The sequence below is a fragment of the Danio aesculapii genome, chromosome 5 (assembly GCF_903798145.1).
Source record: "Danio aesculapii chromosome 5, fDanAes4.1, whole genome shotgun sequence".
Lineage (NCBI taxonomy): Eukaryota > Metazoa > Chordata > Actinopteri > Cypriniformes > Danionidae > Danio > Danio aesculapii.
The window spans coordinates 39,783,517-40,071,874 of NC_079439.1; the positions used below are offsets into that span (position 1 = coordinate 39,783,517).

Here is a 288,358-nt window from a genome sequence, read left to right on the forward strand (position 1 = left end):
AAAAGGTTAAAAAATAGTGAAAATTGATCAAGTAATGTAGCCTCATAAAAATTCATAATGATTGTATTATCTAAAATGCATAATTTATTAATCAATACAATTTAAATACTTTCTGTATTTTTGGCTTCTGGTAATAACGGTGTCAGTAGTTTGTAGGTTTAGATCAGATTGCAGCTATGGCCATTGGAAGCCAGAGTTTTTTACTGAGCTATACGGAGTTTATTGTACCTTTGTATTTTCGTTTTGCATTTCTTCAGTAAACCCTTTTTGAAAGATTCGGTCTTACTGGCGTCCTTTCACATACTGGTTGTTGGACTAGCTGATAAAGGTGGTACATAAAGAAGTGCATGAAAGGCATGCCACTACATGGGCTATAATTTATATAGTCATAATTTGTTTAATTTAAGATTAAATCACACCTAACGAGACTGCTGAGCGCAATGTTTTCAGCACAAGTCTATTCTTGGTTTAATTTTGGAGACCTCCACTCAGAGATCATCTTCCATATTCAGTTGTGGCCTGTGTTCATTTTTAAATGTACTTGATTGTCATAAAGGAGTCAGAAAGCTTAACCTGGTGTTATAGAATCAATCTGCAACAGCTGACCCTACTGATGTGCTGTTAATTTAACATTAAACACACCAATCCTATGAGGAAAAAATAAATAAAAACGCAAAGGCTGATGGCTTTTCAGTTGTGTTTTTTTTTTTTTTTTTTTAAATCAACTACTATTTTTATTAAATGTGGGTTATGGATAAAATATGGTAATTCTAATGGTTTACTAAGATTTGACTTTTGGAAATCATCACTTGACTCCCACTTTGGGAACCACCGCTCTAGAGGTCCTTCAGATAACTATAAGAACGGGCAAAGGGAGCATGATATTTCTCTTACTCCTCCAGAGATACTTTAGTAAAAGGTGAAGTTAGAACCTTTTGGTAAAATTACTTTAAGATTATAACCTTCAATACCATTTGTAAACATTTTAAATACTGAAAGTAAATATTAGTGCAATAATTATACAAATTATTGGAAGATTATAAACAAGGGTTAAATTCAGGTTTAAAACTTTTATTGGTCATAAAGAAAGTAGACATAAAAAACATTTTGTACATTTGCACTGAAGAACATGTATTTACATTGAGGCAAAGAAAAATCAACTAAATCAGTGGCTTTTAAAAATGACCAAAAGCAATTGCATAAATTCCCTAAAACGGTCACACAGTACCTAGAGCTCGAGGACTCTGTGTCACAGCCTCGTTCAGACTGTGAGAAACAAACACAAAATCACCAGTGTAATCAGGTGATCATCGGGTGTCTGACACTTTCACTACACTAGTGGGTTTCGGTGATCCTCTCAGGCACCCGAGACACTAATGTGGCCTTCTGATATTATATCTGGTTACTGGACTTCATTAAACAAGAGGGTAGCTGGCTGCTGTAGCAATACCACAGTGATTGTGTCTGTCCTTGGCCATGTAGATGTATCCTTTATTGCCCCAGTTCTCACTCCAGCTAGAATACACAACACATTGAGTTAAAATAAAAAAAAAATAAATAATAAAAATGGGTTAAATTAGCCATTTAGAATTTTTTTTAAAGTTTTGGTCCCCTTACCTGTTTTTGACAATCCAGTATTTCTTGCCATCAACATCCTCACCCTCAAAACCATAACCGACCGCAAGAACACCATGATCCAGCTCCTCACTGCTGCACTCCTTCTCATAGTAGATGCCTAGCATGAGATTTACACTTGTTAAATTGGGTTGACGTGCAAGGACTCATTTATTAGGTTAAACATCATTTAAAGCCAAAGTATACATTCTTTACCATGTGAACAAATCCCTGACTGGCAAAACAAAGTTGCTGCCAACTGTTCACAACAATAATTCAATTAGAGTCAAGTTTATTTGTGTAGCACTTTACAATAACGATGGTTTCAAAGCAGCTTTACAAAAGGTGAACATTACATAAAATCTAATTAAAAGTTATCAAATACAAGTTTTTATATGGAAACATGCAATTTTATTATATTCAATTAGACTTGATGGTAAACACACATGCCGTTATGCATGGTGATGCACTGACATGGTCAAAGTGTCGATCAAATTTTGCATTTTACTTGAAGACTTGGACTTCATGGCTTTCCCTATATGTAGATAATGTTTGAGCAGCTCATGTGCATGCTTTATTTTTACACAAGGTGTCAACACCTAACCAGAGGCCTGTTCATCTGTAACAGTCTAAAATGGTTGAAAATATTCCCACCTGACTGGTAGAACTGGAAAGACTCATGTCCAGCATCAATAGCCACAGACACAGGTCCCACAGCAGCTATAGCTTTCATCAGAGCATGTTCCTTTCCACTGGGAATGTCAACAAATCCGGTGTCATTTGCTGCACTGTTTTGGGGATCAAAATGGCAGGGCTGATCGTCCTGAAAGTGATGCACAGATTGTTATGGTAATCTTTTAAACAACAAAAACAGAATGAATTCACAGAAATAAATTATAATTAAAAAAAAAAAAAAAAAACACAACTTACAGTTCCCAGGTAAGGGTAGGATTCCTCAGAGTCGAGACCGTTCTGGTCCTTGACGTACTGGAAGGCCTGGTCCATGAGACCTCCGTTGCAGCCCTCGTTGCCTTCAGGGCGGGAGCAGTCCACCAGGTTCTGCTCGCTCAGAGACACCAATTTTCCAGTCTTCCTGAACATCTGACCCTCCAGAGCTCCAGTTGTGCTGAAGGCCCAGCAAGAACCACACTCGCCCTGAACACCAAATTGGATTACGTTTAAAGCAATAGATTGGAGCCAGGGGCACACTAGAGAACTCTAGAAACTTTAGAGGGAGTTCACCCAAAACTAAACTCACCCTCAAGTGTTTTGAAATGGTTGCGATAATTTGAAGAACATTAGAAACTGGTTTGAAAACCATTTGACTTCCATAGTAGTAAGAATTACTATAGACGTTGATGGTTTCTAATACTTTTCAAAATATGTTTGTTCAATAGAAAAAAAGAAACAAAAACAGGTGGACGAGTAAACAGCAGCAATTATATTTTTAAGTGAACTATAAATTCCCAAATGAGACAAAACAAGGCTTAAAATTAAGCTAAAGTCAACAATAAACAGTGTTTTGTTTTGTTTAAGAAGAGGAAAAAAAATAAATAAAAAAAAAAAATAAAAAAAACACTGCTTTATTTTTTCCTTTAACTGTCATTTCACTAAAGAATACCGAGGTAGCATTACGGTCTTGCCCCTTAGACTTAAATTGAAAGAATAATTTCTTACTAAATTAATAACAAAAGGCTAAGGGACATTGAATGTTGTGCAAAAGGGGGCCTTTGTAATTAAAATGACAAGCACTGGTTTAAACAAACACTGCATCTCAAGCTCAAGTCTTGTCAGTGTATATGGTTTACATGCATTACACATAGAATTTACATGAAACTTCCAAACTGGAAAGACCAGTTCTGTTTTTTTTTTTTTTAAAAAAAGGCATGGTTCATATAATAATAATATAAAAAAAAAAAAAAAAAAAAAAAAAAAAAAAGGCACATTATTTCTGTCTCACCTGATCCTTCACAGGTGTTACATATCCCTTCTCTCTCCAGTCCAGCTTGTTTGGGACCTCAATGAAGTTGGGCTCCATGAACAGGGATCCTCTGAATCGTCTCTCTTTCTTGTGTTTGAAGCCGTTCATCACCTGTCTGAACTCCTCATGAGTCTGTAGACAGAACATTTTGCTGAAATGCTGAAGGAATTTCATAAAACCAATTTGCAAACGCCTTATACAAACAACTTGTGCAATCATACCATGTCTCCAAAGTGGTTCATTCCGAGTCTGTAGGTGTGTATGCCCATGGAGTGCTCCAGATTGTGCATTTCAATCTTTTTCAAGTTTTTCTCCCAGATTATCCTCCTCCAACCCTCCTCTTTCTGTGTTGAGAAAGCAAAATGTTAAACACTGTTCTCCATTCAATGGATATAAACTTTATATACGACAAGCTTTAGACACTCACTGCATAGTATTTTTTGCCGTGCCAGCTCTTCCACTGATCCCAATGGTCATTTAATTGCTGGTCCAAAGTTGGAGCAGCAAATACAGCACTGAGGCACAAGGTAAAAGCAGCCAATAACACCCTCATGATGAAAACACTGGTGGAAAACAACAACAACAGGTCAGACATGTTGCAACAAGTGACCGTGAAATTAAAAACACCACATGCAAAGAGATCACTTCACACATGTCGTTTACTTTTTTTGCCATCCTTATGGTTTGATTTATCTTCTCATTCACTCAATTGAAGAAATGCTGAATTGTTGGTCTTCAGTGTCATATGAAGACACATTGGAAATTCTAATCTGCTGATTTGCTTATTGGTGCTCGGTCATTTAGTATTATCGTTTTAACTAAATATTATAAATATAAACTAGTTAAAAAAAAAAAAAAAAAAGCTGCTTCAAATTTGAGGAAAAAAAATCACAACAATGCTACCTTGCAGTGTTCAAAAATAGATTAAAGTTTTCAAAACCCATGTACTTACTGAAATGGGTTGGTAACAAATGAGTTTACTTTCAGCATGTCACTTTTGATGAAAAAAAAAAATGGCACTTTAATTTGGCCTGTTTCCAAAAAATTAAGTAGAAACTCTTCAACCATCATAGCAGTAAACAAACAAATTTGACTGTTGATCTAGTTTGTCAAACACTTTAGAAATTATGATTTAATAAAGCGTGTTTTCTCTTAGGGGACAGAAACAGGCAACACGTAAAATCCTAAATGTTGCGTTAACGTTTTCAAAAGGTTTCAGATAAAATTCTTTAAGACTGTTGAAACTATTTAATTACGACATTATAAACCAATTCCTCGGTCAGACGGTTTCCTATTGTATAATTGAACACATATGTATATTTAAAAGAACTGGTGCATTTTTCTAGCCTCGTGAGATCAGATTACAGCTTCGACATATTTGTTTACACCGTGCAAAGAAGCAGTCAGGCAGTGATAGTTAGCACCATTATGAACAGTCCTAAACACCGTGATAACCTAAAGGGAGAAAACGAATTAATCATTAAACAGCAATTAAAAAACGTACAACGGGTAACGTCCTCTGTATGTAATCTAAAAATACGTTTGTTTACACGGGCCTCCCGACAGAAACACTGGTCTGGGAACAGGAGAGAATCCGATGTTCCTTGTGTGTCTGCTCAGCTGCAGTCACGGGATCTGGCCGGTCGCAGCCCAAAGCTTCCCAGGAAAAGAAAACAAAGACCGAAACCAGGCCACGGAAATCGAAAAAGAAACTATTGTAACGATTTCAAAATCAACTATTACAGCAGAAAACGCTTTGGCATTAGTAAAGAGGGCAAACCCGTTGGTCGATGGAAGAAATAACGTTAGTCACAAAACAAATTTTGTAAAAGCGTCAATAATAGAGCGACCTAAACAAGCTCAGCTTGTTCTGTAAAAAAAGCTACAGAAATCTTGCACAAAACAAAGATTCATTCAACAAAACCGCGTTAAAGGCTCAGTATAGCCGTTTTTACAATCAAATGTTTAAACAGCACCACAATGTTCCAGAAAACTGTAAAAACCCCTGACTCACCGTGTAGTCCTGAATCCAGGAGAAAATATTGTGAAACGTTGTGAGGGGCCACAAGTTTTATAGCGCATCTGAAGGCAAATTCCTCAATTTCCCATTGGTCGAGATTATTGCCTATAGATCTGTTGATCCCGCCCCCGGTGAACACGTAAGAGCATGTGATCTATCAGCACGTGACGAGTTCCCGACAGACAGTTTACTCATGGAGAAAAACAATCTTACTATCTGAAGAAAAACAGTTTAATCAAGATAAATCTGCTGCCTTTGAGTTCAACAAATAACATTATTGGTTATTGTTAAAGTAACTTACACGCTGACAGTCGAGAATGCATAAGCTAACAACTGTTTCAAACTTGGAATGCATACATTAATGCTTTTCTTTGGTACCTCGAAAATAAACCATGACCATGCTTAATTCATGGATACACCATAGTTTTACTACAACATGCTTTTATCTGTAGTAAAACATTTATTTGTAGTTTATTTTCATGAGGGTTTATTTTTTCAAATCTCATAACTAGTCCGCTCACAGCAGTCACACAAAAATGAGAGGTATTTCCGCTATTAAACTTGACTAGCTAATTATAAATTTGTGAACTAATATAATTGTGAACATAGACCACAAAACCGGTCTTCGCTTGCACACAATTTAAGGGTCAATATTATAGATGTTTTATGCAAAAATCATTGGGATATTAAGAAATGGTGATGCTCCATTTCCTAGTGTAAATATATTCAAACTATTTTTATTAGCAACATGCAACTTTAAAGGCTTTTTTCAATATTTAGATTTATTTTTGAACCCTTTTAAAAAAGTTGTATCTCAACCAAATAGTTTTCTTAGTTTTCCGCCGGGGTCTTAAAAAGCCTTAAAATGTCTTCAATCTCAAATTCAAAATATTAGGCCTTAAAAAGTCTTACATTTGCTGAAATATATTGAAATTTTGTAGGTCTTAAATCTTGTTTAAGTAGGTCTTAATTTTCCTTTGTTCATGTATTGCTACACAATCTGGCCAAACAACAGTTGAGGAGTTCAGATGCAAAAACCTCTAAATTAACTTATTCTTTGCCATATACATTAAGTGAAATTACTCAACCTATACACTGGAGCCCGGTAAAAACGCTCATTTTAGAACATTGTAGATTTATTTTTTTGTGGTTTTAAAAACTTTTAAAACATTTATTTATTTATATATATTTTTTAAGCTTATGTTGGAAAAAAAAGTGTATGGATACAACTAGAGCTTGCTTGTTTCTACACAATAATTAAAATATTTTGCTAAAAAAATATAAAAAATATTTAAATTTTGTATCATTAAAATATTATTGTATTATTAAATGTATTAAATTATAATCGTTTTTGATAAGGCAAATAAAAATCTTTCCATCTGGGCCATTTGAAAAATTCCTTAGCGTTTACCCCTTTATGCGTCTAAACTGTAATTCCTAACAGTATTTAAAAAAGTCTTACATTTAACTTGGTGAAATCTGCAGAAATCTAGTTTTCTATATTCTAATAACCATACACTGTATAAAATGCAGGGTTCCACATCATTCATTTGTGTTGGGATAACATGAAGGAATTAATTCAACTTATTAGTTTTTACAAATGTAAGTGGATTGAAAATAAAACAATCAAGTTGTTCCCAAAAGAACCCTCAAGAATTGTGTTGTTTCAGCTGATTTTAAATAAGTAGTTTGAACAAACAGCAAACATCATTTTTTGAGTGTCACACAAAAGCGTATTCAGTCAGCTTTTAGATTATAAATCTCAATATCAGAAAACTGACCGGTCACAAACAACATCTTCTACAACAACTAGCAATCTATTCATTGATCTATTCATGAAAAAGAAAAAGAAAAAAATCACATTCAATGTTTTCTACAATTCAGATAAAGATTTAGCCAGCTCACTAGATAATCTGTGTATAGCTTTAAACTATGTAGACACAAGATTCAAAAGCAAAAGGGTTGTATTTTTAAGACTGTGTACCAAAGCAATATACATGATTGTGCTGAACTTGCATGACCCTGTGTACACATCAACCAAAACCAGTGTGTACTGGACTGATTAGTGTTGGGTTGTTGGGAAGTCACTTCAACAAAGTACTAATCACATCATACATTGGATTTATTTAAATTGCTTTCTAATTTCTTTGCCTAAAAATAACGTCCGCTCAGTACTAAAAATCCACATAAATCTCAACACATGAAATCAACTCTTAATTCTTTAAATGTGAGTCTGATTTTGTTTTAAAAAATATATCTATGAATATCTATATCTAAAAATATATCTATGAATATCTATATCTAAAAATATATCTATGAATATCTATATCTAAAAATATATCTATGAATATCTATATCTAAAAATATATCTATGAATATCTATATCTAAAAATATATCTATGAATATCTATATCTAAAAATATATCTATGAATATCTATATCTAAAAATATATCTATGAAAACAAAAATGTTTTGAATGAACGATACCATACTTCATACATGTTCTATATTGGATTAAACTCCATTACTAAAGTAAAACATGTTTTACTTGAAAAATTAATTATTGTGCAAAATATATGAACAATAAAACATATACATTTACAATAACCCTGCTTCTCTGGATTTATATCTTATATTGTCATTAATTAATTTTTCCATTTTTAAGCCTACACTACCAGTCAAAAGTTTAGGGTCAGTTTTTTTACTTATTAATTTTATTTAATAATTTAAATAAAATTATTCTGTTCATCAAAGAAAAAACATTTATTAAATGTTAAAAAAATGTTAAATTGTTAAATACTTATTTATTCAGTATTTATTTAATACCTACTGCATGTAGTTTCAAATGAAATTATTACTCCAGTCATTATTGCTAATAATACTATTTATAATAATAATACTATTAACAATAATAATAACAATAATAATTCATATTAGAGTGATTTATGAAGGATCATGCGACTCTGAAGACTGGAGTAATGAAGCTGAAAATTCATCATTAAAATCACTGGAATAAATTATTCAATTCAATTCTAAACTACTTTTGAGCAGTAATTTTACAGTGGAATAACATTTCACAATTTTAGAATTTACACTGTATTTCTGATGAAATAAATGCAGCCTTGGTGAGCAGGAGAAGCTTATTTTAACATATTTTAAAAATCCTACTCACCCCAAACTTTTGACCAGTAGTGTGTATGCAATTGATAAATTATATGTTAAAAAATAGAGTTATTCAGCAAAATACACAGTACTCTGCTTTTCTGAATTACTATATACAGAACAATGAATCATTAACAGATTGTAAAATCATTTACACTGTAAAACCTAACAGTAAAAATCACCAAAGGAAATTAGTTAGTTTTTAAAATGTTTTAAAAGTTACTTTGACTTTATGAAAAAGAGTTATGGTAAGCTATGTCTAGCTAGATATAGTTGTTTGGACTTAATTGAAGTTAATTGAACTAATAGTGATTTGATGACTGAAGTTAAAATGTTTAAGTTACTAATACTCTAAAAGTTTGATGATATCAACACAAATGATATACATGTATATCACACAATATACCACTTTGTTCAAAACTTAAATGGTTTGCCGCAATTTCCTCAAACAGTTTAAGTTAAATTATTGGGTTTTACAGTGTAAGTAACTGTAATTAAATGGCCTAAAATGAACAGTAATCCCTATACTTTACTTTTTCAGTATAAAAGTAATTGAATTACACTAACTAGCTATTTTGCAACTAATTACACCTAACACTGGAGCTGATTGAAAAAAGAAACATTTGATCTAATCACATTCTGTCAAATATCTGTGAATGTTGACAGTCGACCAAACAAAGATGCAAACAGCTTTCCAAATCAACTGTGAATGCATTAAAACTATTCATACACATAAAACAAAAAGGCTATATTTAACAGGCAGTCTCACATACAGTTGAAGTCAAAATTATTAACCTGCAATTTTTTCTTCTTTTATTAAATATTTCCCAAATGATATTTAAAAGAGCAAGGAAATTTTCACAGTATGTCTGATAATATTTTTTCTTCTGGAGAAAGTCTTATTTGTTTTATTTTGGCTAGAATAAAAGCAGATATTAATATTTACACACCATTTTTAGGTCTATAGTTTTTGGCACCCTTAAGCAACATCTTTTCCTGATTGCCTACAGAACAAACTATTATTATACAATGATTTGCCTAGTTAACCAAATTAACCCTGTTACACCTTTAAATGACACTTTAAGATAAATACTAGTATCTTGAAAAATATCCAGTCAAATATTATTTACTGTCATCATGACAAAGATAAAATAAATCAGTTATTAGAAACGAGTTATTAAAATCATTATGTTTAGAAATGTGTTGAAAACATCTGCTCTTTGCTAAACAGAAATTGGGGAAAACATACACGGGGGCTAATAATTCTGATTTCAGCTGTATATGATTCCCTCTATAATGCACTGAACTTGCAACCGTGCTCACACACCAAAACTGAGTTTCCTATCATCGCATGTACGTGAGAATGTCAGTACAGGTTATCTAGTTCTATAACTTGACTCCGTAACAGCATTGCACATCATTTACGTTCACACTAAAAAGCTTAGTGGCAGGCAGGAATTGGAGGGTTTGTTAAATCTGCATAATAACAAAGGGGGAAAGGCATAGATTAACGTGCTGGTCTGTCACAAGAACAACACAATTCAGATGGGAATATTGTTCAATTATCACTTAAGCCTATCAGCGCAGCTCTTCCAGCAATGATCAAACAGGAGCAGTTAAGAGAAACACAACTGATCACGTCTGAACAGCAGGCTGAAAGCGGTTTTACTGGTATTATCTTGACACTAAATAATACAGTTTTAACTTGTTTGACATTTCAAAAACTACATTTTAGGCATTAAAAAGCCTTAAATTCATGGAAATATTGTGTTGTAGGTCTTAAATATTTTAAATAATTTGTTTGACGTTTCAAAAACTTCATTTTTGGCCTTAAAAAGTCTTAAATTCATGGAAATATTGTGTTGTAGGTCTTAAATATTTTAAAATATTTGTTTGACGTTTCAAAAACCTCATTTTTGGCCTTAAAAAGTCTTAAATTCATGTAAATATTGTGTTGTAGGTCTTAAATATTTTTAAATATTTGTTTGACGTTTCAAAAACCTAATTTTTGGCCTTAAAAAGTCTTAAATTCATGGAAATATTGTGTTGTAGGTCTTAAATATTTTAAAAAGATCCATCTAAAGTTCCCCGATCTTGCCCAACACACATCCAATGGCCAATACATCTCATTCATTTTCCTTGGTCTCTTTTTCAGAGCTCACCACAGCAAAATGAATCGCCAACTATTCCAGCATATGTTTTATGCAGCGGACGCCATTCCAGTCACAACCCACCCAATACATCTCAATAGAACTATTTCCAACAGTGTACTTTTTAACTAGACCATTTTAATGTTGTCACGTCATTGGCCCATGAACATTTTCTACTTGGAATCAAACTATTTCATAACAGTTACAAAGAGGCAATTCAATCATAACTTAATGTTAAACCAGCTATCATAACGATATTTATCAATATGTGGCTCTTTTTGGATTCTCGGAAGCTATAGAAATGAAAAATGTAAAACAGGAAATACGTTGGGACAATTGTTTGTGTTTACATCCTTCAAAATGGTCTATATTTAACGATTATATTTAGATTCTCTTCCTTACAATAACAATTGTTGAAAAATTCCCCATGTATTTGGGGACACTGACCTGGACAGACTGTTGTCAGATATTATTTACATTTTAAGTTATTATAGTTTTAAAATGTCACTTTTTCAAAATAAACGTTGTTGAAAAAGAGGGTATGTACTGTAAACAACTAGAACATTATTTGAGACAATACGAAATAACTAAATTAGACTTTTTTTTTTTGGCAAGTAAAAATCTTTTCCGTTAGTCCAACCAGGCCATCAGAAAAAAAAAACCTTAGTGTTCAGCCCTGTATGAGTCTGAAATTGATTCATAATGGTCTTAGAAAAGGTCTTAAAAAGTCCTAAGTGAAAACTGCAGAAACCCTGAAAACTTTTCAATAGCTTTCCCCCTTTATTTTAAAGTCAGCTCTGATGAAATGGTTACCAATTGAATTGCACAGGAAAGCTTCAATATGTTGTGTTGAAATATAGGTGCGGATAAATGCAAGCTGTGTCATGTCACAATGAAAAAAAGCACATGACTTATTATTCATCAGCAGCGATGTAATCATCAATTTCAGCTCATTTGAATGGGTTCTGCTTCTCATAGCTGATCTGAAGGCCTCGGTTAGAGCATTCATGCAGAAACTATTTTACCCTCAATTCACTCTAGGGCAAGTTTTAGCATTTGAAACATGAGTTTTTATACAAGGGAAGATTTATTATCAAATTAAAATATGTAGACCAAAGATTCTAACGTTTTGTAGGAAAAACAAGCTCCAAAAAAACATTCCTGACCTTGCTTTTTTCATGACACGTCTACAAGGTCTTTATTCAAATCATGTAATCTCAGGAGTGTTTACTTGACACATTTTGTATTCATTTTAACAATGCTTGCTAATGTTATGTACACTCATCATTTGCGGTTTGTTAAAATTTAAAATGAGCTGAAACAACACAATTCTTGTTTTATGTTCAATTAATTTACATTTACTAAAACTAATAAGATTTGAATAATAACTAAAAATAACTTAATTCCTTCATGTTGTCCCAACAGAAATCCATCTAACACTTTATAATGATCATCCAGTAGTTAATGTATTTACTAACATTAAATGTGAATAATCTTGAGCAGCATTTATTAATCGTAGTTCAACATTCACTAATGCATTATTAAAATCCAAAGTTGTGCTTGTTAACATGAACTAACCCTATTTAACTTTTTAACCCTATTTAATAATTGAGTACACCCCATGAAAATGAATATTTGTATCTATTTTACAATGAATATAAGCAATGTACTTTGGTGCATTTAAACAAAACAGATATTTATTCAAAAAATATTTTAGTTATCAAATATATTTAGAAATAGAAATATAATACTATTAAATTCAAGCAAAATTTTGCAAAAAACCAAAAACAAAACAAATTTTTAAATATTTTTTTGCCTCACTTGATTTTTCCTCTTTTTTTAAATTCATATTTAATAGTTTTCTATAACATATACATTTGGGTTTACTAGTTTTTGGACCATTATTGAAAGTTATTTTGTTAGATAAGCTCCAGATTTGGCTTCAGTATTGACTAATCCAATGTATTTGCACAAATATAATATTGTATAGCTTCCGATTAAAAATATGAATTTAAAAGATTGATTTGTGAAGGGTGTATATACATATATAAGCTGAGCACTGTAACATTCAATAACGTTAACAAAGGTGAATAAATATTGTAATAAATGTATAACTAATGGTTTGTTCATGTTAGTAAATACATTAACATTAATTAATGAACCATTATTTTAAAGAGTTACCATGATATTTCCCCACAGTGTATACTTCCAAAATTAAGGCTAAAGGTTTTAATGTAAAATAAAAACACCTGATGTTATAGATATAGTGTGATATTTCTTAGTTTGAACAGTTTAATAAAAAAATATGATTAAATATACACAAATAAAGAGTATTCTTAATAATAAAACTGGCCTAATTACTCTAACCTGCCTAGTTAACCTAATTAAGACTTTAAATGTCACTTTAAGCTGTATAGAAGTGTCTTGAAAAATATCTAGTCAAATATTATTTACTGTCATCATGGCAAAGATGAAATAAATCTGTTATTAGAAATGAGTTATTAAAACTATTATGTTTAGAAATGTGGTGAAGAAATCTTCTCTCCGTTAAACAGAAATTGGGGGAAAAAATAAACAGGGGGGCTAATAGTACTGACTTCAACTGTATACATACATATAACATACATATATACATGCGATATGAAATATATATGCATTATTTAATTTCCCACGCCCAGAGCAAACGCAATGCTGCTGTCTGTGTGTGACAGTCTTACTAGCCAATTGAGCGAGCACACTTTTGTATTGACCAATCAGAATTGCGCAACCGAACTATGCTGTATACCAAACTAACAATAAAAAACGGTCTAGATTGGATACACAGCCGGTGTTATTGCACATCAGTATAGCAGCGTTTTTTATGACATTGTATAACAATAATTAATATTTTTACAGTACTGTGACGGATGGGTTTAGGTTTAGGGTAGGAGTAGATATTAAAAAATACAATTCATTGGGTTATTTAATAGATAACAAAAAAATAATACTCAACACAACTGTTTTTGCGTTACTGTGACGATTGGGTTTAGGGTTGGGGTGGGGGGGGGTAGACGTTAATAAAATACAATTAATGAGAAACTTAATAAATAATATAAATCATTTTCATTAACTTCCAGCCGCAACCATATCTGATCTAGCAACAACCAAAAAACAAAACAAAACACAAAAAAACAGGAACGCATGGACGAGTGGGAGGATGACGTTTCCGACTTCAGAAGCATTAATAGACTAATTAATATTAAAAAACAGGACATCAGTAATATGGGAATATTTTGGGTTTAAAGTCACAGACACTGAACAAAAACAGGTCATTTGCAAGAACTGTTGCCACAGCGTGAGGAAATACAACCAGCACCTAAAAAAGCACCACAGGCAGCTAAATATGAGTGTCTGAAAATACTGAAAATATTGCCAGTGAAACTCAATCTACTAGCAAGCAACAGCAAAGTACAATTTCAGAGTTGTTTCAGCCATGTTGGTTTGCTAAGTGCTCTGTATTTTTTTAAATTGTTTTTTTTACTATAATAAGCTACATCATCTCCCTAATTTGAGTTCATCTTGCTTACAATGATTTATTTGTGTTTACGGTTTGCTCTAGAGAAAAAAGAGTGTTTCATTTCTGAATATTTAAAAACAAATTTGAATAAATGTTTAAGTAAATATCTTTTCAGTTCCTTTTTTAACTAACATTCACTGCACTTCAGCAGCTGAAGCTCGACTAAACAAAAAAAAACGCAGTTAGATATTTTCCCTAAATCGCATAGCCCTAATATATATATATATATATATATATATATATATATATATATATATATATATATATATATATATATATATATATATATATATACATATACATACAGTTGAAGTCAGAATTATTAGCCCCCCTGTTTATTTTTTCCCCCAATTTCTGTTTAATGGAGAGCAGATTTTTTTTTACCACATTTCTAAACATAATAGTTTTATTAACTTATCTCCAATCACTGATTTATTTTATCTTTGCCATGATGACAGTAAATAATATTTGACTAGATATTTTTCAAGACCCTTCGATTCAGATTACAGTGACATTTAAGGGCCTAACTAGGTAATTAGGTTAACTAAGCTGGTTAGGGTAATTAGACAAGTTATTGTATAATGATGGTTTGTTCAGTAGACAGTCGAAAAAAAGTAGCTTAATTTTGACCTTAAAATGGCTTAAAAAAAAAAAAAAAAGACTTTACTCTACACTCCCAGAAATAAAGGTACGTCACTGTCACTGGGGTGGTACCTTTTTAAAAGGTACACATTTGTACTTAAAGGGTCCATATTGGTACCTCAAAAGTATATATTAGTACCTAAAATTTTTAGGGGGAACACTTTTGTACTTTTTAGGTACTAATATGTACCCTCGAGGTATTAATATGGACCTTTTAGGTACAAATTTGTACCTTTCGAAAAGGTACCACCCTAGTGACAGATCGAGTACCTTTATTTCTGAGAGTGTAGATGAAATAAAACAAATAAGACTTTCTCCAGAAGAAAAAATATTATCAGTCATCCTGTGAAAATTTCCTTTATCTGATGAACATAATTTGGGAAATATTTAAAAAAGAAACAAAAAAAATAATTCAAAGAGGGCTAATAATTCTGACTTCAACTATATATATATATCTATATATATATATATATATATATATATATATATATATATATATATATATATATATATATATATATAATATATATATTTTTCCCCCAAAAAGAAGCCTGAAACAAATCATTGAGTAAACAATTTATTATAAAAAATGTATTACACTGTAAAGTTTAAGGAAGTATTAAGGACATGGCATCTAGAGGCATGCGAACGTAACATAAATAGAGAAATAATGTGAAGGTCTTGTGCAAAGAGATGACTGTACAAGTCTTAAATACACCAGGATCATTTCCTCTCTGATTTACCCTGTTAAAGTCCTACGAGGGGAAATCATGACCCTTGACCACAGCTAAACAGAGAAAGAGCTCCATAATACATAGACTCAATCACAATATATAAATGTGCCTTTTTGGAATGAGAGAACACAATAGGCCCGATTCCCTTTTAGAAACAAACAAACAAATAAACAAACTTATTTTTAAGCCTGCCAAGAAAATGATGAAGGGTTGGACGATAAATTTGTTCCAAAATATAACATGGAACAGTTGCCTGCATTTATTTATTCATTTACTTATTTATTTTCCAGAGCAAAGGAGTCATAGCATGTATCAACCGTAACAGAGTCTTTGCTGCCACCCACAGTTTTCAAGTTGTCCCTACATCTGCGTTCAAGAGAATCTGATTATTATTCCTTTAACTATTTAATGCATGGGAGCCCAAACTCAGTCCTGGAGGGCCGGTGTCCTGCTTATTTTAGTTCCAACCCCAATTAAAGACCCCTGAAGCATATAATCAAGCTCCTTCTAGGTATATAAAAACTTCCAGGCAGGTGTGTTGGAGCTAAACTATGCAGGACACTGGCCCTCCAGGACCGAGTTTGGACACCCCTGCTTTAATGGCTTTGCTGTTAATGCTTTCAAAGCAAACGTTAACATTCATGACACTTTAGCCCAGTTTAGATCCCTTAAAATAGTATTTCATGATTAAATCTCCAGTGTTATGAATACACAACTATGCTTTTAAAATAAATGTAGTCTCAAACACACAAGTGTAAATGTTAAAACGGAATCTATCGAAATAACGTTTGAACAACTGTAACAAAGATCATGCTTATGAAGAGACTGAGATCATCTCCGTCATGTAAGTCCAATGTTTCCATTGGACAGGTAGTCTGAACTGCAATATTTCATCAAATTGATTGCGAATAAGACAAAGGCTTTTAATGTACCATGTAATTTACTTTTGAAGGAATGTCTAGTTTGTTTGTGCTTCGTCAGTCCAATATAATCCTGTCTGAAAAAAGTACAACAATATTCAGGTAGTAAATGTAATCTACCCAATGGACTTCGTAGGTTTGAGAGCAAGCGTGAATCTTTTGCTGCGTTTGATATGTCATTAAAAGCTTCATGAGACAGGTAAACAGAGAAACACTTGCAGAGTTGCTTGTCCAATTCTGAAATTTACAAGAATGGCTCTTTGTCAATAATTCACCATCTTCAAGGCACTCAATAGCTTGAGTCACTTATTAAATAAAACTGCCAAGCACTTAGTGATCCATCATTTGGGCAACAAATTTCGAATAATCCCCCCAATAGCAACTAAACATATATAAAAGTAGCTGCAAATTGCAGAATTTTCATTCATTAAGGACATTTTGAGAAAGGCTGTCTGCAGTTTCACCTTGGGAATGTGAGATAAAAGCTTTGCAGAAAAAAAGCCAAAACTACATAGGCACCTTTTCAGAGACACCATGGATGAACATTCAGAAATCGCGAAGGGCAACAAAATGGACATGAGTAGAGTATCTAACTCAAATACTTCAGTCTTAGGACACCAGCGAGCTTCAGACTGACCGCCAGTCTGCTGGTCAATTGCACGTTTTTCTCCATTGACGTCCTAACGAGAGATGACGGAGCTGATGGAGTTGTAGGATGTGCCTCCTCCATTACACACAGGGCTGTAGGGCTCAGACGGGGTGCCCAAAATCTCCAAGTTCACCCGAAACACTGGTGCAGCTCTAAGCAGGAAATCTGCCGCATCCCGACGGCCAAGTTCTCGCAACTTTGCGACCAAAACGCCAATGGTTGAGTCGGGTCTCTGGCTCCACTCCTGCAGGAGCGTGGCTGTAGGGCTGGGGAGAGAAAGCGGGTCTGCAGGTGGAGTCCCGTTGATGCCAGAACTGTATTTAGCAGCTAGTTCGCTAAGGCCCAAGTTCATGGCTAGCAGGCACCAGTCCTTTCCCAGGGCATCAGGCGGGTCCAGCAGGCGGCAGAGCTTACGTCGAGCCAACAGACTGACCTCTGCTACAGCCACTTCGCCCCCGAGGTTGCCCTGTTTGTAGACATGGGTGCATCCTAATGCTACGATACTGACAAAGCTTTCACGATAGCCACCCATGGTGTTCGACAGAGCGTTCTCGCCTCGTGCTTGAGCTCTGAAAAAGTCCCTCGGCTGGTAGAGCATGACTGGACCATGGTGTTCACGCAGTTGCTGAGGGCTTAGATAATGGCGGGCGGTAAGCAAACCAGGCAAAGTAGCAGCTAACAGACCCTCAGCCATGCCGCACAGAGTGTCTAATAAAGCATAGCAGCGTCCCGGATCTGTGTCAGGTCCTCGTAACTGTACCTCCATTCCTTGCCCGTGGTTCACAAGCAAAACCAGAGCCTCCACGCCACCAAGTCCGATTCGAGCGCCACCACTCCACAATCTCACATCATCAACCTCTACCTCAGGCTTCTGCTGGCGGCTCCACCTGCACAAGTTTACCTGTAACTTATGGAAAAGTCCACAAGGAAAGGGTGCCAGGTGCTCCACAGGAACCATACGGACTCCGCCGTAAAGCAGAGCGTCCTCTCCCTCCACGTCCTCCTCATCTGTCCAGGTGTGCTGCAGTCCACCTGTGCGAATGAGGGCAGGGATGTCTACCATTCCTGGGTTGGCCAAGTCACGGGCGCAGACATCCATAGCATCGAGGACCTGGAGAAGTTCGTCGATGTCGCCTTCGGAGACCAGGTGTTGGAGCTCTTCTACACGGTAGCGGCCGCGGTAATGGTGGATTGCTTTAGGGGTTTCAATTGAGAGAAGCTTGCCGAGTACGTTACTACAGAGCCAGCGAGGATCTAACAGGACAACGTCTTGGACTGTCTCACTCTGCATGATGTTAATCTGGAGGGAAGAAGGAAAAAACAAAGGATTCAGAACAAGTAAATGACTGAGATTCTCAATAATGACTTGTTCCTGCTGAGCGTTTTGGTTTGGTACAGTACATTATGCATTTATTTCCATTTCCACTGTTAAAGATATCAAAATTGGGAACTGTACTGTATCTCTTTTTTTTGCCACTGTTTTCCTAAGGCCCAATCCCAAATCTATTTTTGTACCCATACTTGTTCCCCTACCCCTTCTCCTTAAAAGAGAGTGTGAAGGGGAAGGGCTTCAAAATTTACCCCTAAGAATTGGGACAGCACTAAAGCACCTGTACACGTCATCATATGTCATTTTTTGGTATTTATCTTCAGGAAATCACTGAAGGCATATATCATGTTATTATAACAATCTAATATGGCAATACAATTGTAACTCACAGTGGCCATATTCATCAAGTAATCACATGAAAACAACATTAACATTATGGCTTATGTGAAAAGCCCATTCCCAGCCACTAGACTTTTCTGACAGGGTATTCAAGTGTCATGGAGTGACAGAATGTTGTGGGACTGCTGTACGGGAGTTATGATTATGGATTATAGATCGTGAAATTTAGCAGTTTTTATTTTAGAGTTTTTCTTTAAAGCATGACGATAAAACACAAATGCAATTATGAATATATTAAAACATGTGGTTGTTGGTTGTAAATTCGTAATAATGACAAAAAATACAAATTTGTGGATCTCCTTACTTCCTGTTTGCAGCCATGAGGCCATTGTAACTGGTGTATGCTGGGAAATTTTCGTACCCCTTGGTTTCGAGTGTGGTCCTAAAAAATCTCAGTTTCAAGGGTTATCTAGCCCTTCCCCTTAGCCCTACGCCTTCACATAAAGAGAACTGGGGTAGGGGTAGAATTGGAATTGGGCCTAAGTGTACCTAGCATAACAGTACTGTACCAACAGGATGGAGCTAGACTCACTGTGGAGCGCTTCAGCAACAAGACATGGGAATAACAACACAGGAATCAACATATTTAAATACACAGCCAAAACACAACCCTATTAGAATACAAGACGGCATGGAGCATTGAAACATGGTTGAACCGATCTCAAACAATGCTTGTGGTCTTCTTAAGACAAACAGCCACATGCCAAGAAGCAATAACATAAACTGTAATATGTCCTCTAATGTTGTTTACAGGGCCGTTCACATGTGTCTAAATTTGTGTGGAAAGTGAAGGGGCCACAGTGTCTGTGCTTGCTGTGTGTCAAGACTTAAATAATGAACTTGAAAACCTTTATTTGTGAATGGCCCATACAATTTTCTTCATCAAACTAGAATTACTTTGATTACAACTTTCTGGTATACACCACGTCAACCAAGTAAGGGTAATATTGGCAGTGGAAGTGCAAGCCTGATTAGGGTGAACTGTACTGAACCATACTGTACCATACCTCTCAGTGGAAATGAGGCATAAAAGACATGAAGATATGTTCAATATTTGAATCTGATCAGTCTTACAAAAATTCCCAGACCATGAATGGGATTTTCTTTCTTTTATTTTTACATACAGGTGCACAAAAATACTTTTGGTAACATGTCATAGAGGGTGCTGGTTGTATTGATGATGCTTATGTTGCTTGATTCTTTTTCTTAGTGACAAGCAGGTGTCAGAAACCAGGGTAATTGGGTATTTCTGCTTTTCTTTTGCATTTTCATTTAGTCTGTCTCATGCTTTTTACATATAATAAGACAAAATCATATGATAAGACCAAATGTTTGTGGAATATCTTTACTGTTGTGAACAGATCTTCAGGTGGATTCCACAACACTTTAGCAGATGTGCTGACCCAAATCTAAATGGTAATTTTTTAAGAGATGGTCACTTTCTCAAGAAGACAAGTTTTTACTAGATGTATTATTATTATTATTATTATTATGTAGATATATTAGTTATGAAGAAAAAATGTAACGCCTTGACCCCAGTCTGTTCATACCTAGAATGCAGCAAACACACACCATCCTTTTATGAAATTCAATTCTAAAGTGTCATCTTGAAACACAGTCCTCCATATTCCACAGTATTTTATCATATGCTTTAAAATATTCAATAGTTTAATTCCGGTGCACATGAATAGTCATGTTTGGGTGAATTATTCTTTGAAAACAAATGACATAACAGATTTTAAGGGTTATGAGGTTAAATACAGGGGAGCTGAAGTCCTCTAATCAGAGTGTCTTATGTAAGCGAATGCTAAAATGTTAATAAAGCTGAATCACAGCCTGGCATTTTAGCCCATCAACATCAAAACATTCAGTAAAATGTGTTTAAGTGTTGCTGCTGAAACACAAATGACTAATATTGATGAGAATGACTCATTCACCTGCTCTCTCTATCGGCAAAACTGTTGCAGTAATGGTTGTGGGTGGTCAATAGACTGAAAAGGCCCCTATTCTCTTGATGACACCCACCAACTCATTTGGACCACATAAAAACATGTTTGCAGATGCTCTGCATTGTAGGCTTTGAGTGGTTTGGAAATAATAGATGTGGCACTAATAGCGGGGGTGTATGAGATAGTACAGCATATCGCATGAAAATAATAATTCTAATTAATGATACAGTGCATATATGGCAAGCCATTTAACATTGAATTCATAGACCATACAAGTATTTATTTTCATGTTACTAGTACATATATTTTTAGAGGCTAATAACTATTCCATTAAGAACTAGTACATATTTGTCTCTTATTGTAAAGGTACTAGTACTCACTCATTTATTAGATAATTGTTTTTACTTAATAGATCGTACTCATCCACTGCATACTAGTACCTACTAAATAGACACTGGTACTTATTCATTAGATACCAGTACTTACTGCATTAATTAGTATAAAGGATTTGCAATAGAAAAAATGATTTAAATATTTTATTATTACTACCTATTATTAGACAGTAATATTTAGTTATACCTATTAAATATATATTAATTTTAATTAATTAAATACTAGCATTTATTCATAAAACACTGGTACATATTTATTAGATGCTCAAGCTTATTATAACTTAGACAGTCAGACCTCGGATACCTTTAAATAAATACTAGTACCTATTCAATGAATAACATTAAAAGTTTATTGGATGCTAGTATCCTCTCAATATATATATTTACACTCACCGGACACTTTATTAGGTACACCTGTCCAAATGCGTAGTAACGCAAATTTCTGATCAACCAATCAATCCGAGCATCAGAATGGGGAAGAAAGGTGTTTTAAGTGACTTTTAATGTGGCATGGTTGTCAGTGCCAGATGGGCTGGTCTGAATATTTCAGAAACTGCTGATCTATTGGGATTTTCACGCACAACCATCTCGAGGGTTTATAGAGAATGGTCTGGAAAAGAGAAAATATCCAGTGAGCGGCAGTTCTGTGGGCAATAATGCCTTGTTGATGCCAAAGGTCAGAGGACAATGGCTTGACTGGTTCAAGCTGAAAGAAAGGCACCAGTAACTCAAATTACTACTCATTACAACTGAGGTATGCAGAAGAGCATCTCTGAACACACAAGACGTCCAACCTTGAGGTGGATGGGCTACAGCAGCAGAAGACCACACCGAGTGCCACTCTTGTCAGCTAAGAACAAGAAACTGAGGCTACAATTCGCACAAGCTCACCAAAATTTGACAATAGAAGATACTGCCTTGTATCAATGGTTCAGGCTGCTGCTGGTGGTGGTGTAATGGTGTGGGGGATATTTTCTTGGCACACTTTGGCCCATTAGTACCAATTGAGCATTGTGTCAACGCCACAGGCTACCTGAGTATTGTTGCTGACCATGCCCATTCCTTTATGATCACAGTGTGCCCATCTTCTGATGGCTACTTCCAGCAGGATAATGTGCCATGTCATAAAGCGCGAATCATTTTAGACTGCTTTCTTGAACATGACAATGAGTTCATTGTACTCAAATGGCCTCCAGAGTCACCAGAACTCAATCCAATAGAGCACCTTTGGGATGTGGTGGAACGGGCGATTTGCATCATGGATGTGCAGCCGACAAATCTGCAGCAACTGTGTGATGCTATCATGTCAATATGGACCAAAATCTCTGAGAAATATTTCCAGTACCTTGTTGAATCTATGTCACCAAGGATTATGGCAGTTCTGAAGGCAGAAGGAAACCCGGTACTAGTAAGGTGTACCCACTAAAGTGTCTGGTGAGTGTATATTTGTATTATATGTATATGTATTTATAATTTAAATGTCTTAGTACCAAAAGAACAAGCACTCTTAAACAAGCACTAGCTAATAAAAAGATAGTATAAAAACTTTAAGTACCATGAAAACAGACACTCGTGTACACAGCTTGAAATACTGTAACCACCAGAAACACACTTTGTACCAATAGCACTATACCCATAATTCAAAAATGCATACTTATGTATTCATCTGCTCACTGTCACACACACACACACGCACACGCACACGCACACGCACACACACGCACACACACACACACACACACACACACACACAGAATCTGACACTTTCTCCGGGCCGCCCACACACACCTCTCCCATGCTGTGTAGTTGTGAAGCCAGTCCCCGCAGATCCTCTTCGCTGGCTAGAGGGTTGATTTGTTCTTGCACATCCACAACAAACTGTTGCCATGATATGAGCTGGTTCGGCCCGTTCAGTTTCCTCCAGGAAGGCAGAGTGGACAACAGCTTCTCTGCCAGCTGAGTCATCGGCCTGCAGGTCTGCGAACACAACAGAAACAAGATTATTATTTTTTGAATTTTTGGAGAAATTATGTGTGTGTGTGTGTGTGTGTGTGTGTGTGCGTGGTTGTCAATTGCTTGCCAAGATCTTCTGAGAGGTTGTTATCTTTGCAGTTGCTAGGGGATTCTGAGTGGTTGCTAGGTAGTTACTTTGTGGGACAAATCAAAAGAACAGACCCCTAATTGCTATTGGCTACATCTCACTAATCCTGATATGTATAAACATATTCTCCTTTATGTTTTAACCTTCTTTTACCACTGAGACCATGTTTTAGTCCTGCGGAGACACAGCTTTTACAAAGATGCTCTCCCAAGTGGATAACAATGAAAACAGCATATAAACAGGATGCAAATTATACATTGATGATCGGGGTGTAAACTTTTTCGCTAATGTTACTTTGAATAATACATGCTTCAGTGAACCAAATGTACATATTTCATTCAATAACGTCTAATTTATTTATAAAACTTATTTCAGTTTTCAGTGGTTTGAGGGATATTAAGCATACGTTGACCTGCAATACTATCCTCTGATTGGGTATTTCAGTAGATATAAAACTAAAGATTTAAAACAAAAGGTCAAAAGTTTGCACCAATAAATGCACGATCACGAAAGTTAACACTTACTATTTTACTGTTTACCTTCCATGTACAAACAGGTGTCTATTAAAATACAAACTCTGTCTAGTTTTACTTTGATTTTGACTAAAGATACAAACACCTATTTTATCAGAAAAGTGTCTTGTGAACTCTTACGCTATCTATATAAATCTACTCTAGATCTGCCGGTGTCAGACTGCGGACTGAATATTTTCTTGCACAGACTGCTTGGCGCAATTATGCATTATGCAAATGTATATTTATATCTTCTATTATTTCTATAATAATATTATTTCTATTATAATTTAATAGTATTATCATTTAAGATGCAGATCAGAGCAAACCGTTTCTCTCTATTTAAAGGGCTGATATCTTGTTTTGATGTCCTTCGGGGAGAATCAAGTGTTAATTATAATGCATATTTAGTCATGTGATCTACAGTATACTGAACCGATTCAGTTTCAGATTCTTCAGTTTACTACTGATGACATTTCTTCCAAATGAAAAAAAAAATAATAATAAATTTAGAGCATAACATGGTAACTTGGGTTGAAAAAAAAATCCAAACATTTATGTTGATTTCTAGACAACATAATAGCAATAATTTAACTTCAGGGGAGTTAAAAATGTATTTGGTTGATTTCATTTTTTGAAAAATCCAGATTTTTAATTACAACAAACAAAAGCATTGGATAGTCTGACCAATAGTCATTTAAAGCCAAAGAAACCCTCTAAATGATGATATTTTTAAATGGAATTGGAGAAATAGTATCAAGCCTTCATGGATTGAAGCAAATATTAACATTTTACTCAATTTTTTTTCCTGATAAATCAGAAATTCAGAAATCTTTCAGCTTAACATTACTTTGTACACTCTGTTTTCATATTACATCCCAGCAAATATGCTGTCCTGTAGCAAAATAGGGTGGCAACTGCCTTTTTAATGCTGAATGTACAAACCAGTGAGTGGTGAAATATTTTGCCTATGCTATGATTAAATCAGAAGAAAATTGTAAGAACTTTGTTATATTTTGACTTCTCTGTATTATGAGACCTTCTATTACATTTTAAATGTGGAGAGCATTTCCCAATGTATTAGCATTGATGAGATTTGAAATGAAAATGAACTTATGACATTAAAAGGAAATGTGTCCTACTTGCAAGTCTAAAGAGAATTTTTCTCCCATTAATCAAATGTAGGAGCAACAATAGAAACCAACCCCCCACTGACTGACCAATGAAAGCTAGAATAAATAATTGAACAGTATTTTCCTTTTTAAATATACACCTTAATCCAGATACAATAAACAGGGAGGTATGTGTAGGAGTGAGAAACAGAAAGAGCTGTAGGAGGAGGACGAGGGTCTCACTGAGCTGAATGTTTCAGCAAGAGATCCATGTGTCAGTTTTTGAAAATGTGTTTTTCACAGAGAAAATGTGTGTATGTGTGTTCTGGTTACGTGGTATGGTAAAGAGAAGGAGGAAGCCTCAATATAAAGGTTATACTCTTAGAACACAACTCACACATTTTAACCAAATAATTTCATTGAAGACCTTTTTTAGCCATTAGCATTTAATCATCATTTTAGTGATTAGTACCAGTTAATAAATAATCATGACTAATCATCAAGTATAAGTTCGTATTTACATATACAGTTGAAGTCAGAATTATTAGCACCCTTTGAATTTTTTGTTCTTTTTAAAATATTTCTCAAATTATGTTTAACAGAGCAAGGAAATTTTCACATTATGTCTGATAATATTTTTTCTTCTGGAGAAAGTCTTATGTGTTTTATTTTGGCTAGAATAGAAGCAGTTTTTTATTTTTTTTGTGAACCATTTTAAGGTCAAAATTATTAGCCCCTTTAAGAATTTTTTTTTTCGATAGTCTACAGAACAAACCATCGTTATACAATAACTTTCCCAATTACCCTAACCTGCCTAGTTAACCTTATTAACTTAGTTAAGCCTTTAAATGTCACTTTAAGCTGTATAGAAGTGTCTTGAACAATATCTAGTCAAATATTATGTATTGTCATCATGGCAAAGATAAAAGAAACCACTTATTAGAAACGAGTTATTAAAACTATTACATTTAGAAATGTGCTGAAAAAAAATCCTCTCTCCGTTAAACAAAAATTGGGGGAAAAAATAAACAGGGGGCTAATAATTCTGACTTCAACTGCATGTGTGTACTGTGTGTATTTATGTTATGTATATTTGAACGCACACATAAATGTACATACTTAGAAGATTATACATAAATTCACATATACATGCACACACATTTTCCTACACATGTATATACAAATATCTACACACATATATACATATATGTAAACAAACTTTCGTTTTGTGTGCAATTAGTTACGATTAACTGTTTATCAACACTATTTGTGACTGATGAAAAAAATCCTTTTTTTAAGTAGACTTAAATAGAGCAACGCTTCTAGACAGTTATGTGTCCTTCTGATTAATTTCTTGTAGTTTGAAATTTCACTGCTTAAACATGAGGGCTTCGAGATGACAATGAGAACACTACATTCAGGCTAATCAAATAATCATGATGAGAGTGGAAAGCAATCTCACAGAAATGATGGTGCTGCGGAGCTCTAACAGAAGGTTTCTCAGCAGCTTTATGTCTTTAGAGTTGGACGCTCCTGCATCCATGACAAAGAGCTTCTCAGTGATCAGCAGATCATTTCCAAACCTGCCAAAAAAAGAAATGATCATGATGAAATCAGCTTAAATCACAACAAGCTACATTCTAAGCTGAGTAGATCAACTAAGTTTATCAGTTTGGCTTGTAATTATGTTGGTCACACTTTACAATAAGGTTTCATTAGTTAATGTCAGTTATTGTATTTACTTACATGAACCAATAAGATGAACTACAGCATTTATTTTTTTTAATAATAATTTTTTCGGGGTTTTCATCTTTATTGGATAGGAAAGTAGAGAGAACTGACAGAAAAGCATAAGGAGCAGAGAGAGTGGAAGGATCGGCATAGGACCACGAGGGGGAATCTGACTCGTCGCCGTGAGCACCGGAGTGCATGTGTCAACACACTAACCACTACACCACCGGTGCCGATACTACAGCATTTATTAATAAGAGTTAAAATCTAAAATCCAATTTCATACTTGTTAACATTAGTGCACTGTGAGTTAACATGAACTAACAATGAATAAGTGTATTTCCATAAACTAACTTTAATAAAGATGAATAAGTACTGTAGTACATGTGCTGTTTGTTCATGTTAGTAAATACAACAGCAAACATTAACTTATGCAAGCTTATTGTAATGTTTTACCATTATGTTTTACCCATTTGATCACTTTAGCCAGTTTGATTTAATCATTCCCTTTTTAGCTATATTAAATTATTTGGATTACACTGCATTGTGCATCATTACGGAAAGAAAGTGCACATACAGCTGCATACACACAAACAAACTAACAAAAAGAAAGAAAAAACAACAACCAAAGTTTATTTAGATTAAGAAGAATCTCCTGAAGACAAACATGTAGATGGGTTAACCTAGTAACTTTTGCATTATTAAAAAAATATTTTACCCACAGATTTACCCACTATTTACTCATTCTTAAGTAGTTATAAACCTTTATGAGCTTCATACTTCTGTTAAATACTAAAGCATATACAGTTGAAGTCAGAGTTATTAGTCCCACCTTGAATCTTTTTTCTTTTTTAATATTTCCCAAATGATGTTTAACAGAGCAAGGAAATTTTCACAGTATGTCTGATCATATTTTTTCTTCTGGAGAAGGTCTTATTTGTTTTATTTTGGCTAGAATAAAAGCAGTTTTTCATTCTTTTAAAAAACATTCAAGGTCAAAATTATTAGCCCCTTTAAGCTATATTTATTTTCAATAGTCTACAGAACAAACCATCGTTATTAATAAGTTGCCTAATTACCCTAACCTGCCTAGTTACCCTTATAAACCTAGTTAAGCCTTTAAATGTCACTTTAAGCTGTGTAGAAGTGACTTGAAAAATATCTAGTCAAATATTATTTACTGTCATCATGGCAAAGATAAAATAAATCAGTTATTAGAAATGAGTTATTAAAACTATTATGTTTAGAAATGTGTTGAATAAATCTTCTCTCCGTTAAACAGAAATTGAGGAAAAAAATAAACAGGAGGGCTGATAATTTAGGGGGGCTAATAAATCTGACTTCAATTGTATATATTAAATATTATAATAATTTCTATAATAAGGCATGGCAAGTTTACTTATACAGCACATTTTATAAAAACAAGAACAACAAGAATAAAAAGAAACATAAAATACAAAAATAAAAAATTATTTAAAAATGTGTTAAAACAGCTTCAAAAGGAATGAAAAATAAAAAGAACGAGGACAAACCAACACTAAAGGACGTTAATGGTTACAGGTTTTCAGCTGTCTTCAAAACATCTTTTGTGTTCAACAGAAGATGAAAGAAACTCATAAACAATTGAAGGGAGAATAAATCATGACAGAATTGACTTTTTTCTTGGTAAACCATCCCTTTAATATGTAAATTGTGACTTGTTTTAATTGAATCATTCCTACATAACAGTGCAGTGATCATCGGAGGTGTCGCAGCTTCAGTTTATTTTGACTCAATCACCTGTTTCTGACTTCCTTCAGTAGAGATCTCTCCTTGTCATAGCTGAACTCTCCTCCAAACGATCGTGGCAGATTCACAATGTCAGCATGTGTGGCCACCAGAACCACACGCAGAGGATTCCTGATCTTCCCTCCAAAGGCTGCAAGCACAAGCGAACACCAGTCTTAATCTCTGATTTTAACGTCTTTAAAGAGCTAGTTCACCTCAAAATAAAGATTCTGTTATTCATTTCTCACCCTCGTGTCATTAATCCTCAGAGGGCTTCATTCAATTTCAGAACACAAATTAAGATACAGATGAATTCTGAGAGCTCCAAAGCCTTTTTCTAGACTTTAGTTTGAACATCTCAGGACTTTTAAAGGATAAAGAAGCTCTTAGAATACATCAAAAAATATAATACACAAATTAATATAAATTAATTTGTGTTCTGAAGGTCTGAACGAACCTCTCGGGATATTGGAACCACACAAGGGTGACTTTAAATAACATACTTTACATTTTTTTCAGTGAACTAAATGCATAATGCTAGTCCAATGCATAATTCTGAACTATTTAAGAAACACTAGATTCCTAGATACAAAGTAGACTCTAATGAAGTCTCTTTGAGCATTATCCATAGCACTATGGATGTGCCTGCTATTGTACTTACACAGTTTCATCAAGCATCACTACAAAGGCAAGCCAGGCTGAAATTAGCAGGGAGATTTTGAGAGAGACGAGAATGAGAAAAGGACATACAGAATCAATGAAGCGCACAGAATGGAGAACAGTGAAACACAGAGAACAAAACTTGCATGCATGAGCTCATTTCTGTCATTGGGCCTGTCAAATTAATTAAGTGCAAACAATTATATTTTAAAATAGTGAGCTGTTTTACAGAAGTGAATCAGAAACTGATAAAGGAACATTTAACTTCTCAGATTATGTTAAGCAGATGGTATGCAAAACAACAACACCTCCATCTAGTGTGTATGTATAGAGAATAAAGCTAAAATTACACACAAGGAACGTGCGAATGCAGTCCTTCCTTCCTCAGCCAGATTGACAAACTCAATTGTACAAAAAAGCTAGTTAGTTAAAGATTGACACTTTTTCCAAGGCCATATTTTGTTGTGTCTACTCAATATTTCACATTAATGTGATAGCATATAATTAAAATGTACATATTTGACGGCCCTATTGTCATGGTAATAGCGTGATGAGAAATTTGTATTGTACAGTTGTTGTTTTTTTTGTTGTTGTTTCTTACAGTTATCATAAAAGGCAGAACATGATGCAGTGCTTCCCGCACATAGACTTTACCAGGTATATTAACGGCCACCCAAGTATATTTAGCATCAATTTGTTGTTTTTTTCACAATTATAAATGTCATTTTACACTTTTTGTTGCATCCGCCCAATATAACCAAACATCCGCAATCGATTAAGTAGTGAAAAATCTCTCGTTTACCTGTTTCGTTCTGTGTGCGAGACCTGTCAACATTTCCACCGTCTCACATGCTCTGCAGACCCACAGTCTTTTTGGCTCTGAAAAATTTTCATCCGGTCCGGGTTTGTAAATCTCCTAAAATGTCTGGGATTCTGCTTTTGCTTTCTAAAGCTGTCATTAATCATATGCGTTTTTGCATTGCCTTTTTACTTAAAGGTTCAAGACACCCTAGACTTCTTTTTTTTATTTATTTTTTAACAGATTTGTGTGTGTTGAGCATCAGTTAAGACAACATTAGCACCTGTCACCTTTAATTGTGGGGAAAACAGGACAATTTTGAGCTTTTGTCAGCTAATTTCATCTTCCAAGTTTAAAATAATTTTTGGGGCGGGATCAAAATCGGTGACGTAGTGTGAATCTGTTAGAGGAGTGATGACGCATCGGTTTCTCATTATTATTCATAGTGGAGTTTTCTTATCCTATGAGAAGGCCCTGCTTCTTAATTATTCATGACTGCACGTGCTTTTCAAAGGCATGGCAGACCTGCAATGACTTGCTCATGGCACAGGTCGTATGTCTTTGTTTCCATAATCCATGGGGTTTGTTGCATGTTTTTCCTAACGATTCTGTCAGGGCCGACACAGCAAAGCTGTTGGTTTGCAGCAAGCATTTTTGTCTTGAGAGCTGTATGAAAATTGGAGGATGGCGAACTTTGTCTTGTATCAGTTGAGTTCGCTTTTCTATTCACACCCATCACCTCTATATCCGTGCTGCTGTGTTTGCCTATGTTTAAAATCCTCCAGATTACCGGCAGGGCTAATGGTTGAAATAGACAGGGCAAGAGACCTGCTGCACCTCTATCCACTGTGTCTGCATTCAGACCTGGGGATTGAGGAGGAGAGAAGTCCTCCTCATTTATAGTGTTTATCTTTGTAATGTGCATATCTTTGTAATGATATAACAAATTGTGGTTATGTATATAGGAAATTATAACAAATGTAGCAGGCCATTAAATTATTTACTGTTTATTTCCCCTGCTCTGCTGACCACACCCACTCCTCCCTCTGCTCGCAGCGCTCCACGCCCATCATGAAGCATTTTATGAAAAAATTCTGTGGTAGACTTGAACCGAAAGAGGGGGTTTTCATTGCCCTTTAAGCCTACTTTCGCTTGTCTTCACAGCTGACTGCAAGCGAGAGCAACATTAAATTATTATTCTTTTTTTGTCTAAACGACTCAGAAAAATTTACTATATACTCCAATAAGACAAAATGACTGGTCTAAACTGGCTGCAAAATATATGCACACCATCAATGCATTTGCCTTAATAATCTACAGGTTTTAGTCTTGTAATTATGATGATTTTTAGAGACATTGTCTGTTTTTATTCCTTTTTCTGTCATTTATTTGTCTTTTGCTTATTATTTTATGAATTTGATAATGTTAATATATTACACAGGCAATTTTTTTATACAAATCTAAAATGTATTTGTATTCAAGTGTACTTTCAACTTGAAAGAGAGAAAAGCAGATTTTACCGGTCAGTGGGTGCACATGATTCCTGAATAGCACAAAAGTAAGAAATTGTGGATGTCTTTTTTTACTTTAACCCATTGAAAAGAATGTATAAAAAAATTGAAAACCCATTGTATAAGCATGCCATAATAAATAAAATTATTGTTAAAAATGATGTTTTATTTGTCGCATGTTGTTAACTATTTATGTAACGAGGGCAAACGGTGTGTTTCAATCCAGCTACCACCGCAAGTATATATCAAACCGCAAGTATATAACAAACCTGTGGGAAGCACTGACATGTTTTAAATAAAAGAATTTCAAGATGGAGACACATGAATAAAATGGTGATAAAAAGGTGTATATACCCACTGGCAAATTCTGACCTAAAGTTACTTTTATTCAACCAGCAAGTTTTTTTTTTGTTTGGACTGGAAATGAGAGGCTTTTAAAAAAATATAATATGACGATGTACAAGAAACATCATTGTGGAAAAAATATTGCTTAGCTGTAATTTACATTGGAACATAAAAGTCTGAATTTTCCAGGGGTATGAATAATTTCAGGTTTGTCTATATATATATTTATATATATGTATATACATACATGCATGTATACACACGCACTTTAACATAGCAACATGGTATAAGTTCTCCTACAACCTCTTAATCACAGACTTCACAGCATCAGCTGATGTCTGTAATTACTGTAATGGAAAGCCCTCTGAAAAGGAGAAGAAAATAATCCATACTTTGCATACTTAAGTGTCAGGACACACACACACATACCGATGTTGTCCTCTGGCAGCGTGAGAGCCTTCAGGCAGTTCAGCCAGAATGTGACCTGGTTGAGCTGAGTTTCATAGGGCTCCTCCAGGCTGAACAGGACCAGATGAATCGCTGTGGCATCATTGGCAGCGAAGTAGTCATACGAGCAATAATAGACGGGATTACCAGAAAACTCCCATATACTGAAGTCTCCAACACCTAAAAACAAACACACTAAAATTTTCATTCTAAGTTCTGTTTAACAGAGAGAATATTTCCAACAAATTTTGAACATAATAGCTGTAATAACTAATTTCTAATAACTGATTTCTCTTATCTTTGCCATGATGACAGTGCATAATATTTGACTAGATATTTTTCAAGATGCTTAAAGTGACATTTAAAGGCTTCACTAGGTTATTTAGGCAAGTCATGCTATAAAAGTGGTTTATTCTGTAGACAATCAAAAAAATATTGCCTAAGGGGGCTAATAATATTGATATATGACTATGGCGAATATGACAGTATAGACATTTACGGTGCTTCAATAGACTGCTGTTTTTCCCGATTCATCAAAAAAGAGCTTGTTCACCATTGACGTTGGCGTTCTGGATGTCGATGGCTTTAGTGGCGGTGTCGTCAGCCGTGGAGAGAGCATTATGAACAGGACTGAAGACCTCCAGCACTCCTTTAGTTAAACTGGGCTCAAACATCATACTGCGGCTCCGAACACTTACATTCTCACAGCCCGGGTACAGGTTAGAGATGCTCACAGACACTGCAGGAAAACAGAAAGACTGCCAACTCAATGCTATCACACAGAAATTCATAACTTTTTGTAGGAACTTGTTCAATCTCATTCATAAAATCTATATAGATGAGTACAATTTACTCATCCCCCAATGATGATTGGGTTTAGGGCTGGGGTTTGGTGCCATGCCTCCTTTTAAAAAAACAAAATCCTTTTCATATGAATTCATACAATTTAGCCACTAAACTGACAAAACGTAAAACTAGTTACGTTTCCTCATGAATTCAGGCTGGTCAACTACATGGAATTTTACATTGAACCAGTTATTCATTATTTAAATATGTTGGTTCTGAAGGACAGTAGCAATAAAGGCATTTCAACAAAATAAGAAAAAAGTTTAGACATTCTAACAACCTACATCCAATGCTGAGTGGATCTACTGAGTTGATCAGTTTGGTTTATACAGTAACTATGTTTTACCCATCCATCACTTCAGTCAGTTTGATCCACTCATTTGCTTTTTAACTGTATTAAATGATTTGCATTAAAGAAAACAGTACATAAAATAGCATACACACAAACAAAGAAAGAAATAAAGATTTAGATTTAGAAGACAGGATTTTATTTGGGCTTTTATGTTGGACATTTTCATCCTGCTTGAATTTTGAATCCTGCTTCATTTTCCTTTGGCTTAGTGCCTTTATTAATCAGGGGTCACCACAGCGAAATGAACCACCAACTTATCCAGCAAATGTTTTACACAGCGGATGCCCTTCCAGCTGCAACCCATCACTGGTAAACATCCAAAGGCACTCATGCACACTCATACACTATGGCCAATTAAGCTTATTCAATTCACCTGCACCACATGTCTTTGGACTGTGGAGGAAACCGGAGCACTCGGAGCAAACACACAGGGAAAACATGCAAACTCCACACAGAAATGCCAACTGGCCCAGCCTGGACTCGAACCGGCCACCTTCTTGCATTGATTCGATCGTGCTAACCACTGAACCACCATGTCGCCCTATTAATATATTTATTATTTCCAAATTAATGAAGTATAAGCAACTTTTTCATAATATTTTCTATATAGGATATAGTATATAATACAGAATTATGGGATGACCCAAAATAACACAGTATCATCAATTTATAATCAGTTGATCAGTTTATTTTTCTCTGGTTATTCAAAGTGCACTTTGACAAAATTGCATAGAAGCATTAAAAAATCTGAAAATCGTTATCTGTATCTTTATAGATTTATAATAATTCTTTAAACAATATAACATTATGTTATTTGTATTGAACATGAGAAGTGTTCACGTGATATATATAAGAAAGCTGAAACGTTTAACTCTTTGGAAGGAAACTTCTGCAACATTTGTGTTTCTGGAACAGACTGCATTGTTTTTTAGCCTGTGGAGATGTGATGTGACCTCACACAAGAACAAATAACTCGGACATGAAGATTCTGGAGGTGAGGTGAACTAGAGACGATACACAGTCTGAAGACACAGACAAACAATGAATTAATCATTTATGCTTCATATCATTTGACTTTGGTTGAATTATGTTTGTGCTTTATTCAAAATCTGATCAACATTTATATAAGTAGACACATTGGGGAATTTGCCTGTTAACATGTAACTTTAATAAATTCTTCCGAAGTCAATAAAGATTTATTCACTACGCTTGAGCAGACTTAAAGCTCCAAGTCAGTTAATGTCCAAGCTTTCCCATCATTAAAAACTAAGCAAGCAGATTAATCATTGCATGACTGGTGTTCCTACATGGTATTGGTATTTGCTTTTCAGTGATTTGATCAGTAGAAATGCATTTCTGTTTTTACCTGAAATGTGTTCAAATGCAAGCTTTAGTTATGATAAATATGATCAGGTTTCATAGATATTCTTACTACTAAAATTCCTAGAATATCCCATGACATTTACAAGACTTTTCCAAGTAAGTTGTCATGACTTAATGTTTCATGTAATGTCTACATATACAGTACATACCAAAAGGTTGGACACACCTTCTCATTCAAAGAGTTTTCTTTATTTTCATGACTATGAAAATTGTAGATTCACACTGAGGGCATTGAAACTATTAATTAACACATGTGGAATTATGTACATAACAAAACAAGTGTGAAACTACTGAAAATATGTCACATTCTAGGTTATTCAAAGTAGCCACCTTTTGCTTTGATTACTGCTTTGCACACTCTTGGCATTCTCTTAATAAGCTTCAAGAGGTGGTCACCTGAAATGGTCTTCACTTCACATGTGTGCCCTGTCAGGTTTAATTAGTGGGATTTCTTGCCTTATAAATGGGGTTGGGACCATCAGCTGTGTTGTGCAGAAGTCAGGTGGATACACAGCTGATAGTCCTACTGAATAGACTGTTAGAATTTATTTTATGGCAAGAAAAAAGCAGCTAAGTAAAGAAAAACAGGTGACCATAAATACTTTAAAGAAGTCAGTCTCTAGAACAACTGTTAAGAGGAGACTGTGTGAATCAGGTTTTCATGGTAGAATATCTGCTAAGAAACCACTGCTAAGGACAGGCAACAAGCAGAAGAGACTTGTTTGGGCTAAAGAACACAAGGAATGGACATTAGACCAGTGGAAATCTGTGCTTTGGTCTGATGAGTCCAAATTTGAGATCTTTGGTTCCAACCACCATGTCTTTGTGTGACGCAGAAAAGGTGAACAGATAGACTCTACGTGTCTGGTTCCCACCGTGAAGCATGGAGGAGGAGGTGTGATGGTGTGGAGATGCTTTGCTGGTGACATTGTTGGGGATTTATTCAAAATTGAAGGCATACTGAACCAGCATGGCTACCACAGCATCTTGCAGAGGCATGCTATTCCATCCGGTTTGCATTTAATTGAACCATCATTTATTTTTTTAACAGGACAATGACCCCAAACACACCTCCAGGCTGCATAAGGGCTATTTGACCAAGGAGAGTGATGGGGTGCTGCGCCAGATGACGTGGCCTCCCCAGTCACCAGATCTGAACCCAATCGAGATGGTTTGGGGTGAGATGGACCGCAGAGTGAAGGCAATAGGCCCAACAAGCACTAAGCATCTCTGGGAAATCCTTCAAGACTGTTGGAAGACCATTTCAGGTGACAACCTCTTGAAGCTCATCAAGAGAATGCCAAGAGTGTGCAAAGCAGTAATCAAAGCAAAAGGTGGCTACTTTGAAGAACCTAGAATGTGACATATTTTCAGTAGTTTCACACTTGTTTTGTTATGTATATAATTAATTCCACATGTGTTAATTGATAGTTTTGATGCCTTCAGTGTGAATCTACAATTTTCAGAGTCATGAAAATAAAGAAAACTCTTTGAATGAGAAGGTGTGTCTAAACTTTTGGTCTGTACTGTATGTGGTAAATAATAAGAAAAAAAAGCATGTTTGAATTTATTACAGCATATCCTAAAACACACAACAATTTATTTAGTTTAAATAATATTTTATATCTATGTAAAATGTATTTAGATAATGCTTGCCCAGCACTAATGTGAGAGATTAATTGTTATTTTCCAATTACATAGAAGTAAAGATAACTAACCTATATTCAAGAATATAGAGATATTAAACTAATTACAATGACTTTTCCAAAACTTTGTGGGTTTTTCTAAAATTCCATGAGTTTTCTAGGTTTTCCACGAATATTGCATGATACTGATTGACAACAAGATAATCTTCATATAATCATATTCCAAATGAGTTTGAAGAATACCATAGTAGATGTTCAAGAAAAGTGATAATATTTGATAATTTTGCTTAACTAATTGTAAAAAGTCAAATTAAATGTGAAAAAGGCAAAACCAACAAAGAAAAAATAAATAAAAAACAGACAAAAATGATAAGTAGCTCAAAATCATTTGATGACTGTGGAGACTCACCACATGGGGGCGCTCTTTGCTCAAGGCCAGATACCAGCTTTCACAAGCAGAACAAGATTTTTGCATAGTGATTAAGGATATTATCTGCTAATGAATTAAAAACACATACACACAAAGGATGATCTATTATCCCCTATTATGTTTACATAATTAAAATTGTCCAGCCAAAAAAAAACAAAAAAAAACTTCACAAAACCAAACACATGCCAAGAGCAATTTTAGTTGGGAGAAATAACATGAGAGAGTCAGATGACTCAAACTTTTTTTTTAACCCAGCAAATGTGTTAGTCACACTGCTCTGCATATGTCTCGCACTATCAACGCCTTCCCCTCAACTTTGCTTTTTCTATAAACTTTTCTCACAGAAACCCTGGGACGAATTTCTCAGTTTGGCTGTGGCAGAGGGAAAAAAGTTTGTTTCATAGGTAACACATTACATTGATGAGATTCCTCCTTCTAAAGATAGATGTATGACGTGTGTTTGTGTTAATCTAGGAATGAGTCAGGACAACGGGAAAAAAGTCGTTATTCTCCGAGTTGCTAAGCCTAAATGTGAGCCCTTTGATTCACATTTTTCCACATGGATAATACAGATGCTCTAGAACCTTAGTAAAAACTGAGTGAGAGATACGTTTTTTTCTTTGCCATGAATTTCATGTTACACTTTTTTTTAATGTTTCCACCTTTTTTAAATGCGTTATGATACCAATACATTTTGTCAAAATTTTAAAGATACTGTTACACATACTGCTTATTATCTAATGTTAATAATGTTAATTTTGTAAATTAATAAATAAATACACAAACTTTACACAAAATGTGCATGTGTGTACATTTACTTCACTGATTTCTTTATTTAAAAGGCTTGAACTGCACAGATTTTAACTGTTACAAAAGCATTTAAGTTTAGAATACATACACATGGTCACTCTTGTGTCAGCCTGATCAGTCATGAAAAATCAGTGTCATCATCAGTGCTCATGTAGCCAAATGATTAATATATTTAAACTATTGATGTTTTTAGAAAATATTGATACCCAATTAGTATTTTAAAAGCATCGACATATCGATACTACAGCATCAATGCAAAAAAAAAAAAAGAAAAAAAATCTATTTTGAGTTCACAGTGTTTTGCTCCTCCAGATTATTTTCTCTTTGTATTCCCTATAGTAGAATAATTTTCAACATGCATCAGTAATATTGCTGCAGAAAGACTAATTTTGAGTTTTTGGAGTTACTCGGGGTCTGCTGAAAATAATTTGTTAATTCTATCAAGTTGTCTTTTACTATTTGATAGATGAACTACTTTAAATAGAGATTAAAAGAAAAAAACCTTCATTGATTGTTAACAGTTTTTTTTAATGATTATTTTTCAGGGTTTTTCACCTTTATTTTGACAGTACAGAGAATTGACAGGAAAGTGTGGGGAGCAGAGAGAGGAGAAGGATCGGCATAGGACATCGAGGCGGGAATCGAAACCGGGTCGCTGCGAAAACTGGAGTGCAAGTATCGGTGCACTTTGCACTACACTAGTCCCTGTCCACACGAACAATAGTATTTTCCAAACCAGTTTTTTTTCAATTTTAACCCTGCGTGGTGTAGATTGACAACAATATAATCATATCTTTATATTTATTCCAAATTAATTTAAAGTATACCATAGTACATGTTTAATAAAGGAAAGACGGGGGAAGAGATTTGTTCATTTTGCTTAACTTCTCAGTAAATGGTTTAAGAAAAAAAAGTAAAAAGCAAATCTGAAAAACAGTAAAACAATCAAACAAATAAAAGAACCCTAACCGTAAGTTAACTTAACATAACGTTATGTAACGTAAGGTCATGTAAGTTAATGTAACTTAACATAACTTAAAACAACTTAACGTAACGTAACTTAACGTAACGTAACTTAACGTAACGTAACAACTTAACAAAACATAACTTAATGTAACATACCTTAACATAACGTAACGCAAGGTAATGTAACTTAACGTAACATACCTTAACGTAACATACCTTAACATAACATAACGTAACGCAAGGTAATGTAACAACGTAACTTAACGTAACGTAACAACATAACTTAACGTAACATACCTTAACATAACGTGATATAAGTTAACTTCAAGTTTCAAGTTTATTTGTATAGCGCTTTTCACAACGGTTATCAGTCAAAAGCAGCTTTACATTTATGATTTCATTAGTCATAATTAGAAAAGTTAAGGAGTTGTGTATAGGTTTGAGAGTATACAGTATTTTTTGTATGTGGTTTGACTATTCGTTTACATGAAATGCAGTATCAGCTGACTGAAAACTCAGGCCAGGGTGAAGGCTGATTTTCAGACACTCTGTTTACAGTGTGATTGTGTGGCCAATAAAACCAGATTTAGACATCAACGGGTGCACCATTTTCTCTTTTCTCACTGGCCAAAATGGTTGGGTCAATACCAAATGTGGTAGATGCAATTGAGGCAAATTCTGTATATTCATGGCAAAAAGCTTTTGAATTATGTGTTGTTTGTGGAGCGTGATGCTAATTCACCTTTGCTCACATGTTTGTAATGATTTTGTATGTAACTTACCCATGTGAATATAACATAATGAACGTGACAAAATCTACATTTAAAAACGCTATACAAATAAAGGTGAATTGAATACTTCATTTCATTATTTGGTGTGAACCAAGCTCAAATAATAATAATAATAATAATAATAATAATAATAATAATAATAATAATAATAATAATAATAATATTAATAACAACAATAATAATAATAATAATAATAATAATAATAATAATAATAATAATAATAACCACCACTTGTCGGTTCAGTATGCCCTTGACAGTGCAGCACAGGGTGTTTTCATGTGGACAGAGATTTTTTTTTTTAAAACAAGGGTGTTATTTATAAAAATCCTCATGTACAAGTGGACAGGGTCTCACTATTATAATTCATGCAGAGGATCGTGGGTGTGTTAAATCCATAAAGAAACCACATGGTCCTACCAGCAGGTTTGGAAGTGACTGGCGAGGCTGGGTGTCGGACAGGGTTGGTCAGCCTGGTCCTCCTCCTCCTAAAGAAGCTCCTCAAGATGCCACACTTCAAGGACTCCACCAGAGTGCTCTTCCCTGCTCCAGAATGACCGAACAGCTTGAGTTTGAGGCGATGTTGGAGGGTCTGTGTGGGTCGCAGCTGCTGGATGTAAATGCTCTTATGGTTGTCCTGTAAACCCAGTCGCAAAGGGCATGTAAATGAACACATTTCATCGGCATTACAACCTGACATATGGACTGCTGACATAATGGTAATGTGACTGAGAATGTGTGGCGCATTCTAATGAGTGTAATTTATAGGCACCTAATAGCTAGTATTCCGAGTCTGCCAACTGAGCTTAATCCACTTCCAAAGCAAAGAGCAAACTGCGGAATGAACCTGAATGCCAAGGATATTATCTTTCCAAAGCTGAAGTCAAGTTTGTAGCATATACAAACCATACATTTGAGAGGTAGATAAGCTTTGAGTGAGCAAATGAAACATTATCAATGATTTAGATGTGATGCTTTACCTTTACCTTGTTTTTATCATCCAATCATAAGTGTTTTATCTAGCTTTCATTAGAAATATCAAAGTTAAATAGGCTTATTTAAATGATAGCTTGAAATAATGAAGACGGATGGCTTCAACAAATGTATGTAGCATTAATTTTTTTTTTTATCTGAAAGTACCAATTTAGACGTTTTTTTTAAATGTTGAAACAGTGCAGAGACTGACAGCTTCAATAAATCATTTAACAATCCTTTTAGCTCTCAGTTGGTCTGATTTTAATGGTGAATAAATCTGTCATTATAATTGATTCTAATATATGGGATTTTTACTTTACTTTTATTTGACTGCTGTGTTGTATTTAATACATTTTTGTTAAGAACTTGAACTCTGCTGGACAAAAGACATTATTTAACCTTTGTGTGCTGTTGGGGATGATTTCATCCACTCTGGGGTGAATTTAAGTCTTAATTTGACCACAACATTATCTGTGTTTCAGCAAATAGAACAGAAATAGACTTTTTGGTGACAAATCGTATTCTGATACATATTTTGGGGAAATGCTTTGAAAATATTCCAAAATTCAACAATACACTGGACAATTTTACTACCGTTTCGTTATGTACGTGGCTGTTTTTGGCCCATTGACTTCCAGTATAGCGATATTGATTGTAAAGCCACGACTCGATATAATTATGCATTCCTTATTGATGCTGGTTTTACCTGTTGGGCAGAGGTTAAAATTTATTTTTTACTGTTGATCATCAGTTGCAGTGCAAAAAAAGGCTTAGTTTCTGCCTTCTTTATGGAGTACAGTGTGTGTGTTTGTGGAGAGAAAGCTTTGTGTACTTATCTTGATATGTCTGAGAAAATCTAAATAATCAGCTCGGCTTTTAGAACATCAAGTCAAGTCAACATGTCGACTACATGGACATACAGAGAAACAAAATGTTGTGTCTCGCAGGACAACAGCGCTACATCAATTAATCATAAATAGAAACACAACACTGGACATAAAAGCAGCTATTTAAAAAAAAACTATGCATAACTAACATGTACAAAAGATACCTTACTATACACATAATACTATACACATAAGACAGGCTATACAAGTACTTTTACATGAGACTAAACAATGTTGTGCAGGATATTGTGCAAGAGAGGTATTAAAGGTGAATATTGTGCAAAAGAGGAATTTAAGGTTTAATATTGTGCAAAATCCAACGTTGAGGCAAGCAGTGCAACATGATGGCGGTACATTTATAGTAAACATTGTTTTCCTAATTGAGTAGTAAACATAGTAAGTGTATTTACACACACATACGCGCACGCACGCACGCACGCACGCACACACACACACACACACTATAATCTACTGTTGTACTCCATAGAACTCAATATACAAGCTTTTTGCACTGACCTATTGATAAGCTTAATGGTGCCAACTGATGATCAACAGTAAAAATGACACCTTTTACCTCCTCCCAACAGGAAAAACTACCAACAATCAAGAATGCATGATTATATAGTGTCATTTTATTTTATTTTATTTATTCAGGGACAATGTTCAACATAACATGTTGTGCCAGAGTAAGCTATAAAGCTAATTTACATCTGTAGTCCCTGGGCAGGAAGTTGTAACAAATTTAAAAGCAAAAAATCAGTGGCTGCATATTTGATTTTGTTTCAGCCAAATTTTAAGAACATGGCTTAAAATCACGGCTTTGGAATCACAAAATGTCATTTTAGTGGAAGTCAATGGGGCAAAAACAGCCATGAACATATTCAAAGAGTAAAAAATTTGAACCAGGCACAAGGGTTAAAAAAAATGAAAACAACCCAAATGAAGTTTAGATACTGTTAACTATATTAAAAATGTGCATTACAACCAATATGAACACATTTCAATATGTAATATACAGCTATAAGAAGATGGCCAAATATTTATAAACTCTTTTTAAATTACCAAAATCAATCCTTCTGAATTCCTTTTGGAGCCACAAGAGTCATTCTTGAGGGTAAACCTGACATCTCTTGCAGGTGCCATATTCAAGACAACAACAATCTCATGAGAATTATCCAGCACTCATGTAATGCAAATGAACATCTCTTGAGTCTCAGTGAGATGAATAATAAACAAAGGCTCGCACCTTTTTCAGCTTGGCCAGCAGCACTGCTACATGCTCCTGCTGCTCTGCAGCGGCCAGATCCTCCGCTGTCTTTCCATCCTGCAAGACACGATGACAGTGATGGATCAACTGCAGCCACAGAACATTACAGGCAATGCAGCGTCTGTGACACAGATGAATGGGTCGAGCTGGATAAATAAAAGTCCATCAGCCTTTCATCTGCTCTGTATTACTAGAACAGCGTGCTAATAAAGCTCTGACAGATAGAGAGATACATGAAGAGAAGGTGAGTGAGTTTGCAGGGAACAGGTGTAAAAAAAAAAAGAAAAAGAAAGTGAGAAGCTAACAAGGGAAAGCGAGAAAGAAAGAAGAGAGCGAATATCAGCTAACAGCTCAACGGCGTGACTCACAGTATGTTACAAAAGCTGCTCGAGATAAACAGCGGGTACAGCGATGATTATGGCTGAAATTATTGACAGGTGTAATGCTGCTTTCAAGACACAGCAGATTATTACAGGGTGAGTGCACTTGAAGGACAACACAAAACTCATATGATTTCAAACAAATATGAGTCAAATGAATATGAATTTTTGGCTACACTTTTATGCGACTGCATGCACTTTCCTTTTTCTGTCTGGCTGCGTCTCTCACTGAAAAAGAGTCGTGATAAAGAGTGTAATATTCTCCTGAACTAGTTCAATTATTCACCCACCTGCTCCCACTTCTGCCTATCTGTCTGTCTGCCATTTAAAAAAATCTCATTACTAGGCCCACACGGAATCTGTGTGCGCAGATTTCTGCTGATTTTTAGCCCATCGAGTATATATATTTACTTGTATAAATTAATATTTATTCACTTTTAAATTAATTTCACTAATATTATTGTGATGGAATAATAATTATATAAAAATGTTCATATTATTTATTTTCAAAACAGTTTGTAAAGTATTATTTTCTGTCTTTTACTTGATTTATTATATGAAAGGCTTGCTCTGTTTACCAAATAAGTGGATCTAATTGGATTAGCATTGTAAACCTTAAATAAAAGTTGTTTCATGTATTGGGTTTTTAGTTATGATTCTCCTAAAATCATTTTTTTTTTTACAAATTGTTTAGCAGAAAAAGCAAAAAATGTCCGCAGATTCTGTCTGGCCCTACTCATTACCTGCCAGAAGACATGAAATTATACATAATTACATTTATTTGATTGGTTCCTATGCTTAGGTTTAGTAATTTTATGTTTAATGGCATGCAAATCTAATAATCGTTTAATCTAATAATAATCTTTTCATTGTCGTCAAAGTAAAAGAGCTGAATCTAAACATAAGAGGAAAATAAAATATAAAATGTCTGATAAAAGGATACACAAAAACACGTAGATACATGCATGCATACACATACGTAGACACAGAAAGACCGTTTGTTTTACGGTGGCCCGGTAAGGGCAAAACAATATTTCAAAGTGTGAAACACTTTTACAAAGCTTGAGACAAATTTACATTTGGAAAAACATTTTACCCATGATAAGACACAATTACATAGGAAAAACTATTTTACCAAGGACGAAACAAATTTACATTTTAGAAAAAAAATTAACAAGACGCAAAACACTTTTACAAGTCCCGAAACAAAGATTCGTCATTTTCACAGCAACAAAACATGCCCATACCAAATAAATATTCTTATTACTTGGTGTCAGTGTCATTGTAAACATTATTGATTGTAATATTTGTTTGGCAGAACAGTATATAACCAAAATTAATGTAAATAAATAATTATAATTGACATGCCATTAACGGGATTCGAACTCAAGTCAAAAGGTTCAGCGCGAGTATCAGTAGACCTATCTAACTGAGCTATCCAAGACTACATGTTGAGGTCGGTTTCGATATCTTTATCGATAAGCTTTGATTGTTTCCATGTATTTGTGTTTACATGTTTCTGCATACTCTCACGCTGATATTTTCTCAGAATAGCTCTAAATGGCAAAACGATGTTTGAATCGCAGTTGGTCAAACCATGATTTTTATAGTTGTAGACTCATGTTAACCTGTGCCTTTGGACTCGTGTTAACCTGACCAAAGTCACACACAAGCTGATATTTTCCAGCATGTGGTACATTCCCTTTCTGTAAGGAATCTGTCATTGTAAAATTGTTTCGGGACTTGTAATTTTTTTTCTAAAATGTAAATTTGTTTCATCCTTGGTAAAATTGTTTTTCCTATGTAATTGTGTCTTATGATGGGTAAAAATGTTTTTCAAAATGTGAATTTGTCTAGAGCTTTGTAAAAGTGTTTCACACTTAATAATGTAATATTAATAATAATACTGTAATATTGTTTTGCACTTCCCGGCCACCCTACAAACATCCACCTACATACCTGTACACACACATACACGCCACACATGCGTGCACATACACAGAGAGAAAGAGACACATACCCACACACATATATAAGCATAAACACACAGAGAGAAAGTCAGACAGACAGATCCTAAAATGTTGATTGTTAAACGTACAGTTTATTCTGATCTTTTTTTTTATTTGTGTATTTATTTTCTAATAGTAATAATAATAATAATGATGATAATAATAATAATATGGTGTATTAAGTCATGGTGGTGCAGTGGGTAGGACAATCCCCTCACAGCAAGAAGATTTGAGTTTGCAAGTTCTCCCAGTGTTCGTGTGGGTTTCCTCCGGGTGCTCCGGTTTTCCCAACAGTCCAAAGACATGCGGTACAGGTGAATTGAATAAGCTAAATTGGCCAGTGTATGTGTGTGAATGCAAGAGTGTGTGGATGTTTCCTAGTGTTGGGTTGCAGCTGGAAGGGCATCCGCTGTGTAAAACATATGCTTGATAAGTTGGCTGTTCATTTCACTGTAGTGACTGTGATAATTATTATCATGATTATTATTATTATATGTTTGTATATATATATTTTTTTCTGTTACTACTAGTATTCACTGTGTTTATTGTGTTTTTTTATATATGTATGCACGTCTTTATAAAATTGATAAATGCTTTGGCAAAACATTTGTAACATTTGTCATGCCAATAAAGCAATTATTAAATTGAATTGACAGAGACAGAAAGAGAGCTTTGTTTTTGTGAATTGTTGAGACATTCCATAGGCTTCCATTGTTGTTTATACTGTACGAACTGTGTTTCCTATAGCCCTACACCTTACCTACCCCTTACAGAAAACTGTGTGCAGTTTTACTTTCTGGAATAAAAAAAAACTCATCTGTATTATTTAAGTCTTTTGAAAATTTTGGGGAGACACGGTGGCTCAGTGGTTAGCCTCACAGCATGATGGTCACTGGTTCGAGTCCTGACTGGGTCAGTTGGTATTTCTGTGTGGAGTTTGCATGTTCTCTCCTTGTTCATGTGGGTTTACTCCGAGTGCTCCAGTTTCTCCCCACAGTCCAAAGACATGCACTAAAGGTATAAACTAAATTGGCCATAGTGTATGTGTGTGCATGTGAATGTGTATGGATGTTTCCCAGTACTGGGTTGCAGTAATGTGTAAATCATATGCTGAACAAGTTGGTGGTTCATTCCACTGTGGTGACCCCTGATAAAGCCAAAGAAAAATGAATGAATGAACACCAGCAATGTCCTCATAATTCACCATCTCCTTAATTGTAATACCTGTGCCATACCCAGTTCATTATACACATGTGTGTCCTGATGTTACAAAAAATGAATACACGCGCGCAAACGCACACACACACACTCCATCAACCTCAGTGTTAATCACCAAATTAATAATCCTGATAAAGTGGAAGGCCTGGAAGCTCTGCATTATGATATGGCACTAATGTCCAAAACCCCAGATGTCATTAATACCCTGCGACCCCCCTGGAAATAAATGTACTCATTTAAGTCGGTTAATAAGGACCAACCAATCTACATTTTTAATAATCTTGTGCTCTAGCTATGGAGATATGGAGTGATATAATGCTATTAACACACCAAATGCACCTCACCTTAGCGGTTCATTTTGCACTGTAAAGATTTCCATCTTAATGTGGAAACAACTAACGTAAACAAACATGCAAAAATATCCATTAATTTCCTTAAAACCAAACTGACGCACACAAAGATGTCCCATGAGGTTTTGATAGCAGAACGCAAATGTGTGATTGCGAAATCAGCATCATGAAGACACCAGCTGGGGCTAAGGAAACAAGAGCAAATAGAGTATATCCCACAGAAAGGTCATGTGTAGAAATACACACACTTACACACACACAAACTCAAAACTACTCTGAAAAAACAAACAAACTTGAAACTCAACAGCACATAAACCTCAGGACAGTCTTGGGTTTAAAAAAAAAAAATATATATATATATATACACATTTACCCAAAACCCACCACAGCCCTCCACCAAACCCATTAAAGATTTAACACCTTGGGATACATGTACACAATCACAGACACACACACACAAAACACCTGGGGCCACAAGCACAAGCAAACCACACAAGCAGAAACAGCTGTGTTCCTCCTCAAACCGATGGGGACAAATTAAGCAGCCTCCCTCTGAAAAGCAGCCCACGCGCAGCAGAGCCACACGGCAGAGGTGTTAAAACACCCAGCGAAAAGCTATAGTAATGCCGGCGTTTCGTGCACTGTAATTACTCTTATCTACTGTCGCTTGATGAAGCACGCGCTTTCCTACCAATTAGACTTTATGAGATATGACTACAAATTCTCCCGTACAAAACAGCCCGTTTTCTTATTCACGGTTTTTGTGCGCCTGCTCATCTGCAGCTTACAGTATGTGTCCCTACGAGGATGTGCTTGCATTCATTTACTGATTGCGTTTATCTCTCTAAATATTAAAGCTGACTGAAAATCTCAAGGCTGAATGGAGCTTCATGATGTGAAGGAAACAAATCTAGTTTCCGTCAGACATACTGACTACATTTTTTTTCTTCAGATTTATATTTTTGAAGAAAATGTGAGATTGATGCTGGGTGTGGGTTTTGTTGCTACAGCTGTCAACGTGTTCTGTGTGGTTGAAAGTGTGTTGCTAAGGTGTTCTAGAAAGTATCGATTGGATTGATCAAAATAGGCCATATATTTTTTATATCCTTCCCCCTTTTATAATCAACTAATTGAAACTCTTAGTCTGATATCTTTATATATTCGGATCAGTAAGATTTCTGAATAATTAAATTATTTTATTCAGCAAAAATGCAATAAATTAATTAGAATTGACAATAAAGATGTTATGAAATACCTTTATTTCAAATAAATGTTGTTCTTTTGCTAATTTTCTATTCATCAAAGAATGTTGAATTCCACAAAAAAATAAAAATAACTTTTCAGTATTCAAAATATTATGATTTCTGAAGGATTTTGTGTCCCAGAAGACTGGAGCAATGGAAGCACTGCAATCAGACGAATAAACTACATTTGATATACGATTATATATACTCTAGAAATATATCTAGAATATATAGGAATAAATATAGAACTATTTCTTAATGTTGAATTGTCATATTATTGACTTCACTGTATCTTTTACAGAGTATATGCAGGATTCCTAAAGGTATTCTAAAGGTAATTTCAATACCTTTTCAAGACTTTTTAAAGACCTTCTCAGAATATTTTAAGACCTTATCGCCACCAAGTTGTAATCAATATCAAACCTTTCACTTAATAAACAGTTGCTAATGAACAGTTGAAGTTAAATAAATGAATGGAGCAACAACCACACAACAGAACTCAAATAAGCTTGGAAGAAACAAAGCTTGAAAGGGTAAATTACGCAGTTGTTTTCAGCAACAGGCTTCAGCTGCTGTTTAAACTTGTCTTCAACCAGGAGTGTGCAAACTTACATTTTGCCATCTGTTGCGCTCTATGGTTTCGCTACATGTGGAGAGCATCACATCACCTTCCCGCGTTTGTCGCAAATTACATGACATCACCCAGACGGAGGAGCTTGACCGGACCTCCCCCACCAATTGTGTGAATCGAGCACGCCATTGTTAATATTAAAGGGAATATATAAATATATTTATGCTATTTTGGAGTCAAACACTTTGGAAAACGCTTGAACAAAATTTTAGACCTCGTTAAAATGCGATTAAGACTTTAATAACTTTTAAGGGCGTTAATTTTCTCATAATTGTCAACAATTATCAACTTTTAATACTTTTTAAGACCCCGCGGATGCCCTGTTTTAAAACAGACTTGTTGAGTACAATTACTTTACAATAAAGTAATTCCTACATTAATTCATAAACTAACATAAAAACAAACTAACAACTAAATAGCTGAAAAATAAATCTTTAATTAAATAACAGATAAAGTACTGGTGCACATATTCATTTATAAAACATTCATTCATTTTCTTTTTGGCTTAGTCCCTTTAACAAATCAGGGGTTGCCACAGCACTTTCAGCTACAACCCAGTACTGGGAAACACCCATACACTCTCACATGCACACAGATATACTATGGCCAATTTAGCTTATTCAATTCACCTATAGCGCATGTCTTTGGATTGTAGGGGAAACCGGAAACCCACACCAACACGGGAAGAACATGCAAACTTCACACAGAAACGCCAACTGACCCAGCTGGGACTCGAACCAGTGACCTTGTTGCTGTCAGGCGACAGTGCTAACCACTGAGTCACAGTGTCGCCCCAATTTATAAAACAGACAATATATAATTAGACATGCTACAATTACCAATAAAAGTCACTCTGTACAAACGAAGATGTTCTACATTAAAAGTTGGGGCAGAGATTAAAGTCGTATATAATGCAATTTGAAATTGTAAATATTAATCATTACTACCCACAATTTCTGTTAAAATAAACACCGATACAAACTGATACAATTTAACACATTTTTTTACTCTATAGCAGCTAAAGTCTTCATTATTACCCGTTAGTAAACGTTTCAATTAGGATAGAACAACATTTCATTGTTATTTAATAGTAGTTATCAATCGTTAACACATCAAACCTTACAAAAATAAGCTGTACCCACCCATAACTTTGAATGCTACTGTATGGCTTGACTTAACACTGAGGAGGGGTAAAAAAAAAAAAAAAAGAGCAACCACAAAGAGCGAAGGACACATTAATCAATGGCGTCCTACATGTGGAAGACATTTCTTCTTTCTTAAGCCACTGACCCGCACGTCTCTGTCAATGAATTATGGATTGTCAAACTCCCCATGTGCTGCAACATGCATTGTGCATCAGCCGCTATACAATATTAACACTGTGGAGGAGCAGTGAAGCTGGTGTTGGGGCAGGAGGTGCAAGTGTGGGCCGCTGGGGGGGCTGGGGGCAGAGATGTGGGCTCTATTGATTGAAAACATACATTGTTTAGGATGAGGTGGTTGGGATTTATGTTGTGCTTCACTGGCGCTGAAAGTCAAACCAGGATTTGGCACATTTTCATTATTAAGCCTCACTTTAGAAAGACAATTATATTTAATTGAGCTGGCAGCTCATTGAACATGATAAATCCTTAAATTAACCATAAAAATAAAATCTCTGAACACTTCGTAAAGGCTAACACATGCATTTCCATAATAACATTTATTAAAAGAGCCAGAATATGTTAGATGATTTGAAAAAGTGTAATATTTTAGAAACCAACACACGCCCCGAGGCTCCACATGAGACGAAAGGCAGCTGATTGTGAGATTAAGAAGTTAAGCAGAGAATGGTAATCTAGGCTGTCTCGAATGATAAATGAACACTTATTTAAAGAGATAAAGAGCCTGGAATTTGATTAATGTGCTGAGAGGGTATGACACCAGAAAATGGAAGAGCACCTCTATAACAGGGAGAAGACAGCAGGACAGAAAACGGTCAAATAATATAAAAATTTCCATGTTTATACTTATTTTTTAACAGTTTTAGAAGGAAATTTAAGATGTCACTTAGAGGTTTTTAGCCTAACTCTCTCTCTCTTTTTTTATATATTTATATAGTGTATACACACGCACACAAACACACACACACACACACACACACACACACACACACACACACACACACACGCACGCATGCACGCACACGCACACGCACAGTGGAAGTCAGAATTATTAGCCCCCTGTCTATTTTTTTCCCCCAATTTCTGTTTAAGGGAGAGCAGATTTTTTTCAGCACATTTCTAAACAGAATACTTTTAATAACTCATTTCTAATAACTGATTTATTTTATCTTTGCCATGATGACAGTAAATAATATTTGACTAGATATTTTTCAAGACATCTATACATATACATCTATAATGATGGTTTGTTCTGTAGACTATCGAAAAAATATATAGTTTAAAGGGGTTAATAATTTTCACCTTAAAATGGATTTAAAAAAAGTAAAAACTGCTTTTATTCTAGCCAAAATAAAACAAATCAAACTTTTCCAAAAGAAAAAATATTAAATATTATCAGACATACTGTGAAAATTTCACACACACACACACACACACACACACACACACACACGCGCGCACACACACACACACACACACACACACACACACACACACACTCACACACACATATATATATATAAATTTCCTCTGTTGATCACAAAAGAAGATATTTTGAAGAAGGCTGGTTGCCCACACCCATAGACTTCCACAGTATTTTTTTTTTCATCGAGTCAGTGGGTGACAGCGACCAGCATTCTTCAAAATATCTTCTTTTAAGTTCAACAGAAGAAAGAAACTCATAAAGATTTAAAACCACGCAAGGGAGATCAAATTAAGAGATGATTTTTCATTTTTGGGTGAATTGTCACTTTAAGAAATCAATATTTGATGCATTAACCCTGATCTCACAACAATTGTCACAAAAAAATTTAGAATTAAATCTTTTTTTAAATTCTGCACAAATGTCCATGAATTCAGCATAAATAATAAGTGTAATGTTACATACCAATATATTATTTTATACTAACTACATTTCTTTGAAATTGATTATTTGCAATATTAAAAATAAATAAATTTTTTTTAATAAAAAATAATAAAAAATATAAAAAATAATAAAAACAAACAACAAAAAAAAAGAAAACTCATTAACCCTAAACTTTTTACGTTTTATGTGTGTGAGAAAATAATAATAATAAATAATGACTTTAAAATTGCTTTTATTACAGCCAAACTAAAACAAACAAACAAACAAAAATAAAATAAAAAATATATATAATAGGAAATAATAAGATAATTTCCTTGGTCTGTTAAACATCACTTGGGAAATATTTGAAAAAGTATATATAATATAATATAATATAATATAACTGTATACATATTACTACACATGTTGTAGTAAGCATGTTGAACTTACATTAGTGATGGCCTCAGTATTTGCTCCTGAAAGACAGAGATGCCGCACCACCTCCAGACCCCCATTACTCGCTGCCAGGTGAAGAGGTGTTCTCCCAAACTAGACACAAACACACAACAAACACCTGTCTCAACAACTCATCACAAATGCCGACAAAAAAAACAAAAAGGTGGAGAAATGCTTTTGCCAGAAAACTGTTCAAGTGTGAACTATATGACTAACGGTGCAAAAGGCGGATGATTCAATTTCTCATTAATATAATTCTGTTCCTCTTCACCTGTAAAGCCCTCGGTGAGAATTTTCTTCCGGCTGTAATGGAAGTGGCATTTAAAAAGTTGCACAGAGAAGCAACAACTTGCCATTTATAATTGGCATGTAAAACTGGAAATAAAGTAAACAGGCACTTTAAGAATCCAAATGTGAATGGATGATTCAAGACTAAAAGGAAAGAGTGCTTCTATAAATAAGGAATAAATAAAACAACTGGCTAAAACAAGGGCTATTATATAAAAGCAAAATTAAACACCCTATTTACACCCAGAAAGACAACGATAAATGTAACTTATGATAATTATATTAAGATCCACACCACCAGATTATTTTGTTCTGTTTGTAATAATTTTTTTTAATGCTCAAGCTATTGAAACAGGATTCTGGTTGGCTGTTAATAATGTATATTTTTCAGATTTCTTCAGTTGTAAAAATCATTATGCAAGTAATTCCATCAATATTGTTTCACTGTGCTATTGTTGGTTAATATCTTTTTTGAACTTACAATTATTATTAACTTTTTAAAAAATTTTTAAGAACAACATCTTAGGGCTCTATCATACACTAGGCGCAATAAAGTGCAAGATGTGTTCGGTGTGATTTGTTGCTATTTTCAGACCAGTGCAACCCTAATTTTCATGTTTTGCACCACGTTGTGGTGCCAATCATAGCAAACCCATTTGCACCACTTTGTGGACTCATGAGTGTGCTGGTCCAAAATAGAGGTGTGTTAAGGCGCATTGTTGGTGCGTTGCTATTTAGAAGAACTGAAATAGACTGCGCTATTGACCATCTAAAAGCTGGTCTAAAGTCCAGCGCAGAGCGTGTTTACACATTGCTTAATACACACAGGATGAACAGATATACACAAATATCTTTACATATGAAAAAATAAAGGATTAAAATGTTACAAAATTATATTTCCTACAGAAATATAAAAACCATGCTTTCATCCCTTATTCGTGTTTATTCACGACAGTTTGCATTTGTAGAATGTTATTATTAGTGGCAGCATTATATGCATTTATATTTGTTTTAATCCAAACAAGTTTAGATTTGTCCACCTGTTGGGTTTTGGAGACATGTGCATCACCATATGGTGCATAAGAACAGGACATGTGTTTGGATATTTTTGACCACACTTTGTTATTATTGTTCATGTATTCGTTTGCTGGAAATTAGAAGTCAATTTAAAAATAGTTTTGAAACAAATCTTTGCGCTTAACAAACAAAATTAAATATGTAGGCTAATGGATGTCTTCAGTCGAGTGTACAACACCGTTTCCTAATACACAAAAGTAAAGGAGTAAAGTAAAGAGCTAAAGTAAAGTAATAAGAAAGTAAAGATGCTGAATGGAGGAGGCTGGATCTTTATCCTCATGCAGATTGTTTGTTTAACTGTTTTCTCTCTAGTGAAGTGTTCGGTTTTTCCACTTACAGAGTCCGCCATGTAAATAGCAATTGCACCATGGCGCGACACAACTGACTCTTAAAGGGAATGGGAGATGAGTTTCTGATTGGTTTAATGCACATTATGCTCAAAACACATAACAAAAAACCCATAACTCATTAAGAGAATAAGCACAACGCTTTTAGACTATAAGCACAACCCTGTTAGCGCAGAGCTTTTTTTTAGTCCTTACAATAACAAAAGTGGATTCGAACACGCCCTTGATGGTTTTGCGCCCTGCACATTAGACTTAATCCCTTAATCTTTAACGTCCTTAATGAAAAATTGAAAATGTTTTTGTATAAAATGAAGTTAAAATACTATACTACACATACAATACTACATTTTAAGTGAAATAAATAAGTATGACATAAAAATAATATCAGAGGAAATATATTAGATGAAAAATTTGAAGCAAAACTTGTGCCTGGAAAGCAAAGACAAGAAATATTTAAATAATCTGAGGCATTTAAACTACTAGTTAATACATTTGTTAATAAAACTAGTAAATAAATTAAAATAAAAACTTTTCAGAAATCTTTTTAAAAGATTTTTTTTTTTTATAAAACTTAAAAAAAATAACAATAAATGTGAAAATAACACTGATTAAAACACACTTAAAGGGGTAGTACCATTTACTTGTTTGAGTTTCTTCTGTTAAAATTGGTAGCCATTGACTTACATTGTTTGTTATTTAAAAAAAATGCTCAAGCTCTTGAAAGCTGTCAATAATGTATAATGTCAAAAAAAGAAACTCAAAGGTTAGGAATAAGGCTTCACAATATATAGTTTGAGCATCGATGTCGCAATATGTGTCTGTAATAGTCACATCACAGGATATGCAAAGTTGAGTTGGGATTATAGTTTAACAGCACGTAATTGAGAATACATGAGATTTGTGGAGTCATTGCAAAATATAACCAATAACAGAGTGAAACTATCATCTGCATGTGTTTTAAAGATATTTCAAGAGATAGTTTGAAGCATTCAGGCACAAAAAACACACAAAAAGTTACAATTGTAACTTAAATGCCGAATAATTTTACTGAATTATTAATACAACAAAGATAATACAGTGTTTTTTTTACATTTCATTACTATTTTTTATACCTGAATACTGTTTAACCTTGGAAAACCATAAAGCACTGGATTTTCTTTGCTCTACTGTAATTATTCTTGCTTGCAATTTATTTATTGTTTTTTTATACGTGAATCACTCCTTACAAAACCACCCCAATCAACCTAAATTAATGATTTATTTTTCAAATAGAGCTATTCAAGCCATCTGATAAAATTGTATTCATATTGCCATATATATTGCAGAAAAACAAAATATATCGCAATGTCCAATTTTTCAATATCGTGCAGCTCTAATTTGGAATATTTTAACAGTGAGCAAATGGTGTGTAAATGTTCAGTTTTGGGAGAGCTATCACATCAAGGGCTAAAAGAATCTTATCTTACAGCACATTTTGAGATGCTCTGGTCTAAAATACTGACTTTGTTGGGAATATCCAGGTTGGCTTTGGCAGCACAGAGCTGCGTGACCACAGGCATGTTGGCGTCTTTACAGGCGATGTGAAGTGGTGTGTTGCCGTGACGATCCTGATGGTCCACATAGCAGTGATGGCTGAGCAAACACTTGACCACCTCAACCTGGCACCTCCTCACTGCTAGATGCAGAGCGATGTGACCGTCCTGAAACACACACACACACACAAACACATGAGGAAGACCACACCATCTGAATGGCAAGCTATCAATAATCACTTCAAAAACATCTGGTGAAAAAACAGGAAAGGAGACAGAAGAAAGTATGAAGAAAGTATGACAATTTGGCAGATCGAGCACCTGCAACTAAAAACAGATGAGAGTGAACTGTCACATTGACTTAGGAGTATGCAAATAGAAGTCCAACCAGGTCTAATATTAAAAAAAAGGTCTCGATTATCTTTTCAGAATCTTTTTAAAAAGGAACCCAGTGCAGTTTAATGTGGTTCTTAAATTAAACACGCTTCAGTGAAAGTCCGCATTCTAAAAGCTTGTCCTTTCAGAGTGTTTCTCAATTGAGGATTACTGTGCATTTATGACAAGAAATTACTTATCCACTGCTGATGAACTATGCTAATGCTAACGTTCATTTTGTAATGTTACGAATTATTGCTTACATTTTTTTACTCATGTTTGAATCAGCAGCTGTACGCAGTAAAATTGGTTAAAAATGACTGCAGTTAGGGCTTGTTTATAAATTTTATAGTTAAGTTGTTGTTTTTTTATTGCTTAAAATATCTTCAAATAAAATAAAAATATCTTTTTATTAAATATATTTTTTATAATTATTTTTAAGGAGTTTTTCACCTTTAATTTGGATAAGATAGTTTAGGTTACAGACAGGAAAGTATTAGGAGCAGAGAGAGGGGAAGGGTTGGCAAAGAACCTCGAGCCGGGAATCGAACTCGGGTCGCTGCAAGCACCATGGTGCTATATGTCGCGAACTTAACCACCAGGCTATTGGCGTAGACACTAAAACACACTAAAACAAACCATCAGACAATGCTCATTTTACCAGGCAGTGCTGAAGAAAGGCAGAATAAATCATATATATTTATATATTCATAAATAAAATAATTACAATAAAATAGGGGTGTGACAAGGTCTCATATGATGAGATATCGCGAGTTTAAATCGCAACGAGATTTCTTGTCGAGGTGAAAAGTATATATATATATATATATATATATATATATATATATATATATATATATATATATATGTGTGTGTGTGTGTGTGTGTGTGTGTGTGTGTGTGTGCTCCTTTAATACAATGTAAATCCCTTTGAATAAAAGCATCCACGAAATGAATATATGCAAAAAAGAAAATTAAGAAAAAGGCACTGTTCACCTTTACTGATCAATAAAACACCCCCACCACCACCAGCAGCAGCAGTATTAATGGTTAATCTCTGTGTTGTCTGTGTTCACCTTATCAGCAGAGTCCATGTCAGCCCCGTGCTCCAGCAAGCATTCCACAATGTCCTTGAAGCCGCGGGCTGAAGCGGTGAGCAGTGGACTCTCACCCTCACGGTTACGGGCATTAACATCACAGCCAGCCTCACACAGGGCTCTGGCCACTGCTGAATAACCGTGCCAGGCTGCGCAGTGGAGAGGCGTCTCCTGCTCCTGTGGAGGCATGAAAACAGACCAGGAGCTTATGAATAACCTTCAACACACAGAGCTAGCAAAACAACATTAGTCTGTGTCAAGGCCGTTTCACATGACGAATTGCTCTTAATTAGCTTGCAAACCCTGACACCTCCAATGAACATAACAGTTTTAAATATACAATGTGTGGCTGTGTTTGCCACTTGGGACAGCTTGTGGACGGGTTGTGAATATTGGTTTTCTACAAAATAAATGGGATGGACGCTATAGGGCAGTGTTGGGCAAGCTACTTGAAAAATGTAGTGAGCTAAGCTATTAGCTACACTACTTAAAATGTAGCTTAACTACACTAAAAGCTACCCTTTGGGAAATGTAGCAAGCTAAGTAAAAGCTACTTGGCAAAAGTAGCTTAGCTACGTCCAAGCTATTTTTTATTGCAATAAAAATATATATATTGCAATAAAATATACATCAAAGCTATTTTTGCAATTTTCATTTTTATATCGAAGCAACTTAAATCCAAGTCAATCAGATCTATAGTGATCAATAAAACTGTCAATGAAACATATGAGGCAGAATTGTTGGCTAACAGCTAAAACAAAAAGTTCAATAAAACCAGGTGTTACATATTTAAAACACTATAATAATTTCAAGTAAAAGGAAATATTTAGGTATAAGCATTATATTGTATATACATTTACACCTCTTCATTAATAAATTACATCTCACTATTATGAACTAATAGTAATTACCATAGTATCCTTTAGCCTTTACTACAGTAAACTATATATATATATATATATATATATATATATATATATATATATATATATATATATATATATATATATAGAACGAGAGGTGGCAGTAACGCACCAAAAAGTTTATTGTTGACCACCGTAAAACAGCCTAGACACCAGCTTACAGCTCCGTGAATGTCGAAGCCGTCAATTATTGATCCGCGATCGGTAAATGTAGCTTGTGTGGACGCTACTGCGCTACTTGACTAAAAAATAGCTTCGCTACAGAAAAGCTATTGGATTTAGAAAGTAGCGACGCTACCAACACACTACTGAGAAATGTAGTTAAGCTAGTAGCGTCACTACTTGTAGCGACCCTACTGCCCAACACTGCTATAGGGCAAACCTAAAATGTTGATAAAAACACTTTTTTCATGCATCTGTCGGTTTTAGATATTAGGCTTTTTTATAACATGTTATCAGTGTAAAATAAGCATTCAAAAAATGTGTTTAATCAATTTGTGTCCATTTATTTCAATTACAATGCTTAATTACAAGGCAATTTTCTTTAAATCATTTGATTTCTCCTACACTGCGCTATGAATCCCCACTTCAGCAGTACTAAAACACACAAAAGTTTCAAGTTTTATTCCTTTAAAAGGGATAGATTCATACTAAATTGCCTGCATATATACACAACATTTTATTATTATATATACAAAATATTTTATTTTTACAAAAACAAACTGGGGAAAAAATACTCTTAAAGGGGTTGCACACTGAAAGCACAGTGTTGCTGTGTGATGGCTTTATGCATCTCATCCAAGATGCCTTCCATTTAATTTTGATTTTTGACAGTTGTAAGCTGTGAAATAACTAAATTCATTGTATTAAAATAGAAGTAATAAGGTCAAGACCTGCCTGGAACTATACTTTAGTTCCACTGAAAATAATTGCACACTTATCACAACAAACATTCTGGCTGCATCTGAAATCGCATACTTCCATACTATATAGTACGCTAAAATCAGTATGGAGCCCAGCAGTATGTCAGAATTCATAGAATTCAAAAATAAGTATGCGAGAAGTACCCGGATGACCTACTACTTCCGGCGAGATTCAGAAGTGCGCAACAGATGGACGCTATGCTATCGCATGACGCTCCGTGCGAGAATTCATTAATGGCAGGGAAACTCACACTGGTAGGTCGCTTGATGATGACAAAATGGCGATTGTAGTACGCCTGAGTTCCATTCATACTATATTAATGACATTCATACTGTATAGAACATATATTTCTAACAGTAGTACGTTTAGTACTACTTCTAAAGTACTTGGAATTATGCAGTAGGTATTGCATAATTCAAATGCAATACCTACTGAGTAGTAGGTGGTTTCAGACACAGCCATTTTCTTTTTTTGTGGTGAGTTACTCATTTCAATAGTCTTCTATTGGCAACAAGCATTTTGTGCGCTGTTTATGCTTCCCTGGCACCTCGCATTTCAACCACCTACTGCACATCAAATATTTGACGGAGTTGTTTGTGCACGTGCAGTTGAAAATAAGTCTGCTTTGTGTGAAAAAAGCACCCGATGTCATGCACTCCAGCACCAAGACCATTGATACTGTTTTTGCCTAGCACCATAAAATGGGGCTCTTTTCCAAAAGAGCTTCACGTTTTCAGAACTGAAAAGCATGTTTGATGTGATCTGTGTTTATCAGTCAGTCAGAATCAAGTACCACTGTACCAGAAACAGTACCACTGTTTTACATTTAAAAAACAATGTCTCTTTGTGCACATTATTTATCATTCTAAAATGACAAATAACTATAATAAGCACACATAACTTTACAATTATATTTATTGCATTTCTCAGAAATTGTGCTTCATGCTTAATCTGAGTTACAGGATGTTTTCTTTGTTTTTTTTAACAGTGCCTGTTTTCTGAAATCAATCAAATTAGACATTTTTGCCAGCTAATGGATGCCTCAGTAAGCAATATTTTCCAATGTACAGACTGACGGTCTACAGAAGTTACTGATGAGAGCTCATAGGGCTGAATAAATGAAGTAAGGCATGTTCAGCACTCATGTCACGTCAGCACTTGTGAAACCATTTATTGCATTTGCATTTCATTAAAAAAGCCAAAGGCACAGCAGATTATGTTCATAAAATATTATGCATTAATACAAATAATGCAAAGTGCACCACTTGATATTGCTCTTGAAAGAGGACTTTTATGGTCACCAAGGCTGCACACACGCATGCACTCATTCATTCATTCATTCATTCATTCATTCATTCATTCATTCATTCATACACACTAATGAGATATTATTAAAATCATAAGATCCCTCAGAAATTATTAAAATATGCTTACTGTCTGATAAAGAAATATTATTTTCAATGCTAGAAATTGTTCTGCAGCATAATATTCTTGTGAAAACAGAGATATAATTTCTTCAATATTTATTGTTGAATAAAAACTCAAAACAGAAATATTTCATCACATTGCCATGCAGTTTATTTTACATGGACCAGATACATGACTAATCCAACAGGAATTGGCACTGCAATAAACTCGTTGTTATCTCTGCAACTACCTTTTCATCGTTAATATTACATTTGCTCAAAGGGAACCAAAAACTTTGACTTTCATAAAACTACGCCACTAAGTGACCCACAATGTTTTCCCACAATGGTTTAGACCAGTGGTTCTCAAACTGTGGTACCACTAGTGGTACGCGGGCTTCCTTCTAGTGGTACGAGGAGAAATTAAATATGTCTTATGTACATGCTATATATATTTAAAAATTTATCAAAAATGATTTATATATGAATAGAATGACAAATAGCATATATTTATGAGGTCAAGGCAATATTTCCAGGTGTTGATAAATAGGCTACTATATGTTAATACTTTACATTTAGGTACAGAATTTTTTTTTTTACTTTTTAAAAACCGCAACTAACAATTTTTAACTTTTAAAAGCACATTTTAATTTAAATGTTGATGTTTCTATTTATTTAATTTTTTTTTTTTATATATAAGTACAATACAGTGTTAATATTCAAACTTTTTATAACGTTTAAAGTGGCTGACAATAAAAAAAATATTCTTAATAATAGGAACTGATCTGCCTCGTTTTTGAACTGTAAAGAGCTGTAGCTGCTTTACTGGGCCTACTATGCTACTCTATTTCAATACTGCTCATTATGGTGGTACTTGGAGAGACAATTTTTTTCCGAGGTGGTACTTGATGAAAAAAGTTTGAGAACCACTGGTCTAGACTGTTCTCTGTGATATAGATCAGTTTGTTTGTGTGTGTGTGTGTGTGTGTGTGTGTGTGTTACATACCCGGTCCAACAGGTCAGGGTTGGCATGGATGCTGCAAAGGTATTGGACCACATCCACATTACCATAGCGAGCCGCCACATGCAGAGCAGTTTCTCCAGACTACAACAGAATGTCAAACATTACTCACATTATAGACCACGCACTGCTGACGTCTGCCCATAATGCAGCGATGAGCAGGCATTTTATTAATGTGATTACATACACAAAAACAAAGAATGCTGTGACCATGAGTCTGTGTACATCTGGGAAAAAATAAACCCTGCTGAACAAGACTGTAGAAACAGCTATGAACTTCATTAAAGAGGACATATCATGCTCCTTTTAATAAGATGTAAAATAAACCTCCTGTGTTCTCAGAATATATCTATGTTTCCGCTCAAAATACCACACAGATCATTTATTATAGCTTGTCAAATTTGCATACTGTTTGGATACGAGAAAAACAACTCTATTTTTGAGTGTGTCTCTTTAAATGCAAATTAATTACTGCGTTCCAGAAGGAGCCAGAGCCTTTACATGCTATTCTTATGCTGGGGTCACCAAATACAAATGTAAACTTCATGTGAGTAGATTACATACAAAGTCAATCCAAATGTGCTAGAGCTAGCAGAGAAATATTTCAGAATATGTGAGGCACTTGCCGTGAATGCTGGCAATCAATGTCAATAACATCTTCTGAGTAAAGCCCTACTCACATGGTACGATTTTAGCCATGATTCGGTCACTGAGACAAATTTAGGAAAGCCTAAACAATTCTTGAAATCTATGTTCCCTGGCAGACACTTAACAGCTGCAATCGGATTTGTCATCTGATGACACTCTGACCAGGTCAAACGTTTTTCAGATAGTTTCCTGCAGTGTGACATCAGCTGCGAAGAGTGTCAAACCAAGAACCGATAGGAGTGCTAAATCTGATGACACAATATCAGCGCAAGTGCGTAACAACTTCAAACCATGACGGAGAAATGTCGAAACATCTTTTTTCTCTCTTTTTTTGAGGCACGATGTAAACAAAATTAATATTACATATCTTTATGTTTGCCATGAGGTAGCATTTGCCATAGATGGTATCTTGATTGTCTTTTATTTTCTATTGCCTTAGTGTCTTTATTGTCAGTCAGTCTGAGATCTTATAGAACTGAGATCTTATAGAGTGACATGGAGATCATATTTGTGCAGTCTGACAAGTTAAAATCATTTAGGATTGTTCAGATTGTGTTGTAAAGAGATAGTTCACACAGAAAATTAAAATTTACTCACTATTTACTCAACATTAAGTGGTTTTAGACCTTTATAAATTTATTTCTTCTGTTGAACACAAAATAAGACATTTTGAAGAATGCTGGAAACCTGTAACCATTGACTTCCATAGTCGGAAAAAAAACTAATTCTCTGGAAGTCAATGGTTACAGGTTTCCAGCTTTCTTTTAAAAATGTTCTTCTGTATTCAACAGAAGAGAGAAAGCCCAAAAGGTTTGGAAAAAGTAAAGAGTGAATGAATGATGACAGAATTTTCAGGTTTAGGCGTAACATTCTCAACTCAACCAAAAAATGAAGGTGAAAAACAAACAAATTTGTGTAACTGCCACAATGTACATATTCTCTTTGTCTTTGGTACAAACCAAGCATGACACTGCAGAAACAACAAAACAAGTGAATCTCATTCAACAAATATGAACCAGAACCTTCTAGACTGAACCATTTCTTTTTCTGAAAGACCAGTCAATAAATATATGGAGCTATGATGTAAAGTAGATTCAGTGCATTGACTAGAAAAATTACTGCTCTGTTCCAATGTTCTCGACTTATTAAGGGTGTCAAAATGAATAATTTGTAAAGTGCATTGAGATGGAAAAAAAAGAGGATGATTTGGCATCAGCTTAGCAACAGATCGTAAGTGGTTGTGATGTATTTACAGTTTTCTGACACGATACACTGCCTGACAAAAGTCTTGTCACCTATCCAACTTTTAGGTACAACAAATAATAGCTTTGATCATTTGGTATCAGAAGTGACTTATATCAAAGGCCTCTAGATTATGCTTATTTTACCAAAATAAAATATGATCATGTCTTGATATTTAATTATTTATTAGGACAGTAAGGTCTGACTTTGCTTAGACAAAAGTCGTGTCATTTTACAGAAATACTGTACAGTACAGAATATAAAGTCATGGTGCAATGGAAAAAGAATTAATATTGTGTATGACTCCCATGAGCTTGGAGGACTGCATCCATACATCTCTCTGCAATGACTCAAATAACATATTAATAAAGTCATCTGGAATGGCAAAGAAATCGTTCTTGCAGGACCCCTAGAGTTCATCAAGTATCTTTGGATTCATCTTCAATGCCTTCTCCATCTTACCCCAGACATGCTCAATATTTTTCAGCTCTGGTGAATGGGCTGGCCAATCCTGGAGCACCTTGACCTTCTTTGCTTAAGGAACTTTGATGTGGAGACTGAAGTTTGAGAAGAAGCGCTATCCTGCTAAAGAATTTGCCCTCTCCTGTGGTTTGTAATGTAATGAACAGTTGATGTTGCCATCCACTCTGCAGATCCCTTGCACGCCCCATACTGAATGTTACCCCAAACCATGATTTTTTTCCTTCATCAAACTTGACTGATTTCGGTGAGAATCTGGAGTATTTGTGATGATTGGGATGCAGTTTAACAGATGATTCATCAGAAAAAAATCTACCTTCTGCCACTTTTTTCAAATGATCAACTAGAATTCAAGTTATTATTTGTTGCTCTTACAACTGGGACCGACAACAAGACTTTTGTCAGGTAGTGCATGTTGCAGTGGCATAATATGGCAAGGAAGGCAAGAAACTTGCATGAACAGCATACTATGGTAAGGGAAGCGTGATTTATAGAAATAGTGGCAGACAAGTTTACACTGCAGCCAACAGCACTGTAAAACCAACAGGAATTGGGACAATGTATTTCTTTAAAAAAAAAAGTAAGACATAGAACTATCTAATAATAATCTAAAGGACAATACTGTAATTACTTCTAATTCATAATAGTGTGTGGTGATTGGATTGAATCAGGTTTTTCTCATGAATAAACGCAGAATAACGCAATAATTCCAATGACGTCACTGCATACTCTCCATTACTGGCATCATCCTCATGCAAAAATAACCAATGCAACAATAACCAATTTCCACTTCCAAATTAAAATTTGTACTGTATTAACCTTAATTAATTACTGGGAAACATCTCAACAAATGTGTTTGGGGATTTTATGACCCTTCATAGTATTTTCCCAGTGGGCTACGTAAACAGAATGCAACCAGTTCAAGGGAGATTTCCTCATGTGCTGACAACCCCAAACCAGTCCTAAATCAGCTTTGTGTGGGATCTGAGCACAGAGTTTCTCCTGGAAGCACTTTAGGCTGAGGCAGACATTTCAAACACTCAATTTACACCCGTAATGGAGCTTCGGACACTCCAAGTGCGGTTCTGTATGACACTCCTGACAAACTCGACAACACTTCAGCCTGCGATTCTGCTTGACTGAGCGCACTTCACTGACTAGTGAGGCAGTCAACAAACAGTCAACAATTATTTCATGCAGCAGCAAACCTCAGGCTGGCCAGTAACCATCGTAACTGCAAATTACCAATGGGAAGCAGAGAGGCGTGTGAACTCAGTAGGAAAGGTTTTCTGGAGAAAAGGTGCCGGATGGGGAAAGCCTTTGAAAAATCCAATCTGTCCTCTCCCTGGGGTTGTGATTGTTGTCTGTCTGTTTGAGTGTGAGTGTGTGTGTGTGTGTGTGTGTGTGTGTGTGTGTGTGTGTGTGTGTGTGTGATGGAGGCACCTTATCTTGGATGTCCAGAGGGCACTTCTTTTCATGCAAGAATCTCAAGGTCCCCACATGACCATGTCGGGCGGCGTAGTAGATAGCACTGGCTCCAGTCTGAGGAAAAGAATGGCACGTTGTGGAGATTTGTACGTATTTGTGTTTTGTATACTGTCATTCAAAAGTTTGTGGTTGTACAATTAATTACAAATATTTGTTTTTAATCCAATGACACAAATTAATAATAACTGCTCTTAAATAAACATTTTATACAAAAAAAAAAAAATTTATATATTGAAAAAAGATTAGGTTCTACTTTAAATTGAGTGGTCCTCACCAGTGTTTCTCAACCACTGGTTTCTCACTATTCCTGGAGGACCACCAGCTCTGCACATTTTCCCTGGCTGTTTCTCAATATGCATTCTTCAGCGTTCTTGCGTGCTCGTGTTCTTGTGTAACGTCATCATCAACTGCCAAAGTTCAGTTCAAATGCTCAAGACCGCAAGTACAGAGGACGCGTGAAACTTCCCAGATGTGTTCTTGATAGAGGACGCATCGATGCAGACTTGAGCGGAAAACTCACTCGAGAAGTCCCAGAAGTCATTGCGACTGAAGGTGGGAAGTGCAGCATTTTACACAGATTTATTATTTAAGTTCAGAGTTTGGCTGAGTGACGTAGGGCTTCTTTTAAAAGATGGAATGATCGAGGAGAACGGAGAGGGAGTTGTTGGCGTGTAGTTGTGAAATAGAGTTGTTGTTGAAAATTTTTTTATTATTTACAATACTTGTTGGTTGTATTGTCCTGTGTTGTGTGTAACTTTGGTTTTCGTGTTATGGTGATCCCTCCAGTAAAGATCCCTCCCTTAATAAAGGCATGAACACATTAAGGGTGTTTATTTGCTGAAATTCCTATTAAAATCTGTTTTATTTGTATTGTGCAAAGAATATTTGTAAGGTCTTTGTTCATGTTATTCATATTGAAAAGGGGAAAAACAAATCGTTGTATGAATGCTGTAATGTTTAAATAATTTTGGGCTAAAAATATCCATCAGGAACCATTTGTAATGTCATGACAAGACAAGTTGTGATGTATTTGTTTATGTCAAGTTGTCATGAAGACATCTCAAACAACGTCACCTTTTCATTTAAATTGACATAACTGACACTTCATGACAATTGGCAGAAGCATGCATCAAATCTCTTTCATATTCATGATGTGTGACATGTTATGATTTCATAACATGAAGGTTTCATGATAGACCAAACCTTTTATTGACATTCTCTGAGTTGTTCATTTGTTTTGTTTATATCTGGCTTGATCAAGTAAGTTTGTCAGCAATACTTGCACCGCTAGTTTTAAAGTGGACTAATGTTTAATAATTATTACTGCAAAATTATTACTGCAAAATTATTACTGGCTGTTGAAAGAGCTGTCTTTCAACAACATTACAAAATCTTTTTTTTAATATTATTATTATGCAATGAGGTACACATTTACAAAATAAAAATTACAAAATCTTAGTGACTCCAAACTTTTGAACAGCAGTGTATTTTGTTTTCTTGTGTGTCAATTGTTTTAGAGAGATTAGAGTACAACACCTTATCAAACGCTTGAATCTCTGCCCCTTTTTTCATGAGCACATCAATGATCTGGACGTTTCCACAGCCTGCAGCGATCAGGAGTGGAGGAGTTCCATGCTGGAATTCACACACAAACAGAAACACAAAAAAGAAGCATTTTATCGAATGTAACAAGGCACTAATAGCTCCATTTAGCTTTAAAGCAGCTTTAATTAAGCCTTTAATTCAGAGTCAGTATGAATATGCCAATTCAGATTAGCCTTTTTCATTATTCACTGTTCGCACAGCAGTTTTAATTGCTGAAGAGCGATTGTGGTTGTTGGTAAAGACAAATTCTTGCAGGCAGAAGACTGGAATTGTACTTCCAGACTTGTGATAAACTCATCTGTATGAATAAATGCATGAGAGCCATGGGAATAGCTCTCACTGCGCATACAAAAGCACAGACAGTGCCTCTCAGTTTCAACAACCTCGAAATCATTCCTTCCTTTAAGACACTCACACAGGACATTCCAACACATACACAAATAACCAGACTTTGTCTTGTGTTTCATTAAAGCATTAAAAATGCCTTTATAATGAAAAAAAATACTTGAGAGGCAAATAAAAATGTGGAAACAATAGTATTTGATTTTATCATGATGCTAAACAATTACTTTTTGCATGATTTACTCATAAAACATAAATTGGCTAGTGTGGTGATAGTTAATTATTTTTAATAATAATAATAAAAGTAGCAGTGCGAGTAGCAGTGCGATGTGGCTGTATATCGGCACTGGGAGGTGTGGGTTAGCCTTAGTGCCCCACCAGTGATGATATACAGTCATATCACACTGTTACTCATGTGATATTGTGTTTATACAACCGTTGCAACTTCACAAACATCACTTTTGAGCTAGTTTTTGAATGATTCTCTAGTGTAATGTCTAAAGTCATGACAAAACAGGTGATTTTGCTCACATTTTAAGATTATAAAGCTGAACGGCATGAAATGCCATCAGACCACAGAGATTTCCTAGTATTTCTCTGTTGCAATCAGGACTTCACAATAATTAACCCAGAAAAAGCCAAAGCAGCGTAAACACTAGCAGATTACTGTTGTGTTTGCGATAAGGAAAAACGCTAAACACATGCGGGCATTTCTTCTTTTTTTCTTTTACTGAACTAGTCTGCAGTAACGCTGTTTTCGAGACTCATTAAACAAACAGATGGCCTACCAAAAAGTAACACTGGATTATACAAAGTGTGGCCAACACAAAATACATACATTCCTGATAGTCCCATCTCAAACTCAATACACTACAATTACTATGGTATAAATACAGCAATACAACATACAAAAGAGAGAGCTGATGATTTGATCAGCTGTAATTTGAAAATACGTTGATCTTTTCTCCTCTAAGGGCTTATTATGCGGTCTCTTTCGCCATCTTTTGTATGGACAACGTCAATCGTCTTTGCTCTGCTCAATGACAGGCTGATGATACAGACGCACTGTCTCTCAAAAACATTAAATATTTAAAATAAGCACTTTCCTTATAAATGAACTGCATAGTTGCAATCTAAAAAAACTACATTCTCGACTGAAAAAGCCTCAAAAGTACATTATGTTGTCCAACAGCTGCAATATTTGTCGAACTGTAGTGAGTTTTTTGATCTGCTGTCACTCTATGTGGGGAAGTAATATAGAAGAGTGAAGAGGCTGTACGAGTGCTGTTATTACAGGAATATCGCACAGCTATCAGCCAATCAGATTTGAGAACCAGGCAGAACTGTTGGATAAATATGAATAATATACATATACACAAACTCTGATATACAGTACACACCACACACACATGATTTTTTGTCTGCATTACTCAAAAGAATAGAACAAGAATAAAGCGTTGATTTGATCCACAGGCCAAACATGTGCCAAGACGTGCCATTTCATATTAACAATATTTTTAAAAAGTTATTTTTTGGAATCCTGTTAACAGAGAGTGTTTTTTATTTTTGTTATTTTTTTTTTTACTTAAACTGCACTGAGTATAAAAAAATCATTTATGAAAGGAAATGAGGGTGAAATATAAATAATATAAAATTTTAAATATAGTTTTATGAAAAACTAAAATGCTTTAATTATGCATAAACAGCCAACATTTTTAGCAAAAAATAAAATTCAAAATTTTCATAAGACTGCACAAGCATATGCCTGTACATTGTCTCTTAATAAATGCATCTTGCTATGAAGATGTTTATGAAGCTGATCATGTGTCTGGTCACAGCTCACTTTATTTCGCACTGTGTCAAAACTCAACTGATAAGAGGAGAAGATAAATAAACAATGTGTTTTTCATTAAATTTTTTTTCAGGAATAATATGAACAGGCTACCATTAGCCCTACATATGATTACACCTTAAACCTGAGGTGGGCAAACTCATGCTGCATCCGAAATCGCATACTTCCATAGAACGCTAAAAACAGTATGCGAGCTGAGTAGTATGTCTGAATTCATAAGGTGCGTACCAAATCGCATACTTGTGCACTATTTTACGCCATTTTGTAGTATACATAATGCAAGTAGTGCATTCACACATAATAAGTGCACTTTAATTACCCGAATGATGCACTTATTCAACCGTGTGGAATGTTGGACACTTCACGCACTCAATGACCGCAGCTTTTCTTACGTAGCGGAGGGGGTGGAGCTTTCAGGCACTAATGTTGATTACTTCATTTATTTTGGATTGTGAATGCAAAATTCTCCTACGAGAGTGATTATAGCACCTCCTGATGGTGAATACGGTTATACTCATTGCAGGTATTTGGTAGTTTGGTCATTCATTGACGGTCGATAATTTGGTAACTGTCGAACGTCATAAGGGAAACGGTTTGAATTTCTACTTAGTAAAAAAAACATTAGTGTTCCATTTGGGATGACACTACATTCATATACTATGCTGGTGAGTGTGTAAGTGCATAAGCACACAGTGCATAAAGTGCATAGAGTGCCATTTGAGACGCAACTATAGAATGTGAAAAACAGTAAGTGAGAAGTACCCGGATGACCTACTACTGTACTTCCGGCGAGATTCTGAAGTGCGCATTGGATGGATGCTATGCTATCCCATGACGCACCATGAGTGAATTCATGAATATGAGTAAAGCGACGCAACTAACGCGGGTAGGTCACGTGATGACAAAATGGTGGATGTAGTACGTCCGAGTTCCATTCATACTGTATGGAACGTACTTAGCTAATGGCTGAGTAGTATGTTTAAATTCAAATGCAGTACCTACTGAGTAGTAGGCGATTTTGGAAGCAGCTTCAGTCCTGGAGGGCTGGTGTCCTGCATAGATTAACTCCAACACTAATCATCCACACCCGATCATGCTAATCAGTGACTTCAAAATCATTAGAAATCTATAAGCAGGTGTGTTTGATTAGAGTTGGACCTAAACTGTGCAGAACATCAGCCATCCAGGACAGAGCTTGCCCACCCCGATCTTAAACATTATGAGTATATTTTAGTTCCTATGACACTGGATCAAATCCTTTTGAATAAAACAAACAGAGGATATAGTAGCATTCCCTAAAAATAGCAGTTATTGTAAAGGTCACACCTACATAAACATTTATAGGGAAACTTAAACAAATGACGTGTTGGAAATGCACTATACAAACACCCATGTGTCTGGCATACAGCACCACACATTTTGCTTGCTTGACATTCACTGCATTACAAAAATAGCTTTCAAATAGAAGCTGCAGCAAGTTTTAGGTGATATTAAATGCGTCTTTTAATCCAAAAAGCAGAGTAAATATATTTAACAGATGAAAATACTGATAGAGAAAATATTTTAGCTTATTTTTAGCCTCTGGAATGATTAGCATAATAATGGTAAGTCTCTTCCATAATATTCAAAAATCCTAAAGTGACGATAAACATGCAAAGCACAGGCTCACTCAAATAGGACCAGACATGGTCCAGTGACTGTTTCTAATTCACACACCTTCATCTCAGTCTGTTCTGAAGACAGCAATGAACTGTAAAGTCAGACGTCATGGTGACACTGATACACTTATCAGCTCAATCGAGCTCAGGTCGGTTACTGATCACTTGGACTGACACCAAGTCCAGTATGAGCATGAGTGTCACTCTCTCCGTCTTCTCCATATAATGCCTAGAAATGACATTTTATCTCTCTCACCTTGTTAGGTTGATTGATATCATAGCTGGTTAGAGATCCAAGTAGGTGTTTCAGACCGGGAACATTGTCATCGTTTATTGCGTGAATGATAGCCTTCATGACAAACGAGTCCTCTTCATCCTTTTAAAGAAATTAGAAAGAAAACAGTTCATAAAAACATATACTGCAAGCACACATTGATTTTCATTTTATTTATTTTGTATATTTTACTATTGTTAATGGTCAGGAAGATTATTTTTCAAGTTAATAATACATTCACACATGAAAATTGACAAGTAAGACTAAATAAGGGAGGCGCAGATTTTTCAGACAGGATGCAGAAAGTGATCCGCTGTGCTTGAAAACCCATTCATTTTAATAGCTTGTGCCGCACAAGGGCGGTTTGTTGCTGTGCCAATCAAAGCACAAAACATGGAACACAACGTTTACTAGCTTACACCTACCTTGGTCAGACAGTAATATAGCTCAATATTCTGATCTTTAGATACAGTTGAAGTCAGAATTATTAGCCCCCCTTTTGATTTTCTTTTTCAAAAATTTCCAAAATTATGTTTACCAGAGCAAGGAAATTTTCACAGTATGTCTGATAATATTTTTTCTTCTGGAGAAGGCTTATTTGTTTTATTTCGGCTAGAATAAAAGCAGTTTTTAAATTTTTTTAAATATATTTTACGGTCAAAATGATCAGCCCTTTTAAGCTATTTTGTTTTCGATAGTCTACAGCAGTGTTTCCCAACCCTGTTCCTGGAGGCACACCAACAGTTCATGTTTTGGATGTCTCCCTCATCTGACCCATTAACTTCAGGTTTTGGAGTCTCTTCTAATGTTCTAATTAGTTGTTTCAGGTGTGTTTGATACTCTGCATTAGAAGAGACTCCAAAACCTGAAGTTAATGGGTTAGATGAGGGAGACATCCAAAACATGAACTGTTAGTGTACCTCCAGGAACAGGGTTGGGAAACACTGGTCTACAGAACAAATCATTGTTATACAATAACTTGCCTAATTACCATACGCTGCCTAGTTAACCTAATAACCTAGTTAAGCCTTTAAATGTCACTTTAAGCTGTATAGAAGTGTCTTGAAAAATATCTAGTGAAATATTATTTACTGTCATCATGGCAAAGATAAAAGAAATCAGTTATTATAAATGAGTTATTAAAACTATGATGTTTAGAAATGTGTAGAAAAAATCTGCTCTCCTATAAACATAAATTGGGGAAAAAAAATAAACAAGGGGACATATAATTCAGGGGGTTTAATAATGCTGACTTCAACTGTATTTCATTCATGTATATTTATCCTTATCTATAGATGAACAGCACATGCTCACAGGTAAAACAAAGTCCGGTTTCTAGTTTGTATACTTGTTCCTGCTGTTTGCAGTTGTGATACTGTGCTGTCATGGTGACCCTGGTAAAATGTTGCGTCTCGACTTGTTCACTGTCAATAAAATTTTACTGTCAATAAAATGTGTTTGTTTTATTGGCTTGTGTTTTTTTTAAAGCAGTGCAATTTAAGATATTGAGTTAACTTTGAAAAAAGTCTTTATATATAAATTACTCTTTATTACTTTTTTGCTTTCGGTTTTCGCCAAAGTGCATTTAGAATTTTTTGTTTCGTCAAAGAAATTTTTTTTTGGTGCACCCCTAGATAAAATATTAAAATATATTTCCATTTCAAAAACACCATTGAACTGTACTTTTGATTGATCAAAATAAATTCACAAAAAAATTCAGGGTTTACGCAAAGGTACTGTATTTGCACGACTGCTTTTAACATTGACAGTAATGGGAAATGTTTCTTGAGGTCAAATCATCATATCAGAATGATTTTTAAAGAATAAAGTGACACACAGAATGACACCAAAGTCTTCTTTAAACTCAGATTTGAAACCAGAATAAATAACTTAAAAAAAAAATGTATTAATTTAGAAAGCTGTAAAATAAAATAATATTTGAGTGTGTGTGGTGAACAACCATATAAGTAAAAAAAATGAGATAACCATATGACATTAATTGTAAGTGTGAACTTTGTATACATAAACAGTTTGGGGATATTGTTACGTGACCAAGAGTCTGCATTTTAAAACATTTTCAAGAGTTTATACTTAGCTGATAATTGATAATAAAGCTTGTTTGGCATGCTGTCCCGGGAGAGAGCCATGAGCTCATGAGATCCTCCCTCCCGTTTGCAGGGCGAGAGGGGAGTTTAAGGTCAGGTAGATGTTGATGAACTCCCCCGACTTATTTCTGGCTAATATAATGGCCAAGAAGAGATGTACACTTGCTAAGAGCTTGGCTTTGGTATCGATTTGGTATGTTCAATGTACTTAGGTTGTGTGTTTTTGGACTGTGGGAGGAAACCGGAGAACCAGGGGTAAATCCACACGAGCACGGGGAGAACGAGCAAACTCCGCACAGAAATGTCAACTGGTTTAGTAGGGACTTTAACCAGAGACATTCTTGCTGTGAGGCAACACTGCTAATCCCTGGGCCACCGTGCCGCCCATCTGGAAAGGAGGGAGAGTAGGAGTGGGTAGGGGGGATTCTTAAAGATAAAGATACTGAGAAAGAAAACTTTGGTTATTTATAGTGAGTTAGGAATCATCTGATTGGTGAATCAATCGTGAGCTGATGTGGGACCAGCTTTGAGCAATCATAAGCACATGTTCCTCTCGGAATTAGTTTATAAATAAACTTCACAAAATAGCGTCACACGGAAAAACTGTTTATGTCCACTAAGAAGAATGGAGATTCCACTTTAAAAGACAAATCCTGGGCAAAAAAAGGAGAGCTGACATGAACAAATGGAAGGACAGAGTAAGAAGGGCTTTGAGGGATGCTGGGAAACCATATTTGAATCAAAGAGAAAAACAAAAATAAGGGAAAAACCACCGAAAGAAGCGAGTGGAAGAACTATATATGTAATGTAATTTCTCTCTGAAAACTTTATCAATGCATATTTCCCGCCATTCCTGTGTAGACTACAGTCAGCAGAGTTATCTGTTTATATACTTATTTATATCATGAGATGGTGGAGCGCGAGAACAGTTTAAAGTAGTATACACACAGGTGCGCTGCGCCGGCTTCTCTAAATTAACAACAATAGTTAGCTATGATGTACACTTGAAGTCAGAATTATTAGCCCCCCTGAATTTTTAGCCCCCTTGTTTATTTTTTTCCTCCCAATTTCTGTTTAATAGAGAGATTTTTTTCAACAGATTTCTAAACATAATAGTTTTAATAACTCATTTCTAATATCTGATTTATTTATTAAAGGAGCTGATAATTTTGACCTTAAAATGGATTAAAAAAAATTATAAACTGCTTTTATTCTAGCCAAAATAAAACAAAGACTTTCTTCAAAAGAAAAATATTATCAGACATACTGTGAAAATTTCCTTACTCTGTTAAATATCATTTGGAAAATATTTAAAAAAGAAGAAAAACAACTAAGGGGGGTTAATAATTGTGACTTCAACTGTATGTCTGCATTGTATGTAGTTATTGTTGTATTTATTTATTTTAATGTTAATAATGGATTGTTATTGCCTGTATTGTAAGAAGGTCTATGTATTGTACATTGATCATGCTGTATTTTCTGTTTTTAAATAATAATAATAAACTTGAAAAAAATATTAATACTAATAAAATTTTTAAATATATTTAATATTAAAAATATTTAATATTAATAAAAACTTAATATTAACCTGAAGTTTCTGTTAATGTATTAAAACTAAGATAAAGGAATCAGATCTTTAGTGGTTTAAAGTAATATGATGAATTGGAGTTTTACTATTATTCACACTAACTGGACGTTTACCATTCTTCCATATTTGAGAAATATTAATCACAATAACTTTTGATTTTGAATACGGACACTAAAAATTTTTTTTCTCCTTAGAATGGAGAAGCTTTTGTTGTCTATCTTCAAGTAAAATAAAAATAAATAATATAATGTTCAAAATCCAAATGAAAAAAATCTTATCACTTTATTAGAAAATTAGAAAATATGGACTTTGGAAAGTATGAAAATTGGAAAGTATGGTTCTTCGTCTCAAGGCCTCATTTTACAATATTACTGTTTTAATGAATAAAGCCTTGGTAAGCAGAAAAGATTGCATTAAAAAAATGACTAATCTCAAAACTTGTAAACAATAACTAAAGTCTTACAGCTCAATCTCATATAATAATTTGACTCATTTTTGCAATCGTTTAAGCGGACAATTACAATAAAGCAGAAACTGTTAAAATGAAAATCTGCCAACCTGACAGTATTCACACGATTATACAATAAGCTTTAAAAAAAGAAACAACAGCAAGCCTCCTTTGACAGTCACACTTTGAGCAAATCCTTTTACGCTCAGTAGTACTAGAGTTGGTCTTATCAGCAAATACACAGCGTGAAGTCCTAATCCTGTTGAATAATGCAGACGAGGGGCGGCACAGAGACATTGCCTTCTCTTCACAGCTCGACCACAACTTAAAGAAAGCTTTGTGGCTCAAACGCCTCCAAACAACATCTGACAGTTCAAACGAGCGGGTCAAAACACTCAGTACATGGCTAGAAGGAAACTAGGCGAACAGTGAGAGACGGAAAGAGAAAGAGATAGTTTGTGTGCTTGTGTTTAGTGAAGGAGTGAACTGGAATGACACCCAGATAGATCAACGCACACGTCTCAAACCCGACAGGTGTATCAAGTTACACAAAACATGCACTCAAACACACTCTACAAACAGCCAGAGGCTTCTGAGGAGAGTTGTAAAACAAAATTCTTTTGTGTGTGGTTTCATGTGACTGATGTAAATTAGGTTTGGTTCTGAAGAAAACATTTTAGTTCAGTGATGGTGTGATGTGATGATAAGGTGTACCTTACTAGGGCTGCATGATATTAGAAAAAAAACATTGTGATATGTGATAAAATTTTACTGTCAAAAATGTGTAACCTAATAAAGTAGCCGGTGAGTGTGTGAATGTGTACTGTGTGTGTATATATATAATATATATATATTAGAGGTGTGAACCTACGCTGGTCTCACGGTTTGGTTACGATTATCACGCCATCGATAACTGATGCTCAGTTTGAACTGCAGCAGATCGTCTTGACCATGTCTATGTGCCTAAATGCATTGAGTTGCTGCCATGTGATTGGGTGATTAGAAATTTGCGTTAATGAGCAGATGGACAGGTGTACCTAATAAAGTGGCCTGTGTGTATAGTCTATATATTATATATTTATTGACTATACACACAGTTAATGGACATTTCTTTTAAATAACAACAATGTAAAATCAGGAAAAAAGATTTTAAAAACTATTTTAAAATAATCGTAAATTCTTGCTTAAAATGCAATTTATTTCTGAGATTATAAAGCTGATTTTTCCTCACATGATCCTTTAGAAACATTTCCTATTACCAGTTGTGCAAAAGATTCTTTGATTTTGAATATTCCCTTTATAATACCCATTACAATACATACACACATGCATACAGACCGCAGTGTATATTTGTATTATTTAAATGGTAAAGCATATCAAGACTTTATTATTGCTCACAGCTTTCCTGTATGAAACCCCAAATTCCTGTTCTCACCAAAACATTCAATTTCTCACTTATTTAAAAATTGTATTTATTTTATTAAATTTTTAGACGAAGTAAATGAAATAAGGTTTTTTTTTGTTTGTTTTTTTTGCAACTGTACTCTATACAATATTAAACATACATAATAAGCTTATAAGCTCTCTTCAGGTGAGGGAAGAGTTTAAACAGATGTTCATTTCATAGGAATATAAAGACGTGTGATGTTTCTGAAGCAGGAAAATGGAGAGATAGTAAGCTGTATACTTTAGATAACGATTTACTTAGCACAACGGCAATAATACTTCACTCTTTGGCTTATCACACATCACTAAGCAAATATCTGGACTGTTTAAAGACCATGCAAAACCTTACATGACTGTACGAGTGTCAATGAACATGTTCATAATAGTTTTGATGAGTCATATGACTTCATGGCAAGCTTATATACACTATCACTGGAGTTAGCAATCATGTGTATCAATGTGTTATATGGTAATCTTCCAAAACCTTGTAGAAACCAATTAGGCCTTTCAAACAGGACACGACCGGAAGTATTTTATTCTGACTGAGTCTGTTTTCAGTGGAGTTGTTTTTTGTGTTTGTCTGCCTCTATTCTTGGGTGTGTGGGAAGCTGATGGAGCTCATTAGAGCTGTTCATCCCATAAATACAGACAACTCCAGAGTTCAGGGATACAGGGATCCTCAGCCACTGCCAGGCTCACCACATGCCTTTTGAGCATCGTGTTGTTCTTTTTACAACAAAATCTGTTCTGATGTTTTATTAATGTGCATTTATTAACATGAATGTTTTTATGAAGCTAATGTATTACACGGCTGTCTGGAATACTTGATACTGATAGGTCAGTTGTGGTATCCAAGGTATGTTATTCCCAGATAACAACTGCGAATAACAACTACTACCTAATAACACAGTTTCTAATACTAAACTAATAACACAGTTTCATCTTCAAATCATCTTAACCATAAGTAAATATGTTTACATCAATATTTATATGCTTGTCTGTCTCGTTTGGCACCATCTTGTGACTCGTAGGTTAGGTTATATATGTAGGTTAGTGTGTGCTCTATTCAGCATTTTGCTTTCTGTCAGGTTTGTGTTTAATAATTGAATAAAAGGATTTTTTTTATAAAATAAAAGGATTGATCAGTTATTATGGCTCAGAATGATGTTTTGTGTCTAATTTGTAATGTTTTGCGGCAAGCAGTTGTAAGAAGTGGAAACTATCAGTTGGCTGTTTTCGCAGAAAAAACCCTTCATGGCACCATTTCTCACCTAAAGGTTTACAATATTATGTAGGTAAATAAAGCATTTCACTTTTCTCACAACATACATCGCAGCATCTCATATTTTTTCACAGTGTTTCTCACAGTTTAAACTTCTCCTTTCTTAGAGTCTACGGTCCTCTGACACCCATTTCAACCATTTCCCAGTTCTGGTTTGGAGGAGAGCCTAGTTCCAAATCAGTTCTTTGTTTTTGTCTTTCTTTTTTTGACACTCTAAGCATCAGCACTGGGAAAGTGGTTCTTAAAGGTCCTGTGAAGTGTTTTGAAATGTGTGTTTTTTATTCAATGTTTGGTATAAGATCAAATTAAAATGAATGGAGGGTGGGACAAAGAGTGACTCCTCCCCTTTAAAAAAGCAGCCAATAGCATTTTGTTTTTCCTCACAGCTGTGTCAATGAGAGTGGTTGAGCTCAAGTGCATCAAATGAAAACCAAATAAGAAGTGTCTTGAAGGGGGTGTGGCATGTCCAATAATTTAGAGCATTTGATTGGTCAAGAATTGATAAGAAGCTGAAATATGAGGTAATCGTTAATACATTTAGGCAGAATTTTTTTTTAATACATTTAGGCGGAGGTGACAAACTGCAATCTTTGGATGTTTATTTAAGTTTTATATTTATTAAACGCAAAACTTGTCAGTGTTTTGGAGCACACTAGCTTATAGATATCCTAAAAAAACAGACTGAGATGAACATATACTTACTTACTTAATCCTAGGGCCATTTTTATAGAAGTTGATATTTAGCCTCACCATGTTGGTGTTTCGTAACATCTCATTTTTACGAGGTGGGTCGCTAGCGCAACGCTCAACCCCCAACCTGGAAGACCAGGACATACACTCAGGGCGTACTCACACTATGTACAGTTGCCTTGAACTGGGCCAAAGCACGTCTCCCCCGACGGCCCGCACTCACATTACATTCGGGCCTGGGCGCGCTTACGTCATCGATGATGCGCTGTCCAGTAAGCGCTTTCGCTCAGCACAGTGGAGATTTCTTTAGTTATATTTTAGTTTTAGTTTTTTATGTTTTAGGCTTTAGTTTTAATGGTTTGGGATGAAGTGACACGCAGTCAAATATTTCGCCGAACAGATCAGCCACTTTTGATGCTTATAAACAACCATAAAGTCCTCATGCTGCAGGAATTAGGAGATTTGCTGAAGGTACAGCTGTCGTGCAGTGAGGGGTTTGCGTCTTTAATAATCTACGACAGTTTGTGTTCATTGAACAGTAAGAAGGATTAATAAATCCATATCAAACAGTCCCTTAAAAGTCACGTCTCGCTTTCAGTTTCGGACTCAGGCACATTTTGCACTCACACACAAGTATACTGCGCCTGAGCCCAAGTGAACTGCGCTCTGGCACACCTCTTCCAACTGGGCCAGGGCCGGCCAAGTGAACCGTGCCTGAGCCCAATTCAGAGCATTCACACTTCTCAAATGATCAGGGAACGGCCCTGGGAACGATTCAAATAGCATAATGTGAGTACACCCCCATACACTACGGACCATTTAACTTACGCAATTCACCTATGTCTTTGGACTTTGGGGGAAACAGAAGCACCTGGAGGAAACACATGCCTACATGAGGAGAACATGCAAACTCCACACAGAAATGTGGATGTTCCAGCTCAGGGCTTGAACCAGCAACCTTCTTGCTGTGAGGTGACAGCACTACCCACTGCACCAATGTGCCGCCCGAAATGAAAATATCTAAAGCTTTAATTTAATTTCACAGGACCTTTAAGCAGCACCAAAACATTTATGGGCTAGGAGTAAGCCAGTATGTTGTACTGAGGGTTGTATTACTGATACCAACAAGAAGCAGCAGAACATAATGCTGAACACATTTTTGCTTCTAATCTCTTTCTATTCAAATTATAGTGCAACATGTTAGTCTCTTTGTATTCTCTGTCTATAAAAATGACAATGAGCTGCATAAACACTATATTATTGCTCGTAATCTCATCTAAAGAAACTATGACACGCTGCATCAACACTTTGGATTCATTATGTTTGAAAGCAGATATTGCTTTAGAAAGTTATTGACATGAATAGCAAACGTATTGTTGATGCTGCATTTATATTTGATGCTTCAACGTTTGTGTTGCTAGGAAATATGATACATATTCAGTGAAATCAGACCTAGACTAGACATCTACAGTGACTCTCTCGCCGGTGGCAAAGCAAAGCAGCTATAAGAATGCTTACCAAATGAACCAACTCTGAACTGACATTATATAGGCTGTGAATTAGCACCTGGTGATTGGTCTGAAAGCCTAATAGCAAATTTGTTGCAGACCTACACAGTTTTGTCCACAATGTAAGATTTTAACTAGTTTGAAATCTTGAAATCTCTTAAATAGTTAGTAGCAGTTTGATTTTATAATTGCAAGTGATTTACAGCGTGTCAAGAATCAAACACTGTCATATCCGCAAGGTCCCGTGAAGTCTTTAAAATGTGCATTTTTTAATTTAATTAATTGTCTGATGTAATTTCAACTGAAAATTGAAGAGAGCGTGGGACAGTGTAGCTCCTCCTCCTTAAAAGACCAGCCAATAGTGTTTTGTTGTTATCACAGCTCTGCTAGTGAGAGTGGTTGAGCTCAAGAGCATCAAATGACAAGCAAATGAGAAGCATGTTAATGGGGGTGGGGCATGCCAGACACTAGAGAGCATTTGATTGGTAAAGATTTAAAGAGAAACTGCAGAATGGAGTATGTAGTGACAAACTACAAGCTTTGGATGTTTACATCAGGTTTATATTTACTAAAGGTTAATTTTGTCACTGTTTAGGAGCACACAAGCTAATAGACATCCTTAAAACTAACAAACCAAAACTACTAACATCTAAAAAAATTTAATTTTAATTTCATGGAACCTTTAATTTCAACATGGAGGCTTCCTCAGCATTTATAACAAAGTGATACAAATAGTAATGATGGTACTGGTTGAGTTGCATCAATTTAAACTTGGTGTCCTTGTCCTTTGGAAAAGTAGATTCACAGCACAGAAAACTATTTATGTTTAAATGTTGACTATATGAACCAAACACTTCCAGGCCTCAGCTACAACAACAGTGCTTGATATAATGTATTTTTTTAAATAGGGGATTTCATAGTTGTAGGAACTAAGTTATGGGAAATAGCCACCAAGAGTAACATAACTTCTATCTTCGCCTACTGTAATTTTGTTTTATTCTATGTTAAGGGTTATGCACACCGGGATAATGTTCATTCACACTTATTGTTTTTCAAACCATTTTTCGGCATTCGCTAACAATTTCCACTAGCGATAAGCAGAGCGCAAAACCAATGTGAAAAATCTCTGCCCAATGTTATGTTGTGCTAATGAATAATAAAAACACCAAGGAACGTTGCACATCAGGAGGAGGAGGACGGTGTTTGTGTGCTTGTTAAAGAGCCCATATTATGGGTTTTTGAAAATGCCCTTCCATGTAGTGTGTAACACAGCTCTAAGTGAAGTGAAATATCCAGCTAAGGCTTAAATCTGTAAGTGTACAGTGTTTAAAACTATTGATTCATCTATAAAAGAGTCGACTCATAGTGCTTCAAACGAGTCGCCTTGATAACGAGTCATTAGGTGTTTCGCGATGACGCAGCCACGAAACACAAGCCTCGCCAGTAGTTACGCGCGCAAACCAGGGAGATTTGAAACCTGCGGCCCCGCCCACTAACACAGAAAAAACACTAGACACACACACACAGACGCCGCCGGTCGAATGAAGTCACGCTGTGCTCAGATGGATAATATTGACAGTCTCTACCCAAAGATGAGTTGTTAACCTGGTACAGTACACGCGGTTACTCTTTATATTCTCTTATCACATGTAAGCCACGTTAAAAACGCGACGCGTGCCGCTTTGTTTACGGATTTAACGTTAAAGGCTTTTGTGAGCTCGCGTTCCACTGCCGTTTGTCGTTGCTATAGCGATCGATCGTAAGCTAGGAGACAGGAGACTTGTGTCACTTTCCCTAGTTCTTCTGAGGAGCGTTGTGTGTGTGTGTGTGTGTGTGTGTGTGAGAGAGAGAGAGAGAGAGAGAGAGACTCGCGTCGCTTTCCCTAGTTCTTCTGAGGAGCGTTGTGTGTGTGTGAGAGAGAGAGAGACTCGCGTCGCTTTCCCTAGTTTTTCTGAGGAGCGTTGTGTGTGTGTGTGTGTGTGTGAGAGAGAGAGAGAGAGAGAGAGAGAGAGAGAGACTCGCGTCGCTTTCCCTAGTTCTTCTGAGGAGCGTTGTGTGTGTGTGAGAGAGAGAGAGACTCGCGTCGCTTTCCCTAGTTTTTCTGAGGAGCGTTGTGTGTGTGTGTGTGTGAGAGAGAGAGAGAGAGAGAGAGAGAGAGACTCGCGTCGCTTTCCCTAGTTCTTCTGAGGAGCGTTGTGTGTGTGTGTGAGAGAGAGAGAGAGAGAGAGGGAGAGGGAGAGGGAGAGAGAGAGAGAGAGAGAGAGAGAGAGAGAGAGAGAGAGAGAGAGAGAGAGACTCGCGTCGCTTCCCCCAGTTCTTCTGAGGAGCGTTGTGTGTGTGTGTGTGTGTGTGTGAGAGAGAGAGAGAGAGAGAGAGAGAGAGACTCGCGTCGCTTTCCCTAGTTTTTCTGAGGAGCGTTGTGTGTGTGTGTGTGTGTGTGAGAGAGAGAGAGAGAGAGAGAGACTCGCGTCGCTTCCCCCAGTTCTTCTGAGGAGGGTTGTGTGTGTGTGTGAAAAAAGCCTTACACTATGAAGCGCGTGTGCACTGTGACTACTTTTATATAGTTGATTACCAGCTGGGCATTTCACTCTGTCTCGTGCTGAAGCCTGTCACTGTCGACCAATCGCAGCAGGCTGTCATCGGTCCAATCAGCGCAGATTAGCTTCGCGCTGAGGAGGGGTTTGGGAACAAATGAATCGCTGAACGATTCATATGGGAGTCGTTGGGATAATTAGGTAAAAATAAATGCAGGTTATAAGACCATCAAAGTGTTTTATGACCTTGCATGCATATTAGACTGTTGTTGGAGACCCTTACAACCTAAATATGACCCTATTTCATGTATAATATGGGCTCTTTAAAAGCATTCACATGATATTTGTTAACTAAACAAAATAGAGACAGTTCAAGTAGTAGCAGAAGCTCCGGAACAGACGATACACGCAGCTCCACATTCATCTTCTTTCACATTAGAAATGTGCTAACATTTAAACCATTTATTGAGTGAGCACCACCAACTTGGGTTTGCTGTAACTTGAGAAGCTCCAAGGACATGAACATTTAATTGACGAGTTTTTATTGCAGAGTATAAAACAAAAAATTTGACCAAGGTGTTTTTTTTTTGTTGTTGTTTTTTTAAGGGGTTTTCACCTTTTATTGACAGGACAGTGGAGATTAACAGAGAGGAAAGTATGGGGAGCAGAGAGAGGGGAAGGATCGGAAATGACCTTGAGCTGGGAATCGAACTCGAGTCGCCGCAAATACCTGGGTGCTATATGTCGACACACTAACCACTAGGCTATTGGCGCCGACAGACCAAGGTGTTTTTTATTATCATTTCTTTTAAGATGACATTTTGAATATTGGTGTGCATTAGGGTTGGGTGATGTCGACCAATTTGGCATCGTAAAATGTCTATCTGTGTCGTTATAATGACGTTGAGGTTGGTAAAAAAGGTGCACAACCAACAGCAACCAACCAACAGTATCTGAGGTTTTCACTGAAATTACTAAGCACAATCGTGAAAGCGACTGCCTGGACCCGCTGTCTCTAGCGCATGACAGTGTGTGTGTGTGTGGTCACGTGATGTGCATTTTCAGCGGTAGTGTGGACGGAGGGTTGTTCAGAAAAGCCAGGTGAAACGCCAGTGTAGACGTGGATCGTTTTCGTTCTAAAATGCCATTTAAAAACGAAGACGTATTAGTGCAAACGGGGCCTAAGTGTGTATTTTTTGCAAGCAGATTTGCGACAGGGGCGGGGCAGAGGATCGCGATGCCGGCTCAGCATCATGGTGTTTATTGGCCATCGGTGATGGCCGATGGCATCGTCTATTGGCCCAACCCTAGTGTGCATGCTCACATTGTCAAACACAAGGCATGATTAAATGGCGATGACACTATAAAGCTGGTTTATACTTCTGCGTCGAGTGATCGACGTGACCCACGGTGCATGCCTTGCACAATGTTGTGCATTTATACTTCTGCACGTTGTTTGTGTTGCATGCAATAACACTTCCGACACGCTAGCTGGTAGTGCGTTTTTCTGTTCCTCTGTACCCAGTTTCTTCGTGGGTGTTTTTTTTTTCTGAACGAACATGTAGCTAAAACTCGCTTATTCAGCGACGGGAACCAGCAGATTAATCATAAGGTAAACACAAAACAACATATTCCATCTAGAGTTACTTCATGGGACTCAACACTTTTAAACACAGGTTCCAACAGGTTCACGCGGCTCTCGGTTCCACCCACACTGGTCACAGCTACCAAGCTGACCAATCACAGAGCTTGCATTACGTGTCGTTACATTTTTGAGCGATGCACATCAGCATTGGTGTCAGCGGGAGTGTGGGCTATGCGCCCATGCGAAGGCTGCGTCGGAGCATACATGTGTGCTTGACGCAGAAGTATAAATCAGCCTTAAGCATGAGCAAAAATCATCCTGATGTGCACAGGTCTTTACTATTAGCAAACACTAACCGCAATGTATATTAGTGTTAGCATTTTGAAGTATTACCTGTCCAAACATTGCAGTTTAAAAAAAGTTGCTCATGTTGGTGAAGTATTTTTTTTCTGTCAAAATAGATTATCCTACATCAATACATGTGACATCAAATAAGGGTTAGCACAAAAGTAATCTAAATGTAATCCAAAGGTAGCCAGATTACGTTACTATAAATGTGTAATCAATATTAATGACTACAAACTGTCACGTAAACAGGTAACAGGAACTTTGAAAATGCAATTCAACCATAAAAGCCCCTATGCAAATTCACTGCAAAGCTGCATAGTTTTGTGCAAGATGTAGAACTGGATTTAGTTATGACTCATTTCAGGAAATTCACAATATTTTCTTTCTTTTGGGAGACAATGATCTCACTTATCATGTTGTTTGATCTTTAAAACTGTTTGCAGATCTTTTACAATCACAAACTATTAACAATATTTAGTTTATATTGATGACATGGAATATTGCATATAATCAGGCCTTGACATTTACACCTGCCAACCCGCCAAATGCAGGTAGATTTCACCTGTGGCGAGTTAGACAGACACCTCCACTAGCCACTTTGGCAGGTTGAAAATCATTTTTCAATTGTCACTAAAGATTAGAATTTTAGTTTAAGACCGTTTGTCAATATGGGCGCAAATGTGAACTTATAATCGAGAAGGAGCACGATTGATAAGTATATGCGCGAAGGTGAATAACAAATGAGAAACAGGTGATCCTCACTCTCTGATGACAGTGTTGCACGCACAGCTGATGTGATGTGCGAGTGCTTAAAAGCTCCCGTGTCCTGTTTCTGTGCAAAGCAATCGTGCCTGGGAACGCAACTGGTGCGATCATTTCTCTTTGAAATAGACTGGAAAAAAGTGGTGCTCATGCATGCACAGTCCTGCTACCTTTAAAAACTCTAGATTTTTTTGTATGCAGCAGCAGTTGCTTTCGCCTTTACCATTCTTTGAACAGATTATTAATGAGCCTAATGTGATCCGTGTGCATGTGATCATTACATTATCGCACACAATGTTTTTCATCAGCTTTCTTTTGCTAACAGTTATTTTTGTTAACGTATGGTTGGTTTATTATCATCCTTTACAATAACAATGTTTTAATAGGAGATTAACTGGGACCTTTAGCTTAGAAAGACTGTGTATAGTTCTAGATACATGAGAATATTTTATTCTCTATTTATATATATATATATATATATATATATATATATATATATATATATATATATATATATATATATATATATATATATATATATATATATATATAATTTTTTTTTTTTTTAAATGTCAAATGTCTTTTTAAGAACATTTTTGTGGAATAAAAATTAGATTTTGCTTGTTTTGACACATTATTTGAAATTTGTGACAAGAAAATAATTAGATTGGTGTGGCCAGAGAAAAAAAATTGTTACATTTTGCTGAGCTCTGAAAAGCGATGTGAAATAAAACTAATTGCAATGTCACACTATGAAACCACAACCCATTTCCTCATGCTCATTGAGTAAGGTCACAACAAACAAAAACTTAAATTAACAAGGCATGTGACATAACACAAAATTTAAATCAAGTAATTTTAGCATGCCAAAGTCAAATTTATGCATATCAAATATACTGTTTTTTCACCAGCAACAAAAGTGTGGCTAATGAAAATGACGAGTGGCTATTAATGTTGGAAAACCACTAGCCACAGTAGCTAATGAGCAAAAAAGTTAATGTCAAGCCCTGCATATAATTAATAATAATAAAAAAAAAAAAGAGTCAAATGACAAATTTGCAAATATAAGTGTGTCTCCAAATATCTTTAATAAAAGCATTTTTTAAATAATAAATTCCAGTTTCCTGAATGGTGACTTAAACTGCCAGCCCTTACCAATGTGTCGTCACTGCGTGCCACACTCATGTTGCTCCTGGACAGAAAGGAGCGGGAGAGCCGGTTACAAAGAGAGATGAGACGCACTGATTGCTGAGAATGACAGAGAAAACAAACTATATAAAAGGTGAAACGATATTCATCTATAGCATTTTTGGTCACACTTTACAGTAAGGTTTCATTAGGTAATGCATTCACTAACATGAACAAATAATAAACATTACTAGTACAGCATTTATTAATCATAGTTCAACATTTACTACTGCATTATTAAAAACCAAATGTATGCTTGTTAACATAAGCTAATGCACTGCGAGTTTACATGAACTAACAATGAACTATAAAACATGAGTAAATACTGTAATTAATTTATAGTTCTTTGTTTTTTTTCATACACTAGCATTAACCAATACAACTTTATTGTAAAGTGTTACCTAATATTTTATCCACAGCATCAGCAGTTCAATCTCATCTAAAATAGATTACATGACATTTAAACTCCTCAAATGTCATGTAGCCAACTAATTTGTTTTTATTCCATGAATTTAATCCTGCGCTCCAGGGAATAGTGTACCTGTGTGCGTGCTTCTTTATTGTATTATAGCTCCAAGGGTTTGTTTATGCGTGCATTTAATAGTGTGTTTGTGGAAAAAGCATGACTGATTTGAGTGGCACATGATGTTGATGCACAGAAAGCACTACCGAGGGCAGAGTACCACTTTAGGTCGTTTTTCTAATGCTTTATGTCAATTTATATACAGAAATAAACGCAAAATGTCATTTTAAAAAGCACCTTCCATTTTCTTCTGGCAGCAAACTTCTTGAATTTCTCCATATTGACAGCTGATTCTTTGCGACTCAGTGCCTGCTGTGTATCCTTTGGCTTCAAAAAGAAAAAAAAAACAGAGATTAAACACATTTAACCAAATGCTGAGGTAATAAAATATGTCATCAGCGGCTTTACATGTAGTGCTTGTTAAACAAACCTTGATCCAGGGATGTTGAAGACTGTCCAGGATTGTCATTCTTTTTCTGTAAACATAAAACATTTATAATTGTTTTTTGCACATGTAATGCAAAGAAACAGCCAGTTTGTCAATCTCTTTTCATCTGAATCCTTTCCAGAATTGAACATAAATAAAAAGTACCCACGTGAAAAAAAAAGCATCAGAGGAAGCGAGAAGCCATTCAATATACAAATCGACAGATGTTTATCAAACTGTGCTTTGCATAATGGAATTGGGAGACTCTGGAATGCTGCATAGCTGCTTTTGTGGCAATGTTTAGACTTCAATAGAATTTAAACTGCAAATGACACGTTTTAGTGAAGTACGGAGAGGACTTCCACAGAACTAGCTTTAGTTCTCTTTTTAGCAAAATGATGAGGTCAAACCACAGGCTGAATGAGTGGAGACAATAAGCAGATACAATTTAGTAGGCCAATGTGGAACCAAAACCCCATGTTTGCTAAAATATCACACTTCCTTCATTTAGTTATGAACAGGGTCCGACTAAATCTTTTGCCATTTCTGCACAGAATTTTGTACAAGATCTGCAGATTTATGCAGGTTGATTTTGGGAGAGCTGAAAACCAAACTCAAACTATTATTTAAGGTTTACAATCAAAATCCAATTAGAACCACGTGTTTGCAGTAGTGGCGGTTCATTCCACTGTGGAAACCCCTGATAAATTAGGGACCACGCCGAATGAATGTTTGCAGTAGGTCTCTCATATAATACATCCACTAAAAGACAGAAAAAGTTACTTTACAAACTGTATTGAACATGAATTATTTAAACATTTGCATATTATTCAATAAATAATAGTGAAATAATATAAAAACATATAGACACACATTTACATAAGCAATTAAATCATTTTAATAGAATGATGAGCACAAATGGTCTCTGGTCGGTGGATTGCTGGTTCGTGTGGGCCTAGAACTTACGAGTGATCTGATTTGAGGTGTACTTTGCAGGATTTATAGGTTCAGTTAAACCAGATTTATTTATGTTTTTCTACAGTAGTCAATATTTGAAGTGGATCACAAGCTTTTATCAAAGTTGTCTAGAACTACTGAACAACACCCATTCTTGTCATTCTTCAAACTTTTTTTTTGTTGACTACTTTAGTTAGTAATATTGGTCATATTTTACAATAAGGTTTTATTAGCGAATGTTAGTTTATATATTTACTAACATGAACTAATAATGAACACTACTTTTACAGCATTTAACTACTTTAACATTTACTAATGCATTAAATCAAATTCATGCTTTTTAACATTTGTTAATGAAGTTTGAGTTAACATGAACTAGCAATTAACAACTTATGTTCCATTAACGTTAACAAAGATGAATAAATACTGTAATAAACATAGTGTTCTTTGTTTGTTCATGTTAGTAAGTACATCTAATAGTAATACTGTCCAACCTTATTGTAAAGTGTCAAAGTAATATTTCTAAGGTAAAGTAAACTAAAACAAGCGTTAAAAGAATAATCATTGGTTCTCACTTTGGATCTTTGATTAGTAACCGTGCAATGAAGTCTTTGGCCAGAGCACTGGTGTTGCTGAAATAGTCCTCATCAAACTCATAGTCCACGGCTGACACATTGGCAAGTGTCTCCTGCTTGTTTTCACCCAGGAAAGGTGAAGCACCGCTAAGCCTGAAAACACACAAGATAAAAACAAAACCTATTTTATCTACGTTCTATTATATGTGACTGTTTAAATTCAAGGTTTATGTACAATGTTGTGATATCAATTTATAGCCCAGAATTTTTCTGCCCATTACAAATAGTGTGAGACATACGCAACACATAGAAGACACAGACGTTATTTTTACAGACTATGTTTGATTTTTGTTTGTACAGGTCAAAAAAGGTTTTGGGTAATTTAATTAAATTATTTATTTATTTTAAATCCTGTATGTTCATCAAGCCTTTATTGTTTTGATCCAAAATACACTGAAAGAAATTATTCAATTATTATTATTTCTTGGATTTTAAATTTTTTTTAAGTTAAGTGTTAAGTTTAAACAAACAAATTCGGTTGAACATTACTAAATTTAATTTGTTTAAATTCAACACACAAGTTGTTTGCAACAATTTTGCAGAAATCATTTTTTTAGTGTACAGTAAAAACTTGAAATATTTTTTATTATTTAAAATGAATAGTAAAATCAATTATTATATTTAAATAAATATTTCAAACAGTTTTCTATTCGAATATATTTTAAAATGTAATGTATTCCTGTAATTTCAAAGCTGAATTTTTATCATCATTAATCCAATCACATGATCCATCAGAAATCATTGCTGTTTAAGTAATATTATTATTATATTGAAACAGCTGAGTAGCATTAATTTCGGCTTTCTTTGGTGAATATAAAGTTCAAAATAACAGCATAAGATTACCTGCTCAGGTTTAAAATGAACATCAGAAGTTGATACCCAACAATCTCTAGTTTAGGGTTTTCAGAGAATGTTCAAACAAAGAATTTGAGCAGTTCTGAAGGCACTTTAGAAAGTGTTTCACCCTGGTTATAGTAAAGTATATCTTATAAAGTGGCAAGGTAGTGCAAAAACTCTTCTTAAACAACAGTCCCACTGCTTTTGTGAGCTCCATTTCCACTATTATGACTGAACTGCATTGCTGTTAGCAATTCAAAATTTGACAAATCTATGTGGTGAGAAGGCTTTTAGAAACTCTGTCAGGAGATAAACTGCAATAATTATTGTAAAGTTACAGCTGAAATCTGAATTCACGCCGCCAATTAACAGCATTCCCTACATGTGTGAAACAGCCTCCAAAAGTGTAAGAAATAAAAAATAAAAAAAAAGTAGAACAAGAATGCAAGGAGAGCGGCAGGATTAGATGTGACAATGGTGTGCAATATCTAATGTGAAGCTTGATTTTTATTTGCCAATGATGAAAGAGGAACAGCCCTGAGATAGACAGAGAGAACTTTTCCTGCTTTCCTTCGACTGCTAAAATTAGCAGACGCTGATGGACGGATAGTGATGGACAGATAGCCAAAACAAACAGACGCTTTTGTGGATGCAATGAGGCTCTAAAGAGAGGCTTAAATCTTCTTTATGTTATGTAATTTCTTTTTTTTTTTCATTTGAGAATAGGGTGAAATATAAGCCAGACATTCCCTGACAGTTTGAGTGAGATTCGCTGATTTACTGCATACGTCAGACACATGAGAATTCGGTTCCCATCAAAAAGGAGGGTCCCCTCGGCTCTTATCACAAAACACAGGCCAGTCCTATTGTTTATATTGCTGTGTGATGTGCTTCTTTCTCTCTCACACACACACATATATAGAGCAACCTCAGTGTTTCCACAGGAAGACCAACATCAGCTTCACAATTAGACACTGCACTCAGAGGTTGCGCTAATAATCATTATCCATCACTTTGACGGACTGGGTTATAAATTTCATGTCTATTTTTATATGGCGGTAAAATGCTCTACTCTGGTATTTGTTTTAAATATGCTAGAACTTTAAGTTTAATCAAGTGCTTAGAGTTTTCTTTCTTTAAATCTCTTGTTTCCCTCCTCAAATTCCCCTTAATCACTTTTATTCTGCTCCCCTTCTAATCTTCACATCTAATCCCTCTTATCCTTTACTGTGAAAAGCATCTAAGCACAGTTGACCATAAACTGATTTGTATCTGGTTAAATGAGAGAAGCCTTTGGATTATCTTTAAATGTTTTAATTGTAGCCAATTACCAAAAGAAAAAACTGTCAAAGCAACCTTCACTTACTTTGAATGCAGACAAAAAGTGAACACGTATGTGAGACTTTCACTCTTTAGTCATATTTTGTTTTGCTAATTCCTCTTATCATTTACTGTGAAATGCATCTAAACACAGTATAGACCATAATCTGAATTCTGTCTGTTAAAATGAAAGAAGCTTTTGGATTATCTTTAACTGTTTTTAATTGTTACTGACAGTTGCTGAAAAATACTGTCAAAGCAAACCTTCATTTATTTTGAATGCATTCAAAAATTGAGCACATACGTGAGATTTTCACTCTTTAGCCCTATTTTATTTAGCTTATCCTTTACTGTGAAATGCATCTAAACACAGTAGACCATTAACTTTTATCTGTTAACATGAGAGAAAGCATCTATACATGCTTTTAACTGTTGAAAATAAGAGTGGGAATAAAATACGGTGAATTTAAATGTTAACATGTGTGTCATTTCTATTCATCCATTCTATTCTGGTGCACAGATGTTACATTTCATAAACTGTGAAAATATGCAATATGAAGATGCATGGATATGTTTAAAAATGAAACAAATTATGTGATTAAACAATTAAACATGCATGATTTAATCATTTAACACATTTAATAAATAGCATCTGTAGATTGCAATAAATTAAAGTCAACATCAAAGTTGCAAATGTGCATTATTATCAGACCCCTAGCTGGGGGCGGGTGTTTCGGGTGGTTTAAAAGACCCCCCACTACTGTGTGTTAAAATGCTATATATCCTATAGAATTAAGGTGGTGGACTTGAATAGAATTTAAATTAGTCCTGGTCCACAATACACAGGACAGTAATGACATACAACTATTCATAATTCTGAGATTTAATTATGAATTACAGGTATGTTAGATGCTTGTCATTGACTACAAAAAATAGGCCATTTTCACTGGTAAAATTAGACATTTTTAATGATCAGAATTGTTATTATTATTATTCCAGAGAAGTCTAAATTAGAAATAAATGGTTGCCATCTGTAATGGCATTCCTTAATTTAACATGAACCATGCAAGAACAACTTGTCCCTATGTGACTAGGTGATATAAGCCTGTAATTAATCTTAGTTCACCATTATTTGCTTCATATGTTACTAAATTTAGTCACTGTGTATTTGCTTTATTGTAGAATCTATCATTACATTGAAGCTTTGAGAAAAATAACGCAATTACAAAAAAATGGACGCAATTTACAGCTGAAGTGAAAATCAATAAATGCTTTCAGATTGCATTAGTAACGATGTATATGCTATATTTACAACATCCCAACAACACTGATGATTATGAATACTCACAGAATATAAGTGATTACTCCAATGCTCCTAGAGTGAAACAGAAATAAAAACAGACGATTAGCACTGGGTTTGAGGTAACAGCAAGGTCAGGTAATAGAAAATGATATGAGATAACACTCTTTCTCACCACATGTCTGCCTCCAGGCCAAGAGGCTCATAGTTCACCACTTCTGGAGCTGCAAACCATAAATAAATCAATAAAATTACTTGCAATGCAATATTATAAAGTAAAAAAAGATACCAGTACTAGTTAGGGTGTCATCTTGGAAAAGGAAAATGGGAGCTTAAATATAGCCAACATACACTACCCAACAAAAGTCTTGTTGGCTATGCATGTTTTAGGAACAACAAATAATAACTTGACTTCTAGTAATTCATTTGGTATCAGAATTAGCTTATATGAAAGGCAAAGGCTTCTAGATTTATTTTACCAAAATAAAATATGATCATGATTAATATGATTATTTATTTAATTAGGACAGTAAGGTCTGACTTTGCTAAGACAAAAGTCTTGTCACTTAACAGAAATTATGTACAGTATAGAATATAAAGTCATGCTGCAGTGAAAAAAAAATTAATATTGTGTCTGACTCCTTTGAGCTTGGAGGACTGCATCCATACATCTCTGCAATGACTCAAATAACTTATTAATAAAGTCATCTGGAACGACAAAGAAAGCGTTCATGCAGGACTTCCAGAGTTCACCAAGATTCTTTGGATTCATCTTCAATGCATCTCCCATCTTACCCAAGACATGCTCAATAATGTTCATATCTGGTGACTGGGCTGGCCAATCTTGGAGCATATCGACCTTCTTTGCTTTCAGGAACTTTAATGTGGAGACTGAAGTAAGAAGGAGCGCTATCCTGCTGAAGAATTTGCTCTCTCCTGTGGTTTGTAATGTAATGGGCAGCACAAATGTCTTGATACTTCAGGCTGTTGATGTTGCCATCCGCTCTGCAGATCTCTCGCACGCCCCCATACTGAATGCAACCCCAAACCATGATGTTTCCTTCACCAAACTTGACTGATTTCAGTGAGAATATTGGGTCCATGTGGGTTCCAATAGGTCTTCTGCAGTATTTGTGATGTTTGGGATGCAAGTCAACAGATGAGTCATGTGAAAAATCTACCTTCTTCCACTTTTCCAAATGATCAACTAGAAGTCAAGTGGAATCAACAACATGATTTTTGTCAGGTAGTGTACTCTCAATTTTTAAGATGTCAGCAAAAACAAAGGGTGTAACTTACATAATATTAAAGGCAAGTCAAATAAGTGAGTAAAGATTTTGATTTCTGATCAAAACCAAAAAATAAACATAAATGAGACTCTTATTTTGCTCCACATAATTCATATATTCATAAACCAGGCAAGAAAAAAAGATTTACAGTTCTTGTGAACTGGTCTGAAGATTTATTATATTTTATAGAGAATGTTTATTGTTAATGTAGGGTGAAATTATTTCTTTAACTTTAATCTCATGACAAAACAGGCTTTATGTATAATTTATGCTTAAACTTCAGCCCAATTATTTACATTGTTTTATGTGCAATTAGTGTGTAGATCTGGTTAAGTCTGCATCAAATAAATACCATCTAAATTGTGTCCATCATATACATTTTTATTAAGTATTTATTATGTAATTTATTTTTTAGTACATTAACATATTAAACATACTTATCATCGCTTGTATGCATATATAACTATATAGGCTTATATGCATGCAAGCGGTGATAAGTATGTTTAATATGTTAATGTACTAAAAAAAAAATTACATAATAAATACTTAATAAAAATGTATATGATGGACACAATTTAGATGGAATTTTATGTAATAACTATATAGGCATATATATATATATATATATATATATATATATATAAAACATATAACTATATATAAAACATATAACTCTATATATATAACATATAACTCTATATATATATATATATATATATATATATATATATATATATATATATATATATATATATATATATATGCATACATACATACATACATACATACATACATACATACATGCATGCATGCATACATACATACATACATGCATGCATACATACACATTAAAAATGGCCAACAAAAAATGTCTAGAAATGCTTAGTGGATGTAGGATATTTTGGTGGTTTCTCACTACATGAGCTGTGAAATGAGTCACTGGTTTCAGAGGATTTCAATCACTTATGTGTTAATGAGGAAATGAAGAAATGAGAGATGCTGCTGCTAGTCTGAGAATTGACTTAGATTTTCTATTTGTCTAATCGTGCTCTGTCTGGATTTGATCACTGAGCAGAGATTGGAAGGAGCGAGCTGATTCTTGACCTTAAGGCTACAAAAAAAAAAAAAAAAAAAATCAATGAAGTTAGGCCTGGGTAATGGGCTAATCATTCAATTAGTGCGTTTAAGACCAGGTGTCCAGCTTGACCGGATTCTCCTCCATGATAGCTGATCGTATTTTTGAGCACTAAAATAGGTTGCTCTGTAGGCCAGCTGGTATTGACCGTGGCCTTTAGTACTGTGTCCCTATTAAGACTGCTGTATCATCAGTGCCTGCAGACACACTGGCTACCGTTCAGGTTGTAGAACTAAATGTGACGCCAACAGCATGGAGGGATGGGGTGAAGTGTGCTTTTTAGGATGTTTTGGGGGGCTTGTTATTGTTCAATTTGACTGAAGACACAGCTGAGCTGAGTCACGTTGTTAAAAAAATCTATTGAGATTTAATGAAGTGTGCATGCAAAGTACCTACTCAAACCCTTGACCACCAAGTCTGTACACGCTTGACTAAAATGTGACGTTTCCCATTAGAACAAAAATGCTAATCAGGAAAATGAATAAATTTCTTTAGCAATTCTGTACAAATTATAAATGGTTTCTATAGATGGTATGTCAAGTGTGTGTGTCCATAATGTTTTTCCTGGCTCAAAATGAGGCAGAGTTGGAATCTCCATGAAATTTTTGCTTCCTGTAACAAACACATTTTGCATTACTCTTGTACTATAGTAAGTAAAACATTATCTTATTTAAAAGGCTAACATTAAATGTAATTAAATACATGACCAGTGCTCGAGCATCACTTGGGGTCTGTCGGTAGCCATAATTTTTGCCAAAAGATGGAGGTCGTACAGAATTTGATAGAGGTGGCCACCTCGTAATTATCTATGCATGAAAAAACCCGCAATATGGATTCATCATTTTTAAAAACTGTAATATAACATGCATTTGTGCATATAATGCACTTATTATTCATTTATAATGCATTTACATCATTGCATAATATGTATGTATATTATAACATTTGCTATATTACTATATAAAACGTATTTATACATTGACTACCGATCAAAAGTTTGTTACTTTATATATTTTTTTAAAGAAAATTATTAATCAAGGCAGCATTTATTAAACATAAAAAAACTGTTAAATTATTAAATATTTGTTACAATTTTAAATAACTGCTTTTTTATTGTTTGTAGTTTCAAATGAAATTATTACTCCAGTCATTATTGCTTTTATTACTATTACCATTAATATTAATATTAACAACAACAACAATAAATATAATAATAATAATAATAATTAAAAATTGTACTGACCCCAAACTTTTGTTCTGTGTTTGTGATTAGCATATATGAAGAGTTCTGTATGAAATTTTCCTAAGCCTCTAATGTTTATTTTCAGTTATTTCCTGTCAAAGGTAATAAAAATAACCTATATTCATCACCATAAAGTCAAATGACTTAAGCTACATTTCCATTTTAAAAGAAAATTTCACATGAAACTTAGAGGCTTTTGCAATTGAAATCTTCATATGTATATTATATACAAAATGATTTGCCCTCCTGTGAAATTGTCTTGTAGAAATATTTACCATTTTCATGTTTAATAGAGCAAATACATTTTTTTCAGTGTCTTATCTTTTATTTTGGCTGTAAAAATAATAATAATAATAATAATAATAATAATAATAATAATAATAATAATAATAATAATAATAATAATAATAATAATAACAACAATTAATTAATGAATTAATGAACTGCCCTAAAGTTGACCTAATTAACTTAGTTAAACCTTTAAATTGCATATTAAGCTGAATATTAGTATTTTGCAAAATATCTAGTAAAATATGATGTACTGTCAAGCAAAATAAATGAGTTATTGATATTTATTCTTAACTAAGTTAACAATTTATTAAAACTACTATGCTGAAAAGGGACGGCACGGTGGGACAGTGGGTAGCGATGTCGCCTCACAGCAAGAATGTTGCTGGTTTGAGCCTCGGCTGGGTCAGTTGGAATTTCTGTGTGGAGTTTGCACGTTCTCCCTGTGTTTGCGTGGGTTTCCTCCATGTCCTCCGGTTTCCTCTCTAAAGACATGCGGTACAGGTGAATTGGGTAAGCTAAATTGTCCATGGTGTATGTGTGTGAATGAGAGTGTATGGGTGTTTCCCGGAAAAGAAAATGAATTAATGAATATTATGCTGAAAATGTGTTAAAAATATATTTTCTCCATTAAAAAATACAATAAAAAAAAAAAAAATCACAATTTCTGTCTTCAACTTTATATAAATAAAAAAGAAATCTATATATTTCTACACTTCTACGCTTAACATTTCTACAACTATATGCAGAATTCAGCAGTGATCTATGGTGTTTGTTTACCATCAAGTCAGGCTTGTTTTTCAGATTACACATGACTGGAGAAAAGCAAGTATTGGACAGAGGACCATAACAATAAGAGTGGGTGTAATTACAGCACATCTCTATAGACTGACCAGTGGATGACACTGACCTACAAACTCCGGGGTACCAAAGATGTTTTTGAAATCGTTGCCAAAATCGATCTTGTGGGCCAGGCCAAAGTCAATGAGCTTAATGCGCGGGTGAGGCACGCTCCGGTTTAACAGCATGATGTTCTCCGGCTGAGAGAGAGAGAGAGAAGAAGAAGAAAAACAGACTGAAACAGAGAGAATCTAATGATAGGCACAGAACAAAAACACAGCATGAGAGAGAGAGTGAGAGAGAGCAGGAAATCTGCCATAACACATGTAAATTGCATGCAAAGCTACAGAAACGTTCTCTAGAAAGCACAGGCAAACTCAGACCGGGCAGTAACAGATCCCTGAATCGACATTCCATAGAAACAATACTTCCTTTAGTGAGCTGTATTCATGCACAGACTAATCTCCTAAAAGCTTAGATGACTTCAAAATATTTAAAATGTTAAGGAAAGCCATGTGGACGACTGCTCAGAAAGCACTGGATCCAATTACATAAATGTCTTAGCTGGAGTAACATAAAGGATTAGCCACAAATGCTAATAATGAGTGACCTTAGTGATTAGCATATCGTTTTATTCTTTAGGTCAGTTATATTGGTTAACATGAATGCTGACTGCTTTGATGTTGGTCTGCCAGTCAGACCGGTTGCACAAGATTTTAGTAGGAGGTAAAACTCATAACATCTGAAACTTTAAATTCAATGCCTATTGAAACATTAATGCAATTCAGCGATGACAGCTTCCAGAAATTTCATAGAGACAAAAAATAAATAAAAGGAATTGAATTTATGACCACCCCAGCCCAAGGAGGTCCAGCAATTATGTTGAGGGTGGAAGTGAGTGGATAACCGGCGGGGAGGATGACAGCGCCTCAATTGATCTGTTGTGGCTGGTGCACATCGATGTTAAATCGTCACAGTCTGACACTGGAGTGGAACTCAAATGTGTCTCCGTACCTTCAGGTCAAAGTGGGAAATCTGTTTGGAGTGCAGGTAACTGACTCCATCCAAGATCTGCTTGAGGAACTCGGTGGCCTCCTCTTCACTCAGCGACTCTTTCTCCGCTAGAAAGTCAAAGAGTTCTCCACCAGCCACACTGCAGACAGAGAGAACAGATGCTGACATTCACTGTAGAGCTAGTTAGAAAATTACGCAAGTGTTTCCCAACCATGTTTCCTGAAATAACGTCAACACTAAACATTTTCAAACTCTTCCAAATCAAACAGACATAAATCAACCCATCATAACATCCAAAACCTGAAATGAAACCATCAGACAAGGGAGACATTCGAAATATGTATCGTTGGTGTGCCTGCAGAAACACGTTGGCAAACAATGGATTACACAACTATCACTTTAAAGCAGGGGTGCCCAAACTCGGTCCTGGAGGGCTGGTGTCCTGCAAAGTTTAGTTCCAACCCCAACCATATACACCTGAGCTAGCTAAATAAGCTCTTACTAGGCTTTCTAGAAACATCCATGCAGGTGTGTTGAGGCAAGTTGGACCTAAAATCTGCAGGACACTGGCCCTCCAGAACTGAGTTTGGACACCAATGCTTTAGAGCAATTATACATTTCAAGAAATTAAAGAAGCAAATTAGGAACAAAGAAAATCAAAAGAAAAGATACAGAGTAAGGTACAGAGCAAATGGAGGACTGAAGTTATATGCTTTCTATTATTAAAGACACAATATGTACAATTTTATTTTCATTAAAGTATTCTAAAAAATATCCTAAGGCATAATAAAAGCTCTGCTGTTTGCCTCTCATATGAAATTGCTACAGTGGTCTCATTTCACTTCAACATCTTTTAGCCTTACTCAGCTTCACATTACCATGATAATAAGGTTTGTACATTTTAGCTCATCTATGAACACGATTTCTGCAGGAGTTCCTTAGAATTCAATGAAGATTACAACTCAGAATGCATTTTCCTCTTCTTTTCTTTTAATTTTCTGCTGTTTTTCAGTGTAAACATGTGCTGGACGGATGCGTGTGACCGTTACGCCTTATGCCAAGTTCAGACTACATGACTTTAGCCCTGATTTTGACTCGCCCACAGGTTTTAAGAAATCGCAGACAAATGCCGGAAATCACAGGCAAATTGGTGCTTGTTCACATAAGTAACAATCACACAGTGTGAACTATCAAAGACGTGATCTGAGAGAATCGCTGATGAGTCCCTGATGCCTGTGAGATATTTGACATGCTGAATATCTGGAGCTGTCTGCGATTCAAATCATGCCGTGTTAAATGTGTTCTGATTAAAAATAACATTGGCGATTACCTACAGCCAATGAGAGAGCAGCATCCACTAGTATGGGTACCTGCAGGCCAGCGGGAGTTTGGGGTAGAAGTTAAAAGTGCTTCTTCTCATTTGGACCCAAGAAATGGAGGAAAAACTAGTGTAAATTTGGCAGGAGCACCAGTGTCTGTTTGACGTGTCATTTGAGCAATATCACAAAAAAATAAAATAAAAGTTGCGAAATTGCGAATTTCCTTCAAAAGCCAGGTGAGCAAAATAAGTACATTTTCTACCCCACTAAAGGGTTCTTTCTCATTATGTGGTTAATAACAAGAGATATACTATGTGACCTGGCATTGTTTCCATGTCACTTGTGTTTTGTTGTGAGAGATGTAATTTTCGGACCGAGACAAAGTTGTCGGCGAGTCTTCCTAATGTAAAGTCATGCAGTGTGAAAACATCTGTGACATGACTACTTTAAAAAAATCATGCAGTCTGAACTCGGCATTACGTCTCACATCTTTTAAAGCACTATGCACGTAAACGCCATGTTTTTTTAGACACAGTGTTAAGATCTTCAACCTTCAAATGCCAAGCAGCTCACCACTGTCAGGTCCAAAAACAGTGGACCAATCAGAAGAGCTTGGATTTGGGGCAACTGCTTCTAGCATCTGTTTATAGTAGAAAGCTGGCATGACAACTGTTACATCATGGCAGAGGAAGAGCTCATTGTGGCTTTGTCCAGATATCCTGAGTTACATGACGTCACTTAAAGTGCTTATCATAACATAATATTTACCTATTTTGAATGGGTCTGTTATTATATGATGTTCATAATATCACGTCACATAGACCTTGTGCTATGCTGTGTTTCATGTTTTCACATCTCGCAATTTTAGAAGTAAAAACCTGTTCGGTGTAAATGAGCCTTTAGTCAGTGTCATCAAACTAAGCCTTTGTTTGTTGTTAATATGCGCCCCCTAGCAGCCAAAATCACATAATACACCTTTAATATTCTTGAAATAGTGAAAGCAATTGTCTCAACTTTGAAATTGAATTACAGTAATAAATGAAATACAATAAAATAAAACAATTAAGTCTTATAAAGGAGTCATTAACATGTTAGTGATGTCAGAACCAAGTCACAGACATATTTTATGTACCAGTAATAGACATGGGTCGGTATAAGATTCTGACGGTATGGTGACCTTGGATAAAAATATCACGGTTTCACAGTATTGTGATTACTACTTTAAAATATAAGTTCTTTTTAAATGTCTGGGTAAAAAACTAAAACTTTTTTCCCCCCAATGAACACAATATATTTTATTTTAAGAAACATTTACAAAACATGTTGGAGCAGTAAACATGTCAGGCTAAATAATTCCAATGAATCATAGACTTCTACTGTCTTCATTTGTTTCTAAAATGCAGATTTCTTTACAATATAAAATGCTATTTTTTGGATATATCTTTACTGCTGGAGATACTGTTATCCTAAAAAACAAAACAAAAAAGTAAATAAAAAAAAATCGTACACATTAGGAATTACACCATAGGAATGGGATTGCGGAAAATTTTAGCGGTTTTAAACTTTTCCGAGACTTTTCCAAACCGTGGTATAACTTGAAAATGGTTATTGCCCCATGTCTAACCAGAGCTACACAATTAACCGAAAAAAGATTGCGATCTCGATTCGACTTTATTTTACATTTACAGAATCGTGAGAAAATTGTGATCTTGATTTTAAGAAAAAAAATAAAAATAAACATTGAGATTTTCATTTTAGCCAGAATCGTGCAGCTGTATGTCTAACCAGATTTCAGTTATTTCTTTAGGAACCACAAACTCTGTTTTTCTGTAAATGCTAATTTATAAAGAACGAAATACCAACTGAAATATCGAAGAACAAAATCTGCGAATAACAAAATATTAATAATAATTTTAAAAAATCATCTTGAGTGAGTCGGTCTCACTTAAACAGAAGACCCAGCCTCTCTAACGGTTGTGAGTGATTATAATCATGACTATAATCATGGCTTCTGGGTGAGGACCAACAGGATCTGGGCATATATTTATACAGAAGAAGGAAACTGCAAACCAGCTGCATGAGGATGACATGATTACGCTTTCTGCTAATGGTGAGCTTGAGCAAGTGCAGCGACGAGTCAGCCAGCTGCAAAAACACCGGCGGCAGATACGTCTTCCATCACCCCACACAGAAACAGAAAGAAAAACACCAGCCTCCACCCTCAACAACACAAGTCTCACAGCTGCTCTTGTTCTGGCAAAGAACCAAGCACTTAATCAGGAAGAGAACATCTGATGGACATGTAAAGCAACAAACTGACATTTAGGCTTGGTTATCTGCAACACATTAAAGCAGTCTAAACTACTTTAGATGTCCCTCAAACAAAACATTTTTGATCTTTGTTTCCAGGCAAGGTGATAAAAAAAAATCTGTTTTACTTATGTCCTGCATGTCATTGACAAGATATCTCATCAATTAAATGACAATGCCTCCCCCCTATTGATGAATTTTTCAGCAATGGTCTAGGTCAGTGTTTCCCAACCCTGTTCCTGAAGGCACACCAACAGTACACATTTTCAACCTCTCCCTAATCAAACACACCTGAATCAACTCATGAGAAGATTAGAAGAGACTCCAAAATATGAAGTTAATGGGTCAGATAAGGGAGACATTCAAACTATGTACTGTTGGTGTGTCTCCTGGAACAGGGTTAGGAAACACTGGTCTAGGTGTTTTATAGTAAGGGAAGTCCTAGTGCATGTCCTGAATGAGTTACAAAACTCCTGGGTTTTATGGGTTCGAAATACATAAACGATCACTGTAGATACGATCACAAGTAAAGAAGAAAGTGAATTTTGAATCTCATCGGTTTAAAGAAGTCAGTAGCTATGTTTCCATCCAAAAATTTACTTTATGCGCAAAACTAGAATATCGCACAAAAGACATGCGAATAAAGCAGCTTTTTCATCCAATGAGAACAAAATTGCCACCTCCTGATTAACTGGTGCCAAATATCAACAGTAAAAATAGAATTTATTGAGGTATCTGCGTGAATCTTTTCTTTATTTAATTCATGACTTGCGCCTCAGAAGACAATGCCAACACGCAATGAACACATGGGCATGAGATGCAGAGCAAAGACGCTCTTGACAATTCTGGAGGTAATTAATAATATAATAACACTAATGCTGAAATGGTTAAGGCGTTTTAGAATGACCAAAACAACATTCCAGATGTTTTACAATGTGTTCAGCTTGGTGGTTTGTCTATTCACACACATTTTTATCATAACATGATCTCTTATAATAAAATCTCATGACTTTTTAATGCACATACTGGAGTTTGTTCGGTAAAAGTGTTTCCATCATAGTTTATAGTTTATCTTTTCTTATTTAATAAAAAAGTATCCTACTCAGTTATGCGCATACATTTTTTTATTCGCATTTTCAAAATTGATGCGCATCTTGGCGTTTACAATAATCGTTTTTTATGAGCATTTTCAAAATGTGCATAAAAATAGATGGACGAAAACGTAGCTAGTGACAGAGATCCCTTTGGACACAGAAGCTTCAATAGGAACCTGCACAAAATATCGTTTCAGCATTGATATGGCAATGTGCGCATTCGCAATGGTCACATCGCAGGACATACAATGCTGAGTTGGGTTATTACTGTTGATTAGCAATGTAGAATGTACAGTGTTTACATTTTACATTACATTTGATCATTCAATAGGCACAGGACAAAATAGTAATATGCATGAAGTGGCACTTCTCACAATGGCGGATCGAACATATATAATGTTGCAATTCTAAGAAATATATGTGCTATTATTAAAAGAAATACATCCTGGAACCTTTTGATGCTTCTTTATTTACAAATATCATGATATATTGTGGATGGTTTTCTTGTGATGCATCGCTGATATCATGATCTATCATTATCAGAAGCAAAATATCATGATAATATCGTATCGTATTACTGTACCTGAATATCGGACTACTTATTTCCCTTTTATTTTTGCTCTTATTTTATTTTTGATCTTATTTATTTATTTTTGCAACTTCTTTGATTCACTCCTCTACAAGACTATTACAATCAAAGTTAATGATTTCATTCCAAATAGAGCTATTCAAGTTATCTGCCAAAACTGTATTCATATCGCAATATAAAAATCGCAGCAAAATATATATATATCGCAATGTCAGATTTTTCCAATATTGTGCAGCACTAGTATGTGCGTAGCTTTGGGGAAAAAAAAGGATTTCTTTAATTGTTTTGATCAAAAATGTATTGTGAATTATCTGAATTCAAATGACGATAAAGCATGAACGCATAAACGATTATTTCCAAGTTATTAAATTATTTTGGTATCTACAATGCTGGGGCGGCGTGGTGGTAGAGTGGGTAGTGCTCCGGTTTCCCTCCCAAGTCCAAAGTAATACGCTATAGGTGAATTGGGTAAGTTGAATTGTTCGTAGTGTATGTGTGTGAATGCGAGTGTATGGGTGTTTCCCAGTGATGGGTTGCAGCTGAAAAGGCATCTGCTGCGTAAGTAGGCGGTTCATTCCACTGTGGTGACCCCTGATTAGTAAAAGGACTAAACCGAAAAGAAAATGAATGAATGAATGAATCTACAATGCTCATATTGTCTTTGCAGGAGATATTCTGAGGTCAAATTTAGGTAAAAATTGTCAAAAATGCTGCATGGCAACTTTAAAAAAATGCAGGCAGAGAAAGAGTAAATAATTGCGCATAATTATATATATCAGCCAATCATATATGAGCCAGCACCTGCCAAATTTGTGTGCATGAGAGGATCAGAGGACAGACTACGCAGTCTGAGACCAGAAAAGCACATCACTGGTTGGCAGCACAGAGGTTTTGGAGGATGCCAAATGACCTGAAAATGAAACATGACCTTCAAATCTGCGGTTATTTAGTTATGTCGTTGAGCAAAGTACTTAACTCTAGTTGCTTCAGTTAGCAAACAAAAATCTTCCCTGATGAGTAATGTGTGACGGATATGAGCTGAATATACTGCAGCTACAGGGACACACTTCCAAACAAAGAAAACCAGTCAGGCGAGTAGAAATGTCAAGTAGTTCAGAAGAAACACACTTCCTTCACATAAACATAATCACTAACATTACAGTTCTTGTGAAATGGTGAAATTCTTGTCATGTATAATTAATGTTTACTAAGGCCCAATACCAAATCTATTTTTGTACCTCTACCCCTTGGCCCTTACAACCGAGGGGAAGGGCTAGGGGAAGGGCTTCAAAATATACCCCTAAAAATTTGGACAGCACTACAGCACCTGCCATCATATGTCATCGTGATCTCTTGCTTTATACGAGTTCAGACGATCACGACTGCTGTAATTTTTCCAGTTGTGCTATTTTTTGGTATTTATTTTCAGGAAACCACTGAAGGCAATGATATTATTATAATAATGATATAATGTGGCAATAAGATCGTAACTATACTGCGCATTTACACAGTGGCCATACTCATCAATGTAAGCACACCAAAAGCAACATTACCCTTATAGCAGACACTGTAAAAGCCCATTCCCAGCCACTAGACATTACTGACAGGGTATTTGAGTGTCATCGAATGTCAGAATGTTGTGGGACTGCCGTACAGAAGTTATGATTATGGATTATAGATTGCGAAATTTGACGGTTCTTATTTTAGTGTTTTTTTTTTAAAGCATGACTGTAAAACATGAATGCGGTTATGAATATATGAATACGTGTTTGTTGTAAAAATCGTAACAAAAAAATACTAATTTGTGGATCTCCTTAATTCCGGGTGCAGTGATTCTGCCGTTGTGGCTGGTGTATTCTGGGAAATTTTTTTTACCCCTTGGTTTTGAGTGTGGTCCTGAAAAAAATCTTCATTCGAAGGAGTATTAACCCCTTGCCTTTAGCCCTACGCCTTCAAGCTAAAGAGAATTGGGACACCCCTACCCCTTCACGGGAACGTGTAAAACAAGGGGTAGGGGTAAGGGGAAGAATTGGGATTGGGCCTAAATGACCACGAATCAAATTACACAGCTCTTTAAAATATTTGGCATGTATCGACGCCTTTTCATCCCTGTACTCGGATTATAAAAAATAGCACACAATGTAATGAGGAGTGCCTCAGTAACTCAGTTATAGCTTTGTTCTTCAGACCACATGTGCATTGTTTACCAGGTTAAACCACATGTGTTACTACCCTAGGAAGTGATTCCTTTCACACAATATATCTCCACTGTGTAGCACCAGTAGAGCAAATGCCTTTAAAGGGACAGTTGAAACAAAAATGAAAATTCTGTCATCATTTACTCAATTTTACTTGTTCAAAATAGGGTTATCAAAAGAGTTACCTATCGGTAGGGCCAGACCGAATCTGCAGACATTTTTTGCTATTTCTGCGCAGAATTTTGTAAAAAATCTGCAGATTGATGCAGAATTATTTTGGGAGTATGATAACTAAAACCTTAATAAATGAAATAAAAAAGTAATACCTTTTTAACTTTTATATAACGTTTACAGAGCAAATCCAATTAGATCCACTTTATTTGGTAAACAAAGCAAGTCTTTTTTATAATATATCTACTAAAAGACAGAAAATATTAAAGTATTGTGAATAAATTATATTAACATTTTCATATTAGTCAATAATTATACTGAAATTAATTCAAAAACTGAATGAATATAAATTTACACATTTACACAAGCAAATAAACAGAATCAATGATGGGCTAAAAATCTGTGGAAATCTGCGGAATTCTGCGAGTGCAGATTCCGTGTGAGCCTACCCATCGGTATCTATTTCCCAATAACATTTCAGAGCACATACTTGAACATAACTGATTGGCCATTGATATGACTGTGATTGGCCATGAAGGTCATCGGTTTACGACTCATCACCGCTGTTCAGCAAGTGCAAACACAGATACATAAACACTGGAGTGTTTCAAAGCCACGATGATCAGCTGATCTATCTATGAGCTGAGATGTGAGCAATCCGCTGAAGGAATGACTGAACGATGTGATTTTAGAAAGCTCTAGTCCTGGTTTTCTGCAGTGGTCATTTCTGAGTGTTCTCTGTTGAATAATTGTGTTTTGACTTTGGACTGTTTTCTCATTCTGTGATTCTTCGTTGCTTGCTCTGACCATTGCCGCTTTTGTAAATAAGAGCTGGATTTGGATCTCTCCAACTCCGGTCTAATCCATTACATACACTTTTTTAGTGGGCTTGGTCATGGAAGTACTTTTCATACTGTTATTTTCTATACCATTCCCGAATAAGAAGCAGACAATGACATGACATATGTATTAGAATAGTATATATGTGGATTAGTATTTGTATATATATATATATATATATATATATATATATATATATATATATATATATATATATATATATATATATATATATATATATATACACACATATACATACATACATACATACATACATACATACATACATATATATATATATATATATATATACATACATATATATACAAATACATGCATACACACATATACTGTATATACATAAATACATGTATTAGTATTTGTGTATGTATTATATTAGTATATGCATTAGTATTTGCTAAAGTCTAAATAAAACCTAAATGGGGTCACACACCAAAAAAAGCCTGGTGCCATGAGACGTCTTTAAAAAACATTCAATTTTTTTCGACATATGTCTGTCCGATACAGGATTTTGTTCAAATTCTAGACATCTGCATAGTTTTATATTAAATAATATTTTTTGTGTATAGAATGTACACATCCGGTGTGTGATATCTGGATTGAATTGTCAAGGACTATAGATATACATGGATGATTCATTGACATTACTATGAATGGGGAAATTTGCAACGCTCAGCAGGGCTGCTACAGTGAAGGAAGTCCCACCTTCCAGTCGAAATAGCCTATCATCAGCCTTTATAGACATGTGGTTCTGTTGGTGAGGGGCCTGTACAGATATGCTTGTCTGTTACGACAAGCCTTATTGTTCGGCGACTACAGCATGCCTGCGTTGATTTTGACAGGAATCACATTGTGTCCTTCCAGGTGTCGTCCTTGAGCCTTTTCTCAGTTTTTTCTCTTTTCTTAAAGTGATTCTAACAGCTACCCATGGTTACCACTGAAACAGCCATAAAGGAGATTGGTGTCATGAAAACCTTTGCGCATATGAAGTAGTTGGAGCAAACTGAAAACCGTCCATTCGGATTTTGTTGTTGATTTGATATATGTAATTTAATTGAGAGTTCAGCAATCATGCCTTGATCTTGGATGTCTTGGATTGGGTGAAGCAAATATGGCCGCAGAGTGAACTCTTATTTCCTTGAAAGGGACTATGGAGTTATTCTATGAGTTTTTTCTGTGTTTAATAGGCTAATCGGTTGAAGGCAATGCGGATACCACTAACCAATATTTTATATAGAGCCCCATTTTACATTATTTCTCTCACTAAAAATAAACTTGACACAACCTCTGCATCCTATTTATGTTGCGGAGAGCAAAAAGGTGATAGAAGAAGCAGAGCTCATCCTCAGCAGGAGAACACAGTGAATGCATCACGAGGGAAGAGGAAGTCAAAAAGCAAGTGAGGAATCCACAGAGTGGCAGCCCAAAATAAAAATTAAAAATTTAGTATGCTGTGAGATTGTCATTGTAGTCTTCTGTTGTTGACACAAGCAACTGACACCCACTAATTTGAAAGTGAAAGTAATTAAATAGCGAGAATGAATAATAAGCTATTTAAAAGCACCCTTCCCCCAGTGATACCGGCATTACCAGTGTTGTCACACATAAATTAACTAATGGGAAAATTGCATCACCGTCACAACCCTAGTATACAGGCAAAACAAAAATGTGTGTCTCCTGATGACACATTGATGTGTTGTGAAGCGAAACTGGATGATCAAGCTCCTTGACTCTTTGTTGAGGCTGTCATTTGAAAAACAAATGTTTCACTTCATAAGACCTCAATGTATAATCACGTATTAACTGGCTCTATGCACAGCGAGTGTTTTTCAGCCACTGATAAACGTCCGGTGAATGGTTAATATGACTCTCTTCAATTTAATAAGGTTATTTTACAGCATTGATAATGTAATTCAATTAAAATACAATCAGTTAATTAGACCTAAGCATTCAATTAGTTGTTCAAGCGTAAAACGAGATAAAAGAATGAGCAGTATGCGAGTGCAACTCCATTGAAAATACTGTGGTAAAACAAGACCCCAATTTATATCGTTTATATTAATCAAGCAGTGAAGATCATTGATTTTTAAAGAAATCTTAAAGATTCTTAAACGTGCAGATCTTGAATGCAGTGATTTTGTAATGGAATGACAGTTCACTGGAAGTGCTTGAGCTGGCTTACTGAAAATTAAAAGTCCCTGCATATACCCCATTGTTTTGCCTGTGCACATTGTATTTTTTGTACACCAAAGTGGGCGTCAACGACATTTTATAATTTTAACAAGTACCACAGTTCAAGCAGAAATCTTCTTTAATGTTCGACTGAGAAAAATAGTCACGTCTTGGCCTGAGAGTCAGTAAATAAACAGAAAATATTCATTTCAGGGTGAACAACCAATCAAGTAGTTCAACATCACTGGGAGAGTGACTTGTCTTTCGCAGTGCTTGATGGCAAAGGATCAGAGCTACAGAAGTGCAATTTCTTGTGGTTCTTCTCTGATCAAAAGCAGGTAGAATAGTTGTTCACCAACAAAATAAACCTAAGGTGAAATATTGCCATTTCAAAATATGGTTTCAACAAAATCTTGCAGTTGCGGCTCACACCAGACATGCCTTTAAAGATTCATAAAATGGAGAAACTAGTCATGGAGAAAATAAATGTGCCCTTTACTTCCAGAACTCATCTGCTGGACTCTAACATAAACATCACTTTAATAAACATTTGAAAATAATACTATGCATTGTGCTGAGATTTCCAAATAATATTAATAAAAAAGAATAAATAAGTAAATAAACAGTCTAGCCAGGATACAACCCTCATCAAAAGGTTACACCAGTAAGTTGTTGTTAAAGTGTGTCTGCTTGTTTTGACAATTATGATGTATGCTTACAAAGTAGGGTGCTACTGTATTCCAATTACATTTTTGGGGAACGCAGTAATGTAAGGAATTACATTTTAAATTTGTAAAATTTGATTACAGTTAATGAAGTCAGTGTTATTGCGTTACTTACATTACAAGTATAGTTTTTGGAAGAAAAAAAATAATTTTTTAATAACTTTTTTTGCTGCAACATCAGTTAATAAGCACACGCTTTTAAATTGTTGGAGAACAGGAGATGAAACGGTTGCTGACGAGAGTGGTTGTTTCTTCAAGTTGAAATACAGACATGACTTTGATTTAATTGAGCTTAAAAACCTAAATATTGCTATGAAATGCAATCTATGTCCAGTCTCTAAAGAACTTTGGACTGCTTTAAATTCGACCAGCAACTTGTTCAAGCACTTGTATAGAAAGCATTGTATGTCAACATTCGTCACCAAGGAGGACACCTGCACCCAAAAACATGGCTGTCCAACACAGCCTAAACACGCTAATTTGGATTTTAGAAGAGAAGTGTGGCTGCTCATAGGGTCATTCACATATCTCATCTTTTGCGCTCGCAAGTTTGTTATTTCCAATGGAAGCGTGCGGCTTGCGCACACATTTTCAGAGTGCAAATTGTGCACACTTGCATTTTTCAGGCACACCAGTTGAAAACCGCGAGTCAAGCAACAAAAACGGACCGATCAGCTTCATGCTTTGTATGGAATATACACATTTCTAGACTAATTACCTCAGACAAACACAGAACACCCAAACACTGCAGTGCTTTTGAACACTATGGATGACAATGGTTACAGGCATCTAGTTTTCTTTTAAGTTTTGGTCGAACTATCTCTTTAAGTCTTTTGAATATGTCAAGCCGCTGTGATCAACCCATTATAATGTTTTCATTATTAGAGCTGCGGTATATTTTGTATTTTATAGGTATATTTTATATGTTTTAAAAGTAACTTCAAAGAAAAGTAATTGGTAATCTGATAACTTTTAAACATTAAGTATTTAGTAATCTAATAAGATTTCAAGAGTTCACACTTAGCTGATAATCAATAAAGCGTAGTTGGCATGCTGTCCCGGGAGAGAGCCCTGAGCTCGTGATATCCTCAAGCCCGGGGCTCCCTCCCGTTAGAAGGGCGAGAGAGGAGTTCGAGCTCAGGCAGGTCTCGAGAACTCCCCTGATTGTTTCCGTGTGAGAAATGAAAACTAAGGTTGTCTTAGATGATAATTTGGTTTAGTCGATTGGCTGTGGTGTATGTTTTTGGACGGTGGGAGGAAACCGGGGAACCCGGGGAAAACCCACGTGAACACGGGGAGAACACGCAAACCCCGCACAGAAACGCCAGCTGGCCCGATAGAAGGGCAGACCAGCGGCGTTCCTGCTGCGAGGCAACAGTGCTAGCCACTGGGCCGCCGTGTCGCCCTATCGGAAAAAAGGGTGGGAAGTAGGGGTGGAAGGGGGGGAAGCTTCAAGACGAAGATAACTGGAGTAAAAAGCTCTGGTTATTTATAATGCGTCCGTAATCATCTAATAGGGCAAATTACGAAGCTAATGAGGTGCCAGCCGTGTTGATCATAAGCACGTGATCCTTTCGAAATTAGTTTATAAATAAACCGCACTACAATTTTCCAGTAGTAATCTGTAATTTGTAATCTTTTACTTTAAGTAATTTACCCAACACTGATGCTTAATGTAAATATAACTTTAAATAATCTCTACTTCACCAACCAAAGGTTTTACTCTTCTGTACTAGTATCGTTAAGACAGTGCAGACATCAAAACATGCCTTTTGTCTTTGAAAACATTGGCAGCAGTGTATGAGTGCTCAGAGCACAACAGGCAAAACTGGTTCACCTACTCAATGCACTGGTTCTCCTCTACCCCCCCACTGTTGACCTTGTCAAGTGTTTGCTTTGTAAGTAAAGGCTGGTGCTGCTGAATTCAGTGAAGAGCTTTTGACAACTTAAAAGAACCAGTTGTTCACATACTACTAGCCCCTACTAATAACTGCAGCAGTTTTAGTTTTTAGAAATGAGACAAACAAAAGCTTTCAGTGATTTCACAATTCAGTAAAAGCAGAGAATAACAATGACTCACAGCTCCAGGATGAGGATGACCTCATGCTTGTTTTCGAACACATCGTGCAGGGTGATGACATTGGGGTGCTGGATTTCCTTCAAGATGCTGACCTCCCTCTCAATGTCGTCTTTCGAGACCCCTCTTCGGCTGGATTTGCTCCGCCTCTTCTTGATAAATTTGGCCGCATACTCCACACCAGTGCTCTTGTGACGACATTTCTTTACCACGGCAAACTGACCACTGAAAAAACAACATAAAATTGCTGTCATGGCCAAGCACAAGCAACCAAATTTACAAAATCTTGGTGATTAAAAACATGAAATGTCATATTTTAAGGTCTAGGACTGAGAAATAATAGTATTAAAAACAACCTGTATGTTTTAGAACGCTAAACTTTCTCAATAACAGCCTTTGGTGAGACCAAGCTGTCAAAAATGACTATTGTGGGACTATTGACATGTAGCAAAGACTATTGTTTATCTCAGTGTGATAAAATAATGTGATGAAAAACCAATTATTTGCCTTAATCTGAATAAGACAATAATTTGATTAAGGTGTTTACATGAGTTGCTTTTTGAATGTTATAGCACATAATTTGATTAACGTCATTGCGTCAGCATGCTGTCCTTGTTTCCTCCGGAGCTTCATGTAATTTCGTGTTTCATTTTTAATTTGTCAACTTTAACAGCAGTTTGGCACTTTCACTTTCATTCAGGAACATTTCATGTATGCCCCTGTGACAAACGAGATATTGGATGAGAGTACGAACTGCTGGAAGAGTATTGTTTTAATGGAATTTAATACCACACACTGTATGGGAAAAAAACCCTCTGCATTTTGCAATGCACGTATCTGTGGTCCTTCACTGATTAGTGGGTGCAGAAAATAGTGTCAAACAGCCGTGTGTGTACAGACTATCCTGCCACAAAATGCGGCAAAAATCCTACATGATAGTTTGATTAAGATGTTTACATGTCAGTACTGCACTTCAATAATGCGACTGAAATCAGCATACTCCACATGTCTTAATTCCATTACTGTTTAGTTTGATTATGACCTTAATCAGATTAAATTAATCAAAAATCACTGATTACATGGCAGACTCTTAATCAGAGTGTTGTCTAAATCATATTAAAATCCGATTATTGGTGTGCATTTAAACGTACTCAATGAAAATGAAATTTGAGGAAATGCAGACCATCCTAGATCTGAAAGTGATATTGATTAACATAGACTAAAGTGTGAGTTAGGGTGTTTTTTATACCATGCATCACTATTGCATTGTCTTTTACATATCATTTGCTAAATATTTATAGAGTTTTACCCTTATTGACCTAAATATACTGCGATAATCATCTTTTATTTTAATATGAAAAAAAGTCTTGAATTTGACACAACTACTAAAACAGAGTCACACAAGTGTCACAAACAGGATAGTATATGGTAGGGGTGTAACAGTACTTAAAGAAAAAAAATTATCACCAAGCCCCCACAGAACACTGTTACAGGACAGAGAGCAAGTGTTCTCTAAAACAAAAAATCAGGGTAACACTTTATAATAACTACACACTATAAATCATTTATTAAGCATTAGCGAATAGTTAATTCATTATCTGTTAAGCATTAACTCTACATTAATAAATGTTAGTAAGCAGTTTATAAATACAGCTACAAATGCTGCATTCTTGACTTACATCCACATCTATAATGTGCTTCATAATTATACTTTCATAATTTGTTAATGGCTTATTTGTCATTACATAAATTAAGTACTGCATTATTTACAAACCATTTATTTAAGCATAGTTAGTTGCTTGTTAAGAGCATTCAGAATGAGTTAATAAATGATTAATATACTATTAAAATGAACATTTATAATTCTTATTATTCAGGCATATACTAATAGTTCATTTGTATGTTAATAAATGCTTTATTAACTCAACTTCATGCAGTTTTGTGAGCTAATCTAAAGTGAGGACTGTTTATGCTTTATAAAACCCTTATAAATGACAATTAAAGGTTCAGTTAAATTCTAAACAGGAAAAAAGAACAAACGATTCATTTATTAATTTCTATTCATTTGAAGATCTACAAATGAAACTGTATCAAATGAAATAATTCTTTGCAACCTTATCTAAAATAAAATTACTGTACAGTTTAAACATAGCATCTTATTATATTGTTAAATTATTATATTGTTGTTGTTTTATCCAGTTTTATGTCATATTTTGACACTTCTGTTATTCAGCAATGTTTAAACTTTACAGTAATTTTACTTTTTAGATAAGATTGCAATTGTTCATTTGATGCCAAGCCTTTATTTGTCACATATAAGGGATTTCTAAACCATAAATAGTCATAGAATAGACTTTAGATTAGCTCACAAAACTGCATGTTACATTTATAACATGCACAAATATTTATTAACACACATGGTAACCATTCCTATATGCCTGAATAATAAGATATAAAAAACGTTAATTTCAATTGTAAATGATTTATAAAATCACTCATTCTTAATGAGCTCAAAAACCTCCAACTACTCTTAAATACAAATGGATTGTAAATAATGCGATACTTAATTTAGTCATGAAAAATCAACCAGTCACAATGTATGAAAGTACAATTTTAAGCACATTATAAATGTGCTTATAAGTCAAGAATACAGCATTTGTGGCTGCAGTTATAAACTGATTACTAACGTTTATTAATGTAGAGTTAATGCTTATACAAATAATGAATTCACTAGATGATAATCCTTAATAAATGATTCATAGTTTGTAGTTAATAAAAAGTGTTACCAAAATCAGTTTGAGTCATATGAGCTGGGCTTTATGAAGGATACAGAATTATCCAGGAGATCCAATTAGGAATTAAACACAGCCACACTCTTGTTTTCAAAAGTCTGCATTTATAAAAACAACCACTGAGTTTTCAAACTCAAACAGCTCTCAGGCGTTTCCAAAAGTCTCCATTTGAGTGTGAAAAAATTAAAAGTAATTCGGACACCACATATAACATTAAAATAAACATATAACAATGAAAATTAAGATGAAAAGCAGTGTAAAACACAGCATCAATATGACATGCATCTCCCCATGGTAAATCTGAGAGAGCAGATGAGAAACGCAGTAACATTACTGATCGAGCAATATGGGAATATTGAGTTCTGTTAGTCAATACTCAACAGAGATAAGCAAGTTCATAAGTAATTTAATCTGTTTATATATTTTTTCAGCATGGTGTAGAACTGTGTATACACAACAAAGCAGTAAAGAAGTAGGACGTGTTTGAAGAGAAACTAAAAATGTCACTGACAGGCAGCATCTCCTCTGCGATAGGAACTTGGTGATTCTCCTTAGCCATAGCAGTGACCAAGCAAAAGCAAAAAAAAAGTGCTGAAGCGAGATCATCTTTGCTGCTGTCAAATGTGTTGAAATGGTGCGTTGGTCAGTATTCATGTGAACTCAACAACTACAGCATGACTAAAGTGAAAGTTGGTGAGACTTTTTCCAAGCATGCAGAGTCTTTACTTGACAGCAGCTATGCATTCCGTTAATAATCAATCAATACACACACAGAAGATTTGTATCAACAGATGGATGGATGGATGGATGGATACTTTATTTGAAAACTCTAGGTGTTTATGAAGGAGAATTTAAAACTAAATTGAACAATCTAAATGTAATGTGTGGTGGCATTTATGTAGTATTTATTTTTTAGACTAGTCTGCTGTGGAGATATTTCACACATAACAGAAACACGAGAAGCCAGTGTATAATATTTATCCGTTAATAAAGTCAGTAGATGTTGCATTCATCGAATCTATAAATGCCACAACAGCAGCTGAGTCCTGAAACAACTGAGGTCATGAATAAGCCTGTATTCCGCACCTATGGATTTTAGGCATTTCTTGACTTCATCGAACATCCTGCGTTTATGAAGAAAGGACCCGGAGAAATCCTGAAAATCATCACTCGGTTGTCTCTGAATTTTAAAGGAGAAACGCTGGATCCCAGCTCCCGCGAAGCATTTAACACACATTGTTTGTCTTGGAAAATGAGAAATCTTACCAGGATGGGATGTGGTCGTTGTGTAGCGGAGGATTTTGGAGCGAGGGACCGGTGTGCTCTAACTTTAAACAGCCCTCTTTTGATGTGATGGCGATGGCCTCAGGAAGCCATGACTCAAAACATCGTGTAGGATTGTCACCTTCTATGGCCTCAGGTAATCCAACAATTCGGATATTCTTCCATTTGCTCTTTTTCGAGATTGCCTCCCCTTTCGTTCAATTCCTGCATACGTTTCTTCAGATTTTGTAATTTAGTTTTGACCAGGGACAGTTCGTCCTCCACCTTAGAAATACTGGTTTCTGCTTCTACAATCCTTTTTTATGCCCGTCTAGCTCAGTGCAGTGCATTTGCAGTAGCTGTGATATCGGGTCCATTTTATCATCTATGAGAAGGCCCACAGGGGATCTTCACGCACAGAAATCTGCAGATTTTTAGCCCATCATAGAGTCTATGTATTTGCTTGTGTAAATGTGTGTAAATTTATATTTATTATTATATTTATATATAATTTATATATCTTTTATATTTAAATAAATTTCACTAATATTATTGTGATGTAATAATATTGAAATGTTCATATGATTTATGTACGATACAAAAGTAATATTTTCTCTTTTAGTAGATCTATTATATAAGAGACTTGCTTTGTTTACCAATTAAGTGGCTCTAACTGGATTTGCATTGTAAACATGAAATAAAAGTTAAAAATGTGTTTTTTTTTTTATTTCTTGTAATGTAGAACTACACACAGCCTTCCTTTAAGCTGCCATCTTCGAGAACAAAACCGAACTATATTGGTATGCTGTTACACCCCTACCAAATAACCTATTAGTCCTAAATGATATTTATGTAAAAAATCTTCCTAAAAATATAAGTAAAAATTTAACATTCATTATAAAATGCATTAAATCTCATTTCAAGAGTTCACACTTGACAACTGTTAGCAGGTTTGGCATGCTATTCCGGGAGAGAACCCTGATCTTGGAGATAGTTGAGCCCAGGGCTCCCGCCTGGTCCATAGAACATGTGAGGGGAGTATGAGATCAGGTGGTTCTCGAGAGCTCCCCGTGGTAAAGAAGAAAAGGAGGAGAAGGGGAGGATGGGGGGGGTTTCTTCGGAAAACGAAGATAAGAGAGTAGTTCAAGCTAGGCTACTAATAATGAGTTGGGATTAAGCTGATTGGCTAACTAATGAATGTAGATAGGTGGCCAGCTGCAGTCAATCATATCACGTGCTCCTCTCGAAATTAGTTTGTGAAACTTCACTTTAAATGCATCATAACAACAACTTCCAAGTCAGTTCTGAAATTACTTAAAATAAATAATTACTTCTAAATTTCAATCATTTTTCAATGATCATCTTAATGTCCATCTTAATGTTTCTGGCTCGTTTCCACTGACTGGTACAGTACGGTACGAATAGGGTCGGTACGGGTCACCTTTATCAGGCTTGCATTTCCACTACCAAGGGTACCCTTTTGGTGGGCGCGGTGTATGACAAAGTTTCAGTCAACGTCATTTTCGCTCAAGAAAATGTCTGCAGTAAAGCTGTACGGGTCGCTCATATATCATATGAGAAGCACTTCTCACAAAACAGATGCTTTATACACATAAATACTTCTGTATAAATGTTTATTACTAACTTTTCTATGAACATGAGTTGATTATAACTGCAGATCAATGACAGTGCGGAATAGCCTACTGTAACGTCTGCAATTATATAAAACAAATTTATAAATGAACATATATGAACACATACTGACCCTTACAGTCTCCGATATGTTACAACCTACAGAAAAACTAAACACAAGGTTTGTTCGAGCTCGGGTCAACCATGGCTCGTTATTATATCTATATATAATTACCCTGTAATGTCTCGGCTGTGTATTTTAAACATGGCGCTTTTTGACAGTGGAAACAGCCATAAAAGCGTACCAAACAGAACCGTACCGTACCACTCAGTGGAAACAGGCCATTGAAGGGATTGTTTAACCCACCAAACAATGACAATTATTATATTTTTAATAATAATAATAATAATAATAATTTATAATTATTAATTTTAAATATTTATTTTACACATAATTTATAATTATAATATTTAATAATTACATACAAATAAAATATATATTTTTACTTATCATTGTGCCTTTAAAAACCCATACAATTAAAAAATTATAATTTAGACAGATAAACAAATGTTAAGCTGAGGTGTCTTCTGTAATAATGTAGCGCAATAATATATTCAGCATCCAGAAAAATGACACTTTGCTCTAAAATTAGAAGTGAAAATGAATTTTGAATGTGTGAATCCAGGTTTGCTCCTCTACAGCATACTGCCAGCACGCAGGACTCCACGTTCCCCTTCGACACACTCCGTTCTCAGCCTCCGAAAGTCACGACACGCTTTCTGAACTAGCGCCAGAAACCAACAGTCACCCAAGCTGAACGGTCACAAATTGCCAATGAGATCAAGTCAGACTGACTGTCACAACCACATTTAAATCCCTGAAATCAAGCTGTGTGAGAAATGTAAGAATTTCCTTTCAATGACATAAACATGCCCTATTAATTCCGCATATCAAACACCAAACAGCATGAATGCTAGGTTTTCAGTGCTGTTTTATGGATGATGCTATCAGGGTGGATAACAAAGACTCCCACGCTACGCCATTCAAAGCCATCACCCCAGACACACCAGTGTAATACACAAACAAGCGAATTTGGGCCCCTGAAGCTCATAGCTCTGCTGAACAAGCAACGTATACTGTGAAAAATCTCCCAATAGGATCCTCTCAAAATGTCACAGCTCTGCAACATTTCTGGCTCTTCTAAATGTGCCTGTTATACAGCTGTTGGGAGGTTTCTTTCCACAGAAAGGACAATTGCTTTCAGGCAAAGAAGCTAAACAACACAAGGAAGGAAGGGGTCCTTGGGATGGGGCTTTCTCATGCAAATACAGAATGCAGGGCCTCTTTTCTTGCGTGCTTCACCTTTTTTAACCCAGACAGCAATCAGGCCCCAGAGTAACGAGAGACAGTACATTTGCATTTTATCTGGGGCCTGGAAGGTTTGGAAGATGTACGCCATGCAATCTCAAAGGAACATTTCAGCCATAAATTGAAAACTGCGGGATTGTTTACTTGCTATCATATTCCAAATGCATTTGATGTCTTGTATGTATACTGTGAATGTTAATTTCAAAAAAATATAGTGAACATAGCCTTAAGGCTGGTTTATACTTCTGCGTCAAGTAATCGCCGTGACCCACGGCTAGGGATGCAATGATTATAGATTTTGGTTGTACGATTATAGTCTGAGGAATAATCACGATGTTGCGGTTATCAAGATAATTATGCACTCATTATTTTTAAAACACTACTAGTTCAGAAAATCACATGAATATTAAATTATTTTAAATTATATTTTAAAAAGTGTTTTTATTTCTGCTCAGTAACCAAAAAATACAGCACAAAATAATAATAAAAAAAACAATAGTCCAAATTTCAAACTGAAAATGACAGATCAATGATTAAATAGGCGACGCAGTGGCGGAGTAGGTAGTGCTGTCTCCTCACAGCAAGAAAGCCGCTGGTTCGAGCCTCGTCTGGGTCAGTTGGCGTTTCTGTGTGGAGGTTGCATGTTCTCCCTGGGTTTCCTCCGGGTGCTCCGGTTTCCTCCACAGTCCAAAGACATGCAGTACAGGTGAATTGGGTGGGCTAAATTGTCCGTAGTGTGTGTGTGTGAATGAGTGTGTATGGATATTTCCTAGAGATGGGTTGCGGCTGGAAGGGCATCCACTGCGTAAAACATGTGCTGGATAAGGTGGCGGTTCATTCCGCTGTGGCAACCCCAGATTAATAAAGAGACTAAGCCGAAAAGAAAATGAATGATGAATGAGTAAATTTAAAAAAAAATTGTTTTTGTCTAATGTAAATCTAAGCTACATATTAGTATTTATATAAGCATTATATAAAAACCTTCTAAAGACAACAAATGTAGTCAAAGGCTGCTGGACCTCCTTGATCAACTATATTACAAAATTGTTAGGTATTTGAATTTTTTCCTTTGTTTTTGGACCAGGAGTAGAAACTGTGAATTTGAAAAAGCTAAAAAACAAAACAGTATGGCTTCCTTTGGGAAACATATAATACAGCCCAGAGAAAACAATTAAATATATTTCTATCACTTATAATAATATTTTCGGTATAAAAGACTAATATCACACAGGAATTTTAAACAAGTGGATATAATAAGCTGGCGCGTTGGAATAACTTTAAGTTGTAGCAGTTTCCTTCATGCAAGAGAAACGTGGTGTAGATAAGCCTTTACAATTAGTTAACCATAATGAATTAAATAGCGATTAATAGTGAAATCGGTTAATCGTTGCATCCCTATCCATGGCGCATGCCTTGCACGTTGCTGTGCATTTATACTTCGGTGTGCTGTTTGTGTTACTCTGCAATAACACTTTCTATATGCTGGCTTGCAGTAGGTTATGTTATGTGCCTCTGTGTCGTGTATCTTCGCTGGTGTTTTGCTTTTTCTGAATGTACATGTAGATAAAACTAACTCATTCAGAGGTGGGAACCAGTGGACGAGCAACAACTTTAATCATAAACACCAAACAACAGTTTCCATCTAGAGCTCCTTCATGGGACTCAACAATTGTAAACACTCACTCTAACGGGTTCGCGCAGCTATCACCCCCCGACTAGTTGTCAGCGATACCAATCCAACCAATCACAGAGCTTGCTCTATGCGTCGTTGCAACATGTAGTTACATTTTTAAGAGATGCAAGTCAGCGACGGCTACAGGGAGGGGTATGCGCAAACACTTGCACTTGACGCAGAAGTATAAATCAGGCAAGTCAGTGTTTCCCACACATAAACTTTCCTTGGGCGGGCTGCCCAGGTATATTAACAGGCGCCCAAGTATATTTGGTGACTTTTTTTAACTATTATCATCCTTTTACACCTTTTTTTTTGTATCCACCCAATAGCCAAACATCCGCGATTGATTAAGTAGTGGAAAATCTTCTCTCGCCCAACACATTTTTTACTTCTCGTTGTGTGTGTGCAGGAACATTCAACACTCCCACAATCTCTCTCTCTTCCATAGGACCAACATAACATGCTTTTTGGGACTTAAAAATTCGTCCGTCCGAGGTTTCTAAATCTCCTAAAATGTCTGCGATATGCATTTTTTTGCTTTACATTCTGATTTAAGCCTGATTTACTTTCGTTTGGCTTCGCAGCTGTCAGCACATGCACAGTCGCAAGAGTGAGAGAAACATTACTTTGATATAAACTTTTCTATAAACCTAAAGAGGGCGAAAATGTATCTAAACCGGCTTTAAAATATTTGTAGATATGGGAAATATTTGTTAGACATGGTTAATTAACCCATTTCCCTTATTTAAATAATGTACATTTTTTATTCTTGTAATTGTTATATTTTTTAATTTCCTTTATGTCATTTATTTCTCTTTTGCCGTATTTTTTTATTTGATGATGTTGATTTATTACATATTTTATACATATCTAACATGCTTTGACAATAACGTACAAAATGGCAGCAGCAGATTTCACTTGCCAGTGGGTGCACATGGCTGCTGCATAGAATAAAAGTTAAAAAATTGTGGATCTCTTTTTTTATTTTAACCAAGCATGGGCCGGTATAAGATTCTGACGGTATGGTAACCTTGGATAAAAATATCACGGTTTCATGGTATTAGGATTACTGCTCTAAAATATATTCTTTTAAAATTTCTGGATAAAAAAAACAACTTTTAAAATTTCTGGATAAAAAAACAACACTTTTTTCCACTTTAAAAAACAATATATTTTATTTTTTGAAAGGTTTATAATAGTTTGGAACAGTAAACATGTCAGGCTAAATAATTTAAAAGATTAATTGACTTCTGCTGTCTTCAAAAACACAGATTTCTTTACAATTTAAGATGGCATCTTTGTATATTTTTTTCTGCTGGAGATACTGTTGTCCTATTAAAACAAAAAAAAAGTGTAAATAAAAAAAAACGTACACATACCTTAGGAACGGTATTACAGAAAATGTTGGCGGTTTTAAAACCTTGACTTTTCCAAACCTTGAAAACGGTTATCGTCCCATATCCAATTTTTTTTAAACACAGTCTATAACAGTGTCATAATACTAAATAAAAATATTGTTAAAATCACTTTTTTGTTGCATGTAGGTAATCATGTGCCGTGGGTAAAAGGTGTGTGTCAATCTGGCTACCACCACAAGTATATTTCAAACCTGTGGGAAGCACTGGGTGAGTCAGAAGTCAATGAGCGCTGTGGCTGCCAACTCAAAAGTGAACTAAATGGTATCCCATAAGTATCAACTTAATTACATTTATATGAGCTTCTAATTGTCAATCATTATTAAACGGTTATTCAAACACGATTATTGGACTTCTGAATCTCTGTTATATAAAGTGATTTAAAAAATTAAGATGGGTTCAAAAGCGTTTAATGAAACAAACTTATGGTAGAACTCAGAAACTGGAATTATTTCATCTGAATCATTTAGACTGGCTTTATGAAGCAGGTCTATAATGAAAGTGAATTATTAAAATATTACTCTTCATTAAGAACACTGCTACTTCTCTCAAGATCTAGCTCAAATGACAAAAATAGACGCAAATTAGATTTATGCTCAAAACTGAAATATCACATAAAAGATTTGCAAATAAAGCTTCGTTTCAATCCAATGTGTCAAAGAGAACTAAATAGTCACTTCCTCATAAACTGATGCAAAATATCAAAAAGAAAAATGGAAACTGCTGTGGTAGGAGATGCTACTATGGGCCTGTCTTCTTGTATAATAAATTACTTGCCCCTCAGAAGATGAAGATAAATTACAATGAATGCACAGTGGCTTTTGAACGTGTAAGACGCTCTCTGAGAGTGCAACTGCTCATAACAGTTGTGAGGGGTATTAATACTGAACCACTTTGATGAGAGACTGTGGCGAAGGGATTTTAGAATGACCAAAACAACATTTCAGATGTTCCACTGGTTTATTCATTAATGCCATCCTCTCACATGGTCTTAAAACTAAATTACACGACTTGATGCCCATGCTGGAATTTATTCTGCAAACGTGTTTCCATCAAATCTATGTACATTTTTTCTTATTGAACAAAATGTATTTTGGACATTTTTAAGGTCCACATAAACCGGAAGCTGTTTTTTTTAGAGAAAGTAACATTAAATGAGAAAACAGTGACTGTGGCTTTTTAATCAACTGCGAGCTGATTGGATGTAGAGAAGTAGGCATTTCATTCAGAAGAGAGTTTTGGGAGAATTCTTACAACCTTTTGTTTTGTAATAGCAAAACTGACAATTGGATACCTCAATACCTCAGACAGAAGTCATCTGAGAATTTAACTGAAAACAAGCAAGAAGCACATTTTCAGATTTCAATTTTAGATTACAAGCTCAACCTTTTTTATGACATGCACAGATGAATTGCTCACCACAAAACTAGCAGTGTAGCTAACAAAATCAACATGGTTAGTTCTTTAGTTCTGATTTCCTGTGCATTTAAGTATTTCCTTTAAGCATCTTTATGCAATTTTAAAATGTGCATAAATATAGGTGGATGTAAACATATAAGTGAATGCGGTCACTAAAACACATTTTAGGCTGTTGCAAACACAAAATGTACAACCTGATTTGAGAAGAATTGAGTCATATGGGTCACTTTTATGATACATTCTTCATGCTGCTTTTTTGATTTCCCAGTACTCACTCACTTCTACTATTTTAATAAAGGTCACTCAGGCTTTGAATACAATTTTATTTTGAGTATACACTAATCTCTTAAAGGCCACCTATGATGAAAACCATCTTTTGTAAGCTGTTTGAACAAAACTGTGTGCAGGTGTAGAGTGTCCGCAGTCATCAACACAGGGTAATGTTAAGAAAATTTTGACTTAAAGCCCCTTAGTGACCAAACCTTAATGACCAGAAATAATCAAAAGTATACTGTAAAAAACGGCTGTGATTTAACTGTGATAACCTGGTTAACGGTATGTTTCCTTAATATATACGGCGAATAACCGTAAATTGACTTTCCCAGAATTTCCTGCATAGCACATCCCTTTTTATGCTTTATGTTGACATTACTACGGATATTTTTAGTTGTTTCCTCACAGTTATGTACATTAGAGATTTATTTGACATCTAATGTTGATAAACAATGTTGATTTAATGACTGTAATTTTATGAGTGTTACCATACTGATGTTTAGTAGCTGTGTGAATGACACTGAGCACCTTCTATACACTGATACACTTTTCTGCTTGTGGGAAAAGTTGTTTGTGATGAGCATTGGTTCATTGTGTAACTTACTCATCACCACCTGCATATGGCTGTGTTAATGTGTCTATCTGTGTAACAAAAGATGTGTAGATGTTGGTAATTCAAAATACAGACATATTACATCTATAAATTAATTAAATACGGTAGTTTACTGTAAAAATGATGAATTGCTTTTATGGTTTGTACTGTATTTTTAACGGTAAAGTACTGGCAACCACGGTTGCCATTTTTTTTTACCATAAATTTTACGGATGTATTTTTTACAGTGTATAGTTTAAACTTTGCTTGCCAAGTTGTGCAGACAGAACAAGTCAAAATTTCACTTAAGTGATGAAATCAAGTTTAATCTCCTTGGGTCTGATGTGAAACAATGTTCCTTGCCAAACTGAGAAAAGAATGAACCCAAAGTTTGTAAAGATGAAGGATAGTGGTAAAAAGTCAAGTTATTGATGATGTTTTCTGCAGCAGGAGTTGGGCTTCTTATAAGCTGTGAGGCAAAGGGCACCTATAATGAAAACCATCTTTTGTAAGCTGTTTGAACAGAACTGTGTGTAGGTATAGAGCAGGCATGGGCAAACTCGATCCTCGAGGGCCGGTGTCCCTGCAGAGTTTTGCTCCAACTCTAATCAAACACACCTGAACACCCTAATTAGTGTCTTCAAGATTACTAGAAAGCTACAAGCAGGTGTGTTTGATTAGGGTTGGTGCAAAACTATGCAGGGACACCGGCCCTCCAGGATCGAGTTTGCCCATCCCTGGTATAGAGTGTCCACAGTCATATTGGGCTTATATAAAGACAACAAGTCTCTGTTTTTGGAAATGTCCTCACATTAAAATAGGATCCCATTTCTCTCTTCATAGGATCAATATCTCTCCCATTTTGAGGACCAACGCAACTTGACGTAGGAGTGCAATTTCCCTGTCTACCAAATTGATTGACAGCCGCGTATTAACATAATCATATCAACAAAGCAGTATGTGTGCAAAGAAACTGGGATTAAAAGATCTGTTCAGCTCTCTGTGATCATCAATTTATCATCAAATGTGATCGAGAATCAGTTTTACAAGTTTAAAATGTTTTGAAAATACTTGCTTGTAATAAAGATGATTTTACCATCTTTACTTTATCACCAGTGCCGCATGTCAGCTACACTGTGTTTAAAGCCGAAAATTTGAATGTCCTGAAAGGTTTAATAAATGATCTGATGGTTTTTTTTTAACTGAAACGTCACAGACACATTCTAGAGACATAAAATACGTATCTTAAATCTTGAAAAGGGGGTAAAATAGGTGCCCTTTAATGAATGATTAACTTGTTATATTGTGTTGACTATTATACAAAATGAAAAAACAAGTAACACTGCACAGGCCCAGGCGCATTCCCTTTTTGAGGAACTGAATAAAAATAAAAGCTGAAAATCAGAAAGTCATGCCTTGTGCTTCTGACAGCGTGGCTTTTGGCATTCAGGCATGTCTAAACGCTTTTGTCAACGACACTCCTCAGCGAGAACAGGGCATGGGTCTTCAGCTGTGCCAGTTTCCATAGCAGTGCTGGGGGCAGGGCAGTGGGAGAGGAGGTGGGGAGAGTAGTTTCGGCTAGAAAGAGGCCTGCAGAGCACAACGGTCCACGGCAAACACCATCATCACACACACACACATATAGCCCAGCAACCGACCTACAATAGACACGGCATGTTTTTCTCTTATACGAGTTTAGCACTTCCAAGTCCTTTTCAGGGCTTTTTCAATCTGTTCTGAATGGTAGATGGGGCAAATGTGTGTATCAAGATGTCAGCATGGCAGAGCTCTTGTGCTGCCGAAATGGTGATGAAGAGCAACGGCAATCACAGCGAACATTAAAGAGCTTGCCCACAGGAAGCACTCTTCAGAGTGGGCACAAAACACACACACAAGATGGTCACAAGATGGGTACAAGCCCCTCATTATCCAGGGTGAAGCAGAGATCGCATCTATCTAGTGTCTGGAGGGCTGTTCGTTGCTCAGAATTTGATTATTGATTATTATTTAAGATGAAAGTTTGATCTAATCCTTCCTGTCACCTTTGTAACATCTTCAGTTGGCTCCTACTTACATATGTTTTAAGAAAGCCCAGTGTTGTTTTTTGGGGGAATTTTGTATGCTCTGTTCTTTCGTATTTTCTCCATTCTACAACTGAACGCCCGTCAAAAAATACCTTATCAGCTCACTGCTGCTAAATCAAGTCTGCAGCTAAAAATCCATATTTTGAAATTATGGATTGAACCATCCACTCCCCCAACTTTTACCTGGTTATCATGTTTTAGAGAGATTACCTTGATGAAAGGTACAACTGCCAAGCTTAATGGCGAAAAACCTATATTGCTGCAATGTTGCTGGACAAGCTTAAAAGCTGATACTTATATACAGTATCATATACACTATGTCTGATTTCCAGTTAATTATATATATATATATATATATATATATATATATATATATATATATATATATATATATATATATATATATATATATATTACTTTTTTGTAAAAGTGAAGAGTTTTATGACATCTACTTGTATATAGTTTTGTATGTTTGTATGTGTCTATGTATCATATTTTGAATAGAATATTGATCTTAAAAAAGAATGAGCTTATGTAAACTAATTTAGGTGATGCTGCTTTTGGCTTGATAGTAAAGTTTTTGTAACGACCATTATTTTATTTTCTGATATAATATAATATAATATAATATAATATAATATAATATAATATAATATAATATAATATAATATAATATAATATAATATAATACAAGCAATATCTTTCGAGTAACAGTGCGATAGATATTTTTGTATATTAGATGATGTACAGCTATTTTGCACTGCTACTCATGTGATATTGCGTTTATACAACAGTTCGACGGCATAATCGAAAGAACTACTTTCTTCTGCCACTGCATCACATCCTCAGCTGACGTAAGAACTGCAGAATCCATTGCTGCTTCACCAATGTCACTTTAGAGCTAGTATTTGAATGATTCTCTAGCGTAATGTCTAAAGTTTTGACAAATGATTTCGCTGACATTTTAAGATTATGAGGCTGAACTGCATGAAATGCCATCAGTCTAGAGATATTTCCCAGTATTTCACTGTTGTAATCGGAAGATCACATTAATTAACCCAGAAGAAACCAAAGCAGCACAAACACTACCAAATTACTGTTGTGTTTGCGAAAATCAAAAATGCTAAACACATGCGGGCATTTCTTCTTTCTATCTTTTTACTGAACTAGTCTGCAGTAACGAAAACAGGAGACTCATTAGAAACAAACAAATGGCCAACCAAAAAGTAACTCAGGGTTATACAAAGAGTGGTCAACACAAATTACACACATTCCTGATATGAGAGTCTCATCTCACACTCAATACACTACAATTACTATGGTATAAATACAGCATGGTATAAATACAGCATATATGGTATAAATATCATCTTGTGGATGGACAACATCAAGCGTCTCAGTACGACAGGCTAATGCCAACACGCTGCATCTCTGAAATAATAATTTAAAATAGGCACTATCCTTATAAATAAACTGCTTTGCAATCTAAACAACTACATTCCTAAAAAAAAATTACTAAAAAAAGCCTCAAACGTATATTTTGTTGCCCAACAGCTGCAATATTTGTCGATCTGTAGTGAGTTTTTTGATCGGCTGTCACTCTATGTGGGCAGAGTAATACAGAAGGGTGAGGACTGTTGAATAAAAAACTATAATATAATATAATATAATATAATATAATATAATATAATATAATATAATATAATATAATATAATATAATATAATATAATATAATATAATATAATATAATATAATATAATGCTAGCATAATAATGTTCTGAATGATTAATCACCCAGCTTGACAGATCTGAAATTGTGACATTTACCATTCTTTGTGTGTGTGTGTGTGTGTGTGTGTGTGTGTGTGTGTGTGTGTGCGTGTGTGTGTGTGTGTGTGTGTGTGTGTGTGTGTGTGTGTATAAACGAAACTTTTCACTGCGAGCAGTTGGATTTCTCTGAATATGAAGCAACTGGAACAGTGCAATTTGTAAGGGAATTAAGTGTAACAGATCTAATCATGCTGGAATCCACTTCAGCATTAACTGCGGTCACTGAACTTTGCCCTTCAGCCTTTAAGGGTTAAAACATTTTCCACAGGCATGGGAAACACCACTACAGTAAGTCATATGACCCCCATTCAACATTTTGAGGGCTGATTACTCCTGTATAAAATAAAGAGTGTATTGTCTGATTAAACTCTCTGATGAAGTTTTCCAGATTCGTAATTAAGATTACAACCTGGGAATTGCATCACGTATGAGACAGACTGAAGCTCTGCAATTCAGGTCACTAACAATATCAATGTCAGATTATGAAGCTGAGGCTTAATAAATAATACTTGCTTACGGTGTGGTGAGAAAGTACCTTGAGGAAAGGTAAAGCAAATACCTTACTCACTTTCTCATTTATTGAGTTACTTTTCCATGAAACAAAAATAAATTTTTGCAAAATATTTATTCAGGTATTTTCCATTCAACAAATGCCCTTATTGAAATTGTTGAATAGTATGTAGTGGATGGATGGATGGATGGATGGATGGATGGATGGATGGATTGATGGATGGATGGATGGACGGACGCATAGATGGATAGATAGATGGATAGATGGACCAATGGAGAGATAGATAAGACAGACGGACGGACAGACAGACAGACAGACAGATTTTGCATACCATATAGCAAACAATATGTGTGTAACAGTTCTCTTTCATACATTAACATGACAGAGACCGTAAATGCTCACTAAATGTAAATTATCAAAGTTCTCTTACATTTGCAAATTGGAGTAAAAAAAAAAAAACATAGTAAATGCAGATAGAACCTTCTAATTCTGAAAAGTAATTTTTCGCTTGGAATTATAAGGTTCTATCTGGCAGATCATTCATTTAAGCATTAATTTTCAAGAAATACAATAAAAAATATATAATTTGGTAACAATATGGTGATGCTTGAGAAAGTTACATTTTTGCTTTCAATAACATTTATTTTATGGTTTAGAATGAATATTTTTTTTCTTGTTTAAATTAAACACACACGGATGTGCTAAATATTTTGTTCAGTGCAGATGTCAATTTTATCTAATTAATAAGTTAATATGTATAACATTTATGCTTTATGTGAATTATTGAATTATATTGATTGAATTACATGTCCCATGAATTAAATTAAGTATTTACCCTACAAGGCTTAATATTAAATTTAAAGACTTTAAAAGAAAACAGACAATAAGCAAATGAGTTTAATGAACGCTGAAAAATGTTTCACTTACCATATGTACACAAATAAAATTTACTATTCACATTTACTATAGAAATTATTTTAATATTCGTTTCTTTTTCAACAATGTAAAATTTAACATTTCATCCCAATGTCAAAAAAAGCTTCTAAATCATCACATTTACACACTTCTCAGTTTTGTGTAGTGTGGCATTATTTAGTAGACTCTGATTTTGTCTTTCTGGTCTTTCCCACTGTCAATGGAGCAGTCTGCCGAAATGGTAAAGAAAGCTGATCCTGATTGGTCCTTGTGCGTACTTTCAAAATGCTGAATGGCTCACAGAAAGAACCTAATAGAGCCAAGCTAGAGTTCAACTTTGTAGATAAACCGTTTTTGTTTTTTTAAATAAAAAGTCTTAAAAATGTAAACAACTTATACAAAAACATCACATAATGTAAATAAGATGTAATTTAATATGAATATGCGAATAACTCAATTTTATATATATCACCTTAGAATTATAAGGTTCTATCTGACATTTTTGTCAAAATTTAGTATATATATATATATATATATATATATATATATATATATATATATATATATATATATATATATATATATATAAATAATAAATCACAATTTCCACAAATATTTCTACTTGTTTATAATAATATTTGTAGTTTATTTTTCATTAGTCAATTTTTTTTGTAGTCAGTTTTGTAGTAATTGTTTCTTCATTCAGTCATTTATCTCTATATAGCCCTATAAAACATATATAATAAACAAATACTGTATATTAATTATTAATTATTTTAATATAGTCTGATTGGACATATTTTGATTGAAAACATTAATAGTTTAAAAATAAAACGGAAAGGGTAAAAAAAAGTAATAGGACAACCCTGTAAGGAAATTGGCTGTTCAAGAGGAGCGCTTCATGACCCTGGTTATGAACAAAGCTTAAACGTCAACAACCCATTCAGTAGAATATCCGCTCTGTAATTATTCCCATAGGATCCTAAAGAGAAACCCCACATGCTTTAAGTGTAAGTTACACTCCCGCTCAACCTCAATGAGGCAAAATAGCCTATCATTAATAATGACTTAATTTGCATGTTTAAACCTAAAGGACACATCAAAAAAATTATGTAAACAAAGAGAGCCAGCAAACTCCGCTTTTTACTCCCAGACGCACTATTTTGCGAGGGATCGTGTTATTCTTTGTTACTCCTTTGGAAAGAGGCTTCCAACATTTTCAGTGAAACCTGAGCCAGGTTGTGGAGGAGGGCTGGAGGGAGGGATGTGAACAGCCTCTGTTACCCTTTTGCGTCCTGTTTTCAGTGTACCTATCGCAGTCATGAAAGGATCTTTAGGGTTGGACAACCAAGAGAGGGATTTGCATTACTCAACACAAATGAGTTTGGAATGCTGATCTAGAAAACCACAAGTTTTCTGCAGATTGTGTGTTAGGTTCAGCGCCACATTAATTATTTTAGGCCCATTACTGTGAGAATTACTGTTAATATTTCAATTTCAGTCACTATTAAAATGTTCGTAGCCATTTATTTAAGCTCTATGCATATTATAGTCCCCATTTCCATAAGTGGTCCATTGAGACATTATAGTTTCAGTACTGTCCTCTTCTGACCAGTTGTGTTTAGATTTCACTGACACTCTTCAGTCAAGTCGTGTCATGCTCTACATCATTTTTGTGTGCATGATTAACTTTAACACAGGAAGAATATTGAATAAACAAACTCAAGTTGTGTTATTAGTGTACTAAAAGGAAACTAATTAATTAAAAGAATGTAGTGGGCAGCTAACATTTTGATCATAATCCAAGTGTAATGCCGTGTTTTGGTGTACTTTCTCATAACACTTCTCATAAACATCACACTAGAAAGCTGATAAACTCAAAACCCATTTACACCCGTTTAGCCTCAACTTGACAAAAATACCATGTGCAAACTTACTTTCCATATATGATCCATTCAGTTAGATCACCCACAAGTTTAGAATCTATAATCATTTTCTTGTCTTCATGTCGTTCCAATCCCCTGAGACCTTTTATCACCCTTAGAACACGAATTTAGAAATTTTAGATGAATTCTAATGCTGTGTTCACACCAGAAACGGATGTTATTTACATGATAAGTCAATGCAAGGACGTGAATAGACATCCTGCAGGGTGATTGGCGAGAATGAGGTGGCGCAAATGAAGCACCACGAGTTGCACAATTGCTTGAGTTGTAAAATCTGAACTTCAGCGGACATTTGCGTCGCATTAACCAATCACAAGCTTGCTCTTGTAGGGGAGTGATTATGACGTAGTGTCTATAGTTGGTTTTCCGATGGAAAATCCTCTTGCCGACACTGGACAACAGCTCATTAAATTGGGCTCGGCTCAGTTAGCAGCACCACTGAAAGCTTCCATCATTCAGGTACAGTTTCTGGAGGAGTTGATGAACTTACAGAGTTGGGTGCACCTCTGAAAGGATCTAGTAGACGCAGACACGGTGCCGAGCGAATCTATGCTGTTTTTCAGCCTTCCTAAAGCACATAAAGCACAGCTACTATCGCAATAAAATCCATGTTAGCCATTTAGCAATGAAGCTAATGTAGTCACCGGGTAGACAGAAGCCCTGCTCATGATGTGTCCGCGTCTATTGTGAAGTGGATTTAATAAACTCAAAACGTTAATAGGTCTATTTACGTGTGAATATAGCAATTTCTTCATGTGTGCCACAACTGGTGGAAACACAGCATAAGAGTTCCCTCATCCTTCATAGACAGCAATGGACCAGAAAAGGAATGACAAATATTGTCAATGTAATTCCGGTGGACGTAATAATACACAACTGTGTGCATGCAAACTTCCTTCATTTTGTTAGAAATGCCCATCTTCCAGCAATCTAATAGTTTCCAAAGGACAAAATCATGCTGTGACATACTTTTCCCCCTCATCTCATAAACAATTTCAAATCAGATGCACATCATGTTAAAGGAAAAAAAAAAAAGAATTCTTAAAGGGCGCCTACCCTCAAAAAATTATTTTGCTGCTTGCTCAAGCTACTTATGTAAAAGGAGCTAAAACAACACAATTCTTGAGATTTTTTTAAAACAACTTAATAGTTTTATGTTCAATCCACTTAAACTTGTCAAGTTAACTTAATCCATTTGTGTTGGGATAACCTAAATGAACGGTGTGGAACCCTGCATATTTTGGCCAATAAAAAAACAAGTAAGACTTTCACCAGAAGAAAAAATATTATAGGAAATATTGAGAAAAATTCCTTGCTCTGTTATACACCATTTGGGAAATATTTGAACCAGAAAAAAAATATTTATATGAATGAAAAGTAACTAGTAACTATTTACTTGAGTAATTTTGTCATCAGATACTTTTTTACTCTTACTCGAGTAACTTTTAAAATTATTACTTTTGAGTAAAAATTTCCACAAGTGCTTGTACTTATACTCGAGTATAGATTTTGGATACTCTACCCACCTCTGCCCACTCCCCAATATTGATTAACAGGCACATGATAGTATGTACTGTATGAGCATTAACATGTATCATGTCCACAAGACAGGGTTTGCAAAGAAACTAGGATTAAAAGATCTGTCATCTAGCTGCACCTCAAGACAAAGTTTAAAACATTTTTTTTTTTTAAATAGCACATGTTCTTAATAAAAACAGACACTAAAATCACTATGTAATTCATATCAGCTCGAATTACCACAGTTGGCAGTAAAATTGTAAGGTCCCGGTTTGTGGATGTTAAAGCATGTTTATTTGTACAGTAGCATTAATGGATCAGCAGCATATATTTACTTGTATGGTGGGTATCTGGTCACATTTGCCGAGAGTATGTGTGCAACAACATATAGTTATGTTGTTTTGCACAAACACACAGGCACTTAACAGCTCAAATTTCCTCTGACCCAAAAATGGACATTTCAAAAGGGTCAAATAAATGATCTGAGGGGTATTTTGAGCTAAAATGTCAAACACAATTTGGGAGACACCAAAAACATTGTAAAATGGGCAAAATAGAAACTCTTTGACGTCCATTTCATGTAGACTTTAAAGCGCAAGAAAGAATGGCGCTTTGAGACAGAAACATATTTTATTAACGTGCTTTAATTTTAGGCAGTTATTTAAGATTTTTTAGTTACAAAAAATAGAGTTAGCCTACTTAAGAAATTTTATGTCAGCGTGGATCTGAGCTGTATTGGTTTACAGGCAAGCGTGAAGGGAATGTTACGGAGCGCTTGCTTTGGGCGATTCGCAAGACCATAGAGGAATGCTTAGCCGAGCGTCACACCTCTGTTTCTGCTTACGTGCCTCTGGCTGCTACAGTATATCAGTTCAGTATGTTCACCATGTTACATAACGGCCCCCTGCTGGTCATGTCTTTCTTGTGTGCATGTCTTTCTTGTGTTAGTCCATGTTTTGCTTTGCCGCGCATTACCGCAGTAAGGTGCGACACCACTTTAGATCACTCGCGCATTCTCAGTAGCCATATCTGTAATACATTGAATAGATATGATGCATTATTATTATTTTTTAATTATTATTATCTTTTAGGGGTTTTCACCTTTATTGTATAGGGTGGTAGAGAGTATTGACAGGAAAGCATGGGGACCAGAGAGAGAGGAAGGATCGGCATAGGACCGCGAGGCAGATACGAACTCGGGTCGCCGTGAGCATCGGAGTGCATGTGTCGACGCACTAACCACTACACTACTGGCGCCGATAAAATAATGCATTATTTTATAGAATTTAAATTCCAGAATGATCTCTTTGGCTGTATGACTCAATCATTTGCCAAGTGCAGAGGCGTTTTTCCACAGGGAAGCACTTTGTTTGCAGGTGCTTTGGTCTTTTCTGTAGCATGCCATCTTTTGAGGACTCAATTACAGATCAGTTTGAGTTTTCCTAACAAAAGCGCGTGTCAAAATCAATTTTGGGTTGCGGTGAAAAATCACAGACTCTTGCTCTGTAACATGTTGTGTGAAACGGAGAGCAAATAAGATCAGAGGTGCTCCTGTCAGATGGGAAGCCTTTATTTTGTCACATCAGGTTGAGAACGAGCATGAAAGAGCAAATATAAAAGGATGGCAGGTAAGAAACCATTAAAAAAAATTAAAGATCCGTCACTAAGTGCATGGTTGGAAATGAAAACACAATGGCAGGTGCACTCAGTACCATTAGAGTAACACACACGGACAGTCGTAACCAGCCGGTACTACTCTGGATGAATATTTAAGTGGGTAAGTGAGGTCTGAATACAGATTGCTTGTGTCTGAGCAAGCTTTTCCCAGACTCACGCTTCAGGCAGGATTTGACTGTCACTGTTAAAATCCTCAGCATCTGAGTGACCTGGTGTCACGATAAAATCACATATATGACAGCCAAGAAGTAATGAACACGGACGCATAATGAGCAGGGGACTTGATCAAACGCATCTTTAGGGCTTGTTCTTTTTCTCTCAGTTTCGCTAATGTGCTGTTTGTGTTTTCTTCCATTAGATGCAGTTTGGTCCATGACCCTCCCTTCCTGTGCGCAGCTGAACACCAGTCCAGGTTGCCATTAGGATTCAGAGCACCTTTGTTGTGCTGCACAGCCATTATGCAGCATTTTTATCAACTGAGATACACAGATGCCTTGTCTCTTGCTTACCAAGAGAATGAATATTCAGAACAAGTGCGTTAAAATGATGCATTGTGAATTATTGATCTACTGCATATTCATACACAAGTCACACAGAGCCTTTAAAGGGGACCTACAATGCCCCTTTTAACAAGACTTAAAATAAGTCTCTGATGTCCATAGAGTGTTCATGTGAAGTTTCAGCTTAAAATACCTCACACACAATGTTGTAGAACTCTTGGAAACTGCCCCTTTTAGGCTTTGATAATAATGGTGCCATTATGGTGACTGACGCTTTAAATTCAAATGAGGTTGTGATCTTTTCATAAGAGGGCGGAGCTACAAATGCCTATGTGTCAGCATAGTGGCAGATTCAAAACAAGTATAACGTCCTATATGCTAATGAGGGAGAGATCATCACTAAAGGGTGGGGCTTTCACCCTCTAATGACATGCACAAAGGGAGAATGTCAATCAAAGTGTTTCTCCAGGTTGTTTTTAATCAATTGTGAATTGTTTAATCAATTGTTCATTCATTCGTTGATTTTCTTTTCGGCTTAGTCCCTTTTATTAATCCGGGTTCGCCACAGCGGAATGAACGGCCAACTTATCCAGCAAACGTTTTACGCAGCGGATGCCCCTCCAGCTGCAAACCATCTCTGGGTCAATTGTGAACATCAAATTTTTAATTAATACATTTTTACCATTAGAAGCTGGTTATACTCACAGATTGTTGATACACAACTGTATTTAAACCCCCTTAAAAAGTGATTTTTGCATAATAGGTCCCCTTTAAATTTCAAACTTGTTAAGATTTATAGCTCATTCTCAGCATAAACATGTTATTTTGGAAAATGTATGCATTTCATATCAAATTGACATAATTTTCATGCATTTTTTAATGCAATTAACTAAAAAAAAAAAACAATTTTAGAAATTGCAACTGCATTGTTTCAAAGTCAAAGGTTGTGATGTGGCAAATGAATGCAATAACCAGGTGATGCTTAGGGATCTTACAAATTCTACACAAGAAAACACTTGTACAAAACAATTGTACAAAGTGAGAGATCATTAATGAATCGCTTAGTTTGCTTAGCAAATCGCTTAGCAAACTGAGCCTTTGTTTTCCTTAATAGATTCAGCATCTTTGATACAAATGTCTTCAATAGCCCTTAATAAAACTGCTCAATTGCTTCATAAAAAAACCCACTGAAAAATAAGCCTTTAAAAACTTATTAAAAATGCAACTAGGGCAGCACGATTCTGGCAAAAATGTGAATTACAATTGTTTTTGCTTAAATTCAAGATCACGATTTTTCTCACGATTCTGTAAATGTAAAATAAAGGTTAATATGATTAGCCTATTATTACTGTTTATTTTTAAACATATGGTAAAACAACAATAACTATATTAGGCCTATGTGTAGGTCTACTGTTGGTGGACTCGAACAGACTTTCAATATGTCCTGTTTGTTAATGGACAAATAAATACATAGCAATACATATATTAGTCACAGTGTATTTGCACGTTTGAGTAAAAAAACATTAACCTTACAAGATCATGCAGAATATTAAAATACATTAATTTTGCATGTAACTAATGGTGAATTAGTTTGTTTTAACAATAATGAGAGCAAAAAAACACTGTCTGAAACTTAAGAGGCTGTTTTGTTGACCGTTTCCTTTCTCGTCCAGCCATTCTCATTCAATCATTCATTTTTTTCGGCTTAGTCCATTTGTTAAACTGGGGTCACCACAGTGGAATGAACCACCAACTTATCCAGCATGTTTTATGCAGCAGATGACCTTCCAGCTGCAACCCATCACTGGGAAACATCTATACACCCACATTCACTACGGCCAATTTAGTTCATTCAATTCACCTATACCACATGTCTATGGACTTTGGGGCAAACCGAAGAACCCAGAGGAAACCCACACGAACACGGGGAGAACATGTAAACTCCACACAGAAATGCCAACTGACCCAGCTGAGGCTCGAACCAGCGGCCTTCTTGCTGTGAGGCGATCATGCTACCCACTGCGCCACCGTGCAGCCGTCCAGCAATTCTGTTGCTTAAAACTTTTACAATTTTTAAAACTATGGTAAAAACAGGGAGTTCAAGAAAACGTTCAGACACATGTCATGATACAGGACAAATCCAAATGACCTTAGGTAACCCAACAATTATTTATTTCCAATGAAAACCTCTCAGTAGAACATACATTTGATAATCACATTTGTTCTTTAGAAGCAGAGATGCACAATATATATAGTTTCAGCATCCACATTGCAATATGCACATCTGCGATATGAATCCAGAATATGCAATGTTTAGTAATGATGGAGAAACTGTTCAGAACACATGAGAATTGTGTAGTTATTCTAACCATAATGGAGTGACAGTTTGCACATGTTTTTAAGGCCTGTGACTGAGCATTTCAAGAGTTTAAAACCATTTGGGCATGTTTGGAGTAACAAAGGTTTATTGTATTTTTTATTAAAACGTTTCTTAGAATTGTCTTCTTTTTAGTCCAAATATCTACATTTTAAAATGAAAATAAGATTATTTTAATAACCCCATTGGGAGACAATTTTGCTTATTTTCAGGAAAAATACTCAATTTTGACATTTCTTCTGAAGGTGAAAACAAAACCATATTTTTACTTGATAATTTTTTTAGATATTTGAACTAGAAATGAGACAAAAAGTAAGAAAATAATGTTTTTTCCCACTGTGATTATTCAATTTTAATTTTGGCTCGTTTCCACAGAGTGGTAGAGTACAATATGGGTCACCTTTATCAGGCTTGCGTTTACACTGCGTGTTGTACGACAGAAAGTTTCAGTCAACGTCATTCTCGCTGGAGAAAATGTCAAAGTTAAGCTGTATGGGTCGCTCACATATCATATGAGAAGTATTTCTCAAAAACAGATGCTTTACACACATAAATACTTGTGTAGAAATGTTTATTATTAACCTTTCTATGAATAGTTTCAGGTTACAACTGCAGATCAATGAAATAGCAAAATAGCCTACTGTAAATTATATAAAATAAATAAATGCAACATATATAAACAAATACAACCCCTTACAGTAATAGTTAGACATGGCAGTTTGTTCATGTTTTAGGTTGCTGAAAGAATCATTTGCTCCTTTGTTTTGTTGGGCTTTTTCACGTTTCACTCTTGTTTTTGTCCGTTTCTGAAAGGATCGAGTGTCAGAAGCACTTCAATAATCACGCTCACGTTATTATCATCAGCTCAAGTTAGAGGCGGCAAGCTCTCTCTCTCAATCTCTTTCGAGAAAGCGAAACCACTTGCGTTTTAGATGCCCTTGTAAACTATGGTTCACGGGGTACATTCTGCTTTTCTTCTTGGCTTTGTGGCTGTTCAAGATGACGACAAGGTTTATTTGAGCTGGGGTCGACCATGACTCATTATATGTATATAGTATTATGTTGTAATGTCTCAGCTGTGTATTTAAAAATGGTGCTTCCTTTGTTTTCATTCTCCTGCTTGTGTACGCGCTGGTGACACTTCTCTGTAAACCCATGCTAGGTACCCTTTTACAGTTTACGGTTACATTCTAGAACTGTAAATTTGACCATCAAATAGAGCTGTTCAAACGTGTGAATAGCTCTTATAACAAACTTCATCTTGTGAAACTGTTTTCATATCCCAATATTTATTGAAGGAAAATCAGATTTTTCTATTTAGAAGTCATGTCTCTACCATCAGTATGGATATCAATTGTTTAACATTCTAAAATCAAACATACAATGACATTTGTACACTAAACAAAATATTAAGCAAACACTAAACAATTCCTGGGCTTCTTCCCTACTTGCAGTCTATGAAATCAGTATTTTTCAGCATTGGAAAAAACAAAGACCAAGTGTCCAATGTTTTTCTACTCCGAAAATACACCTGCCTGAGCTCAAGGACTGCCACTGATTGAAGAGCTCTACTAAGAAACCTCAGAAAAGTCGCCCTCCTGCTGTTCTGAGACCAGGCTCAGGGAAGCAATATGAGCAAAACGCAGCTGGAGGGCACAAGACATCTATCCTCCTAATCTTTGTCCTCAATCCTGCTGTAATCCACATCAAAAAGAGCTCATCAAAACACTGTAATGCCACAGAAAATGTCAGCGTGCCGCGAACAGTGACCTTTGTACCCATTACTCAGACTCGCCACTGACTGCTGACTCTTCTGCGTGCGTGTGCCAAAGAGGAAACACTAGACCCGGCCACTTTACACTGGGAGCGATGATTAATTGTCCATCATATTTGAAGCAAAGTGAAATGCAAGAACAAAACAAACACTGCAAAAAATTCTTTTGATATTGAATGAGTGGAGATCATGTCTCAGAAAAGTGGATGAGGAGACAGCTGTCAATGCCTTTTAAAATGCAGAGCGTAGACATTGTCGATTACGAAGGGACACCTAGCAATTTTGCACGCTAGCTTGCTCATCTGAGCGGGAAATTGAAAAAGCAGAAAGAGAACAAGGAAGCGGGGAAAAAAGACAAATTCAAGAAACAGTGTGTTCCTTTTATTCTCAGAGTACAAACCGCATCAATATAATAAGCTGACTGTGAATGTCATTCCTCCAAAAACTGACAAATCAGACAGTGGAATAAAACAAAGCTCCACAACTCACAAGAGATATCTCTGAAGATTAAGGAAAGAGAAAAAATAGACAAACAACTGAACCGAAGATGCAAAATGGGCTTTTTTCAGGTTTGTATTCAATCCCTTTGGTCCCACCTCAAGGGGTGATAGTCGTGGATCTTTACATGCATTGGGTTAACTCTCATCTGTGTGTTTACACTGTGGAAATGAGATGCATTCTCACCTGGTGCCAAAGCAACGTCACAAAGGCTTAGAATAGCAGCATTGAAATGAAAGAGGTCTCAAAGGCCTCCATCCACAAGCATGAGTGGAAAAAACACAGACACAGTGGTTCAAATAACCTGGGATCCTAGGAACTCTTAGGAATTTCAGCAATTAATAAAAAAGATAACTGCAATACACAAGTTGGGAAGTGTTAAATGCAATTTTATTTTATATGGTGATATTATGTTGGGCGGCAAGGTGGCTCAGTGGTTAGCACTGTCGCTTCACAGCAAGAAGGTCACAGGTTCGAGTTCCGTCTGGACCAATTGCCAGAGTGAAGTTTGCATGTTCTACCTGTGTTTACGTGGCTTTCCTCCGGGTGCTCCAGTTTCCCCGACAGTTTAAAGACATGCGCTATAAGTGAACTGAATAAACTAAATTGAACGTAGTGTATGAGTGTGTGTGTGAATGAGAGTGCATGGGGGATTTCCAATACTGGGTTGCGGCTGGAAGGGTATCTGCTGCGTAAAACATATGCTGGAATGGTTGACGGTTCATTGCACATAGTGCAAGCTCTGTGATTAGTCAGCGTGGTGGCTGTGATGAGCATGGGTTGTGCTGGGAGCCGCGAGCCCGATGGAGCGAGTGTTTACAGGTGTCAAGTCGCATAAGGGAGCTCCAGATGGAAACTGTTGTTTGGTGTTTACCTTATGAGTAACGTTGTTGCATGTCCGCCGGTTCCCACCTCTGAATGAGCGAATTTTAGCTACTTGTACATTAAGGTAGCGTTCAGAAAAAGCAAAACACCCACACAGAAACTCGATACAAAGGAACATAAAAACCTACTGCCAGCTAGCATTTCGGAAGTGTTACTCCAGAGCAACACAAACAGCGCCCAGAAGTTTAAATGCACGGCTACATGTAAGGTAGGCGCCGTGGCTCACACTAATCCCTCCACGCAAAAGTATAAACCAGCCTTAAGCCGAAGGAAATTGCATGAATGCTAAACTACTGACAAATAAACATTGTTTGGAATTGGATGAATCTATGTGAAGCCATGTGGTGCAACTATCAAAAAAGAGAAGTATCTGTATTTTTCTTGACAAGCGAGTTAACATTTCTTAATAATTTTTAAATATATATTTAAAAAAAAAAAAAAAAAAAAATATATATATATATATATATATATATATATATATATATATATATATATATAAATATATATATATATATATATATATATATCGAAGAATGTTTTCTTTCCATTTACTTCAATGTCATAGTAAAGATAAAGACATAATAATATACCAAAGTAAATGTAAATTTCTAATATGGATATGAAAAAAAAAATTCATCCTAATAGCTTGACATCAGAGTTGTTTTGAATGTATGAATGTATGAAAGTGACAACAATAAAAATAGTCATCATTTAATCAACCTAGGGCTGAGTGATATTGCAAAAAAATTAATCACAATATTATGTTTTAACTCATTCGATATCGATAAGTATTGAATATTTTTTATATACAATGCATTTAAGAATATTAGGATTTTTTATTTATTTAACCATGTTATTTTAATTAACCAACATTCGTGAGTCAAATAATTTGAAGTCAAAAACAAAAATATTTAAACAAAATATCTGATCACTTTATAATAAAATAAACATAAGTGTTAAAGAGACTCTTAAATTTCATAAAACAAATAATGATAATCAAACCTGAGCTTTCAAGTAAAGAAACCAACCATCATTGTTCAAATACATACTGCAACATTACAAATTGTGAAGTTGAATGACTATATTACCCCTATGCTAAAAACTCTTTCAGATGGGGTGCTAGTGGCTGGGATGCACAAGAAAAGAAACCAAAAAGCCACTTTGGCGACATAATTTTTTATTTACAATCTCCTCACTGCTGCTATATGGCACTCATTTTCGCGTGTGTTGTTATTCTGACCTGAAGTGACAAGCATGAGCTCTCCCCTGGCATTTCTCGTAACTAGGGACCATCAATTGCTTTCTTAGAAGATGATAAACAGACAAATCATTGCTGCAGCTCTGATACAAGTTTATGGAGAAAAGTAAAAAGCACTGCAGTGTTTGGATGAGCTGTGTTTGTCTGAGGTAATTAGTCTACTGATATTACTAAAATGTGTATATTCCGTACAAAGTGTGAAGCAAATAGGTTAGTTCTACTTACATTCGGAAAAGTTGAGATGTTTTCAACTAAATGTAGGTGCGCCTGTAGGCCGCTTGCACAACATGTGCATGTCACTGTCATGTGAGTGTCCTGCAAGTCGTGTACCTTACACCCTAAGTTTATTGGCATTGCTTCAAAGGCGCCCGCTCAGCAGTCACATTTTAATAAAACTATAGTGCTTCATAGCGAAACTACATACTGAATATTTTTATGGATATTGACAAAGGTGTACGATTAATAAATATCGATACCGAATTTATCGCCCAGCCAGAACTTAACTGTTAGAATTTTGAAGAAAGCCAGACTTCCATATTATTTCTTTTTTTACGGAAGCCAATGGTAACCGGTATTCAGCTTTCTTCAAAATTTCTTCCTTAGTGTTCATCAGAAGAAAAAAAACTCATGAAGATTTATAACTTGAGGCTAAGTATATAGTGATAATTTTCATTTTGAGCGAACAATCATTTGAACGTAATAATTTAATAATTCAATAGGTGTTTTTAATTAATTACAAGATTTCATAATAATAATAATAATAATAATAATAACAACAATAATAATAATGTTCATTGACCCATAAAAAAGCAACCAGATATCGTTATGATTGGGTGAAAAACACAGACTCGCAACATTAACACTAGAGTGCATTTCAGATTGGCCTCTGTCTCTCTCTGATAATAACTACTCTGTATAATCATGTCGGCTGGGTTTCGACCCCTGCAAGCTTTATGACAAAGCAGCTTTTGTGCAGTCCCACCATTGGCTCGTCAGGCTGTTCAGTGGGGTGCCTGACTGGTTAGCACAACACTGGCCCCCAGATTGCTTTCAACAACCCCCATATTATTACACCCAAAGAGCCCGGTGATAAGACCAGCTCATAACCTAATCCGGTCTGATCCATAAACAATTCTGAATTCTGAAAGCACTACAGTATCGGGATTATTACCCTACATTTTATCCCCAGCATTTACTGAAAGCCTTGCCCTTTTGAACTTTTGAGCGAGAGAGACGCACTTGGGAATATGGCGCTGTTTCAGTTACCCTCATTTCCTCAGGTCTCCGGTCCAAAATGTTCTTTTGCGAGACTTGGAAAACAAAGTTACCTCCTGGCAGCACAACTTAGAGCAGCCAGCGGTCGTGCCAAACATCTACTTCTGAACCATCATTAAAGGTCTGACTTGGTGTGTTCGGGGATGGTGGGGAACAGCATTAGTTGTGTAGGACGGCAGGGGCTTAATTCATTAATTACAAAAAGCTGTAAGGAGAGCGGATAGAGCATGGAGTTGACTGCTAAGGTGAAAACAGCATGAAAGTGACAAATAAGGAAGGTGCTGAGCCATAACAGGCTTCTCAAACAGTCAGTCAAGTGCATTACTAGAGATGCAACGATTCACTGAACTCACAATTTAATTTTGAAATCCCAATTTAAAAAATAATCTTTAATATGAAGACAAAAATTACATTTTATTAGGCTACTGCTGCATGTTTCTTTGTAAAACTGAAATTAAACAAAACTACAATGACATTTTGAAACAAACCCCAAATCAAACAAGTTACAAGAAAAGAATCTCTTCTTATAAACAAAGACCTTGCCTGTACTCAAAGATCAAGACTGCTGTCTGACTTTTGATACAAGGCCAAGTTGATATTTAATCAAGTCAAAGCTTTGTTACTATTGTTTTGCCAAGATATTTATATTTATATATATTTTCTTAGTTCTTTGACTTTCATTTTGTTGAAGCTGCATGTTAATTTGCGATGCAAAGAAAGAGAAATAATGAATCAACGTCAAATAATTGCCATGCTGTTATATTGTAAATTAATCTAGGATCACCTTGCAATTACTGTAGTGGCGGTGAGTCGGTAATACCGTGTCTAAAACAAAAATAGTTTTATTCTTATTTCAGAAAACAATAAGCACAATTATCCCAAGCTCAATGTTGTGTTAGATGTTTTTCGCAAATACAAATGTGAACTTGTTGTTTATTACTTTTGCAATGATGATCATACCTAAAGCTGCAGCGTGCACAACTGAATAAAACACCTTTACCGCATAGAAACAGGAGTCTGCACAAGAAGTTTGGCCAGAAGCGAAACGGTAAGAGGTGTCAAAAATAATTGTTTCTTCGGTCCACCACGATGCAGATGTGGAAAATTCAGTATCGCTTCAGTAATAATCATAACCGGTTATTATGTGCTGATGTCATTTATCTCATTTGCACAATGTCGCTGTAGCTTACTAGAAGAGGTGAGCGCGAATATTTAGAACAATCCAACTACTTAAAAGTGCATAAACTGTGCACAATTTCACTGCGTGTGTGTTTGCTGGACAGTCTTTCACTGACTTACAGCAGAAGCCCCGATTCACTGAGATTGAGAAACTGAAAGTAAACTCCACTTCTCTCTCTCTCTCTCACTGTGGCCCATTTGACCTGCTGGCATAACTTTTCCTCTCCTCTCGGCTGTTACACTGTTATATAGCGATACTTCTGGATACAGACACGAGCGTGAGTCTGCAGAGTGAGTTTCCTCTACCGTGTCTATCATGGATCAGCTGTAATCGCCGCTGCTATCAGTGTCACCCATCGGTGAACAGCACCAGCGTGTAAGAGCCAATCGCAGCCCTTTCTGTTGAGCACGTGACCAATCATAGGGGTGTAAGAAAGAACTCGCTAGACATGGCTCAGAAAGCAAGCGGAATATTTGCATTTGTTTATTTGCTGTAAATGCTTATGTTGTTCTGTGCATGTGCTTGAGTTTTTAGGGGGACAGTTTATATATCTGACTGTATTAAAGGGCAAAACTGTACTACAAATAGTGTGTAAATATAAATATATTTAAAATCTATTTAAATGTAAATAGAAATATATTTACATTTTAATACAAGAGTTGTTGTACTGTGAAGAAAATATAAAATTGTGTATGGAAAGCAATGCACTGTGATATCGAATTGAACCGAATCGATGGCATGATAATCATAACCGAACTGAGCCGTGAGACCAGTGTAGGTTCACACCTCTAGAAATGGTCATACCCAACTGAGCCTAGTTTCTCTCAAGGTTTTTTCCATCACTTTGTCAATTGGTGAAGTTTTGTTTCTCACCACTGTCGCCAATGGCTTGATTGGTTTGGGACTTGTGGAGATGCGCATCGATGGATTTGCTCTTGAGTGTTTGGAATTCTACATTGTAAAAGCGATATAGAAATAAAGATGAACTGAATTGAATCTGAAAAGAACTTACGGAATCCTTGTTTATTCTGTGGACAGATAAATGGAATTTAATTTGCTTTTATTCATTTAATTTGATATATATTCATCTTGCAGGAGTCCCACAGATGGACCTGAGGTCACCAGAAAATCTTGCCTCATGCCGCATTATTGCATCAAGTATTATGTTTGAAATAATTTAGGTTAGCAGCGCATATTTAGCTAGAAGAGCTCAGGGATTTGCATTGATTTGAGCCATTTTTCCAAGATAAAGCATAATGAAAATGAAGCAGATATAATTAAATAAGTGAAAAATCAGTTGAATTTTGAAGGGGGACGATATGGCGATCTAAATATGTGGCATATTGCCCAACACTAATATTATCACATCTGTACTGTGTTTGGCAGCAATACAATACACAGCAAAACATCAGATTTATCCATCTATGCCATAGAGCTGGATATGCATCCGCTCAACCCATACAAAGAGTATAATTTCGCAAATAACTGCAATTACAGGTTTCAAACACAGATGGTGACAAAGAGGCAAAACTTACAGACTGCAGCTTTATCCAACATAATATCAAAGGGGAAATGAAGTCTGTGTGTTGTGTAAAAGCACACACTCAAAATGGCTAGAAAGTGTTTACATTTGCTGAAATCAATTTTCCAGTACTTCACAAGCACTCCATATCTCTGTTTTCTCTGAACATCAACAAGTCATGTTTACTCTCTCCAGTCCTTTCACATGATCTTATATCTGCTCAAATATCTGTCAGGCGTACTGTTGTGCATGAGATTATAATAATTTTAGAAACAGGAACAACTCATTTTCCCCTATCGGATTTAAAATGAGGAACAATACTTGTTCGGTGTAAACCTTAATATTATCAAAGCAATTACTCACTCACTTTCCTTTGGCTTTGTCCCTCATTTATCAGGGGTCACCACAGTGGAATGAACTGCCAATTACTCTGGAATGTTTTATAAAGTGCGCTTCCAGTCATAACCCTGCACTGTGAGTACACCAACACCAACATGATCCCCCAGTGCTAGGAAACTCCCATACACTCTCTAATCACACAAATTCATAAACTACAGCTAATTTAGATGATCCAATCACCTACAGCGCATGTCTTTTGACTGTGGAAGAAACCAAAGAACCCTGAGGAAACCCACACGAACAGAGAGACATTCACATAGAAATGCCACCTGGCCCAACTGGCACTCGAACCAGTGATCTTCTTGCTAAAGTGCTAAACACTGAGCCACCGTGCTGCCCTGACAGTAATTATGTCTACCAACACTTTTGTTTAGCAAGTTTACAGTTATTTACTGCAAAAACGCCCAGTAAAATAGCACATACATTCTTTACAGTTCACTACTGTAATATGCACTGCATTGTGGAGTAGGGTCTTTCTGCAGACTGCAAAACAGTGGTGTAACATAAAGGGGCCTTAGGGGCATAACTTGTATGTTAGAGGCGTAACTAGGCATGGGCTGGTATAAGTTTTTGACAGTATGATAACCTTGGATAAAAATATTATGATGTCACAATATCAAGGCATTGTAATTTATGCTCTAAAACAAGTTCTTTTAAATGTCTAGGTAAAAAAACACCCCCCCACCCCCATTAAATGCAATATCTTTTATTTTAGGAAACATTCATAATACTTTGGAACAGTAAACATGCCTGGCTAAATAATTCAAATAAATCATTGACTTCCGCTGTCTTCATTAGTTTCAAAAGCACAGATTTCATTACAACACATTTCAAAAACCCTTACATATACCTTAGGAACGGTATAACAGAAAATGACTTTTCCATACCGCGGTTATACCTTGAAACCAGTTATTGTCCCATGCCTAGGCGTAACTTGAAGTTATGGAGACATGTCTAAACTATGCTGTCAGCAAGATGGCGCTATACATCAGTTATTAACATCTACACCTACCACAACCCTAAACCCGAACAACATCGTTATTGACGTCTACACCTACCCCAACCCTAAACCCAACCATCATAGTTATTGATGTCTACACCTTCCCCAACTCTCACAGTTATTCACGTCTACACCATACCCAACACTAAACTCAACCATGACAGTTTTTAACGTACAGCTGCGAGTTGCGGTGGCTTTTATACTTGACGCGCTCGCCATTGTACTGTTATTTGCAACCACAGGGGGGCGACGCTGAGTAGACTAACTGCCATGACAAAACAGATAAAGAGGTCAGCGAGTGGAATTGCTAAATGAAGGAATATAATAATATATCAAATGAATTGGTTGTGGATAAATTTGCAGAAAACTGCTGAAAACATTTGATGAAAATGTTCTGTGTTAAGTATTTCCGCCATCTTGCCAACAACATGTCATTGTGACATCTCGCATAGTTCAATGGAATCTTGAAACTGCAAGTTACGCCTAACTTACTACAAGTTATGCCTCTTTATCTTTGTGGGTCATTTTAAATTTTTTACAGTAAATTACTGTATATTAGGTAACTTACTGTATATTAGAAATTTGCGATATTCTACTCTAATCAAAGTACACTGCTGCTACTGTAGTTGAAGACTAGTGTAAAATGTAAATAAATTATAGTAAAAGTACTGTAAAAATAGTCAATCTGTAAAATAAAAATGTAAAAGTGCATTTTACCATAAAAAGAAGTTGCTGTAAGACTATTTCACTGTTAAAAAATGTAATTGCGGTAGGGCCCTGCTACTGTAAAACACATTTACAGGTAAGTTACTATAAAGACGCTGTTGCAGTAACTTGCTGGCAACAGTGCTGTCAGTAAATTACCGCAAAAATACAGTAAAATGCAAGTGAATTTCTAGATGCGTGACTGCTTTCAAACGAGCTTTAGTGTTTTTTTAACTGTAATCATCAAACACATGGGCTAAGGCTGAACGATTAATCGAAAAGTAATCAAAATCGATATTCAGGACCTATAATGGATCTAATTTTTCCAGGAAGATTTACTTTCCCACATGGAGTCACGTGACGTGACTGAGCTCTGTTAAAGTTTGAGGCTGATTTATACATCGGCGGTCTCTTAGCAGTCACATCTGATCTCAGGTCTCTTAGCAGTCACATCTGATCTCAGGTCAAGTAGGACGATGGCCCCATTCTGGAACCTTACTTTGCACTACATTGTCGATGATTGGAAACTGCACCAGAGATGCCTTGAAATGGCATATTTTCCATTACATTAAAATTATTATTTACATTAAAATATTTGTTTACAGAAGATGTATGAAATGCACTGTTTAAAATATCATTTACAGGATATACAAGAGATATTTTATTTAGAAGAGATGCTGCAATTTTTTTCCTTTTAATATGAAAAACATTTAAATGAATTTATTTTGTTTCCAAAAGTGCAAGTTAGTTGATTTCACTTTTATAAGAAGCGACTGTTGGTTTTAGACAGTGTTTTTTAATTTCAGTTGTTCAACAGAGATGTTCAATAAATAATTATGGATAGTAGATAGTGTGTGTTTCCTTCAATTATTTTTAAATCAGGTAATGCACCCTTTATTTTAAAATCTCTCAATTGCAATATGTGAGCATATTTACTGTACAAAACTTGTCTGCGAACTATGAGGGCAAAAAAAAAATATTGTTCAATAATCGTAATTGAGTTAAAATGTTCAATTAATCAAGATTTTGAAATTAGGCCAAATTGCCCAGCCCTAACATGGGCATTCCTGAGCTGTACACTACTAAAATATAAACATTGGTCACATTGCTTGAAAAAAAGCAGCATAGTACAACCTACTTAACATGATTAATCAGCATTGACATCTAACCGGAAAAGTAGAAACCACAAACTGGCTGATTCTAGAAATGCTGAGTATATGCATTTGTTGAGTACACCCATGTGAAGTCTGTCAGATCAATGGAGTGTTTTAAAAGCAGCGTGAAGATCACAGGCCGTGGGCAAGGCAATCTGACAGTTTTCCAGGAATCGAAAGCACGGTTTCATCGATAAGTTACATTTAGCAGATCGCTTTGACTCAGGTTAACTCAATAATTTGTTCCCAACTTTGGAGTTGAGATAAATTTGAATGAAAAAAAAGCCTAATGACAAATAAAACTAAATATTTAATCTAAAATTAACAGTTAATGCCAGCAAAATCAAATCTGAAATCTGGCCATCAACCCACATTTAAAAAGCCTTCCATTGGCACATTTAAAACTGGGCATAAAAGTAAATAATGCCCTTTTAATAAAGTCTTTTTTCTGTAGCTTTGCATTCAAAACACAACGATCCTCTTTTCCAGTTTTGTTTGGGTCAGAAAATAGCCTGCTGGAAGAATTCTGGCAGGGTCTGAACTGACTTTTCTAGCCTGCTGATCCGATCCGAGTGTAATTAAATACGTCTCGTTTGTGTCATCCCACGCAATTAAATGTGATCTGGTATTTGGAGAGTTTTTAGACAACAACAGAGGCACACTACACAAAACTCTTTGCCCTACTTTCTCAATGTTTCTGCAGCGCTACAACCGAGGAAATTCATCTGACCAGACGTATCAGTTTCCAAAACGCGTCTGGGCTCTGCTTTACTTTCTCATATATGACAATGGTGTTCACACATCTATGCATCTAAACATGAGAAACGAGCACTTTTAGATGGGCATGGTGTGAAATGATAAAATGTGTATGAATCACACACTGGTTCATTAGTGAAAAAATGAATGTGGGTGGACAGTTCAGAGAGAACAGAGCCCACTAATCTTTAGCGCCCAAACTGCACACGTTATGCAATCTCTCTCCGTGCTGTAGTGGCACACAGGAGTAACCAAGGAAACAGAGCTGAGATTGGAGTACGGCTGACACACTCAGAGCGGAGGATATCACGGCTTTAGAGGAAGATTGTTTGGGTTTGTGTGTATACAATCAGCGGGAGCCAAAAAGCAATTCTACTCAGAGACAGGTAACGTTTAGACTAATGTGTGCCTGTCAGTTCACACACTGCATGAAACATATACTGCTAAACATCCTCTCTAAAGGCCCCTATATATTCAGGAGGTATGCATTTCATTTAAAGATAAAAAAAAGGTTTGGAATGCCTGAGCAGCAGTATTGTGCTAGTTACTGAAAAATAGTAACTAGTTACAGTAGTTACTTGATTCAAAAAGTAACTCAATTAATTTATCGATTACTGACACCAAAAATTAATGCATTACTGTTAATAGTCATTTTTGAGTTACTTTTCCAAAGAACATTTTAATGCTGCTATTAATGCCCTTATAATGTCACTTCAGTGCTGCATGGAGAACACACTGTTGATCAGCTTCACAGTTTTAATTCATTTGCATTCTCGCAACTAAAACAAAAGACAAACTTAAATATAAACAGACTTTAAAATAAATTAGTGTTTAAAATTACTTTTTGTTTAAGTCAGATCAGCAGCACAAAAAATAATAAAGGAATATCACAAGGTGATAAACCAGCTGAATTATATATTCAGAAACGAAAAAGCCAAAACTAAAGTTGCTTCAGCCTCATAAAAGTTTTGTATTTAACCCTTAATCATGTTCTTTCACAGCTTGAAAACTAGCAACAATATATAGTACAAACACAAAACCTTTATGAAATAAATAATTGAAAGTAACCTGAATTTTAATTCGGAATCAATTTGTTGAAACTCAGCACCAAAAACTGCTATTATAGACAACCATAAATGTTATGCGTTTTAAAAAAACAAAAACATAACAGCTGCTCAAAAATGAGCGATCAGCAATTTTCAAACTAACCACAAATTAAACGTGGTATCTCAACTTATGGAAAGTAAGCTGTGTATATTCAAAGAGCAAAATCTGCTGTTGTATAACAGCTTTAAAAATATGTAAAACTATTTTAAAAAATAAATCACAGCATTTTTCTGAGCAAAAAACACTATACATCTAAATAACGTGTTCTGTAATATAACAGAAATGTGTTACTGTGTCTACTAAACTAATCAATTATACAGATAACAAATATGTGCTTATTTATTTGAAACAACAAACATAGTAGTAATAGTAATTAATAATAGTAGCATTAATAGTCCCTCGGTCTCTCTCGCACGCACATTCGGTCTCCCTCACGGGCACACTTGGCCTCTCTTGTGCGAACCCGTTCTCTCTCGTGTGCACTCGGTCTCTCGCGTGCACACACTTGGTGTACCTTGCACGCATTCAGTCTTTCTGCTTTCGCTTGTCTTTTGTCCAGTCTGGTGCCTCATACACGACACGTCTTCTTTACAGTGGTTGGTTGGCATCCACCAATCCCACAATGCATCGCCGCTGTAAACAGGAAGATGTGGGCTAGACTGCAGCCAAAATGAATGAAACTTACCAATTTATTATTTTTAAAAAGTAATGCGTTACAGTATTAGTTACTGTCAAAAGTAATGCCGTAACAGTAATGCATGACTGGTAACGCGTTATTGCCCAATCCTGCTGTTGAGCAGTAGCGTAATGTTAAGAGAAAATCACAAAACTGCTCATAATGCTGAGACGAAAATGTATGTAACTGCATGCTCTACATTTTTTTCTGTCAGTAACAAAATAAACATACAACTGAAAACAAACGGTAGTTAAGAAAGCATCTGGAAAAAAAGTGCTTTTGTCTGCAACTCGACACTATTAGATATGAAACAACTAGACACAACTAGATATGAAAAGTCACGCCATGCTGGGTTCATTAGCACTTTATAAAGTAGACTGCTCTAAAGCTGAGGTATCAATATTTAGGTTAATGGTCAGATCTGAGAAAATATCTCCTTTTGTGGGCTGAATAGACTTGAATAAAAGTTCAATTTGCTCACAATTACGTTAATAGTAATCAAACTAACTGCAAAAGTATATAAATGAGAACTAAGGAAATTGTGACAATCTGGCAACAAAGTAAACAATAATACAAATTTCTATTATTTGTATTTCTACTTTTCTCTTTAACAGTCACTGCCAGTGTTTAAAAAAAAGAAACAGAAACGATTTTCATGTCACATAGAAGTTCTAAATCATAGGTCTCAAACTTGATTCCTAGAGGGCTGCAGCTCTACACAGTTTTGCTAGAACCCTAATCAAACGCAACTGATCCAAATAATCAAGGTGTTCAAGACTACTATAGGCTATTAAGCAGGTGTGAGTTGGAGGTAATTAGAGCTGAACTATGCTGAGCTGCGGCTCTCCAGGAATTGAGTTTGAGACCTATGTCTATATAGAATGAATGTGTAGAATGAATGAAATTCAGAATAACCATATTATTTCTTTCATGTGGCCTACGCTGTCACTACCATTCACAAATGGCCTTATTAAACAGTAAAGTGTCCCTCGTATGCACACATCAGAATCTTGTCAGAAGTAGGTCTTTATATGAATACTATGATTTGAGATATACAATTTGGCTTGCATGTGGTTATGTAATTATAGTATATAATGTGAAACTTTACTTATTTGGACGCAAAGCATGTTTATATTGGATATATCAAAATATGTATTATTTGAAGTTAACATATGAATTTTTGTTTGTTTTTTCAGCTTTATGTGGATGGAGAAATGTGGCTGAAGCAGCTCTGCAGCATGTCAAACATAAAAGTGTGTCTGTCAGCTTAAGACATGTTACAGCCCGTGTAGACATGGTGTAAGCTTCACCGGTCTTGTTTAATGAAACAAAACTCTTCTGAAGAACTGAAACTGACAGATTGCTTCACGCAGAGAAACAAAAGGGCAACGTCATGCAAAAAGTCATTGCCCTTCTCTTTTTTTTGCCTTGATTATATATATATATATATATATATATATATATATATATATATATATATATATATATATATATATATATATATAGAGAGAGAGAGAGAGAGAGAGAGAGAGAGAGAGAGAGAGAGAGAGAGAGAGAGAGAGAGAGAGAGAGAGAGAGAGAGAGAGAGAGAGAGAGAGAGAGAGAGAGAGAGAGAGAGAGAGAGAGAGAGAGAGAGAGAGAGAGAGAGAGAGAGAGAGAGAGAGAGAGAGAGAGTCGCTGGTTCGAGTCCCAGAGAGAGAGAGAGAGAGAGAGTCGCGTGGGTTTCCTCCGGGTGCTCCGGTTTCCCCCACAAGTCCAAAGACATGTGGTACAGGTGAATTGGGAAGGCTAAATTGTCCGTAGTGTATGAGTGTGAGTGAGTGTATGGATGTTTGCCAGTGATGGGTTGCGGCTGGAAGGGCATCTGCTGCGTAAAACATGCTGGATAAGGTTGCGGTTCCTTCCGCTGTGGTGACCCCAGATTAATAAAGGACTAAGCCGAAAAGAAAATGAATGAATGAATGAAATATATATATATATATATATATATATATATATATATATATATATATATATATATATATATATATATATATATATTGAAAAAAGCACACTGGCTTAGTGGTTAGCACTGTCACCTCACAGCAAGAAATTGGCTGGTTCAAGTCGTCAAGTTCAAGTCGCCACAGTCCAAACACATGTGCCATAGGTAAACTGAATAAACAATTTGTCCGTAGTGTATGTGTATGAATGAGTGTGTATGGGTGTTTCCAGTATTGGGTTGCAGCTGGAAGGGCATCCGCTGCATAAAATACAGATGAATAAAGGGACTAAGCCCATGCAAAGAAAATGAATGAATGAATATATTGAAAAATAAATAGTATGTACATATTTAATGAAAGTACACTCAAGCTTTGAACGGCTCAGACTCATTTCCACTGTAATATTTAACACTAAACTTCATTGTTCAACTCAACTCAAAGGGGAACTCCTCCTAATCATGATGACATATCAAATGTGCTACACAAATTGTATTCATGAGACAAACCTTATTCATTTTCCTTATGTCAACAAAATGTCTTTTGTTTATGTAAACCAAAGTGTTTTTTCCAAGCTTCTCCCCTCCAAAGTTCAGTCTTTTTATTTATTTATTTATTTATTTATTTATTTATTTATTTATTTATTTATTTATTTATGTACAATAAAGGCCACACTTTTATTTTGTAGTGGCACATTGGTAAATACAGGTTAAATAACCTATATCCATTGTAGTTTTATGAGCAAAAAATAGTGTTGCCTGATGTGAAATATATATTTTAAATTTGCCTGAAAAACCACCTCATGTAAGTGTTAAAAAAATATTTTTATAATAATAATAATAAATGGAATGTTATTTTTTTTTTACTAAATTAATGTTTCCATTAGGTGCATTTTGCAACTACATGCCTCAGCCTACATTTTTGCAAAACTGAACTAAAACTCTTGAAAAATATTGCTCCGGTTGCATTTCGCTGGACATTTCAGATGATAAATCCTCTAGAGGGCGCTGTGTACATTTTAGCAATTTTTAAATACACTATTTACGGTACTTTTTATTGTACATTTCAGATACATGTCCTTGTACACGTCTATGAGAAGACACCTACACCAGCAAACCACTGATCGAAACTAATTTCACTTTCCGCAATTCTGCAAGGTAATAAACTCAGCTTACGTCATTTGACATGTCAATGGAATGCAATTTTGTGCTATCGAGATTATTTAACGTCACAAAGCACACATTGTGTGAGGAGGCACCAGTAATAAATGTGGTCAACTAGGTCTGAAGCGAGTGCTCAAAATCCAGCTAAAACTCAAGCTCGAATTGAATTTCTAATTCAATCAAACTAGTGTAACCAATCAGGAAATCTGCATTGTCTGATTAATTGGCCTTCTCCAATAAGCATGAAGGACTTCATCTCTTTGTGTCTCACATTCAGTCAATCAGAGCTCATTTAGGGAAGCGTTGCTAATAGAGGAAGCCCCACAGATGACCGAGTCTAACTGATCGCTACGCCTGGAGAGAACCGGATAAATGAGTGCTTCCCAATAGCAACCAATGGGAGGAGACCTAAAGTCTGTTGTGGGCCTTATCTTCCAAATGCCCTACTGCAGACAGAAACTGACATTCACCTGGTTTCACTGTGTATTGCTTACTGTCAAAACATGTGTTGAAAGCACATTCTGCGGCTTCAGTATTGACATCTCAACAATAACAAAGAAGTAATTTAATCCCTACATAACAGAACAATTTTAAAGACATAAAAAAATAGAAATAACTAAAAATAAAACTTTAAGGAATGCACTTAGCTGGTGATGTCCAACTAGAAGTCGCAACAATATTTATATATAAAAAACCTGATCATGCATCTAATGCCATTTTAACCCTTGTGTACTGTTCAAATTTACTACACTTTCCATTATATTAACTTCTTTTTTACTGCAAACCCATTACAGCATATAATCATGCATTCCTGATTGTTGGGAAGAGGTAAAAGGTGTCATTTTTTACACATGAATGGAAGTCAATGGGGCAAAAACAGCCATAAACATAACGAAAGGGTAGTAAATTGGCGTGTATTGTTGAGTTTTTGAACATTTTTCAAAGCATTTTCCAAAAATATGTGTCAAAATAAAATTTGTCGCCAAAAAAAAAAAAAAAACATTCCATTTGCTGAAACACAGAGGTAGTTGTGGCCAAATTAAGACTCAAAATCAACCCAGAGTGGATAAAAACTAGGGCTGCACAATATCGATATCACAATGTGCGCATCCACAAAAAAAGTCACATTTCAAAGATATGCAATGTTAAGTCTACATTATAGTTGACCAGGAGCTAAGAACTGTGTTTAATCACTGTATTTATACAGAATTTACACAATTTTTTTCTTACTTAGAATTTTTGTCATTGTTTCTAATCCAAAGATCTACATTTGAAAGTGAAAATATGATTATTTTACTTACCCCACTGGCAGATAATTTAGCGAAAAAACTTTTAATTTTGCCTTATTTCATCAGGTTTTTAAAAGAAAACAATATTTTTACTTGAACTAAGAATTTTTTGTTTTTGATATTTGGGCTAGAAATGAGACAAGGAAGAAAAGCATTTTTTTTTGCATTGTGGTTAAATTTTTGTATCGGATTACTTTTATGCTGTATAGTGTCAAGCACAAATGATTTACATGTTAAGTCAATACAAAGATGCGAATAGACATCCTGCGGCGCAAGTTGAGCGTTTGACACGCGAATCTCTCAAGTTGAAAAATCGATAACAGCTCATCAAACTGGACTCAATTCAGTCAGAAGCACTGCTGAAAGCCTCCATCATCCAGGCATAGTCTCTGGAGGAGTTAAAGAACTTACAGAGCTGGGTGCATCTTTGAAAGCATCTAGTGCAGTGGATCCCAATCTTTTTTTTGCCTGAGACCCCCATTTTCCCCTGGAAAATATTGTAAGGCCCCCCTCAACATTTAATGATTTTAATCGCTCATATAAGTTTGCAGTAAGGATGACAAAAAATTTTGTTTTCAAACAGCAGTATGTTTATTACTATATCTAGATATGCTTATTCACAAATAATAGCCTAATGTAAAATATAAAAGCAAAACATAAGTAGGCCATTTGTAACTGAAAAACTTTATAAATTGGCTGGGCTTATCGCGATATTGGGGGATGAGTCTTCTGCAAATTTCTTATTAATTTGGACAGCCTCAAGCATTTGTTAGCAAGAAGTTTGGCGCAGATAATACCACTGTGGCTGGATCAGGAACTCTTTGCTTCGAGAAAATGGAATAAAACCATAGTTCAGGTAACTATCTTAGTATTTCCTGCATTTTGTGTTTCCAGTGTTGCTAGCGCTGCGACCCGAAATGTTTGGAGCTTCCTCACCTGGGCCCAGTATGCTTGGGTCATTAGTATTAGCTTCTGAAAGCAAATCAGTGAGTCTAAGTTTTGAGACTACAGTGAGACTACAAATTTGTCCATTTTTTGGTCAGCCAGGTGATAAAAATTAACTAAGGCAACATAATCGTTCTCCTAATCGTCCACTGCTAAAAAAAATGTTCAAAAAATAATGTGACCCCTCACAGAGCTCGCTGAGACTCCCTTGTGGGCTGGGACCCCCTGTTGGAAGCCGCTGATCTAGTAGGGATTCTCAACTGGTTGCCCGCGGTCCACTAGCGGGCCTCAGCGATCCTGCAAGTGTGCCGCGAGATAGCTTAAAATGAACTTAATTATTGTACTACAATTATTTTATTTGATTATTAAAGATGTTTTATATGATAATCATTGGTGTAATAGCATTTCCCATTTTCTGTTATTGATTACTCGGTGCAAAAAGAGCCTCACTGTAAAATATAGACTTAACCGTGGCTGCAGTTCCAATCGCTGCACGTCAACTAGGATTACAAGCTGAGCTGTATAAAGCAAACCGTCACGCAAATGTAAAGTTAACGATGATTAGAGTTATAACCAGTTTGTGCGTGCCTCATATCTGCGTCGCACATCTCTGTTGATTCACAAACTATGCGTGCTCTCTTTGTGTGAACTCTTGTGTGAAAATATCAGCATAGTTGTCCAAATTAGTGTTTTTATAACCTGAGTGCGGGTGTTTTATAATGGACGCGCGCCCATACAGGAGGATCTAGCGAGATTCGGTGGTGTTTTACTGTCAGCAAACTCCAATAATATCCTAAAAACCCAACCGCCTTCAAATTGATGTTTTTCAACAGACTTGGAGTGTTGTTACTGTATTTTACTTTTTTGTTTGTTTATTTTTAATGGTTATGATCAATTGATGAATAGTAGTCAGTCCAATTCAAGGAAGCAGCTTTTTTTGTCATCTTCTGTTGTCCTGTCAGGTTCATTTATTTTAAAAAAGGCCCAAATACTCTGTTGTATTGCAATAACTCTTGTTGTACTGCAGTTGTAAAAAATACTTGAAGATTTCAGTAGCTTTGAATCTCTGTGTGTTTAAAAAAATAAAATATATTCTATATTCAATTCATTTATATATTTATATATATATATATATATATATATTTATTTATGTCAGACGTGGGCCTTTTTTCGGAGGAGGAGATGGGCCCCAAAGTGAAAATGGTTGAGAACCCCTGATCTAGTGACTCATACATGGCGCTAAATGAACATTCACAGTTTTTAAGCCTTCCTAAAGCACATAAACACAACTATTCTCTCAATAAAAAGTCCATGTTAGCCATTTTGCAATGAAGCTAGAGTCACCGGGCAGAAGGAAACCCTGCCCATGATGCGAATATGCGTCTACTGTGAAGTGTTTTTTACGCGTGAATGATGCGAAACTTAAAATGTTCACATGTGTATTTATGCATGAATAGTGCGATTTATTTGTGCGTGCCATGTCTGATGTGAACACAACAGACGACTCTCCAGAAAATCGTCAAATAGTGCTATTAAAACGGTCTTGTGAAACTGTATTCATATCACAGAAATATTTAGCGCAGAAAAAAATAAAATATCGCAAGATCAGCTTTTTCCAATATCCTGCAGCCCTGATAAACACATCCTCAACAACACACAAGAGTTAAACAAGTTCAAATACTAAAAACAAAAGATAAAGGATGAGCAAAATGATCAACAAGGCACTGACAATGGCTTAAAAGATATGAAGAAAAGCACTTGATATCTGGCACAGGCAGTCTGAATTCCTTCCACGACATCACTTTGCCAGTAGCTTAGCAACAGCATTAACAGTGCTGGTGCTCTGAGATCTGTGCGAAGAATTCATAACATGTTCACACACAATTTATTGCTGAATATTAACAAATGTGCCTGAGGAAATGCTGCTTCACAGCTCTTGGTAAAGCCACCTTTCATAGTACCAAGATCCAGTCGCTCAGTTGCAGTTGGTTGCTACTAAGAATCACGATTCAGGAGGGGGATTCCCATTACTTATTATCGTACGCTAAACATACTTGACATTAAATAGCACCCTCATGGCAGATGTGCATGATCATTATGGTGACTGCATCATAAAACCAGGCTCTGATGAATGAAGGAGCGTTGGTTGTGCATTAATCGACTCTGATCCGCTGTAGCAACACATCCTGGACTCTGCAAGGGGTCTCTTGTGTGTTTGACAACACCGTGGGGTATTAACTTGTGTAAACGGCTGAGATAAAACAGCATTAAATGGAAAAACTTAATTGTGCACACAGTGGTGATGGCTCTAGCAGGTTGTTATAAGATAGAAGGCATGATGGATGTTTTCAAAATGTAAACAAGTCAAATTAAATGCAAAATTACATCGCTTTCATCTTTTACACACCCTCATGTCATTCTGAAACCAGCATTAAATATGGTAATCTTCTGGATTTAAGATATTTGTACTCAAAACAGGGATAATCTCCACAGAAACATCTACCCAAAACTCAAAATATGTGTAAAATTATCACCTATTAAAAATGGATCAAGCTTCTCTTCTGAAAAGACCATTTGTAAAAACTGTTTCTTTGAAGATCCCTTGTTTTCTGGAGTTAATGTTTTTATTTTTCTGAGCCTAATTACAGAACAAAATACAAACAAACACAGTAGACAAATTAACTTATTTTATAATTTGTCTACTGCATTTGTATTTTGTACTGTAATTAGGCTCATATCAAAATCATATCAAGTTTTATATTTAATTAGCCTATTATATGTTGTTGTTTGCAATATACCTGGAAAAATTCTCCCCAAGATATAACGACAAAACCTACAGTATAGTATAATTAGTTTGTGTGATGAATTAATATACAGTAGTTTGTGTGCAATAGTTTTGCATGCTTAAGCCTGTTTACAAAAGAGATTTACTGACATACTTTCACTCTAATTCCACTTCATAACACCACTTGAGTGTTTGAAATAACTCAGTTTTGTATATGGTTAATTATTACAGAATGAAGAAACTATGCTATTTTATAGTATTCAACAGAGTGAATTAGCAATACCAATACTCAAACTCAAAACTCAAACTCTGCCCACTGTCTTCCAAAGTTGATTTTTAATCTGTTGTGTATTTCATATGATCTTGAAAAGCTTGACCTGATTCTTCAGTGTGTTTGATTGTGGTTGAGGTCTGCAGGATAGTGGGCATCATAGACTTTTTTTTTGTCTCTCAGTGGTTACATATAAATTAACGTCATTAATATTGTTTTTGGGGTGACGCAGTGGTGCAGTAGGTAGTGCTGTCGCCTAACAGCAAGAAGGTTGCTGGTTCAAGACTCGGCTGGGTCAGTTGGCGTTTCTGTGTGGAGTTTGCATGTTCTCCCTGCGTTCGCGTGGGTTTCCTCCGGGTGCTCCAGTTTCCCCCACAGTCCAAAGACATGTGATACAGGTGAATTGGGTAGGCTAAATTGTCTGTAGTGTATGTGTGTGTTTGAATAAGTGTGTATGCGTTTCCCAGTGCTGGGTTGCAGCTGGAAGGGCATCCGCTGCATAAAACAAATGCTGGATAAGTTTGCGGTTTATTCCGCTGTGGCGACCCCAGATTAATATAGGGACTAAGCAGAAAAGAAAATGAATGAACGAATATTGTTATCGCAATAAATACCAGATAGTATTGACATAGAATTGTGCATCCATATCACCAATCCCTAATATACAGAGCTGGGTGTAACGTGTTCCACAGTAATGTGTAACTGTATTCAAATAAAATTTTTGGGGAACACAGTAATGTAATGAATTAAATTTTACATTTGTGTGATTTGATTACAGTTACTAAAGTCAATGGAATTCCATTACTCATGTTTACATCACGTTTTTCGATGTAACATCAGTTAATAAGCATGCGCTTTTAACTTGCTGGAGAACGCAAGCTGAAATGGTTGCTGACGAGAGCGGTTGCTTCTTCATGTGGAAATACAGACTTACTTTGATTTCACTGAGTGTAAAAACAAATATATTGCTGTGAAATGCAGTCTATGTCCAGTCTACAAAGAACTCGACCAGAAACTTGTTCAAGCACTTAAATAGAAAGCATTCTATGACAATACTCATCACCAACTAGAAACACAGTGGTCCAATTAAATTGCATATTTGGAAGGATTGGGAGTGAAGGTATCTTCCGAATGTGAAGAGAATCATAGCTGCTTATGGGGTCGTTCGCATATCACGTCTTTTGCGCATGCAGATTCGTTATTTCCAATGTAGAAACCCATGTTCAGAGCACATTGCACATGCTCGCATTTTTCAGGCGCAGTTGAAAACCTCAAGTCACGTGACAAAAACTGACCAATCAGCTTCATGCTTTAAACATACACATTTCAGTGGACTAATTAACACAGACAAACACAGAACACCCAAACACTGCAGTGCTTTTTCATATTACGGATGTCAATCTTATAAATGTCTTTTGTGTTCAAAAAAAAGAAAGCCAAAGCTGTTTTGGGGCGAATTATCTCTTTAAGTCTTTTGAATATGTCAAGCTGCTGTGTTCAACCCATTATAATGTCTTTCATTATTAGAGCTGCAGTATATTTTGTATTTTTATAGGTATATTTTATATGTTTTAAAGGTAACCTCAAAGTAAAGTAATTTGTAATCTGATTACTTTTTACATGAAGTAATTAGTAATGTAATCAGATTACAATTTTCCAGTAGTAGTCAGTAATTTGTAACTTACCCAACACTGGGATTGTTGATCAACAGATAAACAATAATTATTGTTGATCAACAATAAATTGTTGATCAAAGATTAACAAATGCCCTATGAGTTTGAAATTATATGACAGAATTGACATTTTGGAGTAAACTAAAGAAACGTTTATTAAAAATGTAACTCATGTCTCATAAATGAATGAAAATTCAAGCAGAATTTTATTTATATGCCAGAGTCCAGGCAAGTCAGCTGTCAAAGGATTGGCACAAAAAGCAAGCAGGTTACTATGTACACATTTTTAATTGTGTATAAACACTTGCCAACACAGGCCACCAGCTGCATGACGCATTCAATCCCCTCTTCACCCGAGCTCTGGTCTCCTGTTGACCAGCTTTACTGTTAAATCACAGGAAGCGACAATCTGAAACGATCAAGAAGCTTTATAATACCTGGAGAACACGACCATCAATATTGCCACTCACATTAATGGTAATAGCTCAGCTTGCAGGAAACAGATATGATTTTCTTTTTTTGTGGCCGTTCAGCTCTGGACAATATAAATGAAATATGACTATTCAATCTGAAATCACAGAACAACATTCACTGACAACACTGATTGGCTGACAGTACTACTTAAATGCACACAGTCCCATGTCCTATGACTAGTGACTGTCCTGAACTGTGATCTGAATGTCGAAAATAAAACCTTACCAAACTGTGACATTCTGCTCAAGTTGTGCTGGAAAATTTGATCGATCAGCTTGGTTCAGTTTCTGGATTAAATACAACCTCGAATTGATAAGGTGCAACATTACCCTTTTATACTTGAGGAATTTGGTCAATCATGCACTGGACAGCTGGCCGATCAGAGCATACCATGTTCTTCAGAATCATTATAAAACCTTATCCCATGTAGAGATTGCATTACAGCAAATAATGTTATTTTAATAACATCATTTGACCACTTTAAAGAGATGGGTTACACAAAAAAGAAATTTCAGTCATCAACTAATCTCCCTTCACTTGTTTCAAACCTGTTAGGGTTTCTATATTCTGTTGAGCCCTGCTGTCTTATAACACTTATTATAAGTCACCATTCAGTTTTAAACTTCCATTCATGCATCACTGATGACTTCAAGTAAAGTGAAAACATTGTGCAATTTAGGTATTATTAAGTATTAATTGTTAATAGGGTTGTCAAAAGTATCAAGTTTGGTACCAATCAGTGCTTAAATTTTAAAACTTTCCATTTCTCGCTAACATTTGAGCACTGTTGAGTGCATTTTAAACATCGCTGATTGGCCATTGGCCTTAAACAATAACTAAATGCACTACAGAGTGTTACGTTTATGCCCACATGTGCACAAATTGCATGTAAACGCATCAGCTTTTCACGGTCTAATACTCAATACTCTTGAGTACTTTTAAAATAGTTACTTTTTACTCATACTTCGTAATAGTATTTTTACTTGTGTAGGATTTTTCAGTACTCTTTCCATACACAATTACTGGAGCGAGAAATGGACATTTTTTTTTATTTACTCGATACTTTAGACAACCCTATTTGTTAACACTATTGTAAATGTATATAAATGTCATCATAATGCAATTTAGGTTTTGTTGTCTTTATAAATACAATGTATAGAAATGGTATGCCTGATTATTAATTATTATAAATGAAGCTATAATTCATTATAAACATGCAGGCTTCATAGAAATTGTTCACAAAAATGGTACCAATATATATTGTGCTAATGCTGGGTGATTATTCGAAAAGTAATCGAAATCAACATTCAGAACCAATAATCGATAAAATTTTTCCAGGTCAATTTTTTCAATTACTTACCTTACCACGTATGGAGTCACGTGACCCTGCTCTGTTTGTTACTATTTTGTTACTTTGCACTACATTGACGATTAACAAAGCTGCATCCCAGATGCCTTGAGACAGCATACAATATTTGTTTAACAGAAGATACAAGAAATGCACTTTTTAAAATTTTATTTACAGAATATGCAAGAGTAATATATAAATAAAACAAATAAATAAAATAAAATAATCGTTCATTAATCTTAATTGTGTTAAAATGTTCAGTAAATTGAGATTTTGATTTTAGTCCAAATTGCCCAGCCCTAAATTGTGCATTTTAATGAATTCAAAATACAGGACTAATCATCGCCAACAAAGATGCTTTAAGACCACAGAATGACCATTGCTAACTAGCCTAACCTTGACCCATTTCACACATGAGCAGTTCTCCTATATTTTGGTTAAAACATTTATTGCACCTCAACAGCCCAAAGAGAAAGAAAAACACAACAAAAGAAAGGCATTAAAACATGCCGTGTTTTTGTCAATGACTAACAATGGCTCTTTATTGGCACTGATTAACATGCTGTGGTCAGATGTGGCTGGTTTAACCTTTGTACTATCCAGGAAGCCCAGTTAAGAAGGTAGTTTCAGATGCCGAGGGGGAATATATTTGGGTCTCCCTAAAAGCTGCATTCACCATGCCAAACAGAAAATGACAGGCAGAAGGGAGGAAAAAAAAATTCCTCGAACTTTCACTCTTGTCTTACACACGCTTCACTGGTCAAGGCTAATACTTCACAGCAGGATTGCCTTACAGTGTACCATGAGCCTCCCGGCACGCTCGCTCACCAATGCTCTTGATCTCATACACATTCTCACACTCTCACCCCCACAGATCTCATTAGGCTTCACAAGAGACACCCAAACTTCACCCATTGAACGCACGGAGACAGGAGAACAGCTTCGTTTGTGTGCTACAGCACTCTGAAGGACAATATGTGTGCATAGACACCCACGTCAAACCAATAAAATATCTTGGATAGGTCTTTGAAAAAAACAAACATACTAATTATTAGAATTTTATTATTATTGTTGTTATTATAATTATTATTATTATAAAAAATGGGAAATTATACAAATGACCTTATCATTATTAAAATGTATGAAGTTATTATTATTATTACTATTATTACTATTATTATTATTATTATTATTATAGTTAGCTAAAAGTAATAAACTAAAACCTAATTTTGCTACTTGAAAAAAGATATACATTCAATTATTAGATTTTTATATTCATTAACAGAATTTAATATTGTATTTAAATAGGTGTTATTTTATTAACAAAACCAAAGTCCCTTTAAGGCAAGTCATTTCACTCGATGGCCATCTTTAAAACGCCTCTCGGGCAGTATGCTCGGGCATTCTGTCTGAATGAGGAAACATCAAATTCTCCAAAACTGTTTGCCAAGCTTACGATTATATTACATATTTAGAAATCACCAATGAAATGAAACGACGACTGTCTCATAAGTTTTGTTTCTAAACGTTATTATAAAACAAAAATCGCCATTTTTTCAGGTTGCCCGAGCTAATGTGCATGTGCACTTGAAAGGAACAAGATCACGACACCAACCTCATTTATGGCCGTTCTACACATTATCATCCTCTGAATAATGCTTTGTCTGATCGCGCTGGTCTTCTGAAGTAATTCACAAAATGATGGCGAGTCTCATCCAGAAATGAAAGTGACCCTTTTTGTTTACAAGTTTGCGGGGCGTTTGAGTAGTTTCTGCTGTCATGTGATCTGCGTTTGGCAGGACAGACTGTACCTTGCGGTCGTTTCATACAGATTACAAAACCAGAAAACTTTTGTTTTCAAATATAGTTGGTTCATTTAAAAGTGCCAAGTGTGAACAAATTTCTTTTGTCTGTGAAGCAAGTATTCGCTGAGATTCCAGTGTGTTTGTTGACCACATAAACTGTGCTAAAAGCACACGTCTGGACTGAGCTTTTCCCCCAGAGAATCGTCAGTCTATATCGATCGATGATTGGCTCCTGTACTAGTAGGCGGGGCTTCATTTGCCATATTGACCGTTACACTTTCCGACATTCAAAACTATACGAGTGGTATGTCTTGTGTATTTTATCCACCTTATTCTCTGTGTATGAGCAGACATTGAAATCTTTTTGGCTCAAGATTGGTCTCATTCACTTCCATTCATTTTTAGACGTTAAAAACAGCTCATCAAACTGATATTTTCTTATTATATTATTCTACTTTGTCTGTATAATCATGCAAACACTTAGACCGTTTTCTGCCATTTACTATTCCTAGTCATTTCTCCCATGTGACTGAATCGGAAGTTCTAAAACAATCACAAATGCGTACTTCCACATTATAGAATAAGATCAATAGTCTTTGACAAACTTAATAACATATTTAAGTAAACTTCAATTCAACTTTAAATTGTATTTAAAGTTAAATATTAATTAGAATATATACATTAGAATAAAAAAATATATAGAACAATTATACATACATATTACAAATAATAAAAAAATAACAACAACAACAACAACAACACAAAAATTTAATTGAAATGCAAAGAAATTATAAAGATAAAAGATAAAAATTCAAATTATCAATAAACTACAGTTCCTTGATGCTAAAATAATGGCGATTATTATCATCATCACATTTTGAAACTCAAATATTAAAAATAAAGTTTAAAAATGTGCACGTTTTCTTTAAAATCCAAGACAAAGCAAAGTACATGGAATGCAAAAAATGAAGTAAAATTAATGGATAGGCCAAACTCAAATCTCCGGTCAAAACACCAGCAACACGCTCTGACACATTTCACAGGGGCACAAATATAGGTCAACAACAAACAACTTGCATATTCTGCATATAGTTATGGGGGTGGGGAAATTGGCAAATGACCCTTCTCAAATATCTGCATGGGATCTCAACTTTTTGGAGGAATCTCATTAGCATCACGGCCGCGTAATAAGTTCTCTGGAGCACACTCTTCAAAACGACACAGTCAGAGGAACTGCCTCTTGAAACGACAGCGAGATCCAGCAAAACACTGCTCCTCCCCTTTCACACACACAGCCAGAGCAAACAGACACAAAGGGGAACCAATTAGTGGCAGGACAGAGCAGGAGCAGCCAAGCCTGTAGTTGCTCTAAGAGACTTAATGCAATAGAGAAACACAGATATCATTACTGACTGAAATGTAAAATGAGAAGAGTATTCATCTGTGCTTTAAGCATTAGCACAAAAGCTGATGCTTATCTTTTAAGAGCAGGTAGAAATGATCCATACTGCATTATACAGACAGACAGACCGACTCTCAGACCATTTAAAAGTTGAGATGTTTAATGTACTTTGAATATGGTAAAGCACTTTGAATAAAGATTTGGATTGAAGATTTTGGAACAATGGGACTTAAAGGGCACCTATGATGAAAATCATCTTTTGTAAGCTGTTTGGACAGAACTGTGTACAGGTCTAGTGTGTCCACAGTCATATTGGAGTGATACAAACACAAGTCTCTTTATTAAAATTTCCTGAAATAGGAAAATAGGATCTAAATCCCTCCCATTTTGAGGCCCACCGCAACGTGACATAGGAGTGTGGTTTCCCTGCCAACCGCATTGATTGACAGCCGCGTATTAGCATGTTTCCTTGTAACGCAGATAATCATATCAACAAGACAGGATGTGTGCAAAGCAACTGGGATTAAAAGATCTGTTCAGCTCGCTGTGATCATCAATTTATCATCAAATGTGACCAAGAATGAGTTTTACAAGTTTAAAATGTTTTTAAAACAGAGCATGTTTGTAATGAATTACAACGGTTTTACCGTCTTAATCACCACAGCCGCATGCCAGTACAATTATAAAGGATGACGCTTCAACCCTGGTTTGTGGACGTTAAATCAGGCTTATTTAGTACATTAACATAACTGATATCTATACTGCAATGGATCTAAACCTCTATCCTTTCACACTTGTCTTAGTGCATAAGCAGTGCATAAACAGTGCATAGTTAAACGCGTGCGCTGTGTGTGTTTGCGTGTGTGTTTCTGTGTGTGCGTAAACTTTGTAACGACATTGTGTGTGACTCATTGAAAGGTTTGTGTTAACTCCACAACAAATACATCAAATAATCATTGTGAAAGTTCTTACTGTAGTATTTCTCACAAGTGTTACGTGAGATCTGCTTCCTCGTGTCTGTCACTGTGTTGTTTATGTGACGCAGTTAGAGATTGAGACAGTCACGTGGGAACGGTGGGTGGGGAGAACTAGCATTAAAGGGCACAAAAACAGCTACATTGTGTTCAGAGCAGAAAATTCCAATATTCTAAAAGGTATAATAAATAATCTGATGGGTGTTGAGCTGAGCACATTCTGGAGACACAAGACTTAAAATTTTGAAAAAGGGGTGAAATAGGTGCCCTTTAAAAGACTGTGTGAAATCTTAACTTAAAAATGTTAATACGTTAGCACACACTTATTCACTTACACACTTATTATTTTAAAAAAAAAAGTTTTGGTAATCTTCAATTAAAGTCCATCTGAAGCTCTGTTGACACCAGTTTGACAACTTCAGCCACGATATTCTTAACCCCTCTTAAAATGTTAAGGCCACAGTGTACTTCTGAGAACTGAAATGAAGCTATTTTGAACATAATCAGGCCAAAATGAAGTTATTTTTGAGTTTTTATCGGCAGTTTGAAACAGTTCACCAAAGCTAACTTTTACTTTTTAACTAATTTTTGTTCCTAAGCACCTTTGAGCTACCATTGGTCCGTGACGACAACGCAATTAGTGGGAGTGTTCTGAATCTCCACTTTCTTTGACGTGCTTTGACATACTGTATCTACACAGTTCAAAGTAAGACAGCAGAAAAACTTCCAGTACAACAACACCAAATTAGCAACATGAATACATTGGAGGGTCGAATAGCAGCAATGTTACAGATGTATCTGCACCTGTACGATCGCTCATGGAAAGAAAAAGGGTTTCCAACACCAGGCGAGAAGCACAACCACGTGATGCCATGGCTGATGAAGTTATAAACCAGGAATGCCCAAACTCAGTCCTAGAGGGCCCTGTTGGTATGCTTAAAAAGAGCTTGATTAGCTGGTTCAGGTTTGTCTAATTGGAGTTGAAGCTAAACTCTGTGGGACAGCGGCCCTCCAGGATGAGTTTGGGCACCCCTGTTTTAAACATTGTTGTTTAAATGACAAATATAAAGCAATGTGACGTGCTGCGGTGGCGCTTCCTTGCGGAGAAGGCTGTTCGTCAGATGTTTATGGAACTATTCTTCTCTCACAACAGCTATTATTGTTGTTTAGCAGCATACACTCAAGCAGTGTGACACATTTAAAACCCCACCTACTGCAGCGCAGGGGTGTCAAAATGTTTGAAAAAAGCACTCAGAAAATCATCTTTTCTCTGCTTGTCCAAGATCCTTATATAAAATGAGCAGAATCAACACAATTGTCAAGTTTTTTGGGGAACAACTTAAGTGTTTTATGTTCAATCCACTTAAATTTGTAAACAATTAAGTTAGCTTTTTGTGAAATTTCAGTTGAAAGTTTATCAACATAATAAAACAAAAGTCTCAGCAACGTCTGATTGAAAAATGTAAACGACACTAAAATCAAAAAGGTTTTTAATTTAATTTTGAAAATAGTTTAATGACATGCATTTTATGTACAATACATATATTAATTTACAGAGAAACAGGTTCTTTTAATTAAACTACAGGATCGTTTGCTAATAATAAAGATTTAAGTCTCTGTTTTATATTGGTTGTCTGCTTCATTGTAGAAATCATACAAGGCTGAAGGTGTAATTACATGCTTGGTTATCAGCATATAATAGCATTAAATAAGACTGGAACATTCTGTATAAAAAGGTATACTGCACGTGATTGTACACCAATTGGCACTGGATGATTATGTGAAGGTTATTTTCATGTGCATTTTGTCAATAAAGCTGGTTCTAGTTAATCAGCATTTATTACACATGGTTTACTGACAACCTACACAATATTGTGTTCTTAATAGCGCAGATTAGACAGCTGCATGCATGGCCTCTGTGAACTATAGCTCTGTGTTGTTAATGCTGAATGCAACAAGTACCACATTTATTAACATGTTTTACTCAAAACTCATTTATAACTTCAGTTGAGTGTTTTAAACAAATCCTTCAGTGAGATGAATTTGTAGTTATCTAATTTTTTGGCATAATTATTATTTTACTGTTTTGCCTGTATAGAAAATGCTTCTTAATTTAAAAAAAAAATTGACATTTGGACTAGAAACCAGACAAAGACAAAAATCTAGGTATAGTAAGAAAAGCTTTTTTTTAGCAGTGAGTTAACATAGCTTGTAGTGTTAATCCTTGAACTGCAGTTCCAGTCAAAGCTCCTGCTTTAAACTTAGCTAACAGACCAGTGCACTCCTACTCTGAGGAGGACCACCCGGAGATGTTCCCATCTGAATTAAAAAAAAAACCTTCTCACTTAAGAGCTTCCCTAGGCCAAAGCCTCATAAGCCCCATGAAGAGAGCCTGTGTGTTTAACCTTACAGCCCAACCAAGTAGCACACGAGAACAGGGTTATTTAAGGCTTCAGTGCTGGGGGTTCACTTAACCATTCTGATGAGCCATCAAAGCTAAGCCCTGAATATTGGTGAGGAGGGTTAAGAAACTAATGGCTGATTTGAATGATTTTCTTGGTCCAGATACGCAGGTTTTATTCAGCTGTGGGGGTAAGGGGCTATTTTTGTTATGTACAATGCAACGGGGGATTAAAAATGCTGGTGGGCTTCAATAATTGGTGGTTCCTTTGTTTTTTTTGTTTTTGTATTTCAGACAATGTTATGTATGCAGGGTCATAGATGCTCTAAGAGCTGTAATCCAGTCCATGGCATCACCCAACTCATCACTAGTCATGAATTGGTCATGGTGAGACCATAATATTCAAATGTTTTGTCTTCAATACTATTCAAATGATTTTGAATATGTAAAACATCCCATCGCACTTGTGAATAAAATTCAAAGTAAGCATAAATGCACACTACTCATCTTAAATATGACAATTATTTAAAGCATTAAACATTTAAATGACAAAGATTACCAATAAATACAGGGACGGTTCATGCATATTTAACTAGTTAAAACACGTACACTGTCATATAAAGCCTACCCAGACTTGAGCATAAAATCAATACTCATAAATATACAAATGAACTAACAGTTTTTTACACATAACCAACCTCGGCTGTGATTTCTGTAAGAAACACAAATAATATTGCTTTCATACTTCTCTATTCAACTCAAGCTGGAGTAATCTAGTCAGCGTTGCAGTCGCTGAGACAATTATGCAATCAGAAGGACTGACAGATGCCATCATCCCTCAGGAGCCAGAGACAAGAACATCTTCAACGTTTGCTTCAAAGTCCCATCAGCACGATTGCACATTATGCAACCAATTTCACAGATGCATCGGCATGCTATAGACCGTTACGTGAGCACCAAGACATAAAATATTTCACTTAAATACAAAAGAGCCCGATTTCCCACAACCCACACAAGGAGCAGACTCATCCCTATGTGCGGGGTGATTTATCGCCCACACACGCAGCAGTCAATGGGAATCCGAGAAACTGCATTCTCATGAAAACAGTTCAAAAGAACATCCATCGGCTGACCATCAATGATGAAATGATATTAACACAAAATATTACACAGCTGATATTTCAAGAGTTGAAAGACCAGCACAAACTCCCTGCATAAAGAAGGCCATAATGGAACACTGTTCATGTATTACTTGTGTTTTATAGCCAATCATGAAACTTTCCTGACTTCCTCGGTTGTCTATGAAAGCCTGTATACCAATAGGTTTCAATAGCTATGATTCCATCCACCTATTTTTAAGTGCATTTTGGAATAGTGCATAAAATGGTCATTCTAAAACACCTTAACTGTTTCAGTATTAGTACACGCATTCATTGCATGTCGGCATTTGTCTCCTGAGGCGCAAGTAACTTATTAAATGAAGAAAAGATTTGCGCAGCTTTTCGTACCGCAGAAAATTACGTTTTTACTTTTGATATTTGCCGCAAGTTAATCGGGAAGTGACGATTTTGTTCTCTTTGACTCATTGGATGGAAACGCTGCTTTATTCGCACATCTTTTATGCAATATTCCTGTTTTGCGCATAAAGTTAATTCGCATCTTTGGATGGTAACATAGCTAATAGCAAAGATGCAAATTAGAATTATGCACAAAACAGGAATGTTTCATAAAACATCTGTCGTTTCCATCTAGGACTGATTAATCAAATTGAAATAGCAAATGCGAATGAGCAGAACTGAGATTGTCGTGCACGTTTTCCCAAGGAAGCTGGCTGTGATTTGTAGCAAACATCCTCCAAAGGCCAGAGTGCGCTCTCACAAAAACCCACAAACCTGTCCAAATACACACAAAGAAATCCAGTAAATCCCCTGGGGAAAATAGTGGTTGCTCAATAAACTGAAGATTTAACTACTTTCATTGATCGAGTTTGATTAATAAAGATGACTTTGGAATCATCTCAGAAGAAATTATTTCAAACACTTGACTGTGGTTATGAACCGAGTTTGGAGAAAAAACATGTTATTATGTTGAAACTTCACGTGCAGAATTTACTGCACCTGTAGTTCATTGAGAAGTGACATAAATAAAGCCATCAGCTAGCTCTTAGCAACTCTCACATTGTTGCCCACTGAAGCTAAGCCCGGTCAGTACCTGGATGGGAGACCACATGGGAAAGCTAGGTTGCTGCCGGATGTTGTGTTAGTGACGCCAGCAGGGAGTGCTCAACCTGCAGTCTGTGTGGGTCTTAAGGCCCTAGTATATTTATGGGGAGTGTGGTGTGTGGTCTGGCGCAATATGGCTGCCGTCACATCATCCAGGTGGATGCTGCACACTGGTGGTAGATGAGGAGATTCCCCCCAATGCTTAAAACGCTTTGTGTCCTGAAAAGTGCTATATAAAATGTAAGGAATAATAATAATTATTATTATTATTATTAGAAACAGCTGCCATAAATTTCGATCAATTAAATTGAATTAAAAATAAACCAGGTTTGAATTAGCTTATCAATGTAATAATCAATGTAATGCGACTGTGTAGTAAACGCCATCTAGTGAATCAGTACAAAATCGTCACTTCCTGATTAACTGGTGGCAAATAGCAAAATGAAAAATGGAATCTGATGTGGTAGAAAAAGCCCCTGTGGACCTTTTTTCTTATATAATAAATGAATCGCACCTTATAAGATTAATTGCAATGAACGTGCAGTGGCTTTAGGAGGAGCAAGACTGCTCTGGCAAGTGGTAATATCAAACCACTTCGATGACAGACTTTTAGAACTAAACATCACTTTAAATAGAACTGCACGGTATTGGAAAAATCTAGCATTGCGATATTTTTTATTTTGCGATATGAATACAATTTCACCAGATAACTTGAATATCTCTATTTGGAAAGAATTTATAATGTTAGATCGATTGGGATGATTCTGCAGTGGGAGTGCATCTTCATAAAATCTAATAAACAATCTATAAACTTTTTGGGGTCCCCTGTCACATTTTCGATGTGGTCTGTGCTATTTGCAGTGCATTTCTTTATTTGCATGTGTTGTGAGTATTTTCATGCATAACAATCTAAGAAAATTATACAATTGAAAAAAAAAGTGTTTTATCATTTTGAACAGTATTCAAGTTCAGTAACTGAATGATAAAAATGTTTTAATAAAATGTATCGTTGCTAAAGTTACAAATGGTACAATTCATTATGCCTGAATGCTTTTAAGGTCATTATACAATCACAGGCATTAAAAACATGTTTTGTAATTATAATTCAGACACAACATTGTGTATGCACACGATGTGACTATTGTGAAATATCCCATTGTGATATCAATGCTGAAATGATATATTGTGCAGTCTTAATTTCAGACATTTTACAATATGGTCGGTCTGCTGGTTTGTCCATTCCATCATGCCCATATGTTATCAAATGATCTGTTAAAACAGAAGTCACATTACTTTTTTGATGCACATTGGAATTTATTCTGTAAATGTGTTTGCATTGTAGTTTATGCTATTTTTTTCTTGTCAGATAAAAAGTTTATCCTACTCAGATGGGTGTATTTGTTTTTTATGAGCATTTTCAAAATGTACGTGCATTTAGAATTATCCATTAAGCATTTTTATGCAATATTGCTAAATACAAATTAAAATAGGTGGATGGAAGCAAAGCTCCTGTTAAGGCAGTTGTAAACCATGATTACATAATTAACTACTCATGTAAACATCACTCTCAGCACCATGCTCAGCATCTGAATGTTTGTTAAAAATATAGGCTATATTTATATAGGCTATAGTTTATTGGGGCATTGAATCACATTCTTGTACATTACATGTACACAGGTATGAGCACCAGCAATAAGATGCGGGCTGCAGTTAACTTAAAGGCCAGAGGTGCCACAAATAACAAATATTTCTGAATTCTACATAATAGCTCTTTTTATGTATTACATAATACGTGTATAGCAATGTCAATAGTCTTCTACAAAAACTAAACATGTAAATAAAAAAATCTGTAGATTTAATGTAAAAACATCAATTGCTTGATCTTCTGAAATATTGACCTTCATTTGGTCTTGTGTGTTCCCATGAAATTAATGTGCAATTTGGAAATGGTGAGATTCAAAACTTGACTTGAGCTTGCACTTTCAATCTCTAGGCTTCAAATGAATGGGAATGCATGGAATGAAAATTATGGCCTCCGATTAATGCAAACGGAGTCATGATACTCCACAAAATGAAATCAGTCACTGACTGGATGTCTTTAACAGCCAAAAGTGAAGTAAAATGCAATTGTCGTTGAGTCGCAGCATAGCAGACTAACCCAATTTATCTTGATCAGTCTGTCAAGTGAGGCTCCCAGAAGAGAAATCTACACACTGGACCTTCACAGCCATCTGAACCCTATTAATCAATAAATGCCACTAAAGATCATTACAACTTGGAATGCATGAACATCTGTTTAGAGTGACAACCAGTAATTCATGACTACATGAGGCTTGAGACCCCTAAAAAAAAATCTGAATGTCATGAAACATTTGTAAGCATACAACTTTCCCCTGAGAGATGCAAGCATCACCCTGCATCTTAAAGCTGTCCCGTCTATGCTGACTGAACCACATTAGATGGAGTATTCAATGATTTACTTACAACATATGGTTTCATGAACATTAATGCAACATTTTATTCCACAATAGGTTCTTCATGTTATTAAAATGTCCCACACTATTAAACCTTAATAACAGTTCACTGAAAGGTTCTTATATAAAATGCGTCTCTCATACAGTCTCACAATGAAACCCACCAGTTTTGGATGAGTGTATGAGTATGAGTGAAATTAGAATACCTTGGCTCTTGCAGATATGTACATGTAAATAATTCATCCGAAACACTCAACTGCATTAAATAAAATGTCACCTCACGCCCAAAAACCTGGTATGAAGACCATCACGTACCTGCCGAGTTCTCCTCCAATCTCATAATAATCCTCCACATTCTCCTGGTTGAACACGGTCATGGTGCTCCTGGGCGCTTCCAGCTCTCCGGGATTCCCAAAATCAGCAGCCCATCTCTGTCAACCTAATGACAGTTTGCGGCGAACCCCTCTCATATTCGCTCTGCGTAGAGAGAGAAAGAGAGAGAGATGCGCGTGAGGGAAACGCGCGTGTCGTGCGTAAAAACGCTCAGTGTCTTCTCGACTCGTGTAAAAACCTTTTCTCCGCCCCTAACCACACTCGCCGCATGTGAAACACTGTTTGTGTACAGCTTTAACCGGTGGGTGGAAACTAGTCAACCCCGCTTGGGAGAAGGTAACAGTGGTTTTGTTAAAAGGCGTCTACGGCGTTGCCAAGTGAACAGCGCTGCTTGATGTGTGTGAAAAAACTGATCGTGCCCATAACCACGCTGGTCATAAAACTGAAAAGATCGCCGAATCGCATGAAGTAGGCGGTTGACACCTCGCGTAAAGTACCAATGCTTCATTAAAACCATGCCTTCTCTTGTAGGTTTCATGTCGGTAGAGAAACCCAGCGTATTCCTTCATTGCTCACACGGTCTAAACAGAGTAAGGCATGCTCTTACCGGTAGCACGCTTTGTACTTCGACAAAAGCGAATAAAAGTAGCATACCTTTATTTTTCCATCGTTGTCAGTCTCCAGGCAGCAGGTACAGTCCGATGTGAAGCGATAAAACAGCATACCCTTCACGCGAGACATGGAAGTGTTGTGTTGCAGGAAATGGGAGGATTGTAACAATGTAGATGGTGCGGGGCTGAAGGTAATAAGAGCGCCAACGGTCCACCTGAAGGGGCGCTGTGGATACATGCTCTGTATTATCAGAACAGTCCATACAATTCTGCTTTGTTTTTCTCATGTCTGTCTATCTATCTATCTATCTATCTATCTATCTATCTATCTATCTATCTATCTATCTATCTATCTATCTATCTATCTATCTATCTATCTATCTATCTATCTATCTATCTATCTATCTGTCTATCTGTCTGTCTGTCTGTCTGTCTGTCTGTCTGTCTGTCTGTCTGTCTGTCTGTCTGTCTTTCTGTGTTTTTTATTTATAGACTATATCTTTTTTATGATTATTAATGATTATTATTTATGTCTGCACCATGTTTGTTCTTTCTGTACTGGAAGCTCACAAGACAAGTTCAATCAATCAATCAGTCAGTCAGTCAGTCAGGTCTGTCATTTTTTTAATTAACAGTGTAAATCTTAAAGAGATGGTTCACCCAAAACTGAAAATTCTATCATCATTTACTCATCCTTAATTTGTGACAGACCTGTTTGAATTAGTTTCTGCTGTTGAACAGAACATAAGTTATTTTGAAAACACTGAAAACCCTGTAACAAGTTCCATGGCATCTGCTTTTTTCTGGTATTTGGATCTCAGTAGTTACAAGTTTCTAAATTTTTTCTAAATAAATTATTTCATGTTCAACAGAAAAAGAAACTCACAAAGGTGTGAAATCACTTAATGGTGAGTAAATAGTAAATACATTTTCATTTTTGGGTGAACTATGCCTTTAACATGACCCCATACTCGTAGGTAGGTAATGGCCATTTATAAAGAATGTGGTTATAGAACAATATATAGTATATATACCAGAGATGCCCAAAGTAGGGCCTGCGGGCCAAAGCTGGCCCATGGTAACCTTTGATTTGGCCCGCCATCCCATCTGAGAAGAGAGGGAGAATGATGGGGATGGTTTAGAGCAGTGTTTCTCAACCCTGTTCCTGAAGGCACACCAACAGTACACATTTTCAATGTCTCCCTAATCAAACACACCTGAATCACCTAATTAAAACATAAGAAGAGACTCCAAAACCTGAAGTTAATTAGTCAGGTAAGGGAGACATCCGAAATATGTACTGTTGATGTGCCTCCAGGAAAAGGGTTGGAAAACACTGGAGAGAAATTTAATTGAACCTTTTATTTGTTGGTTGTATTGTTAAGCTACAAAAAGATAACTGAAATTAAATTTTCCGATTCAAATGGCGTCATTTAATCAGATTTAGTTCAAAATGTACAAAAAGTTATACTGCATTAGTTAATAGGATATAGAAGTAATGTTTTCTATTTATTTTTACATTTTCTGAAATGAATTAGGAAATTACTCATGGCAACTTTATTGTAAAATAGTTTGGTATATTTTTCTTCTGCCCACCGCTATATTTGGTATTTGGCCCTTCATACAAAAACATTTGGGCACCCCAGGTATAGACTGTATTTTATATAGCCAGTATATAGATATACAATACAATTTTTCCACAAATAAAGACTATAGTGTCTCGTGAGAAGGTTTGTTTGGAAATTATCCAAATGTATAAAAGCTATAATATATAAATATATACATTTTTTTATAATATCTGAATTATATATTGTAAGATTTTGTACAATATATGAGACTAGCCATGCAAATCGACTATGATACACTTACCCCATCTACTGGTACAGAAATACATTGCAGGTGTTGGACATGCATGGATAGGTGTTTTTTCATGCAACAGAGGCTTGACAGCAGAGATGCACAAAGTAGGGCCCGTGGGCCAATGTTGGCCAATTGCGTTGGCCCATCTGAGAGGAGAGTGAGACTGATGGAGGGGGTTGGGTCGAATGCATTTAACACAGAGGTCGTAATTTCTAATTTGACGTAAACTTTTTTTGTATTTTATTGCTAAGTTCCAAAAAAAAAAAAAAAAAAAACCTGAAATTAAATGCTTCAATTAAATGTCAATTAAATCAAATGTTCAATTAAATTCAGATACTTTTATAAATTAGATTGTTTTGTTTTTACTGTAATAAGTTTATTATAAAATGTAAAAAAAAATACTGTATTAGTAAATATAAAGCAATGTTTTCTAGTAATTTTAAACATTTTTAAATAAATTAGGAAATTAGCCATGGAAACTATATTTAACTTCGGCTCACAAGCCTAATTCATGGTATCTATTTGGCCCTTCATAAGAAAAACACCCCTGCTTTACAGTCGATAAATGAATGATTAAAGATTGATTGATTGAATGAATATGAGTGAATAATAAATAAATAAATAAAACCTTTTAACATATAAACCTTTTTCTGAATGTTTCTGCTAACATATATTACACATAATATTGTATATTTGTACAACAATAACACAGATACAACCAATAAACTACAAAAGAAAGAACAAAACACCAATGAGCTTCTAGCAATGCTTAAGATATCGCTTACACTTTTTTACAGAACACTTTGAGCTCAGTTTAGTACAAAGGCGTATTTTTCCTGACAGTAAAACCTCACAGTGCGCTGAAATAAACATGTCTCACAGCTCATTGTTGACAGCAGATTGTTAGTGTCAGTCTTTTATATGTTTTGACTCACGTCTGCCTTCAAGAATGTAAGTGTTGACTAGTAAGGCGGTTATTATCATCCCAGCATTGATGACATTGGACGGAACGCCTGATTACACAATGTGTCAGACTGTCGCAGTGATAATTTGCTGTTTATTCCGTCAGAATGGTGACAGACGCAATAAAACTGTGTATAGAAGCAACTTTGTCATTGTGAATTGAGCTTTGAAAAGTAAAATGACAGGTGATTTTAATCTCACATTTGTTTTATCGTGGTGGAAAAATGCGAACAGTCTTGAAGAAAACTTGAGAAAAACGTTCCTGATTACAGTTTTCATGTTTGCTTGTTGTTCTTGCGCCTTCTTGTGTCTAAAAGGGTCGTTGCAGCTTAATAATTTTTTTGACTAGACAATTAAAACGTTTTAGCTGTTCTGACCCTCATATGACATTAAAATATAATGAATAAGAGAAGATTTCCAGGCTTTGGTGGCCCTGTTGGACTGAGTCTCTTTTCATCTCTTTTCGTTGCAGGACTGATGGTCTTTCGTTCTCTTTCTTTCTTTTTCTTTCTCCCACTCTCCCTTTCCACTCAAACAGTCCCTCGTGTCCTCAGGGTGAGTGTTTGTGTGTTTATTTTCTCTCACACCTGCAGTCTGCATCACTATCTATCTTGTGGTTTCCTAATGTTTATGTAAGATATGGTGTTGCAATTTGACATATTTTTTCTAATTTAAGGGAACTCATTTTAAGAATGAAGACACATTTTTAAAAGCAAAATTACAGTGAGTTATTACAGTTTTAAAAAACATTAACCCACATCATAGAATTTTTAGGTAATGTTAAAAATACTTATACACACACACACACACACATATGGCGAATATCACATGAGTAGCAGTGCGATTTGGCTGTATATTAGCACTGGTGGGTGGCATGCATTAGTGTGTCCCATCAGTGACAATATACAGCCATATAGCAGTGCTACTCGTATGATATTGTGTTTATACAACAGATTGACGGCATTTTCATGTGTATAAAAAGAAAATCAAACACAGAGTCTAAAAATCCTTTTGTAGGAGGTACTTTCTCCCCCCCCTCCCCCGGTCTTCAGTTTGCGCAAACACACACACTTTTCGTATTTCATCCTCACCACTCCGCGCCCACCACCTCTGCCGCCGGTTATACTCAGGGTTCACCAAAAAGTGGCCAATACAAAATCCATACATTTCTGATATGAGTCCCATCTCATAATCAGTACACTACAATTACTATGGTATAAATACAGCAATACAACATACAAAAGAGAAAGATCAACTTAGAATGTCACTTACCTGTTTAATAATGTTTTGATCAGCTGTAGTTAGAAATTATGCTGAGTTCTTCTCCTCTAAGAGCTTATGTGGTCTCTGTTGCCATCTTGTGGCAGAGCGTCAACCATTTTTGGTCTGTTCAGTGTGACAGGCTGAAAGATGCCGACATGCTGTATCTCTAAAATTATAAACATTTAAAATAGGCACTATCCTGTTAAATAAACTGCATTGTTGCAATCTAAAAAACTACATTCTCGCCTGAAAAGCCTCAAAAGTACATTATGTTGTCCAACTGCTGCAATATTTGTCAAACTGTAGTGAGTTTATTGATCTGCTGTCACTCTATGTGGACTATCAGCCAATGAGATTTGAGAACCAGGCAGAACTGTTGTGTGTGTGTGTGTGTGTGTGTGTGTGTGTGTGTGTGTGTGTATGTGTGTGTGTGTGTGTGTGTGTATATATATATATATATATATATATATATATATATATATATGAGCAATATCACACAAGTAGCTCTTATGTATATCGGCACTCATTCACATCTGCAGCTCATGTCAGAACAGCAGAAACCATTGCTACTTCACCAACGTCACTTGAGCTAGCATTTGAATGATTCTCTAGCGTAATGTCTAACGTGATGACAAAACAGGTGATTTTGCTCACATTTTAAGATCATAAGGCTGAATGGCATGAAATGCCATCAGTCTACAGAGATTTCCCAGTTTTCTCTGTTGCAATCAGGACTTCACAATAATTAACCCAGAAAAAGCCAAAGCAAAGCAAACACTACCCGTTTCTGTGGTATAAATACAGCACTACACAATACAAGAGAGGGAGAGATCAACTTAGAATGTCACTTACTTGATTTATATTGATATTTTCAGCTGTAGTTTGAAACTTGCGCTGAGAAAATGCTGTTTTTCCTCCCTCTAAGGACATATTAGTTTCTGTCGCCATCTTGTGGCGGAACGTCAACCTTCACCTTCTTTGTCTCAGACAGACTCTTCGTGGCAGTTAAACAACTACATTCTGTTGTCCAACAGCAGAAATATTTTAGTGTCATCAGCTTGTCGCGGTATGTGGGCGGAGTAATACAAGGGTGAAGGGTTAAGAGGCTGGAAGAGTGCTGTTATTCGCAGAAATTGCGCGGCTATCAGCCAATCAGATTCAACAACCAGACAGAAATGTAAAAAAAAAAAAAAATATATATATATATATATATATATATATAAAATATATGTAAATATATAAATATAAAGTATATGTATATATATATATATATATATATATATATATATATATATATATATATATATATATATATATACATATATATATATATATATACTTAGATGGTTTTGGAGTGGATTGTGTAATTAGACTGTTTTAACCATTTGTATTGATGTAGAAAATGTTCAGCCTTTTTATGCCATGTTTTTGCAGAACATTCGGTGTATTTAAAACACACACACACACACGCACACGCGCACACGCGCACACACGCACGCGCACGCGCACGCACACGCACACACACACGCACACACACACACATCTAGGTTTGTTTTAGTGAATTGTGGCATCATTTCTTAAGTTTCCATTGTTTTTATACTGTGCAAACTGTATTTTCAAACCCAACCTGGAACCAAACCCTACCCCTACTGCTACTGCTACTGCTGATAAATACTTACTGAGCATTTAGTTATTTATTTGTTTATTTATTTTTTGGGAAAAATTGGGATATAAGCAATGTCATCATAGTCCACTTTCTTCTTGTAATATCTGTCAAACCCATGTTTATACACATTAGTGTCCTGATATGTGCCACACACACATGCACCTGCGGGTTTATATAGTACTTTATTACTGTGTTAAATGCATTTATTTGCAATATTGACTATAATATGTTTCATTAAATCTTAAACTGCACTATTATAATTAATTCACATATAATTATAATTATAATATAATTATAAATCACAAAACAATTTTTGAAAATAAAAATGGTTAATCAATGATACAAAATCATCTAATTACAAATAATAGAACAGTTATAAAGGTAACAGGAAAAACATTAAATCATTAAAAAAATTAAAATGTTTCCCAGTGATGGGTTGCAGCTGGAAGGGTGTCCGCTGTGTAAAACGTGTGCTGGATAAGTTGGCAGTTCATTCCGCTGTGGCAACCCCGGATTAATGAAGGGACTAAGCCGAAAAGAAAATGAACGAATGAATGAAATAATACTAAAAATGCTGTATAAATTGAAAGCGCTTATGTATTTGAACATTTAATTATTATAATTATTTATTTATTTATTTTACACAAAATCTAGTAACTAAAAGATAGCTCTTATGTGACAACTTTATATGTATGTTGTTGTTGTTGAGTCAAAGTCAGAACAGCTTGGTCAAGTGTGGTTAGAGGTTACAGCAGAAACTATAATGTTCTGCCGTCCTCTGTACGGCCACCGGTGCTCATAATTCACTAGTGTTTTCTCAGCTGTTCACACACATTCACCCGTTCATGATGTTCAAACACAGGATGGCACATGACCATGAGGAAACACCCACAAGCGCCTGAACCACATTTTATATCCCTAAAGCTTATGTCTTTAATTTATGTGTCAGAGTTACACAAACAGCCTAACTGACAGCCAAATGACAGGTGTAAAAACGTCGGCTTTACTTGTAAAATCTGCTACAGGATCTGTCAGAGTCTTTGTTTTCATGCCATGTTGAAGCCAGAGGCGCTTTTTAGGCTTTTGTTCAGTGTTCAGTCACAATCTCAACAGCTTCACCTCTTATCCAGGCCACACAATAGTGAAAAAACATAGGAATCATCCATTTTGTTTGAAAAGATATTTTTTTTGAGAAATAAGTGCAGCTCATAGGAGTGTGAAAAGCAAGTGTCAAAATGCTACAGTTAAAATATCTAACCTGGTAAAAAGTAAGTGTACTTAATAGATACAGTCTTATGCAAAAGTTTGGGCACCCCTGATATTTATCATAGTTTTCTGGACTTTCTAATAGGGATGCTCATTTCGATTAATTTTCTCAACCAGATTATTTAGAGCTTTATAGGTAAGAAGCAATATTTTAAATTTAATACGAAACTTAACAGGCAGCCAGTGTAAGGAGAACAAAATTGGGGTGATATGACCATATTTTCTAGACCTGGTAAGAATTCTGGCAGCTGCATTTTGTACTAGCTGAAGTTTGTTAATAGAAGATGCTGGACAGCTAGCAAACAGAGCATTACAGTAGTTCAGCCTAGAAGTCATAAAAGCATGGACTAGCTTTTCTGCATATGAGATGGATAGCATACTTCGTAACTTAGCGATATTTCTTAGATGAAACAAAGCAGTTTTTGTGACATGGGATATATAATGTTCAAAAGTTAAATTGCTGTCTAATATGACACCAAGATCTTTTATAGTAGAGCTAGCGCAAACTTTGTATCCCTCTAGTTGTAGGTCGAGTTGTGAGATCTGCTGTGTACAGGATTTAGGCCCAATAAGTAATAATTCTGTTTAGTCTGAGTTTAAGAGAAGAAAATTGTTAGTCATCCAGTCTTTAACATTGTTAATACACTCAGTTAGCTTAGACAGTTCAGATGTCTTATCAGGTTTAGTTGAAATATATAATTGAGTATCATCTGCATAGCAGTGAAAGCTGATCTCATGTCTTCTTATAATGTCTCCCAGGGGTAGCATGTATATTGTAAACAGCAAAGGGCCTAAAACTGATCCTTGAGGCACCCCATTCTTTACTGGGCTGACTTGTGAAGGCTGTCCATTAATATTCACAAACTGGTAAAGGTCAGCTAAGTATGACTTAAACCATTGTGGAGCCTGTCCCTGGACACCTGTAGACTTTAAGCGATTTATGAGGATACCATGGTCAATGGTGTCAAATGCCGCACTAAGATTGAGTAAAACAGATAGCAAGATGCACACTTGGTCAGCAGCTAAGAGTAAATCGTTGGTTATTTTCACTAATTCAGTTTCTGTACTGTGATGAGGCCTGAAACCTGACTGGAACTCTTCAAAAACATTGTTCGTCTGCAGAAAGGAGCATAATTGGGTAGAAACAACTTTTTCTAGTATTTTAGATATAAATGGAAGACTTGAAATAGGCCTATAATTAGCTAAGTTGCTGGGGCCCAGTTGTGGTTTCTTAATAATTGGCTTAATAACAGCTAGTTTGTAAGGATTTGGAACATGGCCTAAAAATAAAGAAGAGTTGATAACGTTAAGAAGAGGTTCTCCTATAACAGGTAGCAATTCTTTCAGTAATTTTGTTGGAGTTGGGTCGTACATACACGTTGCTGGTTTAGAGCTATTTATAATTTTATCTAGCTTCCTGTTCTATGATTTTGAAGCACTGTAGGTTATTTTGATTCAGTGGAATGTTTTCTGGATCTGAAGTATAAGTCGGTGCAGAAAGTTTAACATCTTCAATTCTCTGTCCAAAGCCTTCTATTTTACACTGAAAAAATTTTGTTCCAAAGATGACCGATTATTTGTTAATTTAGCAATGGTGCTAAATAAAAATCTAGGCTTGTTTTGATTATTTTCTATCAGTTTGCGGAGGTGCTCAGCCCTGGCAGATTTTAGAGCTCTCCTATATCTGGACATACTGTCTTTGTACGCAATTCTAAAAAGTTCTAAATTAGTTTTTTCCATTTACGTTTCAGGGCACGGGTTGCTGTTTTAAGAGCACGAATATGGCTATTATACCATGGTGTAGTTTTATTCTCTCTAGCCTTTTTTAATTTGATGGGTGCCACAGTATTTAGAGTGCTAGTAAAGATGGCATCCATACTGCTAGTTACTATGTCAAGGTCATTTGCGTTTGTGGGTGCATTTCGAAATAGAGAAAGATCAGGTAAGTTATTTATAAATTCATCTTTGGTGGACGGAACGATAGTTCTACTAGGGCGATATATCGGAGCAGATCTGCTAATTTCAGGTAAACACAGCTTATATAGTAAGAGGTAGTGGTCTGTAATATCATCATTTTGTGGTACAATGTCTAGATCAATGACCTTAATTCCATTAGACAGAATTAGACCTAATGTGTGCTTTAAGCGATGGGTTGGACCAACAACATTTTGCTTTATCCCAAGTGAATGTAGTAAAACCATAAACGCGAGCCCTAATGTGTCGTTAGCGTCATCTATGTGGACGTTAAAGTCTCCTACAATTAGTATTTGATCAGTTTTAACTAGAAAGTCAGAAATAGAATCAGAAACTCTTTTAGAAAATTGATATATGGGTCTATATATGGTGATTAAAGCGAGAGATAACATAGGTTTTTGCATAATGTCCGGAAGCATAACGTTAAATGCTAATTCTTCAAAGGAGTTAAACATAAGTCAATTTCTCTGATTAACATTAAGAATATCACTAAAGATTATGATAAGTGCTTTAGGTGCTAGTGACCTGATGTTTAGGAGACCGAGCTTTACGAAATTTGTATTTTCACTTTTTACCGTTTTTTCTGGTTTGATTTTTAATAGATTATTTCTGGAGCACACAGTATGTTTATTTCTTGATCTAATAATACGAGGAACAGACACAGTCTCTATGGGGTTAGCCAGATATGTATTACAGTTATTTATGTGGGACGAACAAGAGTCTATATGGCTAAAATGTGAATTTTGTGAATTTTTACTTACTAGTCAGATAGAACGAAGCATCCTGGAGATGTTGTCCGACAGGAGTTCAGCTCCAGCTCAACTGGGGTGCAGCCCATCAGCACAGAAAAGCCTAGGACGCTCCCAGAAAAGATTCCAGTTATTGGCAAAGAGCAATTTCTGTTCTTTACACCATGTTAATAGCCATTCATTCAGAGCAAAAAGTCTACTGAACCTTTCATTTCCTCGGCGGTAGGTAGGAAGGTGTCCAGAAACGATGATCTGCGTGGCGGGCGAGGTGCGTCCAACTGTCTCGATCAGGCTCCTGAAGTCGTTCTTCAGGATCTCCATCTGCCAGAGCCCGGTGTGGTTTGTCCCCACGTGGAGGACGACAGCACTGAGGCTCTCGGCAGCGCTGAGGATAGTAGGTATCTGTGCAGAAATATTCTTAACGCGGGCACCAGGGAAGCAGAACGTGCGTACATGCGAACGATGGAGTCACCGATGATAGCCACATCGCGACCAGTCTCGCGGAGAGGGGCGAAGCAGTTCTCCATGGAGATCTTGAACACAGGAGGAGGAGAGGTTCTGCCCCAGGACCTGGTAAGCACCTTATGCCTTATACCCGTGGTAGCCGGGTGTCTGCGTGAACGATGCCTGGGCGAACCAAGCAGGGCCCGTTGTTCCCGGAGCTGGGCTCACTTAATCTCGAGGTTGCGAATCTGGCACTCCACTGCTTCCAGCTCCAGCTCCAGCACCTCCATCGATGCTTCTCCTGCACTCAAGGACAGACACAAGCGACATTGTACAGGGTGAAGAGCAAAGCCATTAAGTGAGAAAATGAGTGAATGAAAGAGGTCGGTAGCTTTAGCTGACTAGCGGTGCTAGCAGGCTAAAGCTACAAACAATAAGCGGATGCTCAAGAGGCAGAACGTAATAAGGTAGATTTGTTTGTATAAATGTATTAAGGGTTTGTTCACCCTAAGTAGCAGAGACAAATACTTAGCGAATGTGGAGGTATCTTATGATAAAAATGTAAATTGTGAATCTAAACACACGCAGCGAGGCTACCGTAACAGCGACAGTGATGTCACTTGAGCATACGCACCCAATAAAGCGACTCAATATGAATAATGACATCAATATTTTGTAGAGACACCTTTTGCTAAAATAACAGCCTGTAGATGCTTCTTATAGGCAAGGATAAGTCTCTGAAGTCCTGCTGAAGGCATTTTGGACCATTCTTCCTAGCAAAATTACTCCAGTTCAGTCAGGTTAGATTGGTGCCCAATGGTGAACAGCCCTTTTCAAATCAATCCATAGATTATCGATGATTTTCAAGTTTGGGGACTGGGATGACCATTCTAGAACATTGTATCGTGTATTGTGAGGATGAATCCCTTGGTAGATCTGGAACTGTGCTTTGGGTCATTGTCCAGCTGAAACTTCCAACCCTGCCGTAACTTCAGCCTCTTGACTGATTCCTGAACATTGCTCTTAAGAATCTGCTGATACTGAGAGGAAATCCATACGACTGTCAACTCTGACAAGATTTCCAGTACCTGTGCTTGCCACACATCCACACAACATATGGAACCCTCCACCATATTTTACAGTAGAGAGCAGGTTCTTCACCTGGAATGCTGTGTTATTTTTCCGCCATGCAAAGCGCCTAAGGTTGCCTATAGAAAAAGGCTTCTTCTGCATCACCTTCCACTGAGCTGTTCTTTGTAAAGAGTTCGCTGGACTGTGGAATGATGTACAATGAGATTATTAGCAGCAAGATGTTCCTGAAGCTCTTTGGAGGTAGTCTGTGATTTGTCTGTGACCATTCTAACCATTCTTCGTCTTTGCCTTTCAGATATTTTTCCTGGTCTAGCACATTCAGTATTTTCTTCACCAGAACTGTTCCTTTGGCCTTCCATTTTCTTAATATATTTCTGACAGTGGAGATAGATACATTAAATATTTGTGATAGCTTTTTTCATCCTTCTCCTAATTCATGTTGGTGAATTGTCCTAGTTTTAAGGTCATTTTAGGTTTTTTGAGATTTTCATGTTGCTACTTTCAGGTTCACAGTAAGGAGAAGCACAACTAGCAATCAGCTATCTTAAATATCATTTTCATGATTGGTTGCACCTGTGTTAGGATTGTTAAGGTTCACCGAGTCACTTAAATCAGTTTTGTGTTGTAATCATTCAGCATTACGTGACTAGAGTTTTGAAATCCACACAAAAGAGAGGGTGCCCAAATTTCTGCACAGCCTATTTTTCAGTTTCAATTTAATTTCTCACATGTCAATACTGCTACACTATGGATTTCTGTCTGAAAAACAAGACATCATCTAGCTTTCTCTAGAAACTAAATGGCATATTGCTGCAGAGCCCAAACCTTTGCATGAATAACCATTAACCATTATGGTGAATAACCATAAACTGACCATAAATTACCACAAAATACCTCAAATATTATCTCAAATTACCACATATTATCCCAAAATATGCATTTTTTTGTTGTTGACATTACTATTGTTCTTTTTAGTTTTTATTTTTCTCTTCAGTTAAGTACTTTAGAGTTTTATGTTGCATCTAATTTTGATAAATAATGTACATTTAATTTCTTCAATTTTATTTGTGTTAGCACAGCAGTTGTGTGAAGGACGCTGAGTGACCTTCTAAATAATAGTATGTTTCTCTGCTGGTGGAAAGCTGTTTATGATGACATTTGGATTATCATATGACCTTTTAATCACCACAAGCTTTTGGTTGTGTTTTTGTCTTTGTAACAAAGATATGGTATGTAATAATATTAGTACTTCAAAACATTGGTGCATAATATTAAAATATGGTAGTTTACCATTAAATGTTTCTTTTATATATTTTTAAAGGTAAAACACTAGCAATTACAACTTTTTTGCTGTAGATTTTACATATTAAATGTTTTTGTAAAGTGTATGTTTACAGTAATGAAAAGTAAGCTCTAAAGTAAAACTAAAGTGTGTTTTCATGTTACCTCAGCTTTCCTTCTTAGTGTTTCAGATTAAGGGTGTGGGGATGTGGATGAACGCCAGTGCTGAACTCATCCAAACCTTGACTGGGAACACATTTTCAATATGTTCAAGAATGTCATCTCATTTTTTTGCAGGCTCGATTCAACTCTTTCTTTTTGAAGAGGCCTTTAATAAATAAAGCACCTCTAGATTCCCCTTTTATTGTCGGCCACTTTTCATTTCAGAAGCATTGGGGAAAAATAGGTTTGGGCTGCACATAAATTACATTTCAAGTCAGCTATATATATTCCTAAGTAAACTCACATGATCAATGTGTAGAAAATGTCAGCTTGCTTTGATATGCATTGAACTAAAATTAAATGGAGGAAATGAAGGGTTTTTATTAGTAAAAAAAATAGAGAGGCCAAATCTTCAAAGCTTCTTTTCCAGCAGATTGACTCAGATAAAATGCTAGCGATGTAGGTGCTCAGCAGGGATGTGGAAGAATCGGAACACCTCCTCAATTTCTGCACCCCTGCACAATCCCCCCATGGTGTTTCTGTCAGAGGGTAAATGTGTTCCTCGCAATGCTCTCATTATGCCTACTTCACATCTCCACACACATTAAAGACTATATGCAGACCTCTGGCCAAAGTCAATAATACAGAAATAAGTCATTTCTCTTACGACAGTTATTAGCAGTAATTCCAGTCTTCCTTGGAAATGATGCTTCGCCGTTAAGCCTCAGAAATTGTTTTAATATGATGATTTGGTGCTCAAGAACAATTTCTTATTGAAATGCCAATGAAAAGCAACCAAACATGTATTTATCTTGGTCGCACTTTACAAGAACGTTTCATTAGTTCATTCCTTCATTTTCTTTTTGGCTTAGTTCAGGTTAATTATAACTAATTAAGCCACTAATTATGTAATTATGAACAATAGATACTGTAGAACTAATTATGAACAATACTTGTTCAGCATTTACAGTAGTTTACTAATGCATTTACTAATGCATTGTTAACATCTAAATTTACACTTGTTGACATTAGTTAGTGTATTGAGTTAACTTGAACTAATGAACAACTGTATATTCTTTTAAAGTTAACATTTAACATGAACAAATACTGTATTAAATGCATTGTTCATTGCTTGTTCTGGCTAGTAAAAGCATTATATAACATTAACTAATACAACCTTGTTGTAAACATTGTTAATTTAATGTTGATTACCAAATATATTTACATGATTAAAAGCAAAGGTTGCATACGTTCATGTAGTTTAATGGACTTGAGCTGATCTTAATATTTTTTGAGATTTTCAGATTTTGTCAAAAGCCCAAACAATTCAAGCTTACAAAACAACAACAACAAAAAAAAAAAAAACTATTACAGAAAAAAATGATATGTGCACGACAGAATGACACTAGGAGTCACAGTTCGGGACTCACGTTTTGGGAGTCACATTTCTTTTGATGTGCAAATAGAGTGGTTTGCTAATCAGAACCCTGTCTGCTGACCAATCAGAGCATATTTGTGGGAGAAAGGCTTCATAGAACTAGGAAGTCAACAGACGGTTTTGAATAAAAGTAAAATATGTGGATGCACCCGATAACCACAATCAAACCATTGTTTGATAGTTGATTGACCATTTATTTAATCCAAGAGATCTCATGTAACTCCTATTTTAATTTCTTTAAATTGGCTCTGTCAAATTAAGAATTCATTTAAAAATTCTACTGATTGTTTTTAGAGCATTGCATTGCCAAGCCCTGAGTATATAAAAGAGACGTTGCAACCTTATAATTCCTGTTATAAGATCCTCAAATCTATTGTTAATTGTTCGATGTTCTATTAAAGTAGAAAGGATAGAGACTGCACCTTTGATGTACTGCACTTGTTCCCAAGTTATGGAAGGCTCTTCTGCTGAGATTTAAAAATAAAAAGCAGCTGAAAACTCACTTGTTCAAACCTGCTTATGTCTCAATTGTTTTTGGCATATTTTATTTTTGTCATTTCTCTCTTCTTTATCTTTTTTCTTTTAACTGTCATTGTGTTTTTTTCTCTTTTTAGTCCTAATTTAACTGTTTTGATGTAAAGCACACTGTGAATCTTGTTCTTGAAACCTCCTATGAAAATAAATATTACTTAAGGGTCTGGTCTAAGTATGTCAGAGACTGCTGATCTACTTGGAGGCGGATGGGCTACAGCAACAGAAGACCACACCGGGTGCCACTCCTGTCAGCTAAGAACCGGGAACTGAGGCTACAATTTGCACAGGCTCACCAAAATTGGACAATAGAAGATTAGGAAAAATGTTGCCTGGTCTGATGAGTCTCGATTTTTGCTGCGACATTCGGATGTTACGGTCAGAATTTGACATCAACAGCATGAAAGCGGAATGGGAGATTTGCTGAATAACGGATTTGCAGCCAACAAATCTGCAGCAACTGTGTGATGCTATCGTGTCAATATGGAGCAAAATCTCTGAGGAATAATTTCCAGTACATTTTTGAATCTATGCCACAAAGGATTAAGGCAGGTCTGAAGGCAAAAGGGGGACCAACCCGATACTAGTAAGGTGTACCTAATAAAATGGGTGGTGATATATATATATATATATATATATATATATATATATATATATATATATAAAAATATATATATATATATATATATATATATATATATATATATATATATATATATATATATATATATATATATATGTATATATATATATATATAAATATATACTCATTCAAAACATCTTTAGCTATACATTTCTTCTTGGTTCCCCAAACACTTTTCCCAGTGGTAAACACCAGTCAGTCCAGAGCCACAAGCCCATGTTTTGCTGGATTAGTGAAGTCTGATCCCGTAGCCACAGTTCAGCGAGCACTGCTGGAGCAGCCCTGCACCTAATTAACTTCATTTTGCCTCTGTCAGTGATTCCAATGTGCAGGTGCAGCATCGGTGCCAAACAGGATCTGACATTGCTTTCATAAATTCTTTAATCTACTTGACTGAACACTGTGCTACTCACACAGTCAGACTCTGCATAACACTGCTCCCGGCCATCTGAGTTGAGGCAAAGCGAACGTCAACAACTGCCATTCAACTTAGATTGAAATATGCTATACATTTGGTTTGTTTGGCTAGTGAAAATACAAATTGTCATGACAAATAACTGATGATGTGGTTCCAGAAGTCTGGTTGTAGATTTATCAGCCAATTAGTACTGAGGTATATGGTGCAGTGACTTTACCGCAAGCTCTTTTGAAGTGTGCACTATATAAATCTATAAGGCACATACTACAAAGAATGTTTCAACATCTCTAAGCAACGTCATATTTTTGACAGAGGCTATGTTTGAGCTTACATAAAAAGATTAAAACGATTTTAACCATTAAATAGGGCCTCAATCAAAAACCTAAACGAGTCAGTGTAACCCAGAGGTCAAGAGTTTCTCTGTGAAAGCCATTTTGGTTTGTGAACACTTCCCATATGGTTATGAATGTTTCATTATTCCCATTATGTAATTTTTTAGGAGACTATATATATATTCCGCTCGATATGCTTGGTGTGCTTTGGCAGTGTGTCCCAATCAAGAGCCCTATTATTTCATGGGTTTTATCTCACCGCAAAGAGCATATCAAAGGAAACGAAAGAGGGAGCAAATTAACAGAAAGGTATTTAGCATCTAGCAGTGACCTAAATTTGAGATCGAACCAATTTATGAAGCCACAATACATAATTACGTTTTTTATTGCTGCATAAACTATAATGTTGCCTTGTAATTTGATGGTTACACACATAGCAATTTGGAGACCTTAGCTATGCTTTGGCTTTGTTTGTTTGCGTATTTGTGCAACAAGTTCTGCTCCTCTGAAATGCCAGTGTGTAATTTTCGCTGGGTGTGTTTTTTTTTTATTCCTCTAAAAAGGCACAGCCGCATGACACATGTGCATTTGTGCTGTTGATGCTCACCTCCAAGCGTACAGTGCCCTGTAGAAAGTTGTTTTACTGTGCAGTTTTAAACTCATTTAGAAGACAACCGATTCATTTGGCTATGCAGTAATTGTGCTTATTTCTGGATGTGATCTGTCAGTTACTGATTACTGTTTGGAAATGAATGCATTACTTCTTGGATTTACTGTATTTACTGTCACTATATAAGCTCTCTAATGCCCAAAATATCTAAAACAAAATTTAAAAAAGTAGTTCTTACTGTAATGAAGTTCAATAAATAAACTTACAGTAATATATATGAATCAGATTTATTCAATGTAATAAATTCATTATATGTTAAATTACTGACAATTACTATCAATCTATACACAATGCCTAAAGTTCTAAAGTACGCAATACTTAATATACTTCATGTACAGTACATTCAACATGCTTGAAAATGTACACAATTCGACAGCGTGCACAAACACAGGTTTATAATAATGGTCTGGTTCCTTGCTGACAACAGAGTTGCCAAGTCTGTTTTTGGGGGGTTTAGAAAATATAACAAGCAACTTAGTTTCCTAAAATTCATGGTCACATGGTCACTGTATTGATGATAGGAGAGTCAGATAAGTATTTTCCAGCAAATCCTAAAATTTCTCAATATAGTTAATGTCTCCCTTACAAAAAATAACTGTAGTAAACTGAAGTAAAACTGCAGTACAACTGCAGTACAGCAGCAGTATATAGAAGTATAACTGCAGTAATATTCAGTACAATTGCAAAATTGTAATACAATGGAGTATAAACACAGTTAAAATGCAGTGCAATTAAGTTCAACAGCAGTACAAGTCGCAGCAAACTAAAGTAAAAACAAGTGAACTCCACCTTTACTGCACTTGTGCTGCTGTAGTCTCACATGCCAATGGTGTGGTAAGGTCTGTACTTCACTTGTGTTCCAAGAGGTTTGTTCTTTAACATCTTCCAAGAATATTTAGTACTTTTTTCGGGGATGTTTTTTGTATTCAAGTAATTTTCTAGTCTAGTCTATAGTTCTAGTAGTTTCTAGTTTATTTGCAAAAACGAATAATAAAAAATAACTGCAGTGAACAGAACAGTACAACAGCAACTATAACGCAATAAACGCAGTAGAATCTGTAGTACAACTGAAGTAACATTAAATAAACTGAGGGCCCTTACAAAACCTTACTGTAGTTTAAAAAAAGAATACTGCAGTTTTTTAAAGGAGTACTTCAGTTGTATTGCAGTATTTGTACTGCAGTTGTACTGTAATAGTAATTCAGTTGTATTGCAGTAGATGTACTGCAGTTGGTTATATTGTAGTACTTTAGTTGTATTGTAGTAATACTGCAAAATACTTAACAGTTTTTTCATGTCCAAAAAACAGAAGTTACCTAAAACTGCAGTATTCCTTTATAAAACTGCAGTATTCTTTTATAAAACTGCAGTATTCTTTTTAAAAAAAAAATGCTGTAATTTTTTGTAAGGGCTGGTCTCTGATCTCTGACAAACAAACAAACAAACAAAAACATCCACCTCTGTTCTTACTCTGGAACAGGGTAAATCTGGACTCATCAGACTTTATGTACGATATGTTCAAAGTGCTTGAAAATGTACACAATTCGACAGCTTGCACAAACACAGGGCTAATAAGGGTCTGGTTTCTTGTTGACAGCAGAGTTACCAAGTCTGTTTTTTTTTGGGGGGGGGGGGGGGTATTTGCCAGCAAATCCTAAAGATTCTCAATATGGTTAATGTCTGGACTCTGTGGTGGTCCTTTCATGAGTAAAAATTATTTCTCATGCTCCCCGAACCACTCTTTCACATTTTGTACCAGATGAATTTTGGCATTGTCATTTTGTGAAAAACAAACAAACAAACAAACAAAAAACATCCACCTCTGTTCTTACTGTGGTTTGCCCATTAATCTGGAACAGAGTTAATCTGGACTCATCAGATCACATGACAGTCTTCCATTGCTCCAGAGTCAAATATTTATGCTCCCTAACAACTTGAAGCCCTATTCCCCCTAAATAGCCTTACTGATAATTCATGCTTAGGTGGTTTGTGTGTGTAAATATGTTCTTACTTTCACGACTAATCATAGTTGTGTGTTCATAGTTGTGTGTTGCACTGTTGTTGTTTTAATGATTTGATTTCACCAGCTGTTTAAGGATGACATCTCGCTGATACAGAGAGAGATAGAGGGTAATTTTCAAATGTTTCAGATATATATTCATAATTGAAGGGTCGTTGGTTCTTAAATGTACATGTTAGTAACTAAAAGTTTTCTGTTTTTATCTAAACCTTTCCCTTTCACCTCTTGAGGTAATTTCATCAGAGAAAAAAAAAGGTTCTAATGGTCTCGTCTCTTTTATCTATGCCAAGTTGTTATAGCTGATGGCTGGTAATATTCGTGACGTAAAATCTAAGTGGGAAAAAGACTTGGAGTGTTCATTCACAGATGATGAAAGGGAAATAATATGTGAGAAAGCTCAGACTTTTTTTTTTAATCAATAGTCATCATACACTCATCCAGTTTAATGTGATACAAAGAGTTTACTATACTCCAGTTAGATTGCACTCTTTTAAAAGCTCGTACTCAGAGCTTTGTCCTAGATGTAAAGCAGATAGAGGGACTCTCCTACATATGCTGAGGTCTTGCCCTGACTTAGAAGAATATTGTAGAAATGTTGCCATAGTTGCAGGTACTAATGTACCTAAAGAGCTTAGACTTACCCTCTTAGAAGATACTACACTACTTGATCAACAAAGCACTAATCTGAGATTTGTCAGACTAGCCCTACTAACAGCTACATTTACATATAAAGCGTAAAACTTTGAGATGGAAGGATTCTAAACCACCTTCTACTTCCATCTGGATTAAAGAAGTGATATACACTAATGCCTTTGGAAAAAAAGTTGCATTTTGTTTGAAAAAGCATTAAGATTTATTTGTCAAATACTAGGGCAGCTTAATTTTCTACTTTGGTATAACAGGACAGAATGCTTTGATAGGACCTGACTTTTTAATGTTTTCTTGTTTATTTTTATTCATGGTTTATTTGTGGGTTGGAGGTTTGGGGCATGTTCAGGGTATTATGTGTAGAGATGAAAGATCAGATTTAGATTATTCTGTACTGTGTGTTTAACTTGGAAAAACCCAATAAACATAATGTTCAAAAGAATTATGAGACAATTTTGATTGTTCCTTTTCCATGTCTGTTTCCAATTTTGCTCAAATTTTAATACTTTTTAAAAAATAACTGCTGTTTTTACTTTTCAATCTCAAAGTGGTTTCAATATTATATGCTGCAGGCTCATTCATCGCTACCACTAATTGCTAATATAGAATATTAATGATAATACATACATCTCATGATGTTTTCATGATGGCTTATATCGCACTTGCTTTTGAAGGTTGCCTATTTCATTACGAGAGTTGACAATAGTTGTTGACATTTACACTTAGTTAATTTACTTTATATTTTTTATCATTTTAAAGTTAAGTGCTCATAGAAAAGATGAGTTTTTGTGTGCCTTTTGGACGTTAGAAATTCAGCATTCCACACAGCAAGAAACAGTCAATTCAAAAGTTTTGAAAAGTGATTTAGAGACATTTTGTGATATAACCATTCCTCATACTGTTCTGTATGCAAGCATCAATGTTTTGAGCTTCAACCGGTAGCCAGTGCTGGGAGATAAAGAAAAGTGGGACATGAACTATTTGGGCTCATTGAATACCAGATGAGCTGCAGCATTTTGGATCATTTGTTGAGGTTTAGTTTTGCATGATAGAAGTCGAGCCAGAAAAGCATTGCTGTAGTCTAGTCTTGAAATCACAAGTGCTTAGACAAGAAGTTGTGCAGTCACTTAAAACCACTGGAGGACAATACAATTGTCAGACAGCGAAGTTCTTACCATGTTCATACTGTTTTGAGGATGAAATTGGTCTCACGCACAGTATACACAGACTTTTGCAGATCTACTGTATAAAATGTTATTGTATTTTAGGCTTTACCATGCTTGTAAAATAGAGGAGATGGAAAGAGAACAAAAACACTTTACTGAAGACAGCAAATACAATACACATCCGTTTTGATGAGTGCTTGTCTGAATCTACTATAAACAAGAATGAAGATGTTTGTGTTGATCATTTGCCAAGTTATAGACAAGATCATTGCAGGACAATATTTGACCCCAATTTTGTCAGTTAGATTTTCAAGTCCTCACTTTAAATAGGCAGACAGAAAGGGGGCACTTGCGCGACAGAGATCATGTATGTACATGTAAATGGCACAGGCATATCTAATAGCTCATAGTAACGTGTCTGCTATCTCTTTGGAAATATTTTGGAGCAAATTTTTAAGTTAGGTAATCCCCATTGGTTCTTGGTCAAGCATTTGTTGGCCTCCTCAAGGTTACACAGAGAAATGGAGGCTCCCGCAACTGTCACTGGGTTGCTATGATTACTACTAATGTTTAAGGAAAACACATTTATAACTGTGATGAAAACGGAAAAATTCTTTAATTAAATGCTTTCTAGCAGGCCCGAATTGGCTAATCGGGAGGACCGGGAGAATTCCTGGAGGGCCGGTCCATTTTTTGGCTGAAAGGGCCGGTGTTTCTAGCTGCTTGCACTCTCAGCAGTTGCACTTTTTTCATTTATTTATTTATTTGACCATAGCCTCACTCTTTTTATTTATTTTCTCGCAGCCCCGTGAGCAAAATGCAGCCTGCAGGTTAATGATGATGTAACTATCATTTGACCTCAAACAGCGGAACCATAGTGAATATGAGAATTGGAATAATTAATATTAATGAATATTACACATGCTCAATGAAAATCAGATGATTAACTACATTAATAAATCTGACATAATTTGATCAGAAATCTAAAAAGGGGAGAAAAAGATTAAGCCATCAATAGAAAGTAATGTGGTTAAAAGAGTCTTGCAGATAAAAGTGCAATACTTATTTTTTAATCCAAATGCACCAACATAACAGCGCCATTGTGATCCAGTGGTCAGCATGTTTTGAGTTCGAACCTCACCAGAGTAATTTATTTATTTATTTTTTTTTCATTTTTAGTGTTAAGACATATAATATTGTTTGGGTTACTTATGTAGGTGTACATGATTTATTTTATTTTTTTTGTGTGACCACCGTTACAAAGGACTGGATATCTTTAAAGAATTTTGCTCAGAATATATAATCTGATATTGCAGGAAAGGACATTGTGATGTTTTAAAGAATAGTGTAGATTTAGCTACCCTTAAATGTTCTCATATTTATGAAAAACATTTGAAGTTCTAAAGCAGCTGTTTCCTTGAAAAAGACGTGATAGTGTCATTAGAAACTGAATTGGAATTGACCTTATTTTAATATAGTCAGCCGTGAACTGAGGTGGGCCGGTCTAAGGCTTGAAACGCCAGGGCTGAAAAGGAGTCCCACTCCAGCCCTGCTTTTTAGCTAATCAGAGATAAGAATTTTAACAAACCGCGGAATAACTACACAGTAGGCAACATTTAAAGTGACAGAAAGAAGTTTTCCAAAAGTGAACTAAGACAAAAATGGGTGCTGATTAATTGTTTGACATTTTTTTTTTATAAAATGTTTTGATCCATTTAAAATGTTGACTACATCGGGTGCCAGCAACTCCCTTATTTTGTTGGATTGGAAAGGGATATTTAGATGTTATTTGGTAAATGTAACAAATAATTGTGTCCGATCTCTCCTCTGCTGTTACAATGGTGTCTCTGAAATGTTGGCTTAGTGAAGTTCAAAACATAGTCAGATTATGTTGGGGTATGCAGTGCAGTTCATTCAGAGATGTGGGAACAAAATCAGATGATTCGTCTTGTGAGAGTGTTTTCCTACTAAAATCAACCACACACCCCTCAGGCGAGGCCTCAAGGCTGATGTTTTACCGCTCCAGAATGAAAAACACCACCATGAGGGACTAGCGGTCAATATGTTTCCACACTGCACTTATCCTGAGCTAAACTGCTCATGTTCCAGTTACTTCAATATGAACCTGACCAGCCTTAAGACCCTTCGTTAGTGCTTGTTGTACTAATTTTGCAAATTGCACAACCAAAATGTGTAAATAAAGGGACCCTTTTTGTTCCTAATCCCCCCCCCCCCCCCCCCCCCACACTTTCTTTCTCTCATGTTTTATTTTTTCTTCCAAACTGGAAAACTTTCTAAGTTATTCTGATCTAATTTCCATTGTCAGGCTCTAAGATGGAATCTGTGGGCCCCTCAGAAGGGTCATGTTCACCCAGCCTGGGGACTTTTTGCTCTGTTCTTTCTGTTCATTCTCCCTCTGGCTCTGGGCAGCTGTGTTTCCTCCCAGTGGGGCTGCTATTCCTCATCAACCAGTGCACCAATCGCAGTAATGGGCCTTAAGCACTGCCTAATTGTTGGTCTAATTGAGGTCTCCTGTGCGTTTGGGTGCATGAGCTTTTAAAACCTGTATGAAGAAAAACATTGGAGAAAGTGCTTCAAGAATTAAAAAAAATAAATAAATGTGGCCACAGGACAATTGCAAATTTAAAGACATACACGTGTACAAGCATGCATTAGTGCTAAAGAATATTTGCACACTTTAGTAGCAGTAAAAGAGGATTGAGTTACTGCATTGTAGACTCAGGTTTCAGTGGGAGTTTTTATGTGATTGAAATGCATGACAATACAACAAAAGTCACTCTGAACTTTAACTGTAGGAGAGCATAGGCCTTAGTCAGGGTTGTGTCGTATTGAAATTTCAGATGAAAACATGGGTGGAAAGTGTAAAGAATGAACATTAGTAATGAAGCATACTCTTTTCCTCTCCATATCCACCAGACACTTTCTTATGAACTGAACTTTGTTGTTTAGGTTGGCTGCTGTTTTGATTTGTATTCAGACACTTGTAACATCTCTAAATTGCTGAAAGATCAGCCACTAGTTGAAGCCGTCCATCAACTTGGCTATCACTGTACATTAATGGCTTTAGTCTTCAGGCAATGTATGAGTGTGGTCAGAGGGCTGCCGTTGAGAGGATTGCAAATATAGAAAGCAAAAATAATTGCAAAATTCTGTTCAGTTTCTGCCATTTTAGGGAGCATGAAAATATGGAGATGGAGATGATGTTTTGTCTGTCCTTGAGTTTTAAAATGTTAAATGTCGAAAACATAAAGAAACTTCAAGAAAACTAAGATTAAAATTTGTGTCAAATCACTTCCCAGAGTGTTTGGATTTTGAATGTTTTGCTAATTCATGTGAATCTAAATAAAAACATAAATGTTTGTGTGTTTGTATGTCCATGCATGTTTGTATGCCTTTGTATTTATGTGCATGTATGTATAAAAACAAACAAATAAACAAACAACAGAAACTGCTAAACTAAGACTTGTCATGGCTGCTCTCTGGTGATTTAAAGTGTTTCCTTTATCCTCATCTGTAAATTACTTTAGTTAAAAAAAGTGTAAAACAGTTCTGTTTTAAGACAGAACTTTATTACCTGGCACTGCAAATCCTGTATGTGTGTCCCTCACAGCCTTGCTTTCATCTGTTAAATTCAATGTGGTGTCTAAATAAAAAACAAACAAACAAATAATAGAAACCATTTCAAAAATTCCAATGGTTTGTATTACAAATACAAACATTACAAACCAGCAAATGTTGCCAGGTTTGCAGACTTCCCACATAATTTCCCCACTTCTGTTCAAAGATTTGACATATTGCATAAATTGTATTTGACTGAAAGTGTACTGAAACATTCTACATTCTACGAATGATAAAACTGCAGAGAACTTGTGCTTATTTAAGAAAACAAACTGTTCATGATTGCACCAGGGATTTTCAAGTTCAAATAAAGCATGTCAAGTTTTTCTATTGAATATAGATATTCAACTGCTAGTTGGACTGGTTTGTTGTAACATGTAACTTGTAGCTTTAACATATTCTTTTATTTAGAGGTTTTAACATTGAATTTTATCTATCTATCTATCTATCTATCTATCTATCTATCTATCTATCTATCTATCTATCTATCTATCTATCTATCTATCTATCTATCTATCTATCTATCTATCTATCTATCCATCCATCCATCCATCCATCCATCCATCCATCCATCCATCCATCCATCCATCCATCCATCCATCCATCCATCCATCCATCCATCCATCCATCCGACCATTCACACTGTAAAAAATACTGGGTTCCACACAATTGATTTTTGTTGGGACAACATGAAGGAATTAAGTTAACTCATTAGTTTTTACAAATTTAAGTGGACTGAACATAAAACAATTAAGTTCTCAAGATGAAATCTCAAGAACAATGAAATCTCAAGAACTGTGTTGTTTCACCTCATTTTATATAAGTCTTATTTATTTTATATAGATATCTATCCATCCATCCATCCATCCATCCATCCATCCATCCATCCAAGGCTAATATTACGGAGACAACGACCAAATATTTATTCAGACACATAAAGGGATAGTATATAGTTTATCATATTTGAATCCTGTAAGTGTTTTGTTCTCCACTAGAGGGCGCTAATGTTCAGATAAACCATTGAGCTCAGCAATGAGCCAGAAGAGCTGAGGCTGCAAAGCACTTTTTACCTCATTAATCGGGACACATGAATCCAAAGTCCTGTTTAAACACATACAGCACCTTGTAATGTAAATAAATGGTACATACGACCCCCACCCGCCCACTAATTTTGGTAAACACTTGTTTGATTGCAGCTGAACAAAAGTTAGCCTAACTAACTCTAAATAAACATCTCATTCTGAGCAATGTCTTCAACGGTGACAGGCAGAGCTGACAGATGATGCACTGAAGGCTGTGAGGTCAGTCAGCTGATGTTACTGTATAGAGCAGTTGCTCATTCACACTGTCAAGCCTTCAGAGACACAAATCCTAAAATAATGAGCTCATAACATAGTTTGGCTTCGACAGCTGTTTCTGTCTCTATTAACATCTTGAAGTACCAATCAGTTTACTACCACACAACAGTTTTAACAAACTAAAACAGAACAGTATTAAGATAAGATAAATACAAATAGATGACAGGAAATGATTAACATTTAGCAAATGAATAAATCTCTCGTATTTTTGACTTAACTGCAATGAAGGGGCTTCTGTTTCCCTGCCTAGGCTGGTTTGCTATTTTAGCTGGTCAACTAGCCTTTTTTTAGAGGGGTTCTGGCCATTTCCAGGCTGGGAGCCCAGCCAAAACCAGCTGTCTCCAGCTTAAACTAGGCTGGTCAAGCTGGTTTTAGCTGGTCATTTCCCAGCCTGACTAGCTAAGACCAAGCTGGAAATGGCTGAAATCAGGCTGGTCGACCAGCCAACTAGCCTATGGTTTAAGCAGTTTTTTTTTTTCAACAGGATTGGCTATTTAGTAGCCTATAAATAAAATAAACAATAACAATGTTACAGACAGGCCATGTACATTTGCACAGTTATAATTAATTATAATTTTCTTTTTCTGTTTTTATTTTCTTATAAACACGAAAGAAGATAATTTGAAGATTGTTAAAAACTGGAAGCCACCTTCATAGTATTTGTTATTTACTTATTTGTTTTTGTTCCTACAATGGAGCTCAATGGCTAGCAGTTGCAACATTCTTCAAAATATCTTCATTTGTTTTCAACATGTGAGTAAATGATGACAGAATTTTCAGTTTTGATGGAACTATCTTTTTAAGTGTATGCTGGTGTTGAAAATGTTGACAACCTTCAATACCAGCAGCAGCAAGTCTGTTAACATCTCAGCTGTAATAATGCCTCATTATTTCTTTCCTCACAGTGGAGGCTTTGCCCTGCACCTGACACATTAATGAGGCTCTGGAAACACCTCCTCTTCCTCCGCTCCCCATTTTCCATGTCAAAGCCTAATGAGACGGAGTCACGCGTAAGCCGCTAATGACGCAACATATAATAACTCGCTGGCTGTTTGTTTGTTTTTCCGCTTGCCATCATCTGCATTCCTGACATTATTCCCATCTCCATGCATCAGGCTTCCTGTATGGCAGCAATTTGATTTAAAGTACACAACAGAGGTGATCTAGCGTGCTTTTATATCAGGATAAAATCCAAAGCGTTTACTTGAAAGGCCTGTTTGTGAAGTAGCTGGAGTCTAGACTGTATGATAATGATCTGTGTATGATCTCAGTACAAGCGAGATGGCAGGGCTGTTACTTCACTTAAACTCGCCAGATGTTTAAAGTCTGAAATGCAGCATGGGATTCGAGGAGAAGGAGTTAGAGCGTGATTTGAGATTGATCCCAGGGGAATCAGGCACTTCACCTAAGCCTTTGGAGTTTCCTGTTTGGGAAAAGCAGCTATAAGGGCAAGGTAAGGAGAGAGATGAGCTTGTAGTGACAGGCCTAACACAGTTATTACAGCTAACACAGATATCACAGCTAACGCAGCCCTTGGCCCTCGGTGGCCTACAGTAAAGCGTCAGACACGCATACAGGACGTTTCTGAAACAGAACTTACATTCTGTTTCTCTTGTCTTAATTATATACGGTACGGAGTATTAGCGATATAATATTGAGTTACTTCCCATTGCCTAACATTACTTTTGTGTAATGGTATTTATCTGAACTGTTGTAGTGATACTACTTTAAACTTAGTAACTTCATTCATTTTGACTTAGGTATGTCTTCAAAAACTGAAAGAGTAGGGAGAGCAGGGCACAAAGTAACACTTTTTGGTTTTGGCCAAATAATGAACAAAGCAATGGGGTTAGACAAACCATATTTTTTTTACCAACAACACACAAGCTTCCCCTACAAATGAGCACTGGTTGTATGATTGCCAGACCTATGGTTTCTGTGCAGTATTGCCAAAAGTGCCAGGAGTAAAAATGTTATATTTACCCCACCTGTGGGGCCAGTTGTAACAGTCAGAGGGTTAGTTGTAACACATGCTTATAAAGGCAGATTTCACACAGTTCATTTAAAGTCAGTTTACTTTAAAGAGTAGCTATATTTTCTCAGTAGTTGGCTCATTTCTTTTTTTTTTTTTGTTCTACATAGCACAGTATGTTTATTTCTTTATTTGTTTATTGGATAAACACATTTGAATCTATTTGCATTATTATCCATCATTATACAATGCATTTATTTGCATTATTAGCAATAAAATGTATATTTTTCTATTAAAACAATATTTACTATTAAAAAACATTTTTATTTAAAAAGGTACCATTACACTCAAAATTCAAACATATTTTTTGTTTGTATAATTGGTGTCCAACAGTGTGTGGCTTAATTATAACACCCTATTACAACTAACACCGCTGTGTCGTGTTTTCCACTGTGTTTCTTATACATCTTTCAAAATGGTTTTATCTTTTAGCCTAGAAGACAGTGATCACAACAATATATGATTTTACGTATACCTTCAAAGATTTTTTTTTCTTCTATAAAAAAATACTTTTATGCAGCAAAAATTTCGCCAACATTTTTCAATAATCGTCAGGAAGACATCTGCCGACACTGTGGTGAAAACCTAGAAAGCATGTCATGGTTAACCCTGAGCATATCCCTTAAAACTCCATGTTACATTTAACCCTGCATTACTTTGTGCCTCGCGCTCCCCTACTGTTGACTGGTGCCTCTAACTTAAAAAATGTTGCCGCACCAGCCAAAATTTTGTTGCACCCACCGATAATTATGAGCACTGTGACTACAAGTTTACTTTGAACAGATATATTGCATTTGAAATCAACACTAATCAAAACTAACAAACAAAATTTGCATGCGCTCACCAGTGCTGCACACACTGCTTGACGTGAATGAGATGAACTGAGTCAACGATAATACAGTAACTGTGATGTGTTCTGATACTGCACAGATAATATTAACATATCACTTATTATTTGCATGCGCCATCTTAATAGCAGTAACTATTCTTTTCATGAGCTGCAATATTAGTTTATTCTTAGGGAATGCAAGCCCTTTTGCGATGGTGTACGCACTGCAGTTGCACGACTGACAACATCGCGACAATTAACTGAAGGATTAAATAGAACATCATGATCACTGATCAAATGTGCCGTTATTTGTAACTTTAAGTGGTTTCTAAAACAAAATCTGTCAGTGTTACTTTCAGACCTTTTTTTCTCTTTCTTTTTTAAAGGAGTTCTGCAATTAACAACACATTTTATAACCTACACCTTCATTTATCTTTAAAAAACACATCAAAAAATATGTTAGGATAATGTTATCTAAGAACTTCCTGACCCCAGAGCTATACATGCCCTAAATACACATTATTAAAGGTTTAAAGCAATGTGTTTGCTACTTTTGTACTATTTGTCTTAAGTAAAATCACTGTCCATCAAGACAATCCCCTTTTCCTTTTCTTTGATGTGTTCAAATTAATAAACACATTCTCTCATTGACTGCATGATTCATTATGACTGCTTAAATTTTAATTCAGCATTTGATTTTTAACCCTTTAACAGGCATTGTAACCACCTGATTGACCTGATTGTCAGAGTTGTGTCAGTATATTATTATTCGATCCAAGATGTGGGCCAAAAAACGTTTTTTAAGTACATTTAAGGGTTAAAAGTTAATTAACCTAAACAGTAACTCAAATGTTATTACTTATATTTTAAAAGTAATGCATTACTGTACTTGTTACTTAGAAAAGTAATTTTACGTAGCTCATGTTACTTGTAACATGTTACCCCCAACAACACTGTATATATATATATATATATATATATATATATATATATATATATATATATATATATATATATATATATATATATATATATATATATACACACACAAACACACACACACACACACACACACACAAATAAAAACCAGGACCACAAAACCAGTATAATGTTGCACAGATCACTGGCAACTAGGCATTGGACGATAACCATGTTCAAGGTATACCACGGTTTGGAAAATTCAAGGTATTAAAACTGTCAAAATTTTCTTCCATACCGTTCCTAAAGCATGCGTAAGTTTTTTTTTTGAGTTACTTTTTTGTTTTTGTTTTTTAGGACAACAGTATCTCCAGCAGAAAATATGCCGTTTTAAATGGTAAAGGAATCTGTTTTTGAAACAAATGAAGAAAGCAGAAGTCAATGATTCATTTAGCCTGACATGTTTACTGTTCCAAAATATTTTGTAAATGTTTCTCAAAATAAAATATATTGTGTTCAAAAGGGAAAAAAGTTCTTGTTTTTTTACCCAGACATTTAAAAAGAATATATATTAGAGCAGTAATCTAATCACAATACTGTGAAACCGTGATAGTTTTATTCAAGGTTATCATACCGTAAGAATCTTATACTGGCCCATGTCTACTGGCAACATTATTATTATTAATTATTACAAATTATTGACATTTTGTAAATTTTCTAATTTTCTGTAAATATTTAAAAACGTCCTTTTTGATTAGTAATATGCATCTCTACGAACTTATTTGGATAGCTGTACAGGTGAGTTTCTCAATCGGCAAAATATTGTCCTGTCCTTACAAACCATACAATGGACACTTATTTATTCATCTTTCAAATTACGCAGAAATGTCAGTTTACCAAAACTGAAATAATTTACCTACATGTCATGACTGTGGTTCAGTGTCTCTCACACAGACACAGACATACACACATGCACGCTGTACAACAAAAACTATTGTATATTATATTATATAATGGTTTTAGTTCTAGTTGTAGTGAAATATACACAAAATTGTAACTTGATGACACAGTTTGCATTATTTATCATTTATTGTCATTATCTACTTTGCTTTTTTTTTTTAATAAATTAATATGTTTATATGTACATTATTACACACTCTCAAAAATAAATGTAAAATAACCCATCACTATAAATGCTCTCAATGATTTTGATGCAGAAAAAAAGGGGAAATTATACCTTAATGTTGCATTGCAAAATTCCACCTCTCTGTTGTAATCTACAGTGGATACGCAAACATGTTGTTAGCTGATTTTAATTACATAAAGAGTTCAGATGCAAAAACATCTAAATGCCGTCTGACATTTTCTCCTAAAATGAGCATTTTTCTCAGCCTCCTATGTTTATGTTCATTTCTTCTATAAAAGTACAATTTCTCAGACAACACACAAGAGTCATCTAAATTCTTCACATCTCTTTTTATTTAATCATTAAACATTTTACATACATTGATAAAATTATTTCTCTTAAATGTTCCTCAAACAATCCTGGGGCATGTTCAAGCTCAAGGTGTTTAAGGTTGAACAATGTGTTTCAATGATGTGCAATAGGGTTTGACCTGTTTCTTTAGCTTGAAGTCCATGTGAAAAAGGTCAGCTCAATCAATGACAATGTGTATATAAAAGCAGTTATACCTATGGTCCATATTGGTACCTTAAAAATACTTGCATATTAGTAACTGAAAAGTTCAAAAATATTGTTTAAAAAGAGCCTCCCCAGTTCAATTATGAATTTTACATCTATCATATCAATCAGGGGTGCACAACCATGTTCCTGGAGATCTACTTTCCTGCAGATTTCAGTTGCAACCCATATCAAACACACCTGCCTGTAATTATCAAGTGCTGTTCAGGTCCTAATTAATTGGCTCAGGTGTGTTTGATCAGGGTTGGAGCTAAACTTTGCATGAAGGTAGATCTCCAGGAACAGGGTTGAGCAGCCCTGATATACATAACACACACACACACACACACACACACACACACACACACACGCACACACACACACACACACACACACACACACACACACACACACTCAATCTTTCCCGCAAACTCACAGAAAACCTTTCGAAATTTTAGAGTTTCAGAAAAAAAGTTTAGTGTTTTTGTAAGCTATTTGGTTTACGAGGACGCAGGAAGTGTCATCATAAACTATGTTTATGTTGTAATACCCTAGTCATTATACATGTATGTCCTCATAAACCATTCAACCACACACATTGAGCATGTTCTGAACATTTCTAGAAACTGTTGAAATGCGTCTACTATTGAGCTGGTGTGTGATTAACATTTCTGTTAATGCACCTTAATGCTTTACACACACTAAGTAGCTTGTAAGGCTGGCAAATTTGGGCTTTACAGAGTAAAGTGTGGGAAAACACTACTGTTTACACATATGAATCCCACAGAACCACATCCATATTTAGTGTCCAACCAGTAAATTAAGTGAAGTTATGGAAAGAGGAAGAAAGAGATGAGAGATGTGTCTTAATAACTAATGCATTTTAACACTTTTTTGTCCTTTTTCACATGAATAATATCTAAGATAATGAGAGTATACAAATGGTTTACTGCAAAAAAGACAAATTAACTTATAAGTGCTCTGGTTTCTAATCCACAAAGTATTTCAGTCATGTAAATGCTTTTTTTCATAACACATAAACAGTGTGCAGTAACTGACGACATGGTATCTGATTTAAAATTGTATTACTTGGATTACATTATTGCAGGTTATTTACACTATGACAGTAAACCGTCTATGTTTGGTTGATTCTGCCTAATGCTTATTTTATCACATTTATTTTCAAAATACTGTGTAATGTGTCATGTTAGGGTCATGCAAATTCATTTGCACTCCATGATTTTGAATCTAGGGACAGCTAAAATTGAACAAAAATAAATTAGGTAAATAAATGTAATCTAAATGTAACTAAAAATGTTATCAGAATACACAAGTAGCTGCATTGCTGAAGGACTTAATTGGGATAACTGTAAATGTGAGTTTCTCAATTGGTGAAATATTGTCCTATCCTAACAAAACACACAGCAGAGCGAGTATTCATTCAGCTTTCAGATCATGTATAAATGTCAGTTCAACAAAACTTACAAATTTAATCAACCCTGCAGGCACAGGACGTTAGATTGACGTTGTAACTTACGTTGTGGGACATTGAATTTTGTTTGGAAATGAAAATCGGGTTGACGTCAGAACCCAACGTCAGGCTGACATCAATGTCCAATGTCAGACAGATGTTGCATTTTGGTTACTTCCAACGCAACAACAAAATATCAGCGTCTAATGATGTTACAGCTTGACGTGTGGACGTTACCAATATGACGTCTATCAGACATTGGATTTAAGTTGCCATACCTGACGAATAAATGTCAGTATTTGACATCAAAATGACGTTGGTTTAAAATGTTGGCTCGATGTATTTTGGTCACTTTCCAGCACAACCTTAAATCAACAAAATATAATTTTCACGTAATTATTGGATGGCAAAATAACATTATCCTTAGCCACTGGTGACCTAAATCTAACTTAATATTAACGTCTTATGACATTGTGTGAATGCACTCTGTCACATATAACATTTAACAAAGAATCCTGAAAAAGTAATTGAAGGATTCCACAAAAACACTATTGTTTTGAAACATGAGCTTTCTCATTTTGAGCTCACAGGCTCAAAGCTGTCACACTGTCACCGAGAAATGTGTTCATTCGTCTGGCTATGGATCTCATTTGAAGGCATTTGACAGACACGTCTAGGAAAGTGAAACACTATAGCGCTCAAGCGAACTTCATTCCATTCGCTGGGAGGAGTGCTGGTCCTTTAAATTTATATCTCTGCTGGCTTTCTTTACAAAGCACAACTGTTGCTTGCACAATAGTAACTCTGTAAGAGTTGAGTAAACATCCATTTATCATTATGTTGTTCAAAAATAAGACACAGGGAAGTCAGAAGCCCAATATAGACGTAGTTGAATGGACAGCTTTCATGAATGGTTTTCTGTTGATACTAATGCAAAAGTATTTGTAATCTTCTGATTAAGATAAACCAGTGTAATTAGCCAACTCAAGCAAATCTCAACAGTATCAGATTTCATTTTCCAAAACCAAAAGACCTTCACATTAAAACGCTTAAACAAAATGTGCTGGTTCTTTGGAAATGTGTTGATAACAAAACACTGTTAGCTGGATACAAACTTGTGTTGATCTAAAACTGAAAAGAGTTCATTCTGAATTATATATAAATGCAACCACTGTCTATGCAGTAAGAAAACCACCGAATAAAGGCTGATTGTCTCTAGCAACTTCCCCCTTTAATAGCAGTAATCCCTCACAGTGAGGTATCCAGAACTGTCTGACAGCTCTGATTCCAGTCAAATGCATGGTGCCTGCAAAGGAAATAATAGCTGCTTATGACCTAAACTGATCACTGAGCTATTCATTCTAAATGTGTTGCCAGGCCTATGAGATTTTACTTTAAGTGATGGATTGATTAGGTTATGTATGGAACTGAAATGTTGAAACCATTCATTTAATATTCAAGACTGTCTTTTCTTTTGTTTGGATTTTTTAAAATGTACTGGACACTCAAAAAAAAAAAGAATATTTTACCTTTAATTAACCTTTTTTATGTCAACAGGTTCCATGTAACCAAGTTAAGTTACCTTAAAGAAAGAATGTTTATTGTAGTGAAAACAAGCTGGTTACATAAAGGTAATGTAATGTTGTTTAGTTCAAACAACTTTCGTGGTTGAAACTCTCTTCTCCGACACTGGTCATTTGCCTAGAGCGTCAGTTAGGCTTGCACCGCTCCTAATAATAATATTACATAATTAAAAACAATGTACCAACACCACCTTTTAATAATAATTATGTAAGTTATTAAAACTGGCATTAAAATTTAATAAAACTACTCTACACCGAACACTCATTTAAAATGGAGAAACTATTATTTACTACTAACGTTTCCAACTTTATTTGGGGGGTTTAATATATATCAAAGTATACCAAGTACAACATTTCACAGGAATGCAAAAAACTATAAATTTTTAACTATAATGTGAAAAAGACACAGGTAACATGGAAATTTCATAACAATACCACAATGTTTACATTATACACAACATGGTATTACAAGGGAGTACGTTTTATTAATGATTCAAATGTTGTCACAGCCTAAATATAAATGCATATAAAGTGAAAAATCTCACCTGTGAGTCCACATTGGGGAAACTTTCTGTGCACTTTTTCAATTTGTACAGTAATCTTCATCTTTTGATTCCCATATAACGAGAGCGATTGTTGTGGTTTGAATCTTCCTTCCTGTGTTGTTTTAAAACTATGTATGCGCAGATATTATTCTACCTATTGACCAAAATGTGGTACTGCAGAAGCAACACATCTCCCTTTCATTCATTTTAATTAAGCGAGCTGTTTAAATTTGAAAACTTTGTCTATTTTTTCCAATACAATTCCTTTGGTTTTATTAGTCAAACATAAGGGGATTGTTTAATTTACACAAAGTTACATTTTTTGGACTAACTAAAGCCATAATTTATCTTTTGAGTGTATATTTGCATAGTGCTGAGGAACAACTGATTACATGTCATTTGGATTATATAATCAGATTCCAAAAAGTTTGTACACTAAAAAATCCCGGTTGCCTTAAATTTTTTAAGCTGAATTAAATTAGACTTATGAGTGCACAGAACTTAATCATGACCTAAAACTGCTTGTGTGGCATAAAATTAAGTTAGAACATGATTAGCTTAGGTAAATAAGTTACAATGACCTAAAAACATATGCTGTAAGGACTAATTGATTATATAGTTTTTTACAGTGTACTTGTAATTTAAAAGTATCAAAATCATTCCAAGACAGGCTCGTTCTGAAAACGTAGCCCTATATACGTTTCTGGAGATTGCGAATTATGTAGCCAGAAGTACGTATGGCTGCATTTTATTTTTAAAATGAACGGTAGGGCACGGTATGACGCCGTTCCTTTTCACGCTTACCAGCTGACCGCTTATCTCCATATGGACGGCATTCCCACTGTTACCAGGTTATCTAGTTTGCTTGCATGTACGTCGGCTGACTTTAGATGCAGAGAGGAATTGACCACGATGATGGGGTTCATGTCCGGTGAAGAACGGTTTCAGAAAGCAGGTAAGACAAAAACAGAATCCAATAAATAAAATAGACAAGTAAATAACAGGGTGAAAATGTGGTAAAATCTAAAAGTGTGGTAAAAATCAGCTGAGGGCTTTTCTTTTTCTGGACTGCTTTTGAAAATTATTGGTTGGGTTTAGGGAAGTGGGTTAGTGGGTCAATCAATACAATTGGTTGGGTTTAGGGAAGGAGGAGGGTGGGTCAGTTGATCGGTCAGTCAGTCAGACATTCAATCAGTCAGTCAGTCAGTCAGTCAGTCAACCAATCAGTCAACAGCGGCCTCTGGTGAGTTTACGTGAGAACAGCAGGCATGAATGGTACTCACGAGACAAATTTGAGATCAAAAAAAGCGTACACAGCAGCCTCTAGTGGATTCGCGAAAACAAAAACTGCAAATAAAAAAAAAGTAGCTCCTGGGACGTATTTTCAGAAATGTATATAAAGGTACGTTTCAGAATGTGCCTGGGTTGAGTCATTCACTCAATGGCAATCAATTATTTATGAATCGTTGATTCTTCCTAATCCCCCTTTATTTTTTTCCTCGTTAAATCTTACAGTGTATAATCATTGTAGGTTTGAATTTTCTCAATATGACAATTTAAATGTCACATAAAAACATTTTCAATATGCCTAGATTTTTAGGGAAATTAAATAAAAAGGAAGAAGTGAAAAGTAATCCAAAAAATAGTCAGAATACTGTACACCATCTAAAAAAGTAGTCTAAATTACATTCCAATCTAAAAAATGCTGGGTTGTGTCAACTGAAGTTGTATCAAGTATGGACAAACTCAACTGTTGGGTTAAAAGTGTCATTTAAATTGAATTGATTAACACTGGGTTTCTACTGTAAACATATGACCCAATGTTGGATTGCAATTTTCATCAGCAGATTGTAATCACTAAAATATTTTAAAGTTTGCGTCAAATTTACCAATCACCACTTTAACACTACTGTTAACTAGTCTGGGTTTAGTAACATTTTATAACTATTAATATTAATAATAATAATAAAAAATTATTTACTGAGATACATTGATATTGTTATATCAAATAAATAATAATGTTTGAACTTAATATTCACAAAAAAAAAAAAACGGAAAAAAGTATTATGAATTCCCACAAAAATGTTTTCAAAGTTATAAATAACAAATATTTCTTGAGCACCAAACAAGCATATTATTAGGATTTCTACACTGTAAACGATGATATTAGTCATGACAGCATGCGTTTTTTAGTTCACTGTAACTTATTAAACTAAGCTAATCATGTTCTAACTAAATTTTATAAGTTATGCAAGCTGCTTTAGGTCAGTTTAACATAAGTTCAATGGACTCATAAGGTTTGTTTGATTCAGCTTAAAAATTTAAGGCAACCAGGATTTTTTTACCATGTGGAGGATATATATATATATATATATATATATATATATATATATATATATATATATATATATATATATATATATATATATATATATATATATAATGTAATATTTAATTTTGTGTTTTCACTTTAATGTGATTTACATTGAAATGATTTGTACAATTTATTTGATTTAAAACATAATATACATTTGATTTACAAAAATAAATAATTGTTTTTCTTGGTAGAAGTCTTCACTATTTTAAAAATAACATTTTACTGATAGCGATGTATATCTTTACACTAAGATAATTCAGCTACTGGTGCAAACCATTCAAACCTTTAATTTCCATCTCATCGCAACAGCCCACTGAGGTTTCTAATGTCTTTTTCAGAGATTTTATCAACTAACCAGAGATCTTCTTTGAATGACAGACAAATGTAATTGCTTTGGTATCATTTACAGCTTACACATCTAGATTGTTTGATCACTTAAACTCTCATCAGTCGCAGAACAACAGATTGAATATATCACATGTTTAATCTCAGACGTGACATTAGAATGACCCTTAAAGCATCATCTCATTTTCATTTACTGTGTGTCAGCTTGATACCTCTAAACAATCTTGTGGTTACTCCAGAGTCTTTAGAGGTTTTAAAATTATTTTCTTCCTTTCAAATATGACCAAGCATACGCGCATCAAAACCTGTTATTATTGCAGATTGAATAACTGCAGGGCACTGAAACAAACATGAGTATAGCAATTATGTGGGCATGCCACATAACATCTTAGTTTATTAAAGCTACACCGTAGGATTTTAGCAGCAGTTTTTGATGACAGTGTGTTGAATGCTGAAAGTCTTCAAGATAGACGAATAAGTAAATAAGTGAAAGAAACAGGTGAATTTTGTTAATGACATTTTTTTACATGAAATCTAGAAATTAATAAATATGATAGAAAATGTATTATATTAAACAAAATGATATTAATTATTAGTATTTCTCTTGGGCACTTGTATTTTTCATTAATTTTTTTTATTTTTTTATGGATTGTGATGTGTATTTGTAAAGTTGTTTTAACATGTATTTTAATTACATTTTCTAAAGAGTGACTTTTAACATTCTGTCAAGGGACTGCAGATAAAAAACAGCCTTTGGGTAATTCTGGTCATTTACAATAAAATGTTTTATTAATGTACAATGTCCCTGTTGAGTAATAAATAATAAATAAAAAAATAAAAAATAATAAATAAATAATAATAATAATAATAATAATAATAAAATAAAAATAAAAATAAAATAAAATAAATAAATAAAAATAAATAAAAAATTGGGTAATTCTGATCATTTACAAAAAAATATTTCATTACTGTACAATGTCCCTGTTAAGTAAAAAAAAAAAAAAAAAAAAAAAAATAATAATAATAATAATAAATAAATAAATAAATAAATAATAAATAATAAATAAATAATAAAATAAAATAAAATAAAAATAAAATAAAATAAAATAAAATAAAATAAAATAAAATAAAATAAAATAAAATAAAATAAAATAAAATAAAATAAATACATAAAAAAATTAAAAACATGTATTTTAATTACATTTTCTAAAGAGTGACTTTTAACATTCTGTCAAGGGACTGCAGATAAAAAACAGCCTTTGGTTAATTCTGGTCATTTACAAAAAAAATTTTCATTAATGTACAATGTCCCTGTTAAGTAATAAAATAAAATAAAATAAAATAAAATAAAATAAAATAAAATAAAATAAAATAAAATAAAATAAAATAAAATAAAATAAAATAAAATAAAATAAAATAAAATAAAATAAAATATGCCAAAAAAAAAACAACAACTGCAAGAATAATATAAAATAAAATGTATTTAACAACAACAATAAAAACAAAACACTGAAGAACATTAAAAAAAGATGCAAAACACACCTGCATCTCTTCAATTTGGTCTTTTAGCGTTTTTTATATTTTCCACTGATTTCATAAATAGCCTTTTGTCTCCTCTTCTTGTGCAACTCCAGGTCAAAAGCTCAAAAGACCAGTCAAATTTGGCTATGAACCCTGCCTTGATTAGCCTCAGTCCCCTTCCAATTAGCTCCAGAAAAGTCTGTTCACATACTCACAATCATGCTTGGCGTCAGCAGCGAGCTATCTCTGCTCTGTAGTCCGGCCAAAAAACGTGCTAGCATGGATACCAGACAAATAGGCCATTAAAGCAGGGCCTGTTTAAGAAATCTCACTGTACGACCAACAGTTTACTCAAGAACCATTTAGAGCCATTCAGAGCAGAGAGGCAGTATATTGTTTTTAATGAAAATGTATATTTAATTGGTCACTCTTTATTCAGTACAGAAAGTGTGTGTGTGTGTGTGTGTGTGTGTGTGTGTGTGTGTGTGTGTGTGTGTGTGTGTGCTGTGGAAATAGTTATGCTAAAGCAGTTCCAGATTTCTTGTGAGACAGAATGCTAATGGGTTGCTTGTGTCACATGATCTGCTAAGTCCATTTGGGGCTCCCGATACATTGCCTTAAAAACCCTGCACACTTCAAAAAACCATTACGGCACTCATCTACACATTCGGAGCACACCATCTATTGGCTTTAATACAGAGCGAATTCTTAGCAGCACTTTGGAGACGCTGTAATTCAAAACAAAACGATCTGGATAAAAGATTCTGTTACTTTCATCGTTTAATGTTTTGGCATGCGATAAAAGATCTTGGACGTCAGTTGTACGGGTGTACAATTCATATGAGACATAAAGGAATATGAATTAGGAGCAGATGGAAAAGTGCGCAGGCCCAAATCACAATTCATAAACATCTGGGTTAAGGCTTAAGCTTGGGAAATGTTCTCTGGCAGGGCGGCAGAGAAAGCCAAATTCATAATCAGGAGCAGCATTTAGAAATACAATTAACTCTTGAACGGAGCTATGCAATTTATGTTAACAAGAGATACACTGTAAATGCCATTAGTTACTTCTCTTCAAGTGAATAAACCCATAGCCTCAACAGCAACATGTTGACTTTATTTACAAAAAAACCTGTTGCCTTAAAACAGACAAGTTTACTTAAAGACTTTACTTAAAAACTGAACCTGTTATAACTTGAAACAGTTAGGTTGATTTAGATACATTTTTATAATTATGTATGTATTTAATTTACTAAATAATTTGAAGACAATGGGTTTTCTTACTTTTTAAAGTAAAGTTAACTAATGCCTTTTGAAGCCACTTGTTTACCCACTTTTTCAAGCAACAAATAATCTAATTTCAACCAATCATTTCTGAAGTCAACTAATCACTTTTAAAGCAACATGTTTACTTACTTTTTAAAGTAATGTCAACTAATTGATTTTAAAGTAAACTAATCACTTTTAATGCAACAGGTTTAATCACTTTTTAAATAATATCTACTAATCACTTTTAAAGTCAACTAAATCATTTTAAAGCAATTTGTTTACCCACTTTTTAAAGTAATGCCAACTAATCATCTTTGAGTTCAACTAATTTTTCTGAAGTCAATTAACCACTTTTAAAGCAACAGGTCTACTTGCCTTTTTTTTTTAAATAATGTCAACTAATTTCTTTTCAAGTTAACTAGTTCCTTTTAAAGCATCTTGTTTACCCACTTTTTCAGGTAACATCGGCTAATCGTCTTTGTATTCAACTATCCAACAAACAACTGTTTCTGAGGTTAACTAATCCCTTTTAAAGAAAAGTCCTGGTTACGTACGTAACCCACGTTCCCTGAATAGGGAACAGAGATGTGTGTCTGGTAACAGACTATGGGTGTATAGTTACCAGAAACATGTTGTAGTTCCCATGAACGGTAACGTCCTGGTTACGTACGTAACCCTCGTTCCCCGAATAGGAAACGGAGACATGTTTCTGGTGTTACAATCCTTGTCTAGGGTCAAGGATGCAACATAAAGAACACTTGGACAAATAAAATTCACTTTAATGACCCTTGGAGTCGGGTCCGTTTATTTGTCTTTTTTTTTGTCATTTTTACCTCAGTGAGGAACCACAAAAAAGTAAACAAAAAGTACAGACTACCTAAACACCCACAATAAAACTACCTACACCTTACAAAGAAAATAACAGAAATAAACATACAATACTAAACCTCACTTCCTACCTTTGTATAAAAACAAAAGAAAATGTTTTCAATAAAGAAAAATGTGGCGAAAACCCCTACTGTTTCTCACCGTGTATATACAGAGTATAATATTTACATTATCAACAAACAGATCCAAACAAAGTAACGGTAACACTTTATAATAACTACACAATTTGAACCATTTATTAAGCATTAGCAAATAGTTTATTCATTATTATGAAGTGTTATCAAATTATAAAGCAACAGGTTAATGTCAACTAATTACTTATAAGGTCAACTAATCCCTTTTAAAGCAATGGGTTTACTCACTTTTTTAAAGCAGTCAACAGATTGCTTTTAAAGTCATCTGGTTTACTCACTGTTTAAAGTCAAATAAACACTATTTTACAGTGTACTAATAGTTATAATAAATGTTTAAACTTTAACATCAAAACTAAAAAATATGGCTCAAAAAGAACAAATTTATATGAATCAGACAGTATTAATTTCAAATAACAATATAAAATACCTATATTTTCTGTCCTGCTGGAGAACAAAAGTCCTGCTATGATGCTGTGAAATAAAAGGGAATTTTTTCACTATCCAGTGAAAGAGTGCTAAACTCTTTCAGTGCTAAACACTGTGTTTCATCTCTCTGATGCATTGATATCCCTGCAACACATTTCCTCATTTTCCTGCTCATTGACAGCATATGAATATGGTGACCTGACCTCAGCCACACACACGTACGTGCTAATGAATAATTCACAGTCATGCAGATTTCAGCCACATGAAAGTCTGCTAAGAATAGGACAACTCTGTTTCTCATTGCTATTCTCTTTCTCTCTTTCATACAGTCAATTGTAAAGCTCAGTGAAATCACACCTGTGGCAGAATTTCGTTCCAACTATCTGTCCCTCCATAAAACAACAAAGAATATGCCTGATGTAAAGCCACAAAAATTTTAATCTGTAGTAAGTTATGTGTAATTAGCAGAGGGTAACGGTAAAAAAAACCCTCACGTACATTAAAGCACATGCAGCACAAAACTTGTGTATGAATTATCCACATGCAGAGAGAAGTTTCACAGCCAATATTTCCAACTGTGAGGATTAAAAAAACAAGTGATCATTTTGACAGCAGTGACATTGAAACTCAATTCATCACATGTCAGAACAACCAAAAGATAGCTTGAAACTGCCTTGCCATACACTGTTGCGTATATATTTATACACGCAATGAATGGGATCATTTAACTGCCGTTTCTGCGCAGCCATTACCAGATTAGGTTTACAGACAGCTTCAGGCGGCCGCGCGCTCCCTGTGTTGTGGGCTGTCGGCAGTTAGAGGCGAAGTGCACATGTTGGTGTTTATTTCCATTCTGTCATGTGTATGAATCTGATTACAGGTCACTAAGTCAATATTTAGCTTTTGCGGACGGATTGCAGGCGGTCAGTATATTTTGCTTCTCGCCACTTCTCCCAGCATCTGCTGCCAGAAGCCGACGCGTAAAAATCAAACGTGCGCCACTGTGACAAATATAAAGACAAACAAACAAGTCCAGAGAGACAGCGTAAAACAGGGTGGTATTGTGTCTGCTGCCTTCATTAAAATGTTATGGATAAGTCAGCACTTTTAGGTATTTACCAGATATTTGGTAATAAATAAATAACTTTAAAAAGAAATAAATCTTTTACGCTTATTTATTTGATTTACATGGATATTTGGCTAACTGATGTACGAAGGAGTGCTGCTATTTTAAGATAAACAAAACTAAAGTATAGTTTAAGTCAGAATTATTAGCCCGCCTGTTTATTTTTTCCCTAAATTTCTGTTTATTGGAGAGATTTTTTCACCACATTTCTAAATATAATAGTTTTAATAACTCATTTCTAATAACTGATTTATTTTATCTTTGCCATGATGACAGTAAATAATATTTGGCTAGATATTTTTCAAGACACTTCTATACAGCTTAAAGTGACATTTAAAGGCTTAATTAGGTTAATTAGGTTAACTAGGCAGGTTAGGGTAATTAGGCAAGTTATTGTATAATGATGGTTATTTCTGGAGTCTTTAAAAAAAAAAAAAAAAAATATATATATATATATATATATATATATATATATATATATATATATATATATATATATATATATATATATATATATAGCTTAAAGGGGCTAATAATACCTTAAAATGGTGTTTTAAAAATTTAAAACTGCTTTTATTCTAGCCGAAATAAAACAAATAAGACTTTCTCCAGAAGAAAAAATATTATCAGACATACTGTGAAAATTTCCTTCCTCTGTTAAACATCATTTGGGAAATAATTAAAAAAAGAAAAAAAAAATTCAAAGCGGGGCTAATAATTCTGACATCAACTGTAGATCTTCATATTATGGTTTCCATGTCATTATACTGAGGGATTTCAGTTATTTCATAGGTCCTTTCAGCTGACAGTAAAAACAAACAAACAAACTAAGATACTATGCAAGCAAATAAACAATACAGGTTCCGAGGAACGCCAAGGGGACTGTAACTCATTCATTCATTTTCCTTCAGCTTAGTCTCTTTATTTATCAGGGGTCACCACAGTGGAATGAACCGCCAACTTATCCAGCATATGTTTTACACAGCGGATGCTCTTCCATCCGCAACCCAGCACTGGGAAAGGGGCTGTAACTGATATATGTATTATTATTAATTATATTCATGCTTATATTCATAAATTTATTAACAGTTTAAAATTTCTTACATTTTACAATAACACTTATGTAAACTTTGATTAAGATAAATAAACTCGGGCAAACTTCAAAACATTGAAACATATAAAAACAAATGAGTAAACATGGATTTAAATAACAATTCAAAATTTATAATAATTGAAAAATAATTTGCAATATTAATATAAAATATCCAGCACTTGATTACTTTAAATAAATACAATATATCAAACATTGAATAAGTGAATAATGGGTCATTTTGAACACAACTACATTGTACATACTCAATACATAAAAAGACGTCCACAAATTGATGTGTTGTCAGCTCTGTCCTGCAGCTTTATCGATAAACTTATTTTGCAAATAAAAAGATACAAGTTAAAGTTCATTTATTTAAAGAGCACATTTAAAAGCAGTCACAAGACCGACCAAAGTGCTGTATGTAAGACAAGGTAAAAATAAAAAGACAGAATATAAAAACACAGAAATAAGGCAAGAGAAATATCTGTAAAAATGTAGCAGTAGAAAGAACGATTGAAATAATCTTAAAAAGCAAAGCTAAAAAGGTACGTTTTAAGAAGTGATTTAAAAATAGATAATGATGGAGCCATTCTAATCTCAAGGGGCAAGGTGTTCCACAAATGAGGACCCACCACAGAGAAAGCTCTGTCCCCCGTTTCAACCTGGACTGAGGAACTGAAAGAAGATTCTGATCACTTGACCTAAGAGATCTCACGGCATGCCAAATGCACAGGCGCCATCTTGTTCCAAGTGCACAGGTGCCAAAAAGATACATATCCTTTGTCACTATTCTAAGACAGAATAACATTACTGAATCTTAAAGCAGTTAAACTTAGTTTTGTTAATTATTAGAGACACTATTGAGAAACACAGACAGATAATTGCACTAGTCCTGTCCTGTCTTGTATGTTGTCCTCGAGTCTTCTCGGGTCGAGCACTCTTAGGCCCAATCACAATTCTACCCCTTTGCCCTTCCCCTTACCCCTATCCCTCATTTTGCGAGTGCACGCCAAGGGGTAGGGGTGTCCCAATTCTCTTTAGCTTGAAGGCGTAGGGCTAAGGGGAAGGAGTGAATACCCCTTCGAACAAAGATTTTTCAGGACCACACTCAAAACTAAAGGTTAACAAAATTTCCCAGAATACTCCAGCCACAACGACAGTATTGCTGAACCCGGAAGTAAGGAGATCCATAAATTTTTACGACAAACAAACATATGTTTTAATATATTCATAACCCCGTTCATGTTTTACCATCATGCTTTTTGAAAAAAAAAAAAAACGCAAAAAAAACCCTGCTGACTTTTGCAATCTATAATCCCTCTTAATAACTCCTGTGCAGCAGCCCCACAACATTTGTTACTGAATTACACTGGAAAACCCTGTCAGTAATGTCTAGTGGCTGAGAATGAGCTTTTTACAGTGTCTGCTATAATGTTAATGTTGTGTTTGTGTGTTTACATAGATGAATGTGGGCACTATGTAAATACACAGTACATTACAATCTTATTGCCACATTAGATGGTTATGATAACATAATATATATGCCTTCAGTGATTTCCTGAAGATAAATACCAAAAAAATAACACATCTGTAATAACTACAACAGTTGCAAACGTCTCATCTCATATGAAGCAAGAGATCGCGATGGCATATGATGACGTGTGCAGGTGCTGTAGTGCTCTCCCAATTCTTAGGGGTAAATTTTGAAGCCCTTCCTCTTAACCCTCGGTTGTAAGGGCCAAGGGGAAGGGGTACAAAAATAGAATTAGGATTTGGCCTTATTCTGTTCTTGTCTGTCTCAGTTTTTTGTACAAGCGCCATCTTGGCCACACTCGGGCCGTGCGTGCTCCCGCTTAATGCGAGGTCTGAGAGTGCTCGGGATGCGAGCTCTCATCCTAGTGTTTGCGTTTGTTCTGTCTGCATCGTGCTGTTTCAGTCTCAGCATCTCAGTCTGTAGTTGGTTTCGGTTGGCGCTGGGATGGAACATGCACGTTGCATGTGTGAGCGTACGATGAGTGTTTTTATTTATTGTGTACTCGTGTCTTGTGTTCTGTTTGTATTGGTGTTGTTCAAGCACGTGGTTCGATGTTTACATTGTGGCTGAAGGCTTTAGTGTCATGTTCTAGTCTCGTTTTATGTAAGCACATGGCTTGTGGTGTTTTCTTGTGTCATGTGCTCTCCCGTCTATTGTCTAGTCCCACCCTCCCTGTCAACCCATGTTTGTTAGTTAATTCTTTCTCCTTATAGTCTCCTCTTGTCTGCTGTTCAGTACCAGTTTGTCACATGTCTTTCCAGATGTCATTATCCAGTCATGTCTTGTCAAGCCCTGATCCCTGGCAGCCTGCCAAGTCAAGTTTGTTTGTTTATTTGTTTTGTTAATGTTTTCCCCTTCTGGGTTGTTTATACTCATTAAACCCATCCTTTGTATCGCACTTGAGTTTTCGCTCCTTTCCCCACCCACCAACCGTGACAAAATAGGCCTACATAAATAATGTATTTAGGAGTGTAATGCAGAATACAATGAATGAAAATTAATATACACTAATGGCAAAATGCCATTTTATTAGTTATTTATTACTTAAAAAAAGAAAAGAAAACAGAATCAAATGATTTTAAGACACAATGTTAATGTTTCTCACTTTTTTTCTTTCCCTGATGCAGATGGAATAAATATGTCTTCTCTACGCTGACTGACATTAACCAATATTACCAACATTAACAGATTATTCTGAACATGACACATTTATCTGACTCATGAATCAAGAAGTGATACTGTTATATTTTATTCTTGCCTCTTAAATCTTAAACCAGTCTTCTGACAGGCTTCTCATATTTTGTTTTGATACACGTTAGCCAGTGGCATTTAATAAGCATATAATTATGTATTTCGTGTTCAGTACATGAGTGCTCATTCTTCAACATTTAACCAATCTAATAATCACAACATGTTACTCTCTGACTTGGACTATAGTGCACAAAACTTTTCCCTTTTTGGAGATTTTACAGGCTTGGATGTCATCAGTCTATGTATACTGTACATAATAGTATTCTTTCCAAGCCAGTATGAAGCATGTTTGTACAGTCTGTTTGTGCTGGAAATACTCAGCCACAATCACCTTAGCACATGTTAAGTATTATGTTGTATACAAACTCCTAATTATGCGTAACGCCGATTGATCTTCAAGTGAAAGAACTTGCTCAAATGTAAGCCTGAGGTGCACACATCTTGGATGCACACAAAAAGGGCTGTTTCTGCATAACACATCATGGCTAAACTCATCATGGCGCCGGTTTACATTCTGGCCCTTAGGCTGAGAGGATTTAAGATTTATTAAAAATAGAGAGAGTATTTTTCTTTCAGTCATGACTCTATTTCAGGGGTTGCACTGCGCAAGAGGACCACACACGCTCTGACCCATACACATGAATACAGACATATGTGAAGACTGAGGCAAAAAACCCACACGCGCACGCTCGCAAATCAGAATGAAAAGGATTTGTTTTCTTTTCTTACAGTTTCCTTTCCCAGAGTTTTCATTTGATTCTGCTTAGCTTTAGTAATGACAGGTTACAAAGTGAACTAGTAAAACATTATGAGAACAATGAGCCTTTGGCAAAGCCTAAATTATTATAAAAACAACCAACTTTTTTCATACTTTGTTTGAATTAATTAAATGAAAACAGGGGGAATTCGATTTAGCTTTGTTGCTTCAATTCAGACCATGTATTGAATTATTTGAAAAAATGTATTCCTAGAAAATATTAAAATGTTTTGGTGTTGTGGAGATCAGTAGCCTTTTTCACACATACATACCTTTCAGGAAAATTACTGGCAATTTTCCGGAAAGGTCTGTATGTGTGAACAGGCCCTTTTTGAAAATACCGGTAAATTCATTCGTGCAATTTTCCAGAAAGAGAAGTTGTAACATTACTGGTTATTTGCTGGAAATGCTGGTCTGTGTGAATGCATAATTGCCGGAAAGAGTGCGTTCACGTTTAGAACACACTGACGTGAGACGTCTACTTCAGCCAATCAGAACATTCAGAAGCATTCATATCGGTGCTGTTTGTCAAAATAAAAACCTTTGAATATTTTTCCAGACAGGTTTAGTTGTTAGTCAGATAATGTTTCTATGTTCCTTTTTAATGTCAACTGTGGAAAAAATATTGATAAAATGCCTATAATAAACCGCAGTATGTTTACAATCAAGCTCTGCTTCAGTTGCTTGACGCGTGTGTGAAGTGAAGGAATGAGCACCAGCACACACACATATTATGTACAGTACATCTCGACATGCTAAATTGTTCTTCGTTATGTTTACATCGAACTTGTTCACAATACTTAACCATCCACAGAATTTGTAATAAAGTCAAATGTGAAGCATTTAGTTGCGTTCGCGCTTCTGCCTTCTGATGTTGGTGGGGCAAAAGCAGCTGCATGAATGCTAAAGCTTTAAATAAAAGTGAAACCATTAACAAAAGCCCAACCCCTTTTATTTTTACTAATACAAGCGCATCCGTTTAGAGTTTTTATTTTTTTGCTTGTTTTAAGGTATGATCTGCCAGTGAGGTATGTGAAATAATAGATATTTGGATTAGAAACAAGACAAAAATTCTAAGAAAGAGATGTTTTATCATATAAATTGCATATAAATACAGTGATTAAATAGAATTCTGTAGCTTCTGGTCAGCTATATTTCAGACAGACCCGTAGACGGGGGTTTGGGTGATTCAGCTTCAAAGGGCCAGAATTTGTCCGATACATAAGCTCATTTTGACTGCTATGCCATCATAAATTGTGAAAATAAGTAATCAAAAAAGGCTTTAAGAGTGAGTGGAATGCTCTGTTGGCTGTCGCTTCGATGTGATTTCAGCTTTCAGTTTTGTTTAATCCAAACAATTACTTTTCATGCGTCCAACATCCAGCTGTGCAAGAAAACATACAATCTGACATCACTGAAGTCTTCTTTCGCTACTGTATTGTTTTTAAATAGAGAAAACATTTTACAGCTAATTTTTATTCTAAATCTTGGATCTTATTCTTGAAACAAAAAATAAGCAATAAAAAAGTGTGAAGCACCAAAAGCAGACCATATCAGAAAATTGATTCGAGTACTATTCCGGCGATTGTAGTTATCCATGAATTTTCAAATGTACTTTTTTTTTAAAAAGAGTGGCTATAAAAATTGTGAAGCTCTGCATTATTATTATTATTATGGTTTAATTGTTTGTTATTCATAAACTGTGGAAAAATTGAATGTGCTAGCCAGTTTGTTATTTGCCTAATAAATGACAATAGACTACAGTTTTTAATTTAAAACATTAACAGATTCCTATTTTTTGGAATGATATCTGATGTAATGAATTTGTATTTTAAAATAAGTATTTTTTTCAAATTTTTTTTTTATTCTATATCTTTAGGAATAGATCATTAGGTTTATAAATGCAAAAAAAAGGTCCACTTTTTGAGAAAAAAGAACCACCCCTTTTGCCAGGCTGGCTACGGGCCTGCTGGACATTGCATATCGGTGCGATGTGACTATTGCGAATGCATACGTTGCGATATCGATGCTGAAATGATATATTGTGCAGCCCTAATATTAATACACCAGTTATCCCTTTGGCCCTAAAAAGAGCCTCAATCTCTCGACTCTAGCGTTTGCTTGCAGTGCAATAGGTGAACAACACGCAGGAAATAAGTTCAGCCCCCACCACCAACTCAATTTCACTTAAACTCACACACACATCTGGAATTCATCTGAAGCAGGAAAAAAGTAGGGAAAATGAGAGCGTAGAGAGACTGTAGATTGTAGTTTAACTTTGGTCCCCTGCCTTACATTTCCTCTGATGCTGAGATACTGTTGGGTGCCGAAAATCTCCTGGTGGTTTGTTTGCCTCCTGACATTTTTTGAATAATGGAGGCAGTCTGGGAGGGAAACAAATAAGACATTCACACACAACCTTGTCTGAAAGTCTGAGTTGCTGCCCAGAAAGGGCTATTTTTCATAAACGGTGCACGGATTGTTTTAAATCGAAGTGCGGTAACAGAGGTTTGTGCAGCCAGAAGCAAACAGTTTCAGTAATTCGACAGATGGTCGTAGAGTATGCAGATGTAGCCTCTTTAATTTAGGTTTTAGACCACCAAAAACCAGACTGAAATGACACGCATCTCCTCAGGCTTTCTTTTGTATAATTTAGGTACAATGTGTGTGGTGGATTGGAAAGAAAATATGCTTTAGGATGTTTTTCTAATTACTGTTTTCATTAGGTTTATATCCAGCTGGTAATATTTCTCATGAATAAGCGGAAGACTGGACTCTACATCGTCTTGGTGATGTATATAAGGCCTGGGGTTAATAATACCACGATAATAGTTCAGGAAAACTGGCATTAAGTTAAACAGACCAAAGGGAAAAACATAATTGTTTGGATCTCCATTCATAATCAACAGGCCATTATGATAGAGAGCTGCAAGTCTCTCTGCCATTAAGTGTACTTGGGATCAAAGCAGCTTGCTATTCAGATAAGGCTGAATGAGAGCAATTTGATTGGTGCCTGATTTTGGGAAGCAAACCAATTTTCTCGGCAGATAATTGAGCATGATGTCACATTCCCGTACATTTGACCACTCCCTTCTTGACCTTTTACAAGCTGTTTTATTTGACAAAAAATGTCTTGAGGAACTAACAAAAACATGCCGCTCTGGCAGGAGCTTCAGCTAACATCCCTGAAGCAGAAATAGCTCCTCCTTTTTTCTTACCAGTGGAATTGGAAACACAAGAAAAACCTTTACTTTGTTTTCTGAAGTTTAATTTCCGTACTTTGCTCTAAGTGTTCCCAGCTGCGTTCCCCCCTTTGCGTAACACTTTTCTCGGCAGGGTTCTGTCCTAACAAGGGTGCTGCACAGTCCTTGGGTCCCAACATTTATTTCGCACTCCACTCCACAAGTCAGCATGCAAGCACTGGTGACTAAGCTAGGATTTAATGATCCCTTAGATGAGACACAGGATGAATCTGTTCCTCATTGTAGGTTAAAACACAAAATTCAGTTCAGATTTTAAAGGACACCTATTTTACCCATTTTTCAAGATTTCAAGGTATTTTGTGTCTCCAGAATGTGTCTGTAAAGTTTCAGCTCAAAACACCCATCAGATCATTTATTATACCTTTCAGGATATTAGAATTATCTGCTCTGAATACAATGTAGCTGTTTTTGCTGCCTGTGCCTTTAATGCTAGTTCTCCTCACAAACTGTTCCCTCGTGCCTGTCAGAGTGTGCCTCAATCCCTGCCTCGGCTAAGACAGATAAACAACACAGTGACAGAGAAGAAGGAAGCAGATCTCACATAACGTTTGTGAGAAATACTACAGTAAGAACTTTCCCAACGATTATTTGATGTATTTGTTGTGGTTAATACAAGCCTTTCTGCAATGATGAGTCACACACAATGTCATTACAATGTTACATACACACACACACATCACATGCATTTAACTTTGCAATGTTTTGCACGGCAAATGTGACAGGATACATGTTAATATTCACTGTTGTATGGATATGTGTTATGTTAATGTACAAAATAAATCTGATTTAGCGTCCACTAAGTAGGATTGAAGCTTCTTCTTTAATAATTGTTCTGACATGCGACTGTGGTAATAAGTTACAGCGATTATTTATTTATTTATTTATTATTTTTTACAGTCTTTAACTTACTTTATTATAAACATGCACTGTTTTAAAAACATTTTAAACTTGTAAAACTCATTCTTGATCACATTTGATGATGATTGATGATCACAGCGAGCTAAATAGATCTTTTAATCCCAGTTGCTTTGCGCATGTCCTGTCTTGTTGATATGAATATACACGTTGCTACGGAGACATGTTAAAACGCTCGTGTCAATCAAGTTGGTGGGCGGGGTAACTGCACTCCTACGTCACGTTGTGGTTGGCCTCAAAATGGGAGGGATTTGGATCCTATTTTAATAAAAAAAAAAATAAATAAAAAATGAGACTTATTATCTTTATATTACCCCAATATGATTGTGAACACATTATACTTACACACAGTTGTGCCCAAACAGCTTACAAGTAAAAATTTTTTAAACATAGAATTCAAATACACTTGCAAAGATGACACATGTGACACAGGTAGCTGTTAAGTGAACCTCAGCCAAAAACCCAGACCCAATCCCAATTCTAGTAGCTACAGCAGCAACACAAAAAACAAGCAAGGGACAAAACGGGCTTCATAAGGATTTTTACTACAAACAAGTTATTTTTTGAAAATGTAAAGCAAGTTAGTTTTTAGGTTGATTAGCTTTTAAAAAAACAAATTGAATTAAAATTAAAGCAGTCATAATGAATCTAGCAGTCAATGAGAGAATATGTTCATTATTTTGAACGCATCAAAGAAAAGGAAAAGGGGATTATCTTAATGGATGGTGCTTTTACTTAGTACAAAAATAACAAACACATTGCTTTAAATCTTAAATAATCTGTATATACTGCATGTGTAGCTCTGGGGTAAGGAAGTTAACTATATTCTAAATTTTGTGTGTAAATTTTGATGTGTTTTTTAAAGGTAAATTTAGGTGTAGGTTATAAAAAAAGTAAGAAAAAAAAAAGTTCTGAAAGAGATCAAGCCTCAGCCAGGTAACACAAAAGTAACACCATGCATTACTTACCATAAAAAGTAACTCAACTAGTTATTTTTTGGGAAGTAACTCAATATTGTAACGCATTACTTTCTAAAGTAACTTTACCCAACACTGCGTCTGTTATAATGTTAATGTTGTTAGCAGGACTGATCACTACATATGCGCTTTTCAGTTCTGAAAACACAAAATGCACTTCACTGCCTTTGTGTTGACATTAGTGAAGAGCAGTGTGCTGTGCTTTTTTTTTGCTAGGCAACCGCTGAATCAGCATTCTTGAGGTTTTCAGTTCTTTCATATGAAAAATTAATCTATGCTCATGTCATGCATTATGCTCAACTTTCATGTGAACTAATTAAAAATGCATGATCAGTGCTGCTCGAAGTGCACTAGTGATGACATAATGATGTGAGCGTGTTGTAGTACTGTCACTTTTCTTAGTAAAATATTTCCATCCCTACCCCTTTACACTCTGTATCAAAAGCCAAGGGGAAAGTGTAGGCATAGGGATATAACATAAAATTGTGATTGGGCCCATTGAGCACAGAACATGATGCCAAAGAAAAAACCGACTGTGTTGTTGCCTCACATTGGTTGCGTCTGGTCACCAGACTGAAACAATAATGTACATTCTGTGCCTGCATAAGATAATATATTTCTATACCTGCATGTAGCAGTAGTCGGTATTGTCTTTCCACAAAGAGAAACCAGAACAAGTGCTGCACGCATCCAAACCATAAAAACAGCAGTGTTTACGTACCATTTTCACAGTACTTCTCGCTCATCACAGAGGGATTCTGTTATGAAGCGGACAGGAGACAGAGGTAAGGAAACGTTAGGGTGTTTATTAAATGACAACAAGGAGCACATGAAGGATAGCCAGGAGGATCAGGAATGATGTTGGGGTCTTTTCCTCCGTGGCTGGGTAACAGGAATACACGAGGATGGACAGCACACACCAGATACAGCTGACAGAGGATGACACAGACTTGGAAGGACTGGAAGACAGGACGATTCGGGTGGACCAGGAAGACTAGGAGGAATACAAAGAGAACAGGTAAGTAAAGCGTTTGTTTTAGCTGAGGATGACTACGCTGAGTGGTCGCTCAGTTGTCCGCTTTCGTCGAGACGAGCCCGGACAATGAGCGACTGGAGTGCTGTGCTTTTATCTGGTGCTCGTGAATGTGATGCAGCTGTGTGCTCATTAGAAGTCAGGTGATGGTGATCTTCGTGAGTGGGGATCGTGAGAGCCTGACCAATCCGTGACAGTACCCCCCTCCCCAGGGCCCGCTCCTGAGGGCCGACACCTCCGACGCCGTGGTGGTCTCCCTCTGCCTCTAGGCGCTGGGAACTCAGGGTGGCTCTCATGAAACTCCACCATGAGACTAGGATCGAGAATATCAGCTCTGGGAACCCATGTCCTTTCTTCGGGGCCGTACCCTTCCCAGTCCACCAGGTACTCCAACTGGCCACCACGACGTCGGGAACGCAAGATCTCCTTCACTGCGTAGACGGCTCCTTCTTCTAGGAGCAGTGGAGGAGGGGGTTCCTCTTCGTGGTCAGGCTCTGTGGAGGGAAGAACAGGATCGTGATAGGGTTTCAGGAGTGATACGTGGAATGTAGGGTGAATACGGTAGTGAGAGGGTAATTGTAGTTTGTAGGTGACGGGGTTAACCTGTTCCACGATGGTGAAGGGACCAACAAATCGGGGACTTAACTTGCGAGAGGGCAGTCGCATGCGTATGTCCCGGGTGGATAGCCACACCTTTTGTCCGGGTGTGTATCTGGGTTCTTCAGACCTTCTTCTATCGGCGGTTACCTTGCTTCGACGGACTGCCCTCTGCAGATGTTGATGAGCCTCGTCCCAGACTCTCTCGCTCTCCCGGAACCAGTGATCCACTGCGGGGACATCAGATGGTTCGCCATCCCAGGGAAAGAGCGGTGGTTGGAAGCCCAGGACGCACTGGAATGGCGTGAGTCCGGTGGAGGGTTGCCGCAGTGAATTTTGGGCATATTCTGCCCAGCCCAAATACTGGCTCCAGGAGCTCTGGTGACCACTGCAGAAGGTCCTCAGGAACCGTCCCACCTCCTGAATCTTCCTCTCTGTCTGCCCGTTGGTTTGGGGATGATATCCAGAAGAGAGGCTGACGGCCACACCTAGGAGCTTGAAGAAGGCTTTCCATAGACGTGAGATGAACTGTGGACCTCTGTCCGACACAATATCTTCTGGAATACCAAATGACCTGAAGACTTGATTAAAGATATTGTCGGCTGTTTCAAAGGCTGTGGGAAGACCTTTCAGAGGGATTAGTTTGACAAACTTTGAGAATCTATCTACGATGACTAGAATACAGGTATTACCTTCTGACGAGGGGAGGTCAGTGATAAAGTCCACTCCTAGGTGTGACCAGGGACGGTTCGGAATCGGCAAGGGATGGAGCTTTCCAGCGGGTAGATGACGTGGGCTCTTGGATTGGGCACAGTCCTTACAGCCCTGAACATATTGCCTCACATCCCTTGCCATGTTTGGCCACCAGAATCGTTGGGATACTAGCGAGAGAGTATTGTTGATCCCTGGATGTCCAGTGCCTAGCGAGGTATGTAAGGAGTGGATCAGATCTACCCGGTGTTCAGGTGGTATGAACTGCCGATGAGGAGGGCATCCCGGCGGAGCAGGGGCTTCCGGAGTGGCAACGACTGGAGGAGCGTTCCAGGTGATCGGACAAATGGAGATGTGTTCGGGAAGAATCTTCGTTGGGAGTTCTTCATGATCGTGATGCTCGTGTAAACGAGAGAGAGCGTCTGCTCTTAGATTCTTGGGTCCTGGACGATAGGAAATGGAGAAATCAAAACGTGAGAAGAAAAGTGACCATCTGGCTTGACGTGGACATAGTCTCTTGGCCTCTTTGATATATTGGAGGTTTTTGTGATCTGTGATCACCTGGAACGGATGTTTGGCTCCCTCCAACCAGTGACGCCACTCCTCCAAGGCTAGCTTGATTGCTAGAAGCTCCCTGTCTCCTATGCTGTAATTCTGCTCCGCCGGGCTCAACTTCCGAGAGAAATAGGCACAGGGATGCAGTCGGGGCGGTGTATCATGATGTTGGGATAATACTGCCCCGACGCCGGTGGTGGATGCGTCCACTTCCACCACGAAAGGAAGATTTGGGTCAGGATGAGTCAGGAGTGGGGCCCTTGTGAACTCCTTCTTAAGAAGGCGGAAGGCTGCGGCTGCTTCTTTGGTCCACTCCAGTCCTTTGGGTTTACCCTTGAGGAGATTAGTGAGAGGTGATGTAATCCTGCTGTAGTCCTTGATAAACCGTCTATAAAAGTTAGCAAACCCAAGAAACCTCTGGAGCTCCTTAATGGAAGTGGGTTCTGACCAGGATAGAACAGCCTCAATTTTCTTCCCATCCATACGTATACCGGTTTGGTCAATGATGTATCCCAAGAAATGAATCGACTTCTGGTGGAATGAGCATTTCTCCGCTTTGAGGTAGAGGTGATGTTCTCTCAATGTGTGTAGGACCTCCGCAACGTGTTGGCGATGTTCGGCCTCACTCCGGGAGTAAATGAGGATGTCATCTATGTACACTATTACAAAGTGGTGAAGAAACTCCCGGAGGACTTCATGAATGAAGTTTTGGAATACGGAGGGGGCGTTGACCAGACCGTAAGGCATGACCTCATATTCATAGTGGCCAGTAGGGGTCACGAATGCTGTCTTCCATTGGTCCCCCTCACGTATTCTTATCAGATTATACGCGCTGCGGAGGTCCAATTTAGTGAAGACTTTAGCTTCTCGGAGCTGTTCCAAAGCGGCTGGTACCAGAGGAAGGGGATATCGGTATTTTACTGTACCGTTATTTAGGACCCTGTAGTCGATGCATGGACGCAGCCCTCCGTCCTTCTTGGCCACAAAGAAGAAGCTTGAGGCGGCTGGTGATTTTGAGTGACGTATGTACCCCTGACTCAGAGCCTCCCTTATGTAATCTTCCATTGCCTGATTCTCTGGAAGCGAGAGCGGGTAGATCCTACCTCTTGGCAACTGGGCATCTGGAACTAGGTCGATCGCGCAGTCCCATGGCCGATGCGGCGGTAGCTGGGAAGCTCTCTTGATGTAACAACCCCACTTGAAGAAGGATGTCTTCACATTGTCGATGGATACGGGTCGAAGATCGAGTGCACTGGGTTATCGGTTGTATCTGGTATATATGCGAGGACGCCTCAGTACGTAGGTGGAGTTGACGACAGAGGGATTGGGAGATGAAGTTTCCTGCTGACCCGGAGTCGATGAGGGCTGTGACAAGGAGAGAAATAGAGGCAGTAGTTATTTGTACGGTGGTAGTAAGTGGTTTACATTGTTCAATATTCGTACTGAATACACTCACTGAAGTCCGAATGGGACGAAGGGGACACTCCATACGGGTGTGTCCACTGACACCGCAGTATAGACACAGACCCCGGGTCAGCCTCCTCTGTCGTTCCGCTGATGTCAGTCTTCCAGACTCTATTATCATGGGTTCTGGTTCTGGAGAGGCTGTTGACTCAGGCGATTGGAGGAGTGCAGACGAGGGGGTGATGGTGTCCTGTTGATAGGAACGGAGACGATCGGAACATCGGAGAGAATGTTGGATGAATCTCTCCAGACCCATAGTATCATCTAATGTGGCCAGCTGGATTCGGAGAGTGGGTTCCAAGCCGAGCCGGTACGTGGTCAACAACGATCTCTCATTCCATCCACTTGCAGCTGCTAGAGTGCGAAACCGGAGAGCATATTCCTGTGTAGATAGAGTACCTTGCTTTAGATGATACAGCTGCTCTCCAGCGGCTACTTCCCCATCAGAACGTCCAAACACCTCTTTGAAATACTCCGTGAAGGTAGTGATGGAATTCATGACCGGCCCGGCTTGGTTCCAGATCGTCTCAGCCCATTTAAGTGCAGGCCCAGAGAGTAGTGATACGATGTAGGCGATCTTTGACTTATCTGTGGGATATAGAGAAGGTTGCATTTCGAATATGAGGGAACATTGTAACAGAAAACCATTGCACTCCCCCGCTCCGCCTGAGGAGGGCGCTGGTCGGGCCATGGGACTGGAAGGAAGGGCCGAAGAAGAAACTGTGGAGGCGGAAGTGCTCGGTGCTGGTGGTGCGTTGGAAAGTGGAGCTGGTGGCTGTAGAATCCGCTTCAACTGGTCCACCAGCTCTTGAAAGTGATCGGGGGTGCTCATGTTGTCGTCGTTATTGGTCCGGGCTTCTGTTATGAAGCGGACAGGAGACAGAGGTAAGGAAACGTTAGGGTGTTTATTAAATGACAACAAGGAGCACATGAAGGATAGCCAGGAGGATCAGGAATGATGTTGGGGTCTTTTCCTCCGTGGCTGGGTAACAGGAATACACGAGGATGGACAGCACACACCAGATACAGCTGACAGAGGATGACACAGACTTGGAAGGACTGGAAGACAGGACGATTCGGGTGGACCAGGAAGACTAGGAGGAATACAAAGAGAACAGGTAAGTAAAGCGTTTGTTTTAGCTGAGGATGACTACGCTGAGTGGTCGCTCAGTTGTCCGCTTTCGTCGAGACGAGCCCGGACAATGAGCGACTGGAGTGCTGTGCTTTTATCTGGTGCTCGTGAATGTGATGCAGCTGTGTGCTCATTAGAAGTCAGGTGATGGTGATCTTCGTGAGTGGGGATCGTGAGAGCCTGACCAATCCGTGACAGATTCACAATTGCAGACATGTGTATTAATTAAATGCAGGCAATTTGTAACTTTTGGACTGAGTAGCTAACTCCAAGTCAGAAAAAGTTGGGACAGTATGGAAAATGCAAATAAAAAAAGAAAGTAGTAACTTTTAAATTTACTTTGACTTGAACATTTTGCTTCTCATGATTTTTATTGTTGTTTTATGATTATTTTCTTTGTCTTTTCAAAATAAACTTGTATTCCATTTTTGGTTCTTGCAACACATTTAAAAAAAAGTAGTGCCAGGAGCAGTTTAGGGCTAGTAATCAGGTAAATTGGTTAAATAATGACTGAAACAGGTTATGTCAATTAATTATGATTTGGTACAAAAGCAGCATCCAAGAAAGGTTTAGCCCTATAGGAGCAAAGATAGGCAGAGGATCGCCAGTTTGCCAAAAAATACATGAGAAAATTTTGGAAATCTTTAAAAACAATGTTCCTCAAAGAAAGATAGGAAGACATTTAGATATTTCACCTTCACCTTCATAAAATAATTAAAAGATTTAAGGAATCTGGGGGAATTTCAATGCATAAAGGACAAGGGCAGATGCTTATGCTGAACAACCGTGATCTCCGATCCCTCAGGCATGACTTCATCAAGAATTTTCATTCATCTATAACGATATCACTACATGGGCTCAGGACTACTTTGGCAAACCTTTGTCAATTGCCACAATACGTGTTACATCCACAAAGGCCAGTTAAAACTGTACTGTGCCATACAAAAATCATACAAATGAAATCATATGAATTTGTACAAATTTGGCATTTTCTGACAATATTTAAAATAATTACATTTTCATGTGAGGTTGAGCTGGATAATCTGATAATCAGGATTACATATTATAACCACTTCTGTTTTTGTTCTTGCACTCTGATTTGTAGCTTAACCAATAGTATATGGATGCAGCCTTTATGATGCAATGTCAGACACAATGCACTTAAATGGAGCGAGTGACATCACTGTGAGGGGTGGGGTTAGGTGAGCCCGTTAAAAAGCATTGGATGCAGCTCAGATTGCACTGCACCAGGTCTGCATCCAGTCATTCACTGATAGCCAATATCAATTTTACATGCTGAATCGGGGAACTTTAGTCAGTTCATAGCAGTCATCAACTGACTTCCACAGAAGCTGATATGCATCACCCTAAACTCTTTTTTTTTTCTTCTGTAAATGTGCAACAGTTTTTGGGCTGTGAGATTTTTCAAAATAAACCATTGAAATTCACAGCTGCTTTGCAAAAGTCTTCACTATTTATATGTAAACTTCTGGCTTTATTAAAAATAGTAAACAAGTGGTTTTAATGTGTGACACTGGCGGTTGGCCAATGTAAATGCTTTTGTTATGATAACAGGCTAATTTCCTGTAGTTAAGATTTTTGTTTAACTTCAGGCCACTGCCTGGCAAAGGCCCTAGAGCTCTAAGTTTTGCCAGACCCTTAACCTTAGCTGTAAGGAGTGAACCAGATGTGGCTTCTTTAAGCAAATTATTAGCTGTTCTTGTGCGTGTAGCTTTCCAACTAAGTATTTCCATCCTATTTTTGGCAAAGGCAAGAAGACGACATTCCACTGTGGTAAGATCATTTTTTCCCTGACACAGTGACAACTCATGGTGCTTAATCATTTATCTTCATGGAATTCTTATACCGAAGCAATTAATATAGCTTGACTCCATCTTGACCTTCTGTGGCCTTTGCTGTTTTTAACATCCCAAATTGGAATGGAAATATTCTGTAAAGCATATTATGCCTGGAATATTTAAAAAGCTGTATGGAGTTCCAATAAAGAATGAAGGGAGACTTGTTTTAGGACACTTATATTCAACTGTAAAATCCTAAAGCAAGACTAAAACAGTTGCCCATTTTAAATATATCTGTATTAAAACCCTGCAGTCTACTGGAAAACACAAGCTCACATACAAAAGTATATATATATATATATATATATATATATATATATATATATATATATATATATATATATATATATATATATATATATATATATATATATATATATTCTCTGCAAAGATAAAAACAAATTAAGCCCAATATCAAAGAATGTATTGTTCTGTATCAAATGCAACACTATACTGTACAATGTAAATACATACATCTATTTTAACGATCTAGGTGCAAAGTCTAAAGCGCAGGGCGCAAAAGCATTAAGGACATGTCCAAATCTCGTTTTGCTATTTTAGGGATGGAAAATTACTGTCTGCGCCCTGGCGCATGGTCTAACAAGGTTGCGCTTATTCTCTTAATGAGTTATGGGTGTGTTTTGAGCACAACGTGCATTAAACCAATCAGAGTCTCATTTTCCACTCCCTTTAAGAGCCAGTTGTGTTAGCTATTTACATGGCAGATTTTGTAAGTGGAAAAACTGAACGCTTCACTGTCGAGAAAACAGTTAAACAGACCATCTGCAGCAAAGATAAAGAAGGAGCCTCCCCCATTCGGCCTCTTTACTTTCTCTTTACTTTACTTTTACTCTTTACTTTACTCCTTTACTTTCGTGGATAAGGAAACTGTGTTGTATGCACTGCACTGAAGACATCCATTAGCCTACATATTTAACTTTGTTTGTTAAGCGCAAAGATTTGCTTCAAAACTATTTCTAAATTCAGTTGTAATTTCCAGCAAACAAATAAATGAACAATAATAATGAAGTGTGGTCATAAAAAGTGAGTTATATTCAAACACACTTCCTGCTCTTATGCCCCATGCTGCAATAATTTTTGTAACATTTTAATCCTCAAATTTTTTTCATATGTAAAGACTTTTGCATCTTGTGTGTATTAAGCAATGTGTAAGTGTTTTGGACCTGCGTAAGTTCATAACTAACACTCAGTCTATTTCAGTTCCTCAAAATAGCAACATGCCAACGATGCGCCTTAACACATTTACTTTTTAGACCGGAACACCCATGAGTCCACAAAGTGGCGCAAATGGATTTGCTATATAAACAACATGGCACAAGTGAAAATTAGAGTCGTGCTGGTTTGAAAATAGCAACAAATCGAGCAAAACATGTCTTGCGCCTTATTGCACTGGGTGTATGATAGGACCCTTGGAATGTAACAGCTAGACACTTAGTATCTGGTTTGTAATCCTGGTCTCCAAACTATATGTTTTTTCACAAGTTTTTTTTAAAAAATATCTTATTTTATGTTCAACAGAATAAAGAAACTCATAAATGTTTAGAGCCACTTGAGGGTGAGTACATTTTCATTTTTTGGGGGGAACTATCCCTTTAACACTGATTAGTGATGACAATTCTGCATTGTTTTCTGCTGAGTTTTCACCCCATAAGGCCTTCCATAAGGTCCTTCTCATTCCTCCATTTCCTCTCGTCTGTCAAGCGTCAGGACTCTGAGGGCATCTAGAATATCACAGAGCTGAGGGTGCCAGCATAGTGGAGCTGATTATTCCACATCGTCTTTCTCTTCTGCCAACAAGATCACATTACCATCACAAGCAGCCGACACTGTCCTTGTAATCTCAGTAAGTGGTTTTGTATTTCATAATCACTTCACACTGTAAGAAGGAGTTACCGTGTGGACATTTATTCGGCACATGTGGCTGCATCAGGCTGGCATTTGGTTTCCGGCAAACATAAGGCTCATGATCTCTGTGCAGGAAGGAATGAGGTGGGAGCAGGGGGGGAATTCACACATGTATCATGTTATCGTCATCATTACCTTGAGGTTCCTGTGGGGACATGTTATTATTTTCAGATCCGGTGAGAGTCCAGCCCTGATCTCAATCATGCAGCAAGTGTCTGCTAGGGGATTAGAGATGGATTCTGGAGTTGTAAGATGATAACTGTGGCATAAGACAAAAGATTTAGATTAGTAAAGGTGAAGTGTGTGATTATTTCCATACACTAATGGCGACAAATGAAACTGCAGCTTGTTAGACATTCAATCCATACATAAATCTGATCTAAAAGCTTTAAGTTTGAGGCAGGACGCTTTGGCCAACTAACAAAAGGAAAAACAAAAAAACTAAATATTTAGCAGAGACTCTATGACATGGTGAACATGTTTCCAATATGGTCATGAGCTTTGGGTCATGACCGAAAGGACAAGATCTCGGATACAAGCGGCCGAAATGAGTTTCCTTCGAAGGGTGGCAGGGCTCACCCTTATGGATAGGGTGAGGAGCTCTGACACCCGGGAGGAGCTCGGAGTAGAGCCGCTGCTCCTCCACATCGAGGGAAGTCAGCTGAGGTGGCTCGGGCATCTGTTTCATATGCCTCCTGGACGCCTACCTAGGGAGGTGTTCCAGGCATGTCCCACCGGGAGGAGGCCTCAGGGATGACCCAGGACACGCTGGAGGCACTATGCCTCTCAGCTGGCCAGGGAACGCCTAAGGATCCCCCTGGAGGAGCTGGAAGAAGTGTCTGGGGAGAGGGAAGTCTGGGATTCACTCCTCAGACTGCTGCCCCTGTGACCCGGGACAGGAAAACTGGTAGAAAATGAATGAATGAATGTTTGTTTTTTCAAAAAGTTCAATATGTTAACATTATTATTGCTTTAGATATTAAGACCAATAAACAGCATCTAGTTAAAAAATGTCCTAATTCCCTAATACTTTACAGATTCTTATTCACAGTAAATGTATATTAATTTATTGTAATACTGTGCATAAATTAAAATTTATTTTTATAACCAAACATGTTAAAGAAATGGTATAGCTTGTAGAGAACAAGCCTGAAACTAGCCTGAATTTTAAGGATAAAGTAGTAGGTGTGCGGGGTCAATTGGAGCTTTTGAAAACACTATTGGTTGGGTTTAGGGAAGGGGGAGGGTGGAGGGATTGGTTGGTTGGTCACTCATTAAATCGGTCAACAGCGGCCTCTGGTGGATTTACGTGAGAACAGTGGGGGTGAATGCCACTCGCGGGATAAGTTTTGAGATCTGAAAAAATGTACACAGAAGCCTCTGGTGAATTCACGAAACAAAAAGTGCAAAAGATGTAGCTCCTGGGATATATTTTGCTCTCTCTAGAAATGTATAGGGGTGTGTAATCAGAATAAGCTTGCCTTGGATTTAATACATTTACACATTCTACGTTTACCAGACCCCCTAGTTTTTTTGTGATTCCGCGATTGCCGAATCCAACGCAAAAATAAAAAAATAATTAAATAAATAAAATTTTGCGATCCTGCAAAATTCGTAATTTTATTTTGTTAATATAGTTTAATTATCATTTTTTTACAATAACATTGCTTTAATGTGAGATTAATTCCCCATTTATGTGTAATTAAGTGCTCATCTGGGACAGATTACTGTGCATATTTTAGATACATGACAACAGTTCTATTTTAAATGTCAATTTTTTTTAAAGAAAATTTTTGTTGAATTAAAATAGTGCATGTATACAGCTATATTTAGCTTCTTTTGGCACGTTTAAAATTTGTGGCTAAGAAATATTTATTTTTTGATAAATTTGGCAGATCCTTAATTGAAATCAAATCACTTTTATTGCCACATCATCAGCAGCATGAGTAATTTTGAGCCCTGAAAAGTCATGTGAAATAAAAACTAATTGCAATGCAACACAACCCATTTGCTCATGCACATTGAGCAAGCTAATACACAACACACAAAAAGTGAAATGAATGAGGAGGCATGTGGACATTACACAACATCTAAATCAAGTAATTTTAGCATTTCAAAGTCAAATTTATGCAAATAAAATTTTCCCAACAACAAAAGTGTGGCTAGTGAAAATGGCGAGTGGCTAGTAATGTTGGAAACATAATCAAAAAAGTTAATGCCAGGCCCTGTATATAATCTATACAAAATTAAAAAGAATAACATTCACTTTAAAACATAGCTTTTGTATTGTTATAATTATCTTTTTTCCTACTTGATTGTACAGTTTTGCATCCTCACAGTCACTACAATCTATATCAATCAATAAATCAATCAATACAATAGTTATTACTTTTTGAAAATATGTTATATAACTGTAGACGATCTTTATGCTTGACAGCTGTACTACCCACCCAACTCATACCATAACCTTTTAGATTTTTATGTAAAAACACACATTTTGTAAAGCTGTTTAGGAACAATAATTGTTGTTACAATTGTAATACAAATTTATCAACTAAAAGTATAAGTTCATTTTGAGGGGCACAATGGCTCAGTGGTTAGCACTGTCGCCTCACAGCAAGAAGGTCGCTGATTTGAGCCTCGGCTGGGTCAGCTAGCTTTTCTGTGTGGAGTTTGCATGTTCTCCCCGTGTTCGTGTGGGTTTCCTCTATAGATGCTCCGGTTTCCCCCACAGTCCAAAGACATACGCTATAGGTGAATTGAATTAATCATGTGTGAATGAGTGCGTATGGATGTTTCCCAGTACTGGGTTGCAGCTGGAAGGAAATTTGCTGTGTAAACATATGTTGGATTAGTTGGCGGGTTATTCTGCTGTGGTGAACCCAGATAATAAAGCTACTGAGCCGAAAAGAAAATGAATGAATGAATAAATCTTACTGACTTCAACACTTTGAATGATAATGTATACTGTGTCAAATGTAATATTAACCACAATTAAATACTGTAAATGCATTCTCAGTTTTTACAAATGTTATTAATTGCATGAATTTTTAATTATTAAATAGCTGTTTTGAATACTAACTTATGATTGCTCAGTCGCAACATCTCAAAGTTTGTTATTCCAAGATAACAACCTCTGAATAACACAGACTCATCTAGGAAATTCGAATCACCTTGACCATCAGTGAACACCTTCACATCCTTACATCCACATTCATATGTATCTGCTTGTTTGTCACTCTGCTGTTTTTGACTGTTTGGTGCCATCTTGTGAATGAGCAATACGCAAGTTAGTGTATGCTCCATTCAACAGTTTTCTTTCCTGTCAGATTTGCAATGTTGGGTTTAATTCTGCAATAACAACCCTGGATATACTTTATCAATTCAATTCATCTTTAGCAGCTTATCAGATGAAGTTCCAGTGAAGTCATACAGCTTCAGTCTAGTTATCAAAGTTGAGTTTAGGTCAGTTCATTGTAATGTAAATTGCACTGCAGAAAGTTAGGCTGTCACCCTATAATGTCACCCTAACTTAACAGTGTTCCACTACATCTATGGTATCCTCAAGATGGTACTGCTCATTTGGAACAATCACTGTATATATCTGCAAATATACCCTGTTTTGCATTGGTGAGTGCTTGAAAAAAGGCATGTAACAAGAACCGCTAAGAAAATATTTACAGTCCGAATACATACACATTATAGTTGGTGAACCTTAGTGAACTCTTCCAGACTACAGTGAGTGCCCTTAAGAGGTGGTGGGTCTGATATATTACTTTAAACAAGCAGGGCCAGCTGAGGCTAGGTAGGTCTTAAAAATGGCACTTGTGTAAACATTTAGGAGCAGAAACAGTGTCTGAGGGCAGTTAACATCTCGTTGGTCTTTACTAACATCATGCTGCGACCAGTGAGTGAAACAGAGTGACTTTCAGATCTCAAGGTGTTTATCTGTACATCATGTACTGTAGTTTATGAAAGAAAATAAACATTACACAGCTTAATAAAGATGCTTGAAGTGCCAGGAGGGAAATGGGTGGTCTGAGGAATTTCAGAAACAGATATTACAGAGACATGTCTTAAGACAAATTGGATTTTTCTTCCTAACCAAAATAAAGTTATTTACTGTCAAACAATTACTTGAGTTAAAAAAAATGACTCCTTTGTACAAACTGCATTTGTTTGTACTTGATATACTGTAATCTTCATTTTAAGCATGAAGCATTTGCTTCAAAGCTTTAAATGATGATGTATACTGTCAATTTTAATATTAATTACAATTAATAAACACTGTAAATGCATTTTCAGTTTTTAAAAATGTTATTGCATCAATTGTCTTTATTAAACAGCTGTCTTAAATACTAAATTCTGATTGGTCAGTCGCAACATCTCAAAGTATGTTGTTCCAAGATAACAACTACTGAATAACACAGGCTTATCTGGGAATTTCTAAACACCTTGACCATCAGTGAATACATTCACAATCTTACATCTACATTCATATCTATCTGCTTGCTTGTCACGTCGCTGTTTTTGACTGTTTGGTGCCATCTTGTGAATGAGCAATACGTAAGTTAGTGTATGCTCCATTCAACCTTTTCGTTTCAGCAATGACAATTGGCGATGTACTAAATTTTTGGCCACTTTTTTGGAAATCATTGTCTAAAGTGGCATTTGCTGTTTTGGTCCTAATGAGAAAAACACCCAGAAATATGAGCTGAAAAAAGAGGATATGTACAGCAGTGTTGACTTTTCAATATAAAAAAAGGAAAAATAATTAAAACAAAGCATTTTCAGTTTAGTTTTTGGCAAGGTACATACAGAATTTGAATTTCAGTGCACCCCTAATGACATTATATATATATATATATATATATATATATATATATATATATATATATATATATATATATATATATATATATATATATATATATATATGAAGCATTTACTATACAAAGATATTTAAGGCATGCTTACACTTAGTTCATTTGTCTTGGCTTGTTAAATGGAGAAAAAGGTACATTTTAAACTTGATTCACTTTTATGTTCACACTGTCATTTTTAACCTCTGACTTAAAGCAACACTATGTAACTTTTTTGTTCACAGCTCCCATTGTGGTTGATCAGACTAACGCAACCCTAATTTTCCCGTTTTCTGCCATGTTGTTTAAATAGCAAATCAATTTGCACCACTTTGTAGACTCATGGGTGTTTTGGTCTGGAAAAGAGATATGTTAAGACACATTGTTGGCGCGTTGCTATTTTGAGGAACTAAATTAGACTGCACAAAAGACTAGCTGAAAGCAGGTCTAAAGTCCAGCGCAGAGCGCGTCAGTTGTGTGCCTCGCTTACACATTGCTTAAAACACGCAGGATGTAGATCAATACAGAAATATCTTTTTAAATGATATAGAATTAAAGGAATAAAATGTTACAAATATTATCATTTTCTAGATAAATATAAAAACCATTCCTCCATGCCTTCACCTCGGGGGGCTTTTTTAGTTTATTCACGACAACTTGCTTTTGTTTAATGTTATTATCATTAGCATTATTTATTATATGCATATTTATATTTGTTTTATTAAAAACTAACTTAGATTTGTCCACGTGTCTGGTTTTGGACCATATGGGGCATAGAACGTGTCTTTGGAAATAACTGAATTTAGAAATAGTTTTGAAACAAATCTTTGCGCTTAACAAACAAAATTAAATATGTAGGCTAATGTATGTCTTCAGTGGAGAGCACACACTGTTTCCTTTTCCACAAAAGAGAAAAAGTGAAAGTAAGAGCTGAATGGAGGAGGCTCATTGTCCTCTTGCTGCAGATGCTGTTTAGGAATGGGACTATAACCGTTTTCAAGTTATACTGCGGTTTGAAAAAGTCAAGGTTTTAAAACCGTCTAAATTTTCTGCAATACTGTTCCTTTTTGTATCTACTTTTTTTGCTCTTTAGGACAACAGTATCTTCAGCAGAAAAGATATCCAAAGATGCCATTTTAAATTGTAAAAAAAAATTGTTTTTGAAATAAATGAAGACAGTAGAAGTCATTGATTCATTTGAAATATTTAGCCTGACCTGTTTACTGCTCCAAAATATCTTAATGTTTCTCAAAATAAAATATATTGTGTTCAAAAGGGAAAAAAGTTTTAGTTTTTTACCCAGACATTTAAAAACAATATATTTTAGAGCTGTAATCACAATACCGTGATATTTTTATCCAAGATCCTTCAAATAGCAAAAGTAGATTCGGACACGGCCTTAATGCTTCTGCACTTCAGACTTTGTGCCTAGACCGTTAAAATAGAGTCCAATGTTTTAATAGTCTATACACTAGGAACTGTCATAAGTTTACAAGGCTGTAAAGTAACAGAGCCCCTTTATTTAAATAACATGAAGTTTATGCTTGTCTGATATTGATTCGTGTTTGGGCTTGTGTCCAATCACTCTCTCTCTCTTTCTTTGTTTTTTTTTCCCTCTGAGGCTTCTTTGCTGGCTCTGTCATGATGTTGTTTTTTACATTTGCATATTAGATGTTTCTTCTTATAGTTATTTGTTGGCTATAACTTCACCCAGGGGATGAGTAAAATATGTGATGTATGCCATAAATCATATCACACTCTTCCACTAGCAGGAGACGGGAGGGGCTGTGCATAACGAATCAGATCACACAAAACTTCAAAAAACGGTTTTGGCTACAGGAGGCTTCTCTGGTAGCAGCGGCAGTAGGATTTATGCAGTTGAGAGTTATTTTAACACCTATGTGGCTGAAAAAACTACATTGCATTGCTTTAAACTCTGTGGATTTGGAAGTCCTGGAAGACTCACATAGTACCACTCAAAAGCTAGAAAATATTCATCACTTTGAAGAAGTAATGAGAAACTTGTATAAGAAACTACATAGAAACTACTATAGAAAGAATCAGTTAATTTACCCCTTACACTTAATTTACACACTTTACCTTAAATCTTACACACTTAAACACTTACCTTAAACCAAGTTTACCTTAAAGACTTAATTTACACTCAATAAATAAAATGGGATATTACAATATACAATAATTTTACATGATAAAGACAAAACATTTTTCTAGTCTCTGCTGCCATCTGCTTTCAAACAAGCTGTTTTTTCTCGAGTTATATGCTTTCAAAGATAGGTATAAGAACAAAAAAGAAGTTGATTTTGGTTTTCAGTTAAATAACACTGAAATTCAGCATTATTACCACTGTATGTAGGCATGCAGAGACTTCAAATTTGGTTTAGCAGAAGTTTTTATTACACAAAACTTTATAGCACTTTCTACACCATTTTATGTCATTTGAAATGTTTCCTAACAAAAAGAATTTAAGTTTTTATTTGCATTGGTTAAATCTTCTTAATAGCTCCAGAGAGTAAAGGGTTGGTAACAAAACAAAACAAAAACAAACAAACAACCATACATACAAACAAAACAAAACAAAACAAAACAAGCATACATACAAAAAAACAAAACAAACAAACAAAACAAACAAACAAAAACAAAAACAAACAAACAAACAAAAAACAATCAAAACAAAACAAGACATTTGTGATGTCTGGGATAATCTGACTTTTTCTAACACAAGTAAAATGTTTTATGTAAAAATGAAGATGTTTCATTACTAAACTGGTCTCCTCCACAGTGTGCAGTCCTACTAAGGTTTGTATCAAAACCATAATCTTTTAATGGTTAATCATGGCAGCTTTAACACATACTAAAACAGAAATCAAATAACCAAACTGCTTTTAGCGAAACCACCACAATTTTTGTGTTTGATTTAAAAAAAAAAAATTAGTTTGTACACAGTTTTACACACACACATAATTTCCATGAAAACAGGGCCAAATTGTAATCCACACAAACAAAACACAAACACACAGAGTAGACAGACACCGTCAGACAGACACACACTTAACAAGCTCATAATTGAGCGCCGCATGATGACTTCCTGTTAGAGCTCCATGAGGGATTCTTGTTCTTGACTCGGCTGATGACCCCAAACCAGAAACCTCAGCTTTCATTCCTCTGCCCTTGAAATATGCCCTGTGGCTTTGAAAAGCTCTCCAGTGCATCATCAGCTGGACAGTTTTTATGTTGCAGGCGTCTGTCTTTGTCCGGTGTCCCTTGTAGCACATTCTTAAATTAAGTGTCTGTATTTTACTTAAGGGATTATGTACATCCAGTCATATTGCAGAATAAAGCTGAATAATAGCAAAATAATAACATCACCAACATGCATTTTAATACATAGTAAAAACATCTATGGGCAAAAAGTTGCCAATGCTGAAAAGATATGCCTTCTGTAATTACAGCCTTTCAAGGTAGAAGTACTCAGTATTCTTTGTGTTTTACATTTTTTTATTTAATCACAATGTTAGAATCTGTAACGTTGGTTTTATATTCGCACATTCAGACTTTCTTCTTAGTAATATACTTTCAGAATTTTTTTTTTTAGCAAATTCTAAATAGTGGAATCATATAATCCAGCCTGATCTCACGAGAAAACATAAGTATTTTACGTTTTGTCAGTTTAGTGGCTAATCCGTATGAATTCGTAGAGTTCAGTCGTACGAAACTGTACGATTTTAAAAAGGAGGCGTGGCACCTAACCCCACCCCTAAACCCAACCGTCATTGGGGGATGAGCAAATTGTACTAAATTGGACGAATTAGATCGTACGAATTCATACAAATTAGCCACTAAATCAAAAAGTTACGAGTTGCCGTGAGATTGTGTTGTATAATCAGCCAATGACTTTCAAGGTACAACATTTTTCAGTCAAATTATATGGTCCTAATGTGGTTTTAAAGTCATACTTGTATGCGATTTTAGACCAAATATTTAGAGTCTATGAATATTCAGAAAATGACCTTTTTTTTTCATATTGTTTGCTGTTCCTGCTGTTGCTGAAACGGAATATTAAATGAGAAAACAGTGGGTGTGGCTTGTTTTTTCTACTGCAAGCTGATTGGATGTACACTAAAAAAATTATTCAAAGATGATTGATGATTGTAAATTTAGTAAGTTGAATATTACTAAATTTAGTTTGTTTGTTTGTTTAAATTCAACACATATAAATAGTTTGCAACAATTTTGCAGACATCATTTTTTCAGTGTAGTAAATTTCATTCAGAAAGATCAGGAAAAGGGTTTGGGAAGAGATATTACAATTGTTTGTTGTCATAGCGCAATCAAAACTTACAGTTGGAGGGGCATGGGTAAATATGTTAACCACTCCTAATACCTCTGACAGACGTATTCTGAAAATTGAATGGAAAAAAACAAGGAGTGCTGTTGCAGAATTACATTTTAGATTACAAAGGCAAACATTATTTTCTTTTTAATAACATGCACAGATAAATTGTACACCACAAAACTAGCAGTGTGATCTAACAAAAATTTAAATCAAAATGATAAACACCTTTATGGAACGTGCTAAAAACAACTAGATCATAACCGTGTATATCCCTGGCCACCAGTATGAGGGAGACGCACTAAATCTACTGTCTGCACAACTAAATGCCATCAGCCTGCATGAACAACCTGAAGGAAACACTCACACATTCAAACTTAGATAAAGCCGCTTAGTGAGCACACACTCACTCACACACACACACACACACACACACACACACACACACACACACACACACACAAAAGAAACCAAAAACCTAATATCTGCCAATATAATCTTTCCTGGAATTCCTCGGTTTCAAAATAACAAATATTCGATAACTGAAATAAATATCTTTCTTTCTGTCATTATCTTTCTCGTAAGAGCCGAAGACAAGGTTTCATTGCCTGAAGTGAACTTGTAATTAGTTCCACCAATTGTTTCTCACAGACAAGAGGCAAGCCAGTGTAATCCAGGATGGCTCTGACCAAAGATGCTTAATTCCTCTGAGCCCTTGTTTCCCACTGACGACAGAGATGAGACAGTGTCATTATTGTTCTCTCTCTCCCTCTCGCTCTTCTTTTTCCCTTCTCTGAGCTTCTGCAGCTCCATTTTTTCCCTGTTGGAGGGTGAACAATAGGTCATTCATGCTCCCTGTCATCTTTCAATGATGTGAAACTGCAGAGATGCCCCTGGGATCTTGATTACCAAGGCTAAAATACAGATGTACAACAGAATGCTCAATGTTGTGTTTTAATAGCCCTACAAGGGGTTCCTTTTTATTACAAATATTTGTATTTTTTTAATTTTGTCCCAGACTGAGACTTTCAATTTCTAAATATGATCACCCATTTTTTGACGCTGACAAAGTAATCAGAGTGTTTTTTTTTAGATATATTCCAGTCTGATCTCACAAGAAAATGTAAGTATTTTATGTATTGTCAGTTTAGTGGCTAATTCGCACCCAACCCCACCCCTAAACCCAACCGTCATTGGGTGATGAGCAAATTGTACTAAATTGTACAAATTAGATCATACAAATTAGCCACTAAATCAAAAAGTTGCAAATTACAATGAGATTGCGTTATATATTAATTTTTTTTAAAAACACATGTATAGGTTTATTAAAGTATTGTATTTATGAAGGCAACAGTCAGAGAGGATCTCGACTAGAGATATGAGAAATTTTAGCAGCCTGAAAAAGGAAAAAAAAAGAGCCAAAATAAGATAATTACTGTCTCAATATTTTTATAATATGCAATTTCTAAAAAAATTGGTGTTGTGTTCAAGTTTAAAAAGCTTAAAAAAAGTTTTAAAATATTTAATTGTGTGTTTTTAGGACACACAAGATAAAATAATCTACCATTTTAATGTAAAGAAGATAGCTTATTTTTAAAACCACCATTTAGATATTTTTTTCATTTAAAATAAAATGAAATAAAATAATTTTAATAAAATAAAGGCGGTTCATTCTGCTGTGGCGACCCCTGATTAGTAAAGGGACTAAGCTGAAAAGAAAAAGAATGAATAAATGAAAATAAAATAAAAATACACTGTATAAAGTGGCAAGTTGACTTTACTTAAAAAATAAGTAAACCCAGACTATTGTTTACTTAAATGATTATGCATATGGTTCATTAACTTAAAAAAAGTGAGTCAATCCATTGTAAAATTAAGTAAAAATAAATGCTAACTTTCTTTTCTTTTATTAAATAAATAAATAAATGAAAGAAGAAAGAGCGTATAAAGGACATACAGAAACATACATGAGAGTTCGCTAAATCATTTCTATTTATTTGTTTTTTATTTACCCAAAAACATCTTATTCATCTCTGTCATCTCTGATCACAAGAGCTCCACCAAAACCTCTTTATTTATTAATTTTCCATCGGCTTAGTCTCTTTATTCATCAGTGGCCACCACAGTGGAATGAACCGCCAAATTATCCAGCATATGTTTTAAACAGCAGATGCCGTTCCAGCTGCAACTCAGTACTGGGTTGACTGAGAACACTCTCATTCACACACATACACTATAGCGCATGTCTTTGGACTGTGGGGAAAACCTGAACACCTGAAGGAAACCCACACCAACACGGGGAGAACATGCAAACTTTACACAACAATGAAAACTGACGCAACCAGGGTTTGAACCAGTGACCTTCTTGCTGTGAGGCGACAGTGCTAACCACTGAGCCACTGTGTTGGCCCACCAAAACCTCTTCAGTTCCTTAAATTAGCATCAAAGGTCCCTGTGTTCAAAGACAAGCATGAAGATAATGGCTGACAGAATCAGATCAACGAGAAGGTAATCACAAAAACGCAAACAGACTACAGAACAAAAAGGCATTCCACATAAAAGATCAGATTTAAAGAAGGAAACAAGTTACAAATAATGGACTTCAAGTTACAAATAATGATTAGCAGTTACCAGGAAATAAGCTGCTTGAGTCACGACAGTAAAATAAAGCATGATCAGTTTCTTATTGACAGTCCTGGAACCATCCTGTAGCTGCAGAACTGAGCATAATCTTGTAATGATTATGAGCATAATCATGAACTGAGCACAGTCATGTTAAGATGTGACTGCTACATTCCAACAGTGAAAACAGTTTGCTTTTCATCCTCTTCTGTCTAGTGACTACTAGGGCTGGGAATCACTAGAATTTCCACAATATAATATTGTGTCGATACTTGTGTTACGATACAGCCTAGTATATTTGAAATATACTGTGACATTTTAATCTGTATTGCAATTTATTACCTTTTTCCAACTTTAAATGAAATCCCCAAAGGAGTTTATGGCATAATGTGATTGTCGAGCAGACAAGCTGACAAATATTAAAACCTGAAAACCCTGTCAACAAGGGCATAGAATCAGTATGGATGGAGGGCACATGTCTAGGCATGGGCCGGTATAAGATTCTGACGGTATGATAACCTTGGGAAAAAATATCACGGTTTCACGGGATTATGATTACCGCTATAAAATATTTTCTTTTTAAATGTCTGGGTTAAAAACAAAAACTTTTTACCCGTTTGAACACAATACATGGTTTCCGCTACATTCATTCTTCCGTGTCGGGGCGCAACACCAAAATTCATCCCGCCACGGCTACATTACAGCTTCTCTTTCAAATCATTCAGTCGTTTTTTTAATAGCATGTTATAATCGCACCAAAATGTATTAAAAGTTAAGTGAATCATAAAAGCGCAAACTTTTCTGTAACCGTAGTAGTGCTGTGCGCTATCTGTTCAACCCTTTAAGGTGACGTGCTGACTGACTGACTGACTGACAGGTGCGTGATACATGAGGCTAGCAAACACGAGGCTAGCAAACAAGCTTTCAGGATGAACACAGTTTATATAATTATACTTTATTTATAGATAAAGGTCTATGGTTTTGCATACAGTGACTTTATCTTGCTGGAGTTTATAGCCGTTTCACTTTACTTGAGGACGCATTAATGCCACTCTGTAGGTCTATTGGAGACATTCATAAATATTCCTAGCAAATCTAATAAATGTTGAAGACATAATCGTTACAAAAACGCAATGAATCGCACTTCAGCAGCGTTTATTTGAGAGTGCACAAGAAGATCTGCGCTTGAGCAGCGTATATTTGAGAGCATGCAAGAAGTTTTGTGCACGAACAGAGGAAATCGGAGCGCAAGCGGAGATCCCCATGCTTGTATTACATAAATGCAATCTCGACTTGTAATACTGCACTCATGACATTTGTCATTGAAATAACGGCATTGGTAGTTTATGGATCTGTGTAAAAGGCTGCCGCCACAGCTGGAAAAAATCCTAGAGGAAACACTGCAATATATTTTATTTTGAGAAACATTGAAAATATTTTAGAATAGTAAACATCTCAGGCTAAATGAATTATTGACTTCTGCTGTTGCAATTTAAAACGTTATCTTTAGATATATTTCCTGCTGGAGAAACTGTTGTCCTAAAAAACAAACAAACCAAAAAAAAAAAAAACACATAAATAACAAGCGTGCACATACCTATGAAACATTCACACAGGAATGGTATTGCATAAAATTTTGACATTTCAAAACTGCGGTATACCTTGAAAACAGCTATCGTCCCATGCCTATGCGTCCCCACTAATTACCTTATTGAAATGTCACCACCAATAGTTTAATTGCCTTGAAAATAAAATAAAGTTAAATTAGATCCCCACCAATATCCAATACAAAAATCTATACCGATGGATGCCATCATCTTTAAAAACCACCTTCTTTCATCGCTTAGTTACAAAGTATGCCATCCATCTCAGATGCAGAAAAGCTAGTCCATGCTTTTATGACTTCTAGGCTGGATTACTGTAATGCTCTCTTCACTGGCTGCCCAGCGTCCTCTATAAATTATTCTTCAGTTAGTGCAAAGTGCAGCTGCCAGAGTTCTTACCAGGTCTAGAAAATATGATCACATCACGCCAATTTTATCCTCCTTACACTGGATGCCTGTTAAGTTCCATATTTATTATAAAATATTGCTTCTTACCTGTAAAACATTAAATAATCTAGCTCCTGTTTTTTGTCTCGCTACAATCCTACCCACTCTTTAAGGTCTCAAAACTCAGGGCTTCTGGTAGTACCCAGAATTGCAAAGTCTACTAAAGGAGGTCGAGCCTTCTCATTTATGGCTCCTAAACTCTGGAATACCCTTCCTGATAATGTCCAAGGCTCAGACACACTCTCATAGTGTTTTCTTTTTAGTAAAGCGTATCAATGCATCGCATAATGGTATGATGCATGAGTGTGCTCCACATAGGTGAGTGAGCTGGACAAACCACCTATAGGACACACTCCTTCTGTCTTAATGCACCAGACTAAACTGAAGCTCTGCGCAGGGAGTTTGGCCAGAGGAGAAATGGACGTGCCCAGCTGAGCCTGGTTTCTCTCGAGTTTTTTCCCCTTCACTTTAGTCAATTGGTGAAGTTTTGTTTCTCACTACTGTCACCACTGGTTTGCTTGGTTTGGGACTTGTGGAGCTAAGCATAGATGGATTTGCTCTTCAATGTTTGGACTTCGAAATTTGGGCAGTGAAATTTAAACCACACTCAACTGAAATAACTTGAACTTCAACTCTGAAAACTGGACTGACACAGTTTCAATTTACTAGAACTTTTATGTTAAGTTGCTTTGACACAATCTACATTGTGAACACGCTATAGAAATAAACATGAATTGAATTGAATTGAATATTTATTTTACTAACTTACTGCATGCTGAAAGTGACCCCGATCAACAGAAAAAAACCCAGACTTTTAATGTCACACTCATAGATTGAAATTGATTTTAATATTCAACCAAACAGTACAATAAAATACTAAGCAGCACATTGATATGGATATCCAGCCTGATCTCACGAGAAAACGAAAGTATTTTACGTTTTGAAAGTTTAGTGGCTAATTCGTACGAATTCGTAGAGTTCAGTCGTATGAAATGGTACTATTTTAAAAAGGAGGCGTGGCACCTAACCCCGCCCCTAAACCCAACCATCATTGGAGGATGAGCAAATCGTACTAAATTTCACGAATTAGATCGTACGAACTCGTACAAATTGGCCACTAAAAAAAAGTTACGAATTGCTGTGAGATTGTGTTGGGATATCTGTGTAACAATACAGTATTGTCGTGGAAAATATTGCGATCCTATGCTGTATTGATTATTTCCCACATCTCTAGTGACAAGAGTTTTTCACAGAGTCTGAAAATTCATCTTACCAGTTTTACTTGCTTTTATTCTTACATTTACAACTCTGCTGTTTTTTTCTTCTTTTTCTAACACGGCCTGTGTTGTCTTATCCCATAAATGGTTAATGACCCCCTTGCGCGTAGCAGAAAAGCTCTAAGGTTGAGTTGTTTTGGAGAGAGCAATAGTAAAATTTACTGCTTCAACCAAGCAACTTTGGACCACCCGGCTCGGAATAGCACATAATACAATCCAGAGCACTCTCTTTCTCTCTTCTCTCTCTCTCTTTCTGTCTCTCTTTCATCCTTTCAGCCTTTTCTTCATCTCCCTCGTGTTCTCCTTTGGTGTCCCCCCTCCTTCCATCTACCTATATTTGGGATCCCTTGACTTGCAGGAATGTTCTGGCCCTAGATGTTACAACAAACATCATCTCCTGCAGATCGCCCTGAGCTGTAATTTATGACACGGCAGATTCTATCCTAACTTTCAAACTGGATCCTGGGCTGTTTCAGGGGACACGTGTGTCTCTGCATCTATCATATATGGCGGTTTCAACTAAGACGTGGGCTTTTTGAGTACCTTTACCTTATTTTCAGTTCTTTGCAGTCAGCCAGATATCTGAACATGTTTTTCTAATTATGATTGCACTAAATATTACAAGGATGTCAAAGCATTTGGGTGGATCCTTCAACTAAGCGTCCATGAAACTTGCGTGTTACTTCTTAAAGAGAGAGTTCAGCAAAAAAAAAGTTACTCACACTGTTTTAAACTTGCATAACTGCATGTGGAAAAGGAAAGTGTTTGAACACTGTGGTTACACTCTTTTCCATTACAATGAATGAGGGATTGAAGCTTATAATATTCATTCATTTAGTTTCCTTCGGCTTAGTCTTTATTTCAGATGTCGCCACAGCAGAATGAACCACCAACAATTTCAGCATATTTTTTACATAGCAGATGCTCTTCCAACTGTAACCCAGCATTGGGAAACACCCATACACACTCATTCACATAAGTGAACATGGGTAGAACATGCAAACTCCACACAGAAATATGGCTCAATCGAGTCAGCAACCTTCTCGTTGTGAGTCAACAGTGCTAACCACTGAGTTACCATGCCGCCGTGAAGCTTGTCATAGGTTTACATAATTTTGGGGATAAATATTTAATTGTGTTTTTTTTATTTAATTTATTTTCATTTCATTTTAAATGTGACTTTAAAAAGCATTAAGTGTGCTGTGTTTGCACCAACACAAACTCACGGAAATTCGTAACTTTTTGATTTAGTGGCTAATTCGTATGAATTTGTACAATCTAATTCGTACAATTTAGTACGATTTGCTCATCCCCCAATGACGGTTTGGTTAAGGGGTGGGGTTGGGTGCCATGCTTCCTTTTTAAAATCGTACAATTTCATATGACTGAACTTTACGAATTTGTGCGAATTAGCCACTAAACTGACAAAACGTAAAATACTTACATTTTCTCAAGAGATCAGGCTGGTTTGCACAGCTGCAAAATTTGGCCCAAAAAATGATCATACATTATATCAATTTAGGAAACAAACCAACTTATAAAAAAGTAAATTAAAGCGTAACTGAAGACAGCTTCAGATGCAGTTTGACATCAGACCATCAAAGTAGTTGATGCAGTAAACAAAAAATCCATTAGCAGAATTTGCTAATCATTATGGCATAATTTGTATCAATATTCTCAGCATGATTCAAGGAAACGATGAAGACTAGCCACATGGGAGCTTTGTAGAAAAAAAAATTCTGAAAACCTATTTTGAATTGAAATGTTATTTAACTCAAATATTTCTGAATACATTCAGCAGGGCATAATGCAAAAAAAGACAAATTTCATAACAATATGTCAATGCATTTGTTGTATTGGAGTTTTACAACAAATTTAAAAATGGCAGACTGATGTTTAATTCTGGTCTGATTGTAATATAAGGCACATGTTATGATCCCGAATGCATATTGTAAGTCACAGCACACACACCAAAATAAATTTATGTGAAGCAATAAATATATCATGAAACTAGCAGTTCCAAGACACTGGAAAAATACTGGATCATGAGCTGCTCATGTGTGAATTAACACAGTTGTTCACTTCATTCTGAAACTCACAGCATGCACTTGTTTAATTCAATTATTGCAATTTGAAAAACACCATATATTACCTTGTTTAGTCAGATAATATTAAAACCATAGCAATTTAGCTTCAAAACAAACTATAAGAACAATGTACGTAAGCCATATAAAAATAAACAAATTTGCTATTCTTGTTCTAACTACCATTTCAGTGCAAGCTAAGGCCCTGTCTACTAGAACAGTGGTCCTCAACGCGGACCGGTCAATGATTGACAATTTTACCGCGGGTGTACATAGATTGATCAGCGACCATCAACCGTTTACTTAGAGGATGATAAGCTAACAAAACATCGCTATTACTCTTTGATGGAGAAAATTAAAAAGGACTGCAGGGTTTTCTGAGATATTTAGTCTACTAAATATTTAAAAAGAAGTGATATTTGAATGGCCGCCGTCATTTGTGATCTCCAGCAGTTAGTCTTCTTTAACAGACATGCTGGATTCACCTGATTTGTTGACAAATGTAGATCCATTCCTTGGCAGTTCGTGGGTCCTTCACTGGGCCTTTTCCCCTTAGCAAAGAAATTTTACAAAGACATCTAAATTTTGGTGCAAGTGACCAAGATGCAACCGAGAGATTATTTTTCAAAATAAAATATTTTTCTTCAGAATAAAAGGTCGTTCAGACTTAGACAATGAATAAAAATGGAAGTAATTAATGACTTCTTGTGCGGATCAGAACCAATTGATCCACGGACCGGTACCGGTCTGCGGCCTGGGGGTTGGGGAACCAGAACACGGGTATTTTCAGAACCACAGTTCTTAACATGGTTTATCCTTTCATCCACATGAAAACAGTATCAGAAAACTGAAGCCAAAACCTTCAGAAAATTCAGGCCAGGGTGAAATTTTTCAGAAACTGGTTGTGTGGCCACTAAAACAAACAAACAAACAAACAAACAAACAAACAAACAAAAAATAGTTTTTGCTTTATGACATCAGCATGTATGCTGTTTTCTCCTCTCTGATTGGCCAGATGTTGATGCATGTTCATGTAGACAGAACTTTAAGCATAAGGGGCTAAAACTCTATTATAAAAATATCAGTGTACATGGGAACATGGCTTAAGTGTCGTTTTCTTAGTTCCCAATCCTGAAATGACCCTTGTGCATCTGTATCCAATTAATCAGCACCAGTATCTTCCATTTATCTAACACCCAAACCCAAATGTCCTGCTGAAACAGGGCTGTGTTCAAGAGAATGTGCTTTCTTCCATCTGCTTCTTTGTGGCATGTTCAGCTACACGGATCATAAGTTTGGCCTGAGTCCCAAGGGGCTTCCAGAAAAACTCAAGCCCTCATTGAGGGACTCACTGAGAGACTTAGAGGCCTGCTGGCGCCATGGCCTCCAGAAACCTCCTGGCATGATGGATGGAGGTCACTGCCAAAGAACTGCTGACAAGAAAATGTCTGATCCATGAGTTGCATCAGTGATTAGATGATGGCTAGATTGATTTCCACCACAGAATTCTTAATAACTACCATTATTTATGATTATGATGGTTAGAGGAACCATTAAATCTCTTTAAAGAAATGCTACCATATCCAACATATCTGTTACTGTGAGTCAACTATTGTATACACGAGCAACTAAAAAAAGTGAAATACTGCATTTATTGTTCGATCCCAGCAAACCATTGAAATCCCTTAAGTCAGTCGAACAAAGAACTTGTTTGTAGAAATGTGAAACTCTGTGCAATTCTGAAACATGCATGCTGAATAGGCATTTCAAGTTGCACGCTCATTTGGATGAGACTGAATTTATAAATCTGACCACAAGCTTGGACTCTGAGACTATAAAGCTGGAATTATAAACAGTTTATTTGATGTGGCACCATCTTGACAGTGTGACTACAATAGTGATTCATTTACAATAACAGTGGCATTTATGCCAACTCTGACCAGCATAAACAAACAGGAGATTGTGTTCTGACCCTTTCAAATAAATGCAAACACAAGGGACGCTGCATGTCATCCATGATTAGTCAAGTAAACTCAGCTGACAAATTAAATCAGATTGTTTCCAAAATAGTTCCACACATACACATCTTCTGCTGTCTAAGGGTGCACTGTAAAAACTGTACAGAGGTTTGAGAGCTTGACTGTATTGTGGTGACCCTACCCAGCAGGCACAGAATGTCATAAGATGTTAATATTAGGTTAGATTTAAGTCGTGACGTCAGGTGACCAAAATTTTATGTCTAGCCAGCGTCTGAGCACAATGCTATTTTGACATCCAATAATGATGTCAAATGATGTTGATACTTGGTTGATTTTCAGTTGTGTTGGAAAGTGACCAAAATCTAACGTTGAGCCAACATCTTAAACCGACGTCAAATTGACGTCAAATAGGGATATTTATTCGTCAGGTATAAACCGAAATCCAGGCAACCAAAATCCAGCATCTGATAGATGTCCTAGTGGTAACGTCTACACAACGTCAAGCTAAAACATCATTAGACGTTGATATTTGGTTGATTTTAGGTTGGACGTTGGACATTGATATTGGCCTGACATTGGGTTCTGATGTCAACCCGATTTTCATTTCCAAACAAAATTCAACTTCCCTATGATGTTGAGGTACAAGGTCAATCTGACATCAAGTTGACATCCTGTGTCTGCTGGGTAGGCTGTAAGTCCTGGCCAGATTTATTATTTTTCAGTCATTAAAAAAAAAATACTATCAGGATTTATTAAAACATAAAACCGAAAAGGCTAGTGACCATTTATTTTAATGGAGAGTCAGTGAAATCCTGCCACCTCTGGATACACAAGCATCAGTGACCATTGGCAACCAGATGTTGGCATGTCAAGTAACGTCCCAAAATTGAGAATTCTTCAATTGTTTGCGAACAAAGAGCAACTTTTGTGAGTGACAACCCATACGAGCTTCAGTAGAGCTGAATGATCCTTTTCTCAGGCTCATTTAAATGAATCGTGCAACACAATTTATTAAACATTGTAATTGTCAGCTCTTGCGCCCGACACTTAACACATACTGTAGTTCACGTTAGAAATTCCACTAAATGCAAGTAACTTTGCAACAATGTGAGAAGACTCTAGATGCAGACCGGGCCTAGATTCAAGCTGAACTGTATACAATGCTTTTAATGCGTACACATAACCCCGCCCCCAAAGCTGCCGTTTCACTGCATACAACATGTGGACACGACTGCTGAAATACGCCTCCTTGTGGCAGTCCCACAGAATTTTCAGTTTTGTCATGCAGCATGGGGGAGAAGCTGATTCTCGCGGTGTCCAAAAAAAAGGAGGGCAAAATCAAGAGCCTTTATTCTCTGTGCGTTCACCATGGTTGAATGAATGAATGAATGAATGAATGAATGAATGAATGAATGAATGAACACAAGAAACTCATAGACTGCTAAAAATTTTGAAGGGAATGTGCAAAGGAGACAACATAAAAAATATTTTTTATTACTCATTTATGATTGTTTTTTTTTATATAGAATTTTTCTGATTCAAAAAATAAAAATTTCTCATCTCACACACATGGACCTGCTTGAACAACACTGGAATACATCTCATCTGGTCGGCTGGTCGCATACAGTCTAGTTGCAGGTGTTCAAATACTTAAAACATATCCGTAGCTCAAATCTGATCCGAATTTTACACATACGGAGATGATCGAAACTCCACGCAGCTCCTGAACTACTCTCTATTGGAAATGAATGACTTCCGGTCTGTCATTTGTCGTGTGCAGTGGAAAGGCGGCTTAACCCTACCCCTCACAGTGACGTCACAAGCTCCATTGAGTGCATTGTGTCTGACGTTACATGCCTGACACAGCATACTTCAGTTTGCATAATCAAGTCTGCATCCAGATACGATTCAACAACATATCAACTGGGAGTCATTAATTTATTAGTAGAGAGATTAATATTTGTTAACACTTTATTTTGACCCCCAACAGACTTTTAACACTAACATTAACTACATATCAGTTAACAATAACAGTCCACTGGCATGTTCATGCAATGTTACTTATAGTTAGAACACTGTCTAAAGTGGACTATCAAAATATATTATAAAAGTAATGTGATCCCACTTTATATTAAGTGGCCGTAAATACTATGCATTTACATCAGAAAACAAATACAATACTTATTGTTCATATTATATTACAAAACACTTATTCAATTCAATTCAACTCATTTGTATTTCTATGGTGCTTTTATAATATAGATTATGTCAACGTAGCTTAACATGGAAGTTCTATTAAACTGAAACTATGTCAGTCCAGTTTTCAGAGTTGAAGTTCAGTTGAGTTCAGTTCAGGTTTAATTTTCACTGCTGAAAGGCCAAACACATATGAGGTGGGAAACAGGTAAGGTTAGCAACATATTTGGTGGTATGAGTATGTTTAGTGGGCCAATTGTGTATTTAAAAATGTAATTAGAGATATAAAAGTTACAGATATAATTCCATGCAGGCATTTTTTTAAAATATAAAAAACATGCATGTACACATTAAGAGCATTGTAAGGAAATACTGCAGTCGTTTAATAAGGCCACTTAATATAAAGTGGGACCTGCCCATAGTTTCTTTTAAAATATGCAATGCATTGTAATAACAGAGATTTTTCTCTCACCACTCATAGTTGACACTCCTGCTAATATGCAACATATGGTCATTGTTCTACATATAAAATAAAGTTCACCCTGTTTTATTGCTAGCATATTCATTTTCTGAAATGAAAGCATAATGACACCAGAATAACAGGTGCCCTTGCCTCAAGCATACAGTGCCACACTATATCCTGTCTAGACAAGCATAATTTCCTTTTTAGAGAGAGGGTCAGCTTGTTTGTGTTTTTTTTTATGAACTGGAGGAAATATGATGTTAGCTCACTTTGTACTGAGAAACAATGCAGCTTTTTAGCAGTTTCCAGGCTTGGCACATTTAGACCATCCAAAGGTACACATATAAACCTTAAACTGTCAAGGTGGACTAGACAGAATTTCCAGTTTTGCCAAATGTAAAGCAATTTTATAATATTTGACAGGTGGTTTATTTGTTCATTTTGAAACAGCTAAAATGGAAAATTGATTGTTGGAGTGATTGTTTTACTCCTAAATGTCTTAAAGGGATACTTCCAAACCAGGTAGCGTGTATCCTCTATGAGTCCGCTTCGTTGGAACGAGACCGGACAAGGAGTGATGTGAGGTGTGTGCTTATATAGTGCCAAGGTGATAAGGTGCAGCTGTGCGTGATTAATACTCAGGTGATAGTGGGCGCTGTGTGAAATTGGTGGAAGAGCTTGCCAATCCGTGACATTTACATTATTGTTTGCTTACAATTTTCTGAAGTTGTAAATAAAACAACAAAAATATTGCAGCCAACAACAACATATGTACACCACCTGACAAAAGTCTTGTTGCCTATGCAAGTTTTTGGAACAACAAATAATAACTTGACTTCTAGTAATTCATTTGGTATCAGAATTAGCTTATATGAAAGGCAAAGGCCTCTAGATTTATTTTACCAAAATAAAATATGATCATGATTAATATGATTAATTATTTAATTAGAACAATAAGGTCTTACTTTGCTAAGACAAAAGTCTTGTCACTTAACAGAAATAATGTACAGTATAGAATATAAAGTCATGCTGCAGTGGAAAAAGAATTAATATTGTGTCTGACTCCTTTGAGCTTGGAGGACTGCATCCATACATCTCTGCAATGACTCAAATAACTTATTAATAAAGTCATCTGAAATGGCAAAGAAAGTGTTCTTGCAGGACTTCCAGAGTTCATCATGTTTCTTTGGATTCATCTTCAATGCCTCCTCCTTCATCTTACTGCAGACATGCTCAATAATGTTCATGTCTGGTGATTGAACTGGCTAATCCTAGAGCATCTTGACCTTCTTTGCTTTCAGGAACTTTGATGTGGAGACTGAAGTATGAGAAGGAGTGCTATCCTGCTGAAGAATTTGCCCTCTCCTGTGGTTTGTATTGTAATGAACAGCACAAATGTCTTGGCTGTTGATGTTGCTATCCACTCTGCAGATCTCTTGCACGCCCAATACTGAATGTAACTCCAATGATCTCCTTTTGTCAGGTAGTGTATTATTATTATTATTATTATTATTATTATTATTATTATTATTATTATTATTATACTATAGCACATTTTTCCATAGCTCACATTGTCATTGAGTGTAATTTTTTTTTGTATACCAAAAAACTCTTATCATATTTAAAACGATAATGATTTGACTAATAAGAAAATTCAAGGATCACAGTGTAGCCCCCAAATACTAACTAGCTGTATTTTTAATTTATATTACTGTATCACAATTATCAAAGACATTTGTTATCAGAAGGTATTTAATCATTTGAATGTATTACATTATATATTTTTTAATTTATTATTTTATATATTTTAAGGTTGTTTCATTTTTTACATGTTTATTCAGTTACACAGAATGTCAGTGAAAGATTATTTCACCCATATTTTAATCTATTTTTCCCCCACAAAATGTATTCAAAGCATTGAAGTCAACACTGTAATTGCTTTTTTGTAATGCGAATGTAATTTCTAACAATTTTGTATTAATTACTTGTTGGATCACATAATGGATTTTAAATGTTGGCACGTAAAGCATCAGCAGTCCCAAATGTTCTTCTCATTTGAGCAACTGTGAATGAAACAGTTAGAGTGATTCACTGGGACATTATTTGCACACTCCCTTCTGGAGTCTGCTTCAGACAGCCAATCCCAGTTTCTCCCACCATCCGCAGGAAGTCACACTGCCTCAGAACGCTCTGAAATGGAAGCTCTGGCACTTGGGGAACATTCCTTTGACCTCGAGTCCTTGGGGAGAAACACACAAATTGCTCCTATGCAAGCTTGTTTTTAATGCCACTATCAGAGATCGCAAAGGGAAATATGTAACCTCTGGGGTTGTCACAGTGTCTCACAGTCCTGGGAGAGACACCCAGTGGAATACAGCAGTGGGACCCTGGTGACAAACTTCTTCCCAGCAGCTTTCCAGACTCAGGACCTAGTTTGATGAAGAGTTTTGTGTTTAAAATAATTATTGCACATATTTTAAAAGATCTACTAACTTAATCTACCTGCCTACATTTTTGTTTGTTTATTTATTTATTTATCTATTTTTTTTTTTTTTTACCTAGCCAGTTAGAATATCTGATTTTGGTTTGACTGGTTCTTGCCATCTATGTCATATGTGACCTTTCCTAACCTGCATACATCATACAAAGGGTCATGAGCCTTGTCAATGTCCATCCCAGACCTAGACCAAAATAAACATTTTGTCCATTTTTAAGTTAAATTACATTTTATTAAATTTAAGCAATAAAAAAAGTCAATTTCATCAAAATCATGAAACGGATTTAATTTAACAGCAATTTATTAAACAGTTTAGTGAGATTTACATGTTGGGAACCCATATGAAATGTTTTACATTTTCTCAACTTGAACCAAAGACTAAAATACTAGAAGTGCAATAGTCTTTCTAAGCTAAAATGATCAAATGTTGGTAAAGTGACTGTAAAATCAGCTCTGGAAATAAAATTAATTGGGCCCTATTTTAACAATTTAGTTGCATAGTCTAATGTTCACTACACAAGTGCACTTGGGGTGGGTCTCAATTAATTTTTGTTAGTTTAATTATGGGGAAAATGGTCAGTGTGCACAGCACATGCATGGTCTAAAAGTGTAATACCTAGTAGGAGTAATGTAGCAAGGAGTAGTAAGGAGTAATGGCTGTGTGTTGTGCCATAACATGTGAAGAACCAATGAGAGTCTACCTTTAGCCAGGTATGTTTGCTCAATGGTGGATTCACTATTTACACATCAGAACTTCCAAGTTCAAAGACAGATCTGTTCAAGTGCAAAGTTAAACTTGCTGTGCAGTATTTTTATACATTCTAGTCCTTTTAATTTCTAATATTTGTTATACTTGTGTGCTGCTGTGCATCATGCATGTAATAAGAGTGTATCTATACTCTGTATTCTGTATGTCCATATAAGTGCACATTGCAACATGCTCTTTAAATAACAACAACAAAAAAAAGTTTTTTAAATAAATAAATAAAATATGTGAAAAAATGTCCCTATATGTTTTGAATCACCTGTGGGTAAATAATGAATAATTATTTTTGTGGTTAATGTTACCATTAATCAAACTTCTAACAAATATGCTGTATGGACCATTTACATCGCCATTTAATTTTTATGCATTCTGGCTGTTATTTTACATGAAACAGTATTTTACTGTCCTGATAATGCAAACATCATAAAATGATTCTGTAACACTTTATTTTGATGGTCCTTTTGAGTATTAGTAAACTGTCTGCTTAACATCTATTGATTTGCTCTTTCAACAGACATTTCACTGTCTATAAACAACTTTGCAAGTACATGTCAACTTACACTAACCCTAACCCCAACCTAACAGTCTACTTATAATCTAATGAGAATTAGTTGGCATGTAGATGCAATGTAACTTAAACTCAACAAACGGACCATCAAATTAAAGTGTGACCAATTATTCTCATTATATATATATATATATATATATATATATATATATATATATATATATATATATATATATATATATATATATATATATATATATATATAAAAAATAATCAACAGTAGCTGATTTGGTTCAATCCAAATCAACAGTAGCAGATTAGGACTGTATGTGTGCAGTTGCAAAGTTTTTCTTTACAAATGACATTACCAACAACTGGTCTGGCATGCATAATATAGCGCTTTAGTAGTACCCATGGATCCATGTCAACAGGGACTGTGTTGACAATGTTGTCATCTGTAAATCACAGTTGTGTCTGTCATCTGTACATATAGTCTCTCTTTCCAAAATCTTGCCCATCAAACATCTCAATGTCAGAAGCAAGCAAAATAAAAATAATCATTCAATCTGATGTCTGCAAAATCCAAACTGTGAACTGAACTTTACACTGAACTTATAAACACTTTTCAGTTGTCAAGAGCACCAGTAGTAAAAATAACTGACACTCTCAATTTCCTGACTTTCCAAATATGGTCAAGACTGTAACACTCATACTGACTAACAGAAAAAAGTGCTATGATTGGCTGAACAAAGAACCTGACAGCACTCATATTTTACAGTTTCCAGAGCCTGCCACGGAGACAAGGGTTATATTTCAAAAAAAATCTTTTAAGCAAAACTTACATTTTCAGCTTGCCATTTCATCATAATTTTTACAGCCCTTTTAAAATCTAGTGTGTTGAAACTTGTTTATACATTAATTCACAGTAAATCAGGAATGTCAAGTCAGTTCGGGATGAGTTGCATCCCTGCAAACTTCTATTCCAAATTTGCCTCAATACACAAACAGTGACTGTATCCGAAATGATCTTATTCCTTATTCCTTATTGACTATTTCATTCAATACATAGGTCCACTAGTGGCGACACAGTGTTTCAGTGATTAGTCATCTCACAGCAAGAAGGTTGCTGGTTTGAGTCCCGGCTCTGTCAGTTGGCATTTCTGTTTGGAGTTTGCATGTTCTCCCCTTGTTGGCGTGGGTTTCCTCTGGGTGCTCCGATTTCCCCCGGAGTATAAAGACATGCGCTATAGGTGAATCGAATAAACTGAATTGGCCGTAGTGTGTGTGTGTGTGTGTGTGTGTGTGTGTGTGTGTGTGTGTGTGTGTGTGTGAATAAGTGTGTATGGATGTTTCCCAGTTCTGGGTTGCAGCTGGAAAGGCATCCGCTGTGTAAAGCATATGCTGGATAAGTTTGCGGTTCATTCCGCTGTGGCAACCCCTCAAGAACAAAGGGACTAAGCCGAAGGAAAATGAATGAATGAATGAATGAATAAATGATGTCCACTAGTCTAGTTCACTTAAAAGGAAATTTTGATTTCTGTCATGTGTACAAACCTTGATTTAATAACTAATGGTCTCCAATTTTGGCCTTTTTACATGTACAAAAAGTATTTTTTGTCTCCAGAATGTGTATGTAAAGTTTCAGGTCAAAATACCTATCATTTATTATAACCTGCTGAAAATGTCAATTTTAGGTTAAGAGGGAATTGTAGCTGTTTTTGCGCCTGTGCCTTTAAATGAAAATGAGCTTGTTCTCCCCACCCACTCTTGGGACATTTCTCTTCAGAGAAGAAAAGCCAGGGTCATATGTCAGGAGAAAAACAGCAAATTGACAGACAGCAACTCAGGCATAATGAAACAGAGACCCACAGTCACAAATACCACAGTAAGATAAATGAGCCACACACAGACTACAACATTCGCTGTGTGGGAAAACACACAAACAAACACACACATTCATGCATTTAACAAGTTGCGCTGTTTTTGCTCATCTACTTGTGACAGGATGCCTACCAAATGCACTGTAAAACCCCAAAAATTATGGTAACTCAAACCATTTGAGGAAACCGATCGCAACAAACCATTCAAGTTCAAAAACGAATCCTAATGAGTGCTGTGAACTTTTGAGTAAATGAAGCAATTTTAGCACAGTAAAGCCCAATAAATGAAGAGAACTCAAACAAACTGAGTACTGTAAAACCCAATAAGTTAAGGCAACTCAAACCATTTAAGTAAACTGATTGCTACAAACCATTTGAGTTAAAAAACGAACTTATATGAGTGTTCTGAACTTACTCCATTTAAGGTGAAGTCATGAGGTCTTTAATTAACTTCAACACTGAGTTCAAAACTCTTTTCAAATAAGCAGAACTTAACTTTCAGTCAATTTTGAGTTGACTACACTCATTTCATTTGATAAGTTGACTGTTGGGTTTACAGTGTGGGTAAATATGCTGCATCCATTGTAACTAAGTTACTGTACAAAATAAACTTGATTTAACGTCCACAAATTGAAACTCCTGTTGTGTTATTATGTCCTCATTTATAGTTGTGCACACTATGCAGTTGTGTGCTATATAAATACAAAGTGTATCATTTACTTAGTAGTAAGTAAATTGTAAGTTGGAACAGATCATTTAATTCCAGCTTCTTTGAAAGTCCTGTTTTGTGGACATTTCATGTTTATGTGTTAATGTTTAGACATGGTAATATGCATTCTGCATTGTGGGTATTATCAAGCCAATGAATGTACATTGGTTGTACACCCATTATTGTGAGATTGATTGAGTGCACTTCAGAATGTCCACTGTGGTTTTGAACACTACCATGACTGCTCCCTCAAATAGTGCACTATTTGTTGGCAAAGGGGCCCTCCAGGAATTGAGTTTAACACCTCTATAGTAAATCATCCACAATTTACCCAAGCACATTAGCATAATTCACTGAGACAGCACAGCAAAATGGAAAAAATGGATTTGCTCCTGTAAAGACTTGTACTTCACAACTGCAGAATTCCCATGTACAAATCCCAGCTAACTTTTTTTTTCAGATTGCAATTTACAGTCATGTTGACAAAGGCTAGGGAAAACATCATGAGCTTTATTTGTAAAGTGTGCATACATTCAGATTTGATGTTAAATTGTGGGTCCCTCTTTATATTATGTGGTCTTAACTAATATGTACTTACACTGAACCCCTTCCCATATCTCATTTCAAGAGAACAAAGTGTTATGCAACAAAGTGTTATGCAATACATAATGATCAAAATTAGTGCATTGTATGTATTTTTTGATGTGAGTGCATAGTAGTTAAGGGCGCTTAACATAAAGTCAGACCAAAGTGTGTGTATGCTTAAATCCATGGCAATGTACTGCCATGTCAAGGTCTGAGCGGGTTTATGCATTTTTTCTTGTGGAAAAGTCATAGGAACGATTGGAACATCTAACAAAAGTGGTGTACGTTCACCATAATAATCATAAACAATAAAGATGCAGTGTGAGAAATGAATTGTGCAGTGTAGTGCTGTGCAGCTTTTTTATTATTGTGAATTTTTGTGAGATTAAATTGACCTTTTTATAACCAATATGTTGAAAACGCTACACAGTTTATTCTTTGTTGTTGTTATTTTATTTGACAAGAGAATTTGTGGTCTGGATTTACTAATGCGTAAAACCCACAATAAATAAATAATCAAGATAAAAAAAATAAATAAACCTGAAACAAATAAACATCTACTGCTTCTTTGAAAATAAACAGACACCTCAGTCTTAAACTTGGTTTTGTTGAAATTTTTCAAAAGACTACTTTTTAGTTTTAACATTACTTGTTTGTGATTTGGAGCAGTGTGGTGGCTCAGTGGTTAGCACTCTCACTTCACACCAAGAAGGTCTCTGGTTCGATTCCCGACTGGGTCAGTTGGCATTTCTGTGTGAAGTTTGCATGTTCTCCCCATGTTTGTGTGGGTTTCCTCCGTGTGCCCCGTTTACCTCACAGTCCAACGACATGTGGTTCAGCTGAATTGGATGAACTAAATTGACTCATACACACACACGTAATGTATAATTGATATTTACATTAGATGTCGCATACGCTGTTGTTGTCTATTAGAAAAAATTCGCCAATAGAGCCGCCATTTTGGTACAGGGTAGCGATCCTTTGAAATTAATGTAGAATCAAGGTGTAGTGGAGGACATGCCATCCAGAGCCAAAGATATATGCACATATATACATATATCTATGATGGCGAGTTTTCTCGTTGGTCAGTGTGCAAATATTTTATTAAATTATGAATATTATAATTTTACATCACTTTTCTAAATCGATGAATAAGTAACCGCACGGGCATTGCTGACAAAGAGCGTGTGTTTGTGTGCATGGAAATGTATTATCCTCCCTTCCTTTTAAACTTGATCTAATCTGTGTCCTGAAACACATCCCTTCTCCCGTTTTCACTTCTAATTTTAACCAAGGGAGCGATTCGCTTGTGAATGAATCTCCGCTATGAATGACTCGTGTGAACAATCGATATCCCTGCGTCTCATCTGCATATCCACCTTTCTGATCTAAATGGTATGTAACATTTATAATATTCAATAATTGTTACATCAAAAACTAGCCGTTACTTCACTTAGCTGACAATAATACAAGTTTCTGGCACCGCAGCGCCTTGTTGTCATATTTAATTTACATTGTTTGCTGATTTTATTCATTAACCCTCCTGTCGTGTTCACATCCTGCCCCTTACTTTAGTGTTCCCGGTCAAAATTGACCAGTCTATTTTAACTGCTCTTATAGTAGCACAAAAATATTTTTTCTCCTCTCTTTAGCTATAAACAATGTTTCAAATTAATGTTTAATATGAATTTACAGAATTAGACACAAAAAAACTGCAATGAAAATAAAAATAGGCTAAAAATAGGCACTGAAAATATATTACAAATTAAACAATAGATGACAGAAATCAAAATACTTTGTTTCATTACTAATAGACAGTTCGCTAAAATAACTATCAAGGGTCTGACCAAACAAATTGAAATTTTAATCCATCTGAATGATTTTACCAACCAAGCACAAACAAAATGCTATCCTTTCCTGTGTTGTGAGTGATCGAATTTTCTGTCCTTCAAGTGTACTAATATAGGGAATAGTGACTGAGGGTATATACAGTACAGTAAGCATGGACACAGAACTAGCACTAGTTATACTTTGGTCATTTTTGAGCAAGATGATAATAGTCTAAAATAATAAAATAATTGTTGCTAAGCTAAAAGTACTCTTGCTAGACTCAGAGATTGACTGAACGAAGATTGGCAGAAAGAAAGAAAGAAAGAAAGAAAGAAAGAAAGAAAGAAAGAAAGAAAGGGAACAAGATTCCTTCTCTGTGCTTCTTTCCAAAGAGAGAGAAATAATAAAAAAAAAAGAATAAAATAAGAACTAAACTGACAAAACGTAAAATAGTTATGTTTCCTTGTGAGATCAGGCTGAAGGATCAGCACATAAGCGTGTAAAATAGATGTGTACCTGCAAAAGACATTGTTCAGTCAGAAATGAGTGAGTGAGTGAGTGAGTGAGTGAGTGAGTGAGTGAAGGTAGTGTGTGTGGGGATGTTTTCTGTCTGATGAATGAATATGGCCTAGATACCCATTTATTTCCTATGGCGGTCACTTTTGACGGGGAACACCACAGGTGTAACAAGGTTGATTAAAACACTCAAAATTCAATGAAAGAGATGATGATCATCACTTTTATATGTTCAAGTGCATATTGTGGAGGATATCATAAGACCTTGAGGCAATCAGATGTAAAACACAATATTTATGAGTGATTTAAGTTGTAAATCGGTCAGATTTAACCCGAACACAACAGGAAGGTTAAAACTAGCATATAAGCCTAGAATTTAGTGCAAGTTGGTGCTACTTTCCCCTAAGGTCAGCACAGTGAGTAACTGTATTATCATCAATAACGTTACTTGTTTAAAGGTTAGTAACATACAAAAACATAAAAAATTAAATCTTGCCTATGAAATGTTCTGCCTTAATGCTTTGTTTTCTTTGTTTGCTCATTACTACACCCGTACACAGTGCAAACGTCCAACATCTTCACATTGGCCTTAGTCTTGACTAGTGCGGTTGAATGACTTTTGTCCTGGGAGCACTGCACAAATGTGGTGGTGCTATTGACGCATACTCAGGGTCCGTATGTGATATCTAGTGGATATATCTATGGTAGTGTATGAGTTGGCAGTTCATTCCCCTGTGGTGACCCGTGATAATGAATACATGAACGATGTTTGTGATTTGTTTTGAGTTCCGAAACTTGCAGGATGTTTTTATAAAACGATAACCTTGTATCTGTCAGATGAGCAAGGGAATTTTGATTTCTCAGTTCATGGCCCCTTTAATCTAAAATGCCTGAAATATTAAATTATATTAAAAGACAAACAAAAGGCACTTCATGGACACAGGCGTCCTGTTTAGTATGAAAGGACTGTATTCAACCAGTCTGCACTCTTTTCAGAGTCTCTAACTGTTCCTGCTGTTAATGTCACATCTGCACTGAAATCATCAAAGGACACAGCTCCGTCCATCTCAGTTTCCATGAATACATGCCAGGGCTCAAACAGTAACAGTCCTTTTCTTTTCCTATTATTTCACACTGGCTCCAAAGACAACATGCTTTTAACTAACTCACCTCCCAAAGACAATTTAACCAACTTCACTGTGAAGCAGTGTGTCTGTAGATGTGAAAATGTGGTGATGTAGTATCCTGAACATGCTGTGACTCACATTAGCACTGTATGAACAAGTGGGCATATGTGAACTGGATCCAGGAAATTTTAAGTATTTCTTTTCCTCCGGATAAGCAAGTTTGTCTTTAAGTTTGGTAGAGGCTGAAAATTTCCTCTCAGAACAGTTAACGTTACCACAAAATGTCAAGTAAAGCCAACCATATGAGTGGCGGCAGTTCAGTCTTGCAGAAGCAACTGAAGTTTACAGACCTGGTCATTTAAAGAGTTTAATAAAAATAACCCCTACTGGCTGTAGCCATTTTGCAAACTGTAAAGTTGCACTAGTGCCCCGTCAGGGTGTAAGACAGCACTTAAACAAGCGTCACATTTTTTAATTAGAGTGATAAAACAGAAGCGGCTGCCATGCCATCTGGAGTATCTCAAGTATGGGCCTGGGTCAAAACACAGTATTCGCTATAGTGCACATTAGCTGTGCTGCTGCACTTAGAAAGGAACATGTATAACTTGTGTCAGGTTTAATGTAAATATACTGACATACAGTATTTTCAAGAAATGCAACATTCTCATGAAAGGTAAAGTTAGCATCTAACAGTTTAGTCAGAATAACACTACCGGACCCCAAAAGGTTGGGGTCAGTAGGATTTTCACCAAGGCTGCATTTATTTCATCAAAAATAATACAGTAAAAATTGTGAAATGTTCTTGCACTATAAAATAACTGTTCAAAAGTATTTTATAATTTAATTTAATCATTTATTCCAGTGAATTTGATGATGAATCTTCAGCTTCATTACTCCAGCCTTCAGTCACATGATCCTAAAGAAATCACTCTATTATTATTATTTATTATTTATTTATTTATTTCTTTATTTATTAAGAAAGCAATTATTTAAAATTTGAATTAATATTTAACAATTTTAAAAAATATTTTACATTTAAATAATGCCGCCTTTTTGAAAGGTCAGTTAAGGGACAATAATACTTTTTTCCACCTCAGAAAATAATATTCATCTAGGATGCACAAAACCAATTGCAAAGACATATAATGTTACAAAAGATTTCTATTACAACATGTGGTTCTTATGGACTTCTGTTATTAAAAAAATCCTAAAATGATAACAGCTTCCAAAAAAATCAAATATGACAATAAAGACAAAATGCAGAAAATTCATTATTGCAATCAAGAATATGAAAATAAATAAGATAAATGATAAAATAACAGTGTTAATTTAAAATGTAAATTTTATTATTAGGAATAGTACATTAGGACAAACAAAAGTAAGTAAGGAAGAAAGAAAGAAAGAAATAAATAAATAAAGAAAGAAAGAAAGAAAGAAAGAAAGAAAGAAAGAAAGAAAGAAAGAAAGAAAGAAAGAAAGAATTTATTATTCATATAAATTTGTTCAGAAATAACAATGTAAATGAAATTAAACTCCTATCTGTTTCCATAAGTATTTTTACCATATTTTCTTTTCTCCTTGGGATTTTAAACATTTTTAAAGATTTAAAGATTTTAGAGTTATGCATGTGCTGTGAATCAAACCAGTCAAGTATGAGTAAAATAATAACATTAAAAATAGCAAAGAAGTGCTTGAAAATTGGGTGAAAATTTGTATTGTTTCTTAATACGGTTCTATGATTTCTGGAATTTTCTCTACAGTATCATGGGTAATGTAGTTTTTTCTGAACAAATTCAGCTATTAAACACATTTTTTTTTTTAAATAAGTTGAATTGAGATGACACGGTGGCTTACTGTTGCCTCACAGCAAGAAGGTTGCTGGTTTGAGTCCTGGCTGGGTCAGTTGGCATTTCTGTGTCTGTGCAGTTCTGAGTTTGCATGTTCTCCCCGTGAATCAAACATTTTCATACAACTGAACTTGTATGAATCTGTACAAATTAGCCATTAAACTGATAAAGCATAAAATTGTTACGCTTCCCGCTTCCTGAGATCAGGCTAGATACACCAAAATATTCATTAAATGCTATAAATAATGTCAGTACACTTCAAAAGCCTACACATGTATACTTCATAATCACCAATGCGATCAGCCAGCGATGCCCATTTTAAGTCTACTGTGTCATAAAGCAATTCAGTTATCATGAGTAATCATGAGTGCATCACAGTATTACTTTACTTTATAAGTAAAAGATAGACAGCAGCAGATGTGAGTCTATGCGCACTAATATCAGTGTCTTCTCAGAGGTCAGACATGGAAACTTTAGAGGGCAGATTATTAAAAAGATCAAGTACAAGACAAATGACATGTCAGAGATATGAGGTGCTGAGCCTCCAAAATGTTTTGGATGTTCCCTTGGGATAAAAACTGGAGACTAAATAATGAACCGTTTAATGGTTATCATTTCAGCCCAGGATCTAATCAAATGAAAATCTGTGATCATGCACTAGTTTGACCAGTTAGTTGTGAGAAATAGCATGTCCATGCTTTACAAAGATGTCTGTAATACCTGGACAAAATGTATTATTATTTCATTCATCTCAATTACAATTGCTTCACTAGAGAATTGATTAATAACCTATTTAAGATTTTTTTATTTTATTTTAAACTTTACCCAGAAAGTGGAGCAGAGAGTGATACATCAATATCACTCTCAGCCCTACTTTGAAAAGCTGAAGGGCAGAGTGTAGACTGGTTACATTTTGTGTCTAGACACATTTTTCAAAAACATTTTTCATTTTCAAAAACTTTTAAAGGTCCCATAAAATAAGATGTAAGTTTCAGTCTGTTAGTTTTAAGGACATCTACAGTTGAAGTCAGAATTATTAGCACCCCTGAATTATTAGCACCCCTGTTTCTTTTTTCCCCCAATTTCTGTTTAAGAGAGAGACCATTTTTTTAACACATTTCTAAACATAATAGTTTTAATAGCTCATTTCTAATCACTGATTTATTTTATCTTTGCCATGATGACAGTAAATAATATTTGACAAGATATTTTTCAAGACACTACTATACAGCTTAAAGTGACATTTACATGCTTATCTGAGTTAATAAGGTTAACTAGGCAGGTTAGGGTAATTAGGCAACTTATTAATAACGATGGTTTGTTCTGTAGACAATTGAAAAATAATATAGCTTAAAGGGGCTAATAATTTTGACCTTAAAATGGTTTTAAAAAATTAAAAACTGCTTTTATTCTAGCCGAGATAAAACAAATAAGACTTTCTCCAGAAGAAAAAATATTATCAGACATACTGTGAAAATTTCCTTGGTCTGTTAATCATCATTTGGGAAATATTTAAAAAAGAAAAATAAATTCAAAGGGGGAGCTAATAATTCTGTGCTCCAAAACAGAGACAAAATCAGTAGTTATAAAATTGATATACACATCTAAAGCTTGTAGTTTATCACTTCTGCCTAAATGGATCAACGTTGTTTTTCTCCTCTATTTCACCTCATACTTCAGTTTCTCATCAAATCTTGACCGATCAAATGCTCTCTAGTGTCTGTCATGTCCCGCCCCCTTTAAGACATTTCTTATTTTTAATTGATGTGCTTGAGCTCAATCACTTTCATTGGCAGATCTATGATAAAAACAAAATGCTATTGGCTATTTTGTAAAAAGAGGAGGGGCTACTCTGACATTTTTCTGCTGAGTTTATGTCAAACATCGAATAAAATTGTACATTTTAAAGCACTTCACAGGACTTTTAATTAAACTGTTTTTCGAACAACAAAATGTCCCTAATGATGATGATACAGAGAACAACTTTTTGAACAATGTTGCTGTGCAACTTTGGGAAATAATGCCATAAATGAGCAACCAGGTCATACACAGGGTAGCTAAGTAGGGCAATGGGTTACAGAGACAAGTGGCTCTGGCCAGAATAACCTATTTTTTTTTACTTCCTAGTAGTACTACTAGTAGCTTTACTTCCACACCTGTTGATGTTTGTCTAATGTTTAGGAGTTTGTGCTGCACAGAAGATTAGCACCAGGAATTCATTCATTTAGTCATTTTCCTTTATCTTAGTTCCTTATTTATTAGAGGTCACCAGAATGAACCACCAACTATTCCAGCATATGTTTTACACAGCGAATGCCCTTCCGGCTGCAACCCAGTTCTGGGAAATACCCATACACTGTCACATTTACACACACACTCATACACTGGAAACTGGAAACCCACGCAAACAACATTTAAGTTGAAACCATTTTCCACTATTAACTCTCCCTCACTTCTCAAACCAAATTTACACCCTTGATTATTTGTAACTTTTAAAATAATAACGACAACAAAAATGTGTCTGTCTCTATGTTCTGGTCAACGCTGTTACATCAGTTATAAAAAGGCATAACAATAAAAAAGCATTGATGGAAAAATCATGTGGCTTGCTCCGAAGTGATGTCACTTCCTCTTGCAGGGAAATCTGGATTGAGGCATGTGATTATTCTTCTCTCATTAATTTGTACAAAATGTTTAGCATGCACAGATAGTAGATTTATTATTTGCCAACTCTGCTGCTGTAATATTTCACTGAATTTCTCATTTACATTTTCAAACAATAATATGATGGAAAATTACATACAGCTCTGTGTTAGATATGCCAACTGGTTAGAGGTTAGCATCTTGAGCTAAAAGAGAAAATGGTGGAAAATATCAACTCTTTTTTTAATTAAGTTTAAAAAGGTTAACAGCAATTTAAACAACAATTAGTAACATTGCATTTAAGCATTTTGCATTATTTAATATTATTAACTGATATTGTTAACAGTAAACTATGCATTTGTTGTGTATCAGTCCAGGAAAATGTAATGAAAATACTTGAAACTCTGGAATGAGTCTCAAGTAAAGCTTCATTAAAGGTCCCATGAAATGAAAAAGATAATTATAAATTAAAAGTTTTTAGATGCTATCTAAGTCTGTTAAATATCTTTGAGCTAGTGTGCTTTAAATAGTGACAAAATTCGCATTTAGAAGATTTAAAAGTGATATGTGAGCATGTAAAGCTTCTGCCTAAATGGATCAACGGTTTTATTCACGTCACCTCCTACTTCAGCTTCTCATCAAATCTTGACCAATCAAATACTCTCTAGTGTCTGACATACCCGACCTCTTCAAGACGATTCACATTTGCTTTTTATTTGATGCACTTGAGCTCAACCACTCTCGTTAGGTGAGCGGTGATAAAACAAAACGCTATTGGCAGTTTTTAAGAAAGGGGAGGAGCTACACTATGTCCCACTCTCTCTCTTCATGTTTCAGTTGACATTACGTCAAATTTTGAATAAAATAAATGCATATTTTAAAGCATTACATGGGACCTTTAACTTGATTTTGTTCCACATGACATCACACAAGTTTGTTCTCTACATGAAGACTATGGTAAGCATAAAGAACCATTTTTTTTCTTAATGTTAAGACCAATTTAATACTATTATCTAAATAAGAATCATTTTTTACAGAAAAAAATTACATTTTGTAAGATAAAACAGGTTATGTGAAAGGTTTTTTATGAACACACTGATGGCAATATAAATCTAGAGTGCAGATTGCAGTAGAATTATCAAGATGATCATAAATTCCTTTTAATACCACCTTAAGTCTATTTGAACTTAATTTGGCCATATCAGACTCACACAAATCAATTATAATAATCACCAATGACAAATAATATACTCACTACAGAGTAGATAAGCTCCAGGGAAAGAAACACAGAATTTCACAAATCAGCAAGGGCCTGGACTGAGGGTCTCCTGTGCTCTTGGCTCTCGCAACCGCTGATAAAACATCACAGCTTTTGGAAAGCTGAAACTCTCCAGACAACTTCACGTCTTTGGAATGCCTCTATGTCTGTCTGTATAAACCTGTTTGACTTTCGTTTCTCTCTGGAACAGAAAATAAGAAAGTTTGATACTCCCTTCGAATGTCAAATGTCATGTTATTTTTTGGATACGCAATAAAAGTTAGAGTGCAGTTTTAGTTCCACTGACTCACTAAATGAACAATAACGACTCAAAATTTGTTTAAATCATCTTTCTTTATGCGTTTCACAAAATAAAGAGATTCATACAGGTTTGAAACAACATGAGGACGAGTGAATGATGACAGTATTTTATTTTTTGTTTGAATTATCCATTTAAGGAGGTTATTACAGCTGAAAGGACTTTTAAAAATAATTTTCGTTAACTTAAATGAAATCATGTTTGTCTTAAATCACATTAGTGATTTTACCACTTTTATTTTGCACACTTATGTTTAATCTAACAACATTGCAAATTTCTTTATCTAGTCAAGAGTTACAATCCTATTTCTAGGAGAGGGGTCTGGATGCAGCCCTGGTGCAGAGCAATCTGAGCTGCATCCAATGCTTTTTAATGTGCTCACCTAACTCCACCCCTAACCCTACCCATCACAGTGACGTCACTCACTCTATTGAGTGCATTGTGTCTCACATTGCATCGCTGAGTGATGCAATCTCAGCTTGGATCATAAAGGCTGCATCCAGATACTATTGATTTCCAGGCAAAAAAACAAGAAGTTATTTATCTGGTTTTCAGAGGGGTGACGCGGTGGCACAGTAGGTAGTGCTGTCACCTCACAGAAAGAAGGTTGCTGGTTCGATCCTCGGCTGGGTCAGTTGGCATTTCTGTGTGGAGTTTGCATGTTTTCCACGAGTTTGCGTGGGTTTCCTCCGGGTGCTCCGGTTTCCCCCACAGTCCAAAGACATGCGCTATAGGTGAATTGGGTAGGCTAAATTGTCCGTAGTGTATTAGTGTGTGTGGATGTTTCCCAGAGATGGGTTGCGGCTGGAAGGGCATCCGCTGCGTAGAATATGTGCTGGAAAAGTTGGTGGTTCATTCCACTGTGGCGAGTTCACACCAGTCACGGAAGAGGTGAGTGAGACAAATTCTGCATGTTCGCAGCAAACGCATCACTTATTACGATTGGTAATTGCATTGACTTGTTAGCCATTTACTTGCAAAAATACTTAAAGGTGCAGTAGGTGATTGTCTTCAGAAAAAAAAATGTATTGTGCTGGTTGAAAGTCTCTTCACATTCCAATAGTAATGATTAAAGTAAATGATCTAAATGTATTTATATGTATTTTTATTTTCTGGGTAAGACATAAGACTAAAAAATGTTCCTCCAATTAAATTTGTTGGTCTGATAATTCCAATATTTCTGATAAGTAACCCAAACTCATCTGTCAACAAATATAGATTTGTACATCTGCGCACCCCTGTTCACGCAGATCCGCCGTTTGAGCGTGCATGCGCACTGCGTTCACATGCACACAAGAGAGAGAGCGGTAAAAACAAATGCTGGATCGATACTTTTTAAACTCCGGAATCAATATTGGAGTTACTTTTGCATGCTGGAGGAAGGATGACACCATGGCTGAAGTATTTCTTTTAGACAGCATCTATAATGTAGATTTTTATTTAGTTTTACAACAAAATATATGTAAATATTCCGCCTAGCCTGCTTTACTGAGCTGAAGATGGTTTTACATTCACATTGGTTCATTTTTGAACAATGACAACTTGTGATGCACTCACTATATTGTTTAACATGCTATAGAATATTGCCTGAAATAGCATGTAAGTGTGGTTAGGTAATAAGTGTAATTCCTGCATCCTGCTGGCCAAGCATAAGCATAGTCGCTTTAGGACAAAGCGCGTGAGAGTGAGACCAGGGATCCTCGCATGCATGCAATACTGCACATTTGACAGGTTTTGCTTGCTACACAACTGAAAATGTGCTAGATATAATACAGTTATGTTTTCACAATTGCAGTATTATAAAGTACTATAAAGTTGCGAATTACATGATCTAGTGGCATGTCTACTGTCATCTTTAAGATGCGCGTTTGTGATTTCAGGAGGAGTGGCTTTGGATGGCGGGGGAGGGACTGTGTTTTCAAAGCTATTATGCTAATGGGTAGCATTTTGGCAGATCACCTACTGCACCTTTAAATCCTTAGTTTGGTATGAGCACAGCATAAAAGGCTTTTATGACCACCTGTTGGTTTGGCGTGCCCTTAACATGCATCACAGTGCTCTGGCGTTTTCATGTGGATGGAGATTATTCTAAAATGAAAGCCGGGAAAATCCATTTATAAAAATACCCGTGTATTGACATGGCCTGAGTGTGCTGGAGCAGGTTTGGATCTGAACTCTGCAGGGCTGCGGCCTTCCAGGAATGCTATATGGTGACTACAAAGGGCAAGGTACCTGGGTGTAAATTTTGGGATGTTGGAACAGCTGAAACTGAAGCAACGTAAGCAGCTGCTTATATACTCTATGTGTTGATCGACTTATTAGTTGAACTCGCCCCTCCCTAACTTAAGTTTAGGAACTTCCTTTAAATGCATGGCAACCACACCACGGGTCTGAGAGCAGTTATTCTGAAACGCAAAATGTCGCTGAGGTCAAAGTTATAGGATGACAGAGTGATTATTTTTGACCAAACATAGTGCTGTGACATCAGCTCCCCTGTGTGCTCATTTGTCTCTTTGTACACCTGAACCATTTTCGAGAGGAACATATGTGTCTCTGTGTGTGTGTGTGTGTGTATGTGTGTATCTATGCAGTTGAAGGGGCTTGATAGGAACCTGCATCTGGTTTTTGACCCTTATCATCATCTGCTAGAGCTGCAGCTGCAGCCGCCCCCATTCCTGTCCTTACACACACACACACACACACACACACTCACACACACACCAGCAGCTGTCACTTCTAAAACCTCTGGTATCGCGTTTCTCGTGGAGTGCTAGATCTCCACATTACCACCATGAGACGCCAACACACACAAACACCACTGGATTTTGATACATTCACCCTCATTTCTGGCAGGCCGAGAGCAGCTTCTCTAGCTATTAGTGTGGTTGATTGCTAGAGCAAATTACATTTAGATTTTTGGCTGACATGTCGTTTTTGAGAGTAAGATGTCAGGTTGAACACATACGAAACACAGCTTTTCCTCTCCAGCTTTCATCATGATATGGTGCTTCATAGTGTAGTAATTTGTGATGAAAATGAATGGTTACTTTGCTCTTCTCTTCATCAATGGCCCCATCGAAACCTTCAATTATGTCTAATAGTGCTTTTCATTACGTTCCTCCACACTGTTAATTGAGACATCAGCAAAGTCATTCATCAGCCTTAAAGATATAAACGTCAGGTCGTATGAAGAGCATGTCAACAAACACATAGGAGGCAGGTGAAACTGAACCCATTTCATTTGTGAAGGCACTGGCTGACAAAAGAATAAACTATCACATTTGAAGATTTCGATTTTTTTGTGTGTGTTAATCGATTTGTTTAAAACCTTTTGACTATTATCTACTTGTTTATTTAAAAGTTTGGTAACTTACATTACACTTTTTTAATGAACAGGTGCTGTTAACTTTATTTAGATCTTTAGTTTCTTTAATGTTTGAGGATGGTTAACTTATTTAGACACTTCACTTTTGTCAAAACCATATAAAATCTTTGTTTTTACAATTAAGAAGTTGACAGTTTGGGTTTGATCAACAGTATATATAAAATCTATTACTTTCATGCAAATACAAATAATGTAAATTATATTGCCATATTTCCCCTACAAAAAAGACAATTGGTCAGTAACAAAAAATATTTGATTAGTTTTATTTGAAAATCAGGGCGATTCCCTTAAATTGTTTTCTTTACTTTGTTGTAAGTTAAAACAATGAACATTTTGTTGTCCAAAAAATTATATAAACAAGTCTAAAATCACAATATCAAAAATTCTTTTAATATTTGAACACCCTTAATTCCCAAACAATTAAACAACATATTTAAAAAGGAAGCTGAAGTGCCACATGTCTCTATCCATTATTTTTGATGTCCATTGTAGAAAAACGTCACAACAAAATAAAAGTTAAAGAGAATTAAAAAAAAACAGATTCTTGATTTTATTGCATTTCACAAAATTGCCAAGTTTTTTTCAGAAATGGGGTTGTACATAGGGTGTTAGAAAGTAGAAGTGTTAGAAGTGTGAGAATTAAAAAAGTAAACTGTTACTGAAATGCACAAAACTTGCATATTTTGCATATCAGAATAAATAAGCAGAACAATGTATCCATGCTGTTGTTCTTATCTCATATCTTAAAAGTCTTAGGGCCCGTGGGCCAAAGTAGGCCCATGATAACCTTTGACCCACCATCTCATCTGAGAAGAAACTGAGAACTGGAAGATTGGGGCAATGTCTTTAACAGAGATCGTCATTTCAAAATTTACATAACTTTTTGTTTGTTTTAACGTTGATCTATAAAAAAAGGAAACAGAAAATAAATATTTCAATTAAATTTTGTCAGTAAATCAGATTAGGGATGGCATGGTAGCTCAGTGGTTAGCACTGTTGTCTCACAGCAAAAGGTTGCTGGTTTGAGTCCTGATTGGGTCAGTTGGCATTTCTGTGTGGAGTTTCCCCCACAGTGCAAAGACATGCGCCTTAGGTGAATTGAATACACTAAATTTGGCGTAGTGTGTGTGTGCGCATAAGAGTATGGATGTTTCCCAGTACTGGGTTGCGGCTAGAAGGGCATCCTTTGCGTAAAACATATGCTGGATAAGTTGGTGGTTCATTCCGCTGTGGCGACCCCTGATAGTCTGGGACTAAGCCGAAATGCTAAAAGTCATGTTTTCTATTTAGTCATTCTTTTGTTCATTCATTGATTTTCCTTTGGCTTAGTCCCTGATTTATCAAGGTTCGACACAGGAGAATGAACCAACAATTATTGGGCATATGTTCTACACAGCGGATGCCCTTCCAGGTGCAACCCAGCACACTTACTTGTTAACCCCCAGTGCTGGAAAACATGCATACACTCTCTCATTCACACATACACTCATACACTATGACCAATTTAGTTTATCCAATTCATCTATAGCTCATGTGTTTGGACTGTAGGGGAAACCCATGCGGATATGGGGAGAACATGCAAACTCCACACAGAAATGCCAACTGACCCTGCCAGGACTCGAACCAGCAACATTCTTGCTGTGAGGTGGCAGTGCTAACCATGAGCCACTGTGCTGCCATTTGTATATATTTCTTTAAATATTAGGAAATAAATTAGGAAAGTACCCATGCCAATGTCCTCAATTAAATTAGTTTTTTGGCCCTTCAAAACAAAAAATTTTGCCACCCCTGACCTTAATCATGGCTACACATAAAGCCAACTGACTAAACAGTAAACTCCAACACCCCAATAATTTCATAGTGTGTTTTTGGACCATATTGATCATAAAAAATTGACTTGTTTTGAAGTCAAATAATTAAAAAAATGGGAGAATCTCAGCTTTAATTTGATATATATAGGGCACGTAGTCAGGATAATTAGGGTTCATCTTTAAATATAATCTTATCTTTACATTGGAATTTTTCAAAACTAAATTGGCCGAAGTATGTGTGTGTGAATGAGTGTGTATGGGTGTTTCCCAGTACTGGGTTGCAGCTTGAAGGGCATCTGCGGTGTAAAACATACTGGACAAGTTGGTGGTTCATTCCACTGCGGCAACCCCTGATGAATAAAAGGACTAAGCTGAAGTAAAATGAATAAATGAATGTAATCTTTCAAAAAAGACGATTTTCTGAAATGAAGCAAACTATTGGCAAGGCCAAATACAGTCGATATCAAAGATATCAAGGTTATATTTGCGCAGAATATTCTTTTACATTAAATAGAATGATTTAATATTGAAAACAGTGAAGCACAAATAAAAAAGATTTTTAGCTGGGTTTTACCAGAGAGGGTCACATTTATACTTAACAGAACAATAGAGAGCTTGAATATTTGCAAAACATGGGTGTGCTCTGGAAAGTGAATAGCCTCATTGGTGTATATCACTTCTGCTGATCTCATTTTGGTAATGACAAAGGTGAGTGATCTCAGGCTCGGTTGCCTCGCGTCTCTCTCTGGGTGGAGCTGTTGTTTAGGGTTGTCACTCTGCCCTCATCAACTCAGGCCACACGAACAATAGAAACGCTGTTACCCTGTCCTGCTCTCTCCCCTAACCTCTCTCTTTCTCTCTGGGCAGGTATTTCCTGAGGGAACATGGGCCATTATCACAGCTGAGGAGAGTCAGGTTTCTCCACTAGACTTACTGACCCTCGAATCAATACCTCCCTATGAATGTGTGGGTCTTTTCCAAACTCAGCTGGAGGAGCCCACTTTGTCATGCTCAATATGGCTGTCTTTCTCTGAGACCTGGGCAGGATGCAGGCTTGGGGGCCCTAAATAGACTTAGAGGGCCTAAACATAAAGCACGCAAAACATTGGAGAGAGAGAAAGGAAGGAAGAGAGAAGGAGGCCGGGATACAGGTGTGCAGCTGCTGGTAGGCTGAAGTTACAGGTTGAGAAGGTCAGACTATGGCAGTTTATCATTCTGTACTGTTAAAAAAAGTTTGAGCATTGAATATGAAGTGCTGGAAAATCTTGGAATGGAAACTTCAGTGATATTTGGAGCACCTTAACCTCCTTATCTTTCAGGATCGTTGATGTGGAGACTGAAGTATGAGAAGCAGTGCTATCCTGCTGAAGAATTTTCTCCTGTGGTTTGTAACGTAACGTAATGGGCAGCACAAATGTCTTGATACCTGAGGCTGTTGATGTTGCCATCCACTCTGCAGATCCCTCGCACACCCCCATACTGAATGTAACCCCAAACCATGATTTTTCCTTCACCAAACTTGACTAATTTCTGTGAGAATCTTGGGTCCATGGTGGTTCCGATAGGTCTTCTGCAGTATTTGTGATGATTGAGATGCAGTTCAACAGATGATTCATCGGAAAAATCTACCTTCTGCCACTTTTCCAAATGATCAACTAGAAGTCGAGTTATTATTTCTTTCTCTTACAAGTGGGATCGATGACAAGACTTTTGTAAGGGAGTGTATGATACCATGTATCAATTGTTTATATGTGGTATTATAGGCAGAATAGGGTTTATTATGTGTTTAACAACTTGAATGTGAGTAAATGGAAAGTAAATGTGTGCATTTTTGGGTGAACTATTCCAGTTTAAGTGGTTCTAAACATTAATGAATATCTTTGTTCTGCCGAACAAAAAAGAATAATTTTGGAAACTGGTAGCCACTGATAAAGTTACATTGACATAAAACGTACTATAGAAAGCAATAGCTAGCAATAGTTAACAAAATTCTACTAAATATCCTCTTTGGTGGTCAACAGAAGAAGGCTTTGGTATTGAAATCTGATATGTGGCCATGTTTGAATATATATATATATATATATATATATATATAAAATTAAGGCTTATATGCATTTATTATTTTAGTAACTAAATATGTATATGCCAATGGACATTTTTGCAATATTGTGAAATATATTTTGCATACATAGGGAATATATTTTTTATATTTTTGAAATCTAAACATTAACAGGTATAGCATCATATTATTGCCATTGGTCAGATTTTCAGGTTCAGAAGGTTCAGAAAATGTAATTTTGTTTTGAAAATGTAATAAAAATAAAGTTCTTTGTTTGTTATGTTAGTCTAAGCTATTGCAGTGAGGTATTTTAAGTAATGTTGACAGATTACACTGTTTGATTAAAAAAATAATATTGGTAACACTTTACAAAAACAGTACATGGATAATGATGTGTTAATACGTAAACTAAACATTATGAGCTAATGATGAGTTAATGCATGCACTAATCATGAAATAGCTTTAACTACAACATGAGTCATATGTGAATACAGGCTACCTTAATTACTTGTTAGTACATGATTGTTAACAAATGCATTAATTAACACATTAGTTAATGCTTAATTTAACCATCTTGAACTCATGATACGTTAATGTATAATTATATCATGACTTTACTTGGAGGGGCACACCATCATTAACCCATTCTTAACTAGTCATAAGCTTCTTATGCATGTCCAACTAGTACGTTTACACTGAATAACAATAGAAAAGTGTTCAGTCAACATCAACATGAACAGTTTAAACAAAGGAGTTCATGTGTAATTAAGGATGAGTTAATGGAGATGTACCCTTCCAAGTAAAGTCACGAATCAAATATACATTAACAGCTCATGAGTTCAAGTTGGTTACATTTAGCTTAAACTTAAATGTTAATTAATACATTAATTAGTAACATGTACTAACTAGATATTAAAGTTTGAGGACAAACTTTATGGTGGCTTGAAAAGCCGAGTCTGAATTAGCATGTTACTAGCATGAATTAGCAAGTAACTAGCATGATTCTAACATAAATTAGCATGTAACTAGCATGATTCTAGCATGAATTAGCATGTTACTAACAAGTTTCTAGCATGAATTAGCATGTTACTAGCATGTTTCTAGCATGAATTAGCATGATTCTAGCATGAATTAGCATGTTACTAGCATGTTTCTAGCATGAGTTAGCATGTTACTAGCATGTTTCTAGCATGAATTAGCATGTTACTAGCATGATTCTAGCATGAATTAGCATGTTACTAGCATGTTTCTAGCATGAATTAGCATGTTACTAGCATGTTTCTAGCATGATTTAGCATGTTATTAGCATGATTCTAGCATGAATTAGCATGTTTCTAGCATGAATTAGCATGTTATTAGCATGATTCTAGCATGAATTAGCATGTTACTAGCATGATTCTAGCATGAATTAGCATGTTACTAGCATGTTTCTAGCATGAATTAGCATGTTACTAGCATGATTCTAGCATGAATTAGCATGTTATTAGCATGATTCTAGCATGAATTAGCATGTTATTAGCATGATTCTAGCATGAATTAGCATATTACTAGCATGATTCTAGCATGAATTAGCATGTTATTAGCATGATTCTACCATGAATTAGCATGTTTCTAGCATGAATTAGCATGTTATTAGCATGATTCTAGCATGAATTAGCATGTTACTAGCATGATTCTAGCATGAATTAGCATGTTACTAGCATGTTTCTAGCATGAATTAGCATGTTACTAGCATGATTCTAGCATGAATTAGCATGTAACTAGCATGATTCTAGCATGAATTAGCATGTTACTAGCATGATTCTACCATGAATTAGCATGTTACTAGCATGAATTAGCATGTTACTAGCATGATTCTAGCATGTTACTAGCATGTTTCTAGCATGAATTAGCATGTTACTAGCATGAATTAGCATGTTACTAGCATGATTCTAGCATGTTACTAGCATGATTCTAGCATGAATTAGCATGTTACTAGCATGATTCTAGCATGAATTAGCATGTTACTAGCATGATTCTAGCATGGATTAGCATGTAACTAGCATGATTCTAGCATGAATTAGCATGTTACTAGCATGTTTCTAGCATGAATTAGCATGTTACTAGCATGATTCTAGCATGAATTAGCATGTTACTAGCATGTTTCTAGCATGAATTAGCATGTTACTAGCATGATTCTAGCATGAATTAGCATGTTACTAACATGTTTCTAGCATTAATTAGCATGTTACTAGCATGTTTCTAGCATGAATTAGCATGTTATTAGCCTGATTCTACCATGAATTAGCATGTTTCTAGCATGAATTAGCATGTTATTAGCATGATTCTAGCATGAATTAGCATGTTACTAGCATGATTCTAGCATGAATTAGCATGTTACTAGCATGATTCTAGCATGAATTAGCATGTTACTAGCATGATTCTAGCATGGATTAGCATGTTACTAGCATGATTCTAGCATGAATTAGCATGTTACTAGCATGAATTAGCATGTTACTAGCATGATTCTAGCATGTTACTAGCATGTTTCTAGCATGAATTAGCATGTTACTAGCATGTTTCTAGCATGAATTAGCATGTTGTTAGCATGATTCTAGCATGAATTAGCATGTTTCTAGCATGAATTAGCATTTAACTAGCATGATTCTAGCATGAATTAGCATGTTACTAGCATGATTCTAGCATGTTACTAGCATGTTTCTAGCATGAATTAGCATGTTACTAGCATGATTCTAGCATGAATTAGCATGTTACTAGCATGTTTCTAGCATGAATTAGCATGTTACTAACATGTTTCTAGCATTAATTAGCATGTTACTAGCATGTTTCTAGCATGAATTAGCATGTTATTAGCATGATTCTACCATGAATTAGCATGTTTCTAGCATGAATTAGCATGTTATTAGCATGATTCTAGCATGAATTAGCATGTTACTAGCATGATTCTAGCATGAATTAGCATGTTACTAGCATGTTTCTAGCATGAATTAGCATGTTACTAGCATGATTCTAGCATGAATTAGCATGTTACTAGCATGATTCTAGCATGGATTAGCATGTTACTAGCATGATTCTAGCATGAATTAGCATGTTACTAGCATGAATTAGCATGTTACTAGCATGATTCTAGCATGTTACTAGCATGTTTCTAGCATGAATTAGCATGTTACTAGCATGTTTCTAGCATGAATTAGCATGTTGTTAGCATGATTCTAGCATGAATTAGCATGTTTCTAGCATGAATTAGCATGTAACTAGCATGATTCTAGCATTAATTAGCATGTAACTAGCATGTTACTAGCATGATTCTAGCATGAATCAGCTTGTTTCTAGCATGAATTAACATGTTGTTACCATGATTCTAGCATGAATTAGCATGTTACTAGCATGACTAGCATGTCACTATCGTGTTGCTAGCACCTTTCTAGCAAGATTAGCATGTCAGTAGGATGTTAAAACTGTTAGCGTGTGTTAGAATAGCTAGTCACAGTCTCTGGGACAGTTGCTAGGGTGCTGAAATTGGTTGCTAGGGAGTTGCTAGTAAGTTTAAAGGTAATCAGTGATTGGCTGCTGGCTAGACTGAGTTGAATGAGGCCAGACTCTAGTCTGTAGGACAGTCTGATGTAGAGTTATGAGCTCACAAAGGTTGATCCAATGTTAAGTAAATGGGAGTCTTTTACAATGGAAGTCTATGGGACAGTTGCTAGGGTGCTGTAAGTGGTTGCTAGGGAGTGGCTAGTAAGTTAAAAAGTCATCAGTTATTGGCTGCTGGCTAGACTGAGTTAAATGAGTCCAGTTAGAAGTCTGTAGGACAGTCTGATGCAGAGTTATGAGCTCACAAAGTTTGACCCAATGTTAAGTCAATGGGACTTTTGGGATTTTTCTGGGTCGTTTTTCGGAAAACCCAAAGTCGGATCAGTTAGAAAAGATATAGCAACCCGAGTCAGACCAGTTTGAAGGTTTGACGAAAGTTTGAAGTATGTAGCTTGAAAGGCCTAGGAGGAGATACACTTAGAAATTAGTCTCAGAAGAATAAGAAGAAGAAGAAGAAGAAGAAGAAGAAGAAGAAGAAGAAGAAGAAGAAGAAGAAGAATAAGTTTAAGATAGATAACAGTATGCTGGCTTTTCAAGCCACCATAACAAGTAATTAAGGTAGTTATTATTCACACATGAACTCTTGTGACTCATGTTGTAGTTAAAGTTAGTTCATGATTAGCGCACACTTTAACCCATCATTTATTCATAATAAAGTAATGTTCTGTTCATGTACTGTTATTGCAAAGTGTTACCAAAATAACATCAATGAGGATTATTGCTTTATAAGATTAGTGTTTATTGCTAGTTAATTGTAACGAATTAAATGATATTGTAAAGTGTTGACACATTTTTAATTTAAAAAATCAAGCAGCCTTATTCACTTGTTAAGTAAGATGTCACACACCACAATTTCATGGTCCGGAAATAAGATTATAATAGAGCTGATAACTATTTGAGTTTAGTAGTCCAGTCCAGTTAACTAAAGCCCATGCAAGAGTACCCACATAGCAAAAATTCTCTGGCCCAGCTCTGGCCCACACAATCAGGTTTTTCTTGGCCCACATGCCGCAGTGAATTATGATACATGACTGGACCAAGTCTGGCTTCCAGGCAAGGGCCAAACATGAACCATATCTGGGCCAAGTCTCAGCCAAGTTAATAACTCATAACTGGGCCTGAACTGGGTCAGATAGTTTGGTGTGTCACAATTGCAAGTGAAATTGATAAACCTATGAAGCACTGTGCTTAACGCACACTATGGGCCTGCTTTTTCTCAAAACGATCTGATTGGTAGATTTTTTTCTTTACTTTTTTCTTTATTTTTTTATGTATTTTACAACACAGGCTAATTGTGAAAACGTAGCTCTGCGGACATTTCTGGAGACAGCGAATTACGTAGGCGGAGGTACGTATGGCTGCATTTCATTTCTTCAAACGAACGCTACGGGGCGGTGTGACGCCGTTCCTTTTCGCGCTTACCAGCTGACCGCTTACCTCCGTATGGGCGGCATTCCGGCTGCAACCAGTTTGTCCCGTTAGCGCACCACGTCCGTCGGCGGATTTGAGATGCAGAGAGGAGTTGACCACGAAGATGGGTGTTCGAGTCCGGTGAAGAGCGGTTGCAGAAAGCAGGTAAGACAAAAACAGAATCCAAAATTTAAAACAAACAAGTGAATAGCAGGATGAGGATGTGGTAAAAAAAAAAGTCAGAGGAGGGCTTTTATTTTTTTTGGATTGCTTTTGAAACGTGTTGGTTGG

General features: G+C 35.8%; 2 protein-coding genes across 2 annotated transcripts; both read right to left on the reverse strand.

The window, feature by feature from the left end:
• Window positions 1–1,055: 1,055 nt before the first annotated feature.
• On the reverse strand, window positions 1,056–5,715 carry ctsla (cathepsin La). Its single transcript, XM_056458171.1, has 8 exons — window positions 5,610–5,715; window positions 4,023–4,158; window positions 3,817–3,939; window positions 3,575–3,727; window positions 2,545–2,769; window positions 2,269–2,437; window positions 1,618–1,735; window positions 1,056–1,515 (listed from the first exon to the last, which is right to left on the reverse strand). The coding sequence occupies exons 1-8, from the start codon at window positions 5,675–5,677 to the stop codon at window positions 1,416–1,418; spliced, it is 1,092 nt and encodes a 363-aa protein (XP_056314146.1). The 5' UTR covers window positions 5,678–5,715; the 3' UTR covers window positions 1,056–1,415.
• A 9,971-nt stretch (window positions 5,716–15,686) lies between these two features.
• Window positions 15,687–175,814, reverse strand: dapk1 (death-associated protein kinase 1). The gene is made up of 26 exons (XM_056458172.1): window positions 175,687–175,814; window positions 175,015–175,176; window positions 111,521–111,742; window positions 98,002–98,140; window positions 97,058–97,187; window positions 92,368–92,416; window positions 92,241–92,267; window positions 88,676–88,828; window positions 87,147–87,192; window positions 86,954–87,043; window positions 86,161–86,253; window positions 70,692–70,811; window positions 66,515–66,613; window positions 64,934–65,032; window positions 61,106–61,204; window positions 56,826–57,023; window positions 55,345–55,542; window positions 52,125–52,223; window positions 42,813–42,890; window positions 40,125–40,341; window positions 33,037–33,222; window positions 32,466–32,663; window positions 28,734–28,872; window positions 26,686–26,806; window positions 23,287–23,475; window positions 15,687–18,728 (listed from the first exon to the last, which is right to left on the reverse strand). Exons 2-26 carry the CDS (start codon window positions 175,074–175,076, stop codon window positions 17,460–17,462), a joined length of 4,320 nt encoding a protein of 1,439 aa, XP_056314147.1. The 5' UTR covers window positions 175,077–175,176; window positions 175,687–175,814; the 3' UTR covers window positions 15,687–17,459.
• Window positions 175,815–288,358: the final 112,544 nt, after the last annotated feature.

Excerpts from the sequence above, each read along its gene's own strand:
- ctsla (XM_056458171.1), bottom strand. The coding sequence starts at position 5,677 with ATGCGCTATAAAACTTGTGGCCCCTCACAACGTTTCACAATATTTTCT. Across the intron at positions 4,159-5,609 it reads CCTGGATTCAGGACTACACG|TGTTTTCATCATGAGGGTGT; the intron begins GTGAGTCAGGGG and ends GTTTTCCACCAG. Across the intron at positions 3,728-3,816 it reads TGAACCACTTTGGAGACATG|ACTCATGAGGAGTTCAGACA; the intron begins GTATGATTGCAC and ends TTCTGTCTACAG.
- dapk1 (XM_056458172.1), bottom strand. The coding sequence starts at position 175,076 with ATGACCGTGTTCAACCAGGAGAATGTGGAGGATTATTATGAGATTGGA. Across the intron at positions 92,417-97,057 it reads TGGTACCCCGGAGTTTGTAG|CTCCAGAAGTGGTGAACTAT; the intron begins GTCAGTGTCATC and ends TATGGTTTGCAG. Across the intron at positions 52,224-55,344 it reads ACCTGGATATTCCCAACAAA|TTTGGGAGAACACCTCTTCA; the intron begins GTCAGTATTTTA and ends GTTTGTGTCTAG.